We start from the raw sequence: 247,048 nt of genomic DNA, 5'->3' as shown, positions 1-247,048 counted from the left end.
TTCTGCAGCATAGGGTCATCGGTCTGACCATGGCAGAGCTTAACCCTGAGTTGCTCATGTCTCAGCCACTTGGTGCTGGCCAGACCCAGCTCCCTCGTGCTGTGGGGAAAAACTTATTCCCAGGGTGTTAGCCTTCTGGATTGACATCCATTGCCTTTCACAAACCCCTTTTCCTCAACAGCCTCAGACTTCACTTCCCGTAGCAGAGTTGTATCTTGACCCAGGCTTGTCATTCAGCCACACAGAGGACACCCTGGTATGAAAGCAAAAATTGTGCCAGAGGCTGTTTTGTTTACAACTTACTCTTACAGCAGTTGAACATTTTGGGGGGAGGGGGAAGATGCAAAGGGACGAGGATAACACATAGCTGTAAGTCCCTGCTCTCTGCATGGCTCGATGCTGTGAACAAGCGTAAGCAAGCAGATGTTTTGGCTTAACACGTTCATTTTCCGCAATACCCTGCAAAAGCTTGAGCCTTCTAGCTTGGCCTGCACCCTGTCCTGCACCCAGCACACTTAGGATGTTGGGAACAGAATGGGGAGCTGAAGCTGATGTCTTTACCATGTTCCCGAGGAGGCCATGGTTAGGGCTGAATCCGTGCTGTGACCTGGCAGGACTGCTGTAAACCACCATGTGTGCAGTGGCTTCATTTTTGATTAATATCAAAGATGTGTGTGATTCTTCCCAAAATCAATATAAACTACTAAGGTGTTCAAAACACTACTTAAAGCAGGACATAAGTAGAGTGCTGGTCTTCCTGGATCCCCCATGCAGGTGCAAATTTAATTTAGCTGTCTCGTAACTAGAATCATAAATGTGCCTTGGAAATTTAGGCTCCTAATGAAAACAACAGGAACTAGAGAGTGAGTATTATAATGTTAGCTCATTGTCTCTATTGAATCACCTCCAACACAACCAGCATCACACTGTGTTAAGGCATGGCAGTGCCACCTGATCCTAACCTAATTCAATCAATTTAAAGTAAAAATCTTACTATGTAGACCTCAAGCAGTACGTGTAGAAACAGTTATATACCTAAAGGATGTTTTTTCTTTCATCTGAAGCTATGCAGACCTTATTAGAAACATGGAGAGTTTTAAATGCCTGCCATGGAAAACTGATTAAGACTTGCTTTTGGGAAGCTGACAGCAATAAATTAATTCATGGAATTTTTTTTCTCTAAGTACAGAAAACATGTGCTTTAACATGTCACCACATGAAAACAAGTGGAAAGCTGAAAGTATTTCTCAGAATGGTGGAACAACATTGCACGTTTGCAGGCATGTGAGGGTGGTTTTTTTTTCTCTCCCCCCCCCTCCTTGCACCCCCCGCCCAATATCTCCAGGTTTTAGCAGCTCCTGCAGTAGGAAAACGTGAGGCTTTCCAGCCTGGCAGCTAGCAGTGGGAAGCTGGGCACGTTGCCCTGAGTTCCGACTCGTGCTTCCAGAGGTACCGGTCAAAGTTGTCATCCTGAAGGAAAATAAAATAGCCCAGAGCCACGGTCAAGTGTGCTCACTCTGTTTAAACCAGGCTGTGCTGCTCCAGGAGCGTGCAACATTTTCAGATTGCTTGAGAATGATAGCATCAGAGAAATGATTCAGGGGTTTTAAGAGTGTTTCTTCATGACCTTGTCTTATGTCTTAAAATTGTGGTTTTTTGAGAGCATGGCTGAATGGCAGGTGATTCATAAATGCCTTTTTTAAGGACGGACTCTAGTTTGCAAGTCACATACTAACCAGACAATGTGTGAATCCACTGGTGTAAGCCAGTGACATGATCTGGTGGGGAAGAAACTGTCTGTCCTGGTGATGAAAATGCTATAGATACCGAAAGTGGAGGCAGGAATTCTTTGCGGTTTCGACTTTGGAGTCATTCAGCTGAGAAGAGCCAAAATCCCCAGATGCCTCCCCATTTCATCACAGAATCATAGAATCATAGAATGGTTTGGGTTGGAAGGGACCTTAAAAATCATCTAGTTCCAACCCCCCTGCTGCGGGCAGGGACACCCTCCACTAGAATTTACTTATCCACACACAGACTTTGAGGATTGCAGAGTCATTAGATCATGTAACTCGACCTCTTGAGCTCTTGGAATCACACATAGTTACTCAAAGTGGTGTTTGACTAAAAAAAAAAATCTTCCAGTATGATATTCAAGTAGCTGGAAGACTTTTCTTTTACCCTCTTATGCAAAAGTGCTTTATCCTTCTTTTGGAGAAACTGCCTTTTCTGAAGAGACTTCTTTTTCTAGAGAGTAACTTTTTGTCAGAGCTGGACTGACAGGCTTCCCAACTGCATTATGATTCATACTCTTACTGATCATCTTCGAAAGTGAAATTTGCTTATATGCACAAGTCCTGTCTGAGCTGGCAAGATAGGAAAGTCCCTGGTGTCTGAGCAAGGGCACAAGGATGCTACTGAGGACTAGGAAACCCCACCTGAAGTCTCTACATTGCACAAATGCCCAGGTTTTCATGCAGAGTGATGCATCAGTCAGTACAGGTGTCATGGTGCTGCATAGCGGTATGTGATTAGACATGGGTTTAATGTATATAAGCATGATCAACAGCCTTCCTACATATGACGGAGCATTCCTGTGGGGAAAAGAAAGGGATCTTTGAGGACCCTAAAGCAGTTAATAGCATGGTGACAACGTGGTGTGGTGGGTTGACCCTGGCTGGAGGCCAGGTGCCCACCAGAGCCGCTCTCTCACTCCCCTCATTCACTAGACAGGGGAGAAAAGGCATAACGAAATGCTTGTGGGTCGAGATAAGGACAGGGAGAGATCACTCACTAATTGTTGTCACGAGCAAAACAGACCGAACTTAGAGAGGGAATTCATCTGATTTATTACTAAACAAAACAGAGTAGAGGAATGAGAAATAAAATCAACTCTTAAAACACCTCCCCCGACCCCTCCCATCTTCCCAGGCTCAACTTCACTCCCGGCTTCAACCTTCCCCCCACTCAGCAGCACAGGGGGACGGGGAGTGGGGGTTACGGTCAGTTCATCTCACGGTGTTTCTGCTGCTTCTTCCTCCTCAGGGGGAGGACTCCTCTCATTGTTCCCCTGCTCCAGCATGGGGTCCCTCTCACAGGAGACAGTCCTTCACGAACTGCTCCAGCGTGGGTCTCTCCCATGGGGTGCAGACCTTCAGGAGCAAACTGCTCCAGTGTGGGGTCCCCCACGGGGTCACAAGTCCTGCCAGCAAACCTGCTCCGGCCTGGGCTCCCCTCTCCACGGGGCCACAGGTCCTGCCAGGAGCCTGCTCCAGCGTGGGCTTCCCACGGGCCACAGCCTCCTTTAGGTGCCTCCACCTGCTCCGGTGTGGGGTCCTCCACGGGCTGCAGGTGGAATCGCTACACCCCCTCATCCTTCCTCCATGGGCTGCAGGGGGACAGCCTGCTTCACCATGGCCTTCACCACGGGCTGCAGGGGGATCTCTGCTCCGGCGCCTGGAGCTCCTCCTCCCCCTCCTTCTGCACTGACCTTGGTGTGTGCAGAGTTTCTTACATCTTCTCACTCCTCTCTCCGGCTGCAAAAGCTCTCTCTAACCGTTTTTTTTTCTTCTTAAACATGTTATCACAGAGGCACTGATTGGCTTGGCCTTGGCCAGCGGCAGGTCCGTCTTGGAGCCAGCTGGCATTGGCTCTGTCAGACACAGGGGAAGCTTCTAGCAGCTTCTCACAGAAGCCACCCCTATATCCCGCCCCGCTACCAAAACCTTGCCACGCAAACCCAACACACGTGGGTTCCTAGAAAGTCTTGTTGGAAATCAGGAAGGAACAGCGAAGCGTATGCAGGTAATGTTTTGGTGCAAGTGAGCTTGGGGAAAGAAGTAGATGGTGCAGGTATCTCATCCTGTGCTATATGACAGAGGACAGCTGATACACCAAGGTGGCCTTCGAAAATTAGTACCCATGTGGTTGCTTCTGGTTGACCAGAGAGACTATATCAGACCACTAATAGCTTCAGCCTTTTATGAAACTATGCTGCATGGACACCTGTCTGGACAGCTGCGGACCCGATACCAATGTCTTTGGCAAGGAAGGAGCAGCTGAAGGCTCTGAATAGGCACAGGAGAAGCACACAGATTCCTTCTTGCAGTGATTCCTGACTATTTCTCAAGTCCTCCTTCCCCTCCAAACCAAGCAAAACTGAACTGGAACACATCAAATCCACCTGCACTGGTCTTTCTCTCTGTCCCTCTTTGTTTTTGCACAGGCTTTTGCAGCACTTCTTCCTCAGAGCTCAGCTTTTGATCCTCTTTCCTCTCTCCTGTGCACACCACGCTTCCTAAATATTAAACAAAGATGTACCTGAGGCACACCCACAGATTTCAGTGCATATAAGTACAGAAGTGAGAGTAATCCTCAGCATTTAAATGAATAACGCTTTTGTGGTTAACCATTGTATCGCTACTGTATCCTAAAGCAAGTAATGCACCTACTGGCCAGCACACTCTGACCTTCATTCAACATGCAGCAGGACTAAAATGCCCTTTTTGGAAATAAACCACCATGAACTGGTAACCTTACAGTAGATAATTTTGGAGTTTTATTGACAAATTCTTGTTTAACGTGAGCATGAAAGGTGAATCAGACTTCACACATTTAATATTTGCTCATCATTGTGGTATGCTGTGTTAGATAATTACTGTTGTCTTGTGTTGAAAACCTTTATACATACTGGTGCTTTTCTCTTCTTCTTGTGTAGATTCTGACCTTTTTGCAGGGTCAAGGCAACCTTTGTTAGCACATAATGACAGTAGACTTTAATTTGTGTTGTTCCCCTGCTCAAAACTAATTTTTAAAAAAACAACTGAATGAAAAAGTCATGTAGCAATGTAAAAAAAGTGGGAAGCACTTGGCATTTAACAAATGTTTCATTGGATTATGTTAAAAATTGCCTTTTCTGTAGACTTCTGTTTCCACCGTGACCATATGAAAAGTGTTTGATGAGCCAGAGGAGCGTGGCGGAGAGGAGGCTGACTCTCTTGGGAGGCTCTTTTGCTTTGCTGAAAGGTGAAAATGTTACACTATATGAGCTTGCTCCAGAGACAGTCATCATGACAACTGGTAGCGAAAACACAGCTATTTTCACTGAAGAGTTCCTCCTGTTTTAAACCTGAAAACAGTGGCATTTATTGATAAGCACTAAGTGGCTATAATACAGGTAAAACCTTAACCTCCAAGAGTCTAAAATATAAAATAAATAAGAGGCTTCAGCCTAGGTACTGGAGAATTAAAGAGACATTAAATATTAAATATTTATAAGACAGCAAACAGATATTTGAAATTGTTTTTATTTGGAGAGTTATAGCCTAATTGTCACGAGACAATGCTCACTTGAAACTCTATGAGAAGCCACTATCTGCTGGAAGTGGTGTGTTGTGGGGGAATCTGTTCAGGCATCAAGACTTGGAAGGCTCCGGCACAGCAATCAGCATTATCTCATGGCAAGTCCAAAACATTTGTTTTTACCTCTCGATGTCAGTGTGTGATCTAGCTTTAAAGGAATTTGGGAGAGCTAACAGTAAGAATCCATGAGTCCAAGGAAGACATTTTCCACTAAAATGATACGAAATGTCTCTTTCGTTCCGTAAGGTTCTTCACTCAAGGTTTCCCTGGGAGGGACCACTGCCTGAAGACTTTACATCACTTTCTCCATGCCTTCTATCTATCAGCAGAGGCATTCTGGCAGAAGCAGATTATGCTCCTGTTGCAGATGTGCCTACCATCTCCAGCAGTTTTTCATGGCCCTTCAGCTCCTTGGGATTGATGGATCCTGCAGCAGAGTTTTGTGCAAAGTCACTCCTGGGCCACCACAATTCCTGAACCCGAGTTCAAGTGGCCTTCACCCAGCATTAGGGCAGGCAGCAGGGGAGCGACTGACCTCATGAGAGCATTGGTGCTGTCCTTGGGGGCTCTTCTGTTGTAGGGACTACGGAGTCAGCCACAAACCAGCAGGTTTCCAAGGTCCCTCATCAAATGCAGGTGCAGGACATGACTGTGGATCACCAGAGGTCGCGCAATGTGCAACCCTTATCACCCTGCCTTCCCTGGCTTGCAAAAGCTCTGCTTCCCTTTGCAGAGGGCAGCAGGGCAGCATCTTCTCTCGCTCAAAAAGGAGCAACTACAGAGGTGCCTAGTATGAAAAACAGAATCATAGAATCATAGAATCTTTAAGGTTGGAAAAGACTTCTAGGATCATCAAGTCCAACCATCAACCCGACACCACCATGTCTACTAGACCATATCCCAAAATGCAATGTCTACATGCTTTTTGAACACCTCCAGGGACGGTGACTCCACCATGTCTCTGGGTAGCCTGTTCCAATGTCTGACCACCCTTTCAGTGAAGAAATTTTTCCTAATAACCAACCTAAACCTCCCCTGGAGCAATTTGAGGCCGTTTCCTCTTGTCCTACCTCTTGTTACTTGGGAGAAGAGACCAACACCCACCTCACCACAACCTCCTGTCAGGTAGTTGTAGAGATTGATAATGTCTCCTCTCAGCCTCCTCTTCTCCAGGCTAAACAACCCCAGTTCCCTCAGCCACTCCTTGTAAGACTTGTGCTCCAGACCCTTCACCAGCTTCGTTGCCCTTCTCTGGACACGCTCCAGCACCTCAGTGTCTTTCTTGTAGTGAGGGGCCCAACACTGAACACAGTACTTGAGGTGAATAAGATGCTTTCATAGTCTGAAGGAGCTACCATGTTTTCTGTTTCAACTTTTCTTATTGTTTACACTTTTGACTCAATATCTGCAAACTTTCACAATCTGCTCCATACCTGATACTTCCTAATTCTCACATGCCATTTCCTTTACCCAGATACTTCATAAATGGCTCTGTTCACTGCCACATCTCTCAGTAAGGTCTAAATTTGCAACCTCTGCCATGCTGCCCCTTACACTTGCAAGCACCTCTCCCTGACACCTGGGACCTCCTCTGCTCTGCTCTGCAGTGAGACCCCACTGGTCTTCTTTGGGCCTTGCCAGTCAGTCTTAGTTTAAGCTGACAAACTGAGAACAGGTGGAAACTGCAGGAGAGGCAGAACCAGGATGGTGTTGGGAGCAGGGATGAGCTCTCCCAGGCCACTCTTGGCCCGCCAGGGAAGCAGGGTTTTTACAACACAGCTCTCTCTCCCAGAGACACCATTCAGAGAGAAAGCCTTGACTGGTACTACAATCAACTGATGGCCAAGATAAAGCAGGAACATAAGAGGGTGAAAGTGGGTATGGCAAGCCTCTTGGCTGGTCACAGAAGTCCTCCCCAGGAAAAGCCACTGCATGGTGGACTCATGCCTGCAATGAGTTGCTGTGTCTTGCCACCGTTTCTGGGTTTCGCTTTTCCTGTTTTTAATGCTTCATGCTCTTGCGGGCAATGATCGCTGCCATTGCTACATGAATTAGAGCTGGACTATTTCTCCTAATCACTTGCTGGAGGCATATTAAAGCAGGATGCTGAGATCTGGGAGCACAGCCCTGGCAGAGCCTGACATCGTCAGAGCTGTCTGTGGCTGTGGGCTGGGTCAGGCTGTCTGCCTTGGGGAAAAAAGGACTACAAAGGAAGTCACATCTTTAAATGAGAAGTGATGGGGAATACCGGGAGGGAGAAACCCATAGCTTTAGTAGATTTTATATGGAATATAAATCCTCCCCTTCCTTCCCCCTCTGTGAGCACATTTTTGGGTAGCAACGTTGGCAGTGCCTTTCCCTTGGCCCTCCCTCCTGGACACTTTGGCACACAAAGGGCAAGAGCATGTGTTCCTCCCCCAAAACCCTTCAGAAATTAGGTTGGTACCCTTTTCAGAGTCATAAGGCAGCACTGGGACTCACACCCTCTGTGTGTCTCTGCTGAGAAATATTTCTATGTTGTGTTAAGAGGGGATAACACCAGGCATTGCACGAAGGGAGCCTTTGTACTCCTTGCTGCCCACCCCACAGACACCATGAGACCAGGGCCAGGGAACCAGCGTGGTTCCCTGGTCACGGCAGGAGCATCGAGCATTGTCTGTCTCGGCGTCTTCTCTCCCTGCCTTCTGGCTGGACAGGGGCAGTTTGGTGGGTTGTGGTATTTTAGGTGTGAGGGATGCAAGGAGATAAGCAGCCTCTTCTCCCCATACAGGAATGGGGCAGGCTCCCCTGATATTTTAGGAGGAGGTCAGCTGAGCATCTGCAGCCAGCTCTGCACTCTCTCTCAAAGCTTTAAACCTCCAATTAATGTAAATGGCAGCCCAAAGCCTCCAAACGTTGTGACCATCTTTGGGGCAGATGGAAGGACGGGCAGGACTGAGATATCCACAGCCAACACTGGGTGCAGAGTGGGCCTGTCTGTCCCTTACCACTCCACATCCCCATGCACTGTACTGCCCAGGCATAGGACCACAGGTCAGGAGAAGCTCGCGTCTCCTAGGCAGCGAGTTAATAAGAAATATACTTCATGCTCCTCCTATTTTTCTAGTCGGTCTGGCAGCCTTTAACATTCAGGTTTTCAAGCTTACCTCTATAATAAATGTTTTGGAAAATGTAAACATTTTTTGAGCATTCTGACAAGTCAGTCTTAGGGCTAGGGTTTTAAGCGAAGTCCTAGAAAGTGTGGGAACTGCAATAATATCATGTGAATTAGCAGTGGGATACATCATTTTTGCAGACTGTAGCCTCATGCTACATGCCATGTGGCAAAGCAAAGGTAGCAAAGGATTATTTGTAGCATGCTAAAGGGTGTAAACTCTGTAAAGTTTCCTTGCTTTGCTATCTTGGCAAATCCCCTTCCCATGGCGTTTCAGGATACTTTCTCTCTGTAGAGTGGATTGCAGGCTACTAGGAAGGGGGGGAAGGTTTTTCCTGTCTCCCCACTGGAACCAGCCTGCCCCACTCCTATCCCTAGGGTCATAGAGGGGACAAGAAAGGGGAGAGACAGACATGAAACCTCTGCTCACACAAACAGCACACCCTGCATTGTGGGCCCCCATTAAAGCTGTGTGTTTCCTCCTCCCTGCAGCTGCTGTAGGTGGGGAGCTCTCTCTGCCTGCCGGCCCCCTGCCCAGGCCACCGCAGGCTGCGGATCCTGTGCAGCAGCACATCCTGCTTCTGGCTAGGTCGCAGGACTTGAACAGGAAAGCCTGTTTGGGTGGCCCTGGGAGCCCACCTGGAAGTGTTGGCAAATGCACAACTAACCTTGCTGTCTGAAAAAAAATGCATTAGTTTGGGTAAGCCTCCAAGCTTGTCACTACTGAGGTGTTTCTGGCTATGGAACCATAATGTCTTGTCTTAAAGCTGGTAGGAAAATTAAAAAGTCTCTCAGCACTAATTCTCCAGACAGTTTCTAGCCCTCGGTGCTCGGAGCAAGGCTGACAACATGGGATGCGCCAGGGACAGATGGACCACGGTGGTGCTGAGCTTGAATGGAGAGGCAGAGACCAGGGTGCCCATGAAGGGTGGTGGGAGAGCATCTTTGATCACTTTTCTTTATATATACAGGAGACCTGACAGCATGACGTACTTCTCCGTCTTGCTTTTTCTCCTTTCACCTAAGCACCAACTCTTAACACACTGAACACACATCTCAGATGCACTTGGAGTACAGACAAAAAACCCTACGCACAGACAATAGAAGGGATGAAACCAATATACTATATAGCTTTTAGGCGCCCATCTCACAGCTTTCCTGGAGTCAGACTCATGGTTTGGGAAATTAGAAGAATGACAATATTGGAATCTATAATTAAAGACAGAGTTGAAAAACGTCAGCAGCTGCCGTCAAAATGTGTGCTGCGGGCAAAGCAGGATGGGGTCCGCGTGGGAAAAGGGGAAACGGCCGGAGTGGAGCAGAAATCTTTCCCATGCCTGGATCCAGATAGGTAAAAGGTTACAGATACGGATATCTGCAAGGGATTCAGCAGACGGCACCGAGCTGAATAAAAAGCCTTGTCGCCACATCGTGGCTAAGAGAGGTCACTCATTTCTGGCGCGGAGAAAACAGCCCTCCTCCCTCTTCTGAAAAGACAAACAGAGAAGGAGCTGTACACAGACGTAAAGCCAAGCTGCAGGGAATTATAAATGAAAACATTAGCAAAGCATAAAAGGGGCACAGCAAACCCGGCCGCGTCCCGAGAGGGGCGGCGGGGAGACTGTGCCCCCGGGCTGCGCTGCGCTCGACGGCTCCGGCGCTCCCTCTGCTGCCCGCCTCTGCTGGCAGCGCAGCCCCGACCAAGCTCAAAGGGTGAGTTAGCCCCCGTCCTGCTGCACCCGAAACAGAAAACACTGGGCAAGGGATGGGTCAAAATGCGCGTTTATCAGATATAGACCCTGCTAGATTCAGAGCTGGGCTGCTCCTAGGATATAGTAATGCTCGTCTGTACAGCTTGTTGTGCAACAGTACCTCTTTGGCACACAGATGTGGGGTAAGGCAGAGGAAGGTGGTCAAAGTGACTGTACCTGGTCACTGGCACAGCAGTCTGCATTGCAAGCTCACTGAGCTCCCACTTCAGCTCTTGCCCTGATCAGGAGAGCAGCTCTTAGGCATCACTCCCTCCTGTATGGAGGGACCGCGCTGCCCGCCTGCTTACCTTGTGGCTCGCAGTGAACGATGGGGCAATGCTGCAGCCAGAAAATGCAGCCTGGCTCGGTGATCAGGACTGACACTCAACTACAGAGATCAAACTGATGGGAAAAGTGAATTTCACATGATGGGACATCTCAATCTATTGACCAGGCTGAGCAGCAGCCTGGTGTTGAGTAAGTTAAAAATGGAAACTTCTTTCCATGAAAGCTGAAATGACAAATCTGCTCCCAAGGCAAAATTCTCCAAAAAAAACTTTTGCTGTTTGAAGAAAGGGATTTCTTCACTGAACAAAAGAAGTTCAGATATTGTTTATTCCCCAGAGCTGGCCTCTGTAAAGGATTACAGTATTTTGACTTGTTTTGTCCTCATTTTTAAGTCAAACAAAAAATTGTCATGTCTTAGTCAAAGTATTTTAGACTTATTTGCTGAACCAAATCAGGCAGCCCTTCCAGCCCCTATGAACATCTGAATGTGACACTCAGCTTCAGAGCCATTTGCTGCTGCACAGGTGTCCTCAGCATCTCTGAGGTGAGACCCCACTTTTGCTTCCCATCAGGAGGGTGCTCTGCCAGCTCTTCCATCTCTTTGCTCTTCATATTCTGCAGATTGCTTAATTCTCCGTGGCCCCCCCCGCCCCATCATGTATTGCCTGAAGTCCACGTGCTTCTGTCCTGGTGTTTACCAGCTCTCTCCAGAGCTTTACATAGGTCCTTGCCACCTCCACCACCACCTCCCCTGCTGCTGCCCAGCTCTAGATGCATACCCCAAAGCTGCCCCTTTTCATCCTGCCTCTTGGCTGTGCCTAGGGTCAGCTCTGGTTCCCACCTTGCCCTGTGCATGCATCAGCCTCTGCTCTCTCCCCTGATTTCTCCCAGTATGGATCCCTGTGGTGTTTCTAAAAACCCCAGCTTTGATGGTTGAAGTCACTGCTCAGTGGGGTCAGTTTCTGAGCCAGCCCTTTTCTAAATAGCTTCCCAACAGGTAGGTGACAAATAGTCTGGGGAAGTGGGTGGATGCTCTGGTAATCACAGTAATACCAATAATGAATACAAAAGCAATATAACAACCACCCCTTTGACAAGCAGATCTCCCCAGCCTGAAGAAAAAGGCCAGCGACAACCTGTCAGCCTGCACGCACAATCAGGAAAGTCACTTCAGATACAGATTCCTCTCAACTGCTTTCTTTTAGGCAATTTAACACAAAAAGGTTAATTTTCCCTCTTGTGTGCCTGTGTCTCCCCTTGCTGCCTGGATGGGGCACTGTCAGGTGGCTCCGAGCAGCCGCAATGTGCAGGGAGGTGCGTTTGCAGCACACACACATTAGAGGGCTATCTAATGCAATTATAAACTGCACAGCAGAAAGGCACCTGCCGCTCCTTCCAGAAGAGCTGGGGTAAAAAAGGGACCAGGAGGGAGCTGGGAAACATTTGAGCCAGTAGCACCTGTATGGGGTGTTGGGTAACACAAGGGCTTGTTCTTGCTGTGAGACCAGAAGTGATGGTCAGTTAAAAGACATTTCTGGCATTTCATTTCCATTTCAGTGCAAAGAAAAGTACAGAGCTGAAGGAAGAAAGCAAGATTTTTAGATGAGCCCATCAGCACAGGGCAGTTCAATGTCATGCTGAAATAACCCAACTAATTTGAGGATTGGCCACTGACCACAGCAGCATGGGTCTGCAGCGGCAAGTGCTAGTGACCACCCCGTGTGATCTTTGTACCCAAGCATGCATAGCCCAGGGTGCAAGACCCATGGCAAGCTTTACGAATTGCATACATCAGACTTGCCAGAAGCCCTGGGACCTCTAGAATGGACAAAGGGACTCAGTCATTCCTGAGTTACTAACTTTACTCCTATTTCTGAAGTGTATTACTTTTGTACCAAGATTTTGTGCAGCTCTTGTAGACCGTCCTCTTTCCCTTTCCCCATACCTTCTTTTAGCTCTACGAGATGAGACCATTAGCTGAGCTGTCTGACTCCCTGCTTGCTGGGCTGGAGCAGCAGCTTCCAAACACATGAAGCGCTCAGAAACCTCATGGCTGGATCGTGAAGGGTGGTTAAAGGCAAGCAGATGACCAGGGAAAAGGCTGCCCACAAGATCATAGTTTCCATTGCTCATACTTGGAAGTGGCTTTGCATGTTATCTGTGGTCATCAAAACCATCCAGGCGCAGCTGCCTTTTCCTGCTGTGGCTTGTCTCTCATCATCATCATCATGCACATATGCCATGGCTTATTATTTGAGTGCTGCATTTATCCACACCTTTCCTGGTACAGGGAATGGTTCTTCTGGTTATGTGACCTCATTTTCAAAAAATAAGACTCACTTCCCAGAATTCCAGCACTAAAAGGTCATGGTTTCTCTTTGGAATATAAGTGGTGAATAGAGGAGAAAGCATCTGTTTGTGTAGCAGTGAGACACCAAGGCCACTGACCCAAGCTCATGAGGTTAGCCCACCAACGAGCTCAAAGCAGGGGGACAATCTGTTGCCAGCACATCCCCAAAATGTAGTTCTTAGATTTCTTCATTTCACTTTGGTATCAGTTGCCAAACACCTGCCATGCTGAGTTAGTGATTTCTGCATTATGGGACTGTGCAGGCATGGATTACCTTTAGCCAAGATTGGTAATGTAAGAGAGAAGGTCGTCTTTCCGGCTCCCTCTGAAATGTAATAGCAAAGTCATTATCTGCTAATGCAATAGGAAAAATCCCTACTCTTATATTTCAGGAATTTCTATTATTATATTCCAGGAAAGTAATTAGTGGGACAAAACTGGAAGTCACATGCAGAGGAGGAATTAGGCAATTTCCAGACTGAAATTCTCATCCCAGGGCCAGGTGCTTCTGTCCTTTAATACCATGGTACAGAAAGCACCCATATAATAAAATCAGATAGCAGCCAGCCTATTGACCAAAAGCATAGGAATCATGAAATGAAAGGCTGTGTCTGAAATCCTGTGCGTGCCACGGGTTAAGTGACCTCCTCTAGCCTTGAAATGGCCACCAAGTACCTCATCCTGGTAGATGGTCCCTGTTCCCTGTGAGGTGAAAGGAGGCTGTTTAACCAGCTTGTCAGTAATACCAGTGCAGAAGGTTCTATCCTGCATTGGTGCAAGATGACATTTGTTGCACGTTGACTTTAGTTATACAGTAAAACCTTAGTGGTTTTCTGCTTTGCCAGGTGGCATGTGGACAGTTATGTGCCCTCATGCAGGGAAGACATCAGAAAACTTGTCTTGCTATTGTTAATTACTGAAGAGAGAAACTCCCATTTGAAATGGGCTTTATTTTCTACACAGTTCCTGATGTTGTTTTCCAACAGAAATAAAAGAGATGACCCAAAGGCAAGTTCCACCTGAGACACCCACCAGATGTTGCCTGAGCTGATGGCCGCCTCGTTGCTGCAAGGCAAGGATGGCTGGGCGGCGTGTGGAGCAGTACAAGCTGCACGCGTTGCATTGCTGACCTGCAAAGGATCTGGTCGTACTGGGGTCAAGGGCTAAGTGTTTTTCTGGTTTGTTGAGTAGTAAAGATAACAGTAAAAACAAAGACATGCTGTGGCCAGCTTTGCTCTTAGTGTACATCTTCTTGAAAGAAAAGCAGGGCAGGGTTTTTAAAAAATGACTGATTGATGTTATATTCCTAAAACCTTATTTAAGCTTTAAAAATTTAAGAGGCTGGCGAGAGGCATCCTATGTGGCATTCCCAGATGTTCCACAGCTATTCATAGACTTATTTTCTAACCACAGGCATTGGTTTGAAACAAGAGCGTACGCACTTCCTGGGGCCTCAGAAAACCCAGCACGGGCTGCAGAGTGAGGCTGCTGTGCTATGAGCATGCTTATGGCTGCGGCTGGCCGAGTGGTTTGGGGCTAGCTGCACTGCCTCATTAGGGGTGATAATTTGCCTGCCCGACATCACTCCTTGCATTTGCTTGGACATGAGGAAAAGGCAGTATCTCCTCAGAAGAGCATGTTCCTGCTTAGGGAAGGCCCCAGATACCTTCCCCTGGGGCAGCTGTTAGGAAGTGGAGTGTAATCCTAGAGATTCTAACTCTCCAAGAAGTTGGCTTTTATCTTCCTAAAACCGGGAAGTTTGGATGGGCTTTGGTCCTTCCACAACTTTTTTCTATGGTTGGAATGGTCTCTGGTCTCATTTTCCATCCTGCTGCGGTGGGTTGCAGAGCTGCCTGAGCTCACTCTTGGGCTTAGTCAGTTGTTGGGCTTGAGGTGTCTCCTCATCCTGCCACTCCTCCAGCACTGCCAGCTTCCTGAGCCCCAGTGGAGCGTTGGAACCAGACCCTCACAGAGGACATCACAGTGGACAGGACCTCATGCCAGCTTCCCATCACCTCTGCCTGCCATTGATGACCTGAGTTCACCATGGCTTAAAGAACATCTTTTCCTGATGTCAACTACTTAAGCTATAAATCTCCCATTTTACAGTTTAATTCTTCAGGATCTTGCTTGGGTGCAGCCACACAGATATAGCAGGCACTTTGTAAGATTTTTGAAGGCACCTTTGTTTTTCATTTTCCAGTTCAAGAGTTGCACAGATCTGTACAAAAAACAACTAACCCTCCTTGCACTTAAGTGCCTCAGTTTTCTCATTAACTTGCAGAGTCCCTTCAGTCAGGTGTAAGCCCATAGTTTGCCTTTCTTGATTTTAGTGGATCACATTGCTAAGTCATCCACCCTTACTTCACTGGTACATTCTGCCTGATTGCTCTTTCTTACTCAGTCAGGAATCTTTTCTGTGCCACTTTATATCTCCCCTTTCCAGCATCTTTTCTGATGTCTTTTGCTTTGGTGGTTAGGGACTTTCCATCTCTTTCTCCAGCCTTCTGAGTGGAGATAAGATAAAAATGGGTTTTCTTGAGCTAGAAACACCTTTTGTTGAGACAGTTTTTATCCTAGTAGATCACCGTTCTCATCTACCCATCTGTGATTTCTCTCTAGTCTAGTTTTATATATTAATACTCCCAACATATTCAAAATAACAGCAATTCAAAAACACCCTCATTCCAAAGTATCCATCAGAAGTTGTCTGTTCCTTCTGCATTATTCTCCTCCTCTTACCCCTCATTCTCTTGTCTCCTGCTCACCCTAGTAGGCAGAGCAAGTACATTAGGGCCAATCTCACAGAGCAATGGCATGAGAAAAGTGGATGGAGAAGACACTATGTTTGCTGGTAGACAGGAGGAATGAGGGAGTTTCATTCTCAGAGGTAATTTGATGGCAAGATCTGGTTCCAGAAAGAGAAGCCCTATGAGTGAGGGCAGTGAGCTGCACAGACAGACCCCCTCAGCAGAAACCGGCTTAGAGATACGGACAGGATCCCAAACAAAAAGCTAGAAAGCACTGGGTGTTGAGTGAGAACAAGGCATTAATCAGGCAATGACTACTCTGCCGATGAGATGTAAATATACTGGAAAAACTGGGGGACTTGATTGAAACACAGTGGAACAACAAGAGGGAATGTGTGCTAAAGGAGTTTGCGGGTAGACTCCTGCTGGCAGGAGCTGAGGGGGCACAGGGGTCAGTGTGACCTGTTCAACAGATCACTTGAAGATTAGGATTTATGTGGAGGGAAGATAAATTCCTGAGTCACAGCAGGGTTCAAACCAGCACAAGAAGGGGTGTGTGTCTAGAAAAAAGCAATACCTGGACAGTGATATATCACAATTTGTGTGAAATACCACCCAACACAATTGAGAGGGCTCATTTGGGCTAAGATTACATGACCAACTAATAACAGCATCCAACAGGCACAGATACTGTTTAACAGTTTATACAGTGAAAAGTCAAAAGAAAAGACTTTGTCCCATTTTAAAGTGTATAGGCTGAGATGACAGTGTGCTTTTGGTAGGGAAATGTCTAATCTTTTTCCTGCAGGCTCCTAGGGCAAAGTCTCCAGTGAATTCTGTGGGATTCAGACAGAACTACAACTCACCAGTGCTACTGAGAGGATATTAATGAAATGAATTATTGCAAATGTGGTATCGTTGTCCATTATATTTTTGAAATTGAAGTAATTCTCTCCCAGTTTTAGCAAGTGAAAGGAAATAAACAGAGGCAGGAGGAGGGTAAGACCATTTCACCACAAGTGAGATATTGATGAATATAGTCTTTTGAATATTTATTGTAATTGCAAAAGGAAAAAAAAACCTTCCAACAAAATTTAAACAAACAAAATTCACTTGGTATACAGAAGTCACATACAAACAGAGTACCCAATGGAATACACATGGTCTCTACGTCCACATAGAATTAAAACTCTGCACATGGATAAAACTTGCACTTCACATTCAGACGAGAGCTCCCGTGGATGTATGCAGAAGATTCACAAAATTTGTCACTCAGCAGCATTTTAAACTAACGGTTTTTAGAACCACAGTAACTATAATGCAGTAAGAGTCAGAGGAGGAGGGACAGATTGAGTCTCACCTCCTCACAAATGTATCCTAAGCACATATTTCAACTTTTCTTCAAGAACAATTCAGCAAGCAAGTTAGCTTGAGGGAGCCAGAACAGCTACATATTTTCAAGGCAAGCATTTATCTTTGTGTATATATTCACATGTCTAGGAAGAATAATAAAGCTACTAGTTAAAATTATCTGCCAACCCTTGAACAGACAGGTCACTTAGCAAGAAAAAATTTAGGTAAAACATCCTCAGTCCTGTAGCAGTTGGTATATCTGTATTTAAGTGGTAGCTCTTATGTATTATGACTGTTACTTTGCTGCTCAGCTATAAAGACATCAAGAATTTCCTTTTTTTATTAAGTAATCCCAAATTTCTCTCCACATAAATGTTTATTTCACTCTGGTCTGTATAATTTTGCAGAAGTCTTCATGGCAGAAGATACAAAAAAGGGGAGATTTTTAAGGGCTGCTCAGGTCATTGCAAGTACTGTCCTGTGCTATTTAATGCAATCTGGCTACTTTGCTTTCTCAGAGAAACTATTTCATGACATAGGAAAAGAAACCCATGATACTGGTTTCTAGTAGGCCTTAGAGTTTCATTCTTCTCCTGATCAAGCTAATTTAAAAAACAAAAAACAAAAAACAACAACAAAACATAAATGAACCTTGTACATTGTCACAAAAATGCATCAGATGAAACTAAAAATCTACTTATATACCTTTTAATGTGGTACTAATGAAAATAATTTGTTATGAAATTGTTCAGCACAACCAGTTACTCCCCTTGGCCCAGATTCAGCGGCCTGTCTCTATTTAGGAAATTCCAAAGGCCAATGACGTGTTCCTTTGTAACCAGAGATGTAGCAAGAATGAGCTTCTCCTCTGCAGAGTCTGTGGGCACAGCTGTGAACTCATAGCAGAGCAGTGACTCAGGTTTTAAGGTCCCAAATGTACCCAAGGGTTTTGCTGAATAGTGATGGCCTTGCTCATAAGCTTAGAGAACTATTAGAAATATGCAAGGATAACAGGAAAGGAAAAATAAACTATTGGATGTCTCTTAATTCATGGTTAGATTCCAGGCTGCATTTTGTTTCCATTTATATCTCAGCTTTACTGCTTACAGTGGAGTTCTTCAATGTTGAAGGCCATGTAAGAGTTGAGTGAAGAGTTTGGGGGTCAATGTATTTAAGGGTGTATCTTCCACCTTTAGGATCAAGAAAAGTTAAGAAACTTAATTGGCAGAAATGACTAATTAAGGTCACCATCCACTGTGCTGGACCACTTTGACTGTGACCTTCAAGCTGTTCCCAAAAATGTTAACTCAAGGCACCAACTGAAGTTTGCCAAGTCATCTGCAAGAGTATGGGGTACTTTTATTTAATATTTCAGGTATGTATTATGAGTTAACTATTTCAGATTAAAGAAAACATGCCCACGTAGTGTTATGAAATACAGGCAGATAGATCATGTAAATGATTCTTTAAGCATAAACCACTCACCAGAACTGCTGAGCTCTAGGAGGTTCTTTTAATGCTTCTAGAGAACATACTTTAAAAATATAGGCAGGCAGTTTAGAAATGGTTACAAGCATCTTCTGACTGAAAGCGCTGTCCCACTAGTGTTGGTGTAACATGATCATTTTCAAAAAGGACACTCACAACTCTAAAAGTAAAATTGACATGCACTTGCAATAAACATACAAATATCTTTTACCATCATCTCATATATGGAAAATAGTTTAAATGACTTAATGATATTCTTACACTACACTGGTAAAGTGTTTACTATATAAATTTTACAAGACACATACATCTACTGGCAATCTTAAGCCACACAGGCATCATCAACAGCTTATCACACACACATGACATCTCTCCCTTTCACACAAGTTTATATACACTGAGTAATTAAATATTGCACTTGTTGGCCCATTATTCCTCAGTTTTGAGGTATTTAAAAATAGAAAACATATCTATTTTTATAACATATTTTCATGCAACATTTAAGACATTTCAATTCCACAAACACTAGTACATAGGTTACATATTCTGACAGTCCAACTGAGCCACAACACATCTGACATTACTGACAAAATATCAAACATGAGTTACAGCACAAGCATTTCATTTAACACTAGTTGCAGGTACATGTCAGAATTACTCAAGAAAATTTATCAATCACCAGAAGTAGTATGCAATCTCTAGCTTTCATTTCTGCATGTTTTGCATGATCCTGAAGATATTGGAAGATTAGGACTTTTGCTTCCCCTTCAAATCAAATATATGAGGTACTTTATTCTATAAATGACAAGCCATCTACATCTGCTGGAACCATGGATAATAAACCTGTGGTCTGCAAATGTAACCCAGCTGATTTCTGGTGCTAATGAGAATTTATGGATAAATGCCATTGTGGCATTTAGGGAAGGCTATACTGAACAGGAACAAATAAAAATGGGAACTGAATAAGTGTCAAAGATATACTGCTATGTATATGTGTGCAGCTACAATTTTTGCTTCAATGAAAATCCATGGACAAAGTAAAAAAAAAGGGGAAAAAAAAAAAGAAAAACTTAAATTGCAAAGGTGAACTACATTTACCCTTTAATAAAGAAAACTTGTAGAAATAGTTCAAATAATTGAAACGAGTTGACTCGTTAAATGAGACTTGACAAATTATGAATTTTGGAGAATCTGGAGTCAGAATGTGCTGAAGAGACTATGTGTATGGATTAAATGGTGTAAATCAACACAACTCACTCTCCTGTTGGCATAAGTGAAGACATGTTGCTTTATATCCCCTGAGGGTTTATCTATGAGGATTTACGTACTCGTGATCTCACATTGCTAAATCTGTCAACCTAAAGAAGAAGTAGGCTCATACACTCTGGGTCTGTCTATATGAAACAGGCCAAGGAGGAATCTGTCAATCAGCAGAACAGTAATTTAGTTGATGCCCTTAAAAATGCAAGTAATAAAACTTGCCTCTCACAATCAAATATAGAAAAGAGTAGAGGGGAGGGAACTTGCGAGGGGGGCTTCTTTTGGAATGCAAATGCAGCATCATTCATCTGCTATTGAAGAAACAAAGGCAATCACCATCAGGTGGAGAATTTGTACCTCCATTTTTGTCTTAAAAATGACAATTAAACGCAAAGCATTCTCAAAGTTAGTATCAAACTCTGGCAGATTTTCTGCACCCTGAAATAGAACTTCATTCCTGAAATAAAAAGGTGCAGGTGGTACAGCTGAATATACAGACCTGAGCAGACTCAGAAAAAATCTTAATTTTTCAGACTGGTGCTCTGGAAAAGGCCACATAGATGTAGTTGCTCAGGTAGTTTCTCTAGGCATTACATTAAGTATAAGCACAAAGGAACAAACAGTTCCAGGTAACAGTCACATACACAGCTGTTCAGAGAGAAAGAGTATTTTTTGATAGAAAATCAGGCTAGCTCATCTGTATTTCAAACACCAAACAAACAGGTCTAAATAAACAAACCACCAACACAAAGATACAGTATTAACTTAGTGGCACCATAAGGACTAGAATGCTTGTGAACATGAACTCTTGTCAGAATCAAAAACATGGATCTGAAGGTTCAACCCAATAGTGCTTGCTAGCTGTTCGGCAGGTAGGTGCCAGGAGGCACCGTGGGAACCAGTCACGTCCCAGGCTCTTGTGTGCTCTCAAGGCATTTTCTGAGCGCTAGTTTGATCATGCAGCAAGAAAGACACTGTCAGAGCACAGTAAGGCTGCTGTATTACCCACACACAGGATTAGCCTGCTGCTAAAAGCTTTAGTTCAGATCATAACTTGGAAAATGGGTTGTGTGGTATTAGTTCAGCTGGCACTACGGAGCTCAAGACCCTCTGCCCAAAGACATCTAATCCCTCAGAAATTTACTGTGCTCTGTGTGTCAACTGCTGTATCTCACCAAGTGGTCTAAATTTCAGCTGAAGGGATTATCTGTGGCTGGACCAATAAAGGTCCATGACGTTCAGTACTATTTTTGTGCTGAGAGTGCAACAAATTAGTGCAAAGTGTGTGAGTAATATTTCACCAAGAATTGTGATGAGGCTGAGTATAGTTTTAGATCTCTTATTCCTGATTTCAGTTTAATGACCCAGCCCTCTTCCATCACTAAAATAGAACTCTTTTTAGCCTGGTACTTTCTCTTGATGGAACTGTGCTACACCAGTGGATAGATGAGGGATCTAACCAAACCCTGCTTGTCTCCTCCAACAGCTCATGATCAGTGACTGTTGGATATGTGTGAATAATAAACCATTGATTGTTTAAATTTTGGCCCTTGCTCAGGTTGGGATGGGATTTCCAAAAGTGTTCAGCCTAACTCTACTTGCATTTAAGAAAATTGCAGTTCTATCACATAAGTCAATAGGAACCGAACCAGATTGAAGGAGCTGAACTAGAGTGACTCAGGCTGCTTTTGGATATCCTACCCTATGAACAGGCCAAGGCATAATTTTAAATAGAATGAAATTCCTAATCCTGCTAGTTCCCCCAGAATTCAAACTAAATGTTTAGAATGTTTGGGGAAAGGATAGTAAGTTACTCCCAAAAGCCTCTCTCTTTCAGGTTTCTCTACAATGGCCACGTTCTAGCTGAGACAGGTACTGAGATCATAATGATCCTGATCTAAATCTGACCACGCTTTATAGCAGAAATCTCAATTTTGCTGTGAAACATGTGGCTGCAAAAGCCAACCAGTGATGGAAAATCAAAGCCTACTTTGCCAACAGTAGGTAACCCTGATTGTTAAGAAAAGGTCTGCTTGAACTTCCACACATTTTCAATTTCAGAGGAATGGATGATAGGATAAATTAGGTTTGGTGGGACATCAGCAGGTCATCCATTCCAACCTCCTGCTCAAACAGTGTCAACTAAGAGGTCTGAGCAGTCTTCCCAGGGCTTTAGCCAGTCTGGTCTTGAAAACCTCCAAGGGTTTGATGTGAACACTTTAAAAATTAATCTGACTATTTCTGAACTCTGTGACAACCTCTGAGTGTCAGTATAAAGTTCCTAGGAGTTTTTAAAGACTGTCTGGTTCTGCTGCTGTACTTCAGATGAGACTTTTCCTTACAACACATGGCTGGCAGTATAATGAGCTATGGTACTCTGGCAGCTGCTTTCTGCATGCCCCCCATCCCATTGCAGAAGGTCAGACACGTTGGAGGCCTGGGAGGTAGCTGTCTCAGAAATGTGAAGGAAAGATTCTCCCTCTTTGTTTTTGTTTTTACTCTTCTGCCCAGACTCTTGATGCAAAATGAAAAGCAAATAATTAATCCTACTTAAGTAAAGAACTATTTATCTATCACTCAATTTATTTAAAAACATATATGCTAATAATGTATTGCCACCAGTGATTAGCATCTATATGGTCATAAAGAGGCAGGGAGGCTCTGGAATTCATTGCAATGGAGTACAAGCAAGGTGTGGCTGTAGCAAGGAGAATCTTGGGCTTTTTTTCCGTGTTACAATGCGCACAGGAGATGACCATTTTGCAGCAAGCATCCCAGAGCAAAGCTGAAAGACTATTTGCACTTGGAGCCATGCTGCATGATCCAGAATATGCCAAAGCTCATGTAAGATGTGATGATGTCTTCCTCTCTCCTTGCTTGAGATGGCACAGACTAAGTACAACCCAAACCTTTTCTAAAGGACAGAGGGCTGAAGCTGAGTGCTGTCTCAAGGCTGCCCTTGCTCCCTTTTCTCCAGCAGGAGTAACTGCACATAACAAGAAAAGAATGGAAAACTGCCCACCATCACACACGATGCTTCCTCAGCATTTTATCACTTATTTTTCCAAAGCAGCTGATAGCTAGTGGGTGCAGAGGTTATCAATGGAAGTCTCTCAGCACAGGTATCAACATGCTGCCTTAGATGGGGGAAAGAAAAGCAGCATCCCTGGAGAGAGGAAGGGTTATGGATGAGATAGCACATTCCTCTTCCACCTGGCAGCTCATCAGCTCCAAAGAGGACACTGCTTTCTTTGCATGGAAATAAACAAGTGAAGTTCAGTCTCCACGTCTACTAGGAAAACAAGTGCTTAAGTAAACTAGCTAACAGGACAGACATGGCATAAAACCCCAGAACTTTTATACATTTAATTTAGGCAGCCAATGTAATGCCTTGATGGCATATCCATTTTACATGTGTCTATATGCCATGTTTGGAAGTAATTTTTACTGTGTCAAAGTGTAAGTACATTATTTAATCAGTAAAAAAAAAAAGTGACCATTTTCTTCTAGTGTTTTTCAGGAGTTATATAAATTACCTTCAAAAAAATAATGTGTGCAGAGGGATTTCTTTGTAGTTGTGAGCAGTTCGCGGTACCTTGTGTTACTTTCTTTTTTTAATTTGTGTTCTGATTTTTCTCATTGCAGACAGTTTAAGAAATGTCAGCCTTGTCCTGAATTTTTTCTAATTGGAAAAATAAAAGAGTTAACGCTTCTTCAGTTATGCTGGTTAGTTAAAAAATGTCACTGTGATGCAAGGAAAGCAGTTGTACAAAGTACTCCAGGGCACAGATGTAAGAAACTGCCACCAATTACTACAGGAGTACTTTTAAAAACTGTGAAATGTGACTATATTTAACACTTTATTAAAAAAAAAGCATTTGTATACTTTATTCTGCTATCTTCACAGCCTTTTGCTGATCCTATTCAGCCTAACTCTAGAAATGTTGATAACTTTTTATCACTCCTAAAGTTTTTAAAAATCTTGTGAAATTCTGATTGCCTTGTCAAAATAGATATCCTCATCAAAGTAAAAATTAGGTCAAACTCCAGTTCACTGACACCAGCAGCACTTCTGCAATAGGTCCGAGTAAAATACAGGCATTCGTAGCCACTGTGGTGATGGTTGTCTCAGTGACTAAATGGGTGATGAAATTCCTGAAAACTTAAGTATGCAGGTTTGACAGCAAGATGACAAGACAATTTTTGGCTATGAACAAGCGAGTGTAATGGATTTGGGTCTCTGAGGGGTAATATAGAACTGTGTGTTTAATATCTCATGCAAGTAGAAATGGGAAGAGCTAGCCAGCCCTCCACTACTGGGGTAGGTACTACTGGGATCTCTGTAATGATGGAATGAGAAATTATGTCCAGTTTCAGAAAGGTACTAGATAGACATGCAGCTCCCATGGAAATGTAGACATAATAGCTATCCAAATAGGATGAAGTACCTAATATCTCTGAGGTTCTCTACTGAATATCACATCCAGCTGGAAACTCAAAGGGAAGTTTGGTGGCTTTGGGTCCAGGAGCAAACTTCTTTCTAACTTCTGCAATTTCCCATCAGCCATGATGTGTAACATAATAAGCGTAGACTTGCCAAAGCAATACACTCCAGGAAGTGTCCCTTATACAAATGATCTGGACAGAATGAGGGATTGGCTCACCAGAGGAATATTTCTAAATTGATTTTCAGTCATGAGAAAATGTAAGTGGCACCAGGAAGCTTATTCAAAACACCTTGGCCACTACCCTAAGGATTCAACTATATAATTTGAAACTGATGAAGCAAGAGTCAATTCGAGGCAAATGTGGTCCGAGGACATGGCACCAGCTGAAGTAAGTGTAATGTAAAACAGTAAAAAGAGAAACTAATAGCCGTCCTGCATGCAAAAGCCAGATGCTAAATGGATCGTCCTTTCAAACTAATAACCTCTCCATCTCCATACACATACTCAACCAGATGCTGATGTAAAATAAAAGACTTTTCTCCCAAATAAATTTATAAGACAGTATAAATAAAGGCATATAGACCATTCATAAATACTCTGTTGGCAACAGAACGCACTGGAGCTGCCTTTGCTGATAGCGGCATTAACAGCCGCAGTTGGGCTGCTGTGGAGGAGGGGTGTCCTTTAGCCGTGTGTTCTGCTTGCTGGCAGCAATGGTGGGATCCATCTCCAGACTTTCTGACATTTTGTCACAGATGATATCCACGAGTCGCTCAAATGTCTGCTTGACGTTAATGTTGTCCTTGGCACTTGTTTCAAAAAATTCAAATCCTAAGAAAATAAACAACACGTTTATGTTCAATGCACATTCCATTGTCTCAAATAAATACACAAACTTCTCTTGGGCAAGAAAGAGACACTCAGAAAGCAAGCCTGTGAGAGCACATATATAAAAGAGTGATATTGGAAGAGAAGTTAAAATTGTAGCACAATCAGTAAATACACTAGTGCTATTTGCTTTATACCAAGCCAGATGAAATCAGGACTGGTCCAAATACATTCCCTTAGACAAATTCTACTTTAAAACGGTTTAATCTAAAGATTGATACCAGTTTGAGAGTATTATTATTTTAGAAATGCCCTATGTATCCAGTCATTGGGAAGGAATAATCTGCTCCATCTGTAACTATTAAGTTCCTCTGAGCATTATTCAGCTGGAAACAGCCACTTCCATCATGTCAGTAACCTGGTGCCAAAACAGATAACTGTATTTGGAAATAACCAGGTGAAAAAACCAAGCAAGACAAGGAAGGATTTCTGCAATTTGATATGTACTTAAGTTAGAGGTGAATCCATGGGACCAAAGGAACTCCCAACCTCAAAAACCAAATTAATAAAAAAATACACAAATACACATAAGGAAGAAAACTTCCTTAATTAATTTATATAGAAGGACTTTTTATCTATCCATTCCCAAAGACCACCCCAAAGGCAAAAATCAGACCTGTCCTTAACCCAGAGGGGACACTGGAAGCCTTTATGGAGCAGAGCCAGCTTTCCTAAGCTCTCTTCTCTGCCCCTATTTGTCCCATGTTTCATTTCCCACATCTGCCTCCTTTGTCTGGGCCAGGTTTGCAACTTGCTGGTCAGTCTGCAATCCAGCAGGCTTCTGCCAGTGCTGGGTCTTCCCATGCTCTTGCTTCCTTTGCAAAACATTTGTGTTTTTTAATTTCTTGTTTTCTAAGCCTTTTCCCCCACACACCACCTCTTCCCACAGTTCCCACATTGCTCACCTGAGGCTTCCCCGGTAATTTAAAACATTCTCCTACTTCTGTGCTTCCACTGCCTAAGGGTTCAATATTAAAACAGTTTACAAAACATATATTCCACTGGTAATTTTACAGATATGGCTTAGCCTTTGCACAACTCTTTCGATTCTTTCAGATTAAATCTGAATAACAATGGGCAACTACCACCATGTTTAATTATGAGAAAAATCCCAGAAAGAATATGTTACTCACTTGAAACTCTTGGAAGAAGATCAGAAAACAGCTTTTTGTAGGTTTTTGGGGTGTTTTTATGTTATACGTGTTTTCTAGTGAATGGGCGAATCTTCTATTTCAAAAGGCCACTTGAAATTTAAATCATAGAATCATAGAATGGTTTGGGTTGGAAGGGACCTCAAAGATCATCTAGTTCCAACCCCCCTGCTGCAGGCAGGGACACCCTCCACTAGACCACATTGCCCAAAGCCCCATCCAACCTGGCCTGGAACACTTCCAGGGATGGGGCATCCACAACCTCTCTGGGCAACCTGTTCCAGTGCCTCACCACCCTCACAGTAAAGAATTTCTTTCTAACATCTAATCGAAATCGACCCTCCTTCAGCTTAAACCCATTACCCCTTGTCCTATCACTCCATGCCCTTGTAAACAGTCCCTCACCATCTTTCCTGTAGGCCCCTTCAGGTACTGGAAGGCCGCAATTAGATCTCCCTGGAGCCTTCTCTTCTCCAGGCTGAACAATCCCAACTCTCTCAGCCTGTCCTCACAGGAGAGGTGCTCCAGCCCTCTGATCAGCTTCGCAGCCCTCCTCTGGACTCGCTCCAACAGCTCTATGTCTCTCCTGTACTGGGGCCCCCAGAGCTGGACACAGTACTCCAGAGGTGGAGTCTCACAAGAGTGGAGTAGAGGGGCAGGATCACCTCCGCCAACCTGCTGGTCATGCTTCTTTTGATGCAGCCCAGGACATGGTTGGCTTTCTGGGCTGCAAGCGCACACTGCCGGCTCATGTTGAGCTTCTCATCAATCAATACCCCCAAGTCCTTCTCCTCAGGGCTGCTCTCAATCCATTCCTCGCCCAGCCTGTAGTCGTGCTTGGGATTGCTCCGACCCATGTGCAGGACCTTGCACTTGGCCTTGTTGAACTTCATGCGGTTCGCACGGGCCCACCTCTCCAGCCTGTCAGGGTCCCTCTGGATGGCATCCCTTCCCTCCAGCATGTCGACCACACCACACAGCTTGGTGTCGTCAGCAATCTTGCTGAGGGTGCACTCGATCCCACTGTCCATGTCGCCGACAAAGATGTTGAACAGTGCCACTTCCAGTACCGACCCCTGAGGAACACCACTCGTCACTGTTCTCCACTTGGACATTGAGCAGTTGACCACAACTCTTTGAGTGTGACCATCCAGCCAATTCCTTATCCACCGAGTGGTCCATCCATCGAATCCATGTCTCTCCAATTTAGAGACAAGGATGTCATGCGGGACAGTGTCAAATGCCTTGCACAAGTTGAGGTAGATGACGTCAGCTGTCCTTCCCTTATCCACCAACGCTGTAACCCAATCTTAGAAGGCCACCAAGTTTGTCAGGCATGATTTGCCCTTAGTGAAGCTGTGTTGGCTGTCACCAATCACCTCATTATTTTCCATGTGCCTGAGCATAGTCTCCAGGAGGGTCTGCTCCATGATCTTGCCAGGCACGGAGGTGAAACTGAACGGCCTGTAGTTCCCTGGGTCTTCCTTTTTTCCCTTCTTAAAAGTGGGGGTTACGTTCCCCCTTTTCCAACCAGCGGGAACTTCACCGGACTGCCAGGACTTCTCAAATATGATGGAGAGTGGCCTGGCCACTTCATCCACCAGTTTCCTCAAGACCCGTGGATGCATCTCCTCAGGTCGCATGGACTTGTGCACCTTCAGGTTTCTTAGATATTCTCGAACCTGATCTTCTCCTACAGTGGGCGGTTCGGCATTCTCCCAGTCCCAGCCTTCTGCGACCTGGGCAGTGTGGCTCAAGCATTTGCCAGTGAAGACTGAGGCAAAGAAGTCGCTGAGTACCTCAGCCTTCTCCATATCCTGGGTAACCAGGTCACCCATTTCATTCTGGAGGGGACCCACATTTTCCGTCATCCTCCTTTTACCACTAACATATCTATAAAAGCTTTTCTTGTTGTCCTTAACATCTTCGATCACATTAGTACTATGTATTCAATCTGCCATCTAAACAGGATGTAATGTGCACATTCAGTCATATAACTGCTTACCATGTATCTTTTGCATGTTTGACTACTAGCCTAGTGTGGTGGGTTGACCCTGGCTGGAGGCCAGGTGCCCACCAGAGCCGCTCTCTCACTCCCCTTATTCACTAGACAGGGGAGAAAAGGTATAACGAAACGCTTGTGGGTCGAGATAAGGACAGGGACAGATCACTCACTAATTGTTGTCATGAGCAAAACAGACTGAACTTAGAGAGGGAATTCATCTAATTTATTACTAAACAAAACAGAGTAGAGGAATGAGAAATAAAATCAACTCTTAAAACACCTCCCCCCACCCCTCCCATCTTCCCAGGCTCGACTTCACTCCCGGCTTCAACCTTCCCCCCACTCAGCGGCACAGGGGGACGGAGAATGGGGGTTGTGGTCAGTTCATCACACGGTGTTTCTGCCGCTTCTTCATCCTCAGCGGGAGGACTCCTCTCATCGTTCCCCTGCTCCAGCATGGAGTCCCTCTCACGGGGTGCAGACCTTCAGGAGCAAACTGCTCCAGCGTGGGGTCCCCCACGGGGTCACAAGTCCTGCTGGCAAACCTGCTCCGGCCTGGGCTCCCCTCTCCGCAGGTCCACTGGTCTGGCCAGGAACTTGCTCCAGCGTGGGCTTCCCAAAGGCCACAGCCTCCTTCAGGTGCCTCCACCTGCTCCAGCGTGGGGTCCTCCACGGGCTGCAGGTGGAATCTCTACACCCCCTCATCCTTCCTCCATGGGCTGCAGGGGGACAGCCTGCTTCACCATGGTCTTCACCACGGGCTGCAGGGGGATCTCTGCTCCAGCACCTGGAGCACCTCCTCCCTCTCCTTCTGCACTGACCTTGGTGTCTGCAGAGTTTCTTACATCTTCTCACTCCTCTCTCCGGCTGCTCTCTCTAACTGTTTTTTTTTTTCTTCTTAAATATGTTATCACAGAGGTGCTGATTGGCTTGGCCTTGGCCAGCGGCGGGCCCGTCTTGGAGTCGGCTGGCATTGGCTCTGTCAGACACAGGGGAAGCTTCTAGCAGCTTCTCACAGAAGCCACCCCTGTAGCCCCCCTGCTACCAAAACCTTGCCACACAAACCCAACACACCTAGAAATACAGCAGGTAATTATATTTAGTCTGGCATGATATCCCAGCATGCACTGATAACCAATCTAAAAACTTAACTCTCTGTTCTAAATTTTCTTCTTATTTTTAATTTACATAAGATGCCTTGTGCTGAAATGTCACAAAGTGCTAAATTGTTTAAATGCATTGGAGCTAAACACAGGCCAAAATCAGTGTTCATAGGCAGTTTAGATAATAAGAGGTATAAATATTGTACAGAGATTTGGTCATACAACTTACTATCAGCAAGAAATGTAGGGATAACCCCACAGGTATGAGTATACATTGCTGTGAAAACTTTTCCTTTCCACATTTCTCTGGAAAACAGGAAAACTGTGCATAATAAAAGACCGTATACAGAAATCATATACTGGGAGGAAGTCTGAATCTACATGTCATTGTTTAGCTTAACTTGGCTTACACGTCTCCTTTGTTCTAAACTAGAAGGAGAATGGAGAAAGCCAGGGTAGCCTCACTTGCTGGTGGCTTCAGCCCTCCTGCAGAGCTCCATGCAGGAGACTTCAGATCTCTTGGGGACTGTTTGGGGGAAGGAAGATCCTGCACATTTTCGATGCTCCATGTTGAAACCTGTCTGCAACTCTAGTACAGTAACACAGTCATATCCTTCCACAACTGTCAGTGTCTGCTCCACAGGAAACAGGAGGAAAGCAGCTGTTCTAAAGCAGAACAAGCAGGACCAGAGGGCGGAAGGGTTGAGGGACAATGAGGAATGGCACACCAAAGCCTTGAAGATGACAGGAAGAAGAATAAATATTAAGGACATTTCTGAGGGGAGCAGTTTTACAGATAAGAAGACAGAATAACTGTGTATGGGTCTGGCTGAGACGGAGTTAATTTCCCCACAGCAGCCCCCATAGTGCTGTGCACCGGTAGCCAGCAAGGTACTGGTAACACACCAGGGTTTTGGCTCCTGCAGAGCAGTGCTGGCACTGCACCAAGGCTGTCTCTCCAGCATCCCCCTCACCTCACCAGTAGGCTGGGGGTGGGCAAGATCTTGGGAGGGGACACAGCCAGGACAGCTGACCCCAACTGACCAAAGGGATATTCCATGCCGTATGACCTCTGCTCAGCAATAAAAGCTAAGAGAAAGGAGGGCGGGAAGCAGGGCCATTCGGTTTTTATGACATTTGTCTTCCAGAGCAGCCACTACACGTACTGAAGCCCTGGCTTCACGGGAGGTGGCCAGACATCGCCTGCTGATGGGAAGTAGAGAGTAAGTCTTTCACTTTTGCTTTGCTTCCATGTGCGGCCTTTTGCTTTTGCTTAATTAAGCTGCTTTTATATTGTCCCACGAGTTTGAGTGTTGGGTGGGTTGGTTTTTTTCCATCTTATCTTTCTCTCCTCCCTGTCCAGCCGAAGAGGGGAATGACAGAGCAGCTTGGTGGACACCTGGTGTCCAGTCAAGGTTAAACCACCACAAACTGGCACATGAGATTATCATGAAATATCAGATATAACAGGTAGGTAAGAGATCTGCACAAAGAAATGCAGAATGTGAAAGGAAAAGAGTCACAAAGAAGAGAAGAGACTGATGTCAGGAGATCCTGTAACATCCTGGAGACGATCAAGAAAACAGGCCTACTACCACAGTGAGGATGTTCTACATAAGAACACAATGAAAAACTTAGAGGCACCTATTCTCCAAGACAGACAGAGATTTACTGAGTGTTCAAGCACAAACATATTCATTCAAATAAAATAAAAATAGACACTACAGCTGTGGTGAAATCTGTGGAATTTCAGTTAAGATTTTGATATAAGAAGGAAATTGTAGTCACAGTAGTGGTATAGCTGCGTATCAGGCTATGCCTGTATACACATCCCATCAACTTAGTCATTAATTGCCTGGGTGATCCAGGACCTCCCCAGCTACACCCTGCATAGATGAGAAAATGCACTGACCTGTGAGGAGGTCTGAACTCCACAACAAAGTATTTGCTTTGCTTTTTATAGGAGCTGTACAGATTGGAATTTTGGACAGTCCTGGAGATTCCCCCAAGCAGCCCTTGCTGTACATAGGCCAGCTGATAGGAACTATTTATATGCTTAAATGTGCTGATAAATATCATAAGTAGACAATGGGGCGATGCCGGTGGGTTGCCCCCAGGTGGTGCCTGCTGTAGGATGGATTCACCTGCATGTAGGTGGTCTGTGGAAACTGTTCTTGCAGATGCAGAAATGGTCACACAGAACAGTCTTTTGAAGCCAGTTAAGACAGTTAAGAGATGCTTTGTGCACAAAGTAATCACTGCCAATGGTATGTGGTGGGCACTAGGACCAACTGGATTACAATAATTCAGCAGAACAAGAGCTCAGAGAGCCTTGTCTGATGGAGATGAAGACACCATTGCAAAGACCCTAGCAACAGAGGCTCCTGTAGCCATCCAGGGAGCAACTGACTCTCCTGGGCAGGGGATTCAATTCACCACATCAGAGTTACCTTATGCAAAATATCCCATAAATTACAGTGGTGCCTTTTATTTTGTTTTTGGGTTTTTTTTTTGTTTTGTTTGTTTTGTTTTATTTTGTCTAACAGAAGCTGTCTGTTGAACAGTTTCAAAGAGATAGGGAGCATTTTTTCTAGCAGAGCGTGTCTGGAATAAATACATGAATTCTGGTTGTTTTCCATTTTGTTATGGAATATTTTACAGACCTTTTCCCCATGACCTCTCCTCCTGACTCATCTTGCAATTATAGTGCTTAGAGACCCCAAGCCTCTAAAATGCCTGTGTATGAGTGTCTCAGGTCGACGCCTTTAAATACTTTCTTCAAGTTTTTCCCACTGTTTGTTATTAATGGAGAGAAAAGATTCTCCATGTGAGTATAAGCCTGAAGTGAGACAAGTCTGATTATGCCCAGGGCAGCTGACCTTGAAGAACCATTTTTCCCCACCCGTGATGATCTGTACTGCCAATGTCGATGAGACCAGGCAGAGCGGATTACTGCAAAGATACGACAAAATCCAAGAGGCAAGTGGGTAGGTAAAGAAGAACAGAGCTGAAACTGAGAAAATAAAAAATATCAAAGTGCTGACTGAACATATGAACAATGTATGTGGAACATGCATCAGAAATTTCTAATTTAAATTACTCTTTTTTGTTTAAATCAGTTTTCCCTTTGCTGTTCTTACACTATTTCCCTTATCTACCCTTTTCCCAATAGTATGGACTCAAAGGAAGCTGGCAAGCTCTCAGCGGCCCCCACGAAGCATTACAGTGACAGGGGCCAGCCAGGACACCGACATGATGCTGTTGTTCACCTGGTGAGCTATAATGCACACAGAGCAGTTTAGATAGCTTCCCTGAAACACACAAACAGCCTGAATTTTTTTTCCTCTCTGCCTCCCACTTGTCCTGGCTCTGCAGAGGCTCCTTCATCAATGTCATTAACACTTGTTTATGTCTGCTTTCGAAAAATAAGAAAGGAATAAAAACAGAAAGGAGAGCCATATGCAAAGGGAAGAACATTCTGCACCCTCTCATCTTCCTGAGAAAATGTCACATCAAGAGGACACACTAGCTAGCAAATTTTAAGATCAATTCCACCGACAAACAGACAAGAGCTATGTTAATATTTCACCAGCTGATCAGGAAGGTCTTCTGGTTTCAGAGTGTTTGTCTACAACCAAGACAATTTTATGTACTGCCCCTGATGTTATGTTATGTTTAACAGATATCCTCAAGGGTGTGCTCCTGTAATAACTATCCTTCCTTGAAGACAAACTTAAACTGTGATCCTTAGTGCTGCTCTTGCCAGTGCCTTCTTCAATCCAGTACTTTGAGGAGTAGTAGGAGACTGCAATGTCAGAGCAAGAAGTGGATGCAGTAAGCTGCTCCCTTTGTAACACAATGGTGTACAAAAGGCAAAATCTAGGATGCCATGGGAATGAATCATTCAAAAATGTCATAGTATATGAAGGATATGAGCTAATGATGCCTTATTTTCTTGGATTTGCATGCTGTGGGCAGTTCTGAGGGGGCACTGGCAGGCACTTATCTTCTTGCCTGCTGTGAAGAGTATCTAATAAGGTTTGTATTCACATTGCAGGCTGTTGGTCAAGGCAATTGCAAGACCTTTCTCCTCTGCTCACTTGTCCACTTCCTCAGAACTGTTAATATCTTTGAGACCTCTGCCTCTCTCTCAAAGAGAGACAGACACACGTGGCATGATTGCAAAGGTCATGTCTCCCAGGAAACCAGGCTGAAAGTAGCTGGTGACCATTGCTGTTCTGCCAAGTTATCTTGTACACCTGCAACTATGCAGATCTGGTTGCACTGTGCTCTGCTTTGTAGACCAGTAGGATGGGACGTCTGCTGTCCAAACAAGCCCAAGGGCTGGACTATGCTAAGAAAAGTATTAAAACAACATTAAACCCCAAAATAGGACTGCACTAATATTATCTCAGCAAAGAGCAGTGCTTTAGCACCATTCTGGATAGAGCTAGTATAAAGACTGTTAACAGAAATGCTAGGATATCTATCCAACCTTTAAGGTACCAAGATTTATTTACAAAAAAGAAAAAGCTAAAGGGGGACTTTCAGCTATGACAGAATGGACAAACTGGAGGGGCAGTTACTGGTAATGCTCTAGCGAACACCTTTTCCAGTCTTTCAGAACAGAAGGTTTCCATATAAATTCCAGTTGTACTGATTTTGATTGTGGCTTCCAGACACCTTTGGAATGAGTGCATTTGGGCAATAAATGTTTATTTGTTTACATGAGACATTTGTTGAGCAAACACAATCCCTTGCTTCTCATTGCCATTAAGTAACTTTCCTGAAACGCTGCTCCGAGGGTGTGAAAGCAAAGGCAGGCTGGCATTTCCTCCCTGTTCAAAAGCATCCTGGGGACAGGAGCCTTTAATTGGTCTACCAATACCCTTGTGTGTTGTAACAAAACAGAAGACCCTGGTGTTTGTCAGCACTGTCAGTCTGTCTCCTTCCTCTGGCACTAACACTTGCCCTTTAAAAAGCACTAAAAAACAGTGAAGGGTGGAACTATGAACAGGCATGTTCCTGCACAACGCAATTATTTTCATTTTTAATGCAAAGTTAGATGCGGCCATATGTCCATGGTCTCAAAGCTACTGGTGATCCTGCCTTCTGCACCATGGCTTCCAGCCAGCCACAGAGGCAAAACAGAACCTACTGTTCTAGCAAGCTGTGCGCTGAGGGGTCAAGTACCACTTGATTCCCGATTTAGATGCCAAAATTACAGCCCTAAAAATGCCTCTTTAGTTGCTGCCTAAATGCACAGATGCCTAATGTACACATTACTCCCGAGGGCTCATATCCCAAGGCAAGTGAAGGTTCACTCCAGTCCTGATGCTGGGGAGCTGCTGTCTTGTACCCCAGCCCTGGCAGGATTCAGAAACCGGTTGTGTTCCTGCCCCACCTCAGCAGCAGGCCTGGTCTTGCAGGCTTGGTCAGATCACACAGCAGCGCTGGATACCAAATTGCACCCTGTATAAGCGTATGACACTGACAGAAGCTCTGCTTTCAGGCTTGCTGAGGTGCTAAATGGGTTTAATTTGAAGAAGTCTAATTAGCCCTGAATCAGGTCTCCGGGGACACCCCAGCATGACCATTATGTACATACATGCCTGAGCCAAGAACAAAATGAAAATAAAATTGGCATGGCAGGCTGATTTTTGTTTGAAGTCAGAAATTTTCTTCTAATTTTTAGTGGATTTCATTTTCAAAGCACTGTGAATCAAAAAAAAAAAAAAAAGAAAGAAAGAAAGAAAGAAAGAAAGAAAGAGCTGAAAATAAAGACTTTAAGGAAGAAATGTCCCAAAAGAGATGAGAAGAGAAAGGATGGAGATAAAGTGCGTGTTAAAGATCTGAGGGGTAAAATGATTGCCTGAGTGACAAGCTGTGGAGGTGCACTGAAGCCCTGGGCACTGCTGATGCAGGGACACGTAGCAGTCAGAGCCCTTTGCAGGTTCCCTGAATGCAGCGTGAGGGTTGGCTTCTGCCAACTCTTGCAGAAGGGAATGTGAGAGCTCACCCAGAAAGGGACTATCTTGTTTTGTTTTCTGACATCGGTTGGTGGCCTCTGGGAAAAACAGTGTGCCAGGATACATTTAGGAAGCAGGTGAGTGCACCCTAAGACGTGTTCAGATGTGCTGGATGCCCCCAGCCACAGGTGACCCCAGGTGGCAGAGAGTAAGAAACATGGAGGTACTGAAGATCCAATGGGAAGGGCACTGCCCTGAAAACCGCTGGACAGAACATAGAGCCAGAGGTGGATTTTAGTGGGACATCACACTGGATGATCACCAGAAGTCCCTTCCAACCAACATTTCTATGATACAACCGTTCTGTTTCCCAGACCCTTAACTAACCAGAGCCGAAAAGGTGGGATAGGACAACAGGACCTTACAGGAAATGGGGCCAGACATTTGGGGCAGATCTTGCAGTGTCCCCCTAGTACCTGATGCAGCATTAGCACAACAGGCATGGTTTGGACCTAAGGCAGGATTGTACTTTTGCAGCAACCTTAGGGGCCATGGTCCTAAGGATATAATATACCCTGTAATGGCAGTACTTCCCATTAAAAACTAATGACTGTTGAAATAATTTGTAGCACACAAATAGCAAACATACAGAAGCACATGAACAACCAAAGAACACATATAAAATTATGTACATAATTTGCATGCAGAGCAAAATGTCATAAATAAATGGAGAATCTGTATGTAAGACCACATATGCAACTGTCCATTTGTGTGGGCAGTTACTCAGTCTATTCAAAGCTCTGTGCACACCTCTGCCTGCTAATCCTTTGCCAGAATGTAGATCACAATATATCACACAGACCATGAATAAAAGGAACCAAGAAATTCATGCCATCTCTGAGTCATTATTTTTATTTCTGTTCTGACAAGTGACACCAAACTTTTATGAACATATGAAGCTTTGAACTCAGCTGAGATGCATGAGATCAACATGTCAGAAAAGCTGTGTGAGTAACGCAGCTGGTGAGTGTGCAAGCATTTTGCTTGCAAGAAATTCCAAGCCTCTTTTACAAAAATGATTTAAAGCATGTAAATAACCTGACTATATTGGGGTTTCACTCTATAGCCAATGCATGTAGTGCTCAGAGCAAACATTCATGAAGAGAGAAAATAGCATAAGCATTATGTTCTACATCCTTTTTCTGGTAGTGATTAATGAATGAACTTGTTTAAATGTTTTTGTTGTGATTCCCATGTCAATATTAACATTACGTTAATTGATTCTCTCTACTGGCTGGTTAGTCATGTTTCTATATTTTCTCAGTATGAATATCTCTGTGAGGTAAAGTTACATGACTCAGCTGAATTCGTTTGATCCTGTCTGTTTTCACCTCATTCTATTGTTACTCTTTTAATGATGTTAATATGTTAAACAACCATGAACTAATTTCTGAAAAAGGATGTACCACTTACAAAAAGTACGGAAGAGAGTGACAAGGAATGTCTAAGGTGTGAGATAGTCTTTGTGTCTGGAACGATAAAACAGTCTGGGAATTTCAGCCTGGAGAAGAAGGAGGTGTATGATAGATGTCTCTGAAACCAATGGTGCTGCAGAGCAGGTGACAGCGAACAATTGTTCACTGATTCTCAGAATCTGAAACATCAGATAAAACTAGCAAGTGGGTGATTCAAAGCAGAAGTGGATAACTCAGATTAACTGCACATATTTATACGGTTTCAAAGACATCATTGGACAAGCCCATGGAAAAAATCCTGGAAAGGCTATTGAATATAAAGATACTGCCTTTGGTTCATGAGACCCACAAATATAATTTGTCACAGCCTGGGAAAGCATCACTGTATGTTTGCCCTTTTATACCTTTCATAAGGCATCTACTTCTGGCCATTACTGTAGGTAAGGTAGTACGCTGCCTGCAGCTACGATCTGTGGTGGTATCATCAGTGTCATGCTCTATGTTACTAACAACAAACTTTAAAAACATCCAAAATGGAAATGAGATGAAGTCTGTCTTCATAAACACTCTGTTAATTTCCCTTCAAGGTCAGATCTGGTTTTCTTAACCATTCCTTCTCTCTTTTGTGAACTTCTGTTAGTGTTATGAGAGAGGTACTCAGAGCTACCACAGGATACTTGACTCCTTTAACCAGACCTTTGCAGGTAATGAGGCCTATTGCTGGTTGACCCAAACCACTTGTTGGGTTATACTTGAGAAATAAGCCAGCATGAAGATTTAAAGAAATGATTGATCACCCCTCGTTAATAAAATCGAAGGCTACACTTTTCAAAGAGGTCAGCAGCCACAAAAGAGGCATGATTTTCCAATAACGCCATTTTCAACAGGAAACTGTTTTTCCTGGAGAGCTAAATGCCCAGTGGTCTTTTTGCCCTTTTGAAAACTCAGCCCAAAATGTATTCATTTTCTCAGTGACTTCAAATAAACCAGGGCTGAAAGTAAAAGCACACTTGAGAACAGAGTGTTTCACAACGTGTTCTTTGTACAGGACTCATGTTGTGCTTTCTTGTAATTGTGGCTGTGATCAATGTTGCAGACCACGGCATTCAAAGGACCCACAGTCTTAAAATGTCTTGCTGAACACAAAAATCTATATTGTTATATTTAAAACTTGCCCACAGAGAAAGAAAAGACAGCCCCAAGTGTTTGACACAACTCGTGCCCTTCAAACTGGTCCACATAGCCAGAGCACTTCAGGGAAACTCATTCTGCTTTTCCTGACACCACCTCCCACAATCTCTGAGCAGATTTAAGAAATTATTGTATATAAACATTTGTGTGTGCAGTCTGAGTACAGTAAATGACAGACTGGATCAGAGCCACAATTTATCCAATACAATAATCTGCCTTTGAGATAGCCACAGGACGTATATCTGAGAAAGGAAAATCCCAGAGTAGATAAAGCTGGGAATAGAGGATAATCTGCTTCCATAGAGATTGAATTCTAAATCCCAGGAGTTAGGGATTGCTTGAAAGCTTGAAACATGAGTTTTGATATCTATCTCTTTTTTTTTTTTTTTTTTTTTGCAAGCGTTGGTTATTACAGCTGAGGATTCTTGACTGTACAACATGCAAAGTTCCTTCTCATCTTGCTAAATTTATGACCTTGGGGACGCCTTGTAAATTCCCTGCATTAATCTTTCTATAGAAAAATAGTTTGAGGAGTAGAAATTCAGATTAGTTATGCCACTTAAAAAAACCCCAAAAAACCCTTCAAACTCTACATTGCAAATTTATGTTTATTGCCAGGCATTTTAGTGCCTGGTCTAAATTTGACGCAAAAGTATACAGCTACATTTTTTCAGTCTCTTTCTGCATTGAATACGCTTTCCTAGGTCTGATTCAAATGCATAAATATTAGAAATGGTTACAGAGGGAAGAACAGATTATAGAAATATATATAATGTGACAGGTATTTCTGCAAAGAAAAATATCCTCTGTTAAAGCAGGCGCAATGGTAGCCATTTTTGGTTTGTGGCAAACACTTTTAGAAACTCAGTTCTTCACAAATGTTGGCAATTTTTCTGGACATAACCTGCTGTTAAATCTTTTCTGTCACCTTTCAAGGACTAATTTATGGTTATTTTAAATGTACACTTTTAAGGTGTATTTTTACACATCTGTCTAATTTATGGTCATTTTTAATGTATACTTTTGAGGTGTGCTTTTACACATATGTAATGCTTATTTAGACAGATGTGATAGGAAGATATGTTATTCTCATGAAATTACTTACCAGGACAAGCAATTGTACAACTAGAAAAATTATTTTTAAAAAAATAAGGCCAGCGAGCTATGAATATACACAAGAACCACCAGCATGGGATTAGATCCAGCACAGGTGGTATATTGTGAAATGCCACCATCTCTCTCTGTTCCCCATGCAGTTACTTTTATAAAACCCTTTCCCCTAAACACCTATATAGGAATAGTGACAAGGAGATGTTAGTTCCACACATGTTCACCAGCCTGAGCCTTTACCACAGTCAGTTTTAAAAATAATAACAAACCCATGCCCAGCACAGCACAGAAATTGACCTCCAAGGATGCCAGTGTTTGATCTGCACACCTGCTGAGAGTGCTCTCCAGAGATCAACAAATTTGAAGGAAAAAACAGGCTGGGTAGTAGTATTATGATGATGCTCTGGAGATTTTCCATTACAGCTTGGCCAGTGTCACCTCAAAAACATTTCATGGTATGAAAGGATATCACTGCTGGGCAGAAACAGAAAGAACAGAGATGTTTACAGCTCTGTAATTTTCTGTGTGGACAACATTTGCCTCCTAGAGGGAGACTTCATGAAGTAGAGGTTCATGTTATTTACTCTTGTGTAAATGTGCAGTAAGTGAACTCTTAGCAGTGGGAGGTGGATATTGGCATATTTCTGGTTTGGATTATTGGTATTGGAAATCATAACCCAAATGTTCTCAACTTGCAAAAAAATCTAGGTCACATTTTGAGTAAGCGGTTTTTTTAGTCTCCCCTCTCCTGATTTTTTGGTTAGTTTGTTGTTGTTGTTTTGGTTTTTTTAATTTTTCCTTGGCTAGGACACACCTGCCTATAGCTATAAGTACCTAAACCTATTGTATGTATACAGACATACACCTAATCTTGCTGCTTATCACAAAACCAACAATATACTTCCTATCTAAAGAGCAGCATAAGGAATGTTTTATCAGATATGTCTTTAGCCTAAGCCAGCCTCTGAGCCAGCACTAGTCTTGCAGACACTTTTAGACAACAGACATATCACAGGTCTGCATATGGTCATCCCTGGACACATGTCCATTCTAATGATGTTACAGTATTAGTGATAGCAAGAAGGACAGTTCAGACCTCAGCCTGCAGAAACAAAAGGCAGGTGTTGTACGGCTATTCCTTTACAGTGAAGGTACCACAAAGATTTAATTACAAGTACTGTAGCAATTAATGACATTATTGTGTGCATTCTCACATGCAGTCATAAAGCGTTTGTCGTTTGTTTTCTTACCAAGTTGCTCTGCTAAATGTTTCCCTCTCTCAGTGAAGATTACCCGTTCATCCTCCATGTCACATTTGTTACCGACCAGAATAACCTGGGCATTATCCCAAGAGTATGTTTTGATTTGAGTTGACCTTAAAAGAGAGAGAGAGAGAGAGAGAGAGAAGTCAAAGCAAAGCAAATTCCCCTTAACTCAATTTCAAACAGAATTGTAACAAAATGAAAAAGACAATACTGATTTTGACATCTAGGGTAACATGATTCTGTTTAATTCTGGATTTCAAATAAGCTAAGGATTATCTGTCAGGAATTATTATTACAGGAATAATATCAACACAGGTTTTACTTTTGCTTGTTGAAGCAAGACGGTCTTTCAATATTTTCTCCTGCCATGAACATTCTTCCTATACTTTTAGAAAGAAGCAGTGACACTTTCTCCTACACAATTAAAAAAGTACTTTCACATTTTAATGCAAACCTTATCACCTAAAGCCAGAGCTTTGCAACCAAATCAACAGCTTATTAATTTCTTATCTTTCACTTTTTAAAATCAGGATTTAAATGTATCAGCAAAACTTCGAAGCCAGTCTGTCTTCCTTCTGTTGTTTCTCTCCGGCACGTTCCAGTATAGGTCTTTGACCTACCAGGATGACAGCAAAGTTTACATTACACTGGGACAGGGGTTGAGTTTGAACTTTAATTTACCTTCCATTTAAATTATACAAGCCCTAACCATGACTACAGCTGAAGTGGAGTATCTGAGGCCTTGAAATATCATGGGACCTTGAGTGTTGGTGGTGAAACAGCTTAACCTACAAAGTTCTCTTCTGCGATTTGAATGTGATGCAGCTAATGGACAATGTGGGAGACCACTCATAGCACCTTTCTGTTGATGACTACCACCAGTCTGCTGATACTCATACCTGCTCTGCAGGGAGAAAAGCTCCATGTCCTGGCTCCAGGCTCAGCCAGGAGTGATGATTTCACTTTCTAACTGATAGCAGGACCTGCCCGTGAAGGTAATGCAGGGTGCAGCAAGCTTTCTCTAAATACTTATCCTTTGCCTTGGGCTTATGATTATGTCTGGCTTTAGGCTCTGGTAGGATATTAATATCTCTTCTGCCCCTATATGATCAATGGAGAAAGAAAAAGATGTAGAGTGTCTACCTCTCTCTCTCCCCTTGGACAACACAGAGTGCTTATGAAAACTGCACTGGAATAGAAACTAACCTGCTTAACTATGCATTTAGGAGAGGGCGCCGTGGAAGGGAACCCTGTTGTGTATCAGGGTCCTAAGTCTCTGTGAAAGATGAAGAAAAGCTTCAAAAATCTGTCACCTAAGTGTTTTCAAAGCTGGTCTGCGTGGGTGCTAAGTTCACTAGTAACCCCTTCTCATAACACAGCCGTTATCTCTACATATTCAGATCCCTATCTGCAAAATGCTTCATGCACAAAAAAGACCATGATGTAGCCCAACAACCATTTCTGGTGAAAGACAGAAAATGGATCAAATCTCCCCAGCTAGTTTTGCTGATTGCAAGACCCGAGGGATGGACATGGGCAAAATCCACTACAGCTATCTTTGTAACCCTGGGTCCAATGCCTGCAGGCCCAAACCCCCCTTCATAAGTCAAAGCTCCTTTAAGCTATGTGTGATGGGTTTACTGTGCTGGCGAGAGGAATTTAAGGGGAAGGATCCCACTGCCTTTAGGGTTGTTTTACTTCATCATAATGACCAAAAAGAAGCTGAAGCTAGCCCCAGGCATTTTGTGCTGCAGATTGTTCCCTTGAGTCTGTTCTGATCTTTCCTTCAAGAAATGGACACTGTGCTATTTTACATCTATTTTATAGTAATTTGAGTATGCAATCACAACGTACTGTGACCAAAGTAGAGGCCAAACTTCCCTGTACACTTACATTTTACTAAAGATGCAATTGTTCAGAGAAAAAGAGCACCATGTATTTGGTAGAAATGTTCTTTCAGAACAATGCTGAGTTCTTCTGAAATTTGTGGTTAAGATAAACAGATTTTTCTTATTTTATTTTTTTTAAACTAGAACTACATTTGTCACCATAGCAACTTTGCAAATACTAGTAGCTCAAACATCAGAGGTTGTTAATCCATTAAGGACTCTAAAAGAACTTAGATTTGAACAGTTATGAGTTGGGGGTCAATTTGTTCCCCTTATGTCACCAGGAAATTGAAGATGTTTCAAAAACAATATATACAGTAAAATATTAAGCTTTAGGGTATTCTGTATTCTTTAGGGTATAATGTATTCTGCAAAGGTGAAATATAAGAAATTAATGAATGAAGAAATACAACCTGGAGAAATATCATCACAGCAAAAGAGAATTGATTCAGCCTTATTTTGCAGACTCTCGCTCCAGAGCCTTACATGAGTTTCTTTGCTTAAGAATGTATCCTCCTTCATTTTACTGCAGCCAGATACGATTTTTCGTTCTATGAACTATGAGCCTGTGCATTCAAATGCTTCTCACTACCAAAAAACCTTTTTTTATTCTTAGACTTTTTTATCTGGTTTGCTTATGTCTCATCTTTTAGTTATAAAGAATATTTTAAGCAACAAGAGAAGAGATCTTGTCTTCAATAACAATTCAAAAAAATGTTTTGCAAAAGACTCTGTAGTGCAAGATGTAATTGTCTGACTGTGAAAATCAGCCAAATGTATCCCCACTCAACCCCACATTAGTAGGAGCTTGGATTCAAAGAATATAATAGGCTTATCACTGGTATGTTTTCTTTTAGACATACATTTCCACTAATGGCTTCTACAGATTTCGATTCCCACAATACTCCACAAAAGCCCCCCCACAGACCATTTAAAAAAGAGATTTTGCTGTTCCTTACCTACACGACCTTTCAAATGACCGAGGCTTCTGATTAATCCAAAACACAAACCATTGTCCTTGTAAAGAACTTTAGCCTCAGGAAGATTGAAGACATGAAAAAGCAAAGCTGACGTTTGCAGTAAGCTGAATACAGCAATTCTTGTTCAGTCTCAGTGACCTGGTGTATGTCAATAGTAATTTACCCTGTAAATCTTTCACATTCTAGTTGTATGGTAGGCAGGCAATCTGCAACATGCTTGAATTTTTATAATGTATAGACACCAGAGGGGCAGATTAATGAAGGAGTTCAATGATCCATTACTTTCAGTGATGAACACAAGACTTGTTCTCCCAGTACTGCAATTCTGCCATATTCCCTGTTAGAAAAGAGCACTTGCTGAATGCTAACTAAAGCAATGGTATTTGCTCATCTTAAAACACTGTTGTATTTTCTACTACTGGTTTAAAGTATTGTAAAGTTACATCAATAAATCTCCAAAAGAATTTTGGACTATTATGACAGAAGACTGTCAAAGATAATACGGAGACTTTTTTCCTTTGTTTGATGCAATAAAATGCTAAGTGAAAGAAATGTTCAAAACATAGTTGTTGGGTTTTGTGTTTGTTTTCAGTTTTGTTCTTGCTTTTTTTTAAACACAAAAATCCTACTTTGTTTGAAATGAACCCTAAAGCAAAGGCTAAATTAAAGAGTTCACACTGACGTTATGTCCATATGCACACTGCTTCAGTATTAATCATGTTACCTAGTTCTGCTCCTTCAGAAAATACCTTGTAATACTTGTTAGTTCATAAAACATTCTTCTGAAAATATTGCTTTTTAGTTCAATAGAGTATAACGAGATGTTGTATTGCTGCCACTTCTAACACTGTCATCTATTGAAGGAGAGAATAAAACCAGCGTTGCCTAGGCAAAGCTCTCCACTGTTACCACATCTCATGAGCACATAGGTTTCAAAGTGAATATTACAATGCTTAAAATGGTGAACACACCATTATAAAGACCAAAGACACTATTATCATGCACTACCCCCTTCCAAGTCTGCCAAAAAAAATTCAGTGTCAGTTCTGGTTATCACCAAGCATAGTGAAATGCACCTTCATGAAAAAGAGCAAGCAGTAGTTAAAATGTCTATGTTGCAGCACCTTATCTTTTGGGAAAAGATCAGGTACAAGCCTAAAGGGCCACATCTATACTCAGATAAGACTCTGCTTGAGATCTAGAAAAGAATCAGTTTAATAAAGAACTTGGTTCTAGCAGGAAGACTGAAACCAACCATGAAAGAACAAAACTTTCAAAGAAGAAAGAGACTAACCTTCGTGCAGCAGTGTGACTCTGCACCTCTGAACATGCAAGAGCTTCAAATAATTGTCCAGGCAACAATGGTGGTGTGTCTGTGTGTGCTCGCGTGGGCCGCTTACAACTTATATTGCACAGCATGATGGAATGGGGTTCAGAAATACGCAGCCCCAGCTGGCTGAGGTAGCTGAGATGCTGGAAGCCAACGTAGCTAGCACAGAGCAATATGAGATCACTGCTGTGATGTTATTGTTGTGCAAAATAGCTTGTTCACATTAAATTGTGTGATAAAAGCTCACCTGCACATTCACAAAGGAGCACAGAGAGTCAATGGCAGGTGGGACAGCCCAAATAATATCCTGGCCCTGGCTGATTCCAGGCCTGTTGCAGGAGCCATCAGCTTGTCAAAGGCCCCCGTCTGCAAGCCCAGAGGAGCACAGGGCACAAAGGCAGGTGAGAACCCGAATTAAGGACTCAGAAGAAGGAACACCACATCTGGGCACCTCCCAGGGCTGTCCCAAGACAGCTCTAGCCCCACTCCCCTCTTCACCACGGGTCAACACTGGAGGCTTGTACCTCCTAGTGCTGGCAACTGGGGAGACTGGGATACAGGGGCAGCTGCTGGGCAGAGTGAGTATATGGGCCGAGCTGATGGAGGGACCCACAATGTATATATGTCTACACAGATATATAGTCTCTCTAGCAGACCTCCATGCTGCTCTGCCAGGGAGGGGAGCAGGATCAGGCTGTTGGTGCTGTTTGTGTTAGTGGGAGCACTGTGTGTGTCTGTCTGTGATCTGTGTGGCTGGCCATGTATATATGCATATATATGTGTTGTATATGGGTGTGTTGTGTGCACATGCCTTCTGGGAATACATCTTCAGCCTCAATACTGGTAGGACTGGGGGCATGGAGCCACAGCAGCCTCACCTCTCTCAAGCTGTCTGATCCAACATGATACATTTTCCTTCTAAGAGTTCAGGCTTAACTCGGCTACACCTGGGTAACACTGCGTTGTACCCTGGAGAAACTGCTACAGAAGGCAAACCTGCCGCTTGTTGTACTCCACACATTTCAGGTTGCACCCACTGACTGGCATACCTTAGGGTTCACTCTGGATATATCTCTGTATGATCACTTTTTACTAACTCATATATGTCCAGAACAGACATTAATCTAACCTGGAACAGTCTCTAGTATATTCTGACCCACATACAGCAAGGGTAGCAAAAAAAATATTCAATAACAATATGCTCATATAGTAAATACAGCAGGAATATGAACTTTTAGAGACAGCCACAATCCACACACCATTGTTTGGACCTAGAGCCCTCCGAGGATGCCTGCCATCCCTAGAGGGGCTGGTTTCTATGGGCTTTTTAGATGAATTATGCAGTAAGTCACATGCACTGACAGCCGAGAAGCACCCTAATGAAAATGCTCCAGAGGGGCCCATGTATTATGTTTATTCCAGCAAGTTCAGGGAACATGTTGTACGTCTGATATTCTGGTTTCAGAAAGGAGTACGCAATTAACTGAAGTGCATCATCTTGCCAGGAAAACAAATTTAAAAAAAAAAACACCAAAACACACAAAGAAAAAAACACCACTCAACCCAAAAACAAATTCACAAAACCTTTACCAAAACCTTTTTACGTTTTGAAGTTGCTGTTATGTTGAGTTCACTGATTGATGCTTAAAATTCTGCCATTTCTGTCTATAGCATGGTACCCCCAAAGTTCATTAGCTAAACTACCATGGGTCACAGTGTGGTGACAGGATCTGGGGTGGAGTCCAGGTTATCTATTCCAACACTTCTTCAGTTTATTTAAATATTTGGTGAGGGGAAGTGTCAGAAAAGCAGCTATGAGTTTGGAGGTGCATCCAAAAGCATTCAGTGCCCCCACTTGAGCTTCCTCCCTTTATTTGGAAGTGAGTATGCCAAATGCCTGGCTACCTCTGAGCAGGAAGGCTTGCTTTCCAGCATTTTCAGGAGACATAATTTTCCTTCCGTAATTGAGTCAATGGAGGGTATCTTTCCCCCCATTCTCCCAGTCCCCTTCCTATGATGTGGAAAAGTATGGAACAGCCGTCTCCAACCCCTGACACAGACTGGGATGGTAAAGGGAGGCTTCGCTATTCCCATCTTTTCAGGGGACGGGATGGTGTCAGGAGCCTTTCCCACCCTCCTTGTCTCTGAGGAGCTCTGGTACTTTCCCCATTCAAGCCATCTTTTCCTCATCTTTCCAATATGATGTCTCCCTCATACTATCAAGTGTCTTCTATACGTCAGTGTGTACTATATGCTCCATTCCTTTCCCCATGCTCTCCTTTATGTCTCCTAAACCCTTATTATTCCCAGCAATCCCGATAGGTTATGTGCCTTGGGAATGCCCCTGTATCTTGGAGTTTTCCCATCTCCTCTCTCTGTCCCACTCATCTTGGGGATATGATGGACATGGGGCTTATATAAAATAATTCTATACAGCATGTTAAATGATTGCAATGCTCAATCTTGATGGCTATTTGGAAGCTGGCTCTGTACCAGCTGTTCTGCACTTGGCGCTCAGACCCTGCCACAGGGAGGGCAAGGAGAGAGGTGGCCTCCGGCTTTCCATCTGTTCTCCAGTAAATAATCTACTGTTAGTAGGAGACGAGCCATTCAAAATGGATAAACCTACCAACCAAAAACCTCAACTCAACTTTCTGATTGGGATTTTGAAGTCAGGGCCGAGGTTAAAAATTTGAAACACTCTGAGCAAAAACAGGACAGCAGAGTTCTGAGGTACTTCAGTGCTAGACTTTTTGTGGCCATGGTTACTGGCATAGTAGGAATATACTAGATATAATTAGTAATAACATCAGTAACTGATGAGCAGCTGGGGGCATACACAGCGCCAAGAAACAGAACTAACTTTCAGAAACAGCTCAGTATCTTTCCTCCTTTACTGATGAGGAAGATCTGGATATTCGCAACTTTTAAACTCAAACTATTGTTTATTTAATCATTCTGGCATGCTCCAGCTGAGGGTCATAAAAGCTCAATGATTATGGCTAATACAAAATCTTTTACCTCTTGCATTCAGGAACCTCTTTGAAGTTGAAGGAATTATTGAAAACCAAGAAAAGCAATCAATAAAGGAAATAATTATCAAAATAGAAAGCTGAGGTAGGTGAACCTGTGACAGGGAAAGTTGCATCTTGATCCTTCTCATTGAGGATTTAAATCTAGTGGACATCCTAGCATCTCCACTTCTATTCAGAATAGATGACGCATACTGAATTTGTGATGCTTATTTTCAGTGACGGTATCAGCAGCTGCAGACTGCTAGTACTTATTAACAGATGATAGAGAAAAGGCTAAGATGACCCAGCAACACAGGAGTATTGAACATGGTTGGAGTGGGCAAAGAAGGGGAAAAAATGAACAAAATAAATTTCTTCCATCCTCAGTATCTCAAAGCAGCAAGGGAAAAGGATCTGGGGAGAAGTGGATAAAATAGCAAAAATGGGATACACCAACCCCTTTACTCTTGCAACAGATTGGGCTGTATGAATATCGATCAAGACTGACTGTATTTGATGTGTCAGTTATTGTTTATACAATATTATGTTTTCTGTCTGGATTGAAAGGCAAATGAATTGAAAAATGCCTTATGATTGTGAAATAAGTTGATATCGAAGAAACCAGAAGAATACCAATGACTCACCACTTCCTTCTGACAGGCTTTATCTTCTTTGTGCAGAGCCAAAAAGAGTGGACACAATGCAATGAAAGGCTACATGTTTAACCTTCCCTTGGAGGAAGATAAATCGATGATGCAGAAGCTTCATGACAGGTGTGACAATAACAAATATCTGGCTCATTTTCAGTCATAAGGCTAGTCAAAATGCACATTACCCAGAGGTTTTCATTGTTCTGGTAGGAGTTACATCTACTTTAAGGAAAATAGATTTAGCTTTGCCAGTGAACAAAACACAAAAGCTACCTTAACAGAAGATTCCACTACAAGTTTCTGAGGCCCTAATTTCGTTTTAGAAAACTGCAAAACTACATGCCACATTTCAGTTTTGACAGGCTATAAAGATAACCAAAATGAATCCAGTTCTTTTGGAGGATAAAACTGAGTAATTTTTAATATATACATTTTTATAACATTATGCAAGGAAATATGACATATCATTTTGCAAAAAGTTTAGTTAAAAAAAAAGAAAAAAAAAAGAGAACAGCTAATGATGTAAGAGCTGATACTCTTTGTTATTACGTAAGTATCTTAGTGATAATCCATTACCATAATTGTAAAGAGGAAGTATATGCTTGCCTAGTAATGTCCACTCTGGGTCTGTGTTTAACACAATGCAATAAGAACTGACATCGCATTGATAACTATGTAATTCTGTGTCATACCCAAGATGAGAGGTAGGCATCACAGAGATTCATCAGAGTTCTCTTTCTTCCTAATCAACCATTTCTTTCTGTTCTTACCTTGCACATGGAAGTACCTTCCCATCCAGAATCCTCTGCTGAATACTTTATTGAATTACGTTCCATTTTTAATGTAATATACAAATAATTTTCTTAATAGTCCATGATTTAGCTTTGGTGCCTTTTCTGTACAGTGTTATTTCAAATAAGAGTACCAAGTGTCTGTTGTTGTCAGAAGATTATTTTCTGACACTAAAATGCAAATCCACTGGATAATGCTACGTGGTATCAAATGAGTATACTGTGAGCAAAAGACATTCATGTTCAAACTGTAACTCTTAGGTATGTCCCTTTACTTGGAATTACAATGAAGGACCAGAAGCCTGCAGGGCATACTTAATTTGTATTAATCAGGTTGCAGATGTCCTTAATTTTTGCATCTTTGGCACAATCTCTGCATCCTGCTTTCTTCCCAGCTGTCAAATACACCTTGAAACTGCTTTCCAGTACCAGTGTAGCAGGAGTGCAATTATGCACTTAGTACATAAAAAACCAACCAACCCCCCCCCCTCAAAAAAAAACCCATAAAAAAAGACTGTGCTCTAAGTCAGTACTATACTCTGTATCCCTCCTCCCCCGTACCTCCAGTGCCTGAGCTCTGATGGCCATCTCTTTAGAAGAAAAGCCCACCAGGTGAAGTGTTTCCTGTACCTGCACAGCCAAAACACCACAGCTGGCACTTAAACAGCTGGCAGTAAGGGTGAGACAGCCTTGGGCAGAGTAAGGTCCGAACACACAGGTATGTTGCCCTGACATTGCACACCCTGGAGGCTTTTTTTGTCATGGAGGCAGATGACAGAGTACTCATATGGAAGCTCCTGAACTACTCTTAGGCAAGGTGGACTTTGGCTGAAAGTATGCAGAATTAATAAAAGACAGTAAACTCCCTGTCAAAGTCAACTGTATTTCTTTCATTTTCTGATGTGTAGTGTATACTTCTTTTCCAGGCTTTTTGTTTACAAAAGTTGAACAGATGTTTACACAGGCAGTGGAGAAGAGACAGCAAATACTGTGTTAGACATTAAAGGCAGAGAGATCTTCCAACCTACTTCCTTGTATTTTGTGTCATGATAAACAATATAAAATACATTTAAATATTTAATTCTTATTCACAGGAGTACAAAATCCTCTCCTACAATAAGGTTTACTTATGAGCAGACTAACTAATAGAACACATTTTTCACAGTGGGACACAGTAACGACACATGTTAATGAAGAGTTTTTATGTCATGTATAATGCCGCAAGCTGTGTCATACTGTGGGAAGTGATTTAGCAACTCGCCACACAGACAAAAGGCTGTACATTTTAATTTTCTCCCCACTGAGAAGCCCACCATTAAATTATCATCCTTCAAAGCTACTACTACACGTGCACAGTGCACAAAATCATCAAAAATTAGAGTTTGAAAGGAAGTGGAAAAAAGTATTTACAGGAAAATAATATTCATAGAAACAACAAAAGGCAAAATAAAGTCTGCACTCACACATCTTTTGGCTATCCCCATGGTTTCATGTTCCAGATGCTTCCAAATAAATGGTCCTGTTAATCACCAATTTATGTTGATTGCACAGACTGTCGCTGGAACTCTGAGTAATGACCCTAGTCAATACAGCTGATCCTAACTCTGGTATTTGAAAAACATAGCTGTGAAATAAGGGAGTACTGAAGTCATTTACTAAAGCAGCTACAGCATCTGTTTGAGTATATTACACTTTTAAATAAACGAGCAATTTGCTATGACTTAAAAATATATTTTTTGCTTGCCATTTTGTATTCATATACATATCTATATCTATATCAGGAAACAGATACAAACACATATGTATGTGCCCTCGCATTTTCTGTTTTTCTTTCTCACAGTGATGTGCTTTTGATTTTTTTTTTTTTTAAGGTAGTTAAGCAAGCAATACTGATGCTGAGCAAGTCCTTTTGGTCCTACATGTTCATATCTTGCCCTCTTCACTGCACCAGCAACAGTCCATTAACCCTGGACTGCACTACTCTGCTGAAGAGCCTCTCTTGCTCTTCTGGGGTTATCTGTTAGCCTCCTGCCTTCAGCCCCAAAGAGCACCTGCGCAGCAATGGCATTTTGGAAGCAGCAAAGTTTTCACAGGCACTTTGATAGTTCTGTAGCTATAATTTAGCTGGGTCACACAGAATTATTTGTTTTTCCTTTTTGTCTTTCAAATAGCAAATCCAGATTCGTATTTTCAAAACATATGGCAACTATCGGACAACAAGAAGTCCCTCATTCAGGGAACTTCTCATTAAACAATTCTCTGGAATTTTGCATTGACCCTGACTTTGTACTGTCATAACTCATTATGAAATTCATTGCACATTTGTAGTTATTAATCTCTTTCTGGCTGTTTCGCCAGGAATGCCTTTCAAGTTTCTCTCACTTCTCCAATTCACTAGTTTGGATTTTGTTTCCTCTATTGTTTTAGCTTTCATTTTTCAATTTTAAATAAATTCTGCTATTAGTTCTCTTATATGTGACCTTTTTAGATAATTTTGGGTTATTTTTCTCATTTGGTATTTTGCACAAAGTCTTTCATATACAACTCAGTGTCCTGAAATGCCCGTGTTCATGTTTTAATGAAGGGGTTAAAACAACCAGACCTGATTTTAATCACTGAAAAAGCTTAAAGCTTACAAGGTCATTGAAGCCACCTGTGATAAATTCTCATGGACTACCCTTGTTAAGCATTCATCCAGCTTGCAGACCATGTGTCAGGACTATCATGTGAGTCATTTTAGTTCTTCTTGATAAGATAGACAGCATTGTTTTACTAAAACATCAAAGATATGTTACTTTTGTAATAGTACATTTCATACTGGAACTGGTATAAATCTAATCAGCATTTTGTCTTTAAAGTTACTTATCTTGTTATCTTCTAGAAGCAGAGCAAAGGAAACATTCACAGCTATACTTGAACCCTAAGCATAAAAACGTGATTCCACCATTGTGTCCTTGCACCAATACCTCTTTGGAATGAATTTCCATATGTGGCTGTACACTGGCAAGCACAAAAGATTTGAGGTCTGAAATTTTGAGTTGGAATATGTGTGGCTTAGTTTTCACCAGAACACTTGAGCTTCTGCCTTTTTTCACAGGTGCCTGAAACTGGACTGGCAAAATGACAACTACCTGAATCTCACTGTTAACTGATACTGATTAATCAGATGAGTATGAATTATATGATTCTGCATTGTTCATTTATTTTTTTTTAACTTCGAGGCCCTGAAGGTAAGGTTTGAATTAGTCTGGTCACACTTTGCTTTTGGGATACTGCTGATCAAAATTCATTTTGTGAGGGCTGCTAGGAGCTGAAGACAACAGTAAAAACCATTTCACTGCCTACATCCTGCCTGGCACAGGGTGGCAGGATTGTCTTGCTGACACACTGCAAGCAAGTAAACTGCAGGTTCATTTCTGCTGTCTCACAGAGGTTGACAGGAGGCATTAGACTTTAGATTTTATTTCTAGGTTTAAAAATAAAGCAAGAAAAAAAGTTGTAGAAAATGAGTTGCGTATTCATACAGAATGTCAGTAGTGCTGCTACCTGCTTCACAAATCAAAAGACTATGTTTATACATACACATATGTATATATATTTGCCTCTCAAGCCCTACCTATTATATATTTGAATTTTGTTCTCCATCACAATTCTTAAAACAAAAATCTAGTGCTTCTTCCTGACCCCAGAAGCCAGATTTAAAAGGAAATCCTGAGTATGGCAGAAGCTGTCAGCAAGATATGCAGGCATGAATACAACTGTTTAGTAAAAAACTTGGAGATTAGATTTAAAACTTAAATACTTTTCTAATACTTTTGAAAACTGAACACAGTGGCATTTCAATATGATAAGGCCTAACCTCTCCTAGGTCTCATGTTGAACTTTCATAAATTAAAGTTTATCTCACTCTGCCTGTGAGCACTTTAAAACATACTGTTTACACCATGTTAGGCAACACATTTTTAAGGTTACAGCTTTTCTCCAGTAATGAAAAAGAAGTGTTTAATATTGTCTTATTGATGCTGCATCACTGACTTCAGTGGGTAGATACCCCTCTTGGAGGACATAACTGCCCACTACACAGGTGCTTGGGTAGACAGTAATTGTTTGGATGGAAAGCTTGTAAGGGTAAACATCACAAAATCAAAAGTTCATCAGTGACATTTTTCTGTATCCCCAGAGTGGTAGAGTGAAGTAATGTACTGGAAAATAAAGAGAATAAAACATTTCCTGTGCACTGTTCCAGAAATGAAAGCCTGCAATTGCAAACAAGTAAGTGTGAATGAATGAGCTGGACAGCAGGTCTTTATAAGGCATGGAGTTGAGGAAATGACTGTGCTTTACCACAAAGTGTTTCCAGCGTGGACGTAACTATATCAACAAAAGTGTATTTTGCCCTGGAATGTAATAAACTACCATGCACTGCCAATTCTGATCCTATAGCAAATCAAAATAAACCAGTAAAACTTTTGCCATATAGCCACATCCCTATTAGGGATTTCTCGTGGCAGAGCTAGACAGGCTAAGAGCCACAACTCTTCACAGCTCTGTCACAGATGGGCTGGCAGAGGTCTTTTTGGGTGCAATTCATCTGGTCTATTCTAGACAACTACTTTAGAATGAGATGAGTAATGAGCAAAAAGTGCCTGTTTCTTGCCATTGACTAGAAGGTAACCTCAGGTATTTAATTTGGATATGGATGTCTGCAATGTATCAGCTAAATTTATTCCGAGGAGTCTCACTCACAGCTTTGGATGTTGTCAAGGTCTCCAGGGTTACAGAACTCACTAACAGACTACAAGATTTGTCTACAGATAACAGTATCAGGTGAAGGTTCTCCACACACCTCTACTTTACAGATATAAACTAGCAAATATCCAAACAAACTTTTCTCATACCAGAGCAAGATTTCTGCAGAGCTGTTACACTCAGGAGATAGTTTACCTATTGTTGTTATGAAACATTTCTAGCCAAGGCTGATCCCCTAAGACACGTCAACTACCTGTAACTCAGGAAGGAAAACCACAGGACTTTGCTTGTGGCATACTACGAGGACAGCTGAGTACACCTGTGTGTATTGCAGAACTGCAGTCTGGGGCAAGATGGCACTACCTCCTGCCATCCAGCTTCCTTTCCCCCTTTCATTTACAGTCTTCACCATCTGATCAATCCCTTTCTCAGAAGGAGCAGAGGGCCTCTCCTCTTTCACCTCTGCTGTGGATGGGGTATTATTCTCCTCATATACCTTCACATGGTTTCAGTCTGAAACAGGCATCCCCAAAGGCAAGCAGAAGAAAAAACCTGATGGGTGGACATGAAGAATTCTGAGGAGGTCTAGGCACATTTCCTAGGCTGAGCAGATGAGAAATGCCAATGTGATGCTTCTCTGTCATGTGGAAATCCTGTGGATATCATCCAGACCCTGGACCAAGTTGCAGGCCCGACTTTGCCTTTTCATCATCGTTAAAGATGTGTAGAAACCCTAGCCTGGAGATAGAAGGACAGTGGGTGCAGGGACCTATATTTCCCGCAGACCAGGCGCTGGTAGGGACACTAATGTATTTAAGAAAAACGGGATTCTGTGGATGACTTACAATCAGTAAGAGTTCCCTGTGTGAATCCTGAATGCTGCAGCAGTTAGCTCCGTATGAACCATTTAACTATTTATGTCCAGAATGAGCTGTAAAATAAGCACTAAAGATACTCAAATGTAGTCATATGTATTCAAAAAGAAGGCAAACTCTCTGTCTTTTTTTTTTCCCCCCAAACCATGAATTAACCCAACTGCCACAAAGCAGATCAGGGGTGAGGGGTGGGGAGAAAAGAAGAAGAAACAGAACATACCGAGGTTAACAAACCTCATTTCTTCCCTTGAGTTTAGTTCAGCTATAGCAAGTCTGTGACCACAACTCAACATGAAGTGACTCTGCTCCCTGTTTCTGAAGCATCAATTTGCTATGCAGAATCTCAGCATTCATTATTTTCTCAAAAAGGTAAAACTTCAGTCATTTGGGTTGTTAAAACTGATAACAGAAGGCAAAACCAATGCTACTCCTTGTATACACAGGGACCCAGAAGCCCAAGTGCTAGTAACAGCCTCGCTCGCTGCTGCTGGACGTAACTCAGAAAGGCCTATTAGTGAGTCCACTGGCAGGAGAACTCCTCATCTGGCCATTTGTCTGTGAATGGCACCACATTGGCTGTGAGTGTATTTGGGTGATAACCATGTGTTTTCCTACACTGATCAGCAGAGCTAAGAAAGACTAAAAAGGAGTGAACTATCTGAAAAGCCTGATGGTATTAACCACTACTTTCCACAACAAAGAGAGGCCATGGCTGTCTTCATCTAGGAAAATTCCTGGATTTCACTGAAGCTAAATTCTGCATAGCAACATTTGAAAGTGATGTCTCTGTTCACAGCTGAATGGGAGGTTACAGCAAACCCAGCTTCATTTATAAGTGCCTTTGTCAGCATCTGATGGGACTAGAGCAAGAGATCCCTTGGTATAAAACCTTTACACCTCAGAAACTTCAGCAAGCCCTCATTGTCTTCCTAGCAATGCGTGCTGCTCTGAGCTCATTTAACCCTACAGGCATGGGGGCTGCAGGTCAGAGTCAAAAAAGCAATTTAAGTTATCAGTTCCTAGCTCCACCAAATTTTACTGTGGTTTGAGTGTTGACCCTTTTCAAGATTTGTCCAAGAAAGCTAAAAGATCATCTCCAGATTGTTATCTAACACAAGGACTTTATTGATAGCTCTGCTCACAGACGGAGGTGTCCTCTGTAAGTAGGCTTTTGTACTATGGATTGCGGACTTGCAGATTGGGGAACTGCCAGTGGGACCCATCAAGTGGTAAAGAGGTCAATGGTACTCTATTAACAGAAAAAAAGAAGACATTTCAAGCAGGTGATTCAGTCTCACCAAGGCTTGCGTTCAAAGACACAGATGGTACCTCTCCAATAGACGGTCCATAAAAAGGAATGCATGCCATCTAAGGCCAACTTGATGCACAGATGTGGGAGGTTTGGAAGGGAAAGCAGAATGAACTGTAATGCAACCCTTTCTTTTCCTGAGGGCCACAGAGACCCTGGGTGACATGCAGAGAGTTTCCAGAGAAACAGGGCTTGCCCCATGGTCCTAGTGCTTCCCATGGCAATCCCACGACCTCCAGGTGAGCACTGTGATACAGAAGGAGGGAAGAGAATTTGAAGAACAAGGTTTAAATCTATATTCTCTTTTCCCATTTGTCAGAGCAGTGCTGAATACATCAATCATTTCATAAACAAATTTTAACTTCTACACTCTGGACATCTGGCAGGGGAAGGACTTAGAATGGAAGAGAGGATATGACCAAGAAAGAAATTACCTGAAACCCATCCAGTTAAGTAAAGTGGGGTATGCATGAACAGATGTTAAGGGACAATCAACTAGCTTTTCTAACATTTGTGGCAGATAATGTCTGAAGGCTGAAGTGCCACACTGGCCTTAAACAAATTAGAATAAGAAGGTAAATCAGATAAAAAATAGAGACCACCGAAAGTGACACAAAAGATCCTATTAATGTATTGTAAATTGCATGTTACATATTTATATACCATGCATGAGTGAGCAAGTCTGAGAATAAAGCCCAGAACAAATATGCTATATTTTTGTTAATATAATATGATTGCTAAATTAGAAAATCTTTCCTCCCTCTCCTCAATTTTGCCTTGAAGGTTTTTCTAAAATTTTTGCATAGCATTAGAAAACCCTTGTTGGATTCTAAACAATGGCTGCTTAAAGAAAAATCTGATGAATAACCAGTATTAAACAAAAAGAAATGTCTAAAGACAGAAGAAACCTATAAATGATATAAAACCTTAATATAACCAAAACTCTGTTTGCTGATTCACTTCCCACTTAGTCATGCAGAGCAAAAATAAATATTTAAAAGCAAGATAAATTAAGAACATGCTCTCAGTCAGTGTGAAAAAAACCTTGAATATAAACAACTCACCTGAAAAGGAGAGATATATGAGAAGGACGTAGCTGCTACATTGCACACCGAAAAGGAGTTGGGCCTATAGCATATATGAGCAATATGCACAAAGCCATTTTTGGCTGCTTTCAGTAGAGAGGCAGGGGTGCTGCAGGAAGATACCAGAGAATCCTTATATGGAAAGAAGACAGTGTGGCACAGCATGCAAAGCAGGATGAATTAAATGTGCTGATTAAATGAACAGCTTGCTTTTTGTACTTCAGTGAAGTTCAAAGCTTTCTGGCCAACCACTTTAAGCATACCTAGCAATCAAATAAATGACTTATGTTATAAAACCCTCATGCAGAGAAACAGTAGGCAATACAAAATTGATCTCTTTATATGCCTCTCTGCCTCACCTTTGTTCAGAGCTTTAAAAAGAATACGTAATACTTTTTAATGCAGGAATAAATGCTAAAAGCTGGGGGAAGGGAGAGACCCTCCACTATACCACTGTAGAAAGAAACTGAGGGCAATGCCCTCTATCCTGAGCCCTGAAAGATGGTGCAAGCAGGTTTCCCCAAAATTATACCTCAGACATGCTGCATGCTCATTCTTTGTTTGCAGATCTTTACCTAAGGAACTCACAGTAAAACAGTGAGTGTTGCCTGCCCTGTTAAGAGTATGTCTCCAAGCAGCAGGACACTTGGGCTCTAATCTTCACTGTAACAGAGTCTTACTGCTGACCACAAATCCACAGCAGGGAGTAAGGTGGCACAGGTAGTCCTGAGGACTCACTGTGAAGAGCAGGAGGTCTACTAGCTTTGATTAGAGAGGTCAAAGAAAAAGCAAACACACCGCAACTATTAATTCTCAGAGTGAGGACAAGAGGAAGAGAAGTACTTTTACTTGTAATCTCAGGTATTGCTATATAAATCACTGACAGATACTAACCATAGCATCCTAGCAGATTTTGGTTTGTTTTTTTAGCAATGTATTTTGTGCTGTAGCACTTCATAGTTGATGACAATAATTTTCAGAGGAAGGACATCTAAAATTTGGAGTCACACTGTCCCGAGCTTTGAATTTGGGTGTTGAGTTGTTGTTTGTTCAAGTGCCTCAATATGGATTTACGAGTCTATTTTTGGACTGTCAGTTAGAACAGTCACAGAATGGTTAGAGTTATGCTCTGCTTGATCTCTCACAGATACGCTAAATGGATGTAAACACTAAGCCATCCTCTTTCTGAGTTTGCCCACAAGCCATAAGAACTGCAAGCCTCTCATTTTCAGTGCTTCCTAAGGGTTTCAAACATAGTGTGTGATAATTGGACATCAGACATCCACATATTTGACCTTGAGGTGATCTTGACATGATCTGGCACATTCTTTGAGTACCAAAGAAAACAAATGCAAGAAAGCTGCTGTTCTTTGTCTGAAATCCCAGATTACTGCTTCTGATTGGAATACTTCTGCACAAACCCCCTCACATTTCCTGTATTTGATGACACCACCAAACCTCACCTCTGCCTTACTGATAACTCCAGCCTGGATGGCCAACATGTTTCATTATTCTAACAGTAACCTCCACACATTCTCCAAAGCTGTCCTTTGTAAAAGGCAGCATGATGTTATTCCCCCTTTAAATGTCTGCTGAAAAAAACCCTGTGTAGTGATGTCCCTGTTTAATGAGTAGCCAGCTGGGATGCTGTGAATGAAGTTATTACGCTAATTCTGTTTCACTGGTATCCTGTGTTTCTTCGTGTTGTCTTATATCTTTATTCCTTACACTTCTGCTCATGCTTTACTCATACTTTTTTGGTCAGGGATTTTTTTTTTTTTTTTTTTATTCACATACAGTGATTAACACAATGGTATGCCACATAGTCCTCAGACTTGACAATAACAGAGAGCTGCAAACACTGAAGGAAAAGACCAAAGACTAAGCCAGGCAGCAGGTTAGAGTAAAGCACATGGGATTATAGTATAGTATTGATCTGTAGCTGTCCTGCTCTTGAGGCCAAAATAGAGCCAAGTGAGGAAACCAAAACCAGATCTAGATGCAAGAGGAAGACATGAGAATTTTATGGACTAATACACATGAAGACATCTGGCTCCTGTTTGCTTCACTGTGTTCAGGGAAACGTGACACTCCATGTGTATTTGTAAATGAAAAAGATATTATACCCGAATAATATAACAAATTTCTCCATCACAGAGAAACAACTGTGCTAAAGGCTGAATATCAGCTAACTGCGTGCACTAAGGAAAAAACAAGAATGGTATTAAAAGAGCAATGCATCTATATTTAAAGTTACTCCTAATTATTGCTATAATGACAGAATGATGTAGGGTGCTTTACAGGCATCATGAAATACCCCCCACAATTCATAGCATTCTGAGGCTTTGGTAATAAAATAAAAACAGAATATAAACTATTGATATTTATTATACTTTCAAGCATTCTATGTGTAATTCTACAAGATCAAAGAGAATAACATTTCTTTTGCACAAAAACTATGAAGGAAAAGTTGTACTCAACTCAAGTACTCTGAAGAAATGTTTTCTGTAAAGGTCAGTAATTGTTTTCCTCTCAGTTGTGAACCAGTTTGTTGACATAGTTTATTTGGACTGTTAAAAAGTTCAAAACTTTTTTAAGAAGCTTGAGGATATGGACACATGTAATCCCAGTTGTCCCTCCATTCTTCCTGCCGGAGGTTTAGTGTAACAGACTAAACATGATGTCTCTCAGATATTTACATCAACAGCTACATATAAGATTATCTGATGATGAACTATGGCTCTGGGCTGTGAGCTGGTTGAGGTGCAGGTACATGTTTTGTTCTGCTGAGTTGTGTATAGCAGCAATAATATGGAGAAAGAGCAGTTACAGATAGGTGAGGCAGGGAAGTAACATCGCAGGCTATTGCAGCTGTTTTTGCAGTAAACATAAGTAGCTCAGTATAGTACAAGCACTAAAATATCATAGAATAGGAGCTGGCTAAGAGACACAAGACAAAGAGGGAAAGAAAAACAACATTTAATTTGGTGAAAAAAAGGCAGCAATGCCTCCATTTTTTGCAAAACTGTAAAAATAACATTCTGAAAAGCAAAGTAAAGTGAGAACACAAGGAAAATCCATGTTAGATAGTCAGGATGGAAGATGATGGAAAAACTTCTGCAGGAGTAAAGAAATCTAAATGAATGGACAGGGTCATAGCTGCTAAAATTTAGTGTTGATAAATTTAAAACATGCACATTAGAAGGGACAATCTGTATTACTCAGCTTCTTTAACAAAGTCTAAATTAACTACAATCATTTAGGAAAAACCTCAAGTGTCATTGCAAGCTGCTTAATGAAAACCGGTGCTCAATATGCTGCAACAGTTAAATAACCAAGGAAAATGTTGTCTGCATGCATAACACGATTGAGAATACCAAAAAACTCCTTCTTGCCCAAGGTCATTAGCCAAATTTGGGGTTTTGTAGGCAGGGTTCTTTTGGGGTTTTTGTTAATTTATTTATTTTTTCATTTTCGTAGGAGAGCATCACACATATCTTGATGCAGTTTTCTTCTATACAAAAAAATGTGCTTAAAGCTGTGGTCACAATAGAAATGTAATTTTTCTCACAGTTCTCAAACCTCATAAAACCAGCCTATTCCCCAAAGAAATCCTTGCTCAAAGAACTCCTTACATTTTCTCAGAGGAACACATTTCATGGTCTTTTTTTTTTTCTTTTTGGTTTTTGGCCCTTTGTCTTCTGCCTTTAAATACGTCAAATAGGCTCCATCTTAGCTAACTTGAGACATTTACAGTGTAAGTGTTCATGACTGCGGGTCAGTCACTGCTGACTCCCTTACTGGATAGAGAAAAGCACTTTTAAAGCACAAATCACACAAACCACTTTAGATGTCTGTCTTAGGATGAGAGAAATTATGAGACAAAAGTGCCCAATTCTCTGCAATGACTGTAAAGTGAGCCTAAAGTAACTAGCACAGGGCAGATGCTGACATTTTGTCAGGTGAATGACAGCCTTACAGACCATCAACATCTCTTTAAATTGAAAAATTCTGGGGGAGGAGGAGAAGGATCCAAAGTAGCAATGCTCACACCACTGCAACCAACTGAGGAATAAGCCAAGCCAACCAGAGCAGCAACAAATGTTCCTCAGCTGCCTCCCAAGATGAGAACTGGAAGACCCATCACCTCAAGTGTATGTATACCAATGCACACAGCCTGGGGAACAAACAGGAGGAACTGGAGTTCCACGCCCAGTCAAAAAATTATGATATCATAGGAATAACTGAAACATGGTAGGACAACCCACATGACTGGAGGATCATGATGGATGGCTATAGGCTGTTTCATAAAGACAGGCAGGGAAGAAGAGGTGGAGGAGTTGTGCTGTATGTTAAGGAGAACCTTGACTATATAGAAGTCAGCTATGGCGATGTGCCATAGTTGTGCCAACCAGGAATGAGGCACTGCTGGACTTGCTACTCACAAACCAAGAAAACCTGCATTGTAATATCTCAGTTGGTGACAGCCTTGACTACAGTGATCACAATATTGTGGAGTCTGGGATCCTGCTGAGCATGCTGAAGGTTAGTACTAAGACAGAGGTTTTAGATTTTAGAAGACCAAACTTCAGCTCATTCAGAGCTCAGTTGGTAGGGACTCTGTGGGAAGCTTCCATGGAGAATAAAGTAGCTAGCGAGTGCTGGGAGTTTTTCAAGAATGCTCTCCTGGAAGCACAAAAGCAGTTCATCCCCTTTAAAGGTAAGAGAAGTAGGTGCAGCAAGAGACCCCCTTGGCTTAACTGCAAGCTTCTGAGTCTGCTCAAAACCAAAAGGCAAGTGTACCAGAGACAGAAAAGCAGATGAGTACCCATTGAGAACTATAAGGGCACTGCCAGGGCATGCAGAGATGAAAAACAAAAGCTCAGCTCAAATTGAAATTGGCCAGAAATGTCAAAAACTACAAGAAATAGTTCTTCAGGTACATAAACAACAAGCAGAAGCAGAAGGATAATATTGGTCCACTGTTAAACAGGAGAGGTGAATTAGTCACCAAATGCTGAAAAAGCAGAGGTTCTCAACACTTTCTACACCTCTGTCTTGACCACCGTTGGGCCCCAGATCTTGGCAACAAAAGTCCAGGTTGATGCAAACACAGACCCACCGTCAATGAAGGGAGAGTTGGTGTGCTAACAGGAACTTGACACTTACAAATCCATGGGTCCTGACAATATCCACCCAAGGGTGTTGAGAGCTGGCTGACATAATTGCAAGGCTGCTCTCCATAATCTTTGAGAAGTCGTGGAGATCAGAAGACGTCCCAGAAGACTGGAGAAAGGCTAACATTAGCCCCACAAGAAGGGCTTAAAGGAGGATCCAGGAAATTATAGGACCATGAGTCTTATTTCAGTCCCTGAGAAAGTTATGGAATGAATCCTGCTGGGGCCTATCACAAGTCAAATGAAGCACATGATTGGGAAAAGCCAGCATGGATTCGCCAAGGGCAAATCATGCTCAACAAAACTGATCACCTTCTATGACAAAGTAACCTGCTCAGTTGATGTGGGGTGAGCAGTGGACATTGTCTACCGAGATTTCTCCAAGGCTTTGGATGTGGTTCCCCACAGTGTCCTCCGAGAGAAACTAATGTGTTATGGTCTAGACAAGTGGTCCATGCAGTGGGTGGGGAACTGGCTGACAAGCCCCACCCAGAGGGTGGTGGTAAAGAGCTCTTTTTTGAACTATCAACATGTCACAACTGGTGTCCCCCAGGGACTGATACTGGGCCCAACACTGTTTAACATCTTCATAAGTGATCTAGGTGATAGGATCAAGTGCACTCTGATGAACTTTTCTGAAGACACCAAACTGAGTGGGGAAGCAGACGCTTTGGGAGAGCCACCGCACAGGAAGACCTAGATAGGCTGGAAGAGTGGGCTAACAAGAACCTTATGAAGTTCAACAAGGACAAGTGTAAGGTCTTGCACCTGGAAAAACATAATCCAGGAGTGCAGCACAGACTGGGATCCACCTGGATGGAGAGCAGATCTGTGGAAAGGGACCTAGGGTTCCTGGTGGACAACAATCTCTATATGAGTGAACACTGTGCTGCTGCAGCAAAGAAAGCCAATGGGGTGCTGGGTTGCATCAACAAGCACATCACCAGCAGAGATAAAGAAGTCATTATCCCACTCTACTCAGTGCTTGTCAGGCCATACCTGTAATACTGTGTTCAGTTTTGTTCCCCACTATACAAAAGAGACATGGACAAGATGGGGAGGGTCCAGAGAAGGGTCACAAAGATGATCAAAGGACTGGGAAGCCTGCTGTATGAGGAATGGCAGAGAAAACTGGGTTTGTTCCACCTTGAGGAAAGAAAGCTTAGGGGAGACCTCATCACCATGTTCCCAGTACTTAAAGGGTGGATACGAAGAAGATGGAGACTCCCTTTTTACAAGGAGTCACATGGAAAAGATGAGGGTTAATGGGCATAAGTTACTCCTGGGACGATTCTGATTAGACATGAGAGGAAATTGTTTCACAATGAGAACAATCAGACATTGGAATAATCTCCCCAGGGAAGTGGTGGACTCCCCAACATTGGACACTTTTAAGATTCAGCCAGACAGGGTGCTGAGCCATCTTGTTCGGGAGGCACCTTTGTCTAGACAGAGCTTTTGCCAAGAAAGGTTGGACCAGATGATCCTTGAGGACCCTTCCACCCTGGTATTCTATGATTCTATGATTCTATGATTCTATGATCTCGTGATCCCAGCTCAATTGTAACTTTTTTTTTTTTTCCCAAAAAATATTGTATGTCATATATAGAGAGAATGGAATTTTTGAATTTTTAACTAGCTTTTTCCAAAACAGGAATTTTTAGTGGTTCTTCTGTTTGTTCTTAATGACATATGGCCAAGATATCAATAGCACGGTTTCACCTGACGTTCATCATAAAAAACCAGTAACTCCAATACATACATTGTTTGCAGAAGCTTGCTTGGAAGAAGATGCTCAGTTCTAGTCACTCTGGCACAGAAATGTGTGAATAAAACCAGCCTTGAGATATAAACAAGACTTGAGAAAAAGCATGCTGTATGGTATGCAAATTGAAATTTTTATGTCCTGTGAACTGTCAGTGTCCTGTATACCTACAACAAATGATAGTTTCATTTACATTTGGTTTTGTTTCAGATGAGTGAATTTATTAGTTTCACTGGCAGAAGCATATCATATTCATTCTGCAAAACTGTTCAGTTATTTCTGAAATTTTCAAAAAAGTACTAAAAATTATTCTGTTGTCTTATAGTGGACTGAATAACTGAGTAGACTACAGCTGCCTGATAGCTGGATGAAAGCCTGTCCTGGGGTTTCAGGTGTCTTAGTTGCCAGCCAGAGTTATGACCAGTTTAGGGCACATGAACACAAGAAGGTGCAAGTTTTCATCCAGTTTGTTGTAACTGATGGATGGAAATAACAAAAAAAATAATTTTTATTTAATATGTAGCAGATGGAAGCCAAACAACAATAATTGTATCTGAGAAAAGCATATCAGACTTACAAAATCGTAGACCTTAATAAAAGAGTATTTAAAAATAGTTTTTCCAGACCTCATCCTTTTACATTAAATTAATTCTATTCTTTGTGCTCAAGATCTACTTTTTCCCATTACATCCAATAACAATTGCCATACACAAAGTGGAGATGTCTGCCTGGGTACAGTACTAAGTAAATCAAAGTCTTCTGATAAGTATAGAGAATAGGGATGATTTTAGCCCTCCTATAGCCAAGTAATTCTTACAAAAAAAACAAAGCACTGAAGGGACAGGTTTGCAAATAGTTGTAGATTAGTAGAATAGGCTGTTTAAGAATCTTTGAATCCGTACACAGCAGAATCCTGATGTAGTCTGAAGATGTTAGGAAGGAGAGCTTGAACAACTTGCCATGATAAAAGAGCTAGAGGGCATGAAGTTAGTCAGTGCCTTCTTCAGTTGTCTCACACAGATAGCTATGGGGTTAGAGAAACACTACAAAATCCATCCTGGCAGGGACTTGTTCAGTACCAGAATACTTTTAGGATAGTTTACAGCAAATAAATTACATAGTGGGAGAAGGTCCTTCTCATTTAATATTTGTGTAAGTAGAACAAGTATGCTTTTTGTTTTCAGCTTGCCAACCCTTTCCTTTATAAATATTTGTGACAATGTTGTGCATTTTAAACATATCTCTTTGTATCCTGCCTTAACTGTGGATTGAATTTAGAGTGATTTGAGCCAATCCAAAGCCTTCTCTGCAATTTTCAAATACACTGAGTGGCTTAATAAAATTAACACCTTTGCATATTGATGACTCTCTACTTATATGTTTAGACCATCACAGTTACAACAGCACTTGTACCATTCCCAGTGAATGCTGGAAATTTTCGGGTTTGGTTTGTGTATAAAAATGAAGGATTTGCTCAGACCTCCCTGTTTTTCAGTTTTGACACTACAAGTGATTCTACCAATTATGCAAAGAATTAGGGAACAGACAAATGCATAAATAAAACAGATCTTCTGTAGGAGGATTAAGATATTTTGAAATTAGCATTTTGATGTAACATGTGGTCTTTTTTCCAAAATTGTTTTTGTTTAGGTTATAGCATTCCCACACAGAGAAAGTGGGGGAGGGAGAATTGTTAAGTGGGATGAAGAAAGATATGGCAACAACCTTAAGTCTGTCATAACAGGTATGTAAAAGTCTTCCAGCATTTTGGCTTAATTACCTTTGTTAAATCAGAAATGGATGGAAAATTATGCAGACCTACAGAGGACTGCTCAGAAGCATGAGCAACACACACTAGTCAAGGCATTGTTGTCCTCCCCACACCCATCCCACATCAGTATTTTATGATATCCCTTGGCAAGAGGCTTTGAAGTCAGTCATCTCAAAGGTTTACCATTGTGCCAAAAATTTCTGTATAAAGTATGACCATTTTCTCTAGACTTAGACAAAATTCAGTTTTATTACATGTATTTAACTCATTCATGTTTTTCTGTGAGGAATATCTGCTAATATAAAGCAAGATTCAGTTGATAGGTCATTTAACTGTAAAAAATGCGTATTGATTCACAAAATAGCAGACAAGATGACTCTCAGTCACTCAGTCAAGCAGTTGTCAATTGACCAGTCAAATACAGTACAGAGTTCCTCATCTACCCAGTTAGCATTTGTGTCTCTGAAGACATAAATTTGTCCTCAATTTAGGTCATGCATTAAGACCATTCTTTGAATAAGTTTGCAGTAAATACGTTTTGGAAGGAAAGATTAAATCTGTCTGAATCTCCTGAAGGACTCTAAGAAGGCTAGTTATAAAAGCTAGCATTTTCCATCAGAAAACTGTTTTGTCCCTGAGGAGTTAAAATCTAAGACAGAGAATACTCCAAGTGAAAAAAAAATCCTAACTGGCTATATAAGGAAAGCATCTACAGAATGTCAGCTGCACACAGGGAGACTGCCCAAGGAGGTAATATCTTTTATTAGTCCAAGTGACAGAGCTGAGAAAAAAGAAAAGCTTTCAGCCACATATATCTGTCTTTAAGTCTTCAGGAAAAAAGCCTAAAATCTTGTCTCTTTATTCTAACTGTACTATTTCATCCAATAAAAGCAGATTTTATTTTCATTCAATTGTAACCTGACTTGACTAAGGAGTGATTTTGAAAGTTTCCTCATCTAAGGTGGAGAGGAATCTAAAAATGGGGATTCTGGTGCGGCTTAATAAAAGTGCTTAGCTCCCCAACATGTTTTCCAGAGTACCCAACAAGTAGGAGAACATATCCACACAGAAACTGCATTTGTGGAAATGCCTTCAAGTGATTGGTGATAAGCAGAAAGGTGTTTTCCATGGAATAAAACTATGCGTACCTACCTGAATCCTTCTGGTTTGGTAGGAATCTGATTCTTACAAGGAGCAAGAGTTATGTCTCACACAATTTATTTATCTTTTTTTTTTTTTTTTCTGGACAGGTGGATATAAAAGTAAGAAAATTAAAATTAAAAGTTCTATATATGCATTAGAAATAAAAGGAAATATAGATGTGCTAACTGTGGGGAAGAGTTATGATGGCCTGACAAAGCCCAAGTGTTTGATATCCTGTACTTGATACCTTATTCAGTCTTTAAAATAAAGATTGGTTTTCATGCATAATGCAAGTTTAATAACAGGAGAGAAATGCATGCCGAAATAGCAAAGATGTTAATGAATTTCCAGGCAATTTAGACATATTTAAGTCAGCAGAGTCTGGTGCTTCCTAAGGCATTAAGGAAACTATTGAAGTAATCTCTAAACTATTAGCGATTATCTTTGAGTACTTGTGGAATAAGTCCCAAGAAATTAAACACAGGAAAGCTCAGAATGCATTAAAAAATAAAAATTAAAAGGTGAAGTTGAGGAATTATAGACCAGTAAGCCCACTTACTACCTGGAAATATTTAACACCAGAAGAGTTTCCTGGCTCCCTAGGTATAACAAGTTCATAAGCCATAGCCACCATAGATGTGTTACTGACATTGCTATGTGGATAATAAAGAATGTCAGACCAATTTCTTTGCCTTCATTGAGAGGCTAAATAACCTGGATGGTGCAGGGGAGAAAATAAGTGAGATTCCTCCCTATTTTGGTAAGGTTAACATGCAACAGGAATTTTCTATACAGCAGCAAAGGAAATATGCGGAAGAGAAACCGAACAAAATTAAAATCTGCCCTCAGATTAGTTAGGAATGATTCACTGTCAAGCTGGAAAGGCATTCTGAACATGGGTTGTCAATGCATTTCTTTTTGCTGCTGTATTAGTGACTTGAATGACAGAATAAGGAAGACACTGATCAAATCTGAAGACACCAAGCTGGAGGGAAGTATTTGCAAGTGCTTCAGAGAATGGGATCAGAATGCTAAATGGTCTTGATAGACTGATGGAGCAATCCGAAATCAATCAGATGAAATTTAATACAGGCAAGTGCAAAGTGCTGCCTTCTGGAAGAAGAGAGTAAATGCATAAATATGAGCTTTGAAATAACTGACTAGATGGTGTTTCTAAAGAAAAGGAGTCTGGGGCTGCAGCAACCAAAAAACTGCATGCGGTAACAAAGTGACAAGACAAATATGACTCTTGGCAGAGTTAAGAGGTTTTATAAAAAAGAAGGATTATTCATTCTACTCAACATTTGCAGGACTTTTGCTCTGTTTTGCATGCTACACTTTAAGACAAATTAGGAGGACTATAGAAGACAGAAACAAGACAGATCAGATGTTCACAAACTGATGAACAAGTATTAAAGGATTATATTTTTAGTTTAGAAAGGGTGGTATAAGTAGCAACATAGTAACAGTACTCTAATACTTTAAAAAAATGGATTCAAAAGCAAAATAAATTACTAACCTTAGCTGGCGACAAATTGGTCCATGAGAAATTGTGAAAACTGACGGTGGCCCATGGAGAACATCTAGCACAGGGCTATGAACTAGACACTATTCTGGGGTTCCCACAGTCCCCATTGGCAAGGAGCATTTAGATTTCATGCCACATCTTTCTTAGTGATGTAGTTGACAAGCTTGCCTTACTATGGTTCTGAATATCCTTCTCTATGGTAAATCAGTTTGCTGCACTTCTGATTAGAGTCACCTAGGCATACCTTGGCATTTCTCTTTGTGCTTCGCAGATCTGCTATGTACACTCTATGCCAGAGAATATTTCTTCACATGCATTACAGCACCACATTTGAAAACATGATGAGTCTCTGAATCTCCTGAATTGTCAAAGTCCCTTTATTACAAAATTCTAACAAAAGATAACACCAAGATATTTGACATAAATTGGGGGTCCATACTGCAAGAATGGAACGATGTGTTAAAGTGGGTGAAAAAACCCTGTGCCCCCAAATCCACCTAAAATATCTTGATCCATGAACAGCTACTAAATGAATACTTGTTTGTCTAGCTAGTTAAATACTGTGTCTTGACATTTTAATCCTGAACGTCCACAATATTTTTACATGACTTCTTCATGGAGCAGTGAGCAATCATAAGTCCAAAACAACACACAGCAAGACTAGGATTCAGCACTTTTAACTTCAGCCTCTGGAAGCTTAGGCATCCACTCTAAGTCAGTTGCTTTGGCTTCTGCCATAGTCAAAGTCAAGGCACAGGACTTGGCGGAGCAGTTCATTCCACTGTACAATGACTGTGAAAGTTTGGTAGGTGAATTTCCAGGTTGAATGAGGTGAAGCCAGGTTGGATGAGGCTTTGGGCAACGTGGTCTAGTGGAGGCTGTCCCTGCCCATGGCAGGGGGTTGGAACTAGACGATCTTTAAAGGTCCCTTCCAAACCAAACCATTCTGTGATTCTATGATTCTATGATTCTATGATTTATCTAAATGATACAACTGGTCACTTTTCAGATCATTAAATTTAAATTAAATTTTCAAAAGCTAAACTGAAAGTTTGTATCAGACTGCAGGGAAGCATATTATGAATGACTTAAAGCAGTTAGAAATTTTTTTATTAATACTAGTGAATTATATGACTACTAGATTAGTAGATCTAGAACATTACTATTGAATTACTATACAGAAGGTCATGTTTTGTATCACTGTTATGCCTTCTATTGAAAGCGAGCTATAGATTTGATACATCTATTGCATCAGAACAGGAGCAGTTTCCATCTTGCAGAAATTGCTTTGTTTTATTTTACACTGAGACCCATTTAGGAAATTGTAAATTGCCTGTATGGTCAATATTTAAATAAACCAAACCCAAAATGAATTATAATTGTACATGCTTTCTATAAAATACTGACAACATTCAGAATGTCCTTAATCAGGTATCATGTCCATGCTTTTTTCCAGATAAAAGAAGATACATTTGCAAAGCTTTTTTTCATTGCCTCCCTCCACTCTGTACTGTTCTGTGCTCTCCTCCATCCATTTTGTGTTCCAACCCTCCCAAAGACTTACTGTCTCATTAGAAAAAAACAATTTTAAGAAAAAAGGAATGACCTCTCAGGCCTTTTACAGAAAATATTTTAATGTCTGTAGATGTGTGTGGAATGTACAAAGAGAACTCTCTAAAGTAAGTGTTCTGCCTTCACATGCTGTTATCAGATGTGTGGAGCAACTGCCTAATGCAACAAAGAAGATGGCAATTTATGCATTAAATGGTGTTATTGAATATCATTTTCCTCTATTGACACATCCTCATTACTTTCTATAATATATAGTATCCTTCCTTTGCAGAGAACAAAGGATACTACAGCGGCCTGACATCCAGGTACCCAGGAATTCATCCAAAATTAATCTGCCTTTCCTGTAAAAGCTATTTGTTCAAGTGCTGCTTGGCACTACTTACAATACCTCTAAAAATGCTCTATTGAGACACCTGCATTAACAGTTTAAATATTAACCACCTCTTATTTACTTTTGTAGTCTCCTGTGTCACAGTGGAAAGAAAGCAGCATGTGGTGTGTGTGTACATGTGTGTGTTAAAGTTCAAACTATATCTCAGGAAATGAAAAAAGCATTCAGCTTCACAAAACAGGTGGAAGTGCGGCAGAGATTTATAGAGGACGGCATCAGTTACCTTGGAAACAGGTTTGAATTCTTTCATCAACAACAAGATGCTCAGCATTGACCTATTTCCAACTGCTACGTATAGATTTAAGGTGGAACTTTTTGAAAAGTGTGTACAAAAATGTCTTCCTATCAACATTGAGTATTTGTGTACTGCTTCAATGTATTACTTTGTTTCCTCTACACTGCTAAGCCTTTAAAGTGAAAAAGATAGTTGAGAACAGAAAAGAGAAAGCGTAGAAGGATGCGATAATCTCCTTGACAAGAATTTGCTTCCAATGTATTTGAAGTACTTGTGAACAGTGAAAAATGTTTTGGCCAACATATTATCTTCTTTACAATAACTGCTTAATTAATATAGGTAAACAGTTGCTTATGGAAACAAGCCACTCCTCATCCTATTACAGAACTTAAAACCCTGAGATAAAGTTCCATCAGATATTTAGCTTTATTTTGTCTTCCGTGACCTCAGCTCCAAAGGTTTGTTTAATTTTTGTAAGAACTGACATTTTACTTGGCATTTTTGCATGAAGCCTATTACAACTGGCACTCAGTTCTTATAAGACCTTTAATGCAGTGCATTAACAATAGAAGGGCAGCTGCGACTATATCAATCTACCTTTGTCATCATATCCTATTAAACTTCAGGGTACAGGAAAGTGAAAACAGAAAGGATCATTAATATAGGGATGATATACAGATGGACAGCATGTGTACAGCACCACGCATTACTAATGTAGAGATCCTCCTAGGTAGTCTGCATGTCTAAGTGATACAATGCAACATAGCATCACACAGAGAAGGTGACATCAAATCCCAGATGCAGTCAAGTTGCCCGCCTGGTGTATATACCAATTATCATCTGGTCTGAACTATTTTGGGTGAACTTGCTCTCTGTTCCTTGGCATCATGGAAAGTCCAGGCTGGGGAATGAGCAGAAAGAAAGCCAAAAACTCACCAACTGAAATTCAACTGAACCTGATGAAGGAAGAAAATAATTGGGAACTGCATGAAAAGAGAATTGGGCTGCATTCCTAATGTACAGTTGGTTCACATCATCATACCTAAGTGATAATGTAACTTTTAGAGCCATTCTTAAGGTCATTGTATATATTATATTTTCTGAAGCCATCCATTTTTTAAGTAATTTCTAGGGAGAAGAGATGTATTTGTTTGTGACGGTATGTTTCTTGCAAGGAAAATGTCCTGGTTTTTGGCTGGGATAGAGTCAGTTTTCACAAGAAGCTGGGAGGGGACACAGCCAGGACAGCTGACCCAAACTAGCCAAAGGGGTGTTCCATACCATGTGATGTCATGCTTAGTATATGAAGGCAGCTGGCTGGGGAGTAGGAGCTGCAGCTCAGGGACAGGCTGGCCATCAGGTTCCAGGCATTGAACAAATTGCATTGTGTATCACCTGCTTTGTTTATTCTTTTATTAGTACTGTTGTTGTTGTTTCCCTCTCCCTTTGCTGTCCCAGTAAAACATCCTTATCCCAACCCACCAGTTTTACCTTTGTCTTTCGATTTTCCTCCCTATCCCACCACAGGGGGAGGGGTGAGCACGCAGCTGCGTGGTGCTCAGCTGCCGGCTGGGGCTAAACCACAACAGTCCTTTTTGGCGCCCAACGTGGGGCTCAAAGGGTTGAGATAATGACGGATTAGACCAGAGCATGTTAAAACAAATTTCTTATACACATTTATTATATTAGTTAAATAGTCACTGGTCACAACAGCGTTTTGTTTGTTCACGTGGCTGTGGTATGTAAGCCCGTACTTGCTGTATGTATTTCCTGCGGTGCTGTTTATCACCTCTGGGAGAGGGGTCCAGATTCTCATTTTGCTGTACTGTGTGATATCAACTTATGATATGATAACGTCACTGGTCATGAGGTTACACTGGTATTGGTATGTGGCATTGCTGTCATGCGCGTACCTCGGACGACATCTCTCAGAACTGATTAATAATCACACCCAATCTAGGGCGGGGGGCGGGGGGGATACTTTCTCCTGCTCTTTCACCTCCCCATTTCCCTTCAGGCTAGTTACAACAGCTGTTGAGAATTTTGAATATCCTTGGGATGTTCAAGCCAGCATGTTCTTATTGCGAAGTCTTCTGAATGTGTTTCAAGTCCTGTTTAGGGTTACAAAAAATTGTTTTATGAATACCACCCGGAGATCTGCCCTGAGGCTGGATAGTCATGGGTGGCATGGCACGTGGGAGAATATGGGCAAGTATCTAGAGAACTTCTCATGTCCAATGGTTTGGAACTTCACTCCCGAACAACTACACGACCCTGATGAAGTGATAGAATATTTGAAAGAAAAATGCCATGGCTGTTCCAAAGAGGAACAACTTATTGCACTGTGCTGGGCCCCGGCCAGTATCTACCAAACACTGCTTGATAGTATGCAGCACCCTCAGGGAGAAGAGGGGGAAAACAAAATGACAGGCACTGCAGCTACTCCAGTCTTGCCAACAGGTACTGTGGCTACTCAAGCCCCAGTGACAGGCACTGTGGCTACTCCAATCCTGGTGACAGCCACTGCAGCTGAACCAAAAAAATAACCCATGCCAGTAACTGTCACCCCTATACACAAGAAGAAATACACCAAAAAAATCAGCTCAGTTAGTAAGGGATGACAATGAACGAGGACCATCACGAGAACAGGAGAAAGAGCCAGAACCCTGTCCCTGAGTGAGCTGTGAGATATCTGAAAAGATTTCAGCCACCATCCAGGTGAGCAACTTGTCACCTGGCTGCTCCAATGCTGGGATAGTGGGGCCAGTAGCCTGGAATTAGAGTGTAGGGAGGCCAAGCAGCTGGGATCCCTGTCTAGGGAAGGGGGCATTGACAAGGAGATTGGAAAAGAAACACAAGCCCTCAGCCTCTGGAGGTGACTTCTGTCAGGTGTGAGGGAAAGGCATCCCTTCAGTGAAGATAATGTATGCCATCCAGGCAAGTGGACCACCGTGGAGAGAGGTATTCAGTACCTGAGGGAATTAGCTGTGCGACAAATGGTTTAGTATGACCCAGACAATGCGCAGTTACCCACAGATCCTGATGAAGTCCAATGCACACAACCCATGTGGTGAAAGTTTGTACAGAGCACACCATCGTCGTATGCCAACTCATTGGCAGTAACAGACTGGAAAGATGAAGAGGCACCAACAGTGGATGAAGTGGCTGGCTGACTCCGGCAATACAAAGTTTCTCTTCCTCCCTCATCTCGGCTGTGGAGAAACTGTCCCAGAAGGTCCAGCAACTCAAAGACAGTCTGTCCTATTCCCCATCTGCACGGACCAGTATCTCAGCTATTAGGAGTAAGCATTCCTCTTCTCAAGAGAGAAGATATAGAAGGTACACACCATGGGCCACCCTGTGGTTTTATCTATGTGACCACAGAGAGGATATGAGGAAGTGGGATGGAAAACCTACCTCAACCCTAGAGGCATAAGTACATGAGATGCAAGGAAAAACAATCACAGAAGTGGATTCTTCCAGGAAAAATGCCGCTCCAGTTCCCAGCAGGCAGTTCCCCAGGAAGTCCTGATTGTACTTATGATCTCCTAAAGGGACTTCTAAGTAATTTTTAGAAGAAGTGAGTAATGAATACTATGACCAAGATTAGAGGGGCCCTGCCTCCAGCCAGGTGGAGGAAAGGGACAAGTGGGTTTCTTGGACTGTGTTGATTCGATGGCCTGGCACATAAGATCTACAAGAGTACAAGGGTCTAGTGGACACTGGTGTACAGTATACCATAATGCCATCATGCTATAAAGGGGCAGAAACCATCTGTATTTCTGGAGTGATGGGGGATCTCAACAGCTAACAGTACTGGAGGCTGAAGTGAGTGTAACCAGGAATGGGTGGCAGAAATACCCCATTGTGACTGGGCCACAGGGCCCATACATCCTGAGCATAGACTACCTCAGGAGAGGGCATTCCAAGGACCCAAAAGGGTATCAGTGGGCTTTTGGCATAGCTGCCTTGGAGACGGAGGAAATTAAACAGCTGTCTGCCTTGCCCAGTCTCTGGGAGGACCCTTCAGCTGTGGGGTTGCTGAGGGTCAAAGAACAACAGGTGCCAATCACTACCACAATGGTGCACCAGCTGGCTCCCTGATTCCCATCTATAAGCTAACTGCAGAGCCAAGGAGTGATTGGCAAGACTTGCTCACCCTTTAACAGTCCCATATGGCCAGTGCAAAAATCTAATGGAGAGTGCAGACTGACAGTAGACTGTTGTGGCCTGAACGAAGTCACGCTGGCGATGAGTGCTGCCATGCTGGACATGCTAGAATTTCAATATGAACTAGAGTCAAAGGCAGCCAAGCTGTATGCCACAACTGATATCACGAATGAATTTTTCTCAATTCCTTTGGCAGTGGACTGTAGGCCACAGTTTGCTTACACTTGGAGGGGTGTCCAGTACACCTGGAATCAATTGCCCCAGGGTGGAAACACAGCCCCACCATTTGCCATGATCCAGAATGCACCAGAACAGGGTGAAGCTCTGGAGCACCTGCAATACATTGACAACATTATTGTATGGGGCAACACAGCAGAAGTCTCTGAGAAAAGGAAGAAAATAGTTCAAATCCATCTGAAAGCCGGTTTTGCCATAAACCAAAGTACGGTCAAGAGACCTGCACAGAAGATCCAGTTCTAGGAATAAAATGGCAAGATGGACACTGTCAGATCCCAAAGGATGTGATTAACAAAATAGCAGCTGTGTCTCCACCAGCTAACAAAAAGGAAACACAAGCTTTCTTAGGCATTGTGGGTTTCTGGAGAATGCATATCCCAAATTACAGTCTGATTGTAAGCCCTCTCTGTCAGGTGACCTGGAAGAAGAACAATTTCAAATGAGGCCCTGAGCAACAACAAGCCTTTGAACAAATTAAACAGGAAATAGTCCATGCAGTAGCCCTTGGGCCAGTCCGGGCAGGGCCAGATGTAAAAAAATGTGTTCTACACCACAGCTGGGGAGAATGGCCCTACCTGGAGTCTCTGGCAGAAAGCACCAGGGGAGACTCGAGGTCAACCCCTGGGGTTTTGGAATGGGGGATACAGAGGATCCGAGGCCTGCTACATGTCCACTGAAAAAGAGATATTGGCAGCATATGAAGGGGTTCAAGCTGCTGCGGAAGTCATTGGTATTGAAGCAGAGATCCTCCTGGCACCCTGACCGCTGGTGCTGGGCTGGATGTTCAAAGGGAGGTTCCCCTCTACACATCATGAAACTGATGCTCTGTGAAGGAAGTGGGTCACACTGATCACACAGTGGGCCCAAATAGGACACCCCAGTTGCCCAGGAATTCTGGAAGTGATCATGGACTGACCAGAAGGGAAAAATTGCAGAATATCACCAGAAGAGGAGGTGACGTGCTGAAGAGTGCCCAGCATATAATAAACTACCAGAAAATAAGAAGCAATATGCCCTGTTCACTGATGGGTCCTGTCACATTGTGGGAAAAAGCTGGAGGTGGAAGACTGCTGTATGGAATCTTACATGGCGAGTCGCAGAAACTGCTGAAGGACAATGTAAATCAGGCCAGTTTGTGGAAGCTGAAGCCATTCACATTGCTGATCGAGAAAAATGTGCTCTGTCTCTATACTGACTCATGGATGGTGGCCCATGCCCTGTGGAGGTGGTTGCAGCAACAGGCAGTGCAGAGGTAAGCCCATTTGGGCTGCCCCATTATGGCAAGATATTGCTGCCCAGCTAGAGAACCTAACTGTAAAAGTACGTCACACAGATGTTCATATACCCCAGAGTCAGGCCACTGAAGAGCGTCTAAACAACCTTCAGGTGGATCAGGCTGCCAAGATTGAAGTGGTTCAGGTGGATTTGGACTGTCAACTTACGGGTGCATTACTTATAGCTCAGTGGGTCCATGATACCTCGGGTCATCAAGGAAGAGATGCAACATATAGATGGGCTTGTGATCAAGCAGTGGTCTTGACTGTGGATGTTATTGCACAGGTTATCCATGAATGTGAAATGTGCACTGTGATCAAATAAGCCAAGCGGTTAAAGCCTCTGTAGTATGGAGGACAATGGCTGAAATATAACTATGGGGAGGCCTGGCAGGCTGATTATATCACACTCCCACAAACCCACCAAGGCAAGCACCATGTGCTTACAATGGTGGAAGCAACCACCCCGTGGTTGGAAACATATCCCATGTCCCATGCCACCATCCACAACACTATCCTGGGCCTTGAAAAGCAAGTCTTGTGGTGACATGGCACCCGAGAAAGAATTGAGTAAGACAACAGGACTCATTTCCAAAACAACCTCATAGACACCTGGGGCAAAGAGCCACCTGGGCATTGAGTGGGTGTATCACATCCCCCACCATGCACCAGCCTCTGGGAAAGTGATAAAATGGGCTGTCAAAGACTACACTGAGAGCAATGGGTGGTGGGACCTTCAAACATTGGGACGCACATTTAGCAAAGGCCACCTAGTTAGTCAACGCTAGGAGGTCTACTAATTGAGCTGGCCCTGCCCAGTCAAAAATTCCATGTACTGTAGAAGAGGAGAAAGTCCCCATAGTGCACAAAAGGAGTATGTTAGGGAAGACAGTCTGGGTACTCCTGCCTTGGGCAAAGGCAAACCCATCTGTGGGATTGTTTTTGCTCAAGGACCTGGGCGGAGTTGGTGGGTGATGCAGAAGGATGGGACAGTCCAATGCGTACCTCAAGGGGATTTGATTTTGGGTGAGAATAGCCAACGATTTAAATTGCATGATATGATTGCTAAATAACCCTGCCATTGTATGTCATCACTATTACAATTGCTATATGCTGTATCAATGGTTTTACAGTAAGAATCACCTAAATTAACAAAGGATGAACTTGATGAAACTGAGCCAAGTGCCGTGACGATGGAACTAGAACTGACCTCAGCAACCAGCACCCAGCAACTTCCTCAAAATCGATACCTTCAACCTGCAGACCTTGTGCATGGGCTGTGCCAGATACACCAGCCACGAGGTCTGGATGCAGCATGCAACAATCCAACACCACACACCATCTCCTCTGTCCTGAGAGACTGTTCTGACAGATGCAGCCCAAAAGTCATGGACTAAATGAACTCAATGGACATTTTAGAGGGATGGTGCATAGAATAAGGGAATGATATCTGTGTATCTCTATATATATCTCAAAGACAGGAAAAATGGTAGTGATTAATTGGAGAGTGTAGGATCTGGGCATGACATAGGTGGTATAGAATAAGGGGTGGATGATGTCCTGGTTTTCAGCTGGGATAGAGTTAATTTTCACAAGAGGCTGGTAGGGGACACAGCCAGGACAGCTGACCCAAACTAGCCAAAGGGGTGTTCCATACCATATGACGTCATGCTCAGTATATAAAGGCAGCTGGCCAGGGAGGAGGAGCCACTGCTTGGGGATAGGCTGGGCATTGGGTTTTGGGTGGTAAGCAAATTGCATTGTGTATCACCCATTTTGTATATTCTTTTATGAGTATTGTTATCTTCCTCTTCCTTTGCCGTCCTAGCAAAATGGCCTTATCCTGACCCACAAGTTTTACCTTTTCCTTCTGATCATCCTCCCCATCCCGCTGGGGACAAAGGAGTAAATGAGTGGCCACGTGATGCTTAGCTGCTGGCTAGAGCTAAACCACAACAGAAATATATTAAAGGTTATAGGTTTGCAGCATTCCAAATGCCAAGATTTTATTTCTCTTAAAATTTCTCATAAAATTCAGCATTTTCTTTGAAATACCAGATCTTGAGATTGTGATATTGCATGTAGTTTTTTAAAAAAGGATATTATTTGCCCTTATGGTCCTTCATAAATGTCTGAATACATTTAAAACACAAAAAAAAGGTGTAAAGGTACCTCAGAACCTCAACCTGTGGACACAAACTAAAATAGAGTCCTTTGCAAACCACACAGTCCCTTTCACCACAAAGTCTTATCAGTTCAATGAGAGAACAAAATATTTTCTTCACTCTGATATTTTCCCTCCCAGTTCTTACTGTGGTAATAATACTATTTTGGAGATAAAAGAGAAGATTCTTAGACTGCCTGAAATATTTTGGTTTAGTTTGGCCTCAGAAACAGGACTTGCCGAGCCCAATGACGTAGCCAGCTGCAGGTCAGGTAGGATTTGCTCCCTACATGTATACAGGGACCTACTTGTCTTTAAAATGCTGGGCACGTATATGGCAGATCATAGCTGAAAATTATTATTAGAGCATTTATTTCTAGGTCCTTCTTCAGTGTATACTGTGTTCAGATGAGATAATTATTGACACTCTTACAATGGAGTTTAAAAATCCATCATAAAAATCATTCATATGGACAAAGTGTCAACAATTAGGCTATAATCTCTTTGCAGTTCATAATGCCCCCAAAGTCCAATTGTCTGCTTTTCCTGTTATGTATTGACATACAAGTGTAAGTGATATATTTTACAGACCTCATTCTCATATCCTTCCATTATTCTAATTGACTCTGTCTAGCTGAAGATTAACACCTTCCTTCCTAGGACATCTGTCAGTGGTGTATCATCACAGATTGCATTTTACCTACAGCAGAAATCTTTTGTAAGTTAATACTTTCATATGCTGCTGAAGGTTTTTTAGATACTTTAAAACCCAGTGTCTCTGTCTGCTTTAATGTTTGTAAGACACCAAATGCTGGATGTGCTTTGCTCAACAGACACTCTGGTGTTTGTTGTGTTTCTAGTTTATACTGTATTTGCCACCTGCTCACTAAGTTACAGATACATGATTGCATAGTATTGTGTTTAAATAAATGGATATTATGAATTAACTGCTGCAATGAATTCATACACCGAGCAAAGCAATAAAAGTCTGGAAGAAGAAACAAGCTCAGCTCCAGTGTATTTTATTTTCATTTTTCATCTCCACAGTTTTATATATGTCAGGAGGCATAAATTTTGACATATTTTTACTATGAACATGACATTTTGTCTTAAAATTTTTCTGGAATTTGTTTAAAACTTGAAAGGCTTATATATGCTTGTACCCCATCCGATGGAGGTCTAAAGCTCTGCTGACAATATCAAGGACGCCGGTGCTCCAAGAAGCTTGGCCAGCCCTGGCATGTGCCCTGGCTGAGCAGACAGATTCCTGCAGCTTCTAAATACAACAACTTGCTCTGGCTTTAAATTGCTTCTGGCCTGGATGCTGAGCAATGCTGCTCTTTCACATCATGATGAGCTAGCACAAAATGAGTAGCAATTGTTAGCTGTCAGTGAAGACATGGGGAGTTTCCCCAAATGGAAAATGGCTGGGATGACTGCAGCCAATGCTGCTGACCTGATGAAAGCCCATCAGAACCACTTTATTTCTCAAATATTCTCTTTCTTCAAAAGAAGTAAAATGATTCTTACAATTTTTTCCTATCCTTCTTAAGCATGGTTCTCACTATTCACACTCTAAAGCCCTCCTTTCTTATAGCCATTTAATTTGAGCCTTTTATTTCGCACTCATGCTTTTTGCTTCTTTATTATACAGTCATCTCCCCAAAAATCAAAGGCCAATGAAATAATCTACATCCCCCAAATATCCTAATTTACACCTTTATATGCACAGAGAACAAGCAGAAAAACACAACAAAATAATTAGTCACCTGATGTAACAGAAAATATTCTACCTCATTTTCTTCAAGCCTTTTGCTTCTTTCCCCTCTGCCCCCATGTAAATCAAAAAAAAAAACTGAAAGACATTCCTAGCAGACTTCATTGCCAAGGCTCAGAAGGAAACTGTGTACTCCATGGTAAGTTATGTATACATTCCTTACAGAAATTCTCTCTTTCCACTCCCTTATTTTTCTTGGGGTTTTTATGACTGCAGAATTCAATTAAAAAAAAAAATCACCAGGAAACAGTAACAAAAGAAATGCTAAAAATGCTGATTAACTGCTGAATAGTAAAAAAAAAAGCGATACTCCAAGCATTCATATTTTTCAGGCACTTAATTAGGAAGGATTGGCTGATTTCATCCTCAATGACCTTAGCTACAGCTGAAAATAAGAAAGCAAAAGACATTTAAAACCTGATTTTTAATAGTGTGGAGAACTTCAATTCTCTCTGCAGCAGGTTCTTAAGTGTATGAAATTGGCTGTGGCTATGAAAAATGTAAAAATCAAAAAGAGCAGCCATTGTACTCAATCAATAGTTTTCAATTAAGTATACCTAGGAAAGTGTGACAGTGCCTTCAGCATAAACAAAAACCTCCAAAAAGCAATACAGTAAAAATGAAGGTAATGAAATCTGTATTGACGGATTGACTTAATAATGCTTAAAAGTGAATCCAAACACTTGTGTTTATGAGCGTTTCCCTCCCTGGGATTCTCATGCAGAATGTATTCAGTTTGTTTTTCTGTTCAAATCTTACCACATAAGAAAGGAGTGCTGCATTTCCTGGAGTTTTTAATTAATAGTCATATCAGTGATCCCTAATAAAAAAAACTTAAATATATTCAAATATCAAAATAGTTACTTTATGATGCCATTCACCTCCTTGTGACTTTTACTACCAGAACCTTTTTTTCAAAATCGAAATCGGGATATTTAGTCCAAGTCAGTCCAACTCTAGGAGAGATCAGTGTTGACTCCACTACAAGAAAGCACTATTAACAGGGTGATTAAGAAACAAATTGGACGTGTACATACATCATGGAATAAGACAGTTAATGATTCAAGCATTCTCTAAATAAGAATGAGCCTACAATAAAATTTGCCTTGACAGTTTTTGCAGCTTGTAAAGCTTTATTTTTATTAATTTTCTGCAACATCTTTATTACAGAAAATGAAATCTAGAAACTGGTTTCAATATAGTGTATTCTGGTGAGACTGCTGCACATCAGAAGACCCTTGCCTTTACAAAGGCAAAAAAAATCTGCACGTAATAAAGCTGTGACAGGGACCCACGCAATCTGTGGGGTTCTGCAATAACATTTTAATCCAACATGCACATACAATGCAACTTTATACTTCAAAACACTCCTCCAATTCTGCCTGACTGGCTAGGCAAGATCTGTCCGTGTCTGGGGAATAAGCTGGCTGCATGTGAGGCAACTTTGGTCTGGAAGCCATAAAAGCAAACTTAATCACTTCCTCTATATATGATAATAGGACAGAGGAGCATGGGAGACTGTGTCCAGCTGTCCTCACTTTGCACACCTCATCGAAATGAGGTCCCTGCTTAGGGACGTGGCTGGACTTGGCAGTGTTAGGTTAACGGTTGGACTAGATGATCTTAAAAGTCTTTTCCAACCCAAACGATTCTATGATTCTATGAAATATGAACTGCCTTAACCTACCCAGTAATTTAACGTAAGCCTTTACTTTCATCACCTTTCTGTAACTCATGGGATGAAATCTAGCACTTGAAATTCTTCCTTCAGAAAGCAGTGTAGGGTACCAGCCATGCTCAGGGAGAAGATCTGACCCCGTTATCACAGCAGGATGCTGCCCATACAAATGGGGATAACTTTGCTTTTCCAAGCCATCCTAGCACTTCTTGGATAGCACACTTGGATAGCACAGTGCTCTGCTGTTTTAAGCTGTGTGTGATTTCAAAGTGCATTCTAGCCCTTAGTGCTCAGGAAATTATTTTGTGGAGAAAGGACTGTCTGTCATTATCAGCTTCAGTGTTGTGCTATGAATATAGCAGATCAATATTGAAATGCACTTGTTTCGTCTTTTGCTGCACTGTTCTCAAGATAACCTTTGCTGTCAGAAAAGTCACCTTAGGCAGTTTATTACATAAAATCAGACTGAAATGCAAGAGAGTTGTTTCAGAGACTTTCCAGCAATATGTATGTCTCCATGAGTGAGCTCTGGAAGACCTTAAGTGAAAACAGAACCATTGCAAGGCTTGTTTAAGTACATTTTACAAACCTCCTTCTACTTTATGAAGTTTTCTCAGTTTGCAGCATTCTCCTTCAAAGCAAAAGCCTTCTCCCTTCTTCCTTTATCCCTTCCTATGAAGCCTTTCACCAGTTAAGTGAATAGGGGATAAACCCCATTTTTGGAAGAGGAATCTCAAGAAGATGCTGGTGTAATGGGCTCAGGAGAAAAACTAAGAACATCAACAAAAATGAAGATGTTAATAGGATAGAGGGTATGGAAGATAGCCACAGAGTAGTGATAAATTATTTTTAAAGAGCTGCAGTGGAGACTAGGGAGAGAAATCAGCATGAGAGGATGTATGAATTAAGTAAAGATCAATAACAGAAATGCCAAATAAAGACAAGCTTTCAGCAGCAGTTCCCCAGTGATTTTGGTGTGTGAGCCCTCCTGCTCCATCCCAGTCATGGTCTGAAGGCAGATGCTCAAGCTGTGGGGGATGATCCATACCGCCTCATTCCCCAGCCCTCACTTCACTCTTTCTGATTAGTGGCGTTTTCTGGTTCCCACAGGTCCCTGCGACCCCTCCCGCAGCCCTGTGCCCCCCACTCCCACTGCAAGGACCTGCCCCTCAGCAAGAGCTGCTGCCTTTCACCTACTGCAGAAGCTGACATGAGGAAAGTTCTGAAGGATGTCTGATCACCTTCCAATTCTTCTCTACTAGAAATGTATCTACTCTCCAACATAACTATGACTCTTGAAATTTCAACACCTTTGCTTTTCCTTGGCTGACTTGGAGGACCTATTTCTGTTTTCAGATCCCTTATTTAAAAATCTTTCTGTCCATTTGGGATTTCACCATCCTCTCCAAAAAAGAGACAGGGCCTCAGATAATTCGCTCTCTCTGTCTGCACTCCCCGTTTGATCTCTTTAAGAGAGCTGCAGTTTTGTCACACCCTTGCACAGTTTCCTTCTGCCTCTTGGTACATTTCACATTTAGTTGGCAGGATAGCTCTTGTAAGCTCTGACTGGATTTTCCTTGTGTGACTTTATTCATAGAATTGTCATAGAACGGTTTGGGTTAGAAGGGACCTCAAAGATCATCTAGTTCCAACCCACCCGCCATGGGCAGGGACACCCTCCACTAGACCACGTTGCCCAAAGCCCCATCCAACCTGGCCTTCAACACTTCCAGGGATGGGGCATCCACAGCCTCTCTGGGCAACCTGTTCCAGTGCCTCACCTTAAAAAATTACTCCCTAATATGTAATCTAAATCTACTACTAGGCCACAATAAGGTCTCCCCGGAGCCTTCTCTTCTCCAGGCTGAACAATCCGAACTCTCTCAGCCTGTCCTCACAGGAGAGGTGCTTCAGCCCTCTGATCAGCTTCGTGGCCCTCCTCTGGACTCACTCCAACAGCTCCATGTCTCTCCTGTACTGGGGCCCCCAGAGCTGGACACAGTACTCCAGGTGGGGTCTCACCAGAGCAGAGTAGAGGGGCAGGATGACCTCCCTCGACCTGCTGGTCACACTTCTTTTGGTGTAGCCCAGGACACGGTTGGCTTTCTGGGCTGCAAGCGCACACTGCTGGCTCATGTTGAGCTTTTTATCAGTCGATACCCCCAAGTCCTTCTCCTCAGGGCTGCTTTCAATCCATTCCTCGCCCAGCCTGCAGTTGTGTTTGGGGTTATTTGGATTGTCCTTGGGATTATTGGGAAAAAGAGAAGTATTTAAGCATAGAACTGGAATTAAAACAAATTATGGTCTAACTCAAGGCTTGCAGTTTAAGCAGTCATAAAAGAGCTTGTAAAGTATCCCAGATTTCTTGAAAATATGAGCCCTGGAAGTTCTCTCCTTTGGGAGGGCAAAAACGAAGACACCTAAATAAGTACTTAAATTTTAAAACCTTAACTTAAATGTGAGGAAAAGATTAGCTTTTGTTTTCCTAGTAACACACTGGATTCGGAAGACTGTGGTAGACAGTATGAAAAGCCCTTTAATAACCTGAGATAAACCCAGACTTCCCCTCTAGCCATAGTACCCATGCTTTGGTTTATATATTTAACTTTGACTGCAGTAACTAACCCAGTGAAGAGTCTCCATGGAGACTGAAAAGTCATTTTAAATCCCCATGACTTTCAGAATATAAATCTCTCATAACAGATATTGTATGAATTTTCAGCTAGAGGCAACATTTCCTGATCATTCTTGGTTACTTTTGTATTTTCTGTAATCTACTCACATAAATACATACAAAACTCTGTCAAGATTATAAAAAATGAATGTGTTTGTATTTAGGATGAACTACCAATATTGATTTTCCTTGATCTATGAAGGAAATGTCTTTAAATCTGCTTAGAAATATAACTTTAGCTGCTATGGACAGTGTTGAGCATTTGTCTTTAAACGTTCAGAAAAAATGTAGATTATAAAAGCTGTATTAAATAAGGAGAGGTTAAGATTGATAATTTCAATTTGTGCATCTAAAAATGTAATACAAATGTGATATTTATTATTTCTCTCAACTTTTCCACAGCTTACACACATGCAATTTTAATCTATGTGACTTTTTTTTTTTTTTTTTAAATTGCAGATGCAGGTTTCTTGTGGGTCTTAAAGATGTCTTTGTTGATTCTCTCCCGGCAACTAAAACTGAAAGAACTGATATTAAATATTACATCAAAAGGAAGGTTTGCATCCCCATCATTTCTGGCTGGTTCATATTTTGTTCTCTCCTTTTCTCCCAGAGACTGTAACATACAGTTCTATTATCCTCTTGTTTGTAGCAAGGGAGCTATAATATGCAAGCTCCTCTCACTGACGAGCAGCAGAAACTGCTAGTCCTATTCTTTCTTCAGATTTTTTTTGAAACAGAATTTATTTGGTCTTTTTATTTTTTCTTCCTTTGGTACACTTTTCCTCTGATAATGTATACACATAGCTAAGTGCAAATTTCATGTGTTCAATTAATATGGATTTCCTACAGAGTTTTGCCCTCCAGGAGCAACAGGAAAAACAGCTACCTCACATGACAGATGCTAGTTTTGTTTTTTAGTGTACAACTTAAAGGCACAGCTTAAAATGTAAATATGGAAAAACTGAGGACATCATGCAGATTTATCTCTGTCAAACTGGGCCTGAAATCAGTATTGTCAGTATTATGGTTTTCCAAGGGAGCCATTCCCTATCAATTGTTTTTTAATTGTTATAACACTTTCTTTTCACTTGCTGTGAACAAAGCACTGTAAATAGAGATTTATAGTGCAAGTGACAGGAGGCAATTCAAGATAAAATACATTTATTTATTCTTCCCCTTGGAGTATGCTCCTCTTATGATGTTAACTCATGGCAGAGCATGTTTGCTATAAGTAGAGGCAAGCGGAAAGCTTACAAATGCCTTTCCTGCTGTCAACATTGGACAGATACAACTCTTCTCGTGATTTCATATGTGAATCAAATTTTAGCTGCATTTTTTAAAATCCCAATGGTAACAAGAAAAAGGAAAGGGTGGAGTGAGGTCCCTATTGTCCCCAGTTGAGTTAGAGCTGACCTGATATGCAGCAGCATCTGCTTCTCCACACTGCTTGGTGTTTCCAGGAGTTATGCATGGACCCAGTGTATTCTACTCCCCTCTCTGCAACTCCACCTAAACCATAGGTCACAACCTCCTGCTAAAGCACTAATGTATAGATGAAATACTTGCCACATATGATCACTGAGCTGTCACTGCCTGACCCCTTACAATGATCATCCCTAAACCACTGAGGCTATGTACGCTTTGTCCTGTGACAGGGAGAACTGCAATGGCTTTGCAGGAATAATCTGTATTTAAAGTCTATACTGCATGAACTAATCCCTGCACAGTGATACCCAAGTTTGGGTGGAGCAAATTAGTTTAACTATTGGAAACAGTGTTACCCCAGAACCTCGCTGGGGCATCCCAGCCAGCTTGCATCTTTCTGTGCAGCATTGTATTATACAGCAAAGGCAACAGCAACATTTTCAGCCACTGAGATGGTCCTCAGTTGTTTGGTGGCCAGCACAGAGGGGAATTAAAGCAGAAAGTCTTTCTGGGACATTTTATAAGCAGCTTGTGATCTCCGAAGTTCACTGTTTTCACTGCCAGTTCTGCAAGGGTATCACATAATGCCTGAAGAAATTAAGTGCTGCTGAAATTAAGTGTTGTTTTCTACTAAAGCCTATTTAATAAACACACAAAACCTTTGCCCAGATAGAAGACAGGCTTTTCTGTCCTACTTATTCTCCAGAAAGAGAAGGGTCCTAATGCCTCTTGTATTGTGGGAAACACGAGTGAGCACCGGGTAGAAGTAAAACCTCTAACTGGGATTAACAAGATATTTTCTCTTCTTCTTCCTTATTTTATAATAAGTCTATATTCATAAACCTAGAAATTTGGAAACGTTTATTTGTTTTTAACACACTGTTACCTGACATTAAGGGGACAGATAGGTTCTTTTGGGGATCCTTGGCAGAATGATGATGGTATTAAATAAAGGTTTATTTTCTTAATAGAACTTTATAATTAGTATAGCACAAAATTTTTGATTAGAATGGCACAGGATTTCTACAAGCAGAATCAATGTAGTACAATCTGTAAGTAGCGGAATACAGAATTTATATTAAAACTTAATATATGATTTCTAATCACTTAGACATTGTTTTAACTTAACATACAATTTCTAATCACTTTGAACCTCTGCAGACTGGGTCAAATCTTAATACATGGCTTGCTGTGTCAATATAACAGTCACAATCTAGACTCAGGAATCATGTGAAAGAAGATGAGTCACTCAGTCCTCAGTGGACGCAGATGATGGTGGCCGTGTCCCTGGCCCCTGGGGGTCCCGGGTATCACTGTCCAGCAGCAGTTCCAGTCCAAGTTCCCCGCTTAGGACTCGTAGCTGCCTAATTTTATAGACAGTGCTCTGGGTGCAGTTACGCTTCCCTGTTCTGCGAGGGGTCATCACCGCCTGGCTGGTTGGGTGCCTGCGACCTTCAAGGCGTGTGATGAAGGCAGTAATCGCTGTGGCACCCAGGAACCTTGAGGCAGGTGGGGAGGGGCAGAAGAAATCTGTTTGGTTTGTCTACTGGGTTCACAAGACCTTCAGGACCTGATAATGAGGGGAAAGGGAATGAATACATGACCAGCTCAGAGAGATGTCACGGAGAATGGCCGTTTGCCTTACAAAATGGCATTAGCTATGCTAACTATATAACCATAGGTTGGGAGCAGGGGGCACCGGTCACACCTGCATATGATAAAAATAGATTTCCTGATGTAAACTCCTTCTTGAGGGTGTAGCTTTGGGGTTTTTTTCTGTAACAACCAGACAAAGGTAGGTTGTAATGCTTGTACAGGTCTGCTGGATTTGTGCCAGACATAGTCTGTCAGAAAATATCTGTGTCCTGAACTTCCTAAGAACCTGCAATCTGCTCTGGCGGCCAGCTGGAATCTACCAACACAATAGTCTCAAGATCTGTTTTAAGTCACTGCTCATAACTTCCTTGAAACTGAAATTTTCAAAAGTTACATTGTTCATTGTGGATTCCGCAGTGGCTCAAGCAATAAATGAGACTGAAAAAGATGGACTTTTTTTTTTTTAATTGAAAATATTCATTATTAAGAATTCACTACAAATGTCTTAGTTCAATGGTCAAGGTCTTGCAATATTCTGATGAAAGACACTCTAAAGCTTTCTTCATTTGCAGGTGAGACCTAAATAGCATTAAGTTATGCTTTGACAAAACCACTATTACTGGGTTACATTGCCATGTCACTTTGCAGTTTGCAGAACATTCATGCCACTTTTCCTGCTTGATCAGAGGGCTGAATTCCAATAAAACTTGTTGTACTCACCCACGTACAGCCTGTATCTCACATAGCTATCATCCTTTCAAAACTGCAAATGCTTGACACTCTAAACAAGCTGCGTTGAAATCAGATGCAGAGGAAAGGAGGAATCAAAAGCAGAGGAGCTAGCAGGAGAAAGGAAGTGACACGAGGGGAGCAGAGCTGAGGGAGGTAATGAGGGAGAGGCAACTCAGTTAAACTTCTTCAGACTGCCCACAAGGCTGTATGCTGCTTTGCTGGTGACTTGCATGGTCTTGGTTTTGTTGGCTTTTTGAATGAATAACCTCCAGGTTGCATGAATGAAACTGCAGCCTTTAGTGCTACTGACATATACCCCAACCCACAGAAGATAATTACAAATCTGAGATTCCCCAAAGGAACAGCTCCTTCAGCGAATCTCAAGGTTTGAGTTTGGTGCAGGGGCCATGATATTCCTCTGAAGTTAAGAAAAACAGATTTAGACTATTAGAGTACAAAGAAAAGTAAATCTTCAACTTGAGCTGAGAATGGGAACTGTTTAGGGATATTACTGAGTCACTGATAAGACTCACATGCTGTTGGCTGGCAGCAGAGCTTTCATTTGGGAACGCTGAGCGACAGTGTAACTTTGTCAACATGCACAGTTACAGGGAGATAAAACAAGTATATTAATTGCTGTTCAGCCAATAAAAACTATCATTGACACAAGATTTTATGACATTCATTACTAACAAAAATAAATATTGTGAGTTGATGATAACATGACAGGTTTTGTTTCTTTTGCTACTGGCTGTGTCTCTCTACAAAATAAAGAGAGAGACTAGACTAAATATTGGAATCAGTCTTTCACATACCTCCTTTAGCACATGGTTATATTACCATGCTTAAGTTTGTTTATCTACCTAGCAAACTCCAGCAGCTCACCACTGACCTCTCAGAGGCATTTTCCACTTTAACTTTTTGAAAAATAAAAGCATTATCATAGGAAAAAACAGACAAAACTGAAAATCTCATTAAGAGTATCTTAGCATAGTCTAATTAATGGATAGCAGTTCAGCACAGCAGCATTTAGATGTTAATCTGATCATCTGGTTTGCTTTCATGTACCTCAGTGTAACCCTCAGTGACCATATCTGAAGAAGAGCAGGATCTGGCACAGAACAGAAGACACCTCCTTTATCTAAAAACAGTTCTCTGAATGGCTGAGTATCTAGATTGCCTTATTAGCCATACAATGAAACTCTACTGTGAAATTTCCAGTCCAACAAAGTGAGTTCATGTTCACACTGTCACATCTGCACTATTATTATTAATTATTGATAATAATTAATTATACTGGCTGAGAGATAACAGACTACAGAATAGGTATGTTCTGTTTTCTTGCTGTGTGATCATAAAGAACAATGGGCAGAAACTCACGAACTAGAGGATAATTCTGCCACAGATGGTCCTGGGAATTAGAACTGAAGTATGGGGATAGCTAAGCCAGACCTCTCTTCTTGCCAGATGCAGATAGCAGCCAGGCATGATTTCCTATTTTGTCATGTTTTCCCAAATAAAAGATTTTGGTGGTTTCATATCAGACAGGACTGCCACATTTATATGAGTGAGGAAAAAAGGCCTAGGAAAGGCGTGATGCAGCCTTCCTTACTACTGCCCAGCTCTAACAAGAAGAGAAGAAATCAACCCTTATCTGTAGGGATGAGGGTTATAGAGGAGGTGCAGCCACACTCGTGATATAGTTACCAGTCTGCAGCTGGTGCTAACAGAGAGGCTGCAATTCATGATGCTGCAATAAGTCATGACTAGTTATGGCCAAGAGGAGTCCTAACCAACAACCATGTGAGCTGAAATAGAAAAATAATGGGCAGTTATGAAGCCACTCGCTAGGCCAGTTAGGTCCCGTGGAAGTTAAGGGTGACTTAATCTTGCTGGTGAATTCCTGAAGCATATTACTGACACCAGCTCCACTGAGGAGCTCCACTCAGCCATCAGTGACTGGGGAGGATCGGGGTGAGTGATTGCTATCAACGACTTCATGACTATGCTGCCCAGTCTCAGATTTGAGGGCAAAGAAGGATATGGAGCACCCTGAGAGAATTCTGTCCAGGCAGTATTTATTCCCTTTTCTCATTAGACTCCCCACTGGCAGCATTAATATGGTTTGATGCAGCTGAGGACAGTTGAATGAGCACCCTGGTACCAGGTGGCTGCCTAGTATCTAAGAAAATGGCACATCTATAGTGAAGGAGGTTCAAGGCGGGTACAGGACTTTCTGCAGATGCGCTTAGTACCACAGCAAAATGAATGAAAGGAACTGGTGTGAATAAGGGACAACAGGACCAAGAACCACATATGGATGATTTCAGTTCCACAAGTCTGTTTCTTTCTATGGTTTAAGAACATAAAAATAGGAAAGAATGAAAAATGTCATGAAAACTTAACAGCTGTCTTTTCTGATTAACTGCTACAATGCATGAATCATTTTTTTGACAGTAAACCTAGTGAAACCATTTTATGATGAGGTTTGAACTTTTAAATCAAAGGTTTACTATTTTCAAGACAAAAAACACTTGGATAAAGATTTGCATAAATTTCCATGTGTAATATGCATATTTAAATTCAGGTTTAGTAGAAAGAAAAAGATAAGAAAACATCTTCATCAAAGCAATGTTGTCCAGGCTACTGTGCTGTTTAAGCTTAACATCAGATATGTTATCAGGAAGAGCCTTTAAAAAAATAGGCACATGTTCTTTTTTGTCACTGAGTTTTCCAAGCAAACCCAAAGCCATGTATTTGGCAATGTCAGTGATAAAAGAGGGTAATACATTACTTTCTGGCACATCCAAAATGTCAAGCAACAAATAAATAGTTTAGATCACAGCGAGTATTTTTTGTTGGTCTGTCATGAGTGATCTGCTGAAAATTATAGAAACCTGTAATTAAAAACATAAAACAATCTATTTGCTACATTTTCCTATCATCATATATGCCTCTTTTTTTTTATAAGAAAGACTCAGTTGCAGTATATGCTGTCCCACCCTTCACATGTGGAGTTATACTTGTTTTTTGCATGGCAGACCCTCAGTTTGTGCGTGGATCACCAGTGGACACAATGCAGCTTGTGTCTGGACAGAGCCCACGGGACAGAGCTCCTGAGGACACGTGTGGGGAATGGCATACAGGGCTTGCGTCTGTGCTCTGTGCGGCAGAACCACACAAATTGTGCTGCATGTCAGGTCATATGTTTTGGCAAAGAGGGATGGAGGCTAAATTTGCCTAGAAGCACTTTCCAGATTTGTTTCCTGATATACAGCAAATAATGGATTTTTCTGAAATGACAGAACTAAGTTCAATATTGAGAAGTAAAAGAAAAGTAACCCATCTGTGGATCAAGCATGTGCTGATCATGAATATTAGACTGAAATTTTAGAGGTGGAAGCAAAAAAGGTATCCTTCAGAACATATGCCCTTTAGAAGTGCATGTAGCAGTGCTGACATTAACTTAATGGGCTTAATTTGCTTTGAGGACTTCTTACATTTGCCCATTAACATGCTAATGTATTTTCCAATTTTATTTTTTCTCTTACTGACAATTCAAAAAATGCCATCATATCTCTTATCACAAGAGAGACAAGATAGAACATAGGAAAAACAATTTCTAATGTACTGTAGCCATAGTTGCTAACTTAACAGTTCATTTGAGGGCTAAAAGGAAAGAAAAAGCTAGTAATTTGAACAAATGGAACAATTTTTTCCACAATGTTGTCCAGAATGACATCTAGTACAGGCATATCCAGTAAATCCAGCTGCCAAATGCCATGTTGTAGTGAATGCTCATATTTTTTAAGCCTTAATTCTGAATGTTATCTTGAATTGATAGTAGCATAGACACTCTTTAAGGTTCTGCTTTAAAACAATCGCAAACGATACCTTGAAGAATTTAATTCAAGCCACGTACAATATGGGAAAAAACCCCCACATTTCTGGTAACGGCTGAACTCATATTATACAGCTCATGATCTGCTCAGATGATGGCTACTGTTTCATTTCTATTTGCTCAGACCTGAATTCCAATAACCATCTCCCATGTGTTACGGGCACTGATGAAAGACGCAGAATCAGTACTCATTCTCTTGGCTTTAAATTGACATTAACTTAATTTTCATGCTGTTCGAAGAATATTGGTTAGTACTAAATTCTTCAAATAGTTCCTACGGAAATACAGAATTAAACACTGCACAATAGAGTTCTTAAAATCACAAATTGCCTTCTCTGTCCTAAGCCTCTGGCTCCTTCATAATGTAGGCAGTTTATATACCTTCTGCCAGCTGATTCCTTCTCAAAGGTGATGAGCTTGAGCAGACTGATGAGAGGGAGCTGTTTAAATGACATCAGAGGAAAAAGCAAGAGAAAAAGAGGAAAGAGAAGGATATGTCATGGAAGATTCTCTGAATTTTTTAAGAAGTGTAACCATAATGCTTTCCAACAGGGACATTTAAAAATATCCATCTTACAATTTTTGAGAAATTCTTTATTTTTTAAAGAGTGAGGGCAATTAAAGTTTTTCCTAGGATGCTGTCCTTCCTGCTCCCATAGGTGCCAGCCAAAAATGCAGGAAGAACCAATTCTGTAGACCTCGACAGGCTTACAAAACACTCATCATCTGAAAATTTCAATAATTCAAAGCCTCTTGGGCTTCTTCAGCCTTGTGTGTCTCCCAAGGAAGCATCCCTGAATCTGAGATTTCAGCAATGTGGAATTCTCAGATTTTGAATTCCTGAACAAGGAAGCCCTCCACAGCAGTGCATGAAATTTCAGGCTTTTAGATCATGGTTTACATTCCTGCTGTTTCTCACCTAGTTGGAGACACTGCATTAGAAAAATCCTGAGTATAAGTAACTCTTCAACTCCAGTCATTGTAAGTCTAGAAAGGTTGTATTTGTAAAAATAGGTTTAACTTCAACTCAGATGCATTTATTTTCCTGGCACTTCTACAGAACTCAAAATTCTGAGTTGATAGCATTTGCAAAGATAGTACAAAGCCTTCACCCTCTGCTTTCTACTGAGAGGAACCGCTGCCATAATGCTAACACCTCATGTGGACTGAACCACTAAGAGGAAATGGGGCACAGCAGCGCCTAGTGAAATGTGATGATGGAAAAGGCTAACAAACGTAAATGCTACAGGTGGTTGTATAAAAGAGGATTGAATGCAACCATTGTAACATTGTAACTGAACTAAACCAAATATACATTGAAGTGGCATGGAGAAAATCAGATACAACTAGGCCAATTACTTGGCACGTGTGGATGCTATCTAAAGAATTCAGCTAAATGGGACATTTTGGTTATTCCCTGTTTCTTATTTAGACCTCAGCCAGGCAGAAAATGATGCCCTACAAGTGGTTCCTATTTATAGGAAGTAAATCTGTCCCCAAATCTGCATCTATTTAGGGTGGCATGAACAACATACACCAAATTACTTCAAGGTATACACCTTGCACTTGCAGCATTAGATGGATTTCTGAAGGAAAAAGCCTCCTGGAAAAGGCAGCTTCAAAATCTGGGCAGAGCTCCATAGGAGATCTGCTGAGTCAAAGCATGTTTGATTTTCTGTTTCTGCTAGCAGCCAGATTTTCAGCACACATGCACTCTTCCTGAATAAAAACAGAAACTGTTGGTCCTTGTGAACTTCTGAAAATCTGTATCTATAAAGGAGAATACTGTTCAGTGCTGTGACTGCTGCCACTGGCATTTTCTTCAGAGGAAACACATTCAGAGATTGACCTGAAATTGAAGAGATATACTCTTCAATTATTTTATCCAAGTTTTTAAACATTTAGACTAATTGCTGATAAAGTCTATAGATGATACAAAAAATATCCAAATGGCAAAAAATTTATTAAGGACCTGTCAATTTTGTAGGTCGGTCTGCCAAGCTAGGCTCGTTTAAACAGCTTCTGTTGTAGTACCTGTGAAACCATGCAGAGAACATCACTATTCAGAGGACACGGGTTAGTATGACATACCCTAGAAGGAAGAAATTCTGAAGTGACTGAACAGTTATAGGACATAAGCACTACCAGTGTATTCTTAGCATCATCCTCTGGATGAGACTTAAGGCAGTAAATCACTGGGTGTGCATACAGCAGAACTATCAGAAGTACTAACTCAAGATTTCTCATGTCAAAAGTTTCTGAATCTCAAAGAAGATCTCTATTTAGGTTAGAACTTTTGTTGTTAGCATCATTTGCAATCTTTAAGGTTATTTTAATTAGGGAAGGTAAGATACGAATGTTTCCTGAAGTTTCTGCAGTATGGTTGAAATTTATTTGACCTTCAAGTCATTTAGCTAAGCTTTTAGACAAAATCCTTTCTCAGTCTCACAGAGTGGTGGACAAATGCTTGGCTACTATACTGTTGTATATATTGCTAATAAGTTTAGATAAAATTACAGATACTGATTTATTTTTAATGGCAAATGTTAATAGTCAAATTAGATACAGAATTTCTCACAGCTGAATAGATTCATGCTGACCTAGGCATGGTGTCTAGAAATATGACTATCCATCTGTTGTTATAAAGGAGAAATGTCAGCCAGACTTCGGACTGAAAAAAATGCCTTTCAATATGAGTATAACCACTTTGAATTGACTGCTTTTAATCCCAACACACATTTTAAACCAAATTCCTTTATCCAAATTTAAAAGGCATCTGTAGATTCATTGTCCTGACTGCAGTCTGGTTTCTAGATCAAGCCTTGAAACTGATGTGATTTGAGCTTGGATTTGGCCCACTGTGCACATATACGAAATGGCACCACTGCCTTCAGAAACACATTAATCACAGAGAAACCCATTTTAAGCCCCAGAGAGGCTTAAAAGCTCCTGCTCCCTCCCCCCATGTCTTTCACAAATGCACAGACACATGTGCATAGCCATGCTTGCTTCTCTGCAGCATTGGTAATTGCGAGTTTTCTTTAACTTCTCTCACATTCAGAAGCAAGCTGTAGTTTTGTAATTACTATCAAAATTGGAGCATGGGCTAATGAAAATCAATTATCAGCTGTGAGATGGGAGGAATAAAATGGAGGAAGAACAGCGGGGTAGCAACTGGGCTCATGAAATTAAAAATAAAAATAACAAGAAAATCTATGGCTCATCCTGACAAGTGAGGCACTCTGCCTCTCTGTCATCCCTTTCATCATGCAGATGACTGCTCAGTAGCTCTCAGCACTTGATAATGCAATCCCTCCTATCCACCAACTGTTTGTACAGCTTCTAGATAAAAATGATAGAAAAATAGTATTTCACAAACCTATTTAAGAACTCCTTAGCTTTTAAACATTTCCTTGTTTCATTTTACAGGGACTTTTTTTAATTAATTAGTATGAAGCCTAGTTACTTTTCACCAGGAGACAGAGAGTGCCAACCATACTAGATTAGGAAGCTGGAAAACAAACAGGTGGGAAAATTAATGATAAGTACTCATATTTACACTTGCTATAGAGAAACCTTTGTGTTGGAGGAAGCTAGATAATACATGGCGTGCCATCTGGTTTGCTCAGAGATGGGGCAATGAGATTTGCAGATTACAGCTGGTCCTAGACAGTCATTATCACCCAGTTAACCCAGTGCTTAAACAGAATCAGCCCATGGACAAAGAACGGAAGAGGCAGAGCAAGCACCCACAACTGCAGACTCAGCTGGGAGGCTATGTTCCTCAATTCCCTGTTTTTGCTAAACTTTCACAGCAGCATCTATGAATAACACTTTCAGCTACCTCCTGTTAGATAGGGGATTCCCTTTCATGCTGTTGAACAGAGCAGTACTCACAACTGTGTAAGAGCAAGCACTCAACGTGATGCCTCCAGCTTGTACAAAATGGGCAGAACATCCCTTTGGCCTAAGAAGTCACAGTGAGCAAATCTGTCTTCCTCTTTGAGTATCAAGCAGAGACTCCTCTCAGATACATTCATTTGTCCAAAAGCCAGTTGTCTGGTCTATGCTGGTCATACAAGCTTATCGATTTTCTAGTAAATGGAAAGATATGCTCGTAAGACCAATTTGGTGTAGAGTTATACTGATAACTGGTGGACAGGAAAAGGTGGAACACACTCTGGAGATGCCCCTTTCCCCTGGAGGAGTGTGAATGACTACATCCCTAGCGTTTACACAGGAACCATTAGGCAACCCAAGATCCAATTTCTTGTAAAGTAGAATCAAGCTAATGTTCTCACTTCTTATTTTCAGAGTGGTGAATGACCAGGCTCAGCACGTACAGACCAAGAAAAACTCCAGGTGTAGAGAAGGAAGGTCCTCCATGGGTTCAGTAACACTTTCTACTACAATAATAAGTAGAAGAGTATGAAACAGAGAAAGTTTTTTTCTTGGAGAGTCTGAGGCTGGGCAACAATTCTTATTAGAAACAAGCATTACAGTATCACCGCCTTTTATTTTAAGTGTGTGTTTAAGTGCCTGTCCTGAAAGAAGTACACAGTAGTGTATATCTTAAATTAAAAAAAAAAAAAAAAGACCAAGAACCATACTGAACAAATCACACAAACTCTGAACAAAATCCTCTCTGAAACACAGTTCTCCCATGGGAACAGCATACAAGACAGCACATGGGGCACCCATGACAAATGCTATTCATATTACTCAGAGCACTGTTGGAGGATCTCAGATATTAAAATAACTTTTAAAGGAAGAGATCGCTGAGATGAACTCTAGCTTTCCTTTTGGGTCAGCTTTACTTAGAAAAGCCTTAGACTGTTTGGGTCCTGACTGACCCATGTCTGATTAAAATGACACACTTTTATGGAGACATCTTGACTTTCACATAATACAAGGTAATATATGTTCCAGCCATTTTAGGTTCTGCTATTCTGATGAAGTTTGCTCATCATTTTTACACTTGAGGCACAAGACTGACAGCATAATGTATAACCAGCTAAGGTTAAAAGCAACATGATGAAAAATTAAATTAAAAGACAACTTCCACACATGGTATCTCATTTTTTCCCATGAAATATGGAAACACTTTCTCGTGTCTTAGCAGTTAGTCTCCACGCTAGCGTGTTGCTGGTTTTAGTAGTATGAATAATGTGCATTAATCGAAGTCACAGAAAACACAATGGTTACAATGATTACTGAAGTATCCATTGTCTGTCTGAAAAAAACCCACTGTATATTTGGGTACGGGAATGCTTGGGCACTGTATTTGGAAATAAATTTTCCAAAATAATTTACACTGTCACAGCAGGTGGGTGATATAAAATATTGTCTGTGCTATTTAATATGAAATCCATGTTTTACTTACCAATCCTGCACAGCATTGAAAGACTCTTCATTCGTGATGTCATACATTAAAATGAAGCCCATTGCACCCCGGTAGTAAGCTGTGGTGATTGTTCTGTATCTCTCCTGACCTGCTGTGTCCTGAAACAATAACAAACAAAATTTTTACATGTTGCAAATAAATTGAAAATTGCTATAATTTTTTTTAATACAGAGAAAACTGATAACAGTTATTGTACAACTCTACAATCCTACTCACAAATCTAATCAAGGGGGAGAAAACTGAAAATAACAGGAAAAGGAGAATTCTGCATTGGATGATAATAGGAGGGACACATCCATTCTGTCATGAGGTGAGAGTGGAGAGAAGCAGAAAGGCATGGCCTTCTGCCAGGACATACATACTGAGTCATTCACTGATTCATGTCATTCGACCTGAACGTCAGGTAAGAACCTTAGCTCCTGCTCCTGCCTTGTACCCTCCCAGTGTGGCAGAGGGGACAGGTAAAATCTCATGTCTTGGATAAAATGCTGGGATACAACAGCATCCTTAAGATCTTCATTATAAGATCAGGATGGTTCCTGAAGTCCGGAAACATCCTGACCAAAAAGGCAATGTCTAATCATTCTGTTCTTCCCATTTTAAGCCATTAATGCTCATGTCAACTTTAGCACCAATACAGATCTGTGCTGACAAAGGCTGAAAGGCAGGGCTTTTACAACAAGGATGGTATCCAACAAACAAACAAACAAGTTTGCTAGCAGTCCCTTGCTTCAAGCCAGTTTCTCCCTAATTCTCTGTATCTCATTCAATTGCTTTTGAAGTAAGAAATGTAAGTCTTCCTTCTACCTACTGCTTGCTTTACTTATTTCCATTAAAGGATTTTCAGGGCAGGGAGTACTTGTTACTATATTCACATGCAATGTCTAGCATAACCACCCACATCTCCACTAAAATTGTGAGACAACATCAATAGCTAAAATCCAGGAACTGCATGGCTATTTCCTGTTCCAGCATACCTATTTATTATTTTTAAACCATAAATATTAAAAGCTTTAGATGAGACATACGTGACATTTCAATGTAATCCTGTAACTGTCTAACAGATCATCTACACGTGTTCAATTTTAACAAATTTTGAAACTTAATTTCATTATTTCAGATTTTGTGAGTGGATAAGAAATATTTTACTTTACAATACACACAAATTTATTCCTACAAAGAGAGAGGAATAACCAGTGATAATGTGTTTTTCGAAATGGTTCCTGGGCTTGTAGTACTGCCTTGCAGACAAGAGAAAAACATTAAGTGGGGCCTTTCTTTACACATATATAATTCATCTCATAAACTAATAAAGTAAAAAAAGGAGATTCTACATACATCAGAAACCATTTATAGAATAAGAAACATAACCAAAACAGTTACTGAAACCAAACAAGGTCTTTGGTAAAATTTATGGATTCTGTTTGTTCTGGATTACAGCCACTACTGCTTTGATGTAGTTTCAGTGATCCAAGATGGAAAGCTAATGTAGAAGTCAGACCCTAACAGGTCTCACAGGAGGATAGGTTATGTCTTCTCGGGAAAGGCCAGACAGACCTAAACTTTTTCTGCATATACTCTGAGCCGGCTAAGCCTATACCAACTGTGGTCTGGAGGCTGGAGAGCTGCATTAGCAGAACTGCTCCCAAATTTTCTAGCGGTATTACTGCATATTAAGGTATTAAGACTCTTGCGCTAAGCCTATGCATATTCTAAAACTCAGAGGTCAGTTTTTCTCAGTAGGTCACAGTCTGTCAATAAGACGAAAGTATCATTTAGCAGAAGAAATATCACCTGTCACTATTTAAAACCATTTTGTTGTATTTCTTTTACAAAATAAGGTTTACTCTCACATGTTTTGCTGGCTTCATCTATTTGGTTTGATATTAGAGAAAAGAGCAGGGAGGGACAGAAGGAAAACATGGCCTATAGCAAGCACATGGCCTTTCTGTACAGAAGAGAGATGATTTTCAAACAAGTTTTGTCAGTGTCTATCTGCTTGTTTGTCAGTCAGAGACACACATGGTTGGAAATACGATGGTATGACAAGCAGGACCCCACTGCTACTGAAGCAAGTATTATTTTGCTGCAGGTGATTTCCACTGAAGCCTGTCTGCGGATAAGAGTGAACAGCCCTAGCAATAAAGCCAGTCAGTGAGGCTTCCTGTCCACCACACCATTTTCTGCGCAGTGTTAGAGGCAGCTAGTGCAGACTTAGGCACTCTTGATTACAGAGGATTAAAAATGGGTGTAAAGGAAGACAAAACAAGAAAAAAGTTCTTAATTTAACACAAGGGGAGATGCAGCTACCGATGAAGATTCAAACACTGACTGACTTTGGGATAGGAGATGCTCTCCTGGACCCAGGCATTTGATTTGGGTCAGTCTGGGAAGGAACCAGGTATCTGGGCTTGTTCTCAATACAGGTATCTGATATGTGCCTGTAGCTAATGTTGTGTTAATGTGATAATAAAAAATATTTTCTGTAGTGGTATTTCTGTATACAGCATAGATGAATGACCATGAATAAAGTGGACTTTATTAGTTTCAAACAATGATAATCATATTCCTGTTGGTATTAATTTCTATTCACTTGCTATAAGGAAGCAATTAAAATTTCAATTGGCCTAATGTACAAATTAGGCAGTAGAGTGTTTATAATCATGTAAGAAATTAACCCAAATATCAGTAATCAATGTTGTCAAAACTTTTGTGTTTCACACATTCATAAACACCTCCTTTGTATTCTGACTAGAATATACTTATAAATACCCTAAAGACAGTTCTTTTTGTACAATCATTAAGGAACTCAAATACCATTTGCCAGGAGAAATAGTACATGAGAAACATTAAATACTTTAATATTAAATATTATAATGATTCAATTTATTTGAACCAGATAATGCAACAATTTAAGCGGCCTTTCTCTCTGTTTATTAGCTTTTATTTTTATGGAACAACGGAGCAGAAAAGAACTAGTTTCCCTATTTCATCATATCTGTACCTGCAAATCACTATGATTTTATCCTCAGGTACTGTTTTGTACTTGTACTTGAAAAAAGTCTTTACCAACTCATGTATGGTTATAGGCTGCTGCTATGTTATCTTAGCCTTTTTTGCAACATCATGGAATTAATCTGATGACCATCTTTTTAGGTTTAAATTCTGAAATATAACGTTTGTATTTTGCACTTACTGATGTTTATTTCTAAGCAAACTAAATAACATAAGCCTAAGGAAGAATAAAATTTTACCTATTATTGACTGGCATTTTAATCAAGGCAGTCCATTTCCATCTTTGATGGGCAGAAAACAAGACACATAGATTGTCTTGGGGGCCTTTTCATTCCTGTAGGTAATGCCTGGTAAGGACAACTGACTGTTCATTAAAGAAATAGAGTGAAAAAGCAGACAGGAATGAATGACAGTGAGGGAATGCTTTATGAAAAGTTCCATGTACAGAAGACAAAAAGAGCTATTTTAAAAATCTTCGTCAAAACAGAAGACAAAGGGTCTCAGCAGCTGCAAGGAATATTTTTAAATATTATATTAACTTTCATAAATTGTGTTTTTAATAAAGTTCTCACAATTCCATTAGCTTCTGAGGTTCTGATAGTAATCTTGAAAATAATTGCTATTTGGGCTTGCAAAATACAGTAAGCTGAGACAACTTAGCAGATGTAAATCCCCCTTACTGCCAAGTCCTGCTGAGCTAGACTTCATCCAGAATGCGCCATACCAGCTTAGACATTATACCAATATTTTTGAGCAATATGTTATATCAGGCCCTTGAATTCATCTTCTGAGCATGTGCTTTCCATCCCACCCTTGCCTAGCACTGCACCACTGACAGGAACAATGCTTTATGTAAAAAACTTCCAAGTGGAGTTGCTCATTATTAATTCAGACAGTTTTGAAGGTGAAAGCAAATAGCATTTGGCAGCAAGAACTTTTAATGAGCCTGTCATGAAGGAAGTCAGTTTGCAAAAGCCAAATTTACTTTGTAGCACACTTGTGTGACTCCATGCCTCTGCATTTCTGTCTTGTATGCTAAACATACAAATACCTTTTTAGATCCACTTCCCCACACTACGAGTTTTACTCATATCACAGTACAGCTTGTGTTATATGCCAAAATACTGGCAGCAGTAGAGGAGGATTTCTTGGATATCTCTGCTGCACATCCACAACATTTCAAAACAATACAAACAGAAAGTTAAAATTAGAAATGTGAATTGGATGACTTTTCAATTTCCAGGTAAAAATTTTCTGTTAAGGTAAACAAAGTTGGCACAGCAATCAAGAACTCTATGCTGCTCCTTTATGAGTTTCATGTTTCTTTCCTGCTGTTACTTCCCAAAGGTTATTTATAGCTGCCATCAAAGAGACTATATTTCTCTAATTTCTTCTATTTATACATAAAAGGACTTGAGGCAGTGAATGAAAATTTAAACTGGCTCTTTTCAGAGCAGCACAAAAGATATCTCTGACCTCTCCTCAGGTATCTCTGGGGTCTCGGGGAAGAAAGGATAAAAAGACAAACGAAAAAAACCAGCAAGAGAGCTGTTCAGGGAGGGGCAAGGGACAACCGCTGAAAAACGTCTCTTGAGATGGGGGTGCAGACAGGGGTAAACCCACCTGAAGCCTTCTGTTAACCACACAGGAAGAGCAACTGTGGGTCTATAGCAAGTGGGCAGGGTACAAAGAAAGAGGACAGGGAGAAAAGCTGCTGGAGCAGGATAACCTTACTATCCTGGGAGCACCGTTTCCAAACAAACAGCCCTACCAACAGAAAGTGCTAGGCACATAGAAACACAGACATACTAACATTTACAACTAGGAATAGAAAATACAGTTCAAAACAGTTTCTTTAGCTAGTGTATGCATGAAAGATGCAACACTGCACATTGCCAGTTTGGTCTTTGCTTACGTACCTATTTCTCAGCAGCAGCTCTTTCCAGACTTCTCATGGCTTTGTTTTCCCTGGAATTCGTCTTTAATGTATACATACATATGTGTGCATGCATTTGTAGAAATATATATACATGTATATCAAAAAAAAATTTGGAGCGTGAAAAGCCAGCTACTCAGCTTGCCAGTACACATCTGCTGGACCTATACACTAATCCTTAGAACTCACCCCAAAATCACAACTGACAGTTCATTCGTCATGTGGGAGAAGTGCAGGAGCTGGAAATAGTTGGGGCCAGAGCGGTGGGGAGAGGCATTACTCCAAAAGTGGCTAGTAAAAAAGGGGCCTGGGAGGGCTCTTCTGGCAGACAGAAGGTGGGGCAGAGCTTGAGCTAGAGAGATAGTTTGGCTCCTAGAAAGTTCAAGCTGGGGTTGTAAGAGTACTTTACTGACAGATTTGCTTTCTCTCACTCCACCCATGCAGCTGCTGACTGTGTCTGAAGCTCACTTCCTCTTAAATTTTTCTCCTTTCCTGTTCTATTTTCTTTCTCCTTCTTTATTTTTTAAGACTCCCATGAAATGTTCATTTTCTGCGGTTCAACTACCTTGCCTTCCTAAAGCACAAAGTTCAGGAAAGCCATGATATCGCTGCCTCCTTTCTAGCCCAGGGTAGCCTGACCTCAGCTGCCATCGGTTCTGGACACAAGGTTTGAGCCCCACTGCCATTTCAGTCCATGCCTCCCTCTTTTCCTGCCACGAGTTGCACCTTTCTCCTTGTCCTGTCTTCACTTTGGTTGTAGCCTGTCCTGTTCTGTTGGAGGTGAGGATCAATTCCTCTTGTCCTTCTTCCACCCCTTTGGATGTACTTTATAAAGCATCTGTCAGATCAGTAGGACCTGGCATTCTCTTCAAAAGTAAAACACATTAATTAAAATACCACTTTATATTTTAAACAAGGTTCATGTCAGGTCTTAAGAAGAATTTCTCTATCTGGAAAGGCTCAGGTTTTGCTTCCAAGATATTCTTTTTCTTTTATTTTATGAAAAGTGTTACAGAATCAAACGTTAAGTGCGGCTGCCAAAAATGTATAGTAAAAATCATGAATTTACAAGATCTAATTCACACTTCATGTAATAATGCAAGTATTTATTTATGAGTAAAATTAAAAGGCAAAGTAATATTGGAGTCAAGCTTGTAACTACAGCAATGGAAAAATCAGTTGAATAACTTTCTATTTGTATTATTTTTAAATACTTGTAAATCAGACTGTAAAAATTGCCTCATGTTTTTCAGATAAAGAGTGCAGCAACAGAGCACCATTCTGAAAACCTAGTTATATACAAACAAAACCAGAAAAGCTGTGATAAGGATCATTGTTCTCAGGCAGCTATTACCATATGGGAAGCAGCACTGGAAAAACGTGATATTCTTAGTTTTGTTATATTTTGTTTTAAAAGCTCCTGCTCCCAGAGTCCTGTGATTGTACAAGAACAGCAATTTTTTTTTCTTTTTTTTAATCTTTGTAGTCAGAGACCAAAAATGTGTCCCAGCGAATAATGAAAAAACAAAAGGCATTTAGTATGGACTGAAATGATGGTATTAAGAATAAAACTTTTCCTAAACCCAAAATAATTTTGGAATGCTGACATCTGGCACTGAATTCTGGCAAAGCTTTAGAAGATCAGAACAACCTGCTTTCGAGTGAAAGGGACACAAAGAAATGTTAGACCTATGATAACATTACAAGGAACAGTAATCTTAGAAACCTGACACTCAAATACACTATGGACTTCACAGAAAGTGTCCTTAAGCTCCAGGAGTGTACCTGGTAATTTAGACACTAAACAAACAGTGGTTGTCATACTTACAGTGGCATAGGTTGGAACAGAGTCAATCCTAATGCTGTGAGACTTACACCTATTAGTAAAATAAGAAGCAGAGCTGTTTCATCCATAGATGAAGCAGGCACTAAGTAGTCCTTCAGTCCTTGTCTCCCTTGGCTTTGGTGACTGATAAAGGTATTTGCAACTTGCCAGTGTTTCAAACTGGCTCTTCCATCCATAAAGCACTTGGAAAGCACTTGGTAGCCTAAAAATAGCTGTGTTCTTGCCCTTTGATAAAAGTGGGGGTATTTTTGGATTGTTGCAGTTTTGGCTGGGGGCGGGGGGGGGCATGTTGGAGGGGTGGGGTGCTGAGGTTTTTGTTTTGTTTTGTGGGTTTTTTCTTTTTTTTCTTTTTTCCCAGCTGTACTAAAGCTATAACATCTTTGTCTGATCTTCTGATCTTCCACCATTTTTTAAAGGCATTTGCCTTTTATTTAGGAGAGCAGGGAAAAAACACTGAGCTATAATGTAAGTTCAGAGACTTAGATTCAAGCTGTTATCACATAAACAGAGAAAAACATCGAGGTATATTGGAATTCCAGAGTACCTTCCTTTTCCCATTTCTGTACTTTGATTATATACTTATAAATCTTTTGGATTAACTATTTCTCTACAGACTTTGTTATTCATAATATAAGAATAATAAGCTTTCAGCTGTCTCTCTCCCTTGTCATTACGAGCTATTCTGCATCTTGAAGGCAGCTTTCTCTATTAATATTCATTACTCATATTTATTTAATTTGTCCTTATTATTCAGGACAAGGTGGGATCTGTGGATAGAGAAAAGTTTGACCAGCCATTTTGATGATAGCTCTATGTTAGTGGCTCATCGCACTGAACAAATTTCCACAATAGTGTCATCGTGTTGCAATATTATGCAAATCTTTGTCCACTGACTAGCCAAAAGTACCTCTTAACTATTGAGAGCTATGAACATAATTCTTTCCTCATGACAACACCGAGCTTAGCACATTTTTGTTCTGGGTCTTTTTTAGAAGCACAGTTTTGTAACTCTCCAACTCTAAGAGAAAAACGAATTAGTGGTACAAAGGACCTTTTAAAGCCATTAACCGAGCACTCTTGCCAGAAACTCTCCACCTCTGCTTTTCCCTGTGTTAAACCCCTGTGTTTAAATCTGCAGTGAAGTTTCTCTCATTTGGAACAAATTACAGGAATGTTCCTATTAAATATTAATAACCTTCCAAACCTGCCCAGGAGTAGAATATTAAGTTTACAAAACACGTTTAAAGGCTCATTAGAATTACTATCAACTCATGCTTTTACATAAAAAATGCTTTAAATCTCAATTACCTATAAAAAGGAAAAGAGAGAATCTGCAACACAGAACAAGCTACATTTTACCTATTTTAAGCAAGTAACTATAAAGGCAATATTTCTGGAAGAGTTCAGCCGTGGCTGAAGTTCAATCCCCTTCAGAACTTCCATAAGGGCCAGTAAAAGGCACAGCTTCGTGCTTTAGAACACCTGCAGACAGTCTCCTTGCTTCCACTTTTAACTCCTTTGCTCTCCAGCAGTCTGTCATCACCAAACATTCCCATACGGCTGTGGATGAGATCTTTGAATTCCCCATCATTTAAGCTTTTACTTTTTCTTGGGTCTGATTGCAGTGATTAATAATTTAGGTTTGCAATGATGGGTATTATACAGGGTGGTTAGCTGGCCAGAATCATTAAAGAACATCAGCTCTTCTGGCACCTTCAACACATTCAGAAGAACCTGTCCAAAATGTTTCTGTGTTAAAGGTAAATATGGAGAAAGGATAGATGGCACAGGACAGATTATGTCAGCCACCAGGTGCTGGAAGGTGGTTTTTTTACAGCATGGGATTCCACTGCTGCATCCAGACAGCTTGTGACACAAAGGTGATTCATGAAAGACCAAGAATCTGGCTCCAAGACTTCTAGACTTTGAATGACTTCTCTAGTTCTTTCAAAGCTGATCTTTAATTAACAAGTCTTACAACATGCTGGAAAATCTGTTTTTCTGGCTTTTAATTATTTCCATTTTCTTGTGGAAAAATTAAGAGGACACATCCTTTATAACAAAAAGATAGCTTTGTCTTCAATATGCTGCTAGAATTATCTACACCTAGATAGGATTTGTCTATTCATTTGGGGAATCTTTAAATTGTATTGAGGTCACCAAGAAAAAAAGTGTCATCAAAACAAGATGTAATTCTTAGATATGCCATAAGCACTGCTAGAATCTATTCACCAAGGAAAGAAAGGTTAACAATGCCAAATAGAAACAACAATATAATCTACTATATGATTTGGGGTGGGTTTTCATCTGGGAAAGATATTATTTAAACTAAAGGCCTCTGTGTTCTCTTGCTTGTCAGTACATACGTCTGCACTAGGGCTGCATATCAAAAGGTTGTACCTAGAACACCTCTCTGATGTCCTGGTATTTGATGAGAAAGATGTAATTCAAAAGACCACAGGTTATTCTGACAAGGAAATATTTATTTACCCTGAAAAAGTCTTGGCAGCTGACATAATTTAACACACATCAACCAACCATGACCTTTATGCTCTAGTTTAAGACTGTAAATTATTAAAGAGAGAGTTGTAAAAATAAGTTAAATATGTCAGGTGTGATTAATCTAGGAATATTACATTATTTCAAGTACAGTGCCCTTATCCTTGCATTCTCTTCTTGTGGAGTTTTGGCATAAAGTGGCATAATTAAATTAGATTTCAGCTAAATTGCTGTTGAAATTGGCCCCTGGTCTCCTTTTTTAGCACAGACTGGTTGAGAGCTATGTGTTTAGCATACGTATAATCATACTTAGCAATTCTAATGACTTCTTTGTAATGTTAAACTCGAACTTTTGAGAAAAACACAGTCTCACCAGAAAGCATAATTGACAGACTTTCTGGGATGGGATGGGATGGGATGGGATGGGATGGGATGGGATGGGATGGGATGGGATGGGATGGCAAGGGAAGGGAAGGGAAGGGAAGGGAAGGGAAGGGAAGGGAAGGGAAGGGAAAGGGAAGGGAAGGGAAGAGAAGAGAAGAGAAGAGAAGAGAAGAGAAGAGAAGAGAAGAGAAGAGAAGAGAAGAGAAGAGAAGAGAAGAGAAGAGAAGAGAAGAGAAGAGAGGAGAGGAGAAGAGAAGTTGGAAGGGACCTACAATGATCATCTAGTCCAACTGCCACAGACAGTAAATAATGTGACCCTATAAAAAAAAAAGATATTTTTATTCACTAAAAATCCTTCTGATTTTAGTGCTAAATTAACTGAGGAAATAATACTGCCACTTTGGATTTTTAATGCAATGTTATTTCACTGGAAAATGCTGAATTATCCCAATGAACTTTTGCTGAAGTTTATGTTTGTGTGAAAAATCTCATTACAGCAAGTAATTGGATCAAATCCAATCCATCAAGGAATAACTGGCAAAAACCATAAAATAACTCCCACCAAAAATAGAAACTAGGTCATAGGTTGTAGAAATCCATGGAGTAACAGAATTATAAAATGTTGGCTGAAAGAGACTGTTCGATATGGTAGGCCTGACTACTAGGATGTCTTCTAGTTCACATTTACAGGCTTATAGGGCACAATGTACACAAAGGCACAAAAGATGCCATATCACTTTACAGCTGAGAATCTATGCAATTATTTTGAAGACTGGCTTCTATTACATCACCCAAACACAACAGATTTTTTTAGAATCCAAGCAGATAGATTTCTCAGTCTTCTGAGGAACTCACAGAGTTTCTAATTTTACAATGCTGATTTTTTTTTCTTTTAGTCCAAGTGGATTATGGGATCCAATAACATGAAATTTTCAAGCAGAATAGTCAGAGAAAAGTCTTCTTGGTTCTATAGCTGTAATAGTTACATTATATTCACACTTATTTTTCTTTTAAATAACAATGCACATGTTTCAAGACAGAAAATCTAGATCATGCAATTAGTAAATTAATTAACCTTTTAGGAAGATCCAAACCCATTTATGCTGATCAAATAAAGGGGGACAAATTGTAATGTCATCACAAGAGGTCAAATCAAGTACCAAAGAAGAAAGGACTGAAAAGTTTTCGGCCTGTTAAAGTAGAAGGCCTGATTGAAATGCACCTTTCTTTCAAGAAACAGTCTATAATTCTTATATGTAGTACCAGGCAGAATCATTGCCATACATTATTTGAAAAGCTTTGAATGCAAATATTTCAATAATATAAAACATGCTGTTATAAATAATTTCTAAAGGTAGGATTTAGATCACATATGATGTACCATAATTAGTGTTATTCTTCAGCTGTGATTTTCAAGCTACAAGTATTTTTCCAGTAATCATACTTATTCTGTCTTAATGCATCAAAAAGAAATAGGAAATTACAGTCTAATGGAAGCAAAAAAATGACCAGCTGTGAAATCTGTAGGAAGTATAATTATAATCAGAGCTACATTAAAGCACTAGCCACTACAAAACCATACATCGGGCTTATACACAGTCAAAGAACAGTCTAAAAACAAATTGAGTGTAAATAACTTTAAAGGGCTTCACTGCCTACAGTACAGCACTGACCGAAGCAGTAGATGCTTCATGACAACAATTCTGCTTTAATTTATACAATGTGCTATTTTTCCTCTAATTTAAAAATTAAAACTAAGTAAAACTAAGATGCAGCTTCCAGGAAAGCCACCATATTCTACTACAGCTCTATCCCATTCTTCCCAGTCTTCTAACTGTCACATAATAGTGGTTGTATTGTAGTAGTAGGGTTCACTAAACAATATAGTCACTTGGGTGCATGTTTCTGTGAATATACACAAATTTATAAATATATATCTATACAATATCATCATATGTATGTAACACAAATAAAACATATATATTCTACCATTCCTATTGTGATATAAAGATTTTTTTGTAAACTTGCCTTAAGTATTATGTCTTTATGTCAGGGATGAAGAAAGCAAATTTTTCACATTGCAAATTTGTGCCTACAGTCCCAGAATTCTGACTGACCTCATCAAACCATGAGGAGAGGAAAATATACCTATTCATAATTGTTGCCATATACATTTATATTTCTTTAATTACAAACAAAAAGGAGAGTTACCTTACAGAAGTGTTAAACTGAGGAGTATGAATTAGAAATGCAAGCGTATTAAGATAGCGTAATTATTTCAGATTCATATATTATTTAACAAAGAAAATAAAATATAAAGTTAAATGTAAATGATAGCCAATGAAATGAATCTTTTTCAATTACAGATTAGACTAAATTAATTTCAAAAGCCAAGTTAAGAAATCCCTTCATACAGCAGCCATTAAGTACATAGCAGAATTAACACAATTCAGGTTGCTTAACCGTGCCTTTCTAGGCCTCTTTCGCTGCAAAAGACATCTTTCCTGCATGCAATCTTGGATTTTGGCTGCTGCAGCCTGAATTGAAAACCCAGTGATCCTTTCCCGAATAGAACACTGACCGGCATATTAACTGGAAATTGCATTATTAGACACTCAACCATGTGTTCTTTGATCCTAGATAAAAATTGAAGATTATTTCTACCCTCATTTGATTAAATCGTGGGACATGTTCTCTCATTGTACAGACATAACTGAATTATCATCCATCAGCTGACAAAATGCTACTGTGACTGACAAGATAGACTGACAGCCAAAGAGGAGACTTGAATAAAGAAAGATCAAAGTGAGAATTGATCACAGAAATGATTTTTTTTCTGATATACTTGCTAATATACTGGGGGTGGGTGGGAGGAAAAAAAAGTATTTCTGAATTCTGGTCATTTCACATATAAGCATGCTCACAGACTACTGCTTCAAGGAAGTAAGAAAGAGGAGGATAATTTGCTTGTTTATTAGTCATCTCCACATAAGCTCCCAGCGGCTCGTGTTTCACCCCACAGCACATAGCTCAAACAGTTGTTGATTTTGCTAAATCTAACATGCTAACAGGGTGGGTGGGGAGGCAAAATAGCCCTTTCCAAACATCTGCTGTCACAAACTGCAATTTTGGAAGATGACATAACTCACTACTTACACCTGGAAATTATATTCAGTTCTAGAAGTGTTGAAATGTGCTTTGGGTTTCAAAGTCTCCTTTACTGATGAGCAGAGGCAACAAATGAATGTGGGGAACTTATGATTTTTCTCCCATGTTTTTCCTTTTAATCTTCAGTATGATGAAAATGTGATATGTATGACATGCTATTTTGGCTAAGATGGATGTACTACAATCCTTTGTTTTGTACTACATTTTCTTTGATGCCAAGTACTATCAAAGTTACTGGATGCTGCAGGAAGGCACATGTTCTCCAGACTTACGAAAATCAAACTTCTCTTCTGCACCTACACAGGCGTTTCTGAGTACTTCAGGTACCCAGTCTTCAAAACTGTGAATGAGAACAGCACCATAGGACAGCATTAGGTGTTCAAGAAGGCTGAGGATGTACCTGACACTAAAGAAACAGCAATGATTAATAGGATTTGAAATCTGAAAGGAAGGAGGCCAATTATGTCCTTAGTTACACAAAATAATTAAACAAGCACATACAGCTCAATGAAATCCAGACTGACGCAAACCAAAGTGAAAATCTAACTTCCCAAATGAAAGAATTAAAATTTTGAGTAATTTAGTCCTACTGATATTGGTTTCACCATAATATTTACCTTTTTATATAATGCAGTGTTGTATTTATGTGTTTGTCTGTTTTAACTTCCAAGTACTTCCTGAAGAAAAAATTATGTGGGCTTGTTTTTGGTTTGTTTTTGGTTTTTTTTTTTTTAAGAGGATATTTCAGTGTTAGACCTCTCCCAAAGCAGATATACCATGAACAGAACCAAGTCAAGTATTTATGGAAAGATTACACAAAACATTGACTCATCACTAGACACTATATAGTAAAAGTTCAAGTGGTTGCAGCGTGGATGTTTCATAATAAAGTATGACACGTACTTAACAATCCAATATAGGGAAATAGTAGATTCAATCAATAACTAGTTAATACTTTTAAATCACAAATTTAAGCAAAATACACTCAATTTAGTCACTTCATACACTGAAATATGATCTTAATCTCACAGCACAATTTAACTGAACTTGGAGCAAAATTGCTAAACACAAAAATGATTCTCTGCTCTCACATTTTTTATTAGACCTACCATATGCTTATCTAAAATAGAAAAACTGGAATGTCAGAGTCACCCTGTATTTTTTCAGAACATGCTGTGAATTAACAAGTCTTTGGAAACAGTGCTGAAAATAACCTGTTATTCATTCCAATAATGTTTAGCAGAAAAGTGTATAGGAACAAACCTACTATATATATATATATATACACAAACACACACATGTATGTATTAGTCCCTCCTTTTTTAAAAAAAATTATATAGGTTCAAACATAAAATTGTCAATTCCATTTTTATATAGGATAATTTATGAATTATGATGGTTGGGTTGGAGCTATCTCTTCTATATGAAATTTTGACTACTAGAATCATTTGACAATTGAAAAAAATGACAGAAAAGACTGGCATGAACTCATTTACTTTTCTCAAATCAGCATCAGTAATTCTTATCCTGGATTGCAGGACTGGTTCAAAAGCCCAGTGAATATCAAGAACAATCTTTCATCAAATGCAAACCACAGACATCAGAAAAAAAGTTAGGGTGGGGAAATTTTTGGCTAACTGAGATTAGAATCCCTCTGACCCTAAAATAAATTCCAGCATAAAGAACTTTGACCAAAGAGACAAACTTTGATCTTGGAATTAAGTGCTTAAAGCACTTAAGGCTACACTCCTAATGCTTAGTGAAATATTCATGACTGATGGAGTATTTAGGTGCCAAGAATACAACCCACAGTTTTCCTGCCTAGCTTAGGCTGTATGTGCCCACCTTATTATTTGTAATAATGACTGTAATGTTGATGATGTCATTGTACACTTGTAACACTTCACCCTCCTGTCTAGGTCAAAGGTCCCTCTTGTTATATATAAATATATTTGGAAACCACAAACTAGGAACCCATGCACCTGAAAACCCAAGGAGCTTCCCTTAAAAGCAGCTTTTGACACATGCTGACAGTATCAAGTTCAGCACAAAACACTGCAGCTACTGCCACTTCTCTTTTCTAATGAAAACCACAGTTCTGTGGTGGCTATTGTGTCAGTGACCATTTCACATGGTAACCTCACAGTTATAGCACTTATAACAGGAAGGAGAAAGAAACAGCTCAATGCCCTGTTCAGTCCAAGGGCTGAAGACTGCTTCCCACGTCTCAGGAAAGTGTTCTTATCTCTTGACTCTCCTCACCTAGTGAACGCTCTCTCTTTTCTCTGCCCCTAGGAATTCCCACTGCTCCTTCAGTGAGGCAGACAGACACAGAAGAACACTTATGTCTTCTACAGACAGACATGGAAGGAGAAGACTTATCTCCAGAGCTAGCAGGTTAGACTTTCTCCATGAAGATGAGAACAGTTGCTCTGACTTTTGGCAGCAGTGAGCACTGAATTCTCTCATGCTAGCTGAATTCTTTAACCACCACCACCATCACCACCACCTCCAATAGATTAAGAATAAAGTGGTTACTCAACATACAGAGAGAGAACATAGAAGCCATTTAAATGCAGCAGATGGTTTCAAGCTGTGAATCTCGATATCATGAATGTAACTAATTCAGGATTACAAAATTTCAGAACTATCATTTCTCATGCTTCCTACTGCTGTTTTACAAATACCATCCCTTCACACCTGGCACCATCTGGCTGTTTTAAGTTCTGGTCCTACATGTTCAGGTACCTGTATGCACTAGGAAATGCAGCTGTCTAGTCTAGGTATATGGTTCCTACTCAGGGAACAAGTCCTCTAGAGAAGGTCTTGGCACATCTAAATCACTTTATGGATCTGTGTCTTAATGACTAGGAAAAAGACAGACTGAAACCCCCAAACTGCAAAGGCTGACAATCTGTGTTACAAGGAAACATTAAAAAAAAAAAAAATTGAGTGTGTAATAAATTAATATGAACACAAACAGTAAACAGAGTAATGATAAACCTCTCTGGTGTAAAACCCAATAGCATGTGCCATCATCTGTATGCTGGACAATAGCCACTGAGCTGTGGACAGACTTCTTTCATAAACACTATATGAAATTGGCAACATTTTCCACACATCTGACATGTGCTACTGTAGCACAGTTATTTGAATTTTGAATAAAAGCAGAATGACCCAATCCCCAATTTAATCAGGAAAAAAAGCAGATTAGATCTTGAATTTTTGACAGTCGTACTGACTTAGAACAAAAAAAGGATTTAAAAGGAGACCAAGATTTTAACTGTTTACTAAGACATGAAATCCAGGCCTGGAACTTCTATTTTTTTAACTGGACATTTAATAAATGCATATATCTTGATAAATGCATCTGATAAGGAAAAAAGAAAACACATTTGCAGGAAGAGATTAATTTCTCTGTATTCTGAACTCACACAGAAATGGTACAATCTGTGTTGCAGAGTTTTCTTAAAATGAGGCAGTTTAGGTAAAATAATCATTTGTACCAATAATTTTTCAGGGTGAGCAGGGTAATGAATTGATTTCTTCATGCTGCAACATATCAACCCATAGCTTCCTACTAAGGGAGAGGAAATGATTTAGACAGTCTCCATTAAATGTGGGTGATATTTATTCCCATTCAGGACCTCCACAAAAACTCTTATGTAAAAATCGAAAAGCTCTTTGAATTTCCTGAAAAACACATCAACATAATTCTCAGCTTAAATATTAAGGCTACTCCAGTGCACTACTTATGTTCCATATTTCCATCTATAAATGAAACCTATATCTAAGGAATATTAAGACAATAATATGCAGTTGCAGTCTTTTTTTTTAAATAGAGAAACCCCCGAAGGTGATAAGCAATTTACATTACACTTCAATATGGAAAATATCCATCTTCTCTGCATCTGTCCATGTCCCAAGCATAGTAGCAAATGAATGCATTTCCATTGCTTTCCTCAGTGATCTTGAGACTACAAAGGTAGACTCCTGGTGTATTACAGCTTGATGTTTCTATAAAGTCTGTGGGAGGTACATGCAGTTATCACAGCAACTGGATTCTGCCAGATATTTTGTCTTTTTCAGCTATATTTTAGGAACTTCGTAGTTATTTGCTAATGACGTTTATGCTTCCACAAGTATATGGGAACACACTGCAGTATAAATTTGATTCAGATCCAGAACAGGCATCTTCGTACATTTTTACTGAATTACCCAGAATGCACCCTTATAGAAATTAATTTGACATCATGATTGTATATAATTTGCACAATAACAGACATTATTGATTTATTCTAAGGCTAGAGTTACTCAGGTAAATATGATATAAAGCTGTCTCATGCAAAGGGATCACAAACATTTGTCAAACAAATTTGATCCAGCAAAAGAGTTTATACAAGTTCAGTTCTTTCTATATGCAATGGTGTGGTGGCAACTGTGATACAATACTCAGTGCACTATATCTAGCATTGTTGCCTCAGAAAACCATGGTCTATCCTGAGAAAAGGGTAAAATTTGATAATTATATCATCTCGTAGCCTGGAACATTTCCCCACTTCAGCAGAATTAGATTTTGCACTTAATATTGGTATAAATAAGCTCTGAAGTGAACAGAAAATGCCTGAGAGCTCATCCACAGTAAAAGGCTCTCTTGTACAGGTCCTGCTGGGCCTGAAAAATAAAGTTGTAGGAGAAATATTGAGAACACTTATGGGCATGCTGCTACAAAAATAAAACAGGCTTAAAGAAGATCTGGAGAATATCTAGTCAGTTCATAGATATAAGCATATAAACAGTTCCTCTCCACAGAAATTTGTTCAACTTCCTTCTTGTTTTATCTTTTCAATACTGACATCCTCCGAGTTTTGTCCTCAGTTACTGTTGGAGTTGGGACTTGAAGGCTATCTGACAAAATAAATTAAGCTAGCACTTGGGGATGGGAAACTTTGAGTGTCAGTGTGCTCCAACTTGATTATAGGACCTAGAGAAGAAGCAGGAGTAAAAGTGTGGCCAAACCGGAAAAAAAAAAAAAAAGCTAAAAGGTCAAGCAAAAGAGTTATGAGAGGTCTGGCTAAGGTGCACAAGCAGAGGTGTACACATGCTTCAAGGCCAGATGCAGTTAGAAGGCAGGTAAAAGCAGAGGAATTCCAACCACAGAGAAATGCAGGGTCCATAGCTAGAAGAAGTCATGACAAAAAAAAGGCTAATAAAGTCAGCCGGAAAAAGGTATCAGGATCAGTGTGACAGAAATCAAGATCAGGAACAAGGATGAAGGTAAGAACTAAGCAGGTTGGGAGAATATGGTGCAGATGCTGATATACAGATCAGGACAGAGACAAAGAAGGGGCAATAAAATAAAAGCTGAAGATAATATAATCCAGAAACTGGCTGAATAGCAATGGGAAACAATTGAGATTCTCGTATATATTAGCAGGGAGACGAAGTCAAGTGTATAGACCAGTTCTCACCTAGTAGGGATTTGCTAGGCTGTCAGCTGATAAGGACGCTACCTGAAGCTATCCGTTTGAACAGCTGATAGCTGAGTTAAAGCCTGATGGAGAAACTCTTTAAATGGCACACAGCTTTCATGTTCCACAAAGTGTTGGAGAATTATTCTTCTAAGAGTTTCTTTTTATTACTGTAATAAAATAAGGATGCTATATAAACAGAACTTCAGATCCCATTATTAAATTAATTTCAATGAATGATGTTGTTTCATCTTAAGTCACATACATTGGCTTCATTATGGGAAATGAATCCCTGACATTAATTACTCATTCAAAAGGAGCATTCGACTATCATATGCAAAAGGTTAAGGGAAAGGAAACTTCTGCTTCCTTGGGACAGTTGGCAGCAGGAACTCTGCAGAGAAATTCTGGCTCCATAGAAATAAGGACAAAGTTTCCACTGACTTTAAAGTCTAAGTATATGCCTTGGTGATAAACTCAGCTATGTGGCAAGAGTTGCACATGCCATGATGTTGTTGCAAAATGGGCGTACAGAAAATGTGCATCTACTGTTGGATTGAATGACAACTGTGTGCATCTCTCTTGCTAATGTTACATATATAAGGTGGATTGGGCCCTAAAACATTGCAAGAGTATGACTTATTTTTCTGTATATATTTCAACAGGTATAAATATTCAATGTGAATAACTTTGCTCCAGAGAGCCATGCCAGATCTTCCTGAAATTCAAGCAGTAGTACATGATGGATGTACAGTAGATTAAAAGCTGTGACAATGAGGCAGTAGCACAGCCAAAGCAATACTTTAGTCCATAATATGGAAATTGGCCAAGTTACTGAAGCATTCATTAGGGAAAGCAAGGAAAAACTGCCACAACTATCCTGTGATTCCTCCCAGCTAGAAAAGTCTGTTACTTGCATTCATGCATCAGCTATTAAATACAGTTAATTGTGAGAATTAGGCACTTGTATTTATGATCCTGTTGTTTCCTGTACCACTTAGGAGCTGGAACATTAAAATTTTGAAATTATAGAAGTGTAGAGATTAAAAGTGTTTCATAAGATCTGGATTCTCAGTGTTCCTGTCCTGTAGGTCCGTAAGAAGACAAACATTGTGTTCAGGTGTTGCAGACATATCATTAGGGTAATCTACAGTCAGTTTGATCAACTAAAGGTTCCAGAATACCCGCAGATAATCTTCTTCTATACAATTTAAAAATAATTCTTTAGAAAAATATCTGCACAGTTCTCATGCTGCAGAAATAAATCAGCTACTCATACGAAAATGAATGGCAGACCCCAAATATTTTCTTCTAATTAATACTCCATTTCTAAAATGTAGGCCTTTTTGATCGGTCTAAGTCATATCCTTTTATATGCTCTATAGAAAAGAAACCTAACGTTAACATAGACATGGGATATAGAATCTACTGGAGGGTTCTTTAGCAAGGCAAAGTATATACCCCATAGGTTTCAGGGGAACACAGGAGAGCCAAAACAGAATATGGAAATTCTGAAGGGAGTATGTTGATAGGAATCTATGATTTATTAAACCTAGTAGTTCCTCTGTGGTTTAAATCAGATTTGATATCTCAGAAGAAAGGTTATTTTCCCAAAAACATTTTCCTCCTTAATCTATGAGCTATAATCAGCTGATTTGTGATTCTTCTCTTACTGCATCCTGACCTCTTTTCTTACTGTATCCTTACATCTTTTCTTACTGCGTCCTGCAGGAATCCATTACTGTGAGATAAAACTTTTCCTTCCCTCTGCTGTCCAGGAAGGAGATCTCAGCACTGACAGCAGCAGAGCCAAATCCACTACTCCCTTCAGTAGAAGTAAGATTTCCAGCTCTTTCCCTTCAAGAATTTTTCCTCCACTCCTTTCACAGAGCACAGCTTTCCCATCATGTGGCAAGGGAGAGTGATAAGCAGAAAGTCCTCATCAAGAAAAGTCAGGTGGATGAAAAACGTTGGGGTCGACACCTAGTCAGTGTTAGGAAATCCATACCCCAGCTCTTGTCAGTTTTGTGGTTTTGTAAACTAGGGCTAACAAAAACATCAGTTGGTCTCCGAGACCTTCATTCTCGGCTATCAGAAGAAGTTTCAGGATCTGCTCCTTCCCATTCATCTTAATCACTCACAGGACATGAATAATTAGTTTTACCTTTCTTTCTGCCACAACAGGCAACTATTTTCGGTAAGCTCATTGTACACAGAGGCATTTATTCTCTAGTAGAGTTATTCTGTGTTTTTCCATTGAAACTAAAGCATAACAGTTCACAGTGGAGATGGACATCTGCACATGCAGAACTAGTATTCAACTCTGTAATATATCCATACATTAATTACAAGATTAGGACTTTCCTCAGTTGTTAATTACTGAGGAGATCTCAAACAATAGTGAAAATAGTTATTCACAAACAAGTTAAATTGAATCTGATTGGAATGCAATTGCTTCTGTTCTCCTTTTACTGCCTTTTCCACAAATGTCCTTAAACTATTTTTTTTCTGTCATTGCTATGAAAACAATGCAGCATGATATCAATATATGTGCAGAAAGCATACTTATATATGAACTATGGCACTGCTTTCTCAGCTAGCTTTGTGTCTTCAGGTATGTTCTCATTACAAAATAACCATTTGGGAAAGGCAGAACTTTACCAGCACCTCTGAAAAAAACCAAAACTAAACACCAACCAACCAAAGAAGGATAAGATCAGGGAGAGAAAACACACAAAGATCTACTGATTTCCATCATTGATCTGGACAGGCTGGATTGATAGGCCAAGGCCAACTGCATGAGGTTTAAGAAGGCTCAGTGCAGGGTCCTGCACTTGGGTCACAACAACCCCATGCAATGCAACAGGCTTGGGAAAGAGTGGCTGGAAAGCGCCTGAGGGTGCTGGTTGACAGCCAGCTGAAGATGAGCCAGCAGTGTGCCCAGGTGGCCAAGAAGGCCAACAGTATCCTGGCTTGTATCAGTACTAGTGTGGCCAGTAGTGATCATCCCCCTGTACTCGGTACTGGTGAGGCCACACCTCAAGTCCTGTGTTCAGTGTTGGGCCCCTCACTACAAGAAAGACACTGAGGTGCTGGAGAATGTCCAAAGAAGGGCAATGAAGCTGGTGAAGGGTCTAGAGCACAAGTCTTATGAGGAGTGGCTGAGGGAACTGGGGTGTTTAGTCTGGAGAAAAGGAGGCAGAGGGGAGACCTTATCACTCTCTACAATTACCTGACAGGAGGTTGTAGCCAGATGGGTGTTGGTCTCTTCTCCCAAGTAACAAGTGATCGGACAAGAGGAAATGGCCTCAAGTTGTGCCAGGGGAGGTTTAGATTGGATGTGAGGAAACATTTCTTCACCGAAAGGGTTGTCAAGCACTGGAACAGGCTGCCCAGAGAAGTGGTTGAGTCGCCATCCCTGGAGGTATTTAAAAGATGTGTAGATGTGGCACTTAGGTACATGGTTTAATGGGGGACTTGGTAATGCTAGGTTAATGGTTGGACTTGATGGTCTTAAAAGTCTTTTCCAAGCTAAACGATTCTATGATTCTATGATGCTATGAGAGGGGCCAGAACCACATGCACAGTTATTTAAGAATTCAAATCCATTTTGTGGTTGATTTTTCAGCAGTGATATCTCATGGGACGATGTTTGCCAAACAAAGTGGAGATCACTGAGAATATACCTGAGCTGTTTAAAAAACAGATGGCATCAGTCAAGAGATTTAATGTAGCCTACAGCATGTTTCTGCTCATAGTGAATTAAGAACATCAATTTCACTAAGTATCCAGAATGCTTTCCACTTATTTATGAATGGGTCTTGTGCAGAATATATTTCTGGGTCAGAAAACCAGAAAAATAGAGAGTGCACTTTTTGAAAGATACCACTCATCTGCACTGTTAGTGTTCTTGGGAACATTCTGAAGCAATGGAATAATACTGGGAACTGGTATTCTGTCCCCAAATAACCTCTTTTTGCAGAGTTATCAGCAAGAAATGCCTCTGAATCAACATCAACTAGCATAGATGAACCAGGATGAACAATGTGACTCTGATTAAAAGCATTTTTTGCATTTACTAGCAAAGGGGAAACATTTAAAAAGTTTCATAAAAGGGAAAAACACCAGATCTCCATTGAAATAATGATAGTACAAAAAAAAAAAAAATCAAATCTAGTTTAAAAAAAACAAGGAAAGGAAGCTGAATTTTTTAATTCAAAGAATCCCTTGTACAGTGGAAAAAAAGGGAAGACAAAATCCTTTGTTAATTGCTTTCAAATCAACTGAAAATTATCCAGGTAGCATCAATACCAAACAGGCCTTTTAATGATTATTTTTTCAAGAATTAAAGTGCTCTTCACTTCTGGTGCATTGATGCAATCAGAGATTTAGAAAATAATTTTGACTGATTGCACTGATTGCTGCTTGATCTATGCATACTGCCTCAGAGCAGTTTTCTGACATAGGACTGGCTTGGAAAAAATTTTATATGTGAGAATATTTTTAGTTGTAAAGCTTAAATAATAGTATTTTCATCTACACACGCCAGTAGAGCAGGCAACATGAATGCCTTTGAAAGTACCAAAACCTGAAATAAGTCCTTAGATAACCCATGTAAAATAAGGAGGAAAAAAAGAATAAATGGAGTCTTAGCAGAGAAGCAGGCCTTCAGCAACCAGAAACATTGGGCAGGTGGTTTCATCTTTCCGTTACTGTCTGCACACTTATAAAACTTGCATTGCTGCTGAATGCCAGACTTTTGGATCTTCTTTTGTTCCTCTCACTATTCCCCCCCGCCTCCCCTTTTTTTTAAACACATAACCAATGGATATACTGCAAACAGGAATTAGGTTTTAAAATCAAACTCATGATTGTTCTTGCTGCACAAGCACCTTCCCAAAAATGTTTCTGAAATGTGTGAAATACAAATAACTTCTTAATTTCAGTGAAGAAGATTATAAGAGAAAAAATAGTCCAATTGCCATGCTCATGTCAGGTGATGGAAGAAGCAATATCAGCACAATTGTTGGGGGGGATGCAAGGGAGAGCGTTCCCTTAGATCTTGTGAAACTGCCATTGCCTGCACTATATGTGATATAAATGCCCTATATAGCACATGATTACATATGCAGGTATATGCCAAACCTGTTAGAAAGCTGATTCATCTCATATTTCAGAAATGGTCAATTCAGAAAAGAACCTACCTACATACCAGGTGAAAACAAAAAAAATTTGTACTTCAAATTTTGATGAAGTGGACCAAAATGCCCCCAGCTGAATTTTTTTGTAATTCTTTTTTTCCCTAGACAGAAGAGCACCAAGAAAATTAGAAAATACCATCCATATTTCACTTTGACTAGAGAATGAACTGTTGCTCTCCTTCACTTAGATTTTCCCAAGAAATATTAAACCCAAAATCCAAATATGAATCATTAAAATACAACAACAAAAAAATGTCCTTCTGGAAAGAGGTCTTCGCTACTCTGTAAGAAGTCAACTCAAAAGGTTTGGTTAAAAGACCTACCCACTGCACCAAGCAGAGCTTGAACATCCTTCCAAAAGAAAGTGTCCTTATACAAAGGGCAAATGAGCAGGACAGCTGCTTCTCAAAAGGGAGTGACAAAGCTGGACACAGAACCAGGCTTCCTGACTTGTAAGCTACTGAGCCTTATCTCACAGCTCTTTGTGTCTAAGCCAACGGTCCTTCCTATCATTTTATTCTCATAGTGCTTACAATAGCTAGATTTTACTAGTATAATGAAATCCAAGTGGCTTAGCACAAATAACATGGTAGTCTGAGAAGGGACTTAGATAAATCTTTAATTAAAAAAGATGTTAGAGTTGTTTGCTAAGGAGTTGAGTGCCTCTCTGTGACATAAAACATACAGGAACATACCTATGAACGTTACAAATTTGGGCAACAAACTTTGGCTCCCACAACTCTTTCCACTTATCTGTTTTCCTACAACGTGCAGTTTTCTCTTCCTTCTGTCTGCTGGCAGCTTGCCACAAGCTCCTCTGCTCAGGTTTTCTTCTATCTCCTTCAAACACTGCAAGTGCTTCCTGGGTCCTGCTTTCTTCTTGTAGGGAAAAGGAGAGGACTCAGACAAGAACTGTTAGTGGAGTCTAGCTCTTCAGTACTGCAGCACATGGCAGAGGCTTTCTTAGGACAACCTGTAACTGAGTAGACTGAATCCCTGGATGCTGTACTGTCCATATGGGACATATGAGCCATGGTTCAGTGGGCAGCTTGGCAACAAAACCGTAAATCTACCACTTAGGAACCTCAGATATTGGTAAGTATGTAGAGAGATTACTGCAATACTACTGAGTCACAATTCTGTATTGTTACAGCCAAATTTGAGTTCTTAATCTGCTAAATTTCCTACGTTCAGAGCACATTCCCCCCTCCAAAGTTTCCGAACACACTTTTGTCTTTAATATGAAGATGCACACAACTGCTCCTTGCCCTCATAACCACAAGAGCTGCAAATAATAGATATATTTCTTCCTTTGTAATATGCACTTAAGTCATCCAGCCAGGAAATGGAAGTGGTACTGCTGTTTTGCTATAGTGTAAATCAACTGATGTAGCTTACATTGATAATATTAATTTTACTTTATAGAGTTTATTTTATTAACTTTATTTTCTTGCTTTTAACTATTGAAAAACTAGTGTTTACTGCAGCGTAAATCAACTTATGAAGCTTATGTTGACAATACTGATTTTATTTTACTGTAACAGTTGGCTGAGGTGTAGTACTTCTCACTTACACATCCCAAAAGGATTCATAAGGATAATTTCCAGCATCCCCATTCCACACATGTCAGCAGTATATGCTATATAGTCCCAGAGAGCAAAATTTCATCTTTTTTGTGTGCTGTGTCAGTGCAAACTTAATTAGACCTGTCAGGCAGGAAAAGAAATAGGGCTTAGCCCTCTTCACATATCAATTTCAGTCTGATTTGCAGAGTGTAACTACAGGGATAGACACAGAATTGTGATAGTTCTACAGTGCTATACCTGAGCAAATACATCCTGTCTCTTAACCTGACTCTACAGGCATATCCTTAGTCAATTTTCCCCACCACACCATAGGAATATCAGTACCCTACATCAGGAAAATACCATAGCACAGCTTCTTTACACGCACACTGCACATAAGAAACTAAAGGGCTTGTCTGCTGGCACACTTACATCTTATCCAAAGTAACAGTCTTCATATAGCACAGTTATATCCAAGAAAAGGGTACTGCTGGGATATTGATGTTAGCTGAGAGCATGATACTGAGCCAACAGAACTGCACCAGAAAAATTTTATAATTCATAGTCAAGTGAAAAGACGATACTAGAGTATAATTGCACTTCCAGTTTTACACAAATTTATTACAAAATTCTAAGCACCATAAGAATTTAAATCCCACTGCAGCAACTATTTTGCAGTAAATCACAACTACATACTGATAAGCTATGCAGTTCTCTTCCATGGTTAATTGTAGGGTCATAGAATATTTCAGATTGGAAGGGTCCTTGGGAGGTCGTCTAACCCAGCCCTCAGCTCCATGCAGGGTCAGCTATAAGATCAGACCAGACTGGTTAGAGCTGTATAGTCCCCAATGTTACAGAATTCTTTTATAAATTTGCCAGCAGCACCAATGGTGAATCTCTATGTAGTATTAAAGACCACACAACATGTATGTGTATATGAGCGCATTGAATACAGTAATTTGAGTTAACCAACATGTAAAATTATTTTAGATGTTGAAAGACAATAACTTGAAGATAGCTAAGGAAACCTGTTTCACTTGAACCCCCAAGGACTTACCTGGCCACTAAAAGGCAATCTTTACTGGATGAAGTTCATCCAGCAGCACGCTCGGCAACACTATCCCTTGATTTTGCTCTCTTCACTGTCTGCTCCATAACAAACTGACACAAATACCCCCAGCTGTCCTCTTCTTTAGCTGGTAGATCAGTTTGACTTCTATTCTCACCTCTACATTAATTTTTCTTGGACTCACTCCAGCTTGGCTGTACTGGTCAGGCTGCCTTCTAATTAGAAGTTCAATCTGTCTCAATTCATGTTATCTATCTTCCCTCGTCCTTCTTAGATAGGAAGCCTAATACTTGACAATTTCTTCAAAGGAAGGATGTTCTCCGAAGAATTTGCAGGCTCATAATTTCTTTTCCCAAGATAGACTGAAGATTCTGGGCCTTAAGAGGTATCAGAGATGTTTAACAACTTAGGAATTTTGATGATGCTTAATTAACAGACAAAAAAAAAAAAAAACCAACCCCCAAAAAAGCAAACTGATTTCTGTTAGTACATTGCTTTAAGTGAAAAGGATGTATTTCAGGTTTGAAATTCCACTAGAATCACATAAGTAAAAGACTGGAAAAAAACCTCAACATTTTCAGCATAGATTTTAAGCATTTTTTAATTAATATATATATTAAGGTTTATTTCAGTTGACAGAATTGTAACATTGCTATTTTTTTAATGCACGTTCTTCTTTTCCAAGTTTGAAAATTAATTCAGATACCATTTCAACTTTGGGAAGGTCTGACATGAAATCACCTGGAAAACCATACCACCAGTAGATGGGAGTTAATTTCCCATGCTGCTGCTGATGACTGATTTCATTCTGTTATTTCCAGGTATAAACACAGTGGAAGAAGCATAATGTGTTAGTTTGATAACTGGTGGTTATGAAATAGTGGTTAGTTTGTCCCTCATGGAGTATTGTGCCAGGAGAGGCAGGTTTACTATTGTTAAGATGTGGCAAATCATAATTTGTGGCAAATCATTCTTGATTCATCTACCAGTACATTCACATAATAGAAAAGAATCTAGAAAAACAGAGTATCTGCTAACCACTCATTGCTCTTAAGAAATCTCCAAACCATACCAGTAATTCATGTTGCCAAAGGAACCTCAGTTTCACAATGCAATACTTGAAAATCACAGAATCACAGATTGGTAGGGGTTGGAAGGGACCTCTGGAGATCATCTAGTCCAACACCCCTGGCTAAAGCAGGATCACCTAGAGCAGGTTGCACAGGATTACATCCAGGCAGGTTCTGAATATCTCCAGAGAAGGAGACTCCACAGACTCTCTGGGCAGCCTGTTCCAGTGCTTGGTCACCCTCAGAGTAAAGAAGTTTTTCCTCATGTTCAGATGGAACTTCCTGTGTTCCAGTTCGTGCCTGTCACTGGGCACCACTGAAAAGAGTCTGGCCCCATCCTCTTGACATCCACCCCTTAGATATTTGTAAGCATTGATGAGATCCCCTCTCAGTCTTCTCTTCTCCAGGCTAAACAGACCCAGCTCTCTCAGCCTTTCCTCACACGAGAGATGCTCCAGTCCCCTCATCATCTCTGTAGCCCTTCGCTGGACTCTCTCCAGTAGTTCCCTGTCTTTCTTGAACTGGGGAGCCCAGAACTGGACACAGGACTCCAGACATGGCCTCACCAGGGCAGAATAGAGGGGGAAGATAACCTCCCTCGACCTGCTGGCCACACTCTTCTGAATGCACCCCAGGATACCATTGGCCTTCTTGGCGACAAGGGCACCTGTATGCAAATAATATACATTCTTTAAATGTCCTGAAGCTTAGCTAGACCCAGTAAAATAAGTCAACACAAGCACAAGTCTACACAATTAGATTAGTCCATTTTGCAAGGAGAACTGAATCTGCAATTTGACTCTAATTTTACTCTCTGCATGTATCAGCAGAAGTTTTCTAGACAGTTAGCAAATTTAAAAGGGAAACCATGAAAAAAAACCCCAAACAACAAAACTAAACAAAACAGTTTTTCTCCTCTATTCCGGTAACCTTGCTCTCTTGCATAGATTGAATACTGGAATTGGAAATAATTTTTTTTCCATTTCATCAGAGATTTCTTAAAATGTTCCCTGGTCATATACAGATAAAACCAAAAATGCTTAACTGTTTTTCATGAAGAAAAAACCCCAACAACAAACAAACAAACAACCCAAACCCAAACCTGCAACAGGAGAAAGAAACAGACTAACCCCAGAACAGTCATTACATCAACAGCAGTGAGAACTCACTTGGGAAGTGAAAGACCTAGCTACCTACTGCCTGCTTTGGATTCTACTACTTGATTACAGACAGAAATTCTATGCAGAACCTCAGAAACCTTCCTCAGCAGAAATTTGATCATAAAATTTTAGTTCAACAAAACAACACAGAATTACCAGTAAATGCTCTTCAGTAGCTACTTTTTTGTCCTGAATCCCTGTCATTTACTCTACAGCTAATATATCTGTCCAGTCTCAGGTTTTGATGCAGAAAGCCAAGGTTTTGCAGGATTTCAGAATTTAAGAATACTTCTAAGCAGAATAGAAAAAGATCATGGAGAGATGTCATGATTCCCAAAGATTAAATGATGTTCTGTTGAGACCAGCTATAGTTCAAAGAAAAATTGAAGCAGCACATTATTCTCCTAACTTGAAAACACAATAATATAATGTTTTGTTATATCAAAATTTATGCGGTTTTATTAGACAATGAGATCTTGGAGAAACAAGCTAAGAAAGAAACCAAGAAAAAAAAAATCAACATCAGTCCTTAGTCATTTGCCATTATTAGGAGTGGTTGCCTTTCATTATTCTATGGGTACACCTCTCCGATCAAAAGAGCTCCATCCCTATGGCAATGGGCAAAACCGAAGTCTCAATGTTTCGCTATATATTTAACATGGAAACAAAATATACAGCTTTGAATAAGTCACTCCAGTTCTAGCAAATGACAGAGAGAAGTATCTTAGGTTTGCCTACAACAGTCTAACAGGAGCAAATACCAATGAATCAGGCTCTATGAGCAGCATCAGGACATGGACAAGGCAAAGACACTCTTTGCTTTCAATATTAGCCTACTCTTTAGACAGCACCTGTGTTACAAAACAACTTCTTGTCCATGGTAACATACACCTGATTACCACAACAATCACATCAATAATCCTGTTCAGGACTGTCATCCTTGTGGGTTCAAGGTTGCCAGCACATAGAATCTGACACTGCAAAGTTTGTCAGTCACAATTAGCCTGTGAAGGCAGAAACAAGTGCTAAACTGCCCCACAAAGTACAGTGATTTACATATATGCAAGAAGTGAGATCTATCAGTAGCTAATTAATATGACAAATTTACCTTTTCCTTGTTTTGATAATATAATTTGAACTGGTGAGCAATTCTTTCTTTTCATGACAATTGTATGACTTTTTCTCAAGTCTAATAATTATGTCTAAAATAAATTGGCCCTTCAGAAAGTCTATCTGACTCTTAAGTTTCTCTACCTGCGTAAAAAATACACATTACTCCACTAGAGAAACATATCAACTTTAATGTTCACAGGTTTTGGAATTACTCAGAGGCAATAAGGAATAAGGAAGATTGATTTCAAGCACATTAGCTCATGTGTTAATTGGTACTGGACTAGATCCTATGCTTATGTAGATCAGGGTAGCTCCACAAAAGCGAAAGAAACAACACACACTTATCTGAGCTGGTCATCTGGTGGTCACCATACAACACAACTGTAAAACTGTGTGTTGCATAAAATAAAGAAAGGAATCCTAATCTGCCTCATACTTGGACAACTGATGAAAGAATTTGGAAACACCAAGAAAAAAAATTCCTTAATGAAGCTGTAACTAAAATGCCTTGAAAAAGTCTAGAAAGAGTGAGGCTGGACAGATTTTATAATAAATGGGTAGTAACCCCAAATCATTTACAGCTCTGTGTGGATAATGAATGGATAATGAATCTACTTGTCCAGACTGATTTGTTTTGGCAGAAATGTCATGAATACCATTTTCTTTTTTGCAAGGAACATATCATATTCCTCTGACAGAATAAGCTTAAATTCCTTTGACAGAATAAGCAGTGATACTCATGTCACACTGACTATCCTGAAAGTTTGTAAGGGATCTGTGATGCCATCAGGATTTCAGTATGTGTCTCTTATCTACCTCATACAGAAGGGATATTTGTTTGTATCAGGCGATAAAAATAGCTCCTTCCCAGCTGTCAGCAGCTTCGCACTAATCTCTGCACATTGCTTCCCAAGCTCAGGAGCACCACAAAGATATCCTGAGGCACCGGTTCCACTGAAGCATCTGCACACTAGGGTTGTTCCAATTGCTGCCCCCTTGAAGACAACGCAAACAAAAATGTACCTGTCATTCACAGTTCACACAAACCATCACTCCACATCCCAATGATAGAGAGGCTTTATAGTAAAACCAGTAAAACTGTGCTTAAAAATTGAGATAATTTTGAAGTGAACAGTTGTGACCTTTCATCTGTGCTAGGTTCTCTATTTAAAATCCAGTATCCAGTCACTGCAAACACAGAGATCTGATGAAGATCAGAACAATGATAGGAGGAAGAACCTAATGAGCTAATTACTGAAAATTGAGCAGACTAAATCAGCTACTCCCAGAATCCATCCAAGGGGAACGATTAGTGCTATTAGTTCCACTTAATTCCTGCCATTGTGGAGTTCAGCCCTTAAGAAATAAAAACACGAGGAACAAACATCATATTTAGCTCACAATGAATATGCCAAACTAAATCGAATCACTCACTATGAAGTCTTGAAAGGCAGCAGGGAAAGAAACACATGAAAACAAAGCAAAACATACGAATATCGAATTATTGTTTTCTGAAGAAAGGACAGTATTTTCCAGTTTCCTTGTTGCCCTTTTTCTTAAATACTGGCAGACATGAAAATTGGGGGTTTTTTTAGCACTAAGTTCACTGACTTTTGCTATTCTACGGGAAATCTTTGGGAATTTAGCTAGAAATTCTTCACTATTTAAATAGTCCCATGTTCTTCTGATATCAAGTTGTCATTTTACGATTAAGATTGATATTTATCCCTACACAAATAGCTAGCACAAGACCTACACACTGTTTAGGTACGCCTAACTTCTGCAGAAGTTTCGTTGTTAGGATTGACATCTAGCATGTTGTCTATAGCAAAGGCCTGGGTAGAAATGTTGCTTTAAATAAAAGTTATCAGATTTCTCTGCCAAGCTAAGTACTCCCTGCCCACTAAATTCCCTATTTTCAAATAACATTAGAGAATAACACTGCAAAGCTATTAAGCCACAGTATTTCATAAAGTGCTTGCAGGTAACTGAAAGCCCAGTGTAAAGTAAGGCAAAAAGCACATGCAACTGCAATTTTGTGCTGTAGCTTTTAACAAGCTCATTAGCAATCACATAGGAAGGCCATATGCTGATTACCTCGCAGATGTTCTGAGAAATTAATGGCAATGGATGGAAACAACATCAAAGAGCAAGAGGAAAGCTGAGGAATGATAGCTTTGCTCTGTAATCCTGGGCAAATTGCGACAATCTTCCATGCCTCAGATGCTTTGTCAAAGTTGTGGGGAAGACACCACTATTTACCTTGTTGCCAAAAGCCTGTTCCCAGCAACTACAAGGATATTCCAAGAGGTTCAGTGATATTTGTCATAAGAGTGGAAAAGCCATACTGATTCCATGTTTCATATCTGCTAAGTAATGGAAAAGCCCTCTCTTTATCCAGTGTAACATGAGGGACTCATAGAAATACATAGTAATGAGAGAGGAGACACTTTAATATTTGAGAATATTTTAAGAAGGGAAAAATGCCACAGCATACTTCTGCTCCTACATATGATTTGTTCTCTGTTATTTCACCCTACCTAGCTGCTATTCTGACTTTCTCTACCTCTTTTTCTGTAAAAAGAAGGTCCCATCCTAGAGTCTGTAAGCACACTCCTCAGCTAATGTTATTCCTCCTCCTCCCTTTCTCAGAAACTCAGTGGGGAATCCAAAAAGCATTAACATACCTTACAAAACACAGTAATTTTTTATGACAAGTAACAAGAAGGAAGGAACATACACATTCATCTAACATTTATATTTCAGATATTCCATCACAAATTAGACACTCCAGAAATATGATATCAGTATGAATTTTTCTCCTATTCTGAAGATCCTTAGGCATTCTTCTTCACAGAGTAGAAAGTAGATGTTTTCTTTCTGCATGTTAATTCTTATGATTTTTCTCTATGCAGACTCAATACTACACAGATCATACTAAGTGGACAATGTAACCGATCATAGGTAGTCCTGGATGTAATTAATGAGGGTCTCTAAGTGGTTGGACTCTAATAGCATTTCCAGGTCCTCTGTCATAATTAGCTACATGTGTTTCAGGCACATGGGTACAGAATGTGATTTGAGAACAGGCAGCTGCCACCAGGAATTAATTGTTACTAGGTAGAAATATATTTAGTCATGACTCAGATGAGATAAGCTGATGGTAAAATTTGAAGCTGAATGATTGTGGATGCAGACCTGGTAATACTGACCTGGTCTTTCAGTCTTTATTTGCCTGAGTAACCTCTTTAATTGCAATAGTCTAATTCAAGTGACTGGGAATCACTCACGTAGAGGCTGCAGAACTGAGATCTAAGACTGACAATTAGGATTTTCACTTGCAAGTGATTTCAATTCTGGAAGCTCCTAACAGCAGGAGGGAGTACAAAGACAAAGAACACAGTTTCTGTTGAACACGTACTTGTGGATGGTAGAGGCAAGCTTGTTATTTTCATGCAAGTGAGCAGCTTACTGGCATGGAGGCGAAATCACAAAAATGAGTTATAACTCTCCCCTTTGAAGAGACTCAGAAATAATTTTGAAATGACACAGAAAGTACAGATTTGTGCCAAAGCCTATTACAGACTGAAAAAGAGAAATTTGAAATTATTAGTATCACATGCGGCTCATTTACTTAAGACATATGCTGCAAAATCTTGGCTTGCATTCAAGCGAAATGCCTAGATTTTAGGAAAAAATACTGTTTAAGATTTCTGATGTGGAAAAATACAAGGGACAATTAAACTACAGTCCAGGTAATTAACAGTAGGAAGAATGGCAGCAGGCATTATAGTGTTCTCTGACAAATATAAAGAAATCAGAAAATAGATTGGTGAGCAGAACTCACCGCTGAGAGAATTAATTACATATCTTTTTCCTAAGCTATGGTTACGAAGCACAGAATCCTGCTCACTCCCATAGGTAACAACAGAAAACAAAGAAATTCTTGCCAGATCACTTTAAAGTTCTTTATTGATCTTGGCTATTGCCCCTGGAGTCCTTTGGCTGTCTGGTCCACGTCCCATTGGAAAAATCTGTGTGATCCTTTTCCAAACATGAAAACATACCCATCTCTAGAAGATTTTGGGCAAAGAAGACAACTGTTAGAAGTGGTTTTAAAAATGATCATTCAAAAATTTTAAAAAGCTTAAGAAATCATACAACCTCCTTAGCAAGTTCTTTATGAGGCACTATGCCACTGACTGTAACAAAAGTGGGTTTTGCTTATGAAAAATTATGCCCATAAATGCTTGATAAAATAGAAAATTTAAGGAAGTGCAGCCTCTTTCTCCGTGGGAAACATTCATCACAAACGACACTGCTGGAAACGATTAGCAGTGTACAGAGGACCTTAGATATATCAGCCTGCAACAGATATTATGACCTATCTTTGAAGGACTGGAAAATATAACCTCAATCCAAAACAAATAGTATGAGCTCTATTCTCAGTTCTCCAACTTTTTGTAAAAATATAGCATCAGCAACATTTTCTGAATGAAAAAGTATAGAGACTTTCTAGAATATTCTGGATTCTGCCAAAAATGTTTTTCAAGATAGACCCATGATTACAATACAATTCAGACAATCATTTGGTCTCCACAGAGACCTCATACCAAATCATTACGATAACTTCTTTCCATAAAATGGATGCAAGCATCTATCTATACACAGTGAGATTAGAAAGGTTTATTTCTTTGCTTTACAATTCTGCCTTGATGGCCACTCTCTTTCCCACGCCCTTTCTCAAAAATTTAACAAAGCTGGCATATTCATGTCTTTGAGCTCTAAACTTTCCTGACTAATAAGTATTAGTAATCATCTTAACTTTCCTGCTGCAAAATCCTTTTCTCCAGCAGACAGTGAAGGCACCTGGTTCCAATAAACAAAAAATGCCTTAATGTTGTTAACCACTGGCGTCATCTCAGCAACGGCATCCAGCTAAAGAAGGCTTCTGCATGCTTAACACTGATTCATCAGTTAGTGTCTGTCTCCTTAATATCATTTGTGCTACTCATAACCTGCCCAAAGTGCTCTGCTGGTCATTAATTTACTGCACACAGATTTTTTTGCAAAAATTATGAAAAGCCATGACTAAATCAAGAATAATCTCTCAACCACTGGCTGTTCTCATTGTCAAAGGTATCCCTTTGTTTTCCAGCTGCTAAGGGTGGGATTCAGCTATCTAAAACAAAAGCATCTATTTTACTATATTTTAGGCCTACTTGTTTCTCAGTTTAATAGAATATACATTTCTAAAAATGAAATTTTTATGGGGAGTTTTTCTTTTAGAGCTGTATTTTAGCACAAAATAAATCACCTTCTGAAGACAGGTATTTCTGATGACCAGTTAAAGAGCCATGATAATTTTGAGCAGATACCTAAATCTTAGCTAACTAAGACCTTAAGTTTCTGATTTCACTTCTATGTTACCTCTCCCTCCCTCATTTTCCGATATAAAACCTGGATCTCCACCTTACCAAGCTTGTTGACTTAGCTATTTTCACTTTGGTGGAACAACACTGATGTATATCAACTGACAATCTGTCCCTAAGTGTAACAGTTACTTACAATTCCAGAATAGATAAAACATGAGAAGTTGCTATTGTATACTTTTCTCAAAGCTTTCTTGTTTGAACTACCCAGAAGCAAACATCACCAGGTTTGGAAGTTCTGTCTACAAGCTTATCAGATTTAGAAAGCTGAGTGGAAATCTCATCAGGATTGGTCCAGAAAACATCACTCGATTTAGCTGTGTAAGAGAAAATCTTCTGACATAATAGTCAGAGGTCAACTTTCCTATAATGCAGCTGCTCACTCAGTTACAACAGTCACAGCACTTGATAAAACTGTTAGACCTTGAAATTAATATAATATTGTCAAATTCACCTGTTTCCTTGCTGTAATGAAGCTAAAATCTTTCCTAAATATTTTTTTTTTTTTTGTTTTAAGGAGTTTGGCTATATTTGTGTACAAGAGATGCAAATTATAGGGTAATTGCTAAGTTAGACTTATAGGTGATTCAGTTCTGGATGAAGGACTGTCAATCAGTTAAATTAAGACCTTCAAGGACATTAAAAGTTGTTAAACTTATTTCTTTCCTCCCTAGCCTATTCAAAGCCAGACTACAAAATCCCTTCCAGAAACAGAAAACAGAGCCTATCAATCTCCAAAATCCAAGATGTCTGGCAGCTCTGGAGACACAATTTGGGTTACCAAAAGGATGAATCACAGTAATTCAGCATTCGTTCTCTCATATTTGAAGTGAACCACTAGAAGTGGTTTGTCATAGAGGAAGATTTGTTCTATTATTAAAAGTTATGTGTGATAAAATCTATGAAAGATTCAACCACATTTAAAACCCTTGTTCATACACCACTGACAAAATCCACAAGGCAGTCAGAGAAAAAATCCTATATTACTTAGGTTTGGAGTTATATTTAATGAGACAAATCAATGGAAGACATACTAATTGACATTTTATGTGGGTGACCCTACCCATTTTTTTAAATTGCTAAAATAAAAGAAACTTCCAGCATTTAAAATACATTCTACACAGGCCATGTTTAAAAACACACTATACAAGATATCCCTGTGTCACTGGACTGCACCTGTGGATTTAACTATATGCTTCCAAAAGAAACAGACATAATAAAAGATGAGTGCTACTCTTGAAAATTCAAGTTCTCACAAAAGACATATATTCATTTTGGTCTGTTGAAATTTATATTTGGGTAAATAATTAACACAGGCCCCCTTCTGCATAATCAGAAAGAAACAGCTGTAGGAAGTGAATTCTTCTGGCCTGCAGAATGATCCTATTTCCTAAGAACTTCTGTACATAGGGAAAAAGAACAAATTTACCTTTGCACACAGCAGAGTTTATCTAGAGTTGGGCTGTAAATTAGGCAAACCCACTGGGTACTCTTTATGTTCTCACAGTACCACATGGAAGTAAATCAGTTAAAAAAAGCAACAGGGAAAAGAAAAAAGGCCCCAAACTTAAAAAGGTTTAGAAAAACATTGCTTGTTTCTACTATGTGAGGGCTGCCATACTGTGCTTCTGTGTCATTGCTTTGTATTTGAGACCCTTTGTGTGGTAGGACACCGTGTGCTGGAAACTTTGCTTTGCACAGCAATTGCACTGAGACAAAAGATGTATTAAATGAATGTGCGTTCATCATTGTCAACAGAGACAGCCCCTAGCATCTTCCCAGAACACTATCAAAATACATCATCTCCTTATCCAAACCTAAGCCAGTCTTCCCTGAAAACCTTCTCCTACTCTTATAAAAAATAAGTACGTATTTACCTGTTCTTTTACATGCAAAGAGAAGGAAAGTCATACAATTCTATTTCACTTCCTAGCTGGCAACACAACATGGAAAATACCAAAGAATTAAGTCCCGAGGGCTGTGCTGTCATCAGAGTGAACTCCATGGTTTATAAAAAGGAAGAAGAAAAGAGAAACTAAGAGCTCAAGAGAAAATGGTTCTTGCAAGTCAGGTAGGAGATAGTAGCGTTCCTATGTTTGCAGAGGGAAAACAGGGCTTTCTAAGTCACAGTTACTCAACTTATTTTTCAGAGATGCCCCCATAAGACTTTTTATTTCTAGCCAAATACAGGTTGGGCTAATAATGTATATTACTAATTTTTCCTCATTTTGTTTCCTTGCTTACATGTCTGATAATGTATTTTATCTTTTAATCTGTGGTCATTTCACAGACCATGTCTGGCTGTCCTATAGGATACCATGGGTCCAAATATGAACGGCTAAGAACCACTGCATTGGGGCCTAGGATTTCTGCAGGAATTCAGGAAATAGACTGTGGTATCTGAGGCTTAAAAAGAAGTAAAGAAATTTTATAATTTAGCAAAAGAAAACTAGTATGTAATCTATCAGGAACTGCAAGATAATTATACCAACTTTACCCTCTTAACGATCCTTTAAAAATGCGAATCAAAACACAAATATTACCATAAGATTTCCTGGAATCTACTCTGTTCCTGACCCTGCATCTTTCACCATGAGGAAACAAGAAGACTGCAGTCCTGCCATGCCTCACCTCCAACATCTTCTGTGATTACTTCTGTGCTACTACATTACAGCTCTCAGAAAACCTTGTTGTAAGGGACAGGCGGGTAAAATTCCTATTTCCCTGGATCCCGTTATTGTCAAAGCATTAAGGTACATTTGTACATGACTGAGGCCTGAATATTAAAATAGCTGTGATTTTCTTGCTCTTTTCTAACTAGGATATATAGCTTCACTAAAAGCAGGGAAGCTTTTCCTGGAAGAAAGCAAAGAATTTATCTGTTTTACAGGTAAATAAACTGTACAACCAGTCTTGCTGGGTGAGATCAAAAGTATATCTAGTCAGTATCCTCTGTAACAGTGTTGCTAATTAAATGCTTCTGGAAAATTGTAACAGCAAGGTGGACATATATAATAGTTCTTTTTAACATTCCCCTAACCTCCAACCACATGCAGCTCTGTGATTTCCTGAGCTAAAAGTAGTTTCTATGTCTATAAATACTCTCAGTGAGTATCTCTTACAAAAATTTGCCCAGACTTCTCTTAACTCGTGTAAACTTTTAGCATGTGCAATGTCCTTTAGCAAGGACTTCCGCTGCTTATCAACATGTATGGGACTGACAGAATGTATGAAGATATCCCAGGCTTTCTTCTTTCTACCCCTTTAAAATCACAGGCTCATTCATCTGATATAGACCAGCCCTTATAATGGCTCGTTTACAACAGGACATTTCTGTAGGCAGTCTTGCTTTTAAGTAAAGCAAGAAGTGGTCATGATTTTAGCTCTAAATATATATGGGTTTAATCCCCAAATCTGATGTCCAATATACAAATACTATGTTCTATCATTGTTTCTTCCATTTAGCTTTTAAGACTCCTGTTCCTGTACACTCATAATAGTATTCATTATCTTCAGTGTAAAGGCATTTCTCCTGGACTGACTTTTCTGTAAGGTCTTTTTATCCTTCAGGCTGTTAATTACTGTCTTGCTTCAGGTCTGACATTCATATTCACAGAACTCCTCATATATGCTTCAATCACACCATTTTTTTCCTCTTCCCCTCTAATTAGCACAATACCGGTTTTGTCAGCCTTTCCATTTCCCAACCAAAATAACTGTAACCCCCCTTGCCATTATATGATCTTTTTAATGCCCTTCTGCCTTGATAGATTCTATACTCCCTGCAACATACTCCCTGCAAACACATGTTCACACTCAGCTGATGTCTAGTGAGTTTCTTTGCCTACCAGACTCATCATATCCAATGACTACATTGGTTTCCTGTTGATCACCTTTGAGTCATGCTTCTGTTATGACTCTTCCTACCTGCTACCAACTCTATCTTATGGGATGCAGTCAGCTATTCTGAGACCCTCATCTTGTGAAACTGCCTGAAGCAGAACGCTGTGGAAAAAGCATTCTTAGCACTTTCTGAAAGAATTTAGCCTAAATGAGAACAGGAAGAAGAATGGTGGCTCATGGACATGAAGCAAGACAAATACTTCAGTCCTTGAGGTACTGTAAGTAAGACCACTGCCATATTCAAAATATCATACAAGCATTAATTTCCACTGTATGTTTGGGGAGGGAGTAACTGGAAGCATTCAGAACACAGCATGTGCCATTTGTCAGCCCAAATCCACGTATGTTTTCTAAGGCAATTCATGAAAGCCTCTGTCTGTTATACAGACCATCAGTGCATATCCTGTTCATTTGTTACAGGTTTCTTTTAACAGCACATAGATGTCATGTAAATAACAGGCCTGACTACACATTTTTTCTGTCCAAACTGTTTCTCAGCAGAGAATTGTGCATTTTGGACAAAATTAAGTATATTTATTGAAACAAAAAAAACCCCTTCATCAAAAAAACAAAGCACTAGTCTTTCCTTTGTTTTCTAGAGTAAAAAAGCCTCACTTTTTGTTTCTTTCTATTTCTTTTAGTTCCTCTACTCATTACAATGGGGTTTTTCTGTACCTGTCTTCAGTTTGAGTTCCTTCCTCGTACTGTGTATTAAGTTTACTATTTGAGTCCTAAAACCTTTCCACAATCCACTCGAAGTCTGATGTCCTCTCCTTTCAAGACAGCTTGTCATTAGTTCCTTACTCACCTGTCTTTTCATTACTAAACTCCATCTTCTCCAGGAAGTTTCCTTGATTCCTTTTTTTCATACAGGTAAAGAATCTTACATTTACATCCAGCCAGCTGGGATGCTTCCACACTTCACTCTCACATTTCTAGTTCACAGTTAGCATAGGTGAAGCTGTCTCATGTGTGATCATATCCACTAAAATCTAGGAATTCTAATCACAAACAGATTTCTCCAATGAATTTAAAGTTGAAGTAAATTGAATTTATTGCTGTTAAGAATGCTTGTATGATGACTAGAATTTGATTACTTTTAGGAGAAGAGGTCAGAAATAAGCAGTCCCAGAAGATTTCAGGACACTGCAGATAATATGAGTCCTAATTTTAGGAGAATATCGAATTATAAAATACTACACTTCTAGGTTTTTTTAGCTCAGCTCATCCTATAATGATTCATTAATCTGAACAAATATAGGCCTTGCTCACCTGTGTGAGAGACCAAACCGTCTAGAAAGGAACAACAGAAACTCCAATGAGGGGTTCCTTCATATTCCTTTTTGCAGGGTTGGCTTTATTTCCAAATAAAATAAGCTAAATTCATTGTTATCCAATTTATATGGGGAAAAAATGTCCACCAAGTACCATTCTGTCAGAACAGCTGATTTCCTGCAACAGACCTAAACTCCTTTTTCTTTTTACAGATACACTTAAATAATAACCCCTCTATACTTAGGTACCATCCTAATTTTAGAGTAAACAAGTTGGCTAAATTACACCATTAACAACTTCCATCTGACTTGTTGACTGAATTCACTGAGGCAGAATTCTCTGTATTTCTCAAACTGCAATTACTGAATAAATAAAGTCATAACAGATAAAAACTGTGGAAAGAATTTGTTTATGAGCAGTGAGTAATAAAACAATCTGGGTTAAACCAGAAAATACCTAAAAGATTACAGAACAACAATATATTTATTCAGAAAAGACTGAAGGAGATTAGCCTTCAACTACACTGAAAAGAAAGAAACAAAAAAAGTGGAAAAAGCTTCTCTATGGAAAAAAAAATGTAATCAATATCCTAATTGATTTTTCTTAGCTGACCAAGAAATAATAATGTAAATACAGAGCTAAGTCCTCCAGGGATGCTTTTTTGCTTGATGTCATCATTTCACATGTAAAACCTGGGTGCATTGCCCATAATGTGTTAGCTACTACAAACATTATCCTGACAAGACAGAGTCCCTTATGGCTCTGGCTTCTTACAAAATGCACTTAAGCTTACTTCCAGAACATAATGCAAATTGGGTAGTGTTAAACAAAAATGAGTTGCTTTTGTGTGACCCTCTTCCTCCCTCAGTCACTTGTGCCCCTCTCAACCCAACATAATTTCAGACTGACTTCAAGCTGTTCTAACACAGCACAGGGAAACAGCTTGCACTGAGCAGCAGGGGAAAGCAAAAGTGAGCTTTAAATACTGATTCTACACTCCCCTTTTCATGGTATTTACATTATGGCTCCCGTCCAAGGCTCTGGTCCTCCAATTTCAAAGCAACAACGGCACAGCAAGAGTGCAACATTTTGCTCTAATCTTCAACATGAATCTTATTAAAATGCAGTGAACAGCCTGTATAGGCTTTTTTTTCCCTTTGTAGATTCACTGCAGCTGTATAGATGTCTTAAATGTGCCGCTAAAATGGTTCACAGGACCTGGCAGCACACTTGATTTCACTTTAAGAAATGCTGTCAACATTAATTTCATTTTAGAAATAGACTTACTCTTGCTTCTTAAAATGAAAGTTTATAAGTATAAGTTGCATCTCACAGTTTAAAGTAAACTGTCAGACGTCTCTGGATTTTATTGAGCCTGAACAATTAAAATATCTTATTTGTCTTTCAACATCAGTGCAAGGTTATTGTTCTTACTTCAGACCCCTATCATAGCAAAATCGTTCCATTCCCTTTTTCCTTCCCATCGTGACTCCTCACTTTGAGTAAAATCAAAGATCTTGCTATTCAGGTACACATGTATGAAAGACTTTTCTATCTTCCCTTTCTCTTTCTCATCCCCAACTTTTAAGGAGCCTATGTAGCATCTGTTTGATGTCTGCACACATGTAAATGCTGGTCCATGTTTTTCCACTGGTATATGCTTCCCTACATGGGAAACACTGGTGACTCTCAGATCATGATGTGGAAGGCAAAGGCAGCTGAAAAAATGTTATACCAGACTGCCTGGTCACAGGTTAGGGGGAGCTGCAATTACTTTAGGTCTGGCAGGACCATAATTTGTTGGCCTAAACGATGGCAGGATGCATTTCCCAGGAGTCCGATGAAGAAAACTGCCTAAGACACACTATAGAAATTTTTCTACAAAGAGTCTTTAACTAGCTCAGTTTCTCTTAAAGAATCCCCATGGAAATTTCCACTTAAACAGAGATATAAGCCTTATTTAGAATTTTAATTATGCTAAATGTCATCTTCTCCTTCCAATTAATCTTTGCCTTTGAATACAGATGTATCGTTTTACTGATAACAGGAGTCTTTGCCAGAGAATATTTAAAGTCTAGCTGTGATATATATAGTGCTAAGCTGGTTCACAGGGACTTGATTTCTATGCTGCAAACAAAGCTATACAGCAAAATTGCGGAAGTAGGCAATGGGGGGTTTTGTAAAGCACAGAACTTTGTAAAAGAATAAAACCTTTGACCTAATATTACAGAAGACTTTCACAAAACCACTGGAATATTGGGTAAAAATAGTGGAATTTCATGCCAGTTTCAGTTGCAGGACTGACATTTACTTCAAGTTTCCTCTCCAAACTATCTAAGCCAGAAGTTTGCAACCACTGTGGTGGGTATAAGCGTAAGAGCAAGCACATGGGATCAGGCCACAGGACTCTCTAGTCCAGTATCCTGACAGTGGCCAAAAGCAGTTGCCTAGGAAGAAGTATAGAGCAAGTGCACATGATACTTCTCCAACTATTCTCCTAATACTTGTGGCTCAGGAATTTTGACATAGATAACATTAAGCAAATAGCTAAAAACCAATTTTAAATCTAAAAGAGTCAGTGGGAAAATGCATGTTAAGAATGTGCAGAAGTGTTCGCAACATCAGAATTTCAGATAGTTTTGGGTGAAGCAAAGTGGACACATGTTAATTAGAAACCAGTCTAAGACTGCTGAACTCATTTCACATAGATCAACGAAACATCCATTAGACAGAAACAACTATTGATCAGTTCTGACCTGGATTTAAATCACAGGCCTGAGGCTAAGAGGCTCTGTACATGGTTACCACTCCCAGAACCATATAATTCCTTAGCAGTGCAACTTTAATTGGAAAACAGAAAAACAGATGGTCCAACTGAAAGACAATCAGAAGTCCCAGTATGCCTTTACCTAAGTAGAGGGATTCACAGACTAGAAGAAGCAGCAGCAGGAGGGGAAAGAGCTGAAAACAAACATGAAAATAACCACATTGTTTATAGCTAAGTAGTAATACTAACATTACATCTTGCAGCATTTAAGCAACCAAGGGGCTTTACATGTCTTGATGCTTTACACATCTTATCAGCTTTCTCTAATGTAAAGATAAGAATGTCAATCCATCAGTAGAAGCTGCTGTTGTGATAACAAAAACATTAAGGAAACTTTAAAATCACAGCAAAGTAACCGTTTCAGCAGTGAAAGGCAGGGTGCTGACGTGATAGGCACCATCCTCTTTTTGAGTTGGGTTTAGAGTCAATGTTTGAAACCCTCAAGACATGTGCTTTTATAGCAATAAAATTGTAATGCCACATCAATATTTGAATAGCCAGTGGTACTTTTTAAATAAAAGCATATCAATTTTAAAAGTGCCATCACTGGCCAAACATGGCCAGTCTCACAAAGCATACAGCATGTGCTCTTTGCACTAAAGTCCGTCTGAACTGAGAATGCCTTTTACATTGCCAAGATCTTCTTTGGCATTGAAGACTGGGCCCTGGTTCTATACAAGAAATACATCAAGTAATTTTACAAGATATGTATTTTCTATAATGGATGCATCTATATTTTACACCCAGAATAGGTCCCAAGGAAGCATTTCTTGCAATATTTTTACAGAGTTCAATTTTTTGTTTTCCAGTAAAGCACTGCAGTATCACATCTGTTACCACTTTTGCAGTGTGATTTTCAAGGAAATAATACAAGCAATCACATGTAGTATCTCTAACTGTTTCTGAGTTTTTACACCATTTATGGTGCCCTGTCTCATAAACTCTTGGTCCCATTCCCACTCAGACTCTTTGGTGCTATCTCTCACATCATGCCTCATTGTATGAGCAATTGCAGTCAAACTTCAAATAGCAGCACACGTTATCTTTTCAGTCTCTGCTTATATTCCCTTCTGCTCTGATGCCTTTAAACTTTAAGCTGTATGGACAATTTACATTATGCATACATTGTATGGATTATATAAACTACTAGCATTTACTAAAGTTTAAAGAAAAGGCAAGCTGCCTTGTCCTCATTTTAGGTAAGCAGTTTTCTTTTCCTCAACAAATATCTACATTAGGCATCTCCCCTTCGCACCTGTTCATTCCCACTGGACTGGCTAAAAGTGAGCTATTTAACCATTTTTTTCCTGGCTACTTACCTAAACCAATGGAAACCTGAGCTGAATTGGATCCATGAGTGCAAGTTTAATATAAGCAGAAGAACAGGTACAAGAAACATAATACAGAATAAACAGAGCAAGGTAAAGAGAGCACTAAGAATCTCTGAATTAAGGAAAATATACAACTTCTGGTAGTAACAAAGATCCTCAAGCTATACAAAGATTAAGAACTCCTGGAGCTTGCCCGACTGAGATCTGAACACAATAGTACTGTTTGTACTATAATGGGCTTTCCCTTGGCTGTGCAAATCTTTAATATTTGTTGTTGAAAACTCCAGATGCTACAAAAAAATAGGAGGAAAAAACCTAAAATTATGGAAAAATAATGATTAATGAATACCAATATTTCTGAGAAATGAAGTATACCAAATATGACCTGCACATAAGTGGAAGAGCTCTCAATGAAGACCTAAGAAGCACTGCATGAAATAATATAGCAGTATGAAAATAGGATCCTATCCCAAAACTTTCAGGTAAATATTATTCATGGCTCTTCAAAGATATGTATTGTGTAGAAATAAGCAAAGAAGAAAGGCTAACAATATCCAACCACGAGTGGGATAACATTCACCTGCTGGAGGGCAGCTTAAACCATAACAAAAGCTGCCCAGAATTTCACTTTGTTTGAGCTAACAGGGAAAGTCCAGAATGAGTTTGCATTCCGGCCATCACAACTACATTCCTCATTAACCATCTTTTCCCAGAAGTGGTTCCTTTAGAGCCTTGTGACAGAACAACATTTGTGAACACATTGCATTGCTTATCACCACAGACAGGTCAGCCTAACCCAAGGCTGGCTGGAGCTGCTGCCCTTTCAGGCCACGGCTCTAACAGCTACCTAAGTTGCACCAGGGAGCATTTCTAGGCTATGGAATTTGTCTATACCATAAAACTGCCAGTGTGTTTTCTGGCACAGTTCTGACTCAGGCTTGGTAGCAATCTGCCAAACAGTTCCAGGGCAAGGTTCAGGACTTAGCACAGCACAAAGATCTTTCCCAAACAAAATCTGGATGTGTCCATCCTCCTTCAGAGGCCACGGACAAAAGCTGTTCCATGCCAGCTGGACCCAATGCCAAAGGACAGTCTTGGTATGTTTAATCTACTGGTACAGATGGATCAGAGAAATATCAAATCCCTTCAGTTTTCACCCTTCTATATTGCTGTCTTGAAATCAGTTGGTGCCTGGTATATTACTGAATACACATTTGATTTTCATGCGAGATGAGCAAATTTCTTTTTCAGTATTAGATTTATTGTTGCCATTTTAAAAGGCTGTGTATTCAAAGCAGCAGCTACACATTGTCAACAGCACCTGCGAAAGAAATCATGAAATAAACTTTGATGTGGCTATCATACCAATTAAAAATACTCAGATGAGTCAGATGTGACAAAATCAGGCCCTTAAATTCCTGTGATGAAACATTTGCGATCCTCTATCTCCACCTGGTACTCTTAACTTCCATTCTATTGCTTCAGCTTCCCTCACCTTTCCTCTGAACCAGTGTATTTAGTGATTCTTGCACTGATGCTATAGTCTTAGTCACTGTTACAGGATATTTCTGCAATATTGCACTGCTTCCACTCTTGCAAGTTACTGTAGGATACTCCTTAATGACTCCAATATCGAGGCAATTTTCATTCGTACTGATACTTCCATAGACCCCTCTAACACACACACACACGCACATGCACACAAATTATTCTCACTGTAACTGAACCCCTTTTTACTGCTAAAGCACTGTTAGGGAGCTTGTAGAGTAAAAAATAAGGTGCCTAACATTTATTGATTTTTTTTTAATAGCTAATATAGTTTTAATTATTGATTGATGACACTGGATTTCCTCATTCAGCTTATAAACCCTAGTCTTCCCCTAGTCCATAAGCCCTATCATTCATAGAAAACAGTTGATGTGAAGACAGCAACATTTTGGGTATCAAATGAAACTATCACATGCAGTTCTAGGGAGGATATGCTGACAGAAGCAGCTCTTACACTGTCTTATCCAGAAGGATATCTTTTATTTGTGTGTGATCATTGTATCTAGTCCATGACGTCTATGGCTAGTCTCAGGGAAAAGTGATCTAAGCAGCAAAAGGCAGTGCAGTATTCTTATATGATATTTGCACCAAAGTGCTGCAATCAGATAGAAACTACGCAAATATTGCTGTATGAATGCAGTTAGAACATTTTTATGTAACAAACAGATCGGAGAGGGAAAACTTGATGTTTTATTCCTCACACAAAATTTCTACTGAAATCAGTTAGAAATGACTGAGAGTTCTGATCAAATAAATTTTAAACATGAGCTAAAGATGTGGTATGGATACACTGTCAGTTAAATAAATATGTTGACCTGTCTTTGTAAATCTTATTCTATTTTCTGAGAATCAATATCTGCACTTTATTTTTCCTTTTTTCCCCCCTATTGTAATGATTTATTTTGACAAATGTTAGCTAACAAATTCTACTGTCCAAATTAGCCTATATTTTCTCCATAAGCTCTTGCGGTCTGTTATTTCTATTAAACCATTGACAGAGTTTACAAAAGTAATGCAAACCTTTATGGCATCACAGCTACAGGATATACTGAATGTAGTGATCTATACAGTGAATATAGTGATAGATTTATAAGGTTAAACTTAACTTTATTTTCTGATTTACACTTCTTTGAGCTTTTAATAATTTTCTTCAGAGTGTATTTTTGTCAGAATTAGTTTTGACAGCCATTTTTTTAATTCAACATAATTTGAAATCTAGCAGTTTGAAATCAAAAGAATCTTATAGCCTTCCAGTCCCATCCCTTTAATATTACTAGCTCAAACCAAATGGAGGATAAATGTATTGCTTTTTATTATTTGACACTGTAAGACATCCTAAAGCCATGTGATGGACTTTTATCCTAAGCATGTCTTGCTGTATACAGACACAATTCTTTTCAAAAATTTCTTATCGTTTCTGTTGAGAAATCAATACCTTTTAAGGTAAAATGCCTTTTTTATAGATTTCTCTCCTTTAAAAGGTAAAAAACCTGTTAATATGCTGTCATCATAATGTCCACACTAGGGCTGTCACATTTATAACTTGCTGTGAAACAAAATTTCAGGGCCAGCTGGTTGTCCTATGACAAGGTAATGTGCTATCACTAATGCATATAGCACTTGAACTCTGAACCTCTCTCAATTCCAGTAAGAAATATTGTGGAAAGGTGTTTGGCTCAGAAAGAAAAAAAAGCAAATGTTACAGTGCTCCTTCTGACCATATGAAAAAGTTATAACAGTAAGTACTAGAGAGGGCCTCACCCTCCTGGACTTGAATAATGAAAGAAGACAATTCAATTCAAGTCCTTTGAATCCAAGAATAAGACATCATTGCCTCAAATGAATAAAAAAACCCTCAAACAAAAGATCTGCAGGGCATCCCAGTATGTAAACAGCACCTACTTCAACCTGTTAACCCTTGCTAGTTCATCTGTGATAATCACACAGTGAATTTTATTAGGAAATAATAACTCTGCTTCCTTGAGTTCCCATGCTGACTTTCAAACAAACTTGCACCCTTCACTGGAAGCATGTGAGAATCTTATTCTGAGAAAATCAGTGTTTCAAGCTCCAACATGCTTCAAGTTGAACAGGTAGTATCATGCTGAAAGGACTATTAAAGACAAAGTTTAAATGTCTACTCAAGAAGAATATGCACAAAACTGTAACAGGACGCATGTTGGATTAACTGTGCCTCTAGTTAGGGAATTTTAGTGACTTAACAGCATTACTATTTAAACATTTCTGCATCTTACTGCCAGGCAAGGACAGCAGAGCAGTAGCATTCCATGTATTTCTTCACTGCAATACATGGCAAAGTAATTCAGTTCTGATCTTGTCATTCAGAATACATTTTAAAGTTGCACTTCTAGTCTCTTCTGACTATCCAAACCTGTGAGATTTTTCAGAACATTTTTATTTCATAAATGCGGAATATCATTTATCACATGATGTCACCAAATACTTTGCCAGTGATTTTGAAGAAGTGTTACCTCATGGATGTTTCTTCTCAGAATTAACATCAAATCACACTCACTATGATTCATTCAATTCGATATTTTATCTAATACAAATAGTCTTTCATAAATGTAACTTGAAATGGAAATGGATATTGCAGGAGTACTATTCATTTTAGAAACACATTTGCATAATCAAAGAAAAGTAATAAAGTATAATATAATATAGACAGATGTTACGTATACAGATACTGCATATTAAGAACATCATGGCTGTTGACATACCTTACGAGATGGAGTAATAGTGCTCTATTTCAGATTTTGTGCACTAGAATAGCTTTCTGAGATACTTAACTGATTTTATTTAAGGTCCCAGAGGTGCAACAGTCAACCAATTTAACAGCAAACATGACTGCAACACAATGCTCCAATGCAGAATACTTGATCTAAAAAGCGCAAACAGCAATAGTGAGCTGTTGCAATTTGAAGTTAATTTGGCAATGACAAGGCCTTTTAAGAACTGGTGTTAAAATTTTAATGGAGAAACCAACCAACCAACCAAACAAGATGTAATGCTGGCTGGAGTAAAAAGCTCTAGCACGAAAGAAAGATCTGAAGTCCTGTCTCTAACCCTACGTCCTGGTAGGTCACTTTAGGAAGGTCTCTTCCATGCTCTGAGCTTCTGGTCCCTCTTCCGTATGGGATATGGAGCCCTTGTGTTTGTTTCACCCATTTCAATTGCAAGTTTTTTCAGGCAAGGACTGTCAGGGTCCATTTGGACTCTGCATGTTACTGCCACGCAAAGAACAACAAAACATCCATTTTGCTAGGACTGGAAGTTTATTCCAGCCGGCAAGAATACAGCTGCTACATCCTCTCCATGCCACGGATAGCCCTGAACATATTTAGATTAATGGAGTGCTTTGAGCCAAGCACATTTGTAGTGTGCCGTAGAGAGGCATTATAAGAAATATACTGGTGTCAAACTAATCACATTAATATAATATCATAAACTAACATTGCTGCTTTTGCTGGGAGAAACATGAACAATAAAATCTATCATATAGAACACTTGGTGATTAAAAGAAGAACTGTGTAAAGACTATAATGTGAACACAATTTTATTGCTCCATTATAAAAAAATAATAAGGTAATGTCAATGTGAATTACCATGTGATCTCCAACATTAAAGTACTACAATGAAACTAGCAAATTACTGCAGTGAAAGCATGCACATGACATACAGTTACCTAGTATGTATCACCATTATATTCATGATAATAGCAAGAATCTAAGCTTAAAAAGGTAGAGAAGTTGAGAGACAAAGAGTGCATGTTCCCATTCCTAAAGGGCACAGAACAACAAATGATTTGAGATATCAAGGGCTGAAGCCTACCTAAAAAGACATGAATGAGATATAGCCTAGGAAACTCTGGGAAATTCACCTTTGTGACATTTAAAAAAGATATTCAATCTATCTGCTGTTCAAAACATGTTAGATGAACTAGCCGTACTTGATCCAAGGTTTACTGAGATTTAATGGCTTTCCATCATTAAATACAAATGACTTATATTCATGCACAAAAAAAAAAAAATCTCAGTTAATAAGGCTGTGACAAACTTCTCACAAAGGAGACATTGATCAAAATCTTCATGTAGTCAAGGAAGATGGCAAAGACCTGAAGCTTTAACTTTAGGTCCCACATCGTTAAATGTTCTGCTATCTCCACCTCTCCTTTAAGTAAGTATCACCCTGTCATCCAAGAATTAGGAGATGGGAGCATCAGTGGCTCCTGCATAACTAAGTTTGGCTAGCCTTTCTTTCTAAGGAAAGTTTCCAGAAAAGAACACCTATTCCCTGGCATCACACTTTCCTACATTTGGCATCTTTGTACCTTCTCTAAGGTGTAGGCAAGGGACAAGGGTTTTTGTACACTTGGGCAACTCAGCTGTTACACACTGTCTTTCCTTTCTTCCTCAGCAGAAGAAGGAAGATGTTTCAGGTGATCAGGATGATAAACATAACTAACAGAGTAAAAAATTATGCCTTCTGTTATGCATCCAATATCACAGCTCCTACATGAATTTATAATTTTTGTGGGAAGAAACCAGATCCTAACCGGTATTTATTATAACTGGATGAGGCTTTGGGCAATGTGGTCTAGTGGAGGGTGTCCCTGCCCGCAGCAGGGGGGTTGGAACTAGATGATTTTTAAGGTCCCTTCCAACCCAAACCATTCTATGATTCTATGATTCTATTTCAAGGTACTTTTTAATAATGTGTATCACTTTCAATAGCCTATATATTGCACAGTTGTTTATACCTCACTGCACAAATATCAATATGTGTCAAGCTGTGTTATTTCTTAATGGAATTTAATTCAAAATATATACTCTTCTGTACTTCAATAACTTAAAAATACTGTCTACACTCTATTATTCAAGATAGAAAAATGATGCAGGAAATAATTTACTGCTTTTTCATAACTATGCCATATACATAAAGTTCATGACATTCAGTGTAAACCTACAGTAGGTTAAATGTTATCTACCAACCTACTACAGCTTGCTTAGTTCATAGAATTATTATTTTTTGCTTACCCAAATCTGTAGCTTAATTCTTTTTTCATTTTTGAAAACCGTTTTTACTTTGAAATCAATCCCAACCGTGCTTACAAATGCAGACGTAAAGGAATCATCAGCATATCGGAACAGAAAGGAGGTTTTCCCAACACTGCTGTTGCCGATAATGAGCAGTTTGAACATGTAATCAAAGTTCTGATCAGATGTATCTTTCTGGACATATTTGGAATCTTGAGCAGATGCCATCTGTAATTCAAAATAGAAAGAAATAGTTTATTGTCTTTTGTATCCTATAAAACTGGAAACATTTAGATTTTATAGGAGTGTTTGATACCAGATCAATGAACTCAAGAAGAAGTTCTCAGAGGTTTAATTCTTTTTCATGATTCTTGTATCCATGATAATAGTTCTGGTTGCAAAAGAGGATGTAAACATCACTGGTGACTGGTACCAAAAAAAATGGTAATTCTAAAAATCTAGGACAGTTCTTGAGCATATAATTAAAAAGATCTACTTTCAGAAAATGTGATGAATGAAAAAGACAGTGAAAAGATAGACAATGATACTTCACTTATACAAAGAAAAAAGAGATCAATGCTGCGTTATGACATAGAAGGTATATTTCCAAGCAAAATCTTAATGTTTTACATCTGATAAAATTCTTGAACCATTTATTTTACTGTAAATATGCTGCTGTCTTTTGTAATGCCTATAACCTTATTCAAAGCATTTTGCCTTTACAAGCTTTCAGTTATCATACCATTAAATAGTGAATTGGGTATATACCTGAAATAAGGTCTTGATTTTTTCTAGTTCTAGTCTATTCTATAGTTTTGGAATGTGCAATGTTACTGCAACATCACCATAAGTGGCAGTTGTCAATGTTTTCAAATTTGAGTCCTTAAAATACAGTTTCTATTCCATATAAAACACCTGAATAAACACAGATTACTGAATACTGCTAAATAGCAAGCTTATTTTGCTCTAGGCACTTCAAAGATCATGGGTTCCATTTATAAAAAGTACACTTTTGGCTTTCAGAATGGTTGCAGAGATTAACTTGAAAACCTGACCAAAATGCTACCTGGGATGCTCAGAAAGACAGATGGCAAAAATAAAGAACTTAGAACTAGGTACTGTTTCACATCATATGCTTTTTAAGAAAAAATCTCAAGTATTTTGGGAGCCTGGCAGAATTTTAACTTCTTGGAGTTTGGCAATACTAAGGGCAACACAGACCTCATATCCTAACATAAAGGTTTATGGAAAAGCAGCTCACATCAAAGCTTTCTAAGTTAGACATCTCAGAGTGCATTTGGGCAATCCAAGAGGATAGGTGGAACCAGGGTGAGGGCTGTACACTAACCCACCTTCTCAGCAGAATTTCAATTACTGTTTAAATTTTCTGAGCTAATTCTGCTGTCTCATAGTACAAATAGCAATATGCCAGCTTCTTTGGGTTACTGAAGAGGCATATAGAAGGCATACAGTAGGTACAAAAAGTCCTGAAGGAGACTACAGAAGTAGCAAGCTTTTGAGAGAAAATTCAGTATAAGATTTATATTTCATAAATAATGGAGTAGGGAGTGTTTGATTTCAGAATTACCCTTTTATTTGGAAGTGACTAAAGTTCTTGATCAAATGTAGTCTTGGCTGGGTACCTACGTGCTTGCATACCCTGTGTTTGCATTGGCCTTAATAATTATTCACTTTCACAGGCATACAACGAAGAAGTTGTAGAACAAAAAACTAAAAATAACCAAGTATACACATCACTAATCTTTCATCTTTCTGATTTCTATAGCAAAAGACAGAAACAAATTCTGTCCACCTTCACTACTGTCCCTTATTGTAAAGGTATTTGTGGATATTTTGCTTAGAATATGAGAAAAAGAAAAGCAAATGGTTGTTTATACCAGTCTAATCACAACTGGCTATAAAGTACTAAAGAGTATGCTGATGTTGTACACACTTTGCAACAAGTCAATGAAGTCCAGCAGACAAAAGACTGTGCAGTGGGGATGCCCGTGTGTAACCTGTACACTTGCCCAGGTAGTCCGTTCCACTGCCCTTCTTGCTCCTCTCGGTTACGCAGCAGCTGAAACCAGTAGTTACCGCTTCTAGCAAGAAGAATAATAATTTTATTTCTTGATTTTATCTCCTAGGAAGCCTTTCATGTAGCTTCTTCAACTTGCTTAAGGTTTACAAAAAGAGGGTTTAGCTTTCATTTCATTTGATGCCCTCAGTCCTATCTGCCTTACAGTTCATCCCTATGTACTTTAATGCCTAACACTTCAGAAACAGTATGATTCAGTGAGCAGAGCAATCAGTACACCTGGAATCTAATAATAGTCTTGCTAAATCTTGTACATTATATAGCCTTCCTGAGTAACAATGTGTTTCGTGTGGATGGTTTCAAACACAGACCTTCACCACAAAAATTTTCAGTCCTCCTCTAAATTAATGTATTTATGTGCACTACCCATGCAATAGTTTCCTTAAAAGTTCTTAAAAATAATAAAAAAATGAAACCCAGCACCTTCTGTTGGTGGCTGTTGAAGGCTGTGCCTTGAACTTACGGATTCATTACTTGCAGTACCATAAGCAGAATTATGGGCAAGTTGAACCCAGAACTGCAGCCAGCTTTTATCGCAGGGGTAGGAGCATGTTTGCCTATTATAGGATGCAGAAGGCATAGGAAAGGCATGGGAAAGGACTAATCTCTCCACCTCCCACCTGGGCAATCATGAGACTATTACTGAGGTACTGATAATGATTCAAACTGTTTGGAGAGACTAACTTCAGCCTTGAGAGCCAGTCTCCCTAGACTACCAATAGTAAGCCTTTCTTGTGTGCAAAACCCAAATGAGTTTTAGAAAAGTACTGGTGCCTGCACTTGTCTGAAGAAACATCAAATTCAGTATAAGTGCTAAGACTTTTCCATTACTTCCCAAACTCGCTTATTCTGTAGGAAGTACAGAGACAGATTCTTCAGAGTACAACTTACATCACCTAATTCAGACTCTCGTTCTAAATGATACTGTAGAGGAGTGTCTATTTTTCTGCTAACTTTAAGGGAGACCTAGATGTTTGGTCCTCTTGAACTTTGTGAATATGCCTGCAGTGCTTCTCTTTCTTAAATGCAAGCTGCTGAGTTCAAGTAGGTATGGGATGCACTGTAGCCCACTTTCTGATGTATTAATATGTCATTTCACTCCTAACAGGACTTGTCCCTACTATGGAGGCATTTGGCAAAGAAGTGTGAAGAAGCTAGTCCGATAATATGTTCCTCATTTGGAAACCATGCTGGAAATAATCATCAAGAATTCCATGTCCAGGCCTGTAATTAAATACAACATAAATGGACAGGAACCAAATAAACATGCCAACCTCACTAATGTTATGATGCTCTGTTTCCAAGAAAGCAAAACTCTTACCTTAATTTTGAAAAAGTTCTCTTCTGAAATTATTAAATGGATATATTAAACAAGCATCACTCAGCAAAACACACTGAGTTTTCTCTTCAGTAAAATTTTGTCCTTATTTAGTAAAATTGGAGACAATGCACATGGCTATTTTCACTAGCGTATTGCATACTTGCTTTTTTGTAGAATGGGTCCCTATTCAGATCCCTACGCCCATCAGGTTGTTCACACCAAAGGCAGTCTCAGGCCACCTCCTATAGGACTCAGAGTTGAGAGTCCACTCGCAAATCTAAACTCGAGAGAACGATCAGAAGACCTATAGTCAGGAGGTCTCACATGCCTCCTCCTTACCAAAACTGAGAGAAAGTATGTCCCCAGCTTGAATATCATCCACGGACAAAAAAGGATGACTTTATATGCTTCCCTGCTTACAGCACATCTTTAAACTCCTTAACTGTAGATTATTTATGGCCATGGGCAAGTTTAAGCATTAAGAAGAGTTTTCTGTATCAGACCCAGCTATTTTTCAAGCCTCGTGTTCAGTTGTTTCCTTGAACCCAAAAGAACAGGTTAAAACAGGGCAAGGTTGAGAACAAATGTCTAAAAAGTATGGGCTTACCTGCCACTTTCATGATAATAACAAAACACTTGGCTATGTTACTCTTTATGGCCTTAGAGGGCCTCATTCTTTGACAGAATTAATTTCAACAGCTTTTTCACTTAAGCAGAGCACCATGCCATGACCTCCCTGGCCTGCACATCACTTCAGTTTGCATTTACACATGCAGCCCACTCTGGATGCCCAATGCAGAATAAATTGTCTGTGGAAAATATGATGCAAAAGGCAAAAAAGGTTGGGACTGAAAATACTGAGGTTCATTCCTTTGTGCCTTTCACAAACACATTGTTTTCTTTTAAAAACTATAATAACAGGCATGTCTTAAAGGAAAAGATTGATAGTAAGGCCAGGGAAAATGTCTTGGTTTTATCGACAGTAAGGGTAGATAGTGATTAGCTAATTTAGGGTTGTTTCAAAGACCAACACTCCTTTTCTATATACAGTGTAGAAATACATACATTTCCATTGCCTTCTAAAAAGAAACTGACTGGTGTCATTATTGTAGTTAAAAAGCCAGAGTCCTCTGCACACACAGCTTTTTGCTTTTTGTAAAATATAATTAGGCAAACATAATCAATGGATGTTGAAACAATGCAATACAATGGGAAAATTCAATGTTTGTAACTCACCAGACTGTATGTAGGATGCATTGCAAGTGAGTGTCTTTCACGTGCACATCAAATGTCATCATCAGGGTAGTCAAAATGTTACCAAGATCCTTATATATAAGAACACTATGACAATATAACCCAGTCATGAAGAAATCAATGATTTTCTAGGTAAAATACCAGACCAATAATCTAGAGGTTGGATTTTGTTCCTAACTCAGAGGTGTCATAAGACTTTTGCTTTCCTTTTTTCTATATCCTGGGCAAGCTGCCTAACCTCTCTTGCTTTTGGTGTGCTGTCAAGGAATACACCAGTATCCACAGATGCAGACAACAGCCAATTCTCACAAATCTTTATCATCTAATTTTTAACTGCCTAATTAATAAGATTTAACAGAGTTCAGTGGACAATGCACCAGCCACTTACTTGGAATTTACGGATTGCCAGCCATCTGCAGAGCACAGCTTGTGAACCAATGTACTTGGCAGCATCAGGAGAAGCTTATCTGCTTCAAGGTATGACGAGGTTAAATTCATGAATATGTGTAAGCATATCATAACCCAGTCTGAAAGGTGTAGTTAGAAATGCAAAGTTTTATTATAATGGCATAGTGAAATGCCAAGTTGGGGAATACCAGCAACATTTTAAAGAAGCTCTACTTGCTTCATATCAGCAGAAGTAGCATGAATGTGGCCATAGGGCTGGCAGCTGCCCAGGACAGCAGAATACAAGGTGCGGTAAAGAACTGTTCTGGCAAGGCTCTAGCACATGGATTCTGGTGAATCTACTTGTGGAGAGCTAGGGTATTATCCCTCACTTGTCTTTCTTTAATCTAAGTTTACCTTCTCCATGAAAAGTGTAGCTTAAGAAACATATTTCCAATTCTCATTCTAGGTAGTAAGGCAAAATCCCTTTCTCCAAATAGTGACAAAACGAGGACAAAGTCCGACATGGATTAGTCTAACACAGGATGTTAAAAACCCACCAAAATAGTACAGCTCCCAGAAGAAAAAACACAAGTGGTGTCAGGCCAGGTACTCCAGTAGAAATAAATTTGGATTTATCGGCAGGCAGGAAAGAGAATAAAGATAAGATGGCTACAGCGCTCTGCCATTTGCCTATTTTGTGCAGCACTCAGCATGAGGCTAGCAAAGACTGTGCAGCTTCTCAATTGCCAGAGCAGCTGCGTCAGTCCAAGAGACAAAGTGAAATACCAATGCCACTGTCCAAGGCACTGGTGAGCTGCCATTAGTAACAACTCTGGTCAAGCACATTTATGGAAGCTGAGTTCAAACTCGGGAAAGTACAGAAAAAGGTTATTAGGAATACCAAAGAATGAAGACCTTATCTTACGAGAGAAATCTAAAAAACAAAACCAAAAACAAACAAAAAAGGGAGTAAACAACACACAAGCTTGTTTTTCTAGATAGTAATCTGGAGTGAACGTTAGGGAATGAGAACTATTTAGACGGATGTATACTGGAGCAGACACTGTACATTAAGAAGTGAGTACAAGCTAGCTCTGAGTGCCTGTGAGCTGGAGATTAGAAAGTAACTAACCAGCAAAGGAGCAAGTTTTGATAGTACACTTCCAAAAAGGGGTAGTGACAGGAAGAGGACTACTGACTCCAAATGCAGCTAGATCAGTTAACAAAAAAGTGTATATAACTTGCTCTGTGGACTCAGTGGCTTGGCAGGCTCTTCTACCCCAGTGCTTCTAATTTGAACGAGCACTGACATATCTAATAATTTTGCTGAGTGCTAACAGATGAAATGCCATGCTAACTCCTGTGTCTAATAGCTTTGATTTGGCTTTTTTCATCATAATTTTATAATAATCTCTTAAATATCTGGAAGCAGCCTTCTCCATTGTGTTTGGATGTGTCCGTTATAAACCTATTTTGTCTGTGCACATCACTGTCATTGCCAGTGACAACAGTATACAAAAAGCTAAAAAGAAAATGTTCTCATTTATTTCCTTGACAAAGCAGATTATTTACAGATTATTTCCCACTTCCTAGTTTTCCCTTACCTCTGTGTCCTCAGTCACCTTTGAAATGATCTGATGCCCTGGCAAATGAAAAAGAGGGTCTCTTGAAATCTTGCATTTTCTACAGACTTCCATTAATGCCCATATGTGCTGATAAACACTAAGAACAGGTTATCCAAACTACACTCCTGCTTTTTTATTTTGGCAAAGTACAGGTATTTGGAAAATTTGCATGCTACAATCAGACAAGGACTGAAACTTGAAGTGAGTGCATCAGTGTATGAATCACTGAGAATTTCCCATTGAATCTTCACTTTTAAAAGTACCACCAAACCCTTAGGGAAAGCTACTGAGATACACAGACATTTCAACCAATTCAGACCAATTCTTAAAAGAACATGCAGAAACCATGCAGACTTCTATGTTTCACAGCATAGACAGTTCATTGGTTTTGACTTCTAAACCAAAGCCCTTTCCATGGCCATAAGCACTACTAAGACTTACACCTGTTCGTTGAAAACAAGGCTAGAAAAATTAAAAATAGTCGGAAACTCTAACCCAGATCCCATTATATCCAGCAGATGGCAATAGCAAATTTTACACTAAGTAACTCCTTCTCTGGAAGGACTGTTTGGGCTGCCTTTCTGGTAATTGTTGGCCCTTCTTGTCCACAGAGACATGGCATGAATTTGAGATTGAAACAAAGAATACATAAATATAGAAAGACAGTGCCAATGCACAGGCCCTTTTTCTCATCCTGCTAAAATATTTTATCTTTTTAGTTTTATTTTAATTATTGCTTGACAGAAATGGGAAAAAATGCCTACACTCTCCTCTGAATTGTTTTTGTCATGATTAAAAGACATACATTTGATCACTTTTTCTGTCGCTCTACAGTTCAGAGGTGGTAGCTCTGTAACAGACTGTTCTATGAATTTGTTATGTGCAAAGAAGTAACTACATTTGTTTCATCTAATAGGAAATCAGATAGCTAAAAGAGATAAATCGAGCAATTAGTTCGGCCAATCTAAACGACATTTGAACAAGGACCAACCATGCTAGCTTAACATGGGAAAACAAAAGGACTCTTAAGAAGAATAATCCACAACAGAATACTGTTTTACTGGAATCTTTAATAAGAATAATATTTGACTATGCTGGGAATTGTGTAAGTAGAAGAAAGGAAAAAAAGAAAAATCCCATGCAGAAACTACAAGTAAAAATCAAACCTCATTTGCCAGACTGCATTTTCACATCTTGGAAAATTCCAGATGCTTGTGATTATAATTTTGGATGTGATATGCTTAAAAATAGACACGGTTTGACCATCTCACCAGCCTTGAAAAAGTGGAATTTGTAGGGGTTTTTACATCTCTCTGCTGTCTCTTTTTATTCTAAGGCTGTGATTTCTCCTCACTTTTATTCAATTTCATTTAACAATAATTCCATTTGTAATGACAATCATAAAAAACTCAAGCTGTTCTCTGATATGTGTCAAGTACATATTTTTTTTATATCTGGACTTTCCTTTCTTTAGACTTTATTTTAATGTTGGATGACCATTTTCCTTCCACAACTATTTAGCAACATCAGTGAATTCAACACCTGTCAAAAATGTGAAATGCTATAGTGACCAATCTGTAGCTCTCATCCATTACTAGCAAAATTTGCTTTTCATGAAATGCTCTCCAAAGCCAATTCATACTAAACATGACTTCAGCATCTCAATAAGCATGGGTAAATAAATGACAAATACCACATAAACATTTCCAACTTATGCATGCTGAACTAGGCATTTTAAACAGCATCCTAATTATTGCTGTTCTCCAATCAGAAAACCGAAGGACATTCTTACTGAAGAATGGCTTATTTCTAGTACCCCTCTTTGGTTGAAAGGTTTCAGCATGTGACATTTGAGCAATTGCTCTACAAAAGATTTATGAGATTATCAGTCTCTGTCCAAAGTCAAGCAAAGTCAACTTCATATCAACGTAACTTAAGACTTCAGACTTCTTTTTGAGCATGCATACTGAAGAGGATGCAGATCTTCTCTTCAGGCTGAAATTCTATTACTGCCAAAGTAGGGATCCGGCATGAAAAATATTAGCTAACAGAGCTGCAGTTCTTAATTTAAATCACAGCAGATTGCAAAAGTGCTCTTTGCATTGTATAAAATCAGTGGGATTGATTGCTACCAATCCACTGGTAACATGACCAATCTTCTATTAGAAAAGTCATGTGTTCAAATGTATTGTCTGGGGCGCCGACATGAGATTGTAAAATAGGTCCTAATTAATAACTGAAGTACAGTTCACCAGCGTAAACAGTTTTGAACCAACAACCTAGAAACTGCTATAAACTTTGCATAAGGTAACTCACATCTGTATTGCATCTGTTTCTCCGGTGCTAAGAGGCATTATATTTTTCCATACATAAAAATGCTGAAAAGTGACAACCTCTTTGCTACCCCAGTTCTAGCCATGAGCCACCTCTCCCTGGTGCACATGGACAACTGCTCCTTGAATAAACAGGTGGAAATACCGTATCAACTTCCTGCGCATGCAGGTAGGACCTCGTTGCATTTCACCTCCTAACAACTTACATCCATTCACTCCCAGGGGAGCTGCGACCAACGCTCACAGGGCAGTATCTGTAAAAGACCATTCGGTTTGCCCAAATGAGAACCGAAATCCACCCACAGCCATGACGCCAGGGTGGCAGCCACTGCAGAGCCATGCCGCTCAGTCTCCCACTCCGGCTGCCCCCCGACCCAGGGAGCCGCGTTGCACGGGGCACAGGGGATCCCCAACGCACCCCTGCCCCGCGACGGGCTGCGGGCACCCTCCGCCTGCTGAGACCACCCGCTGGGGACCCCTCTCACAGGGACACGACACCCCCCGCCCCGGGCCCCATCGCATGCACTCCGGGGCCTTTCACGCACCCAAACCCCCTCACACGCACCCCGGGCCCTCTCACACAAGGGGCGTCCTCACCCCCTTCCTCCTCACACCCCAGCCACCAGCGAGAGAGCCCGGCCCGGCGGCCCCGCCATGCCGCTGCAAGGCGGAGGGGATTCTGCCCCGTCCCGCGGGCGTCCGGCTCTCGGCCGCACTGCGCCCACCGACCCCCTCGCCGCTCGCCTGGTTCTGGCCCGGGGACCGACCTGCATAGGCGCTTCGTGCCTCATGGCCGGGCGCGGCCCGCCGCTCGCTCCGCTGCCGCTCGCTCGCGCACGCCAACAGCCGCCGCCGCCGCCGCCCGCCCGGGCTCTGCTGACAAACCCGCGTCGCGATCAGCACCGGAGCTGTCCCCGCTCCTCCCCCGGCACCGCCCCTCCCTCCCGCGCACCCCCGGGAGCCGTAGTCCCCCTGCCCCGCGCCCGCCGCCTCCAGGGCGGGGAGGAAGGACTACGGCTCCCGGGAAGCTCTGCGCCCGGCGGCCCGCCGCTGCGGAGGACGGCGCGGGCGGAGGCGGTGCAGCTGGAGGGGCGGCGGGGCGAGCGCGCCGGTTTGCAAACTCTTCTCGTGGCCGCGCAGAGGCGGTGGGGCTAAGGGAAGGCTAAGGCAGCACGGGGCGCCCTGCCGGGGGGCGCGGCGGGGTTTGCCCGCGCTGAGGCGGAAAAGAGGGACGGAGCTAGCGAAGCCGGACCCCGGCGGTGCGCTGCCCGCCGCGGCCCCAATCCGTGGCAGCCAGGAAGGAGCAGCGCCGGACCGGGGGAGCGAGAGCGGTGGGCTGCGGGGGGGTCTCTCGGTGGACCGCGACAGACAAACTGCACGGCACGGCACCGGGCCTCCTGCGGGGTGTGCCGGGAAGCGTGCGCGCTGCCCTGCCGTTTCACGTCCCTTTATCCCTGCACCCGCTCCGCCCCGCCGGCAGGGGGCGCCCGCATCACCGTCCCGCCCCTCTGCGGCCCTGGCTCGGAGCCGCGCGGGCCCCGCCGCGCAGCGCCCGTGGGCAGCCGAGGGGCGGGTGTGCGGCGGCCGTGGTCCTGCACTCACGGCGTGCCGCACTGCCCGCCGCGCCTCGGGCCTTCTCCTGCCTCCCTCCTCATTGCCCACAGCCCGCCCTGGGGCTGAACAAGGCCGAGCGCCCCTCAGCATGGCGACTGCTGGTTAACGTCCTTACTGCTGTATAGTAACAGCCCCTACCCATGCCATGACCTCCTGCTCTTCATCACATCCCGTTGTCCCTGCTTTCTCTTTCCTCATTTGGGTTTTCTTTGGCCTTTGAGAAAAGCAGCTGCAGGCGCCGGACTGTGCTGGTGTACAATGGCGGCAGCCCCGTGTGGATGTGGTGCCGTTGCTTCTGGGTGGTGGCACTCATTTTTGATGGTGGTATCGAGGTCGTCATGAGGCAATGACAGTAAAACACCAGAGAAGCACCATGCTTTCTGCACGTGTCCCCAGTGCTGATTTTTATTTTAAAGATGTTTTAAATGTCTGTCTTGGCACTTTTTCCATAAACCCATCCTCTAATGTGGAGTCCATACTTATCTTGGGCCCTCTACAGGTCCGTAGAGGGTAGGAAAATGTATAAACTGTGTTCAGATTTAAGATTTGGTGTGTTTACTCAAAGGGTGAAGACGAACCATGGGTGTGAGCAGCAAAAGCGACCGACTCTGGGGATGTGTGCCTGAGGTTGGAGAGCTGGGCATTGTCTGGGCAGAGAGGGAAGGGCAGGAGAAGGCACCTGTGGTGGCTGAGGCAGCAGGAGAACAGCAGTCTGGTCTGTGGATCACCCACTTCTACATATGTGGTATGTGTTTCATAAACTGAATCACTTAGAGGAGCTATGACATAGGTGAATTGTATAAAGAAGACATGAATATGGTTTAAATTGTATGTAAGAAGTAATTTCATTCTAGCTTTGCAGCTTTTGAAGTTAATTCACAGCTATTTAAGCCTTCCTCGCTATAACATGAATATAGTAATTAAGTAGAGTTTCTTTCAAAGACATAACAAGACACGTATGCTGTCATACATTTTTGCAGCTGATTCTTCTTTCCTGCATGAAACACTGAATGTTACTCTTTCTCCCAGTGCGGGCATGTAGCCATGAATTTGCTCAACATTTCAGACCATCTGTATGTGTGCATGCATGCATGAGCATACTAAGTGCTGATTAATTTTTTTATGCATGTGATTTATTCTTGCTATTGATTTTAGGTGAATACATACAAAAATCATGAGTAACAAGCCGTTTCCCTCTGAAAACAGGGCACATTATATTTGTTGTCAAGTGCAATTGGGGAAAAATTGAGAGATTCTTCTTCCAATCAAAGTATTGTTTTATGGAGTTTTGTTTTTTAAGAAAGTAGTATAAATATATTACACAATCATGAATATATTAAACTAAAGCTTTCCATAAAACAGTTCTCATTTTGGAATGTCATTTTAAATCTTATCTGAATAGATATTTGAAACAGGAGATTAAAGTATTCAGAGAAGCTTTTGATTATAGAATTTAGAAAGTCTATACTGTGGATTTATTTTTCTATTAAACTTTTTAAGTAGATTTATTGCAGATACTGTATTTGAAATTACAAGACTTAAATGATGCTGGGTTCGCAGATTTATCCCAAGACAAAGATCCTCCACCGATTTTTACTATATTGGCCTTTATCTTAGCATTGAAGTCTCTAAGCAATCTCTCACCTAACATACAGGGAACTATCAATAAAACATAAAGTAGAATTACTTTTTAGATTGTCATATGTCCTTCTTTAAAGCATGGGATCATTTTTTCTTTTTTTTTTTTTTTTTACTAAAATGTTAAAGTAACCAGCACCTCTGAAAAAACAATACTTTTTTGTTTCTTTAATTTTTAAAAGGCATAAAAATGCAAGAATTAATGCGGAAATTTTTTGTTGTGTGTTGGTTAAAGAGACGATACTGGGGTTTTTTTTAAATTTCTCAGGTTTTGTTTATTATTTGTTTTCTGGCGGTATCTTTATCCTTTTCTTTCTGTCTTCTTCAGAGGCTTTTGAAGATGGTATGGGAAAGAAATGGACCAGAATTAAATACTATAATGCTAGACACTACTAAGGTTTTGTACCTCAAGCATCTTAGTCTAGTGGCACGCTTGTAACAATACTCCTGAATACTTTTGTCTACAGAGCACTGTTTTTCTGGGGCAGGAATTTCTGTTGATTACTCATCACTGGGTTAAAATACGTTAACATTTTTGGAACATGATGTACTTGAAGCTCTCTTTTGTACATAATTACTATGAACTAGCTGTTTTCACCAGGTGCTAACATACAAGGGAAAGGGACCAATTTTAGTAATATCTAATTCTTTTAACAAGGAATAGTAAAAACTCTGCAGAAGTAGTCATGAACATCAGTTCAGGTTTTCAGTTATACTGATTATACTACCTCCTTTTTCAGTTATATTGATTATACTACCTCCTTTTCATTTGCTAACACTCACAGGAGTAAATTTCTTTTTTTCATACCAAATGCTGGATCATGGAATGCACAGAACAAGTTAGTTACTATTTGCTAATTTGGACTAAATAAAAAAGAAATTTTCATTTTCCCTAGGTGGTGGCAAATAGTCATTCAAATAACATATGTCATCACAAAACCTAACCTAGAATGAGCATGCTGCCCATGAGATAGCTAGTACAGTCAATCTGGCTTATCTAGATGTAGAACAGTGTGATTTTTGGACATCTTTCAATCTTTGTAACACAGTTTGGTTTTTGCCCGAAACACTAGTTATACAGTGCATAAAAGATAAGCAATAACTTTCAGGGCTGCATACTAAATGTAAGAAAACTTGTACTAACAAAGGCACCAGGAGACAGCTGGTTTGTCTGCAGCTGAGTTGTTTTGGAGGAGTGAATTCTGGAATGATGGACACATTAACAAAGCTGTTTCTCAATTTTGCACTAGAGGTCTACTTAAATAAAAATAATACTAATGCAATATAAACTTTATTTCACAAGTTCAATGCATTTATTATTATTTTCCGTGCTTTCAAAATTTTCAAAGTGTAGGCCATGCTATAAAATTAACAAGTAAGATGCAGAAGTAGAGGAAGCCTAAGTTAAGAGGGAGAATAATAAGGCAAAGAGAGTTAACTAATGATCATTGTTCCTCTCTTGTAATTTTTAGATTGAAATACATATCCCTTCAGTTTTTGATTTAAGAAAATAAAGGTTCTTGCTAGGTACAAAATGCCAGCTGTTTTGAAATATCTATACATTTTGACAATGTTTTCCCTCATATTCTCCTCCTTAATGTCAGACAGCTTTCTTTTTTCCCCTGACCTTTTAGAACACAGTATTTCTTTTACTCCTGAATGCTGTTTGACTTATCCCGGGATTGGACTTGGGATGCAGAGAAAAGAAAAAAAAAAAAAGAGACTCACGGGACTTTCATACAGCAATAAAGGTTGTTCACCCTGCCTCAGCCTGTCATGTTTGCAAGTCTGGCTTATGCTTGCAAAATGTAAATGTTGAGGTATGCCTTCTTTAGACTTTTTTTTTTTTTTAAAGAAAGTATGGGATCTTTGTATTTGACTAAGTAAAGAGCAAATGTAGAGATCAAGAAGATGGTGATTAAAAGATCTCAGGAATGTTTCTTTCCAATGACAGTTTTAAACATTATTTCATCAAGAAGGCAAGCATAAATTAACAAAATACAGTTCTGAAATTAAACTAGAAATTCTGCTGAGACCAGATGTGGCACTGAAACATGACAAGATCTGTCCCAAGCACAGATCTCAGATACAAACCCATTGAAAAAAATCTGTGGGGACTTCTTGTCATGTTAGAAGACAAATAAACTACACAAGAATCTTGTGATGGGGCAAACTATGGAAGTTGTTATATTTGCAACAGATGAAGATGCTCCACTGCTGTATAGATGCTTGGTTTTGTGACCTTGCCAGATTCTGCAAGTCCTTAAAATCCCAACAGATGATTCTCACATGTCAGGCCACATGACAGCACGCTGCTATGCATGAACTGGAGATGCCACAGTGGGGAATGAAAAAGCAGTGGCTAAAAGAGCAAGTCTGATGCTCATCACATGAGACTTGACAGGTCAGCATTACAATGAAAGACAAGTAAACGGTTCCTGTCAGTGACTTTTTTTTTTTTTAATTCTTCTGATTCTAAGAATAGAAGGTACTGTCAGTTTCTTCCCTGTTAAACTTTGCAGCCACTAAAAATAACACAGAACTGAAATGCGGCTTTTCATTTTGTGGATAAAGGACGAGCGTAAATCACTACAGTTCTGCTGCTGATGGAAATAAGCACTGGGGTAATCTGTCTTTGCACTGTTGTTGCCATGGCTACTGGGTCACAGCACCAGATATGCCATCACATTTCCTGCATCCTCATATTCTACATGAAGTGGTATCATTGGCATATAGAAAAGGGAAAACTTGCATTGTGTTTTTCATTTTCTATTGCATAGCACACTGTCTTGTCTGCAGGAAGCTCCCCCAGGTCTGTGGAGATCAAACAGGCATTTCATACATCTCACTTTGAAGGCATCTCCTTTTGCTACGTGTCCTGGGGCTGAAGAATAAAGCCTCTTACCCTTGAATTCCAGTCACTGCCTAATCTGAGGACTCACATCACTATGCATCTGCATGTCCAGTGACCTCTGCAGGCAAGAGACAAACTCCCACCTGGAGCTGAAGGTGGCAGTACTTTAAGTCTTCTGGCACAGTTTTTGGTACAAAGTGTAACTTTAAAAATCTTAAAAATGTCTGGTCAGCTGTTTCCTGAACAAAGGCTTTACAGTCAGAGTCTGCATACCATTCAAGAGGAACAACAAAGCAGTGTGTATTCATCATGATGGGCAGGTTATAAAAATTATGGAACTGAAGCCCATGCTTATACTGTGCATATATCTGTAAAGATATTTAGTAGCAGTGCATGCATCATCAAATTTTAAAATTATGATTAAATTACAGATTAAATGTATTGCTTATGTAATGCTTTTGCAACAAGCTTTCTATTCATGGCAAAATGTTATCATCCTAAGTTTTCTGTATATCAGAAGAATGGTTCTTTTACTGTCCATACATTTCTATACCATTAATCACAAGATCCGTCCTAGACAAGAGGAAGCTCTGATGGGAGAAAAGAGCATGCATTAGTTTCTATCAAGCATGGAAATTCTTAAACATGGCAAACAAAACAGAGTTTTGTCAGATCCATGATATACCACGTCACAATTCCAGATGGTCATAGGATGACATTGATGGCTCAGTGCTGACATCAGCTCAGATCAATCAGATGACCTAGAGAGAGTGCTTCTGGGGCTACTGCTCTGCTAGGAATTTTCACACAGTTCCTGCTGTCAAATCATTTATGTACTGCCAAAATAATTGTTAAAACAGCATAGCAGCAAATGCCATGTAATGAATTCAGCTGTATTAAGTTCTGCAGAACAGCCAAGGGAAGCAGCAGCCATAAACAATGGAGTTTAGGCTCTCAGTCCAAGCAGGCTGATTTTTTTTTTCTACTCTTGGCAAAACGCTGGTTGGTTAAAGAAATAATCTTACCGATTTTATTGGATATACACACAGTCATACACACAGATATACTCTCATTATGATGTTAGCATTAAGCTTCCAATAATTAATGGAAATGACAGTGACAGATACTGCTACAGTTCACTAGTTCTTGTATCATTGACTAGATTTTCTTTTGAAAGTTTCTGCTACAGAACTATAGACCGAAGTAAAAAAGAAAGCAAAAAGAAGAAACATTTAGTTACAAGAACTGCATGTAGTCAGATTGCATATTATTCAGCCAAAAATGTAAAAATTAATGAGGAAATAAATATACTTACATCTAGCTCTAATATAATTTAATTTTGCTTGCTTTTTCTCATGTAATAGCACTTCAAGAGAGAAACACAGTTGCTGCTAATGATATCATTGTGATTTTATCAAGTACTTCCCATGAATACTCTGCAGCTGTGTTAGAAGAGGCTGTTGTGGCAGGAAACAACCTAATAGCTATTTTTGGGTCCCTTAGCTATGCATGACTCAGGAAGAAAAAGAATCATTACTTGATTTTCTATTCTGCCTAGGTACTTAAAACACCAATCACCAGGGTTACTCAGTCCTGTTTCATCAGGGAGATGAAGAATAAGCCTCTGGAGGTGAAATGTGAGGATGTAATTCTGTGAGATGCTGCTACCCTGTAGATCTCATTAGCTTTCACTTAGAGGCATCCACCTTCTCTCTGGTCTGAAATCTTAGCCTGAAATTCAAAATCAAGGAAGGAGCCCCAACTTGGCCTTAAATGGCATGTCAGCTTCATAAGCATCATTTGGAGTCTCTAAAAGCAGCCAGGAATTTTTTCACCAGAGTAGAGATGTTGAGTGGTGGGCAGATTCCATACATGACTAATGACATATTGTCTGCCTGTATTTTACTCCTTATTTCCAAGTTAAATTCTTCCACACTTCACTGTCTTCCTTGTACATACAGTACATTATCATGCTAGGGAGTTGGCAGTAGCCTCTAGCATTAAATCATCATTATTTTCCATTAAAGGAGAGCTTTTTAACTGTTTCAGAGAAATCATCACATCCTGTCTCTGTTACCTGCAACTGTCTTAATCTGTTTGGAAAAAGAATTGGGGGGTTGTGTCCCATGTGAGTATGTCCATAGTTTGAAAGTCTGTTTCATTTTCTTGCTTTTGCTCATTGCAAAATTGTACATCTCACCAAAATAATAAGTGAACATCTGAACCTAAGGGCAGGTTCAGCCATAGTAACATGGTTTAGCCCATTTTGCTTGGCAGTCCTCAGGATGTGCTCATGTGGCACGCAGGACTGAGGGTGCAGAGGAATTAATCAGGAAGGAAATTGGGCTGTTTGCATAGTCTGTCCCAAGTGCTCTGGAACCTGCAAAATATGTAGAAAGTGAAACCATAAAGGCAGGTAGATAAAGATGGGATACAGAAGATTAATGTTTTGCAGACAAAAGTTCACACAATCACAGAATCATAGAACGGTAGGGGTTGGAAAGGACCTCTGGAGATCATCTAGTCCAACACCCCTGGCTAAATCAGGATCACCTAGAGCAGGTTGCACAGGATTACATCCAGGCAGGTTTTGAATATCTCCAGAGAAGGAGACTCTACAACCTCTCTGGGCAGCCTGTCCCAGTGCTCAGTCACCCTCAGAGTGAAGAAGTTTTTCCTCACGTTCCGATGGAACTTCCTCTGTTCCAGTTTGTGCCCATTGCCCCTTGTCCTGTCGCTGGGCACCATTGACAAGAGTCTGGCCCCATCCTGTAGACATCCACCCTTTAGATATTTATAAGCGTTGATGAGATCCTCTCTCAGTCTTCTCTTCTCCAGACTGAACAGACCCAGCTCTCTCAGCCTTTCCTCACACGAGAGATGCTCCAGTCCCCTCATCATCCCTGTAGCCCTTCACTGGACTCTCTCCAGTAGTTCCCTGTCTTTCTTTAACTGGGGAGCCCAGAACTGGACACAGGACTCCAGACATGGCCTCACTAGGGCAGAATAGAGGGGGAAGATAACCTCCCTCGACCTGCTGGCCACACTCTTCTGAATGCACCCCAGGATACCATTGGCCGCCTTGGCCACAGCAGCACACTGCTGGCTCATGGAGAGCTGCTTGTCCACCAGGACTCCCAGGTCCTTCCCCACAGAGCTGCTTCCCAGCAGGTCAACCTCTAACCTGTACTGGTACTTAGGGTTGTTCTTCCCTAGGTGCAGGACCCTACACTTGCCCTTGTTGAATTTCATTTGGTTCTTCTATGCCCAACTCTCCAGTCTGTCCAGATCTCGCTGAATGGCAGCACAGCCTACTGGTATCGTCAGCAAACTTGCTGAGGGTGCACTCTGTCCCTTCATCCAGGTCATTGCTGAATATGTTGAATAAGACTGGACCCAGTACTGACCCTTGGGGCACACCACTAGCTACAACTAGATTCTGCGCCGCTTATCACAACCCTTTGGGCTCTGCCTTTCAGCCAGTTCCCAGCCCACCCCACTGTCCGCTCATCCAACCCACACTTCCTAAGCTTGCTAATGAGGATGTTATGGGAGACCGTGTCAAAAGCCTTACTGAAGTCAGGGTAGACAACATCCACTGCTCCCCCTTCATCCACCCAGCCAGTCATGCCATCATAGATGGCTGTCCGACTGGTCACCCCTTGGCGAATCCATGTTGACCACTCCCGAGAACCTTCTCTTCCTCCACATTCTTATTGATGACCCCCATCATGACTTTTGCATAAGGTACTGAGCAAAATAGTGGCAGCTGGCCAGAGAGTCCACAGTTAGATATTCAATACAGAAACCTTTATGTCATTTTAAGACATTGCACAGAGCTGGCCAATTTTTGACCAGAGTTGATGATGGCCACTCGCATGAGTCATTCCATTAGCTCCTCCCCTGCAGTAGCAACTTCTGGCAAGGAGGAGTAAGGGGCAGTCCTCAGGGAAGGATCCCTTACACTGCCATGCTGCACTGAAACTCTCAGCACAGTCAGCTTCCACGTTCCTCGTTTTAGGGTGCCTACGTGCTGACTAATCTGCATCCATGTTCAGTTCTCACAAGTGCAATCAAAATGCCAGGCTGCATGTTCTGGAAGAATGAACATGGTCAGAAATTTGTTTCAAAGTAGGTTTTGGTTCTGTCTTTACCACTGATTCATTGTGTGGCTTTAAGGAAGGTTCTTTGTTTTCTTTTCTGTAAAATAACATAATATTGTTATTGCATCTTAATTAGTGCCAGCTTTGGGGGTGTTAGGGAGGGAAAAACCAAGAGTTAGGAGGAAGGAAAAAAAACAACAGAAAAGATCTTGAGGAAATGAATAAGATTATGTTCTTTTAAAATAGTGCTTAATATCATCCCGTAAAAGAGAGATACTTACAAATAAGGATCAAAATAAGCAGACAATTATTCCTGAATCAGCATCTATCTATGCACTTTCTGAAGAAGAGAAATTAATTCTACAGTTGGAACTCTATACTATGAGAAGCCTATTCCTATATTGTAACTGTATTGAAATGCAGAGGAGTGAGAAGTAATGTTGTGCTGCCAACAAATTTTAATCTTCCTTTGGATTTGCTAACATTCTCTGGGACAGTTTTTCAGACAGCATTTCTCTGGTTCAAATAACTTCAAGTAAAAGTATTCGTTCAAGAAAATGCACAATTTTAGAATTTTTTTTTAATATTTCTCAAAATCTCACTACTAGCTTTGCCTATCAGAAGGAAAACAAAAGTCTCCATGGCATACAGAGTTCCAAAAATTATCCACTGAGATACTCTGTTTAGTTTTCAGCAGGGCCTGATGGTTTATGTTTACAATTTCTTCTAGTTTATGAATAATTCTTTATGGTTTTGGAATAGGTGCATTCATAGGGAAGGATTTACTTTAAGCTGTATCTGCTTCCTCAGGTTTTAATACATTATTATTCTCATCTGGTTAGAAACACAAAGGAAGGTCATATGGCTCTAGTTGCAAGAATATGAAATGTAGATTTGTGGTTGTTAATCTCATTTGTCATTAGGATTGCCTTCATAATTACTCACCCGTCAGCCTTGTAAAGTAAAAACATATGTACTGCGGTAATGTCAACTTCTTTGTATTCATCCAGTGTCCCAGATCATTCCAGCCCTGTGACAGCTACTGAAATATATGACAAGTTCAGTCAACCAACAATGGCAATGAACACTCTGGTTAAGGGCACGTAGGCAAAGCATTACATCAAGAGCTCTACTGTTCAAATATATATTTTTTAGGGTGGCCAGAGCTGCAGTGTCAGACATCAGTAAAAAGGGAGAAAAATGCACTCAATGGAGAAACGCATACTGTATCTTTCATGCATGAATCTTCTGGCATCACACCTTTGAGCAATAATAGTTTGCAAGAAGCCAGGGCAAAGACTTTCTTTGAACTGAGCTGAAGAAAGAAGTCATCTGTTAGACTCAGGTGGCCTCTTTTTTTTTAGCTAAAGGAACATGATGGCAAAGCTGTATATTTTCTGATTTATTTGAAAGGTCTAGTATAAAAAAGCTTGGAGTGTTACTAAGCAGAAAAGTTGTTTTCCATGTATTTTTAAACCTTTTGATTTCATTTCTTCTGGGAATAATGAGAAGGCTGAACCTATTTTTCTGCCTGAGACCTGCATCCATGTGTATTCTATCATGGGTGCTTACTCAGTTTTGCAGCACATCCTTCTCAAATGGGAATAGTTTCACTGCATGAATAATTAGTTTTACACAGGTAACAAACATAATGTTGCTTTCTAAAAGCAGTGCATCAGGAAGTGAAGACAAAAAGCGCCAGGAGCTTCAATTATACAGAGGAAAAGCAGATGTATTGATCAATACACTGTAGGTATAGTGCAGCTCTTGAGTCAGCCATGCCAAATGGCATTCAAGAGGCTGGCTTCCCTGGCTTCAGAGCCAAAGTTTATAACAGAGCTGGCACCTGCTCCTGTTCTCCAGTAGAAGATTGCTTCATATTCTATTTGATTTGCAGCAACAGTATTTACCACAAGTGAGAGGGTTGTCATGGGGAAGAATTTCAAGAAGCCTACCTAAGCTGCCTCCACAAATCAGGAAAGTACACTGGTGCAGTGCCCAGGTTCTGAATAGAAAGGAGAATGAGAAGCACACATTTCAATGACATGAGCAACGTAGGCACTGGAAATTATATAATTGTGGACACTAAGGGGAAACTGATTTTCTGCAATGACTTTATGCAGAAGTCGATTTTGTTTGCCTTTGCATATGGGGATGGGAGGCGAGGGGATAATGCAAAAAAGGAAGAAAACATTGCTGCCATAGGCTGGTGAGCATGTCACACCAGAAGAGGGAAGAGATCTTACAAACTTTTGTTGACCCGAGGATTCTTCTTTAAAAGAATATTTTATGCTCTCTGGAAAAAAAAGACCAGCTGATGCTGAGAACATAGTTTGTAAGTGCCACACATCATAAGTAAAACCATCCCAGATTCAAACCCAAATAGTTAACACTAGTGCCCTCTATTTCACACTTTTACATAAAAGGACAAATCTGGTTACCAACCATGCACTTTTTTTGCTCCAGCAGGTTTTAGATATCTGAAGTAATCTGCTCTTCCCACGTCCCTAGCTCTGCACTCCATGGTTTGAATATGTAGTCTATGGTAGTATTTCAGACTGTGGGTAGTGTAGGTAATCTTCTTGAGTGCATTTAGTAATAAAGGACACTTACTAGTATAGCATAGTTGGCAAAGGAAGAAAGGATGACTACGGTCCTCCAGCAGCTTTGACCTATATAGTGTTAGACTCCAGCCATGGTCTCTAGGCTTTCCTCATAATTTTCTCTAGGTCATCTCTCCCTAATAACCACCTTCAGTTGTTTCTTGGTAAAAGCACTGGGAACAGACAGAATTAAGCTCTGAAGGCATCTTCAATGTGGGAGATTTTTCTCTATGCTAACTAGAATTGTGTACAGCTCACACATACATTATTTTGAATACACATACATTATTTTGAACACACATAGTGGAAGTTTTCATTTACATTCATATTGCATATCTGTGTATTGCAGATACCAGTTTAAGTAACAGATCAGAGTTGGCAGCTCTCTATTATGCAATACTAGTAGCTGTGCTGTGTTTATTCTGCAGCAGATTGTAGCATCTGTTCTAAAATAGGAAGTAAAAAATGCACTTCATAATATTTAACTGTTCATAGCTAATTTTCCTATATGATAATAATATAGGTATCTTGTATGTCCATTACAGTATGAAGACAAGACCAAATAAAAGCATCAAAAATCTTCTCTTGCACACACTGGAAGCAAGCATAGAAGTCTCTGTTTCAAGGTAATAACTTAAATTAATGTTTATGCTACTTTAGTAAAGTGTTGATTACTATTAGCGTCAAGTCAGCAATGTCTTTCAAAATAAACATGTAGGTATCATAGGATACTTCCTATTTATTTGCTGTCATTTTTGATAAATTAAACAAAGACTTCCTCCTCTGGAAGAAAACGGGAGACCTGGTTACTCGAGGATATGGAGAAGTCTGAGGTATTCAACAACTTTTTTGCCTCAGTCTTCACCGGCAAGGGCTCCAGCCACACCACCCAGGTCATAGAAGGCAAAGGCAGGGACTGGGAGAATGAAGAACTGCCCACTGTAGCAGAAGATCAGGTTCAAATGTGAAGGCTCAAAAATCCATGGGGCCCGATGAGATGCATCCGTGGGTCCTGAGGGAACTGGCGGATGAAGTGTCTACGCCACTCTCCATCATATTTGAGAAGTCGTGGCAGTCTGGTGAAGTTCCCACTGACTGGAAGAGGGAAAACATAACCCCCATTTTTAGAAAGGGAGGAAAGGAAGACCCAGGGAACTACAGGCCTGTCAGTCTCACCTCCGTGCCTGGCAAGATCATGGAGCAGACCCTCCTAGAAACTATGCACATGGAGAACAGAGAGGTGATTGGTGACAGCTAACATGGCTTCACTAAGGGCAAATTGTGCCTAACAAATTTGGTGGCCTTCTACAATGGGGTTACAGCACTGGTAGACAAGGGAAGAGCAACTGACATCATCTACCTGGATTTGTGCAAAGCATTTGATACCGTCCCACATGACATCCTTGTCTCTAAACTGGAGAGACGTGAATTTGATGGATGGACCACTCAGTGGATAAGGAATTGGCTGGATGGTTACATCTGAAAAGTTGTAGTCAATAGATCAATGTCCAAGTAGATATCAGTGATGAATGGCATTCCTTGGGTCAGTAGTGGGACCAGCACTGTTCAACATCTTTGTCAGTGACATGGACAGTGGGATCGAGTGCACCATCAGCAAGTTTGTTGACAACACCAAGCTGTGTGGTGTGGTCGACACACTGGAGGGAAGGGATGCCATCTAGAGGGACCTTGACAGGCTGGAGAGGTGGGTCCGTGTGAACCGCATGAAGTTCAACAAGGCCAAGTGGAAGGTCCTGCATGTGGGTCAGGGCAATCCCAAGCACCACTACAGGCTGGGCAGAGAATGGATTGAAAGCAGCCCTGCCAAGAAGGACTTGGGGGTGTTGATTGATGAGAAGCTCAACATGAGCAGGCAATGTGCACTTGCGGCCCAGAAAGCCAACCATGTCCTAGGCTGCATCAAAAGCAGCGTGACCAGCAGGTTGAAAGAGGTGATCCTGCCCCTCTACTCCACTCTTGTGAGACTCCACCTGGAGTACTGTGTCCAGCTCTGGAATTCTCAGTGCAGGAAAAGCATGAAGCTGTCGGAGCGAGTCCAGAGGAGGGCCACAAAGCTGATCAGAGGGATGGAGCACCTCTCCTATGAGGACAGGCTGAGAGAATTGGGATTGTTCAGCCTGGAGAAGAGAATGCTCCAGGGAGACCTAATTGCGGCCTTCCAGTACCTGAAGGGGCCTACAGGAAAGCTGCAGAGGGGCTGTTTACAAGGGCATGGAGTGATAGGACAAGGGGTAATGGCTTTAAGCAGAAAAAGGGCAGATTTAGATTATATATAAGGAAGAAATTCTTCTCTATGAGAGTGGTGAGGTACTGGAACAGGTTGCCCAGAGAGGCTGTGGATTTCCCCTCCCTGAAAGTGTTCAAGACCAGGTTGGATGGGGCTTTGGGCATCCTGGTCTAGTGGAGGGTGTGTTGGAAGTTGATGATCTTTAAGGTCACTTCAAAACAAGGCCATTCTATGATTCTGTGATAGTATCATTAACTATGTATAATTTACATTGACTTCAATTTAAGGTAAACCAATGTTTCATTACTGAGTACACAAACAGTGTAAATTTCCTTCCTTTTAGAATTATTTTGGCTAATATTTTAATTATAAATTATTAAGGAAAGGGTTGTTCATTCTGGGTCAGAGTCAAGTCATTACACTGATAAACATGCAAATGCTATCACTGAATTTTTTAATATGAAATCTAAATATTTTGAAAAAGGGAAATGATATTGATGATTATTTAAGCCTCATGCAGCAATCACAGGAAGATTGAGTTTCTTTATGATACTTTAAAACACAGTCTTTATCCTCCACATTCCCTTCCTGCCAGCTCTTTCCCAGAACCCTGGTAAAGGCTGATGTCACATCTGGGCTGGCTAATATCATGATACAGCTCTTTCAGGCTGCTCTCAGACTCTTATTACTCCATTTCCTCTATCATCTCTTTCTGCATTTGCTAATGGAAAACATTTGTGTTTACTTTGAAGTGGATGCTGGAAAGGCTGCTAAGTCCCTTCTCAAAGACTTTCTCTGGAGAAACAGTGTCAACACCACAGAGCTCCTCACACAGAAAAAAAATTGGTAGTGGGCAGTGCTGAATCACGGGTGCTGCCTCTCTTTAAATGCTTTCAGCCAGCAGGAAATGAGAAGGTAGCTTAATATTTCCATTCTTGAACACTATGAGATATTTGTCTGGATTTGAATTACCTTAACTGTCAGGAAACTGCCAAGCAAGGTCATGACTACAGCTACCCATAATTCACCCCTGAGCAATCAGAATTGACTTCTTACATGTAATTATGTCCAGCAAATATATTTAAGTTATCTGTATTGTGCCTTTGATGGCTGCAACTCAGCCTCACATGCTGTATCTCTTTTAGGCGACCCTCTGTTAACTGACAGAGGGAAATTGGTTGGAGCAGTGAACAAGAAAATAATAAGCAGCTAAACTAAGCGCTTGGCTTGTGTTAACAGATATAATTTATGCCATTACAAAATGTCCCTTGCTGAACATTTCTCCTCCAGAAACTGAGATAAATGGAGGAAAAAATCTATGAGTATTTTAATCTTTCTATCCTTCATTCATGGCCTCCTATTTCTTCTTCCTAGGATCCTGAAGTCAATGTCCAAGTGCTGTGTAACACTGATTTTCAGACCTGAACAAAGCAAACTTTGCTTTGTTTTCACCCTCCCACCCAAAGAATCCTGCCTATTTAAGCTGAGGGAATGCTTAGTTTATATAGGCTAAGCTATATGGGCTTGCCTATATAGTGGTGAAACACTGGAACAGGTTGCCCAGAGAGGTGGTAGATGCTCCATCCCTGGAAATATCTAAGGTGAGGTTGGACAGGGCTCTGACCAACCTGATCTAGTTGAAGATGTCTCTGCTCATTGCAGGGAGGTTGGACTAAATGACCTTTAGAAGTCCCTTCCAACCCAAACTATGCTATGATCCCATGATTCTATGATTGGCTTATATAGGCTTGTATAAGCTGAGCCTTCCCTCAGCTTCAGACTGTGCAGTTAAACTTAATATCCAGAGGTTTGCAATTTGCAAGCTGACTGTATTATTGTGAAGGTTAGTGTCCCATATTTAAATGGAGCAATGATTTTCCCGTTTTTAGACTAAGCTAACTGGGATTTTAAAAATAATTTGCACTGTTTCCTCATCCTATTTGTTTGCTCTTTGGTCAGCAGAGGCTCTTTCAGATAGGCAGGCTAGAAACACTTTATGGACAAGATTTGTCAGGATCTGAATCATCTGTGTCAATGACTGTGAAGACACCTTTAGTGTAATTGGTCCCTTGACTTTTCATATGTCTCAGTTCCCTTGGTATGCTTTTTGTGTTGCAGGGATCATTCCTTTAACAAGGTGCATGAAAAAGCATGTGGAATTCTACTTTTGAACTAGTGCAAAAATTACTTCAGTTGGGCAGCTGAAGTGCTGGAGACCTTCAATGAATTTCAGGTCCATAAAAATCAATAGTTTTCCCACTAATTTCCATGAGGTCAGCCTGTCTTTGCTACTGAACAACATCCTTTGAAACAGGCTTGGGACTTGTTTTCTTTTATTTCTAATCAGCACTGCAGAATAATTTTACAGAATTAACTGATCTCTGCTCATGTTGTTCACCCTTTGAAGCCACAGGGATCTGTTTCACAAGGGATTCATTCTTCATATCTAATTCCTTCTGTGGCTTCACAGGAGTTAACTACTGCATACAAATCCCTGAATGCACAGAAAGGAAAATAAACTCTCCCCATAGCCTCCGATTATATTTGACTCAATCTCATTATCCAACTTGTTTACATTGTTTCAAAGTAAACATCTACTAAACCAAAGCCTAATGTTTCCAAAACGATTTTAATGTATTTGCTACTGTTCACTGCATTTTAGCTACTCAACAAGTGTTCGTCTCTTGAAAATATGCCCTCAAAGTACTTAGGTCTGATGACAATTAAATAAAATTATCAACAGCTTTGTACCATTTGCACCATCCACTTGTCATATATTACTTTCAAGTACTCATGTTATTTTCTTCTTCAGAATATTCCCCAAAATTGACTTCAGAATATTTCCTAATATTGTTATTCAGAGTTCTTCATTATGAGATAGTGAAATTATTAATATTAATACTGTGGTACCACATCGTATTTTAAATATACATCCAGGCAACTTTTTAACTTTCCTTCTTACAACAGTTGTTTCCAAGTCTGGTGATGGAAAACCCTAAACAGAATCTTCCCCCTCCATCCCACGCTATACAGCCAGCTGAAGATCATGGGGATGGACATGTGTGTCACTTGCATCTTCTGATCTCTTTGGCATGTTAACATTTCACCAGAAGTTCTTATTCATAGATGTTTCACATCACAATAATTTTTCATCAGATCATTAAATTAGGCCCTCAGATCCTATGCAATTTTAAGAGTTAAGAGTTCTCAGCTTTTTGTGCATTTCCATGTCCCGTGACCAAACTGGCACTGCTTCTCAGCTATCCTTTCTGATAGCTATGTTGCTGTAGCTAAAGGGGACCAAGAAAGGAATCTCAATACAGAACTTTTATGTGTATGGAAAAATGACAACATTAAACTCCAGAATGGGCAAATATTTTAACATATTAGCTAAGGCTATACTGCCTGAGTTTTTATTTTTCTTCATTTGTTTTTAACTGTCTAGTTTTGCAGCAAGCTGATACCTAAGTAGTTTCTGCTATCTCTCCTCTTGCAGGCGGTCTAGTGTCTCGTTTCTCCTTTGTGAGTAATTACTGTTCTATTGAATCCTTAGTTAGGAGATTGATTTTTCACAAATCTATTAGCAAATGTTTTCTGGGTTTATTCATTTCTTACTGGAAGTTAAATGTGCACAGGGAGTATTGCCAGTACAGTACTTGCTAAAAACTTAATCTTCTGGATCAATCACTAACAAAGAAATATAATTCAGCTTGGCATAACAGACTCTTGGAAGAGAATGCTTTTCACAGACTGATATATGCATACACACCCTCATCCAGGCAGTTCTCCCTCCCATCACCATCGTTTGTTTACAGACATGCAGCCAGTTTCTTTTCATTTGACACTGCTCTTTTCTGGGGTGTTTTTAATTACGTTTTCTGTTAAGTTTTTGTAAGGCACTGAATCAAATAAATATTAAAGTTCAGATTTCACTAACCGCAATCACTCCTTCCATTTCTCTGGGTTGACCACACTCATAATTAGCAAGCTCACTACCCTGGACTTCAGGAGAGCAGACTTTGGCCTCTTCAGGGACCTGCTTGGTAGAATACCATGGGACAAAGCCCTGGAGGGAAGAGGGGCCCAAGACAGCTGGCTAGTATTCAAGGGTCACCTCCTCCAAGCTCAGGAGTGATGCATCCCAACAAAGAGCAAGTCAAGCAAAAACACCAAGAGGCCCCTGTGGATGAACAAGGAGCTCCTGGACAAACTCAAACACAAAAAATGAAGCCTACAGAGGGTGGAAGCAAGGGCAGGTAGCCTGGGAGGAATACAGGGAAACTGTCTGAGCAGCCAGGGATCAGATTAGGAAAGATAAAGCCCTGATAGAATTAAATCTGGCCAGGGACATCAAGGACAACAAGAAAAGCTTCTATAGGTATGTTAGTGATAAAAGAAAGAGGAGGGAAAATGTGGGTCCCCTCTGGAATGAAACAGGTGACCTGGTTACCCAGGATATGGAGAAGGCTGAGGTATTCAACAACATTTTTTCCCTCAGTCTTCACTGGCAAATGCTTGAGCCACACGGCCCAGGTCACAGAAGGCAGGGACTGGGAGAATGGAGAACTGCCCACTGTAGCAGAAGATCAGGTTTGAGACCATCTGAGGAACCTCAAGGTGCACAAGTCCATGGGACCTGATGAGATGCATCCACGGGTCTTGAGGGAACTGGCAGACGAAGTGTCTAAGCCACTCTCCATCATATTTAAGAAGTCGTGGCAGTCTGGTGAAGTTCCAGCCGACTGGAAGAGGGGGAATATAACCCCCATTTTTAAGAAGGGTAAAAAGGAAGACCCAGGGAACTACGGGACAGTCAGTCTCACCTCCGTGCCTGGCAAGATCATGGAGCAGACCCTCCTGGAGATTATGCTCAGGCACATGGAAAATAAGGAGGTGATTGGTGACGGCCAACATGGCTTCACTAAGGGCAAATCGTGCCTGACAAACTTGGTGGCCTTCTGTGACGGGGTTACAGCGTTGGTGGATAAGGAAGGGCAGCTGACATCACCTACCTGGACTTGTGCAAGGCATTTGACACTGTCCCGCACAACATCCTTGTCTCTAAATTGGAGAGACATGGATTCGATGGGTGGACCACTCGGTGGATAAGAAATTGGCTGGGTGGTCGCACTCAAAGAGTTGTGGCCAACGGCTCAATGTCCAAGTGGAGAACAGTGACGAGTGGCATCCCTCAGGGGTCGGTACTGGGAATGACACTGTTCAACATCTTTGTCAGTGACATGGACAGTGGGATCGAGTGCACCATCAGCAAGCTTGCCAATGACACCAAGCTGTGTGGTGTGGTTGACACGCTGGAGGGAAGGGATGCCATCCAGAGGGACCTAGACAGGCTGGAGATGTGGGACTGTGCGAACCGCATGAAGTTCAACAAGGCCAACTGGAAGGTCCTGTACGTGGGTTGGCGCAGTCCCAAGCACAGCTATAGGCTGGGCGAGGAATGGATTGAAAGCAGCCCTGCCAAGAAGGACTTGGGGGTATTGATTGATGAGAAGCTCAACATGAGCCGGCAGTGTGTGCTTGCAGCCCAGAAAGCCAACTGTGTCCTGGGCTGCATCAAAAGAAGTGTGACCAGCAGGTTGAGGGAGGTGATCCTGCCCCTCTACTCTGCTCTGGTGAGACCCCACCTGGAGTACTGCGTCCAGCTCTGGGGGCCCCAGTACAGGAGAGACATGAAGCTGTCGGAGCGAGTCCAGAGGAGGGCCACAAAGCTGATCAGAGGGCTGGAGCACCTCTGCTATGAGGACAGGCTGAGAGAGTTGGGATTGTTCAGCCTGGAGAAAAGGCGGCTCTGGGGAGATCTAATTGCGGCCTTCCAGTACCTGAAGGGGCCTACAGGAAAGATGATGAGGGACTGTTTATCAGGGAGTGTAGTGACAGGACAGAGGGTTAATGGCTTTAAACTGAAAGAAGATACATTTAGATTAGATATTAGGAAGAAATTCTTTACTGTGAGGGTGGTGAGGCATGGGACCAGGTTGCCCAGAGAGGCTGTGGATGCCCCATCCCTGGAAGTGTTCAAGACCAGGTTGGATGAGGCTTTGGGCAATCTGGTCTAGTAGAGGGTGTCCCTGGCCATGGCAGGGGGGTTAGAACTAGATGATCTTTGAGGTCCCTTCCAACCCAAACCATTCTATGATTCTATGATCCAGTATCTCTTCTTCATACCTTGATACCATTTATTAATTTTAATTCTGTTAACTTTGACAGACCTAATCTTCCTACTGTCATGTGTGCCTGACCTTCAGGGGAGGAAACGGATTTTTTTCTGAATTTGGAATAACTTTAGAATGAAACTTAAATACACTTTTTATTTTTATTCAACTTTTTTTTTTTAATCTTAATGTCCTCCTTACAACCAATTTAATAGTTTTAAAAATGCTAATCTTGCCTAGTCCATGCTATTTTTATTCTTTTTCAGTTCTTGATTTTCTCTTATTTTCTTAATTAAAACACTGATTCTTGCCCTTGCAGCTTGACATCCCACACAGACACATCTCTGCTTTCCAAATTTATTGCTTTCTTCCCGCAACTTTATTCAGACCACAGACCCTGACACAAGTTCTCCTGGCTGAGCTTCAGATCTGAGAGTCTTTGATGCTGCCCCACCTTGTGCCCTTCGTAACCCTCCCAGGCTTCCAGGCCTGTGGCTGAAATAGCCACACTACCCAAAAAGTGTGAAAACACAGGAAGATTTCTGAATCATGTCTAACAGCAAGAAAGTCCACAAAATCCATGACAGATGGACAAGCAAAATGAATAGACTAATTTGTGGAAATTAATCAGATTAAAGAGTAGCATACACATATGAATGTATTAGGTACCCAGTGTGTCCCACAGAACCATTATATCTTGCGTCTTCTGAAGAAATGCTTAAAGGTTTTCTTTCAGGACACCATACTACTCATGAAGGCCATTCCTTCCTTTTTCAGTGCCAGTTACTTATTTGACATTTGCAATTAACACTTTCTAAAGTGTACTTTTCTGCTTAGACAATTCATTCAAGGGCTGCACTTGAGTTTCAAATCTGTGCTTACAATATGTGGGAATAGCAGTAGTCTAGAAGTACATGGCTGTCTTAAACATTCTTAATCTCCCAGCTCTCTAAATTTAGATAAGCCAGAAGTCCAAACCAGGGCACAAAATAAACTAGATAGTTGCTCTTGCGCTCTACCAGGGACATAAATTTTGCAGAATTCAGGTTTTGAAACATATTTCTTACCCACCAAAAGTCCTAAAAGTCCATCTTGAAAGTGGCCAAGTGCCTGCATCTGTTGTGATCTCATTCAGCAGTAAAGGCTGCCATTTCTTTGCAGCTTTGCACAGTATGTACTCATTTACACTACCACTTGCAAGTCTAACCCACTCCAGGTTGTTTGCCCAAGCGCAGCCAGTCATACAGACCTTGAAGGAATAGAAAAATCAGACTCTGCAACTCTGACTGCTACCCCAAATGCCTCTCTTAATTTCTCTAGCTGATCTTCATTATGACAAGCTTATGCAGTAAATTAACTGTATGTATACTGTTTTCTCAGAAATACTCAGTAAAAATAGTTCAATACAACCATCATGTGACAGGACATAAATCACATTCTAGCTTGAAATTTACTTAGCAGGAAAACACTTAGTCCATGATTTTCTACCAGAAGGATATCTCCACCACTTCATTTTGAAAAGAGTGTCTTCAAAAAAGCCTGTTAACACCAGCCTTAAACTCCCTGTAAGGCAGTCTGTCACTCCACTAAACAATGCTGAGGTGGTCTGCATTTTTCAAATAAAAAATGAGAAAAGTAAAGATGATCAGCTCTCTGCCATGTGCATAATCCCCTTTTTTCCTTACATTGATCAAGAATTTTTCATTTAAGACAAGGAATTTGCTCACAAATCAAACCCACGAACACTCCAGAATCTATAATTTTAGCAAGCCAAAAGACTTAGACAATTAAAAGATAAGCTAAAAAGATTCTTATATTCATTTTAACTAAAAGAATTTAAAACCAACTCCTTTCATACCATTTCTGAAAGCACTGGCTGGTTTTTTTTCCAGCTTGCACCCAGGCAACAACAAACACAACTTCATTTACTCAACAGGTGTTGATCATTACGGACTTTGCCCTACTTTTTTTTACTGTTCATTAAATATGTTTCTTAAAAGACTGTTAAATTAAAATGATAGTTTTAAAACCATGAAAAAAATTAATGTTCAATTACAATGATATATTAGGCATAAAGTTATTGTTATTAAACAGAGGAATACAGTTGTGTATAAAGCCATTCCTAGTAATTGTCAACTTGTATACATTTGAGCACTGGGGGAAAGTGTATTGAAGTAATGAAAACTGCTTTTAAAACAAATGCCTTAAAGATCAGACATCAGCAAAAGTTGATGAGCCTGACACAAGTTACCAAAGTTCATTTCTAGCAGCTGTAGCAATTTAAAGAGATAAAGACTGGGAGCTTGCAAGTAAAAAAGTAAAAGCCTTTCCATTCCTTCCTTCAAACAGCCATGGATTTCAGAAAAGGCATCAAATCTAAAGCATGAGTTACCCAGAAAGGGTCTAGCAAGATTATGATAAAAAAGTAATAATTTGTTATGATCAGACTCTTGAAAAATTTTTTTCGCTTTGGTTTTCTTTTCCTTTTACAATGACAAAAAAAAAGAGAGAGAAATGAAGAAGCTATCCTCAATCTGCTTCAGAGCAAGTCCTGCACTTGTATTAAATGGGACTGAGCTTATCCTAGCACTGCCAGACACCCACCATTGTAAGACAATTGTCAGCAGCTTCCAATTCTTGTGAAATTGTGCTAAAATTTTCCATTTCTGTGGGCAGAAAATATCTCAAAGCATTTTTACACTTTCCTATTGAAAATGTAATTAAAAATCCAGTGTCCTCTAGTGACACTTTGATTTTGTCAAAACTGAATGTTGTCTATTACCAGGGCTATCCATTAAGTTCATGAACATATAGGATCTGCTTAGCAGCAGCACTGAATCTAGAGAAAAGTGTCTAGGTCACAAAAACAGGACTCTGAGCACACTGAATAGTGCTACTTTAAATTAAACCTAAGAGATCGGGGAATGGGCGTACACAAAAAAAAAAAAAAAACAACCCAAAAAACCCCAGGTGAGTGGGTTTTATCTAAATGTTCCTGTTACCTACTATAAAATGGGAATGACTGCACTCTAACAGCAGTTTTCTTTTTTTTTTTTTTTTAAGTTTCACAGGTATACATAATATATTGACAAGAACTATTGAAAACCAAGGAGAAAATTAACAATATTGTCTTCAGAGCAGACTCTGACTTGTGGGCAATAAATATGAAATGGAATCTCATTCACTGAGTACTGCCTATGCCTATCCCATTCAAAAAGAGTGGAAAAAACCACATGCAATCTGAAATTGAGAAGATTATCACAAATGCAGCATGCATGGAGATTAACATATTGCACAGACAGCCTTAATTTTGTCATTTTGGAGTGCCTGACGCATATTAATAATGTTTTCTGTTGGTCATTCCATGCAGTTTGATATTGTAAAGATACCTATATATATATTTGTACAAATTGATCTGGAACAATTAAAGTCCATGAAAACACTAGATCGCCATACAGATTTTTCTTCACAGAGAATGAATCTCGGCACTCTCCTCTTGTCCATGATGGCCACGTAATGACTATTTTGCACTCATGTTACATGAGATACTGGTCTGATGCCTCTGTTCTAGGAGGTCATGTTTGGGCAAGACCGGTTTTCCCAGTTCTTCTGCCCAACACTGACGTGCCTCTTTGGTGTAGTCTGTGAAAGACCAGGTGCTGTTTCTGAGTTTGGTCTACCCGAACTACTTCTGTCCACACCTCAACTTGCATTGAAAAAGCAGAGTCCAAAGGAAGAAAGGAGGTTTCCCCAAGACCTCAAACACCCTTAAGCTGTTCTCATTCTTCCCTAGGCTGGACTTAAACAGACACACTCAGGATAGGGCCATAAGGACCTAGATGGAAAGGGCTAAAGAAAATTATCTCAGACTTCTTCCACAGTGTAGTGTCTACCTGCAGTGGAAAATCCCAGCAGAGACAAGGCACAGACAGGTTTTATCATGACACAGGAAGAATGAAATAGTCCATTGCCTTGGGGCCTGAATTTTCATCAGGTCACATCAACTAGATTTTCTGGGAAAATGTCCCTCAGAAGATCACAGCTAAATAAAGTGGAGAATGAAGGCCAGAGCTGCCTCTGCCTTCATTGTGGTACGAACCCCAGGACTTCCCTGGGGATCCACCGGCTCCTGTCCAGGCACCAGCATTCCTTAGCTTGCAATGTCTTTCACACACAGGTCACACTGCCTCTGATGGTTAAAGCTCATGTGCCACAGTGCAGGCACTGAGTGCCTGTGGGCTTTGTGCTGTCCAGCAAGGCTGAGGCAGGCATGCTGGCAGTCCTTCAAGTCTTTCACACTCTCCCTCCAGCTGTGCCTTGCCACGCTCATCTAGGAGAAAAATAGGAGAGCAGCTCCAACATTTTATAAATGTTTTGCCTCCCCCTTCACAACTTCATATATGTAAAGGGAAGGATAATAAAGGAAAGGGAAAAGAAAGATTAAGGAAGGTCTGCACTGCAAAAATGTATATCACAGTGAAATCAACATGCTGATAGATGTCCTCCACCAGGCATTTTTTCCACTTATTGTACCTTTAGGAAGTTCAAAATAGCACAAGCCTTTTTTCAGTTTTTTTTCCCTAAAATTATGCCTTATCACTTGCAATCTGCTTTCTGTTCACCCAGTGAGTATTTCTAGTCAATTCTGCTGCTTCTATTTTCTTCCTACCACTCCATCCTGCAAAAGTAGAAAATATTCTACCTCCCTTGCTAATCTGCCAGTACCTGGTGTCACATTAATAGCCAAGTACAAGAAAAGGCTCTTATTAAAATATACTCTTTAGAAAAGCATAAAGAAGGCATATAGACTAAAGAAAAACACAAAGCTGGGCACATCTCCATCACAGAACAGTTTGTTTGTTATAAAGCTCTAAAGCTGGTAATCTCAAACAAGCCCTCCATATTAATCATGCTGTTTGGAGCTCACAATCTGTCCACCCCAAATAGGACTGTTGACTCGGTACAGCTTTTTAGTGTTACCGAGTAATATATTTCTTGTCCTGCTGAAGCGTAATGTCTTTCCTTCACACAGATCTGCTTGCAATTGTAGTGGTGTTTGCACTGCACACTGAGAATTTACTTCATCCTTCATGTGTTACAACATTCCCAATAACACATAGCTCTTCGCTTCGTATGGTGGGTCTGAGTAGTTCAAGGACTCTTCTGATCTTACCAGCCTTTCAGAGTTTTGCTGGGCAATTTTAAAGGGTTATTTTGATCCTGAGCAAGGTGTTATTCATTTGAAAGAACTCCTCTGCTACCTAACTACAGTCCTGAAAAGTCACTTAGTCTCCAATTGGGATCCTATTTTAATTTCTGAATGAATATTATAACAGCACTAAAGGCCACAACAGTGATAACTAATTACAGAATCAGAATCATAGAATGGTTTGGGTCGGAAGGGACCTCAAAGATCATCTGGTTCCAACCCTCCTGCCGTGGGCATGGACACCTTCCACTAGACCAGGTTGCCCAAAGCCCCATCCAGCCTGGACTTGAACACTTCCAGGGATTTGCCCTTAGTGAAGCCATGTTGGCTGTCACCAATCACCTCATCTGCCATGTGCCTGAGCATAGTTTCTAGGAGGATCTGCTCCATGATCTTGCCAGGCACGGAGGTGAGACTGACCGGCCTGTAGTTCCCTGGGTCTTCCTTTTTTCCCTCTCTAAAAACTGGGGGGTTATGTTTTCCCTTTTCCAGTCAGTGGGAACTTCACCAGACTGCCACGACTTCTCAAATATGATGGAGAGTGGCTTAGACACTTCGTCTGCGAGTTCCCTCAAGACCCGTGGATGCATCTCATCGGGTCCCATGGACTTGTGCACCTTGAGGTTCCTCAGATGGTCTCAAACCTGATCTTCTGCTACAGTGGGCAGTTCTCCATTCTCCCAGTCCCTGCATTTGCCTTCTGCGACCTGGGTGGTGTGGCTGAAGCCCTTGCCAGTGAAGATTGAGGGAAAAAAGTTGTTGAATACCTCAGCCTTCTCCATATCCTGGGTAACCAGGTCACCTGTTTCATTCCGGAGGGGACCCACATTTTCCCTCCTCTTTCTTTTATCACTAACATACCTATAGAAGCTTTTCTTGTTGTCCTTGATGTCCCTGGCCAGATTTAATTCTATCAGGGCTTTATCTTTCCTAATCTGATCCCTGGCTGCTCAGACAGTTTCTCTGTATTCCTCCCAGGCTACCTGCCCTTGCTTCCACCCTCTGTAGGCTTCATTTTTTGTGTTTGAGTTTGTCCAGGAGCACCTTGTTCATCCACAGGGGCCTCTTGGTGTTTTTGCTTGACTTGCTCTTTGTTGGGATGCATCGCTTCTGAGCTTGGAGGAGGTGACCCTTGAATATTAGCCAGCTCTCTTGGGCCCCTCTTCCTTCCAGGGCTTTGTCCCATGGTACTCTACCAAGCAGGTCCCTGAAGAGGCCAAAGTCTGCTCTCCTGAAGTCCAGGGTAGTGAGTTTGCTGTGTGTCCTCCTTGCTGCCCTGAGGATCTTGAACTCCACCATTTGGTGGTCACTGCAGCCAAGGCTGCCCTTGAGCTTCACATTGGACAGTGGTATTCAGTGCACCCTCAGCAAGATTGCTGACAACACCAAGCTGTGTGGTGCAATCAATGCACTGGAGAGAAGGGATGCCATCCAGAGGGACCTTGACAGGCTTGAAAGGTGGGCCCATGTGAACTGCATGAAGTTCAACCAGGCCAAGTGCAAGGTCCTGCATGTGGGTCAGGGCAATCCCAAGTACTACTACAGGCTGGGCAGAAAATGGATTGCAAGCAGCCCTGAGGAGAGTGAATTAGGGGTGTCGATTGATTAAATGCTCAACATGAGCCGGCAACGCACACTTGCAGCCCAGAAAGCCAACTGTGTCCTGGGCTACATCAAAAGAAGTGTGACCAGCAGGTCGAGGGAGGTGATTCTGCCCCTCTACTCCGCTCTGGTGAGACCCCACCTGGAGTACTGCATCCAGCTCTGGGGTCCCCAGTACAAGAAAGACATTGAACTGCTGGAGCGAGTCCAGAGGAGGGCCATGAAGCTGATCAGAGGGGTGGAGCACCTCTCCTATGAGGAGAGGCTGAGAGTTGGGGTTGTTGAGCCTGGAGAAGAGAAGGCTCCAGGGAGATCTCATTGCAGCCTTCCAGTATGTAAAGGGGGCCTACAGGAAAGATGGAGAGGAACTGTTTGTAAGGGAGTGTAGTGATAGGACAAGGGGTAATGGCTTTAAACTAAACGAGGGTCGATTTAGATTAGATATAAGGAAGAAATTCTTTACTGTGAGGGTGGTGAGGCATGGGAACAGGTTGCCCAGAGAGGCTGTGGATGCCTCATCCCTGGAAGTGTTCAAGGCCAGGTTGGATGGGGCTTTGGGCAACGTGGTCTAGTGGAGAGTCTCCCTGGCCATGGCAGGGGGAGTTGGAATGAGATCATCACTGAGGTCCCTTCCAACCCAAACCATTCTATGATTCTGTGATCCGCTACCAGCCCCTCCTTGTTGGCAAGAACAAGGTCAAGCATGGCACCCCTCCTCATTGGCTTTTCTATGACTTGGAGGAGGAAGTTATCATCAACGCTTTCCAGGAACGTCCTGGATTGCTTATGGCCTGCTGTGTTGTCCCTCCAACAGATATTGGGGTGGTTGAAGTCCGCCACGAGGACCAGGGCTTGTGAATGTGAGGCTGCTCCTATCTGTCTACAGAGGGGTCATCTGCTCCATCTCCCTGGTCAGGTGGCCTGTAGCAGACCCCTGCTATGATGTCCCCTGTCCCTGTGCTCCCTTTAATCCTGACCCATAAGCTGTCAGTCATCTCCTCATCCATCCCCAGGTGGAGCTCCATGCACTGCAGCTAGTCATTGACATAGAGGGTGACACCCCCTCCTAAAGAGCCTGGATCATAGAATCATAGAATCACAGAATGGTTTGGGTTGGAAGGGACCTCAAAGACCATCTAGTTCCAACCCCCCTGCTGCGGGCAGGGACACCCTCCACTAGACCACGTTGCCCAAAGCCTCCTCCCTCCCTCCCAACACTCCAGTCACAGAAGCCATCCCACTACATCTCCATGATGCCAGTAAGATCATAGCCCTGCAGGTGAGCGCATGTCTCCAACTCCTCGTTTGTTCCCCATACTAGGTGTGTTTGCATAGAGGCATTTCAGTTGTGCTCCCGATGAGGCTTACACTGGCTGGAGCAGCTGGAATTCCTTTGATGTATTTTCCCAGTGTTTCCCTGTTAGTTCCCATTGCCTCAGGAGCCTGTGGCTCACCTCCTCTAGACTTTAAGCGTGCTGCAGTCTGTCCAGCATGTCTCTGAGCAACAGGCTGCGGGCCCTCACTGACACCCCATCCCTCCAACCTTGGCATGTTGTCCCAGAACTTGTCGCAGGCAAGCCTGATACTATCCCCTTCCTGCTTCAAGCCTAGGTTAAAGGTCTGGCAGTGAGCCCCGCTAGCTCCTGGGCAAAACCCTTTTTCCCCTTTGAGAGGTGAATCCCATCTGAATTCATCAAGCCTGGTGCCGTGTAGGCCGCCCCATTGTCAAAAAACTCAAAACTGTGGCGGTGACACGCGGAGCCATGCATTTATGGACTGTGTGCATCTGTTCCTCCCAATGTCGCTGCCTGCAACTGGAAGGAGGGAGGAAAAAATAACCTGCGCTCCAGGTCCCTTCAGTGACTGTCCCAAGACCTGAAGTGCCTTTTGATTTCTTTTGCACTGCGTGTTGCGGCTTTGTCCCCACCCCCATGGAGGAGCAGTGGTGGGTAGTAGTCAGAGGGCCATACCAGGCTGGGGAGTTTCCTTGTAATGTCTTTAACAAGGGCCCCAGGGAGGCAGAAATCTTCTCTGAGAGGAGGGTCTGCCCTGCATATTGGACCCTCTGTACTCCTCAGAAGGGAGTCACCTACAACTGTAACCCACCTTTTCTTCTTCGTGGACATGGTCACAATACAGGGTGCAGGCCTTTCTGGCCTTGGTGATACTTCTGGTGTAGCTCGACTGTCGTCCATATCCTCCTTTAACAGGCGTTCCACAGCCAGAGCCTTGTACCTGTTGTACAGAGGCACCTGGAAAGGCAAGATGGGCAAGGAGGAGGTTCACCTGCCACCCCAAGTGTGGAATTGCCTCCGTTTACTCCTTCCTTTTAAGCTACAACCTTCAACCTGGCAGGTGGGAGGATACAGGGTCCCTTTCATCTTGGGTTTTGCCTGGTGTTTGTCCCTGTTTGTTTCAGGAAGGGCAGAGCTTGGCTCCACCAGTATGTCTCTCTCTCTCAGCTTCCCTGATGCTCCTTAACCTTTCTACTTCCTCTTGTAGCTCTGCCACCAGGCTGAGCAGATCATCTACCTAATTGCCATAGAGACAATATGCAGTAAAAAAACCCAAACAGGTGACACCTGAAAAACACCAGGTTTTCCTCATCGTCACTTGTGTGTGTTGTGAAAGAGGTGGCGGGCCTTAACAGCACAGGCAGCCAGGCATCACTCTTGGCATTCAGGAAGCAGATTCGCAGAATATACTACTCTTTTGAGAAGGCAAAGGATCGTTTTTCTTCTGGCAGCCACTTTTCTCAGTATATCGGTACCTCCCAAGCCCTGCCCTCTAGCGTTGAGAGCTGGACCAGCATCATATGCTGACTATATGTTATTTGAAAAGCATCCAGCACAAAACCCCAATTCAGATGGAAGCTCTGGCATAATAGTAACATAAATATTTGTAATTCACTGTGAATCCCCTTTCCCAACAGCATATTGGGAAGAGTTATCCAATCACTCTTATGCTTCTATCTAAACACTCACAATAAATATTTGCAGGTATGAGTCCCCTTTATGTGGCAGATCCACCTAATTTACTTTATGTGTTCGAACTGGGGAGGGAAATACAGCAGTGCTGCCTATGTACCCTGCTGCTGCTTCTCCCACCTGGGTCCCAGGGTCCTCCCTTCTGCTTTCCAGATAAGGTGCCTTGAGCACTAACACCAGAAACAGTACAAAAGATCAGCATCTACACTTCAATTTAAGCATCTGAGAAAACATGATGAAGGGGAGGGAATGAAAAGATATGCCTGAGTGAAGAGACTTGAATATCAAGGGTGTTTTTTTGACTAAAACAGTAGCTGAGAAGAGACCAAATCCTGACAGAGGTGCCTAACACAGACACTCTGAATATTGCTTCTCAGTCAGGTGGTTTATCATTTCAATATTTCCCCCCTGAGTGCACTAAATCAAACCAGAGGCATATTCTACAGTAGCTTGGCCCAGCCAGTCTCCTAGACGTGAAGGGCCTCTAGTGGCTAATGGTCTCATTATATTAAAAATAACTCTTCACTCAGGCTTTCAAAGTATTAACATCAGACATTTTAAGGTGACATTTTCTCTCTATTGTTTTTTATACAGTCTTAATGAACAAAGAAATCTTTTTCAGAAGGATATTAAATGTAGGATGCTGATGCTATTCCATATGTGATATACTGAGTGATATGGAAGGTCACAGACTGAGCCACACCATTTCGGGCCACCAAAGTATTTTATATGCATGGGTCTCCCTTATACCTTCTTCCTGTATCCTTGACATCCCTCACCTGAACTGGAGTTAGAAGATTTTATTTTTCAGAAATGTAAAAAAAAAATGTTTGGGTTTTTTTTTTTTGCTGTTGTTGTTGTTTTTTAACAGCTGACAGATGCCTAATTGATTTAGCTTGTGAGAGAGAGCGTAAGAGGTGATTTAATTGCACTCTGCAGATATGGCTAACAGACAGCTGATGGTAGCACTTTATTTCAGTATAGCAGAGAAAGGCAAGATGTAAGAAGTTTGAAGCTGAAGTTAGCAAAGTTCAAACTGGAAATTATGCAGGACTAACAGAAAGAACAATTAAACAGTCAAAGAGATAACAAAATAAAAAAAATTACAAGTTGTGGAAAACAAGCATCAACAGTGGCTGACTTTCAAAAAAAAAAAAACCTCAGTCCAGCAGGTCAAGCAAAACTAGTTAGGCTAAATGAGACATCACTAGGCAAAATTCTTAGATCTATATTTTTAGGACAGGAGAGACTAAATGACCTTTTCTGGTATAGAAAAAGATTTAAATGTTTATTATCTGAGATATGAGATCATTGGTAGGAAGGAAGAAAATAGGAAAAATTGATAACTGGGGGACACAAAGCATTAAGGAACTAGCAAAACAGAGCAAGCAGATAAACCATAGGTTTACATATCTGAGAAAGGTTTCAGCAGGTAAACTGTCATTACTGGAGAGCAGACAGTGTTATATGAAGGGACGATAACTTCACTTCAAGAATTCATCATCCCAAGATAAAAAAGTCAACAAGTATGATGGAAATGCCTTGTAGGTTAAAGTGTAGAATTAGAGCTCATCTCTAACCATTATTATGGACATTATGGGAAATAAGCTCACACATGATGATCTTACTTGGCAGCTGCTATGTGGCAGCAGTTGGACAAGGCACCCAAAAAGTGGCAAAGAAACCATACCTAACAAAAAAACAGTAACCATCTCTGAGCCACCAAGCTCTTTCAGGCTAACCTTGTTTTAAATGTTCCCCCAGTTACACAAGTTTTTTTAGTCAAAAGGTCAGGCTAATTTTAACTATTAGTTGCTCTGATCAAATATTTTGGTCAGACTGGTTCATAGAATCATAGAATGGTTTGGGTTGGAAGGGACCTCAAAGATCATCTAGTTCCAACCCCCCTGCCATGGCCAGGGACACCCTCCACTAGACCACGTTGCCCAAAGCCCCATCCAACCTGGCCTTGAACATTTCCAGGGAGGGGGCATCCACAACCTCTCTGGGCAACCTGTTCCCATGCCTCACCACCCTCACAGTAAAGAATTTCTTCCTTATATCTAATCTAAATCGACCCTCGTTTAGTTTAAAGCCATTACCCCTTGTCCTATCACTACACTCCCTGACAAACAGTTCCTCTCCATCTTTCCTGTAGGCCCCCTTTACGTACTGGAAGGCTGCAATGAGATCTCCCTGGAGCCTTCTCTTCTCCAGGCTCAACAACCCCAACTCTCTCAGCCTCTCCTCATAGGAGAGGTGCTCCACCCCTCTGATCAGCTTCACAGCCCTCCTCTGGACTCGCTCCAGCAGTTCAATGTCTTTCCTGCGCTGAGAATTCCAGAGCTGGACGCAGTACTCCAGGTGGGGTCTCACCAGAGCAGAGTAGAGGGGCAGAATCACCTCTGCCAACCTGCTGGTCATGCTTCTTTTGATGCAGCCCAGGACACGGTTGGCTTTCTGGGCTGTAAGTGTGTGTTGCCGGGTCATCTTGAGCTTTTCATCAATCAATACCCCCAAGTCCTGCTCCTCAGGACTGCTTGCAGTCCGTTCTCCATCCAGCCTGTAGTGGTGCCTGGGATTGCCCTGACCCACATGCAGGACCTTGCACTTGGCCTTGTTGAACTTCATGCGGTTCACACGGGCCCACCTCTCCAGCCTGTCAAGGTCCCTCTGGATGGCATCCCTTCCCTCCAGCATGTCAACCACACCACACAGCTTCATGTCACTGGCAAACTTGCTGAGGGTGCACTCAATCCCACTGTCCATGTCACTGACAAAGATGTTGAACAGTGTCATTCCCAGTACCGACCCCTGAGGGATGCCACTCGTCACTGTTCTCCACTTGGACATTGAGCCGTTGGCCACAACTCTTTGAGTGCGACCACCCAGCCAATTTCTTATCCACCGAGTGGTCCATCCATCAAATCCACATCTCTCCAGTTTAGAGACAAGGATGTCATGTGGGACGGTATCAAATGCTTTGCACAAATCCAGGTAGATGATGTCAGTTGCTCTTCCCTTGTCTACCAGTGCTGTAACCCCATCGTAGAAGGCCACCAAGTTTGTCAGGCATGATTTGCCCTTAGTGAAGCCATGATGGCTGTCACCAATCACCTCCTTATTTTCCATGTGCCTGAGCATAATCTCCAGGAGGGTCTGCTCCATGATCTTGCCAGGCACGGAGGTGAGACTGACTGTCCCGTAGTTCCCTGGGTCTTCCTTTTTACCCTTCTTAAAAATGGGGGGTTATGTTTTCCCTTTTCCAGTCAGTGGGAACTTCACCAGACTGCCACGACTTCTCAAATATGATGGAGAGTGGCTTAGACACTTCGTCTGCGAGTTCCCTCAAGACCCGTGGATGCATCTCATCGGGTCCCATGGACTTGTGCACCTTGAGGTTCCTCAGATGGTCTCAAACCTGATCTTCTGCTACAGTGGGCAGTTCTCCATTCTCCCAGTCCCTGCCTTCTGTGACCTGGGCCGTGTGGCTGAAGCCCTTGCCAGTGAAGATTGAGGGAAAAAAGTTGTTGAATACCTCAGCCTTCTCCATATCCTGGGTAACCAGGTCACCTGTTTCATTCCGGAGGGGACCCACATTTTCCCTCCTCTTTCTTTTATCACTAACATACCTATAGAAGCTTTTCTTGTTGTTCTTGATGTCCCTGGCCAGATTTAATTCTATCAGGGCTTTATCTTTCCTAATCTGATCCCTGGCTGCTCAGACAGTTTCTCTGTATTCCTCCCAGGCTACCTGCCCTTGCTTCCACCCTCTGTAGGCTTCATTTTTTGTGTTTGAGTTTGTCCAGGAGCACCTTGTTCATCCACAGGGGCCTCTTGGTGTTTTTGCTTGACTTGCTCTTTGTTGGGATGCATCGCTCCTGAGCTTGGAGGAGGTGACCCTTGAATATTAGCCAGCTCTCTTGGGCCCCTCTTCCTTCCAGGGCTTTGTCCCATGGTATTCTACCAAGCAGGTCCCTGAAGAGGCCAAAGTCTGCTCTCCTGAAGTCCAGGGTAGTGAGTTTGCTGTGTGTCCTCCTTGCTGCCCTGAGGATCCTGAATTCCACCATTTGGTGGTCACTGCAGCCAAGGCTGCCCTTCACCTTTACATCCCGTACCAGCTCCTCCTTGTTGGTGAGCATCTGTCCTCATTGGCTCCTCTTTCACTTGGAGGGAGGAAGTTATCATCAATGCATTTCAGGAACTTCCTGGATTGCTTGTGTCCTGCTGTGTTGCAGGCCTGCTGTTTTCTTTTTAAAAAGAGAAAAATCCTACTGAATACGGTAATTATTAATAAAAACAGCATACGCTTCACAGATTGTTAAAGTATTATAGTAGCCAAGGTGTGAAATTCTGAAGATTTCAGTACAATTCTCTTATTCACAACTACAATTACTTTCAAAAAAAACACAAGCAAAAGGTTCCAAAATGTGTTTGGTAAGATTAAATCCATGAGCCCAGACATTTAGGACTCACCTTGCTGTCTGTGTTTAGAGTAGAAACATGAAGGATAGATACGTATGTACATATTTTAATAAATGCTGGCTTTCTACTGTGGAAGCTCTGTTTGTCCTGACATTTTTGTCATTTCAGCTTAGATATTTTGTACTTTTCTCTGCATGTCTCCTGAATTAACAGTGTCCTTTATGGAAATCAAATTACTATCATGGATCTTAGTGGGAGTGACAGTTGTTGGCAGAGGATGGGGGATATAATAACCCTCTACCTATTTCTGGGATTTTAAATGGCTGATGGCTGCTAAGTATACTATTACAGCAAGTCACTCTTGGCTATTTTAATCACCTGCAAATACAAGGAATAGCATGTCCTGTAATTGTTTGCTTTCAGGGGAATTGACAGTGAACCTTGAAATTGATTTAAGAACAAAGCAGAGAGCTATCTGGTACCGTCATGTTGTAGGTCACTGTCAGTCCTGGCTAGCAGAGAGTAGCAAGCTGACTTCATAAGCCAGCAAAACCCACATCTTTACCTACAAAAGGAATCTGGCCACCCCCCGTGCGTAAATATGAGAGTGCTCCCCAGCACAGCCAGCCTGCAACCCTAAGATGATGCCCAGGCACAGCCCCGGGGAAGGCATAGGACTTGGACCCTTCACAAAAGACCATATACAGAAGGCCATGTTTTTTCACTGGTAGGATGGGATTTTTGCAGTAGAAAGATCTCATCTAAACCCCAGTTGGGATCTCCACGTTTGTCTGTGGAATGTCACCAGAGACACAGACAACCGTGTGTGTACCTCTTCCTTGTCCTTGATACTGCCGAGGGTTACCCTGAGCGGTGAATTCTCTAGCACTTGCCACTTATTGCCCTAATGTGAGAAGACAAAGTTATGAAAGAAGATTTTTTTTTCCAATTCTACTATTGGAATTATCAGCTGTTAAAATTCCTTACCTCCCAGACAAAAGGGAAAAAAAAAAAACAACCAAGCAAATTGGACTGAATCAACTGAAAAAACAGGATGGAATAAGTGGACAGAAAGCAGTAACATCCACACATGGAAACAAGAGCAATAAAGAGCACAGGTTTACAAAATGGAACAAATTACTGTGCTGCACTTCTATAAGTATCCAGAGTATAAAGAACATCAAATGATTGACACCACCATAGAAAAAAATACTTAGCAATACGGGATCAGCTAAAACGTGAAATCTAGAGCACAGTTAGGGAGACATACCAGCCAGTCCTCCCATTGCATGCCGCACTTGCAAACTTTGGTTGCAGTCTTGACACGATGGTCATGCTTCTGGAAATATATAGGTTCATTTAACCAAGAAGAGACTGGGAGGCAATACAACATTCTTCAAATACCTGAAAAGGAGGAAACTAAGAGATTCGTTTCTGTATTCACCAGAAAAAGGGTTGGGAATGATGGGCTTATACTGCAGCAAAGTTTCAACCACAAGGAAAACTGTAACAGAAAGGCTAGTTAAAGCATTAGCAATATCTGTCTGTGAATAGGTCGGACAGTAACCTGCAAGGAGTAGTCTTGATTCATTTCCTAATTGCCACTGGTTCCAGTTCACTGTTACCAACTACAGCTCTTCCACAAAGCATAAATTTGAAATGGGACCTACAGATGGTACCATGAATGCATATACACTAGGTATGGTACTATTTGCCTCCTTCAACCTTAATTTCACCCTTAGGAGCTATTTACAGCTTCCCATAACCTAGATGAGGAAAAAAGATGTGTCTACTTTATTGGTCGGGAGGGTGGCTCACCAGCTGAGGCTGGAAGGGAAGAGTTGCTAAGGCACAGGGTTCAAACAGGGTTACTCTTGTCACAGAATGGAGGGTGCTGTGAAAGATGAGAAGTAATTGGCCATCCTCTCAGTCCCTGGTCTTCAGGCTAAAATGCCCATTTCAGTGATTTTCATGCTACACATACGTTTGCTGGAACCAGAAAATGAAGCTACGGATGTTTATTTGATTGGTCTCGCTTTAGGATATGAGGAGGAAAGGATATAATTTCATGCTTGCTTTGGGTAGTCAGCCACTTCTTTTTATTTTTAATTTCCTCCCTCCCCCCCATCTTCCTATGTTGCTTTATTCTTTAGCATTATAATCTCTTGCTGAAATGAGATGTTTTCCTCAGTGTTGTTTGCCCATCTTAGAGCTTGGAAAACTCTGCTATTAAAGTGAGTCTTTATCACTGTCAAGGTTTTTGAAGCTCGAAGAAACTCATTCCCTTTTTCCTGTACCCAGAATGAAGGCACACACAAAAGAATAATTGGGGCCACACAGCTGAAGTACATCCTCCAAGATGAAGGGAGGTCAAATTATATATCACAATTTGATATGGAATATGAGATCTGTCCTTGTCATAATTTTAAATCAGAGCCACTTTGTCACCTTGTTAAAAACTGAGGAAAACAAAACACAGTCGAGGCAGTCTTCAAATGTTCTATTGAAACCGCTCTCCAGCAAAAGCAAGTAACACCAGTTTGTCCAATATTTCTTTGTACATTTCTTAAGATGAGGAGATAAAAATCTTATTTGTGTCCTTCGGCAGTACAACAAACATGTACCATCTGTAGATGTAAATGTAGGAAAGCCTAGGGCATATGCAAACTTCAATTTAGGGTGAATTAATGTAAGCTCATTTTAATATCACTGGCTTTTCTCTATGTACCAAGCAAAACCAAAGAACGTAACTGGCATACTTATCCTGCCCACTATTTGAAAAAGTGCTCCTGCAAGGTGTCAGAATTTATTTAGACATCTGGGATCAGGACAAAGGGCTCATGATCTGCACCAGAGAGCTGCAATTGTTATTCCACCTCCCAGGCAACTGAAGCAAACCTAAATCTGATGAGGAATCTGGGTCACTGCTGGCTTTAGTAAAAAAAAAAAAAAATAATCCTGAAGCAAATAAAAAACCTGAATATTTCGTATTCTCTAATTGTGTTTCATCATAGTTGCCAATGACTTCAAGGTAATCAGAGACTTGGAAGCTAATTCTGAATAAACAACTGAGCAAGCCACAGAGCTCTGCATCAGGAGTCCAATTTGTATCAGCAAAGGCGCCAATTCCTCTAGGCTCAGAGTTTCCCCTGTAGGGAGCTTGTCCATGCAAAAAAAGTTCTGACATAGATATTTACAACAATTAGCAAAGATCACTAAGGAGGAAAAAAAGAAGAAACTTCATGAGAGCTACAGATCAGCCTGCTAAATGTACAGACCGAGGGCAGAATGTCAGAAAAGAGGTCTGAGTTTTGCACCCTGAGTGTTTTAGCAGGAAGGCCAGGGACTGGTAAAAGAGCCAGTTCCCACCAGTAGAAAATGGACTAACAGTAAAGACAGCAATGATGATTGCAGGTGGATGATTTGGGGAGGTAACTGAATCACCAAGCATTGCAAAAGAAGATTTAGTTTTCCTTTATATGCTCATTGGCATTGTGAAAATGGCTATGAAAGGCTGGTATTTGGCAAGACCAGGGTGCTGAGGAATGTTAGAAATAGGAATTGGGAGGGAGCCGAGGTGCAGGAAAGGTTACAGTGCTCTTGAGAGGCCTGTTGCCATTGAAGGGCTTCAGGAGAAGCATCAAGTGTCACAAGTCCAAAAGAAGGCGCATTGGGGAGAACTGCAGCATTTGAAAATGTTACAGCAGCACATGTATTTGGCCCTTTAATTTTCCAGTTAGACCCCTTTAATAACCAGCCTATATGTTAAAATAGATCAGAATCTACTGAATCTTTTCCTGTTGATTTCCCTATTTCGGTTTAGTTACATAATAGAGGTTCAACGAGCTTACTAATTCTGCTAAATGAAACATAATGCATGACTAAAGTACACTGCATCTTGTGTTTTGAGCAGATAATTAAGCGTTCATTACCTAACCAGTTAAGACCATTGAGGTAGACTGGATTTTCCCAAGCACAGGTTTTTGTTGTGGGAGACCTTCTATTCCACACAGGGACCGCATTATGGACACAACCCTTTGACCTCTCTTCACTGGGGACATAAATTATTATGCACTGTACAAGTCTGGCATAATAGTGAACTAACGTCAGCAGAATAATGGCATCACAGCGAAAGCTAAGTTTCCAGTTTCACTTACATGTTTCTCCTTCTCTCCCCTGCTTTGTTTATTGTAGGCAGCCAGCATGTTTTGCTATGTACAAATTTAGATGAGAAAGCTCCTTTTTCTTCCCTTCAGTCTTAGTCTGCCCTGTCTTTGAAGTAAACATTGGTCTGCCTGATCCAATTTGACCATAAAAACCCTGAAGTGATATTCCAGTAAGGTTTAAATTTTGTACTTGAATGAATTTCACCTACACAGAAAGGGCCAAACCACCAAATCCTGATACAGGTATAGATCCAGTCTAAAGCTGGGCATTATTTATACGTGGCTTTTTATCAGGTCAGCTACAAGTAAGGTATCAGTTACTGCCTGAAATGGCACCAAGACCTTCCTTACGACTTGTTCCTACAGAAGAACCATAAGATACAGATGTGAGAACACTGGCCAGGTTATGGCACAGAGCCCAGCATGGCGCTGTGACCGACACTGTTCAACATCTTTGTCAGTGACATGGACAGTGGGATTGAGTGCACCCTCAGCAAGTTTGCCAGTGACACGAAGCTGTGTGGTGTGGTTGACACGCTGGAGGGAAGGGATGCCATCCAGAGGGACCTTGACAGGCTGGAGAGGTGGGCCCATGTGAACTGCATGAAGTTCAACAAGGCCAAGTGCAAGGTCCTGCACGTGGGTCAGGGCAATCCCAGGCACCACTACAGGCTGGATGGAGAACGGACTGCAAGCAGTCCTGAGGAGCAGGACTTGGGGGTATTGATTGATGAAAAGCTCAAGATGAGCCGGCAACACACACTTGCAGCCCAGAAAGCCAACCGTGTCCTGGGCTGCATCAAAAGAAGCGTGACCAGCAGGTCGAGGGAGGTGATTCTGCCCCTCTGCTCTGCTTTTGTGAGACCCCACCTGGAGTACTGCGTCCAGCTCTGGAATTCTCAGCGCAGGAAAGACATTGAACTGCTGGAGCGAGTCCAGAGTAGGCCACAAAGATGATGAGATTGCTGGAGTACCTCTCCTATGAGGAGAGGCTGAGAGAGTTGGGGTTGTTGAGCCTGGAGAAGAGAAGGCTCCAGGGAGATCTCATTGCAGCCTTCCAGTACGTAAAGGGGGCCTACAGGAAAGATGGAGAGGAACTGTTTGTCAGGGAGTGTAGTGATAGGACAAGGGGTAATGGCTTTAAACTAAACGAGGGTCGATTTAGATTAGATATAAGGAAGAAATTCTTTACTGTGAGGGTGGTGAGGCATGGGAACAGGTTGCCCAGAGAGGTTGTGGATGCCCCCTCCCTGGAAATGTTCAAGGCCAGGTTGGATGGGGCTTTGGGCAACGTGGTCTAGTGGAGGGTGTCCCTGGCCATGGCAAGGGGAGTTGGAATGAGATGATCTTTGAGGTCCCTTCCAACCAAACCATTCTGTGATTCTGTGATCAGTGCATAAAGGGCTGATATTTTCATCACCTGCTGACACTGGATCCTTAGATTGTCTCTGCATATGTCCAGTCTCTCCCCTTGGGGAAATAGCCATTAGAAACCCACAAACTTCCATTTCATCCTGGGGCCCAGAGTGGTCCTCAGTGATATGCTTGTTTTTGTGAGGAAGTGCTGAGAACAGCAAAAATCAATGCCAAGCACTGCCCTGTAACACCTGGGGAGCATAAACTCCCAGCCACAGGACCTCAAATGCTCACAAGTTGTAAAATCCTATTTGGACCATGCATTGTATCTGGCAACAAAAAACCTCCACGTATCTGCTTTAGAGTAAAACTTTTGTTAGACACTGATTGTCCTTGGTTACATGTCTTCTGATCTACATGCAACTTCAAGATCTCTCTTATCCTTGTGCTCTCCTGCTAACTGCTGCCTCAGATGTCTGCCACTTTCAACAAGTGACCTGAAAGGCAAGTGCTCCTCTCTAATCTTTTCCTCTTTCATCTGGCAGCCTCTACATTAAAATCAGAATTCTCCTACAACTCTCCAAAACATTTACTGCTGCATCCCCCTGCATCATATGGAATACAAAACTGGCACCATACCCTACCTGAATGGCAGATTTAGTTGTCCACACTATGGCTACTTAGCTCTGCAAAGAAGGGAGTTTGGAGCAGTTCTGCACAAGATTTCCAGCTAATGAGGACACTTGAAGGCTGCATGTGATGGGTCCTCTCCCAGCTTGTGATCAAAATGCTTAAATCATCTCAGGCTTGCTGAAAAAAAGCTGTAGGTTACCTGCTGCTTTCTTTACTTGTGAAGACAACACAAGCATCATGATGTAAGATTACAATGATAACAATGAAATTACATTCTACTTATGCCTGAACTATTGTATAGTATATGACATATACTAGTAGGAGAAATAGCTTGATTTGGAGACTGGTTTTAGTAAGTCTACCTATAGTAAGAGACAATTCCTGAAAGAGTCTTTGTATCAGACAGGCCAAAGAAAGATTTTTTTTAATGTATATGTGTCTCTTTCTTGTCTAGCTTCAACTACAATATAAATAAATTGAATAAATTTTTCTATTAAATTAATGCTTCAAAATGTAAGTTATCTAATGCGTAGGGATAGCAATATAAGGACAAAGTACTAGCCTGGCACTTGGGAGATAAAGATTCATGCTCTTGGTTTGCTACACACTTCCTTTCTACAGTGAAGTAACTCACATTCAGTGTTGCCTTTGCAGACAAAAAAAAAAAAAGAATGAATTAAATGTCACTATCTTTGGTGTTGGATTTTTTTATTATTATTTTAAAATACACTAAAAGGCATGAATTGCTCAGGACATAGCAGCATATGCAGTTCAAAACATGAGTTTAGTATTTTCAGCCTAGAAGTATCAGTATTCATGCTTTAATTGATTGTCTGTGTAGAAGTATGAGCTCCCTCTCAGTTACCATGTGATGAGAGCACTGCAAATTCACACCATAGCTAACATCTTAAAAATAGTTTCGCAGCAAAACCCTTATCTGTTGCAATGGGGACAGAAAAATGCATGTTCTTAAGCAGTTTCTCCTGCAATACTAGGAAACACTGCCAGCTTACTGTATTTGTATCCTGGTGTCTGCCTTGAACAAAAAAATTTTAGGAGGATTTTGGACATTGAAGTACAGAGAAAGATTCCCAATGAAGAGGAAAACTGCTCTTGTTTGAGTAGTTTTTTCTCCATTAAAGGCCAAATGAAATGTGCTGTGTTATCACTCTTCCTGTGGGAAGTTCAAACTGTGGCTTTAGGATTTGAGTTTTGCCTCTCTTAGTCACATTCATCTTCTCACCTGTACCTTTCACTTCCTAACAACCTCAAATTGCTGCAAACAGCCTGTCAATTAATTTATATATTTGGCTTATAGGAGGTCTAAAATAAAAACCTTTCAGTTAAATATCCTCTGTTGACTACCAAATAAAACCTAAACCTCTCATCTGAACTTTAAGAAGCAAATCTCAATTCTATAGTCATTCTAGGAAGTGTGATTTCATATAAGGATTGCTTAGTCTAAGTTGCTCATACCTGGGTATTAGCTATATTTCAGCATAATTTTGGTCAGTTTTAAGATGAACACCTAGGAGCTAGATTAGGTTTCATGGGGAGAAAAGTCATTTTTGAGGAGATAATTTTCTACCTGATCTCTTTTATATTTAGCTCTGATTTTCAGGTAAAGGGCAATATGCATTGTATAAGATGTTTTTAACCTGAGCTACTCAGAAGAGGAGGTAGCTCATTTTGATGATGCCTGCTGGTGACCAGGAAAAAGAACTGTTGAAGCCTATATGAGAAATCCAGACAAATGAACATCTATCTCAGACTGGGAGACAATCTTCTCTTGGCAGCTTTTAGTAAGCACAGTACAAATGAGGTCTGGTCCTAAAGGCAGTTACTTTAAATCCTATTTAGGACCATAATGTACCTTCGTTTTCTTTAAATTTTGTACACATAATATTGCCAACACATTAAAAAACAAACCAGGAGATTTGACCAATAACATTATTTGACAAAATTTCCACAATTGCCAAACAAGAAATAAAAAATATTCTCCCTGGTTTATAATACTTAAGAAGAAAGTTGCATTAAGCACATGGTAGGTCTCATCACAATCTAGAGCAATTGGTGAAGGAGCCCTGAACAAGGCTAGAAGGGAAGCACTCCAGTTAAATAAAAAGAAACCTCAAGGTACTGTGGTTTCCTCCCTGAAAAGATGAGCTGGTGCAAAGGCAACGAATCAAAGTCTATAATGTGGAGATGCCTTCTAAAGCAGTGAGCAAACCAAGATTCCTCTCTTGAGTGAAAGCTGTCTGAAACAAAGTCACAGCTATTGCTGCCATCCAGAGGGAGCTGGACAAGCTCAAGAAGTGGGCCCATGTGAACTTCATGAGGTTCAACAAGGCCAAGTGCAAGACCCTGCACGTAGGTCAGGGCAATCCCAAGCACAACTACAGGCTGGGCAAGGAATGGATTGAAAGCAGCCCTGCCAAGAAGGACTTGGGGGTGTTGATTGATGAGAAGCTCAGCATGAGCCGGCAGTGTGCGCTTGCAGCCCAGAAAGCCGACCGTATCCTGGGCTGCATCAAAAGAGGTGTGACCAGCAGGCTGAGGGAGGTGATCCTGCCCCTCTGCTCTTGTGAGACCCCACCTGGAGTACTGCGTCCAGCTCTGGGGACCCCAGTACAAGACAGACATGGAGCTGTTGGAGCAAGTCCAGAGGAGGGCCACAAAGCTGATCAGAGGGCTGGAGCACCTCTCCTATGAAGACAGGCTCAGAGAGTTGGGGTTATTCAGTCTGGAGAAGAGAAGGCTCCGGGAAGACCTTAAGATAAGGTGAGACCTTATTGTGGCCTTTCAGTACCTAAAGAGGGTTTATAAGAAAGATCAAGACAGACTTTTTAGCAAGGCCTGCAGCAATAGGACAAGGGGTAATGGTTTTAAACTAAAAGAGGGGAGATTCAGACTAGATATCAGGAAAGAAATTTTTTACTTGGAGAGTGGTGAAACACTGGAAGAGGTTGCCCATAGAGGCTGTAGATGCTCCATCCTGGAAACATTCAAGGTCAGGTTGAACTGGACTCTCAGCAACCTGATCTAGTTTAAGATGTCCCTGCCCATGGCAGGGGAGTTGGACTAGATAGCCTTTAAAGGTCCCTTCTAACCCAACCCATTCTATAATTCAGTGACCACTGTTACCCTGCCACAACGCACCACTAAAGAAATTGTCCTTAGATTAGGACATCCCATCATCATCCATAGATAATAAATCATGACACTGCACAGTGCAAAAGACTGACACTGCCTCTGTTGCTTTCAGCCATTCTGGGGAAATTCACTCAGTGCTGTTACCAACATTGCAATATTGATGACAGAATAAAAGCAGTACTGTAAGGTCAAAGCCAAATCTGTATTTCCCTCAGTAAGATTCATTGGATTCGAGCCTTTATGCTCATCCTTGATAATGGGGAGTGCTGCTTGTTACAAGTACCATCCTGCTCCCCAGACTACTAGCTAGGTTTCTGGCTGCTAGCGGCTAGGCTTTTGGAAGAAGGCAGCACATAATCCCATTTTGATACATATAACCCCCTGATAGGTGCTGCTAGTAGTTTAAAAGTCTGTTTCCTTCTATCCACAATCTTGTTTAGACATTAGAAAGTCTTATACCTAGTTCCTGTGAAATGTGTCCATTACAGTATCATCATATCTTTTTTTTTTAATCTTATCATCAAAATAGTCAACCCATATTTGACTATGTTATTATACTTAGCCTGTAACAGTCAAAGCAATCAAGCTATTTTGAAACAGTCAGTAATACAGCATACATCTTTCTCTCTGTACTTTCCTCATTAAACCTAATCTATTCAGAAGAAGAATAAAAGGTTTATTTTACCTTGTTTATTCTCATGCAAGGTACACACAAACACTGTGAACACAAACATCATCTCTTCCTAGAGATTATGAGTCATTCCTGCTTCAACAGAGGAAAAAACCCCAGATGTTAGCAGCCTCATGCATTATGAGAAACAAAGCAGTTCAGAAAGTGTTAGACTAGGGTTCGGATAACTACATCTTTTCTACTCAGAATTTTTTTTTCCCCTCCAAGCTTCACTTGCCTGAGGAAAATAATACAATCCTTCCTTCCTTCCTTCTTCAAAATTTTAATCTTTGATGTAACTCAATCTACCTGAGACTCTGCACACCACTATACAACTAAAAAAACCCAAACAAACAAAACCAAAAACCACTTTTTCTATAGTTGATCCTTTCATATGGCTTTTCCCCCCACAGAAAAACACAACCACCACCACCCAACTTACCTGCTCAGCAGCTCTCCTTAAATATATGCCTACTTTGCATGCATGTGTTACTAAGGTGCTAACTGAAAAACATTAGTTGTGCTAGAGGACAAACATATAAATTGCCCTTAATAGTCTGTAAATAGAGTTGCTACATCTGAGGTACTCTAGTAGGTAAGTTTATGTTGTTGCTATTATATTTGTTCTGTAGTTAAACATGACTATTTATCCCTTAATGAATAAAATTATTTTATTAAAAGTGAAAGCTGTCCTTTCAAAAGACAAGCTTGCATATTTCAGTAGGCAATCGGCAGAGAAACATAGGCAAGCCTAGGGACAGCACCTGCCTGAGCAGCCTCCTAAAGCCAATGTTCTGTAGCAACTGACCAGGCACTCTTGCATTTAAAGCCTTTAACTTTAATGCTGGCACAGAAAATGCCTTGAATTGAATTGAGTTGCTGTAGTTAAAAGAGAATTGATGACTGTACTGAGAAAACACAAATTAGCTCTGCTGTATGTACTGTAATTCTGTAACTTCATCTAAACTGCCTTTTCTTGCTGCAAATTACATCAGAAAGGAATTTCTGTTCCTTTTTTCTTAACAAGGCAAGCTGTAGTCTTTAGTGATAAGATGTTGATTCTGCTTGAGCCTGTTTTATTCCTTGTTTCTGTGGAACAGTAAGCTGCTGGACATCACCAACAGCCATACAATGTAGGGTGAATGCTGTTAAGAGAAGAGTGGCTGGCTGCTGTAAAGTGGTCTTTGTGTTACTGGGCTTTTATTGCTTTAATTAATAACACATAAAATTGGGAAGGAAAGAGCTGAATAAACAAGCTGGAAAATGCTGTTTTTAAATGCAGATACTAAATAATGTGAAACCTGATAAGGAACAAGCTGTACTGTTCTTGTTACTGCCTATCTTGCAACAACAGGTCCTCATGAATGTCCACATGATTGCCTGCTAAAAATAGTCTATCTTCTGCCTTAGCTTTCTTATAACACAAAGGCTGTTTTTTCTACTTTTCCTCTTCTGCCACAGATGCAGCAGAGTTTCCTTCACAGGTGTGCTATCTGTGCTGGCTGCATCAGGTGCATAGTGAGGGAAAGAAGAGGGTAGCAGTTCCCAGAAGGTCTTGGCAAGTGGGGGCTCCTCTGCTGAGCCTCCCAGAGAAGGTGGGTTTCCCAATGGGTCTGTTGTGCTGGGATCAGCAGAGGTCTTTTAAAATGGCATCACTTTTGCTTCTATGTTTTTGATCAAAACACACAAAAAATCAGGGTACTGGAGCTTTGATTAATGTTTGTATGAAGCAAAACAGGTCACCAAAATTGGGCACCCAAAAGCAGACATTTATGTTCCAGACCTCATTCTCATTTTTAATTCACTGCAATAAAAAGGATTGCACCTGTCAAACTGATTATCTTCTCAGATACCTTGTTTAATAATGTATATTAAAGCTGTTCTGTATTTTGATGAGCAAGGAATATTGCATGAACATTGCAAGTGTATGTTAATCAATGTTTTCCAAAGTGATGATGGACACAGAAGACAAAAAAAGCAGTTGAAGTGATTAAGTGTAGGGCTAGTTGTTGTGACTGCTGTGGTTGCATTCGGCCCACACTGAAAGAGAACCCCTTAGGGATGCCGCCTATTCCAGTTTCACTTGGTGAGTTAGGACATGTGGTCTCTAAATCCACTATCCAATTCTGGGGGAGATGTCCGGTAAACTATTTCTGCTGCTTTCCCTAGCTCAGTCTGCTCCAGACTCTGGGGAGCCTCAGCCAGCACACTGTGCCCAGGTACATAGCAGGGGCTGTGTAGCAACAGCTGAATGCTGTTTCCCCTCTTGCTTAAAGCCAACTATTTTTTTTCCACAGTAATATCCTACCGTATGTCTGGTTTAGTAGTGCTGAATATTCCCAAAATGTCTTAACACTTCTGTCATGGTAGTCTAGCAGACTTTGGGGATGTCTGAAAACACTGAAGTCCACAGTGACAGTCTTCAATGCTTTGCTTTGATTTGTGGGCAGTATAAGGGAGCGAATGCCTGATGCTAGCAGGTAGGCTGCCTTTCTGTGCCAGTGAAGGATAGAAAAAGCTCTTTCTGCTTTTACTGAGAGTTTGCTGTTTATCAAAATTGGCACATCTTAAAGGGACTTGAACAGTATGGTTGTGACTTGGAAATACTGAAAAGGGAAAAGAAGAAAAAGAAACGCTTTTATATGTAAAGAAAGTGTATAAAGTTACATACTGCAGGACAAAACCACCTCTGTACCTTGAATGATTGAACAAGCTGAAATCAGAAACTGATGCAATGCAGACAACTTGGAACTAATGGTTAATAAATGCATGCAATAGCTTCACATTTTTAAGCCCAATACATGCATTTAAAACTACACAACCAGCTGTCGCTTAATAGGGCTATTAATCTTTTGCGTCTTACTTGTGGGATCTAAGTGTATGATTTGAGTGCAAATATTTGTTTTTCACTAAGTTCCTCTTTCAAAAATATGAAAAACTAAACACTTAGATTATTACCCACAAACAATGATGTGACAAGTTAGATGCAATGTGCTTAATAGAGCTGTTATTAAGAAAACCAACCCTGCACAGACATACTCACAAAAATTTACTGGTTTCTTATCTGAATGGAAAGCAATAATTAATTAGCTGCCAGATAAATACCTGCTCTGTTTTTTTCCCCTTTGGTTTTAGAAGATAACAGAATAATATAATAAGAACTTTTAAATTAAAAATTAACATTCATCTGTGGTAATATTTTAATGTATAAATTCTTAAAACTTATGAAGAGATGCTATTACGTATTGCAGGTATAGTTTACCTTTATAAAAATACTTGTCTGAGTGAATATGAAGGTGTGGAAGACACCCCTCTAGAAAGTCGAGGAGACTATGAAAAAATGAAACGTTTATAGTAATTCTTTGTAGTACTTTGCTTGTCTGTGTATTTTCTTCCAAACACTGAGAAAAGCTTAGGGCATGGGGGTGGGAGGTGCAGGGGAAACTGACTCTTCAGAGGAGAGGAGAATCTCAGCTCATTGTGGATGTCATCTTTAAGCATGTGGAGGAAGACATTGTCAGGAGTGGTCAACATGGATTCACCAAGGGGAAATCATGCCTGACCAATCTGACCAATCTGATAGTCTTCGATGATGGCATGACCAGCTGGGTGGATGAAGGGAGAGCAGTGGATATTGTCTACCTTGACTTCAGCAAGGCTTTTGACACCATCTGTCATCGCATCCTTGTTAGCAAGCTTAGGAAGTGTGGGTTGGATGAGCGGACAGTGGGGTGGGTTGGGAACTGGCTGAAAGGCAGAGCCCAGAGGGTTGTGACAAGCGGCACAGAGTCTAGTTGGAGGCCTGTAGCTAGTGGTGTGCCCCTGGGGTCAGTGCTTGGTCTGGTCTTGTTCAACATATTCATCAATGACCTGGACGAGGGGACAGTGCACCCTCAGCAAGTTTGCTGATGATACCAAACTGGGAGGAGCGGCCAACACACCAGAAGGCTGCGCTGCCATTCAGCAAGACCTGGACAGGCTGGAGAGTTGGGCATAGAAAAACCAAATGAAATTCAACAAGGGCAAGTGTAGGGTCCTGCACCTAGGGAAGAACAACCCTAAGTACCAGTACAGGTTAGAGGTTGACCTGCTGGGAAGGAGCTCTGCGGGGAAAGACCTGGGAGTCCTGGTGGACAAGAAGCTCTCCATGAGCCAGCAGTGTGCCCTCGTGGCCAAGAAGGCCAATGGTATCCTGGGGTGCATTCAGAAGAGCGTGGCCAGCAGGTCGAGGGAGGTTATCTTCCCCCTCTACTCTGCCCTAGTGAGGCCATGTCTGGAGTCCTGTGTCCAGTTCTGGGCTCCCCAGTTAAAGAAAGACAGGGAACTACTGGAGAGAGTCCAGTGAAGGGCTACAGAGATGATGAGGGGACTGGAGCATCTCTCGTATGAGGAAAGGCTGAGAGAGCTGGGTCTGCTCAGTCTGGAGAAGAGAAGAGTGAGAGGGGATCTCATCAACGCTTATAAATATCTAAAGGGTGGATGTCTACAGGATGGGGCCAGACTCTTGTCAATGGTGCCCAGCGACAGGACAAGGGGCAATGGGCACAAACTGGAACACAGGAAGTTCCATTTGAACATGAGAAAACACTTCTTCACTTTGAGGGTGACCGAGTACTGGAACATGCTGCCCAGAGAGGCTGTGGAGTCTCCTTCTCTGGAGATATTCAGAACCTGCCTGGACATAATCCTGTGCAACGTGCTCTAGGTGATCCTGATTTAGCCAGGGGTGTTGGACTAGATGATCTCCTGAGGTCCCTTCCAACCCCTACCAAACTGTGATTTTGTGATTCTCTTACCTTTGGGAGGCTCTGTCTCCAAAAAAATAGATGCAGTTGTGAAAACTTTATCTGTTAAGGAAATGCTTGGGAGCTGCTTCATTTTCAAAGGCTTTCTCACTTGATGTTTCTTTATAACAGACCATTTTTAAATTAAAGCTGATTACCCTTGAAAGCTCATGTGTCTCCAGAATAATATCTATTCATAAGAGTAGGAAATTCAACTTGTAACAGCAATTTGTAGACTGTAGTCATAGCCATATTCCTTAATAAGGTAGCCTCTAAATAAGTGATCAGTATTCCAGGGCTGCAAATTCTTATACAAAATCATTATCTTAACGTGGCATTACTGCTGAGACATCTCCTAGCAAATATCGGCTTACTTTGGATTCTGAGTGTTATTTGCAGCGAAAACCCTAGTGATTCTTGCAATGGGTGAATCCTTTGCCTGAGGCCATTCTTGCTAAACACTGTCTGCTCTGAGCACATCTTCGTATTAATGAGTTTTTCCACAAGTAGGTGGAAGTGATAGCCTGCAGATACATGGTTTAAAATTGAACTGAAAGTTGCTTTGCTTGTAGTAAACTATGAGGACTTCTTGCTAGTCAGACTTATGGGAACATTTCTCTGTTACTTTTTTCATAAGCACTATCTCATGAACTAAACTCTTTAGAAAAAGTAGCTTATTGCTCATAAAAGGTATTTTCTAATGTCTGTGAAAGGTGGAACCTGGAAATGTTTAGTAGTTGTCACTGCTTTGTTTTTAATCTCCTATTATGTCTTCCCCTGAGTTCCATGTACCTCCATTGGTGCAGTGTCTTCTTAATGCCAATATTCTTTGTGCAGATGCTGTGTCAGGTTCTCTAAATCTTGCATGTTTTTTTCTGCTGGTATAGCTTAAACCATCTGAGATCTATCTGAGTATCAAATGTGTTCAGACAGATACCCAGAACTAAGGCTTAGCCCTTCTACTAACTTTTGTATACTGGAAGGAAAGATAAATGTAGTCAATTATGAGCTAAAATTGCACCTGTAACACCGAGCTACAATTTTTAACACTGCTGATTGTAAAAACTTCCTTAAATCTTCCCTCACGATCCACATAAACATTACTGGCTAAAAAGAGGCAGTAAATCACTAACTGCTTTGTCTTCCATCAGTCACAGTTCCCATAATTCATGACATGAGATGGGTAACATCAGCTGAGCTGTTTGGAGGCATTAAAATTAAAGAAATATCTGACCTGTGGGCACTGGGACTATTAATTGCATGAGCCACTTGTTGAGGATCGAACTATACCTTCATCACTGAGACCTGTGGATCAAGTGGCTGGAAGGAAGTGATGTGCTTGTTAGAGGAACGTGCCATGTTCTGCCTCTCACTGCAGTGTTCCACCCAAATGTAGAGAGGCAGAGCTGAGAAAAAGTTGGATCCAAGGCATTTATTCATGCCTTGAAGTGGATTTGAATTCAGGGGATTGAAGATGGATGATTTGACTGTTGCCATAGGAAGATTTTTGCATTTAGAGGAAACCAGAAGGCCTTGCTCCTGGACTGACAAGTTGTTCACATGTCCATGCTTCCTGGCAAGGAGAAGCATCAGGCCCTGTTTCAGAAACAGGCAGCTGAAAATACTCAAGTTTTTCTTAAGGTGCCTGCCTGCATTTGCTATTTCCAGGCACCAGAGAGGGAGAAGGGACTCTGGCTTTCTTGCTCAGAAGAAAGTGCTGAGAAAGAAACCTCAGCTGTTACCCTGGAAGTGCAGGCACTTCCAGATAAGCTGGAGAAGGGCAGGGTGGGCTGACTCAGGTGTGCTCAATATCTATTTGGAATGACTTATGGTAAGACAGTTCTTAGAAAATTTACTAGTGGTTCTGTCCTGTTGACTTATTGCTAAACACATATACATATATTCCTCCCATTTATAGGAGAACAGTTTGCTCATGTTTACAGTTATGGTTTTCATGAAAATATGTATATTCTTTAGAACTGAGCACAGCTGAATTTCTTGTGCCTGGGTAAGTTTATACATACATGGGAGTTTTCTGGCATAGTCCGTAATGGATTTTTAGTTACATGTTAAGAGCTCATAAGGGTAATGTTAATGAGGAGTTTTTAAATGGTAGCTGGATGTATTTACGGGACATGTTTGGAAACAGCATTACCAAGCACAATACACCTAGAGCTGGACATGAACTGTCACACACTCCTTTTGGGAAACACTTAAACGACATGACAGTTCAGCTCATTTTGAAGCCATTTTGTCCGCCAAAGGAGATCATTGTTAGGCAGGAATCTGCAGAGATAACGGGCAATCACTCTTTTGGGGAGGAGGGAATCACTCTTTTGGGGATTGTCATAGCCCAAAAGGGGTGGGGGTATAAATTACACCTATTTGCCCTTAGATAAAAACCACATGCAGAGTCTCTTGATATTCCTTTTTTTCTCTCCATTTGCATTATGTGTTGTTGGGTTTTTTTAAGACATTTTCAGTGTGTTTTAAGGAGGCTCTTGGGAGTTGCTGGCTGCAGCCTGTTGAACCATGGCCCTGGGTGCATGGGGGATGCAGTCAGCAACTGCCAAATGGTGCCAGCATACACCAGTTCAATTGTGGGGATGTGACGGGGAGGTCATAGCTGTGGATCTGGAAGAAACAACACCTGAAGAAAGGACCAGAAGTTTACCTGGTCTGGAGCTCAACACAGTTATGGAAAGAGCATATATCATTAGTTATTCCCTTCTCATACTGTTTGAAATAGGGTCCTGTTTAATGGCAAAATACATATTTTGCACCCAGCAAGAAGATCCCTCTTATCCCCCCAGTGCCCAGCGAATGAAATCAGCCTATGTTAACTGCAAACAGCCAGATGAGTTTCGTGATGAATTGTTTTGCACCCTCCATGTCTGGGGAGCTGTGCCCCGGTTGCAGTGTGCACATGGACTCTCTGGTACAATGCAACTGAGATGTCCCAAAGAGATCAGTCAGCACATCTCTGCAGGTTGGGAAGAAAATACTGGTTTTAGCCACAAAGCATACATACAACAAAATGCAACTATAGATAAACACAACTTTCATTTCTGAATCAATCTTTTGCAGTCTCTGAGGAGTTGCTCATAATTTCTCATAAGATTACAAAACAGGTGATAGATTTTATTATACCTTATCCCCTGCAACTAATTTGAACATTAATGAATCAAATCTGTTGAGAGAATATGCAATGGATGTGTGTCTTCATAATTGTTATTTGGAGAGTATCTCAACTCCCCCACAGGCACTGCTTTGTTCCCTTGATGAAATGACTGTTTCATGAAGCACAGGATGGTGCCCGCAGAACAAGCAGCTGTATAATTAATGTTCATGGAACAAGGTGTCTGCCAGTTCCTGAGCCTGTTGCTGTTTACCGAGGTGTGTGCACTCTCTCTCCCCGTAATGTTCTTCACTTTCTAAAACCCTTGTAATTCAGTAATTGTTGCTTGATGCAGTATATCAGGAGGACTGCTGAATACACTGTTCCTTCTCAGACAGTAGTGAGGGAGAAACCACCAAGGAAGTTACTTAAGGCAAGACAACTTGCATCCATTTGATCCCAAACTTGTTAACCTTAAAATGCACCTAGCTTAGTGTTTGGCATTAACTTCTTGCAAAGCAACAACTTCTAATACAGCCTCTCCTCTGGATTTATTGCCAATGCAAATTCCAGGTGTTCTTTCCCTTGTTTCTTCAGTGCAGGATGCAATATGGGGTCTGTTTTATTTTTCCCTTTGGTCAGTTCTTTGTTCTCCTCAGTGATGAGACAGTGATGAACTCAATGCACAATGAAAAGTCTCAGTTATCTGGCAGTAATCTATGGGGAACAGCTATATAAGAAAATAGTTTCTCTGAGTCTGAATTAGGTCTGTGTTTGTAAAGCTGGAGCAAGTCTTCCAGTACCTAGTAAATATTGTAAGGCACAGCAAGGTCTCTGTGCAGGAGAAGGAATTGTGCTGGCAGACTCGTGACAAATATTTCCATTTATTGCATTGACAGGGAAGAATAACCTGGTAAGCCTGGGTCCAATGAAGTCTGTAGTTCTTGATGTGTATAGACTTGGGCATCTGCACTTCTTGGTCAGAGATGTTGTTAACCAGTTTATCATCTGCTCTGTTTCTTTCTGTATAAAGACACACTTGGGAACCAGTCTAATGGAACTTGGGATAGCTCTAAAGTGGGTTTTTGATGCAGTGCTCTGAGGGACTGAAATGTGTTTGAAAACATTTGTTCCAACCACAAATGGCCATGTATATTTAATGTCTTCCTACGTCTCTTTAAAGCACTCTGAGGTAGCTGCAAAATAACACTCACCACATTGTTTTCCATTTAGGTGACCTTTTCCTGTTTTTTTGCAAAACACATACAAGTGTGAACAGCCCTTCTGACTGGTGAAAGGGCAGGAAACCAGAGTTTCTCATCTTAAAGCTGCTCGCTCTTTCTACCTCTGTTAGTATTGCTCCTCTAGAAGCAGCCGTGTTTCCTCAAGCAGTGTACATCTAACCAGAAACACCATCACCAAGGAGCCAAAGGGCAGGGAAACAAAGCTCTGTTTTTTAAAAAGAGATATGTTTTGTGCAAGTGAGTATTGGAGGATTTCCTTTGTACATTTTGCTTATCAATTGGGTATTACTTAGAACCCTGGCCATAAGCATCTGTCACCATTTGAGAGATGACTGAAAGCTGTCCATATCTGTTAGTCAGAAGCTGACTGATTCCACGATTCACAAATCTGTCATGTAACGCTAACAGCGATGAGCTACTTAACTAAGAAAAAAAAATCAGCAAGCTTGTGGTGGAGGTATCTCTGCCATGATAATCTAAAGGGAAAAAAAAGCAGGCAAGGGAGAGGTAGGGGTTTTTTTTATTTACTCAGGTTGATGTATCTAAAAATGGGACAGGTCTTTCAGCATACCAGCCCTCCTGGAAGTCTAAAATAGAAGCAGGAACTTTTAAAGCTAAATGCAGACTTTGATAGGAGAAACTTCAATTTGATGTGAAGGTCACTGCTACTGTTTCACTGGAGGAAATGCCCTGCTCTACATGAAATGAGAGCTAAAATTAGCTCAACCTCATCTCAACAGTCAAATAATCTATGTTGTGGGCTGAGCTATCACATCCTGTTGCTAAACATATATTTGCAATATTTTACTTCCTTTCTGAAGGCTCACTCTTTGGCAGGTACCACAGCTTCTCTTGGCATTGCAGAGCCACAATAATTACTTGTGTTCATGTTTTTACCTTGTCGTAAGATCAGTTGAGCGTTATTTTTCTGCATTATTTTGCATTTGCTGTGGGCTATGACTATGCAGTTTAGACTTGAAAGTGCAACATACTTGTTACGCAGTAAATCTGCTGTGGTTGATCAGAGCCAATAGTAACTGCTCTCAAAGCTGAAAAACAACTGCGCCACATTAAGTAATACAGAATGTTAAAGGCCAACAGAGAACCCACAACCCAAACCTGTTTAAAATGTCAGTTTGAAATGGGGCCAAAAATTAGAACTAAAATTTCCCAAAACATTCCCTGTGCTGGAAAAAATGCCTGGGTCGGTTTGTAGCTGTGGAACTAAGTTCTCATTTTCTTTTTCAGTACTCCTGACTTGCTGCTCTTAATGCAGGTATGAAGAAAAGCATCTGCTATGGTGCTGGGAGGCATACATATGTTACACACCCCAGCATATGTCCAGCATATGTGGGGTCAGTAACTGCACCCAGACAGATTCTCTGTGTTCAGAGAGCAACATTTACCTTCCTGGCTAGTGGATTTAGTAATTTTGCCAGCAGGTTTTCAGTCACGGTTCAGGTGTTGTTTGCACTGGTCAGATTCACAGATTCACAGAATGGTGGGGGTTGGAAGGGACCTCTGGAGATCATCTAGCTCAACCCCCCTGCTAAATCAGGATCACCTAGAGCACGTTGCACAGGATTATGTCCAGGCAGGTTCTGAATATCTCCAGAGAAGGAGACTCCACAGCCTCTCTGGGCAGCATGTTCCAGTACTCGGTCACCCTCAAAGTGAAGAAGTGTTTTCTCATGTTCAAATGGAACTTCCTGTGCTCCAGTTTGTGCCCGCTGCCCCTTGGCCTGTTGCTCGGCACTGGAGACCACTGGAGAGAGTCTGGCCCCATCCTGTAGACATCCACCCTTTAGATATTTATAAGCGTTGATGAGATCCCCTCTCAGTCTTCTCCAGGCTAAACAGACGCAACTCTCTCAGCCTTTCCTCATACAAGAGGTGCTCCAGTCCCCCTTCACTGGACTCTCTCCAGTAGTTCCCTGTCTTTCGTGAACTGGGGAGCCCAGAACTGGACACAGGACTCCAGACATGGCCTCACTAGGGCAGAGTAGAAGGGGAAGATAACCTCCCTCGACCTGCTGGCCACGCTCTTCTGAATGCACCCCAGGATACCATTGGCCTTCTTGGCCACGAGGGCACACTGCTGGCTCATGGAGAGCTTCTTGTCCACCAGGACTCCCAGGTCTTTCCCCGCAGAGCTCCTTCCCAGCAGGTCAACCTCTAACCTGTACTGGTGCCTGAGATTGTTCTTCCCTAGGTGCAGGACCCTACACTTGCCCTTGTTGAATTTCATTTGGTTTTTCTATGCCCAACTCTCCAGCCTGTCCAGGTCTTGCTGAATGGCAGCGCAGCCTTCTGGTGTGTTGGCCACTCCTCCCAGTTTGGTATCATCAGCAAACTTGCTGAGGGTGCACTGTCCCCTCGTCCAGGTCATTGATGAATATGTTGAACAAGACCAGACCAAGCACTGACCCCAGGGGCACACCACTAGCTACAGGCCTCCAACTAGACTCTGCGCCGCTTGTCACAACCCTCTAGGCTCTGCCTTTCAGCCAGTTCCCAACCCACCCCACTGTCCGCTCATCCAACCCACACTTCCTAAGCTTGCTAACAAGGATGCGATGACAGATGGTGTCAAAAGCCTTGCTGAAGTCAAGGTAGACAATATCCACTGCTCTCCCTTCATCCACCCAGCTGGTCATGCCATCATCGAAGACTATCAGATTGGTCAGATTGGTCAGGCATTATTTCCCCTTGGTGAATCCATGTTGACCACTCCCGATAACCTTCTCTTCCACATGCTTATTGATAACCCCCAGAATAAGTTGTTCCATCAGCTTTCTAGGGATGGAAGTGAGGCTGACTGGCCTGTAGTTTTCTGGGTCCCTCCTTCTTGCCCTTTTTGAAGACTGGAGTGATATTGGCTTTCCTCCAGTCCTCAGGCACCTCTCCTGTTCTCCATGACCTTTCAAAGATGATGAAGAGTGGCATAGCAAGAACATCTGCCAGCTCCCTGAGTACTTGTGGGTGCATCCCATCAGGGCCCATAGATTTGTGGATGTCAACATTGCCTAGATGATCTCTAACCCAATACCTTCCCCTGTTTTTTTTCCTTTGTACCGATGAGAAGTTTTGTTCAAAGTACTGGTTTCTCTAGTTAAAGACGACCTGCGCAAGGTCTTTGGCTGCTGGTGGAGCACACAGCTAAGCTCAGGAAGAGGAAAGTACTATACTGGCCTACCTACCTTCCCTTGGAGGCTGATGTTAATAATAGATTCAATCAAAAAAGGATGCCAGAACAAAAAGATCAAAGCCAGTTGCTGGGGAAAAATCTAGTGGGGATTTTCACTTTCACACCTAGCTATTTAGGGCATGCTTTTTGTTCTTCTTTTCTTTTATCTATCCCTTCTTAACCATTGTCTGTTCTGATTTCTGTTCCTAGAGGCCAGCAGACCAGATTTTGTATGTCTCTATTTTGTAGATACCTTAACTTTCACTGGAGGCCTTTTTTTGTGTGTGATTTATTTTTTTGGTACACTGACTTTACTAATGACATGCTTCAACTCTTCAGATTAGCAGTCAGGAGTAGTGTAACTCCAATAAACTAAATGTAGTGCCAGTCACTTCTAAATATTTACATAAATAGGGAAAGTACTCTTACCTGGAAAAGCTGTAGTGATCTATGTATAAAACAAAATGGAGGTAAGAAACACTTATAAAAACTTCTAATGTATGCAAGACAGAAAACACCTTATTGAAAATCATCGTTCTTGGAAGCTTTCCCCAGAACCTCTAAACATGTGCCCCTGTCATATTGTGTCTGATGAACAACGACTTTGATGGTAACATGTGGTGCTAACTGTCCTTTCTACCTGAATTTGTGTAAGCCTGTTCCTTTGATATTGGTGGTGGATAGAAGAAACCTAGGAAAGGCAATAAATGTTAACTGGATTTAATCTCATCTCAATAGGCAAAAGAGCACAAGATACCCTTCCTTCACAGATGATGAGGTTGCTTCACTTGGCTCTGACAACAGCAGCTTTCAGCCCACTTTTCCTTCCTGAGCAGGCTATGTCTGCTGCTCTGTTCAGGATTGCTTCTGGCATGTCTTGCTCTGGTAGCAAAGAGCCTCTGTAGTAACTGCAGTGCTGAAAGGAAGCACTAGCTTGTATCTAATTACCCAGTAACTCAATCTTCTGTAGACCATCAACTCTTTTACCTTCAACTCTAAGTTCCCAGAGTTCCTCTATATCTAGGCATGTATGAGACATGCATCAGTGTCTTGCTGAGTTTAAACATTATATACAACTGTTGAGGATTAGGAATAATGACTTGTACTCCTGTCTGCCAGAACATTTAGTTCTTTGTAGCTGTTTTGTTCTATAAGCATAGTTAATTGCAGAAAATAAGGCAACAAAAGCTTTCAATATCCTAAATACTTGTTCTCTTTGTTTGTGCTTCATATTTATAAGTTATAGTCTGAAGTGGCCTGTATATGTCTAGTTACTGGCAACATGTGCATGAAAAGCGGACATGGTTGTTCTTAACAGAAAGGAGTATCATGGAGATAGATAACCTGTGACATGGGGTAAGAGCCCATGTATCTCATAACTCTGTTCCTGGATTGTCTGTGTTACCTGAGCACCAGTGACACTGACTTCTGCTCTGTGGATTCAGGAAACTGCTTTTCTACCCATAGAAAGAAAATAAATGCTTAGCCTAATCGGTAGGAAACCGTCTCCTGTTCTGTGTCCTGCAGTAGCTGAAGACTGAAGTTGAAAAGGAGAGAAGGGGGAGCAGGAAGGGAAACAAACTGACTGAAGTAGTGAACTCTTTGTTCTGTTTAGAGGATTTTGACTACTCTTTGCCATTATTTCCTTTAACAAGGAGGTTTTAAGTTTAAGATATTTGGGCATTGAGAAGGGCTAAAAAAAAAGCAAAAGAATCTAGACAGTTCTTTTAGGGAACAAAACAGTACTGTGATTGTTCCTCAGGTTTGAAGCCAAGCGTCTCTAATACTGGGCATGATGCTTTAACATCACACAGATCTTTCTTCCTTCTGCATGACTGATGCAGTTGTATAATGGGCCTTGCAGTCATCTTATATGGGAGGCAGGCTAATCCTGGACATAACCATTGTGTCACAGGCATGCGGTATGTTAAGTCCTGGTCTCATGAAGTTCCAAGCACCTTCAACAGCATACTGAAAATCACCAGTGCTTCAGCAGAAGCAGTAGCAGTATCTGGAAAAAGCTGCTGCTGGCAGAATGGTTGGCCGGGTTGTCTCACTAGATATCTTGTGGACAGATGCTGTTTGGCTAAGTGAGCACTTAGGAATGTTCACATTGCAGGCAGAGGCAAAGTGGGTGTGATTCATACAGGACACTGCATGAAGTATTTGCATGTGTTCATGGTCATTAGGTTAAACTTGTGGATGGGTAATAGAGTTGGCACTCTTGGTTCTCCCTAGTGCATTGCAAGGGGGGCAAATAGAGGCTGTAGTGAATTTCATTGATGGAAACGATGTGTCTGACAGTATTGTCTGTGCAAACATACCCTCAACTATTAACCTTGCAAAGTTTAAAATAACTATTTTGATCAACATTTAGAAGTAAAGGCAAAGGCTTTAGAGCCTTTACTTTTGCGGTACTGTTAACTTTGAGGTTAGTATAATCTTTGGTCTGGGATGTGCAAGAAAAACAAGTCAAGCTGGGGAAAAAAAAAAGAGAAAAATACCACAATGTGCAAGCCTGTGGTCTGACTTTACTCTTAGAAGTAAATGCTGTATGAAGGTGTTACTGCACTTCCTGAGAGCAGGGAATAGTGCCTGAAATCAAGCTGTGAGACATAATGCTCACCCCAGCAGCGCAAGGAAGGAGTGTGAGAGTAGTGAGGGTAAGAGAAAGCTGAGTCTCTTTGAAACTGTCTTCACTTGACACTGACACTTGATTGGAATTACATTATTTCCCATACTCAATCTTTGCACTGGGGGAACACCTTTCAGAACCAGCCATCCATCCTGATCATGCAGGTACTTACTAAACTCCAGGAAACAGAAATAGTTTTGTGTCTTTGGGAACGTAATACGGGAGCCTATAACCACTGCAACTGCAGTACTGCCTTCCTGCAAGCCCCAGGGAACTCATGCCAAACTAGCAAGGTGGGAACAGACCTTGGCACCACCCCAGAAGGAACCGAAAACTAGCACAGCCTATATGACCACTGGCCTAAGCACCTTCCTTTCCGGAGACTTTTCTGGGAAAACATTTGATTGCCTCAAACTCTTGGTAGTCTGCCTGCCTTTTAATTAGTAGATCACTTCAAATGAAACTGCGAAAGAATACAGGTCTTTGGAAACTTTGCCAAGCTTCAAACAAAGGAAATGAAAATACATGAATTATAGCAGAAACAAGTGCTTTGCACTAGTTCTGCAGTGAGTTAGGGAGGACAAAGGGTATCACATCTGTGTGTGAGGATGATCTGTGACAATAAAATCCTGCAAGGGAAATGGTACACTGAAACTGCATGTCAGCATCAGAGCAAATATTTAGCTGTGTATCTAGTTCAGCTTTTATGTGTTTTATACTTTATTTGGTGAGGCTGCCTATGCTAGATACCCTACAGGCTATGAAATGAGTACTTTACCGGAGGCACAACAGCAAGTGTGCTGGAGAACAGGGAGAGCGTGGAACACAAAAGCAAAGCACGTATAGGTCCATAATGGGTGGTGAGAAAAGGCTGGTGTGGAGCTGATGGGGTAGAAAAGGTTAAACTAGAAGTATGAAATGAGGGAGATGAACTAGGAAAGAAGTCAGGAGGAGAAATGAGACTTAGGCAATCACTAAAACACAGTAAGATTAGCAGTTTCTCCAGATATAACTACTCCCTCCTTGAACAAATTGCAAAGAATCGTGAAACACTTTGTAAAAGTCACATCTTTAATAATACAGTTTGCATAGGGTGATTTTCTAGAAATAAGCTGTGTAATTTTTGTCACCCATATATGTTAGTACCTATTGCAGTGATGCTGTTATTTGTGGGGCTCGTTAGTTTGTCCCATCTTTAAGTAGAATACACTTTAAATAGAGTATTTTTCGGACAAACTGTCATAACTCCATTTCAGCAGCTGAGGGCACTCCATGACCGGATAAGTGGGAAACACGGTCCTGCCGACAGCTAACCTGAGGCAGGAGAACAGGCGTTTTGACAGCAGAAAGCAGCAATGAGCCCAGCCATGGCCCTGCCTGCCAAACCAGCGTGGGCTGCCATCTCAGCCCAGCGCGGACTGCGGGGCTATTGGTGTGTGTCACTGTGGGAGCATAGTGAATTGGCTCAGATTGGCATACTAGTGATGGAAAAGCGTATTAGTGGCACCGTAGGAAGGAAGTTCAGTTGTGAGACAGTCTGGAGGCCAGGTAGATGGCATTTATATTGATTTCACAGAAGGACTTGGGTGTCCTGGCAAATTCCAGGAACACGGTGCCAAGGCTCTGTAATATGCAAGGAGCTGTGCATCCAGGATTTAATGCACTCATTTCTGGAAATTCTTCAGAAATTCTGAAGAAGTCTTCAAACACCTCTTTTCTCAATGCTAGGGTAAGAATGAGCAGTTCCTGCCAAGACCTTCCCACAAGCCTGTAATTAGGTCACTTATGACTCTGTCAAATTCCCATTCCTCATCTGACCCAGGGATTTATGCATGCCCAGGTTCTCAGACCCTCAATAATCAGGCTTTTATGACAAAGCTGTACATTTGTGTTCAAAATGAAGCTGTAGGTATAAGGGATTTTGTTTGTTTGTTTGCTTGTTTATTTATTTTCCCCTGGAGCCAGAGACAGGAGGCATGTCTGAAGACTGAGTTTGGGCTACATTTGCCCTGTTTCTTGGCAGGGTAACTGCAGTGCTGCATACTGATCTGGCTACAGAGCTGCTGCTCTCTTAGCTTGCAAATGAGCTTCTTGTGTGGGCTGCAGGTATACTTGAGCACTCTGCTGATGTAACTTGGAAGAAAAAGTAGGAGATTGCAGAGCACTGGCTAGGATGGCTTTTCTCTTGCAAGATATGACAGAGTTTCAAGCCTTTGCATTTATGTTATTTTATCCAGGAGAACAGATTTAGAAGGAAAAAGTGAAATATATTAATTGCAAAATATCCAGTAGCTCTCCACAGAAGCTAAGAAATGTAAGTGCCAACACATAAGCTTTTAGAGGCCTCTCGACCATTCACATATTAAAATTAGTACCTACAGCAAAAGTTACCTGATGAACTGTGCATCTTTGGACTTAGAATGCAGGGCAGAGCTTGCAAGACAGTGGAAACAACGGAGAAGAGGAAAATGATGTAGCAAATTCAGAGGCAGAAAGGGCAGAAAAACAACTCATCGATGGGGTTATGAATGCTGTGAAAAATTCTTATTCTTGCAACAGCTTTTCCTTTGTAAAACCTTACAATGAACAGTATGGTAAATCTGGCACCTTGAACTAAGTGTTAGGTAAATGCTACCTGTGCCAAAGTTGGAGAAGCAATCTTACAGTAACTGAACAGGCTGCATGGGGCAGCCCGGCAGCCTCACGGCCTTCTGTAACTTGGGGGGAACACAGCTTAAAGACTTTGCTTCAGCAAAGTATATGAGAACAAATAGTCCTAGTCTTGCTTAGCGCAGAACATTTCGTATATTCAGCTTTAACCATGTGCTTGTGTGCTCTTAAAGTCAAGCCTAACAATCTCCTCCAAACCTTTACCAGACAAAGCCTCGTTTTCTGAAATTCGCCATTTCTTAAATGGTAAAAATACCACGTGTAGTACCACTTCTTTCCAGTGGAGGGAAGACGTGTACGTCTATCCTGCCTGTTTTCCCCTTTCTCCATACGCCTTTAAGCACAGCAAACCAAAGCAACTTACTGACAGAAAACCAATCATCGAGAAATCACGTTTACATTAAGTAACTTATTTTGCAATAATGGATACTAATTTGGAGAAAGTTAAATTGTGTGAGAGGAAACAATATTTGCCCACGAAGGCAATGCTTGTAAGGCTAAGGGGCGAGTGTGCACAAAACTGAGTACAGTCTGTGTATCCCAATTTTTCTCTTGTTTTTACCTCTATCCCTATGGTTAATCATAGTAATACAAACGTGACTTGACTAGACTTTGCGGAGTGACGTAGGAAGTAATATACCTGCTTGCAGGAGCGTGTGTCCAGTAAAAAACTGTGGCTGGGTAGAATTAGAGTGTATGTAATCCAATATATTTGACACTTACTGCTACCTTCATAATGCAATATTTATGTAGGGAAACTTAAATATTATTCTGCAGTTCTGCTTTTTTTTTTTTTTTGGGGGGGGGGTGGTGTCTGATAAAACATCCATACTGCTCTTGACACTGTAAAATAAGCATATTTTGCTGTTATTTTAAGATCTGAAATGAGAGATATTCAGGGACTGGCACCAAAATTTATACAGTTACATGGTCTGAGAGTCATTTCTATTAAATCAACTAGACTTTATACCAGCAATGAAACCAGACAAAAGTATTCCTACGTAACAATACTTCAGAAATGTGTAACAAACCAAGGAAGTTTATTCAGCATTTTTGCATCTTCAGAATGGGAGAAATGCAAAACTATTTCCCATTTCATAATTTTTCTCCCATACACACACTTTATTCTTCAACAATTGTTTGTACTCAAACATCTACATCAGAGGTCCTGGACTACCATGGCCATCAGGGTCTTCAAAATTAATTTGCTTATGCATTTGGGATATTTAAGGAAATCTTTCTGCTTGTGAAAATAAGATTTTTAGAGCTGATTGTTCAGAGAGTTCTGTGGTGTGTCACCAGGCATGGGTTCCCCAAGCAAAAGTAGGGACAGGGTAGCTCCTTGGCATTGGGCCATGCACACCAACAACTTGCACTGAGCCAGACCAGGGGCCTGCTTCATGCTGAGGTAAAAACCAGGCCCTGGCTCTCTGCTGTGGTTGAATTGCTTAGGAAAAGGTGAGGAAAAACTCCTTCCCTTTCTCATATGCAGCAACAGACACTTATTAGGCGGCTGCTCATAACAGCCACAGCACCGATCGTCCATCTGAAACTCCTGCTGCCTCACAAGCAGCAACAGTCAAGTCAGGAAAATACACCTTGTGCTGAGGTTCCCCTTGCCGAGCTCCCACCTGGAGAGCGGCGGGGGGCAGAGCAGCCACCGCAGCTGGAGCGCCTTGCAGGGCGACACCAGGGACGGCCCGGTCCATCTCTGCCCCAGACTTCCAGCGGGATTTACTCCCTCAGCCGCGAACCTGCTCCAGCCCCTCTGTCGCCACACGGTTGAGCAGGATTACCCGGTCCATCTCAGCTCCCCTCGGGCCGCCCCGGGGCCGGGCCAAAGAGGGCGGGCGGAGCGGGGCTCTGACGGGGGCCGTCCCGCAGCGCCGGGGCGGAGCCGCCGCCCGCGATATAAGGGACGAGCGGGGGCAGTGTTCGGCGTCGGGAGAGCAAGGCGAGCTGGGGGAAAGCGGTCAGGCAGGACGGACGGAACCGGCGAGGCACAGTGATGGAGCTGTTGCGGACCATCGCCTACCCGCCGGGCGGCGGCGGCGGCGCCAAGGGCTGCGAGGCTGCGCTGGGCAGGGCGGCCGGCGGCGAGTCGCGGAGGAAGAAGGTGGAGGAGCAGCAGCACCAGCACGCACACCCCGCACACCCCGCCGCCGAGGTCTCCCGGATTATAACCGACCCCACGACGGGGAAGCGCTACTGCCGCGGCAAAGTGCTGGGAAAGGTAATGGCCGCTGCGGGCCCCGTGCCCTCCCGGGGCGGCGGCCGCTGTGCCCCGGGCCGCCCGCCTTCCTCGGCGAGGCACGGTGCGGAGCGCCTGTCCGGGCGGTGCGTGCGGCGGGCGCTGCCTCTGCGGGGCTGCTTTCCTCCGGGCGATGTAGGAGTGCGCCGCACCGGCGGCCCCCAACCTGCCCGGAGTCCGATTTGCCCCTGCGCTCCCCCGGTCCAGACGGAGTGGGTCTGAGCACTCGTCCTGTCCCCGGTTCATCTCTGCCCCTAAATAGAAGCGGAATCGTGGCTTCAGCTCGGGCAAGCCTACTAAAATGACTTTGATGTTGCATGAGGGGCGGGAGGGAGCCGCAACGCGAACCTTCAGATGGGCGATGAACCTAAGACCTGGCTTTTACCAAATTGTCTTGTGCAAAGGAAGTTGCACTCCTTGACTAATACATGAGGTGGTGAATGACTAAGTGTGGGACTTCTTTCATACCTGATATAATTGGCTTTTTCTCATGTGTCTCTCTAGGGTGGATTTGCCAAGTGTTATGAGATGACAGATTTGACAACAAATAAAGTTTATGCTGCAAAAATCATTCCTCACAGCAGAGTAGCAAAACCTCATCAAAGGGAAAAGGTGTGTGTGCATGAATTACTACTTTTTTTTTTCCTCCTCAAACTGTTCGTGTGCTGGATTGCCCAGCCCTTTTCCTGAAATAGTTCTGATAGAGCTGTCTGCTCAACCTTGTGGATCCAAGGCTAACAACACTGCCCCCCCTCCCTTGTCTTTGCAGATTGACAAAGAGATTGAGCTGCACCGAATGCTTAATCATAGACATGTTGTGCAGTTTTACCACTACTTCGAAGACAGAGAGAATATTTACATTCTTCTGGAGTACTGCAGTAGAAGGGTGAGCATCAACTGGGAGAAATCCTGTATTTACTTACCTGGAGTCTGCAACTAATTTAAATGTGTGATGTGTAAAAGGTATTTTTTTGTGGCTTCTTTAGCTGTCATTTCTCCATACATTGATTTACTTTTGCTTAAGGTGAATCTTGTGTGTGAATGTTCAGTGACATTTCTTCCTTTGTTTTTCCTCTGCAGTCAATGGCTCACATCTTAAAAGCAAGGAAGGTATTGACAGAACCAGAAGTACGATACTACCTCAGGCAAATTGTGTCAGGGCTGAAGTATCTTCATGAGCAGGAAATCTTGCACAGAGATCTTAAACTAGGTAAGTTCTGTACCTCACCAACTTCAAAAAGCACTCCTCCAGCCCTGTCAGCACTGTACCACTTTACACTTGTATGGTGGTAGCTAATTAATAGAATCAGCTCAGTCTGGCTTTACCGTGGAAACTTGGAGTGCTTAATGCATGACATTAAGCATTCCTACTTTAAAAAAAAAAAGTCTTGGCTAGCTTCTGGCTTTGAACAAAGTATGACTCAGCACGTGTGGCAAATGCATTCCTACTTCGCAAGAAAAGGACTAACTGGAATTTCTTTGTCTGCTAGGTAACTTCTTCATTAATGAGAACATGGAACTGAAACTGGGTGACTTTGGCTTGGCAGCTAGGCTGGAACCACTGGAGCACCGGAGGAGGTAGGAGCATCAACAAATGTGAAGTCTAGGAGTAAATGAAACCAAATTCATTTAGAGATGAGAAATCCTGTTCCATAGCAAAAGCTAATTGCTTTTGGGATAGAGATTTCCCCTTCCAGAAAACAGGCTGCCATGCCTTGACTTCTGCTTTCCTCTGGGTGTTTGAATAATAGCAAATGCCAGAGGCAGGGTACCTGACTGACAAAAACTGCAGATGGGAGTCTGCTGTTCGTGTATCACGAAGACACCATGAAACACGTCTGCATTATTAATGTTCATATAGCTCTTCTTTAAGACTCTCTAAGTTCTTGTCCAAACTTGAGAGGAGAACCTGCCCTATGAAATACAGCTTCTTTCCTCTTTCTGTCCAAAATACTAACCGGCTCTGTGGCCTCCTTGATTTGCAGAACAATATGTGGCACACCAAATTACCTTTCTCCAGAAGTCCTCAACAAACAAGGGCACGGCTGTGAATCTGACATCTGGGCCTTAGGCTGTGTAATGTAAGTACTTCACTGCCTTTGAAATGAAATATTTCTATCACTGGCTTAGGCTTTTAAGAGTTCAAAGGGGATGCAGTACTACATCAGTTTGCAACCCTTTATAGATGTCTAGCCCAAGTGCAGAAATTCTCCTTTGTGTTAGCAGACAAAGCCTTTTCAGTAGTTGTAGATAACTATTGTGGGTGTGTAAAATAAATACCATTAGTTTCCTCTCCTTTGCTTTTAAACAGGTATACAATGCTGTTGGGAAGACCCCCGTTTGAGACCACAAATCTTAAAGAAACATACAGATGTATAAGGGAAGCAAGATACAGCCTGCCTTCATCTCTCTTGGCACCTGCGAAACACTTAATAGCTAGCATGTTGTCAAAAAATCCTGAAGATCGGCCCAGTTTAGATGAAATAATTCGACATGACTTTTTCTTACAGGTTTGTACTGTCTAGTGTTCTGGCTGAAAAAATATCCACTGTAAAAATGCACTCTGTGGTCTAAAAATCATTTTTTTGAATCTCATTTCCACAGGGGTTTACACCTGATAGACTTTCTGCTAGCTGTTGTCACACTGTTCCTGATTTCCATTTGTCAAGTCCTGCTAAAAATTTCTTCAAAAAAGCAGCTGCTGCTCTCTTTGGTGGTAAAAAGGATAAAGCCCGATACTTCGACACACATAGTAAGTGGATTGTAGCTACACTTGAAACTTGTGTCTATGCCATCAATGTCATGCTAGTAATGTACAGCTATGAGATAGCAATAGAGCATTTGTATTTATGTCTCAGTTTCCCTGGGTTAGTTTTGACCTCTTTATCAATAAGTATAGATGGTAGCCTACAACTTACACCAACTTACATAAGTAAATGCTTATTATGGCATGCTCACAATCTATATTGGCCATCTGTTAGTCTGTAATGTCTAGTAAAGTTTAGTTTTAGTGATCTGTGTATAATGGCACCACTGTTCTGGGAGGCTATGGCACGTTTAGAGGAACCTACAGGAGGGAGACAACCTGCTTTCTGTGGCTAACTTGTTAGACTTTCTGTAATTGAACAGCAACTTCCAGATGCAGTGTTAAGTATTTTTTTTCCGGTATTACAGACAGACTAGCTAAAGAAGACGAAGAAATCTACAAGCTCAGGCATGATTTGAAGAAGACATCGATAACACAGCAGCCCCACAAACACAGAACAGATGAGGTAAATGCAAGTGCAGTTCAATTCAAATCCAATCACAGTTGGGTGGAGTACCTATAATTAAATTATATTTGACTTGGATATCAGAGCTGGGGCTGTACACAGCATAATCAAGCTTAAATGATTAGCAGAGTTGCTTTAAGAGGGCTTAACCAAGCTTCACCAAGGTACGGTAGCCTTTGTAGGGAGACTATCAATTTTGGCTTTTGAGTAATTACAGTATCTGCCTAGACTGCATTGTCGTCAGTGTGGGAACTTGTCTGCCAGGTGCTCTTTCCCAATATTCCAAATACAGGGCTTCAGTTCATGATTAACTAGGACTTCTTAAAGAATAAATTGCTGAGATCTAACTCTTACCATTTGGTGTTCAGACCTGCACACAGCTGTTCTCTTGTTAGGGCAGGAGAGCAGAGGACTGATTAATAGCATGTAAGATGCAAATTGAAGATCTAAAGAGTGTAAAGACCTGGCATGGTTCTTGAAGCTCAGTCTAACAGCATCTCTTTGTACTTGCTGGAAACATTAATACCAGTTTTCCTAGAACTTAACATTTATTGAGAGACAGGAGAGCCATGCAAAACTTGTGTATAAGCCTTGGCTTGTGTTACGATGTTTACATGTCTGACATTTCGTCTAGGAGATCCAGCCTCTTATCACAACAGTAGCGAAGCCAGGAACATTATCAGAAACAAAGCAGATTGGAGACTCTATTCGGATGATAGTCAGAGGAACTTTGGGAAGCTGCAGCAGTAGCAGTGAATGTAAGTGCAGCAAAATGTAATTGCAAATTCTAAATCCCACTTTTACTTTCTTTGTCTCAGACTTAGAAGCTTGAAATGAATAGCTGCTTTTCTCTCCACCCCCTGTTTCTGGTGGTCTAAATTTTATAGCAAATATTTTGGAAGAATTAAGACTGGAAAGCCACAAAGGCTAAACTTCTTAAAATTGTAGTGTAGATAACTGAAAGGTTTAGAACTAAAGCCTGTTCTTTGTGTGCTCTTGTCAGTCTAATACTACTGCTCTTTCAGGCCTGGAAGACAGTACCATGGGAAGCGTTGCTGATACAGTTGCAAGGGTATTACGAGGATGTCTGGAGAACATGCCAGAAGCAGACAGCATTCCCAAAGAACAGCTGACAGCATCCTTCCAGTGGGTTACAAAATGGGTGGACTATTCTAACAAGTATGGCTTTGGGTACCAGCTGTCGGATCACACCGTTGGTGTCCTTTTCAACAATGGGGCGCATATGAGCCTTCTGCCAGACAAAAAGTAAGAATGATTACAAAACTAACAACTCACTAAGGCAGTTTAAACATGAAATGCTTTTATCTCCTCTCTAACCTCCTTATCTTTTCCCTCTTACAGGACAGTCCACTACTATGCTGAGCTAGGCCAGTGCTCTGTCTTCTCAGCCACAGAGGCTCCTGAACAGTTCATTAGCCAAGTAACTGTACTGAAGTATTTCTCTCACTACATGGAAGAGAACCTCATGGATGTAAGTTCAGCACCTTCTGGATCTTGAGCTGTAACAATGCACTAAATGTGGACTGAGCGCTTAACATTACGTCTGCTCCCTTTCCTAGGGAGGAGATTTGCCCAGCCTAACAGATGTACGCAGGCCCAGGCTTTACCTCTTACAGTGGCTTAAATCTGATAAAGCATTAATGATGCTCTTCAATGATGGCACGTTTCAAGTAAGTTTGGTAGCATCACTGGAGAAAACATTTCTAAAATGCTTTATTGCAATAAAACTAGATCACTCTCAGAAACTGAGAGGAGAAGGTATACAAACAGGAATTTGCTTCTCTTTTACAGGTGAACTTCTATCACGATCACACGAAAATCATCATTTGCAATCAGAGTGAGGAGTATCTCCTTACCTACATCAATGAAGAGAGGATATCCACAACGTTTCGTCTGACAACTCTTCTGGTTTCTGGATGCTCGTTGGAACTAAAACACAGAATGGAATATGCTCTGAACATGCTGCTGCAGCGATGTAACTGAAAGGACTGACTCCGTTAAACCAAACGGACCCTCTTGTTCACTGTGAAATCTACAGTGGAGATGGTGGAGCAACTAGTATGTTGATGATGGATGTGTGGTGGTACGAAAACTTGACTGTCCTAGTGTGCTGGGCACACATCTATTAGACAGAAGCCTAAACCTACTGTTGGACTAAAATGGTGTGACAAGGAGTTCTTCGGACCGTTGTTTTCTTTGCTTCATGTGTGTGTGTTAGAGATATTTTTGACTTGGACTCTGAGCAGATTGTGACTGGTTGCTCTGTAAGAGAGCATTTCTGATGGAGTTAAACTGTGAATTTGCATCTGGAAAGGGAGGGAAGGGAGAGCTCCATTGTTGTGGAAGAGCTGTAATAAGCAACTTCTGGCTGCTTAACTGTGAACTGTGGCCATACTTCCCCCCCTGCCCCCCCTTATTTTTGAGAAATACCCACACTTGTGGCTGGCAAAGTGCATTCCTTGTTAATAATTTTTTTTTTATTTATTACAGCCTAAAGTGAAGTATTTATTACACAACTTTTTTTTTTTGGACCTGGCATTTTAAATATAAATCTGTTGGCAATAAAGAGAATGGAAATCTGAAGCATCATTCTCCACTCTTTCTACAGTACAACTTAACATGCTTTGCATTACCAAAAATCTTGCAGGTCTGTTTTCCTTATGCCATTTTAAAAAAAGTCTGCTACAGGTCAGGATACAAATGACAAGCCCTAACGCTGAGCAGTTTGTCCATGTCTATGCACACTTATAGTGACAAGCACCAATATGCTGCTGCTAATTATAGCAGCAACCCTAAAGCAACTGCTGATGGGGCTTGCAGAGTAATGATGTAGGCCTTGACACTTGGTTATTGTCCTAGGGGCTAAAAACAAAAATATGGATTTTTTCAAGATACTACATCCCAGAATTGATTTTTTTTTTTGTTTTCCACACTGTCTTACACTGAAAAGAGCTCCTTACTTCTGGACGATACTCTGTGGACAGTAGCTATGATAACATGCTCTATAAGCTTCCTCCTCTTACTCACTGTGGAAGCATTGCTTTTATTCACCAAGGGACTGAAGTATCCTGATACCGCAATGGTAGAATGAATTGTCCATACATATCGCTGCCCCTCTATTGTGCTTTACTGCGTGTGTCTTCCTGCCCTTGGTTAAATGGTAACCCCAGTCAAGTAAAATCAAAACACGGAGAAGATTAAAGGCTGACTTAGTATCAACTTTGGGCTTACTCTACTGAGTTGATAACATTAGACCACCACAAGTGTTATTAAGACCAAATACCATTTATGCTATGCCATAAGTTCTCTGTAAAGTAGCTCAAAAAGGTTGAGGACAGCATAGGGATGGCCTGCTGCTTAGTGCAATCCCACTGCTAATGAGGGTACGCTTCCTAGAGCAATTGTTTCCCTAAACAGAAGGCAATGCCATTTGTCAGTTGAAGTTTGCAAATAGATGGGATTATTGAGGACTCATAACTCAGTGCAGGGAGGGAATGGCTACTTGTGGGCTGGGCTTATTTCTCTCTAGATATTACGTAGCATGTGGACCTATATAAATAAACACATAGCAGTCTTTAAGCAACTGTTCTGATGCAGCAGCAAGTAGTCGTTCAATCATTCGTTTGGATTAATCTTCATATAACTGAATGAGGTCTGTTCTGAAAGACACACCTCAATTGCCATCAGTGTTTCAATCAAAGCAACTGAATGCAAGGAGCAGGCAGTCAATGTAATGAAGTGCAGACTAAACAAAGTATAGATGTCAACCCAAAATAGTGAGCAGAGGAGGTATCACTGGGTTGCTTGATCTTGCAGCAAGTGTGTATAAGTGTGATTGTTTTCCTTGTATTGAATACCATGCATTAGGTAATATTTATTTACTTCTCAAGTCTAGACAGGAAGACCTAATTGAGTTCTTCAGATGGATTCATTAATGTAACTCTAGGCAGTTCAGTGAAGTTAAATATATACTTGCTATAGTGAGCAGAATTCAGCTTCCCAGCTGTCTACTTTCTTCAAGGGGTAATGATTGATTTTATTCCTGGGAGGCCATGACTTAGTTCTGCTGCACAGATACAGCCACTGTTGAGCCCTTTTCTCTTACAAAGTAAGATCTCACTTTTTGTTTATGACACCAGTAAGCATACAGTTTGTGTGCATTTGAAACACAAAAATTACTTGAGCTATAGCACTAAACTTCTTCAAATGGAAAACCAGTTCTTTCTTTGACTGTCTATGTGCCAGAGAAAATACGAACCTCTGCTTAAGGTGCTATAATTTCTTTTGAGTATCCAAATCATCTTTCTATGGCTGAAATTCAGGCTGGTGTAAGCAAAGAAACTGACTTCAAGTGTAGGATGTTTAAAAGTGGATGTAAAGGCCCCAAATCCTATTGTGGGATGCTAGTTGGTTGTGGACAGTTGTAATGCACCTCCCTCAAATACAGTTAAGTGAACCAGTTATTTGTATGCAATGTGTACATGTGGTACCAGGATGCTTGGCGCTTTCTAAATCCTTCTGTATCTTTATGGTTCATGCTCTGTGTCCTTACCTCACTTTTTGTTTTCATATTGCAAAATAAGAGAGGTGTTTAGATCAGGGTAAGGAGAAATACCCATTTCAAAGTACACTACCTTTGCCCTAGTCCCTCAGCCCAAGAAGGGAAAGCTGCTTTAAAATTTTTAATATTAGAACTTGCATCTGGAACAAAGGTTCTGAAATTCTTTCCCAGGGTGGATCCTGTCTTAAATAAGAGACTGTAGTGCACTAATTGACCTCCTTTACCCAATCACGTAATACCCTTGTTGTAATTCTGCATATGGGAAGATTAATATTAGAAAAGTACTTGTCCACTCATCTATATAACAAATGTCTTACCTTCTTTTGAAAGAAAGGTATGTGGTCTGGATTTTATGCTTGTCAGGCAGTGATCCTCATCTTTTCTATTGAAAAGAAGAACAAACACAGCATAAGAGTTTAGCTTAGGAGCATATGTACTTGAATGAAAATGTGGGGATTAAAGGATTAGGTGAAAGTTGGCACATAAATTTCTCAGGTATGAGTGGTGGACACAGGAAATAACATTGCCAAGAAAAAAAAAATCTCTTGTACTTTTATCAAAACATATTTATCAAATCTTAAAATATATTTTTGCAAATATACATACGTATTTGTACAGCCCAGTGTGCTAACCTGCCAGTAGCAAACAAGTCAAGGAAACAATTCAAACAGGTCACACTTCAATGTTAACGTAATGTATTACCCGGTGATGCCAGTAGTCACTCAAGTGTTCTAGGGCATTCTGTAATCCATTTAAGATGTTCTGAAATTATTCCATTTCGTCAAATCACTTGATATACTGTATATGAGAAAGAAAAAAAAAAGAAAAAAAGAGAGCTTGGGTTATATGCTGCTCTGCAATATTGAACAAACTTTCTGAATTGTCCAGGTTACTTAGGAAACTAGAAAAAGATTCAGTCACTTTAAGGCTATTTCATTACTTCTGAAAATAGACTGGAGAATGATTCTTCAGCTGCCCATCAATAGCTGCAAATTTCTTGCCTGATTAGATGGATTCTAAATGTAAGGGTGAATTTAAAAAAAAAAAAAATATATAGGTTCTTCTAGGTAATTATGAACCCCCAACTAGATGTGTACCTAAGGAATCAACCAGAATCATGCATAGACCATAGCTTTTTTCTTTTGGTCTGTTTTTATACTTTTTATGCCTTATTAACAGAATGTAAAGATTTAGCCTCTGGGATTTCTCTGTGTAAACTAGCTTCAGTATGGAAACAAAATTGCTTTGAAAGATTCAGTCATACTGACATAGAACTAGGCTAAGTTTGAGACCGCTGCTGTCTTTTTTCCTCTACCCTGAAGTCATGGGGGGAAAAAAATATTTTACATTGTCTGTATCATGTAGATGTGTGTTGGGTTTGCATGGCAAGGTTTTGGTAGCGGGGAGGCTACAGGGGTGGCTTCTGTGAGAAGCTGCTAGAAGCTTCCCCTGTGTCTGACAGAGCCAATGCCAGCCGGCTCCAAGACGGACCCACTGCTGGCCAAGGCCAAGCCTATCAGCGCCTCTGTGATAACATATTTAAGAAGAAAAAAAAAACAGTTAGAGAGAGCTTTTGCAGCTGGAGAGAGGAGTGAGAAGATGTAAGAAACTCTGCGGACACCAAGGTCAGTGCAGAAGGAGGGGGAGGAGGTGCTCCAGGCGCTGGAGCAGAGATCCCCCTGCAGCCCGTGGTGAAGACCATGGTGAAGCAGGCTGTCCCCCTGCAGCCCATGGAGGAAGGATGAGGGGGTGTAGAGATTCCCCCTGCAGCCCGTGGAGGACCCCACACCGGAGCAGGTGGAGGCACCCGAAGGAGGCTGTGGCCCGTGGGAAGCCCATGCTGGAGCAAGTTCCAGGCCGGACCGGTGGACCCGTGCAGAGGGGAGACCATGCCAGGGCAGGTTTGCTCCTGAAGGTCTGCACCCCGTGAGAGGCACTCCATGCTGGAGCAGGGGAAAAATGAGAGGAGTCCTCCCCCTGAGGATGAAGAAGCGGCAGAAACAACGTGTGATGAACTGACCACAACCCCCATTCCCCGTCCCCCTGTGCCGCTGAGTGGGGGGAAGGTTGAAGCCGGGAGTGAAGTTGAGTCCGGGAAGATGGGAGGGGTGGGGGGAGGTGTTTTAAGAGTTGATTTTATTTCTCATTCCTCTACTCTGTTTTGCCTAGTAATAAATTAGATGAATTCCCTCTCTAAGTTTGGTCTGTTTTGCTCGTGACAATAATTAGTGAGTGATCTCTCCCTGTCCTTATCTTGACCCACAAGCGTTTCATTATACTTTTTCTCTCCTGTCTAGTGAATGAGGGGAGTGATAGAGCGGCTCTGGTGGGCACCTGGCCTCCAGCCAGGGTCAACCCACCACAGGATGTGATCTGGAGTAAGGTATTATATTGATTGGCCATTTAGTGTTCTTTTCTACTTACTATTTGAAGAAACACCTTAAACTGTCATGATGGGAACATAAAAGAGTTAATGAAATCAACAGTACCTTACACAGAAGCATTATTGGTACCAAACTGGTTGAGGTAACAAGTTACTAAACGCTTTTTCTTCAGAGGTTAAAAAGCAATAAGGTGCTTTACAATTGCCTCCATGAAGGATTCTGAGTGGAAGAACTGAATGAACTCCCCAGCACTTTGCCAGAATGTAGTGCCGCTTTCTTTGGTGGCAGGCCCGAACTGAAGATTACTTCATGTTCTGTCTCCCTTACTTATCTTGAATGATCATGAAAACGACTGCTTATTTTCCATCGATAATTTCAAAAGTCAGATAAAGGAGAGGGTGGAACATGTGTACTTCATGAGTGACTGCGTCAGCCCAGAGCCCCAAACACACATGATGCTCCCTTCCTCCTCACCAAGCCTTCCCATCGACTTCAGCACAACCTCTCTAGTCTTCTCACCAGAGAGCAATCCTGATTTATTGACCTGTTAGAATTAGTCCAGAGAAATACTCATATTCTGGCCATGGATATTGAATGGATCAATAGTTCAAATTAAAATTCTTTTTAATTCAATGGCTTTCTTTAAAATAATAATAATAATAAAAAAGTTAGATACTTGTGCCACAGCATATTTAGTGCTTTACTACTATTATTACTAGAGGTCTCAGCTAATCCTTTTTCCCTTCCTGAGATCTCATTTTTACCCTCCCTCTGATATTCTGTTCTTTTTTCTCAAGATCCTACCCTGGGGAATAAACACCAGCTCATTTCAATTATTTACCTGGATTTAAGATCTCTGGGGCTGATAACCTATCACACAGCTAGGTCTTCCCAGACAAAGAGACCCCAAAGTGCTATAGTAATTCAAATAACCCATTTAGAACCTGGTCATCTTGGACATCATTCTTGTGAACCATTCTTCTGAAAGACTCAATTCACAGTATTTCACATCAAATGACCACCACATCAACACTGTTAACAAGATGAATAAAAGAAGCTTTGAGGTCACCTTTTCAATCTTACTGCAGGCTCAGGAAGACCTCACCTGATCCTGCTTGTGCTTCAAACACTGATTTCACAGACACAAGCATTAGAATCAAATTGATAGGTAAACTATGACAATTCATGAAAATTCTACACGTATGAAACTTTCTGCTCTTAAAAATTAGCCTCTGTAATTTATAACTTAGGATGATAAGGCTTTTTTCCTTATTTATTGTAGATAAAGATGTTGACAAGTTCAAAGGAGATTTCTGGGTTTGGATTGGCATTCACTGGAGAAGAGAAAAAGACAAGGTTTTTGTAGTGGGTGGATGAAAACTACTGGTTCTGATGGGAGGAGAAGGGGGAAGTATGGTGCGTTATAAAGTAGGCTGTGGCAGCAGAGGATAGTCAATGAGAGCGGAAGAAAGAAACCAAGGTTATGCCATCAAAGCAAGTTTAATCTTCTAAGAAAAAAAAAAGGCAATTTGCTTATCATCCTCAAGGCCAGCTTCTCATGCCTGCCTTCACATTAAATCATAGATAGCTGCAGTAAAAAAATGCATGAGAGGTACAATAAGTGGATAGAACTGGAAAGGCTGGACTTTTTAGTATACGGAATCCAAGGCAGCTGAGAGAGGCTCATGCTAATTTAAATGGCTTTTATTATATATTATCACAGGCTGCAACAGTTGTGTGTGATGTTTTACACAGAAAATTATAAAAGCTGGCCTGATTTTCAGACGCCCCAACCTCTGTTAGTGTTGAACACCTGTGGAAAAGAAAGTGGATGGTCTCTGCTTAAAATCGAGGTTAGATATCTCGTAACAGGACACAGGGTGTGATAGTGTCAGGCAGGGGTTATGGAAAGGGGAATGTACACAGAGTGATTATAGGATTATTCAGTAGTATATGATGTTTTTTCTGTCTCTCTAAGCATTTACACTGAGCTTCTCATCCTCACATCTGATCATCTCTACATCATGTCAGTTCCTTCTTATTGTTAATTATAATTAATTAGAAGGTTAGCTTGGGAGGGTGAGTCATGGCACAAGAGGGTATGTGGGAACATGTGGGTTTACAGGGGGGCTCTGGAAAAAGTGAGAGAGCTCATAACACTGGGAGGAAGGGAAGGTGCTGGGGAGCCATGAGTCAGGGGATGGAGCCCTGGAAAGGAAATATGAGGGAGAGCTGGCTGGGGCAGCCAGTGGAGGGGAGATCTTTGAACTCTCGCCCAGAGCAAACATGTTGTGAAGGAAGTGGAGGCAGGGAGGAAGGAGAGAGCCAGATGAGGTGTGTGGTGGGCTGTGGCAGGCTGGCTCATGGCAGGCCTGGGGCGCTGTGGACAGGATTGCTGCAGGCTGAAGTCCGGGGAAGGCCTGGGGCAGGCCCAGGCAGAGGAGGCTTTCAGCCATCTTTGCTACATGGATAAGGATCATAGCAGGGTTGGGGAGGGGAAGAAGAGAGTGGTCTTTGGAGGAGAAAACAATAGTGAAAACAAGCCATAGAGGAATTAATCCATTATCAGTCATTAAAAAGGGAAGAAGAATGTTAGAAAGAAATTCTTTACTGTTAGAGTGGTGAAGCACTGGAATAGGTTTCCCAGAGAGGTTGTGGAGGCCCCATCCCTGGAAGTGTTCAAGGCCAGGTTGGATGAGGCTTTGGGCAACGTGGTCTAGTGGAGGGTGTCCCTGCCCACAGCAGGTGGGTTGGAACGAGATAATCTTTGAGGTCCCTTCCAACCCTAACCATTCTATGATTGTATGAAGTAGTTAAGTGGGAGCTTGTGTATTTAGAGTAGGGGAGCGAGCTCAAGTGTCATGAGTTGCTGTCAAAGCAATCTGTTAGAGACTGTACTTTAAGGAGACAGGAGATGACAGAGAAGACAGGCAGCACACTGCTCTGATGATAAAAGTGGGCACAGACCAGTGGTGAAATACAGAGGGAAGAAAGTGTTGCAACCAGAAAGAAAGGCAGCAACAGGAATCAAGAAACAAGAAGGTAACAAGTCAAGGGGAGAAGTTAAAAATCACAGAAAAATTAGGGCCTTTCCACATTAAATGGAGCTGAGAACAGAAGGAAGATACTTGAACTCACTTATTAGTAGCCTTTCCACATCTTCTGCCATGAAAGCTGAGAGCAGTGCTGAAGTGGGTCAGGCGGAGGATTAGCAGTGGGAAAGTGAAGGCAGTAGACACAGGCAGCATGTCAGCAGGAGGAGACAGAAGCGGAGCAGGACAGGCGAAAGCAGGAGGCACACAGGTAGAGTGAATTTTCCTCCACATAAAGGAAAAGATGGTACGTCAGGAGGCAGCACACTTATTACACACAATATGCATCTCTGAGGAAATTAAAAGTGAAGTAAGCGTTTAGAAAATTTTCACATTCTCAATAAAACAAAGGATTAACAATAATCCAGTTAGATTAGAGGTGCTAGCACTGAGGACCAGTATTGCAAGACAATGCATTAGTCCTCTGAGTCACTGGTTTCATTCTCACATGGGCCTTTATTAACTGCAAATCTTTACCTCCTGATGGTTGCCTATGGCCCATGTGAAATGAGTTGGTGGCTCATTCCTGTTCATACTGAGAAGGTATCCACATTAAAAAAATCATCACTGCTAATTACAAGCCATTTGCACTAATTGGTATCCTTGCTGGAAGTCTTCAGAGGCAAGAAGGCTAATGACTAAACAACAGGCATGGCAACTAAAACACCCTGTTTCCATGAAGGTAGGCTCCTGACTGGTCAGGGACTATATGGGGTGGGTGACCAGGAATATGGTGGTTGTTGTCTGAGGTCTGTGAGATATGGGTGGCCTTTTTAGAACTGACCACTGATTTTCTGAGCCTAAGCTTTCAGCAGCAATGGAGATACGTGACATCTGTATGCTGTACCTGTTCTGTACTGCTACTTGCAATGGAAAGAGTTTCCCATCTCTAAGTATTTTACCATGCTTTATTTTCTGACTTTTTGGTTGTTGGCTGCTTCCATTTGATTGCCCATTATTTGCATAAGTGACTAATTAAATAACTTATATTCTCTAATTTATTCATAATAAATGAAATTAGTGTCTTCTTAATAGATTGCTTCTTTTGTCTCAGGTTTCCCTTTTCAGATAATTTCAGATGTAGAAGCACAGTAGAAAGTCATTGTAACTGTCCATCCTTCAATGAGAAAAGTAAAATGAAGAAGAAAACATTAAGCCTCCTGTCTCCTGGTTTTACTAGTTACTGGCTAACTTTGCATTTGTTTACCTGGAGAAGTAGGGGGAGAACACCACATAGTAGCTAACGTAAGTAATAGCAACAGCAAATATAATACACAGCAGCAACCCTAATGGTTCCTGTGTATCCAGGTATCACAAATTTAGCATACAGAGCTCAGATAATCTGAAAAACTTGGAACAAACAAGCAGAAGGACAGTTTATGAGATAAACAGATTTCAGGGAGGTATGTGGAAATTGGAAATACAGTTACCTGAAAAGAGAAACAACTCAGCAACATGAAACAGGGGCCTTGCCCAAAATGAGGTTCTGTAGCATCATTGTCTCTGTGACTCACAGCCTGGTTCCCCTTCTTGAATGTCATATCCACCTAATTCATAGCTGGAGTTCTGAAGGTCCTCTTGGGAATCTGTTTAGTACTTAGGAGCTATTCTGCAGGGCTTCCCACTTCACAAATTCTTCCTGGATACTAACACACTTCTATGTGGGACAAGCCTGTCAGATAAGGAGCACTAGTACATCCATTTTGCAAAACTAAAACAGAGCTCAGAGGGAATTTCTTTATCAGTTTGAGATCTCTTTCTCCAGTGTTTCTTAAATGTTCAGAGCTCATACTGGTATCAGTTACTCTTCCTTTTGCTCAGTGTTTCTTGTAATCAGGTCCTGGGGTTTCAAAGAAGGAACCTGGAGGATGAGGAACTTGCAACTAGTGAAGACCTTGCTTTTGAGGGAAGAAAAAAAACCAAACCCAAAAAACCAGAAAAAACAATGAACCAAACTCATGAAAGGATCCTACAGACAGACATGGCATTTTCTACTTAACCCTGATTCTTTCCACAAGCGGGGAATGTATGCTGTGGACTTATTGAAACCAGAGTGTCGGAAAAACAGAGTAATACTGTAATTATGTGACCAGTTTATGTTGTAATAATAACATTTGTTGTACCATTTCCTAAGGTTGAATATTGGACCTTGCTATTGTAATTATGTTCAACAAAAGAGGAATGTAACTGCTGTTTTTTAACCAATTTGGACTCTGCTAAACTAGAGGAGGAAAATGTAATCAGTGTATTATCTACCATTTCAAAGATTTTTAGAAATTTCATTAAATTAATTCTCTCTCTGATAGCCTAGAGAAAGAGCATTTTCATATTTTTAATTTCAATAATACTTATAAAAGGCTTTCTGAGTTTGCTAGAGAGAAGGGATCAGTTATCCAATGTTTTCTACTAGTGAACCGATGTAAAACAACTATAAAACTCTAAATTCTTTAAATCTCATGCTTTCAAGAATGTTTACAAAGATTATAGCGAGCACAGAGAATGACTCTTCCTAGTATTGTCTATGGGTGAGTAAATCCATAATACAGTTTTAAGTTAAATTTAGAGGAAACTTTGGAGTATTTCAGGTACCACACAGCAAATTGCAGCACAGATTTGACTTCTTCTTTTCTAAATAGAGCAATAAAGAAATGTAAAGAAGTTTTATAATTTTGGCTGAATTTGACTTACTGGTTATTTTAAGAAGGAATTTCTTTGTCTGTGATGAATGCTTCCCAAAAGTGAAGGAATGTAAAATCATTACCCAATTTAAAAGGAATAGACATTCCTTGTTGCCTTAGGTAATACTCTTATTATGGGTAAATCATGCCCACCTGGGTCACAAGAGCAGTTTCACTGATATTAGGAGAACAGCACTGACAAAAGGAAGCTGTATTTGTTGCCAGTGCTCTCATTAAGTAAGGGCCTGAGATAGCAGATCTTTTGTAATGTGACTATAGCTGATGATTTCTAGGGGTGGCTAAGTGTCTTTCTGAAGAGAAAGGATACAAGATCCCTTCTCCTGAGGGACTTGCAAAGCAGTTGCCACCAGTGGCTGCTGTCCTCGGCAAAACCCTTCTGATTTCAGGAAATGTTCAGACAGGCCCAAAGAGCTGAGTTAGTATCTCCTGTTGCAGCAGTGTGAACTAATTATAGACATAGAATAATTGTTGAGTAATAAGGCGGTGAGGAATGACAGGAGGAACAACAATAAGATTATGTGGTCACTTGGCAAGGGACGGTGCTTGGTATAATGCAGTTAAGGGGGTTTGATTGTTTGTTGTTTTATTCTAATTAGGGTGTATGTTCTATTTGGCTAATGTTGTTAAGGTATTGTGAAAGGAGTGTTTCTGGGGGATGGACTTAAGAGGATCCGGGACAGTGAACTTGCAGAACAACTCAGGACAGGCACTCTGTGCAGAGGGCACGATATGGAGAAAACACAGATATAGCTGTTGGACCAAGATACAGAGACTGCTGGCACTGGTGAAGTAGGGGACATAGGGTGTTGGGTCACACCCTGGGTAACCAGACACAGCAAAGTGGTGATATGGCCTGATCTGACACCACTAAGATTAGTGAACCATTAACCTAAATAAAAAGCACAATCAAGTCCAGAGACATGGCTTTTGAGAAAATGTCTCCACAGGCAGAAGCAGACAGGCCTCAGCTCATGCTCCTGTTTGCTCCAAGCTGGTTAGAAGAAAGCTTCTCTGGTCCTCATAGCTGTCATCCCAAATACATCCTGAAAAAGAATGGCTTTGGTATGGTATAACTATATGGCTTGTGGAGGGAGCCGGCTTACACTCAGGCTGCTTGGAATGGGCAGTGGTCATAACACCTACTGTGCCCATCTGTGTAAACATACTGACTGCCACTAACTCTGAAATCTTCAGTTCCAGATCTGAAGTGTTTTCATGCAGTGTTTAAATTTGCAACAAATGGGTAATTCTAAACATGTCTTCTGAAGTGTGAATTTATGTTCACGCATACTACCTAGGAGCACACTTCAAAGAATGTGCTCTCCCCGACTCCCTTGTCAGTAGCATGGCTTGAATATGCAGTGGGTGAGCTCTGAAGCAAAGATTCAAAGGCTGGCTTGTGAAAATCTGGTTTCTGAGCATGATACTTGTGTTTCGAACTGTGTTCCTTGGGAGAACTACTCCAAAACTTGATATCTCCTGTGAGGCATGACACTTGCCTTTTCTGAGCTATGGAAAGTGGTGATAGCTGCGTGTACTTGATCTGTTTTGTGAATGCTCCTAGCTTTTACTAGCCCTTCCCATTTTGGGCTGTTGGTTTGTTTGTTTGTTTGTTGGTGTTTGGGTTTGGTTTGGGGTTTTTTTGGTTGGTGTTTTGTTGGTTTTTTTTTTTTCCCAGCATGAAAAGCTGACGTGGAGGGCGTCCAAACTCACACAGACAATAGTTGTCCAAAATTCCTGGTAAGAAGTTCTGTCTGATAAGTTCATACTTAGGTGCAAATTTCAGATAAGTCCTGTTTCCTTTCTGTGCTGGTTCCTGTGCTAGGTCTCCTGACTCTTTTCAAAGCCTTCTGGGATATTTTGCTATTTCCAAGGCCAAAGCACAAGTTAGATGGAAATTAATTTATCTGAACATGGCTCCATTTCCTTTTTCTGCTGAAGGAATGTTATCTTACTAAGATAATTTAAGAAAGCTGGTTTAATGATAGAAAGAAATTGTCTTTTTATATCATCGCTGCTAAACATTTACAAGCATTCAAGTGTGAGTCCGTGTGAATAAACACACTACTGTACATACACAGCAAGTCTGACTCTTTGGACTTATTGCATGGGAAATATAGTTACTCTGGATCAGTCTGCTCTGCGTTAGTTAGGAAAATGTGAGATACTAAACACTGGGAAAACTAGCCAGTTACCGCAAAAATATGTGAAATATGTGGTTTGGGTTTTTGTTTGGTTTTGGGTTTGTTGGGTTTTTTTGGGTTTGCTTGTTTGTTTTTTAAATATACTAAGATAGACCTAGTCATTTAATACAGGACATCCTGTTAACTGTATAGTATGACCTGAGAACCACGGCTGGCATCCCACCTTTTCTGTGCTTCTTTATCAGCTGCTTTCTTTACCATCTCAACTGATTATTACTTTGGTGTTTTATTCGTTAGTCTTTTTTAGTTTGCCTACAAAGAGATCACACACCTCTAGTGTGAATGTGCATGCCTTTGGCTTCCCCTTCATCTGACCTTGCTGGATTTCCTCAGAAAACACTGGATTTGTTTGCCTATAACAGTTTTATTTTTGCTCTGGTTTGCTAGTATTGGAAGTAGAACCGGATCAGTGCTGATGCCGATCATACATTAAACCATCTTTCCCTGCTAAATATAAATACTTATAAATACTATGTGCAGCAAAATATAAAATTATAATAAGATGACTAAAATCTCATTAATTACAGAAAAAGTGATGCCACTGAGAGGTGGATTTCAGAACTCTTGAATGTAAGCAATTCATCTTTATCCAGGTTAAAAGGAAGATATGATTTTCAGGGAGTGCATGAGCATTTCTGTTTCCTATAAGAAACCTCATTAAGCAAACAAAATTGAGACACTCAAATTCATTATTCTCTTTTGAAAATCTGAGTGTTGTCATTATGCTACCAGATAATTTAACACTTCTTCTAACACATTGTTCTGCTTATCTGCAGCTACTCGGCTAGAAGACTCATTAGCTTTTACATGTTAAATATTTCCCATTTTATTTTTGTGGTTTACACTTCTACTGTGTTTTCCAAATTAATTTTTTATTGAAATTGATGACAGAGAAATCCACTTAGCCACTTTCTCTATGTCAATTTTCATTCTCTTTCATAAAATATAGTGTAATGTATTCTTTGTTTACCCCATGAAAGAGCAAGAATTAATGCTATTCTCAAAAATAAAATGTCTTATCCATCTTCTATTTTTGTGAATCTACAAAATTAGTTTATATCTGGAAAGGAAAAAAATGGGGGGGGGGGCGGAATCCTTGGTACCCTATTGCCATGTAAAACTGAAGAGTTAGATTCTGGCACCTTTCTCTCCTTGAGGTTTGTCAATTTTGAATGGGATTGCATGACCATTTCCTGCATGATGGACATTGTGATGATTCCTGTGACCTTCTTGTATCCTTTATAGGCAATTTAGGGACATTTATCTAGAGGAATACTGAAGAACTATTACTGAATAAATTAGGTGCCTTGAATAGAAGGCTGTGTACTGTGGAAGCACAATGCCCCCTCACTTTTCCTTCAAATTCTTTGGTTGGTTTGTTGGATTTTTTATTTATTTTATTTTATATAGCATCATCTAAATAAAACCTGGTTGAGTACTTTGCAGACCAGAGCAAGCTTCCTACACATGGATAGCCAAATTGTTAGTTCTCAGATTAAACTGAAGTTTAGAGTGTGCTCCTCAGTAATGGACCGAATTTGCATGAGGAACCAAGCTGCGGTAGTATAATAGTGAAGAAGAAAGTTAAGGCATTTTAAACCTAGTTAATAAGATTGTGGTGTATATTGAGCAGATTTCAGGAACAGGCTGAAAAGGAACACAGGGCTTACTGATCCATGTGTGCCATGCCTCACAGCCTTGCTTCCCAGCCCTCTTGTGGCAATTCTCTGAGATCTTTGCCCTGCTGTGCAGGTACTCTGAGGACACGGGAAGAATTTCTTGCTGAACGCTTGTACATACAGCATATTAACTCACAGTTGGCTAACCAGAGAGGGTTTCTCCCACTGGGAATAGATTCGTAAATGTTCTTGTTAGGCATAAAAGCAACCATAGAGTACTTTTTTCTTTTTTTTTTTTCCAGATAGGAAGGTAATCATAGGAGTACTCAATTTTTTTTTTTCCCCCAGCATAGGCAATATATATGATATTAGAAATGTAAAGAAGTGTTTTTAGAATTGAGGTCTGATAAAGTCTATTTAGCTGGAAAAGGAAGATAAATTCTCATACAGGTTTGAAAGTACCAAGAGGATTTCAGTAGGAATTCGGTAAACATCACTGGCTCACATCTCAACAGTTTTATGGGACTTTACCTTTAGATCACTCGTAAGCTGTTCTTTATCTGATATTTTCTTACATTCAGGCTCTTCAGAAATTTCCTTTATGTTCATACATAAACACATTGGCTGCATCAGACCTGTTAAAATTACCTACTGTTCTGCAATGTCCTTCTGGGATACTGGCATAGTATAACAACTGTAAGTCATGGTTCGCATGGCACTATCAAGTAACCTTTCTTTAAGTGATACTGGTAAGCAAGTTTCTTAACATGAGCTTTTTCAGTGCTTGAAGTACTGTCAAAGTAATGTTAGACATTAATGTTATATTTCTGATGTTTAAATGCAAATCTGTCTTAGATTCATGGGTGAGAAAGCAAAACTTTTCTGCACTGTGCCAGGTTCCATTAACCAAAGAATATCATGAATGATCAGGTGCTTTTCTAGTCTCTGTAAATACATTGGTGAAGTATAAGGTGGCAGAACAATGTACTAGTTTTATTTATTTCTATGCAACAGATGTCTGTCTTCTGTTGCCCACTCAGAAATGAATGTATTTCTCAGATTCTTTGAAAGCTACCTGCACTTTTGAAAGCGCAAAGTCCTTTTTTTTCTTTGCCTTTCTTTGCCCTTCTTTGCTCTTTCCTTTCCTTTATGGTAAAAAGCAAACTTCATTCTAGGAAATAACCTGTTTCAGGGAAAAGATGCTGATGTGCCTGCCCATAAGCCTCTGTCACACATGCAGATCTGAAGAATGTATGAACAGAATCTTAGAAAAATTTAGGATGGATGAGACTTCTGTAGACCATCTAGTCCAACCTCCTGCTCCAAGCAAGACAAACCTAACAGGTGGACCAGTTTGCTTAGGACCTTGTCCACTCCAGTTTTGAAAATCTTCAAGGATGGAGATTCCACAGTCTCCCTGGGCAACCTGTTCCAGTACATAACCACCCTCATTGTGAAGAATTTTTCCACTTATGCATAACTGCAGTTTCACTTGTTGTAACTCTGTCATTTTGTTGTAGGTATCCAACAAGGTCTTGCTCTGTCTTCTTTATAAAGATCCTTCAGATAGTGGAAGACTGCAGCTAAATTCGACCTTAGCCACTTCCCCTTGAGTATTGAGCACTCCTCCATTTTAGTGTCATCCATAAACTTGTTGAGGGTGCAGTTCATCCCATGTTCCCTGTCCTTGATGAAAATGTTATACAATATTGGCCCCCAGATCAGACCCTGAGGAATGCTGCTTCTAACTATTGGTTATAGTTTCAATGGTGAACCACTGCAATGGTAAAACTCTGCTTACTAGCCAGTTCTGCAGCCTACTTATCAGAAACTCATCCTCAATTTTGCTATAAATGTGCTGTAGAAGGCCACACCAAAGCCTTGCCAAAGTCAAGGTAAACAATATCCACTGCTCGCCCCTCATCCGCAGAGCCAATCATTTCTACAGAGATGAAAATCAGGTTGGTCAAGCATGATTTGCCTTTGGCAAATCCATACTGGCCACACCCAGTATATTGAACAAGGACATTATCCCTTGCTGAATTGTAAAAGCACTTACAAGAGACTTTCATAAAGGTTCCTGGATGCTGGCCAGCATAGTTTCTTCCCCTTCCTGCCAGTCAGATAATGTAACATAAATGTTATCCCTCTAACGGACAGGAAATAGCCTTCTCTATTCTCTTGTGTGCCTCCTCAACCTTCTCTAGTTATATACTGCTCAAGGATTCTTAGGTGTGGAGGATTATACACCAACCATGCTGGTGGACAATGCTTCAACGAGCTATATTATTATTGTAAAGATGTTTTGCTAGTTTATGGAAGTAACAGCTTATCCAATCCATACTATTACCTGACAGTCCTTTCTGCTAGTGAAGGATAAAATAGTTCTTAGAAGGAGCAGGAAAGTCCTCCCTCAATGGGTACAAAGTTGGCAGATGAAGTCAGAAGAGAAACTCGTGATAGATGTAACTTTGGTGCATGGCTGGTGTTGGACTGATGTCCAAAAGTCTGGTCTTGGCTTATTTACTTGCTGGCAGGGGTTTTGGAGAAAGGCTGCTGTAGGCAACTATGTTGAAGTGAGGCTGCAGACCTCTTTAGCCTTTAGAAACACAGAACCACTTCTTTACAGATTGAAGAAAGTTGTCCAATGCCTTCAGAAGTACAAAGTTGTCCTTCTTGATGCTTGTTGGTGAGTTTGGCAAGCTTCTGGGCCTGATTTGGCACAAGTTTTTGGAGGTGCCTTGTCCTTGTGCTTATCCTGGGACTGTGGATCCCACTTGTGGTTAACAACTAAGGGTTAAACACCTCAATGCTCAGTATGTTAACATTTTAATCTATTTCAGAGTTCTGACCTTCAGACTTCTTTGGACCTTTTTTGCTCATTGGACTTTTTGAAGAAATTAAAAAAAATGCATCTCATTTTTGCATTTTAGTGGTTCAGGCTTGAAATAAATGTTCACTGTATGATCAGAATATTGATTTCATTTGTCTGCTTGCTACTGACTTTTAAGCCTCTTGCTATAGAGCAAGGCTTGATTTTTACTTTTCTTAGAAATAATAAAATCAGAAATTTCAAAGCCTTTTAATAAGCATTGCTGTGAGTTTTATAGAAAGCATGGAACTCCATAAACCAAGGATGTTAAGTGCTATATTTCCAAGGTCAAATCGACTGTAACATCATATTGTCTGTGAAGATACAGCTGGTTTTGATGTTCTGTCCAGTATATGCATCTGTTATTTAACAGCCTGGATTTTTGGAATTACCCAGCTGCATAAATTAACATTATGCTGCAAATATATTGATTATTTTCTTCCTAAAAAACTTGAATTTTTTGTTTTTCTACTGAAGTACAGTTATTCATTAGGTAAATGTAAGCCACCTCATGTTTTACCTCAGCTTTTTAGAGCAGATTTACACATTTGACAGTTCCCCCGTGCCAAACCGACATCAGCATGAATAATGAAGTGTCACAGTAAGGTAATTCTTTACAGCAGTAACACCAATACAGTACTTTTCCACCTTCCCTGACCTATTTACCACTGTCTTCTCCTACACCTTTCTGTAGCCATAGTTGCAAACTAAATGAATATTATGGGTTATCAAATGGGAGACCATTTGTAATTTCTTACGTTATAGAAGATAAACCAACCTTTCTTCTGATATAAGTGCTGCAAATTGAGTGAAAGGAACAAAATATTCTGTCATATTATACTGTGATTATTTCAGTGCTCAGGCCACAGAAATAGGGAAAACATTTAAAGAACAGGGCTAGGATTACTCCTTCAATATGCTTTACTGACATTAGTCCAAATTGTAAAATATTTCTCAGATTTTAGTCAGTCTTTCTTGAGCCAAACTCCTAGTGAAGAACATAACAGATATAAAGAGTATGCTACTCTTACTAGGTATAAACTGTAGAGTTTCAATGTGAATTTAGTGAGGGAGATTTAGTAAGAAAGTTTCCTGGTTTTTGGAAAGCTGGGGGTGGAACCTGTGCCTGATGCACTTGTTATGCAAGACTCTAAGACTGCTGTCATGGCTCAAATAAAAAAACCCCTGAACTCATCTGTATTTGTTTTATAAGCATCCTATCTATCAAAGAAGCTATATACATAAATAATAACATAGATTTGATAAATAAATAAACAGCCTGTTTTATTTTGTTGATACATGGTATTAGTCTGAGGACAGATTTAGCTTCTAAAAAAAATAGTTTGAAATATCACAGTTAATTTGTTCCTCTTAAGACAGGCACTCATAGATGAGTACACAGAAAGCAACATGATTCTTTAAGTCAACCCCTGCTATTCTGAATAGATTATAAACCAC

General features: G+C 41.0%; 2 protein-coding genes across 2 annotated transcripts; one reads left to right on the top strand and one right to left on the bottom strand.

The window, feature by feature from the left end:
- Positions 1-23,267: 23,267 nt before the first annotated feature.
- On the bottom strand, positions 23,268-158,437 carry RAB3C (RAB3C, member RAS oncogene family). Its single transcript, XM_054810617.1, has 5 exons — positions 158,311-158,437; positions 148,523-148,750; positions 97,629-97,747; positions 40,346-40,470; positions 23,268-25,034 (listed from the first exon to the last, which is right to left on the bottom strand). Exons 1-5 carry the CDS (start codon positions 158,332-158,334, stop codon positions 24,847-24,849), a joined length of 684 nt encoding a protein of 227 aa, XP_054666592.1. The 5' UTR covers positions 158,335-158,437; the 3' UTR covers positions 23,268-24,846.
- Positions 158,438-222,549: 64,112 nt separating this feature from the next.
- PLK2 (polo like kinase 2) lies at positions 222,550-228,742 on the top strand. Its single transcript, XM_054810490.1, has 14 exons — positions 222,550-222,848; positions 223,371-223,478; positions 223,636-223,752; positions 223,947-224,076; positions 224,357-224,444; positions 224,852-224,947; positions 225,178-225,376; positions 225,471-225,618; positions 226,041-226,138; positions 226,773-226,896; positions 227,164-227,404; positions 227,501-227,630; positions 227,719-227,829; positions 227,951-228,742. Exons 1-14 carry the CDS (start codon positions 222,624-222,626, stop codon positions 228,140-228,142), a joined length of 2,007 nt encoding a protein of 668 aa, XP_054666465.1. The 5' UTR covers positions 222,550-222,623; the 3' UTR covers positions 228,143-228,742.
- The last annotated feature ends 18,306 nt before the right edge of the window (positions 228,743-247,048 follow it).

The sequence above is a fragment of the Grus americana genome, chromosome Z, assembly GCF_028858705.1.
Source record: "Grus americana isolate bGruAme1 chromosome Z, bGruAme1.mat, whole genome shotgun sequence".
Classification (NCBI taxonomy): domain Eukaryota; kingdom Metazoa; phylum Chordata; class Aves; order Gruiformes; family Gruidae; genus Grus; species Grus americana.
This window is presented reverse-complemented; position numbering and strand designations above follow the sequence as displayed.

Excerpts from the sequence above, each read along its gene's own strand:
- RAB3C (XM_054810617.1), bottom strand. The coding sequence starts at position 158,334 with ATGAGGCACGAAGCGCCTATGCAG. Across the intron at positions 40,471-97,628 it reads TTCAATGCTGTGCAGGATTG|GTCAACTCAAATCAAAACAT; the intron begins GTAAGTAAAACA and ends CTCTCTTTTAAG. Across the intron at positions 25,035-40,345 it reads ACATTTAGCAGAGCAACTTG|GATTTGAATTTTTTGAAACA; the intron begins GTAAGAAAACAA and ends TTATTTTCTTAG.
- PLK2 (XM_054810490.1), top strand. The coding sequence starts at position 222,624 with ATGGAGCTGTTGCGGACCATCGCCTACCCGCCGGGCGGCGGCGGCGGC. Across the intron at positions 222,849-223,370 it reads GCGGCAAAGTGCTGGGAAAG|GGTGGATTTGCCAAGTGTTA; the intron begins GTAATGGCCGCT and ends GTGTCTCTCTAG. Across the intron at positions 226,897-227,163 it reads CTGCAGCAGTAGCAGTGAAT|GCCTGGAAGACAGTACCATG; the intron begins GTAAGTGCAGCA and ends CTGCTCTTTCAG.